At 41.3% G+C, this 288,282-nt stretch overlaps 4 protein-coding genes across 25 annotated transcripts; all 4 read right to left on the reverse strand.

Moving 5' to 3' along the window:
- Positions 1-14,267: 14,267 nt before the first annotated feature.
- hgfb (hepatocyte growth factor b) lies at positions 14,268-69,188 on the reverse strand. Of its 3 annotated transcripts, none has more exons than XM_061773218.1 (18): positions 69,080-69,188; positions 43,087-43,246; positions 41,703-41,815; positions 40,920-41,034; positions 38,473-38,621; positions 37,546-37,666; positions 35,295-35,413; positions 30,156-30,321; positions 29,068-29,195; positions 28,537-28,630; positions 23,201-23,331; positions 22,369-22,398; positions 20,851-20,956; positions 20,576-20,650; positions 20,355-20,504; positions 20,160-20,266; positions 18,460-18,602; positions 14,268-16,837 (listed from the first exon to the last, which is right to left on the reverse strand). In XM_061773218.1, the coding sequence occupies exons 2-18, from the start codon at positions 43,140-43,142 to the stop codon at positions 16,667-16,669; spliced, it is 1,974 nt and encodes a 657-aa protein (XP_061629202.1). In that variant the 5' UTR covers positions 43,143-43,246; positions 69,080-69,188; the 3' UTR covers positions 14,268-16,666. The 3 variants fall into 3 exon arrangements, with proteins under 3 accessions (XP_061629202.1, XP_061629200.1, XP_061629201.1); XM_061773216.1 differs by lacking the exon at positions 69,080-69,188 and adding an exon at positions 45,099-45,336; XM_061773217.1 differs by lacking the exons at positions 20,576-20,650; positions 69,080-69,188 and adding an exon at positions 45,099-45,337.
- LOC133477886 (voltage-dependent calcium channel subunit alpha-2/delta-1) lies at positions 65,408-155,829 on the reverse strand. Of its 12 annotated transcripts, none has more exons than XM_061773208.1 (43): positions 155,428-155,829; positions 145,423-145,504; positions 144,671-144,787; positions 127,454-127,513; positions 125,248-125,283; positions 123,908-124,037; positions 114,713-114,844; positions 113,579-113,648; positions 112,499-112,549; positions 112,206-112,305; positions 102,789-102,947; positions 101,281-101,385; positions 99,890-99,968; positions 99,772-99,821; positions 99,576-99,665; positions 98,035-98,109; positions 97,867-97,947; positions 97,682-97,756; positions 94,239-94,298; positions 93,431-93,487; positions 93,272-93,343; positions 93,130-93,191; positions 92,381-92,457; positions 88,279-88,339; positions 88,068-88,159; positions 86,275-86,356; positions 84,567-84,629; positions 82,114-82,217; positions 81,526-81,621; positions 80,905-80,972; positions 80,772-80,810; positions 80,627-80,698; positions 78,971-79,123; positions 78,836-78,888; positions 78,452-78,507; positions 77,910-78,039; positions 76,181-76,293; positions 72,756-72,838; positions 72,386-72,470; positions 70,643-70,747; positions 69,080-69,478; positions 67,317-67,412; positions 65,408-67,241 (listed from the first exon to the last, which is right to left on the reverse strand). In XM_061773208.1, exons 1-40 carry the CDS (start codon positions 155,514-155,516, stop codon positions 70,707-70,709), a joined length of 3,300 nt encoding a protein of 1,099 aa, XP_061629192.1. In that variant the 5' UTR covers positions 155,517-155,829; the 3' UTR covers positions 65,408-67,241; positions 67,317-67,412; positions 69,080-69,478; positions 70,643-70,706. The 12 variants fall into 12 exon arrangements, with proteins under 12 accessions (XP_061629192.1, XP_061629191.1, XP_061629190.1 ...); XM_061773207.1 differs by having other exon boundaries at positions 67,317-67,825; positions 68,187-69,478; XM_061773206.1 differs by having other exon boundaries at positions 65,408-67,412.
- A 4,925-nt stretch (positions 155,830-160,754) lies between these two features.
- On the reverse strand, positions 160,755-219,155 carry pclob (piccolo presynaptic cytomatrix protein b). 8 transcript variants are annotated; one of them, XM_061773225.1, is made up of 37 exons: positions 219,018-219,155; positions 215,154-216,261; positions 212,921-213,583; positions 207,831-208,616; positions 206,995-207,762; positions 205,623-206,552; positions 204,701-205,555; positions 203,748-204,515; positions 202,484-203,623; positions 201,358-202,398; positions 200,220-201,161; positions 195,345-196,121; positions 188,842-195,220; positions 186,959-188,517; positions 186,608-186,873; positions 185,429-186,263; positions 184,282-185,326; positions 183,463-183,531; positions 183,058-183,084; positions 181,642-181,730; positions 181,103-181,178; positions 180,887-181,012; positions 178,502-178,610; positions 176,870-176,937; positions 176,546-176,796; positions 175,872-175,919; positions 175,061-175,191; positions 173,712-173,738; positions 173,237-173,330; positions 170,914-170,985; positions 170,548-170,833; positions 169,398-169,592; positions 166,211-166,355; positions 166,053-166,111; positions 164,026-164,163; positions 163,114-163,259; positions 160,755-162,929 (listed from the first exon to the last, which is right to left on the reverse strand). In XM_061773225.1, the coding sequence occupies exons 2-37, from the start codon at positions 216,021-216,023 to the stop codon at positions 162,786-162,788; spliced, it is 21,924 nt and encodes a 7,307-aa protein (XP_061629209.1). In that variant the 5' UTR covers positions 216,024-216,261; positions 219,018-219,155; the 3' UTR covers positions 160,755-162,785. The 8 variants fall into 8 exon arrangements, with proteins under 8 accessions (XP_061629209.1, XP_061629208.1, XP_061629210.1 ...); XM_061773224.1 differs by having other exon boundaries at positions 176,546-176,799; XM_061773226.1 differs by lacking the exon at positions 183,058-183,084 and having other exon boundaries at positions 176,546-176,799.
- Positions 219,156-236,649: 17,494 nt separating this feature from the next.
- sema3e (sema domain, immunoglobulin domain (Ig), short basic domain, secreted, (semaphorin) 3E) lies at positions 236,650-276,359 on the reverse strand. 2 transcript variants are annotated; one of them, XM_061773237.1, is made up of 17 exons: positions 275,619-276,359; positions 256,117-256,277; positions 255,868-255,927; positions 255,522-255,641; positions 254,137-254,230; positions 253,865-253,981; positions 251,041-251,183; positions 250,824-250,938; positions 249,146-249,215; positions 248,930-249,074; positions 247,563-247,788; positions 247,005-247,096; positions 246,058-246,099; positions 245,663-245,829; positions 244,607-244,674; positions 244,354-244,487; positions 236,650-241,482 (listed from the first exon to the last, which is right to left on the reverse strand). In XM_061773237.1, exons 1-17 carry the CDS (start codon positions 275,752-275,754, stop codon positions 240,985-240,987), a joined length of 2,388 nt encoding a protein of 795 aa, XP_061629221.1. In that variant the 5' UTR covers positions 275,755-276,359; the 3' UTR covers positions 236,650-240,984. The 2 variants fall into 2 exon arrangements, with proteins under 2 accessions (XP_061629221.1, XP_061629220.1); XM_061773236.1 differs by having other exon boundaries at positions 244,607-244,677.
- Positions 276,360-288,282: the final 11,923 nt, after the last annotated feature.

The raw sequence follows: 288,282 nt of genomic DNA on the forward strand, positions 1-288,282 counted from the left end.
TTCAGGTGGCATCCTTCGCCACAGCTGCCCCTCACGTTGTCCAGTTGCCTTGTGTCAACCGTCGAGACCTTCAAGTTCCTGGGAATTACAGTCTCTCAGGACCTGAAGTGGGCGACCAACATCAACTCAGTCCTCAAAAAGGCCCAGCAGAGGATGTACTTCCTGCGGCTTCTGAGAAAGCACGGCCTGCCACGGGAGCTGCTGAGGCAGTTCTACACAGCGGTCATCGAATCAGTCCTGTGTTCTTCCATCACAGTCTGGTTTGGTGCTGCCACAAAAAAGGACAAACTCCGACTGCAACGGACAATCAAAACTGCTGAAAGGATTGTCGGTGCCCCCCTACCCACCATTGAGGACTTGCACGCTGCTAGAACTAAGACAAGAGCGTGCAAAATCCTCTCGGACCCTCCGAACCCCGGTCACCAGCTCTTCCTGCTCCTTCCCTCACGTAGGCGCTCCCGATCAATGCAAACTAGAACTAGCAGACATTCCAACAGCTTCTTCCCTCTTGCGATCAACTTCTTAAACACCTAACCTACAATTCCATTACAACATGCTGGCAATTTATTGACTTGAGTTCGTTGTCACATTTCTGTGAGGCCAATCATACATTACTCGTGCACTCACTGTAGTTGTCTCGCCATACTGCACAATTTGCATTTACTGGCCACTCATGCCAGAGTAGCATCTGCTCCATTTGCACACTGATTGAGGAGTATCTGCAACATTTGCACAACCAACATTGTCCCAGATTATCGCACTACTCGTCACTTTAAACCGCATACACTCCTTGAAGTCTCGGCGCCCTTTGCACAATGGTCATTGCACCGGACTATTGCAATATCAGTCATTCGAACTGCTCTAAGTGCTAGAGGACTGCATCTTTTTGCACAATTGTCAAACAAATAAATAAATAAATAAATATGTACCGGCATTACCAGATAACTAGCAACCCTTTACTGCTCAGTGACTGTTTTTTTTTTTGTCAATGTCTTTCTGTCTCCAAAGTGTTCTGTAAATTGACTGTCTGTTGTCGTACTAGAGCGGCTCCAACTACCGGAGACAAATTCCTTGTGTGTTTTTGGACATACTTGGCAAATAAAGATGATTCTGATTCTGATTCTGAAGAAATGGGAGACAATCGGATAACATGTCAACTCGTTGGGTTTGTGGCCCCACCCGTTCTTGTCATCTGTGCTCTTTAGCAGTAACCTCGCTCCAGCCACTAGTGTCTTGTCCAGGTGTGCCTCATTGTCTCGTTGATCTGTTTGGATTTAGTTCCCTGCTTTCATTCAATGTTGGTGCATTGCTGTCATGTGTCCTTCGTCCCGTCATGTTTCTTGTAGTGGTGACGGTTTTATTTCCTTGTGTTTCATTGTTACTTCGAATGTAGATTTTTAATTTTTTCTTTTTCCTGGCAACTTTCCTTCTTCCATGAGACATGTTTGCCTTTTGGTTAATAAAAACATTTTGGTCCACATTTTGCATCCAGCTCCACAAAAAGCTTCAAACGTGACAAAATGAAAAGAATCTCGGTCACACAGTTCTCCAAATAAGAGTCATATTTAACACCAACATGTTCAACCAAACCATACTCTTTTGTGTAATAAAAGTCTGTTAGCTGAATGCTAACAAATAATTTGAAATGCCATACACAGGCTAAGGGAAATTAGCGCAGACGTTACAGTAATTATAAACCTTCAAACAACTACTACTTTGGCACACACATGCAAAATATATTGTTTCACATATGTTAACATTGAGCTAGGAGACTTTAGTTTTCTATGCATATAATATGCATGGTTTGGTTGAACGCTTTGGTGTCTAAATATAAAAAAAAGTTTGTTTCAATTTTACAGTAAATTTGCTTCTTATTTGTAGAACTGAGCAAGTTAGAGAATGAAAACAGGTGCTAAGGAATGTTTTTAAAAGTAGGTTTTAATAAGGTGGTGTGTTTTAATGAGTTTAAAGCATGTGGCAGTGGTAGAATTATTTGGAAAAACATTATCTGATCTCTCTAAATTTTCACCTATTGTGAGTGGGTCTTCAGCATATCACCCACGATAAACAGTTTTTATTGATTTAACCTCTATTTATCCAGGTAAGGCGACAGCAAAGTAAAACAAACGTCACCATATACACTTATGCATGTATATACTCAAGTAGTATTGTCACTAGACTCTCGTGTTATTTCCTCAAGGTCACAGGAATGAATACAAGTTAAAAGCAATACATACATTTTTCTTACTGACGCATCAAGGTTAAAGGCGATGAACATTGCTTACGTTTTTCTGCTTTATCACACCGTGTTTTCAAACGGTAGCTCGTGGCAATACGTGGCTCATTCCCATAGTTACCATATGCCCGGCACCACCGGGAGCGGAGGCCCGGCCGTAAGTAAGGTGACGCACGATACACGCACACGCGGCAGGACACCTGGCGCTCCACACAAAGGCACGCCGGCTCATCCTCCGCGCACCGTACCCGAATATAGCACATGTCTTCTCGTCACCGGGCAGGTATTGTTTCGAATTCAACCGTGGCTCGGTGAGAGATTACGGATATCTGCACAATCTCCTGTTGGGAAAAGGTAACACGCATCATAACCCCAGGGAGGTCTTCCTGACAGAGAAAGATAGATGTTAAAAAAAGGCACATGGGCAGGGGAGAGATATAAGACAGTCAAAGATACACATAAGAGAAAATGGGGGACGAGAAAGCAGCACATTATTTCAGTGTACGGAGTCCTTGGAGGAACATCGTGCTTGTAGAGCGATACCTATCAGCTCCCTCGCTGTCTCAGGAGGTATTACTGCACAGCGGTGTACTTTACTGCAATAAAACATCCCTGCATCTCTGATAGACAGATTCAGACAGATAACAGCAAGGTGAAAGGGACAAGGACACGAAGGCAGTTTAAGCAACAGTCGAACTTTTTTTTTCTTTTCTTTTTTTCGTTTTTTTGTTTTTTTTAGGTGTTTGTACTTGAGTATTTATTTATCTGATTACTTCAGTTCCCCACTCAGTGACAGTGTGAATATGAATGCTGGTCTCTCTTTGTATGCGGCCTGAGATTTCCTGGAGCTCAGTCTAGGCTGTAGTCTGCCTTTCACATGAAGTCAGCTCGGATAGTCTCCAGTTCTCCGCAATCCTGACTTTCTACTCCTTATTTTTGTCATAATAGGCTTGTTACGTTTTTCAATCTCTGTGGATGATGACAAAAAAAAAAAAAAAAAAAAAAGTATCACGGTTGTGATCTTGAATGACTGGTTGATTGTGATCTATGAGCCAATAAGGTAGAAAAAACAGGGACAGCAGCAACATAAAGAAACGTGAACCAAAGCCAAATTGACGACAATGGAAACAGATACGGAGATATAAGATAATCCCCTTCCGTGCCCCTTTAAAGCAAAAGTAAACGTCTTCTAAATGTGACACAACACAGAGAAGAGTTTTGAATGATCCAAAAAATGTGGCCAAGTGTAAAAATGTGCCGTAACCACGCTCGCACAACTGTCAATCAAATACCACTACTAAGACCTGCAAAATGGAGGCTACTTGATCTCGTCTTACGCCTAAATGAGATCCCCCAATGTTTCAGCCACCGGAGCCAGAATTCAATTCTAAGCCAGAAGACGTTGACCCACCAGAGAATCAACCTCGTTTGTGATATGTATTAGTCTAACCTAATGTCAGCCAATTAAAGCTGGATAATCACTAAAAATAGCAAACATATTTCATCCATTTATTAGCTAGTTTCTATGAAGTGAGGGAGGGGTGACACACGCCGGATGCCGGAGTGCGTCGCCGTTTTAGCCACACCACATGCAAAACTGTTTAATTCTATAGCTCCAAAATTCAGTCCTACATAGTTTTCAGTCTCTTCACATGTTTTCAGCCATTATTTTCAAATATCTAGAATGTATTAAGGCACAAATCTATGAATTTACTTTAGAGGGTCTTTAAGAGGACTGTTAGCCAATAAGTCGTCAGCCAATCACAGGGCACATATAACAAACAACAATTCATACTCACATTCACACATCACACATTTAAAGTCTTCAGTTAACCAGAGAACATGTTTTTGGAATGTTGAAGGAAGCCAAAGTACTCAAGTAAAAAAAAAAATAAATCCAACACAAACACGGTGACAACATGCATGAGCCTCTATTAGAACCCCCAACCTCGCCTGTTGTGGTGCTTTTAAACAAACACAAAGCAATTCCTTTGACTTGATATGACATTTTGTCAATGGGATGCGAGCACAAACCCGCGTGCCGCCCGTCACTTTGACTGATTTCCCAGACGGTGCAGGCGAATGGATGATTCACACTGCGGCGCGTCTGCCTGCCCGCACGCTTCAGTCTGTCGCGTTGCCTCCCGAGCTGCTGATTGACTAACTAGTGATTAATATCAAGTAGTGGATGTGGACCTTGAGATATCATCAAAACACTGGCAGATTAAACCCCCGCCACCCCAGCGAGGGTCTGCCAGACATTAACTCAGGACTCAATTTACATGCTTTCACCCACTGCGAAGCTTATCAGGGTGACAGGGACGCTGGTGTCAGGGGTGTATTTTGAAGTGGCGACTGGTCAGTAGAGGGCGCTAGGGCGCCCCTCCACCACGTACTGAGGTCACCACGTTACTTTCCTCGAAGACAACAAATTTAATACGAATATTTATTGATGAGCAGGATAAATAGTATATTGTTAATGATGAGAAAATTTGTTTCGCTGGTGTGTTGTCTGATGAGTGATGCATTTCTGGTCTGGGGCGCACAAATCTTTACCTATCGACTCTCGTTAAAAGCTTGACATGCGTAGTCACGCTTCTTCAATGCAATACGTACGACCAAGGTGGGGCACTACTTTGCGGTGCCCCGAGCTGGTCGGCATCACATCTGACTGTCGGGGCACGCCGCGCTTCTACGTTCCGTGTTGGCATGTCAGCTTACTGTCGAGTCAAGCTCTTCACAGTTAACATGCTGCCTGGCAGAATTAATATTTCTTTCTCTGCTCACATTGGTGGCTAGCTTGCTGAAATCTGAAGACTTTTCACCACAATATTTTCTGTGGCTCACTAAAACAAATCAAATGTGTCTACTTCATGTCTTTCCAAATCGATTTGTTCTTTTCGTTTTGGCAGAAAAGCTGTACCAAAATGGAATTTTTTCCCCACGTTTTACAGATTTTTCTCTCTACCTAATCCCTTCTTAAAGGGGACATATTTTGCCCAACCAACTTTTTCTAGTATTTGGGATCTAACATTGTCTCTATGGTGCCTCAGCAAATGTGAAATATGAATTAAAATAGTCCGCGCATTCGTGAGCTCCACACATTTTTCTGCCGAGAGGCCTGAATTTAGGTAAATAGAATTTCTCGAGCTTATATACGTCACTAGCGAAGATCTCCTCCTTCCCTTTCTGCTCCCGAGCCAGCGTGCTCTCACAAGTGGGTTGTCTACGCGGAGGGAACCAATCAGAGGAAAGGGGGTGGTCTTAGCCAAATATGGACAAAGCAGATACAAAACTGGGTGAAACAGAAGTATTTGTCAGAGGGACCTTTTCTGGACACTCGTATGACAAGACCAAAGTGTTTTTTGAAATAAAATTGACACTTTTATACTAACTCCATGGAGGTCTAAATAGCCAAAATTACGGGACCTTTAACATGAAGTGAACAATAGTATTTACTGTTTATTTATACATTTATATGATTTTCACAGTCACAACGGCCCTCTGAGGGAAACCATAAACCATGAGGCCCGTGATGAAATTTTTGTTTTTAATTTTCACACCCCTGTGTTAGAGAATAAAGTTACAAGATTTAAGACTTAATATTTCAAGATTAGAATAGTAGTCATGTGAAAAATGTGTAAACATATTACAGTAAAGTCTTAATTTAAAGGGGTGAATGCTATTCAATCAACTAAATTGTCTGTTTTAGTTGATTTCACATTTTGTGGGCCTATTTCTTGGGTTCCTAGACCTTCTGTCCTCATTTCAAATAGCCTGCTTCCTGCCTTTATGTAACGCGTTACCCTGTTTGATTTATGTAGTCAGCAAGCTCCCCCATTTCCCTGAATTCTTGTTTCCAGGTCAACCCCCCCCCCCCGCCATTAGCATTTTACTAATGATGTGATGATGCTCCCCTTTGCCATTTGATATATTCACGGACACGCATGTTTTTGACACTTCAGAATTTGATTATCCACCTCTCTGCCAGACCTATTCGTAACGGTTTTAAGGTTCCCAAAGTGACTGTGAAAGTCAGGGATTTTGTCGCTAAGGTGCCCTGCGATTGACTGCCGACCAGTTCAGGATGAACCCCGCTTCTTGCCCTAAATCAGCCGGGATAGTGTTCTTTCTTGTGGTACTCAGGGTGTGTTATATGTGAAAGTTCTTAGCAATTAATGCAGGAAATCATTATTTTTCTCTAAAACTATATCATGTCGAAAGATGGTGCTTAGTTTTTGCACTGATCAGGTTCCAATAAGACCAAATAGCGGCGAAAAATAGAAAAATACATGTCAAACAAGAGCTCGGGTCATAGTAGGTTAAAGATCTTTTGAATGCCTTGTGGCCTTGAAGGCTGCTGTCGGCACTGAGAATCCAAGTCCCAATGCCCAGTCCAGTTCCAGCCTCAAGGCCTCATACTGTATGTACAGACAGTTTATTTCCCCCTCCCAATGCTGTGACAGTGTGGTCCCTTCAAGGACCAGCGTGGCCTGCGGGCACTCACTCATTCCTGAATCTTTCCGAGGGCCTCTGCTAAACTTCCATTCTGGGTTGCAGTCATGTGGCCCACGACAGTTTTGTCCAAGGAGATCCGGCAGAAAAATGAAAATGATTCAGTTCTACTCTCTTGTACACGGTGATCGATCCAAGTATAAAATCCGAACACAGCAGTGCCTTGACCTGAGTTACGACTGACCTGACTTATGAGGTTTTTGAGATACGAGCCGTCGTAAGGTTTTGCTCTAACTTGCGAGCAAATATTTAAGTTAAAAGCGCTGTATAGTGGCAGTAAACTTTCAAACTTTTACTTTCAAACTTAACAGAAAACAAGAAAAATTCCGTCTACTTAAAACAACTTTGCCTGTAGCTTAATGCTAAAAAAACAATGCAAAATGCCATAGACAGGCTAATGAATAGCATTCATCTTATAAACCTTTAAGTAACAAGTATTTGAACACTTAGACAGATAATATAACACTACACAGCCATATATTCTATATCATCTGTGAAAAAAAACGATTAATATTACTGCAGCTTATTGACCTTGGCTGTCACCGTCTTCATGTATGTGTGTATTATACTGCCACTAGGTGGCCAAGGCTCACACACCAGAAGGAGCAGCACAAAGTCCATTGAATAAAAGCAAGAAATGTGCCCAAAACGGTTTAATTCTTTACTTCCTCGTTAAATATGTCACTACTCTATGTTTTTATGAAGTACAATATTTTAGAGTGCTTTGAAAAAAAATGAAAAAGAAAAAAAAATAACAGACACATTACAAAACATTTTGGGATGTTTTCGGGGGGCTGGAACAGATTAATGGCATTTTCATTAATTTCAATGGGGAACGACGATTTGAATGTTTTGAGTTGCGAGAATGGTCACAGAATGAATTCAACTCGTATCTCAAGGCACCATAGTTAAAAAAAAAAGAAATCAGATATCAATGCTTAAAATTTAAATCTTAACTAAATACATTAATTGAAAGAAAATAAGTAATTACATCAGTTTTTTGGCCACGTTTGCATGTTGTGTCCATACAAAAAAAAAAAAATAATATAAACATAAAAAGTTCAATAACTGTATCTAAAATGACAAAAAGTGAGCAATCTAAATCTCAATCAGACAACAAAGCATTGGCGTGAGTTTTCATAATCATACAGTCTCTGTACTGGCAATAAAATCGATCAACGACGCAATGTGATGATTTCCAAAATGAATACAAAACGAGATTGGAAAATAATCCTCCGTCATACTGAAACGCGGGCGAGCCTCCTCAAATGAGACGCAGGCTAATTTATGTGAGCGCACACAGACATCGTAAAAAATATTGAGCACCCGTAATCTTTGCCGCTGTAATTGACTTTATCTTCTTCAGCCTTTCAATTTTGTCTGCGGTCTCATCTCGCCGGAAACATTTTCTTTTATTATTTTTCTACTTTTCTTGACTGAACGATGATCCATTTTTAAAGAAAGAAAGTTTTGGGGATAATATTAAAATGGTAAACTATTTTTTATCATAATGTCGCCTTACTTTATGTCATTTCTGCCTGGTCATTTTGTTCACTTTTTTTTTCTCTTCCTCTAGATGGCTAAACAGATTTTGGTAACAGGGTTGCATGTATTTTAAGAGACAAATCTTAGACCATAATCACTAATATTTGGAAATGTTTGTGATTAAAGGCAGTTTTTAACAGTTACAAGAAAAACTTCAACAAAATCATACAAAAAAGCTGATTTAAAACTTATTTTACCTGCTACATTTGATGGTTGGTCAAGTTGGTCATCAGGAGAAAAAGGCTATTTTAGGGAATGCTCAAGAGCTATTTGGTATTTGAAAAAAACCCATCTTGGAATCACTTTTACTGCAGTTATAGTTGCAACTTGTCTCAGGAAAACTATAATTTAAGATACAAGGGTGTGTTTCTATAGTTTGTGCATGGATTATTTAAAATTTAATGGGGCAAGGGACAGAAAATGTCCTTCAATTCTGCAATGACCTTTTTACTAGTTTCACCCCAAAATGCAAACAGATATTGCTGATATTTCCAGGGAGAGAGAGAGAGAGAGAGAGAGAGTTTGATCATTTCTAGAAATGCTTTCGAAAACTAAAGAAAAAAGCTGCTCCCACATGTTTACTGTTGCAATACTTAAAATGTCAGCAACAGACAGATATTTGGGGGCCGCTTTTTGTAGAGTGCAGTCAATGCGTTGTTTTGTCAGTAAATTCTCCAAATCTCTCAGTAATGATCAAACAAGAATCTGTGACTATTGACTTTGGAGGAGAAGTAACAGTTGATTTTATGCATAGCTGATTCATGTAGCGGCTTTATTCACAGCTGCTTGTAACATCTTCTCTGATAACATTTAACAGTTTTGGCACCTCTGATAGTGGAGTGGCACTTGATGGAATGCAATAAATGCAAATCAACAAAAAAATAATATTTAATTCAACAAGAAATGTTGGACAATTCCGTGCTTCTAACATTGCGGGAAACTATTTTCTGTCCCCGCCAAAAATGTGATCGGATGACTTTGGTGTGAAACAACTGGAGAAACTGAAAGATAAAAGAGGCGGGATTCTAAAAACATAATTATTTTGTTGGATAACTTTTACGGAATATCATAAGCAATTGTAGAAGGGGCATTTCCAGTTACATCTTCATCTTTATTAGTTGTAATGGTAAGATTTTTCAATTTCTCTTTTTTTGTCAATTGTCAACTAGGTGTCACGTCTCCCCTTTTCCAACCCCTGTGTGTTTTTCGTGGACGTCTCTGCTGATTTCAACAAGACAATGCCAAGCCACATTCTGCATATGTTACAACAGCATGACTTCGTAGTAAAAGAGTGCGAGTACTATGCAGGCCTGCAAGCAGTCCAGACCTGTCTCCCATTGAAAATGCATACAGACGCATTATGAAGCACAAAATACAACGACGGAGACCCCAGACTCTTGAGCAACTGATGTTGTACATCAAGCAAGGATAGGAAAGAATTCCAGCAACAACGCTTCAACAATTAGTGTTGTCAGTTCCCAAACGCTTATTAAGTATTGTTAAAAGGGAAGGCGCCGCTCCTCAGAGAATGCCGCCCTGGGCGCCCCTGAATGACATCATTGATTAATCAACTTCGGTTTTACTTTGATCCCATTATAGTTGACTACAAAAAAATCTCAAGTTGTTCAATCCCTTTTGTACTGTCTATTTTACTTTGGGTTATTTTGCCATCATTATACTGATATTTCAGCTTACACTCTGCTGTATGGGTTTTATGTTGTACAAAGTTTACCTCAGGTCATTTTAGTATTTGTTTTCTTACTACAGGTAATTTATTTCATTATTTGATTTATTTGTAATTTATCTTAGCTGAAAAAAATATTTGTTTCTTCCACAGTAGCTTATTTATTGTTGAGGTTTTTTTTCCATTACAGGTCACTTACTAGTGCAGCTTGGAGCAACAGAAAACAACATTAGGTTGCTTTCCCCTCGAAAAGCACTCGAAAAGCACCAACAGAAAATATGATATTTTATTTATAAAGTATTTATTTAATTCACCTTCTGTGGAAAATAGTTTATGAGTTTGGGTAGCGGCTGTAGTTATTTATTCATTAGCTGGTGAATGGGCGATCTTATTGCTCCACCTCTGCATGCCACAATGAAGAAAGACACTTGTGGCTCCAACCTGAAATTGAATGTGATTATCTTGTCTACTTTTTTTCCAGCCCACTGATTCCACTTTTGGCTGATTTGTGCGAGGCTAAATGCACATATGCGACTCAGCCAGCCAGCGACAACCACCTGTAGGTTGACAAACATCACCCAGGGAGAGCAAGCTTGAGGCCAGCAGAGTGTTCCCCACCCCTGGGACCTCTGCCTGTCTGACAACAAGACTAAATCAACTTATATACTTACATAATATATGTAATAAAATACAATAGTAAAATATATATTATAATACAAGGTTTTAAAATAGAAGAATACATTAATAAAATAAGAATGTTGTGAGATGCATATATAAATGCATCACTGAGGATAAAACAAGAAAAATAATACTAATGCTAACTGATCTAAAAAAAAATGTTTTTGGGCCAGTTATTTGGTTTTTTTCCCTTTCCCTTTTTTTTTCCTTTTGATTGAAGGACTTTTGTTTGGGATTTATGTATGTTTCTGGGGGCTGGGATTCAATTTCAAATGTCTTAAAATTTACTGAAAATAATAAAGAAATAATAGAAAATTCAAGACCAAAATATGAGATGACCCCAACTAAAAAATGTTTTGGCCAGTGTTTTTTTTTCTTGATTTATTTTTCATTGCTTTACTATATATATATATGTGTGTGTGTTGTTTTGTTAAAATGTTCCTGGGATCTTGGGACAAATCCATCCATCCATCCATTTTCCGAGCCGCTTCTCCACACTAGGGTCGCGGGCGTGCTGCAGCTATCATCGGGCAGGAGACAGGGTACACCCTGAACTGGTTGCCAGCCAATCGCAGGGCACATACAAACAAACAACCATTCGCACGCACAGTCACACCTAAGGGCAATTTAGAGTCTTCAATTAATGCATGTTTTTGGGATGTGGGAGGAAACCGGAGTGCCCGGAGAAAACCCACACAGGCACGGGGAGAAGATGCAAACTCCACACAGGCGGGGCCGGGGATTGAACCCGGATCCTCAGCGCTGTGAGGCTGACGATCTAACCAGTCCAAATCCAAATAATGTAAAACCTACTGATGAAAAAAATAATAATAATCATAAAATTGTGTTAAAAAATATTAAATGACTGACAGTGGAAACATTTTTATTGCCAGTAATTCTAATTTTTTTTGGTCTTGATTTTATTTTTACTTTTTTATTTGACTTCAAAAAGCTTTGCTGGTGCTTTACATCCAGTATAAATGTTTCTGCGACCTTGGGTTCAAATCTAAATACTAAAAAAAGTCACTGAATGAAGGATTTAAATGCATTAATTAAACTGAAATATGTAAGCGTATTATTATTTTTTTAAGGAATATTTTGTCCAAAAGGAGATAGGTTGTTGTTTCCTCTCCCACTTGACTCGAGTCAATGTGCTGCAGTTCATATACAGTAAGTGTGTTCTAACACTTTAGTTTTGATGAGCATTGCACTTTCCTTCTTTTTCTTATTATCATGTGGCTCAAAACTCCCCGAGTTTGTGAGTCACGTTAACGTCAATAAAATCTTATTTTGTGGCCAGGATTGGAACTTAACAGCGGGGGACAATAGTCAGCAAATACACTTTAAAAGCAGCGAGAAAATGAAGTCAAGTCCCCAGAGAAGGATTGTAATGCGATGGAGCTTATATTGTCGACAGAGGGAACCACAGGCTTTCCTTTAAGGTCAACGGGACGGCTAAAGTGAAGTCAACAAAGAAGAGGTAACCAGAGAAGCCATGACAAATTTGATTGAAGCTACATGCGAGTGTATCAACTTACAGGATGCACCGCCGCTATGAGAACGATTCCAACCACCGATCCCATTGTCCGGACTTGCACTCTATGAGCCGACATGTCAATAGAGAGGCTAAGAAAGTGAACCGAAGAGGATAAATGACATTACAAAAACACGTTAACCAGATTAGGGAAGTTGCAGTTAACTGTGTGCTGAAAGTGAGCCACCTTTAATGGCAGTCCAGTGGCTTGTGAGAGCGTTTCGTGTGTCTCTCGCTCAAATTTTCCATCCCTTGCTGCCTCGCAGGTTCATGAACAAAGTCAGCGGCGGTTCCTGGCATGTGCAATATGTGCAGCCATACGGGGCAGTGACTTTGAATGTAATTGGTTAAATCTGACCATAGCCACGTCCCCAGTTATGAGAGGGTGTGCACACTAATGCAACCACATTATCTCAGGGTTGTTGTTTTTTCAGCTGAGTTGTACATGTTATAGGTCACATCAATGGTGGAAAAAAATAGAAATGATTTATCCTAGTCTCATGTTTTCCATACCATAAAAACCTGGAATTTAAACAAGGGTGTGTCAACTTTTTAGATCCATTATATGTACATATGTGATGATAAGGGCCTCATGTGTAGCGGAGCATTTCTTGGTCTACTCTCTAATTCTCCCATTCACTGGCACACACACAAACACACACATGCACGCACACACATATTTGCAGTGTGCGTCAGAGGAGATTCACAAGTGCTTTCACGCCAGCATGAGCAGCCCTGACACCCGCCATGTTCTCTGGATCATTTGGACTCATGCACGCCGTACATCTCACGGTGCACTGAGTCAAGTCTGACCCGTATACGTGTGTGTGTGTGTGTGTGTGTGTGTGTGTCCTTCTGGCTATCTCCTTTTTATGACTGCATGTTCTCACTCTCCTCCATTCCAGCTGACCTGCAGAAACATGGCACACTACGTCGCACCTTTGATATCCCTAAAGTATCCTTTATCAGCACACTATATATATATAAAATCTTCATTGAAAAATTACCTCTATTTACGTCTTATTTTCAGTTTCCGAACGGTCTTGGTCTGGACGAACGGAAGGGTCTGTGTTGCACTTGTTCTCGCGCTGCGTGACGATCACTGACTCGATGCATAGCGCATCGCTGTAAGCTGAAATCTGTCTGCTCGGCGGCGGAGGTTCCCCCTCCGCATCCAATCACAGATGCGACCAGCAGCCGCTGCCTTACGAATAAACACAGAAGTATGTGCAGTATCGGCACGCAGAGCTTTTTTGTAAAAAAGTACACAAAGGATAGGATGCTGAGGATAGTGTTCAGAAATACTGTACTGTACTGTGTACTGTACAATTACTGTTAATGTCCTACTACTTGAAAACTAAAAACACAACAACAACAAAATAATTACACACATTGTACATTTAAACACAACACACACTGAAATCGCCAGCTTAATGCTAACACACAATGTAAAACCCCATTGACGAGCTGACAGAAATTAGCATCGAAGTCGCGGTAGTAATATCCCTCATTATAATAGTCGCACAGAAACACTGTCGGAACACATGCAGACAAGTGTGTGTGTGTATACATATATATATATATGTATATATATATATGTATATATATATATATATATATATATAATATATCTATATAATGTGTGTGTGTGTGTCTCAGCATCAGTAGTCGTAGGAGTGTGCTTATAAAGCCAGGATGTGTGGTTGTCAAATACATGCGTGTTTTGTTGCCGGCTGCAATGTTTATTTAATAAAGCATCACTTGATTTTGACATTTAATCTGCAGCTCGTGCATCACCTCCACACACACACACACGAAGTGAAAGTGGGATTAGGATATCAAGGGCCGTGTCGCACCCACCTCATTTATTAAAACCTGATGATGTAAGTATTATTATTATATTTTTTTAAAAAGGGCTATATTAATCTTAAAAGGTGAAACCATGATACTAAATATAAAAAAAACTTGCGTGTGACTGAGAAGGAACTCTTTGTGCTACTATGGCGCCATCTGCAGCAAGGTGAGCATATGACAGCCTCCAACTTTCCGCCGTCACGCAAGTGAATGAAGGGAAATTAGATGAGTAACATTTAATCGGTGTGACACGTGATAGAATAATTCACATAACATAAAAAAGGGGGTTTATACATTTAGCATATTGGGAAGGGAAGAGTAGGGTTTCATAGTGGATGCGGTTATACGGACAAAAAAAAACAAAAAAAAAACCTACAGTACAGGATGTGGAGGACAAATAAACACAGTCATCTCCTTCAGTGGTTTTCGTTTTGCAAGTAGGGATAGCAACGGATTTTTGAACAAAGCGGCGTCAGCTGGCATTGAAATAGAAGTTCAGAACATTCAGAGATTTTCTCTCATCCTTAAGTAAAATATTTGAAAAGTAAATCAGATTTTTTAGGCAGGCCAAATGTAAGCGTTTTAAAGGGCATTTTAATCACATTTAACACCTCTCGAGTCTTTTTTTTTCAAGACTAAATGTTTTTCTCTATTAAAAATTTATTCTGTAAGGTATAAAACAAAGTCTAAAAAAAATACAATTTCATTATTTTTTTTAATCGTAATATTCCATTATTCCTGTAGTAAAATGGCACTTTTTCAATGAAAAAAAAACAAAACAGTTTAAATACTTTTTTAACCTTTTTAAGATCACACTTTCATTTCTATATGACCGTCCAGAGATTTTAAAATACAATTTTCAATATTTTAAGACTTATCCATAACCTTTTTTATTTGAAAGTGTTGCCCATAATGTTGGAATGCTTTCAGACACATTCCTCTCTTTATTCCTATTTAAATGCATTAGTAGTCAAATTGACGAGGTGCAATGGTAACATTATGTAGATTGCCATTTTTTTTTTTTAAAGCTATAAGGTACATTTTCTTACATTGTAAACTCAAATATACAACTTTTCAGTCAATTCAGAAGTGCCCATCCCAAACTGCAAAACTTAAATTACAAACGTCATAAAACAGTATCGGTGCTCCCATACAAGTTAAATTGTCATACACAGATCAGAAGGCAAAGAACAAACTTACATACACAGTATTTATACATAGACATTAGTCAGTGGCTTTGAATGGACGTGAGGTTTATATATATATATATATATATATATATATATATATATACACACACACACACACACACACACACACACACACACACACACACATACATTGGACGGAGACTGAATTGAAGGCTACAACGTGAATGAATGTCTGAATACTCTGTTGGACATTAATTTCTCTCTTTCTTTCGCTGTAGATCTATAAGACCCAACATAGAGTGCCACAAACACACTCATTAAATATTATGTACACAAAAGGACAACCGTTCCCTGCCTCCGCCATGTTCAAAGGTTTCAAGTAATGCCAGGAATCCAAAGTATTCGCACACGTAACACACCTTTAGCGCGTTCGCTACAGTACCCAGTGGGGACTCAGCAGGAGGGGCAGTGTCCCACCATATCCAGCAAAGGGGTGGGGGGGCTATTATTTCCCTCAAAAAGGCATTTTATATTTAATACTGAGTAGTTATTTGAGTTTGAATAAACATATTGTATCAATGAAACAGGCGAACAGGTTTTTTTTCCCCCCACTTCACCTCTTTTGGACAATTACAGTTGATCCCTCTGAACTCTGCCTAGAAACAAGCGACCAACTAAAAAGAATCCAAGCAATTGGTTATTTTCTTGGACATGGAATCTTATTCCACTTGTTTAACTTTTACAAGGAATGCAGAATGAAGAGAATAAATTGTTTTGTTTCTAAAAACTGATGCTTCACTTTGTGATGAACCTTTTACAAATTTATTGTCTTAAAATTCCAACTTTTTCTGACCTGACTAAAATACTTATGTTATATTTCGACTTGATACTATTGTTATACTTGTAAAAATGTGACTTTTTTTCACCCCACATTGTCTAAATTACAACTTTTTACTTTTTAACCGCAAAATTACATTATTTATGTAATATAGTAGCCATTTTTCCTTGAGCATTACTTTGTATTTATCTTCTCCGTGTCGCCCCAATACAATACCAATAAAATTCCTACTTATTTTCATTCGGTTTTTAACAGAAACATGTAGAAATATTCTTCAACAGCAAAGTTTGTGAAATTTTAGTCAGTAATAAAACTTTTACCCACTATCATTTACAATTTTATGTTGTGATTTGGGTGCCATCTTGTTCCTATTTGCCACTTTTATTTCCTACTAAACACCTAATTAGCAGATGGGCTTTTTGTTTTTAAGTGAATTATCATCGTTTGCTGTCAGAGCAAGTGTGACATCTGTTCCTGGTGTGTTTAAATCTTTCATTTGACTTACTCATCCACTATTAAGAAGCAATCCTCTCCTCTGTGTGCAACCTATAAAGCCGAGGAGTCCTGCTGAGTAATTTTGCCGGTTCCGATGTCGGCGTAACACCATGGTCGCATATGATTCGACGCTGAGCTACGGCTCGGAGTAATGCTTGAAAACTTTGTAGATCCATTGGGCGTAGAAGGGCACGTTGATGAAGATGGCAGGCCGGTTGTCGCGGGCGCAGCCTCGCCCGTGGATGCTCACGCCGACGACGACCTTGATCTCGCCCTCCTGACACACCAGAGGGCCGCCGTAATCCCTCTGCGGGGGTGGGATGTACTAAGTCAGTGTTTCCCAACATTTCTTGCACCAAGGCACACATTTTACATGAGCAAAATCTCACAGTAAACCACCAAACAAAATGTCACAAAATTATTAATATATACAGTATATTCAATTTACTCACAAATTGACTTGCTGATACACAGGTTAATTGTCCATTCTGCATGCTAATATAATTGTTCTGCCTGTCACTATGCGTCGGTGGCAAAGATAAATAAAGATATATTTGTCATTAATATATAAGAATTTTCTGACATATTAAATGCAATTGGATGATGATCCCCAAAGGCACACTAGTCACATTTCCCTGTGAGTGAAAATCCGCTAGTCACTGACGAGAAGATGAGTAATTGCCTAAAGATGGCGGCAAAGCGCTTTTTTTCCGTAAGACAAAGCTATGGCCAGACTAAATGAAGCTCATCCCCTTGTCCAACATAGGTGCCACCAGATAGCGCCAAAGCAATATCTTTAAATGTGATATGGCTTTAGCCTGAGCAAAAAAAGTAGCTAATAGTTTTTCAGCGAAAAACCAAAAACTCTTTCCCAAATTGCGAACCGCGAATATGTGGGGGTTCACTCTACTTGACCTGAGTCATACTTGCCAATTTCAGGACTTGGGACATGCTTGGGTAAAACTTTGCAGTTTAGCTTACTGATAGCAAACATCAAGTCAGTTATTCATTCAATTGGGAAGACAATCAAGCAATGGACAACACAGAGACTTATACCATTAAAAACCTGTGTGACTGTGAATGTGTTAGTACAGCTAACTACAAAATTACCGGTACAGACACGGGGTACAAAGTGGCTAATATGCAATATTGTCGCAGTCTGTCAGCTACGCTCAGCCACGCCCACCTATGCCAGTCAGCTACTCTCATATAATTAAGGATGTGTTGATGATTCACTCATTGTCAGATTGTTTGACACTCATCCATCCAAGACGCTACAATACTACCACATGAATCCCCTCTGCCTTCCGCCTCCGACCACGAGTTCTGTCATATTGTGTTTGCCCGTTCCTGTGGCTGCTTGCCTAGCCTTCCGCCTTCGACCACAAGTTCTGCCATATCACATTTACCTGTTCCTGTGGCCACTTGCCCAGCCTTCCGCCTCCAACCACGAGTTCTGCCAAATCACGTTTGCCAACCCAAGTAATGACTTGACTCGATTTGCGTGATTTTTGCAACAGTAAGTTGGGACTTGTTCGAAAGTTGAAGCTGAGCACTTGAGAAACGTATGACTTGCACATACTGCATGTGACTTACTCCCACTTCTGCATGTTCGTATATGAAACAGCTAACATCAACAAGACTTTTTTTTTTGCTCTATTGAAAGCTAATGAAATGTGTGTTTGTGGTTGGTGGAGATGCAGCACGACTCTCCAGAAACGCTGGAATCCACAAAAGCTTACGGCTTAGAGTTGCTGATGAAATGTAGCGCAACGCACGGCTGCTCTACTTTACATCAAAGTCCACAAATTTGCTCGAGATTTAGATCTTTGAAAGCAAAGCGTGGAAGCGAGAGCGAGAAAATTTGCTTCAATTCACACGAGGAACAATTATTGGATCCCAGAGCCTGGCATGGAAGGGAAGCTTTACCTCGCACACGCCCTCATTCCTGCGGCCTCCTGCGCAGATCTTGCTGTTGGTGATGTGAAGGCTCCCCCTATGCAGCTCTCTGCACCGTTCGTTGCTCACGATGGGAAGGTTGACTGCCTTTAGGACCTCGTCGGGGCCTGTACCTGACCAAGTGAAAAGTGCAATGTTTATCTTTTTGAGAAAATCAATTAAACAAAATGTTCATTATGTTTTATTTTGTATTATTTTTAGTATTGTTTATTTTGGGTTTTACATATCATAAAAAATTACATTTTTCAAATGATTAATTACAATTAATACAACGTAATAATACAAATAATGAAAACATTTAAAACATTTTGTTCATTTAATATTTTTATATTCATTTTTATTCATTTTGTTGAATATGTTAAAATATCAGTCTGTTTAATAGTGTGCATTGTTGTTTTTTTGGTAAAAATAGAATTTTAATAAATGATAATTTTTTAATTAATTAATTATTATTATTATGCGGCACGGTGGACGACTGGTTAGAGCGTCAGCCTCACAGTTCTGAGGACCCGGGTTCAATTCCCGGCCCCGCCTGTGTGGAGTTTGCATGTTCTCCCCGTGCCTGCGTGGGTTTTCTCCGGGCACTCCGGTTTCCTCCCACATGCCAAAAACATACATTAATTGGAGATTCTAAATTGCCCGTAGGCATGACTGTGAGTGCGAATGGTTGTTTGTTTGAATGTGCCCTGCGATTGGCTGGCAACCAGTTCAGGGTGTACCCCGCCTCCTGCCCGATGACAGCTGGGATAGGCTCCAGCACGCCCGCGACCCGAGTGAGGAGAAGCGGCTCAGAAAATGGATGGATGGATGAATTATTATTATTATTAATATTATTATTATTATTAACAACAACAACAATAATAATAATATTAATAATAATAATAATACTTTATTTTGAATGGTAAAATACTACTTGAAATAATTATTTATTATTTGTGGTAATATTGTGCATTATAATTTATTGAATAAAGACTAATTTGTAACTCTTAGTCAGACACTTTTTTAAGCCAAAATTGGTGTGGGATATGATTATCATGAGTGAATAACGGACATTATCATTTGACCATCCATCCATCCATTTTCTGAGCCGCTTCTCCTCACTAGGGTCGCGGGCGTGTTGGAGCTTATCCCAGCTGTCATCGGGCAGGAGGCGGGGTACACCCTGAATTGGTTGCCAGCCAATCGCAGGGCACATACAAACAAACAACCATTCGCACGCACAGTCACACCTACGGGCAATTTAGAGTCTCCAATTAATGCATGTTTTTGGGATGTGGGAGGAAACCGGAGTGCCCGGAGAAAACCCACGCAGGCACGGGGAGAACATGCAAACTCCACACAGAGGGGGGCGGGGATTGAACCCTATTAAATTTGTATTTATTTATTCAACCTTTATGTTATCCAGGTAAGGCAATTGACAAAAGATTGTAATTGCTAATTTGCAATGCTGACCTGGCAGCAGACAGTGGAGTAAAACAAAGCAAAATAAAAGCAAATACATAGAACACAGAACACAAACTGTACAGTGTGATATAGTTACATACAGTAGTTACAAAATACAGGTACATTACATTACATCATAGCAATATATGTATTTAGAATTTAGAAACAACACTGGTGGGGGAAAAAAATCAAAAACAAAAACAACAGAGTATATAATATAGAAGTACCTTTGGTCTCTCCCCATCCATACATTTTACAAAGTGTTCCTTCAGGGATGGAGCAGCCGTCTAGGGGCAGCTGAATGGTGTGCACGTTGTCTGCCGGCAGGGGGGGTCTGCACATATTTAGTGTACAAAACAGAAAAAAAACACAGTCAGCATTTTGTGCACACGTGCATATAATACATTAGTAGCGTCACTCACTTGGAGAGCATTAGCATGGCCAAACTGGAACCTTCGGGGCCGCATATCACTCGCGCTATGCGGACTTCCTGTCTCGTGGCCCAATCGGACGCGCCCGGTGCGATACTGGACACGCCCAGCCACACCCGATACTCGCTCAGGTCGGGAACGCTGAGGCATGATGGAATAGTTAGATTGGTAAAATAAAAAATAAATAAAAAGTAAATCCATTCAAAATGTACCATGAGGAGAAGCACTGCCTGTCTGTGAGCACCCACTCCTCTCGTATGAGTGAACCCCCACACCAGTGAGAGGACCTGGACAATCAATGTAATCATTCACGCAATTAGATTCATCAAAGGATACCCTGGCAGATTAATGTCTGTGATATTTACAGCGGCGTCAAATCATGTTTCCAAAGCAGCGGCGTGGAATATTAACGATGGTGTTTAATAAGCTCCCAGAAGCCCCTCAGGAGGGTGGAAAAGCACGTGGAATATTAAAGACTCCACCGTACCCTTTTTGTATGCTGACCATCCAGCTGCCGGCTGACACGTTCAGCGGAGTTCCTCCGACGATTCGGGTCCTCTTATGGACAAAACAGCCCACGGAGGACAGCTCACCTGCACGAGCGCACAAACACACACACGGCCAGCCTTACATGTCAATATATTTACTTCTGTGCTATTTAGGCCTAGGGCTAGGGTTTATGTTTAAAGGGGAGGGTGAGAATCGACCCCTTATTATTTTCATCTGCCTCATTCATTATAGAGTGGTGCCTTGAGATATGATGTTAATTTGTTCCGTGACCATGCTTGTAACTCAAAACACTATATTAAATCATCTTTCCCCATTGAAAAGAAAGGAAATGCCATTAATTTGTTCCAGCCCCCCCCAAAAACATTTTGTAATGTGTTTTTAATTAAGTAAAATAACACTCTATAATTTTCTTCTGGTGTGTGTGACTTAGCCACCGGGGGCACTATAATACGGTCATGAAGACAGAAACAAAGAGGACATTCACAGCTACTGTAAGCCACTCAGTAAACTGCAATAACAGTCTTTTTTTCCCCTAGAGGATGAAGAAAATATACCAGTGAGAACAGTGGACCCCCGCATATTTGCGGTCCGTTATACGCAAATTGACATATTCGCAAATTTGGGGGGGTAAACCTATATCCCATTTTTGATGGAAATCCCCTTTTATGCATGTTTTTTTAAGCGATTTCCTACTTAGTCATATGTAACTGTATTTTGAAATTACGTGTAGATGCACCATTTGTCTAGGTTAATTGAAAACTCTAAATTGCCCGTAGGTGTGAATGTGAGTGCGAATGGTTGTTTGTTTGTATGTGCCCTGCGATTGGCTGGCAACCAGTTCGGGGTGTACCCCGCCTCCTGCCCGATGATAGCTGGGATAGGCTCCAGCACGCCCGCGACCCTAGTGAGGAGAAGCGGCTCAGAAAATGGATGGATGGATGGATGGATGCACCATTTGTGTTCCAATATGCATTGCTAAAAGAGGTTGAACACTGCAAATATCGATGCACTTTGTTTGCCTGCCTATGACGTTTTGCATTGTGTGCTAGCATTAAGCTATCAGAAGGCAAAGTTGTGTAGTTGTTATAAAAACAAAGTGTGTAATTCTTTTATGCTTAGTTTGACAGTAAACGTCAGCGGGAAGTGGAAATAGTATGTTTCCGACTGAATGACTTAATGAGCCACGATGAAAATCACACATAAAACAGAAGCAGTTATGTTAACGAGGCCATTGATTAGGGCAATTATTGACTGTGTTCACACATGGCATTAATGGGGGAAAAAAATGAAGCTATAGATTAAAGCCATTTTGGCTCATCCTTTGACGTGTCATGCTCAGAAAAACAGGTTAAACGTTACGCTATTGCTTATTCATTCACACACAGTGATGTAGCACGCTGCAGCAAATGCACATAAAAAGGATGACCGCTTGTCCGGGATGCCATTAAATCCAAATCAGGCAAAGACAGACTGATGAGCTGCCTAAGACGCTCACCTACTGGAATGGTGTTCTGGGAAGCATCACCTGCACACAGCACAGGAGACAAACAAGGGTGTCAGCCAGGATTAAACAATACAAACAAGAGAGGAAAGACCCCCGCGCACAAGACAATCACATTTACAGCGGGTCAAATGCCACAACCAATGGTGATCCTCAATTTGTCATGTCCTATTAGCGTGGAGTGTAGCGGACAGGATTGTACCTGTGTGGATGTTCTACTCAACAGCAAAATTGGACCACTTTTTTTGTTTTCAATGTATGTATGTATTATGTCCTATTACCTTGACCTTGTTAACCTGTCACTTCGTTTATTAGCAAAGTCCTTGAAGACCCTTTATGTCTCTACAAGGGGGTGCAAATTCCCCAAACAAAGCCAATAGAAAACCAATTCACGTACCGTTGCGGCCGTACATATCACACAAACCAGAAACTGCCAAGTGGGTTTGTGGACATTTTCTCACAGGTATGTATAAAATGATTGCTAGGTTTTCTTAATAATTTCATAATTTAGCAAAACATAAAGCCAACGTTGCAAGTAGATTTCAGCTGAATATCCATTTCAGCATCAAGACAGCACATCTGTGCCATTCACCACAGCAATAGAAAGGTCAGTCTCAACCCATCATAACTTTTTTAGATAACTGGGAAATATACCATCTACCGTAGATTTTATGTCAAACAGCATTAGTCACCAAAGGAACCATTTAATGGTAGTCTAAACTCACTTACTAATTATTCTAGTAGCCTTTAGGCTACATATACCACAAATTTGTTATTTGAGCCCTTTTTTCCCCCTTGGGTTTTATGTTCCCAACAGTGTACTTACATGGTTTCACATTGCAGTAGTCCCAGCGTATTGCAGAATTATTAGTGTAACACCACGGTCCGTGCTTGTCTTTGTCAGGGTTTCTGCAGTAGTTCCTCTGCAGGCCTGCAACCGTCACGCCCCTCTCACCGCTAAAAAAACAAAACAAAAAAACAACACAGACTCAATAACAAATAAACCGAACGTAGAAATGAGGCCAATTAAATTAATCAAATTTGGTAGCAGATGGACAAAATCTCTGAGACAAGTCTTTAAAGGAATCCTGCAAAATGGCCAAAACAACTGTAAAATAGCCGCTTCAAACCAAAATGTCAGAATTCCGTGGTGTTTTCAGGCATGGGTTCTTCAGGCTTTTTTGTGGGTCTACTCATGATAGATGTGCCTACCAAATTTCATATTGCTAAGTGAAACGTTTTGTTTGGTTCTGGCCTTGTTTTGGTTATTAGAGTTTGCATGTTTTATGATGAGCCATCAAACTTCACTGCCATGCTCCACCTACAGACAATCACAAAAACTCAGTTTTTTGCAATTTTACATTGTCCATCTGCCATGTATATATATTGTTCAAATTTGTTAAGCATCCATCCATCCATCCATTTTCTACCGCTTATCCGAGGTAGGATCACGGGGGCAATACCTTTAGCAGGGACGCCCAGACTTCCCTCTCCCCAGCCACTTCATACAGCTCTTCCGGGGGGATCCCGAGGCGTTCCCAGGTCAGCCGAAAGACGTAGTCTTTCCAGCATGTCCTGGGTTGTCCCCAGGGTCTCCTCCCGGTGGGACTCGCCCGGAACACCTCACCAGGGAGGCGTCTGGAATCAGATGCCCCAGCCACCTCATCTGGCTCCTCTCGATGTGGAGCAGCGGCTCTACTCTGAGATCCTCCCGGATGATCGAGCTTCTCACCCTATCTCTAAGAGAGAGCCCGGACACCCTGCAGAGGAAACTCATTTCGGCCGCTTGTATCCCGGATCTTGTTCTTTCGGTCACGACCCACAGCTCGTGACCATAAGTGAGGGTAGGAAACGTAGATCGACCGGTAAATTGAGAACTTCGCCTTTCGGCTTAGCTCCTTCTTTACCACAACGGATCGATACAAAGTCCGCATCACTGCAGACGCTGCACCGATCTGCCTGTCGATTTTCCGTTCCATTCTTCCCTCACTCGTGAACAAGACCCCAAGATGCTTGAACTCCTCCACTTGGGGAAGGATCTCATCCCCGACCTGTAGAGGGCACTCCACCTTTTTCCGACTGAGGACCATCGTCTCAGATTTGGACGTGCTGATTCTCATCCCAGATACTTCACACTCAGCTACGAACTGCTTCAGCTGCTTTGTTAAGAAGTCGGATGAAATCTATAGAATAAGTTTGTTTTTGAAGGAAATGAGCAAATGAGCAAAAATACCCTTAAATGTCTGTTCAAACCAAAACGGCAGACTTCCTTTATGTTTTCAGGCATGGGTTCTTGAGACTTTTTTGTGAGACTACTCATGCAAGACAGGTCTACCAATTTTCATGTCACTAAAGGAAACTTTCTTTGGGAGCTGAATTTTCAAACACGCCTGCAAAATTTTACAACTTTCCACGTATGAAAAAGTCCTCAAAATGGCTATTTGGCATGAGAATTGACAAAGAAACAAAACAAAGGGCCTTTATACTTCAAGCTTGAGTTCTAAGAAGAAAGTATGGAATAAAAAACAGACTTCCTAGTTTCTAGTAAAAGCTGAAAAAATGCATGCAGATAGGATCTGGCTAGTGGAAGTACACAGCTGTGTAGGCTCTCTGTCCTGTGGGACAAGATAAGGAGGTGATGCAAAGAGGAATTACTCACATAAACAGCCACCTACACTCTTTTGAACACATGATTCTGCCTCACGCTGAAATTCCTCCACGCTCGACCATATAGCAACCTTACAACGCGATGTAACAAATGATTGCTCAGATTTGTTGTATCTGAAATGACGAGCTTAACAGCCAATTCTATCGGTGACTCCCTAAACCCTGACCCCTGAACCCCTCTGGGCGGGAGCCAGGCGGTGAATCAGAATGGCTTTGAAGTGCTGCCGCATGAGTGGGGGGGGGGGGGGGGGGGCGAGTGGGGGGCTCGGGGGTGGCTCGGGGTCAGAGGTGAGGAGTGAGGTGGATTGCCCCCATTGGGAGTCATTCTTGCCGGTTTAGGTCATCTTGAGGGGAAGCGTTTTCACAGGTTTTGAGGAGTTCTGAAGAGGCGATAGTAATAATATACAGCACCGGTAGATCTAGTGCATGTCGGAGGTGTCGAAATCAGTTAACACTCCCTGCTCTTGAATATGGAGTCAAGTATTGGGACAACTGGCTGGTTACACCTATAGATCGTGAAAATGGGAAAACAAAGGATAAGATGCAAATTTTGTGCTATGTGATTTATCAGACCAGAAACGAACTGTGGTGGCTGGCTGATTTTGTGTCTTTAAATACCGGATTTCAAAGGTAAACCGTTATTCCTAAACATGTCTGCCGTTACAGTGGCAAGGTGGACACACTGGAAAAATGAGGGGCAATGGGGAGAACTCATCATTTCTGTTTGACTGAACATTTTTGAAATGCCAGTAACAAGTATTACCTCGACATATTGCCAGTTCAGCGATGCAATTTTGGAGCTTCTGAATCATCTATGTGCTGAATTGGAGCCAGTCACAAGAAGGTGTCATGCCATATACCCTACGAGTCATTTTATGGGTCATTTCATTCATTTCACGGTGACAATTGGTGCTGGCTTGTCCAGAGCAGTTTTTCGGTCATTTAGTCCCAAGTGTGTACTCATGTGATGAGCATATGCACCCGATTCCTACACACCTGTGATGAGTTAAATTAAACTAAGCATGTCTTCATGCAGTTGCTAGCTTCCCCCAAAATTATTGGAGTGATAGATTTATTTTCTGTAACTCAGTAATAAGTTTGTTTTGCCTTAACCACTAACACTTCCAATTCTAGCACTTTATATTTTATTTTGCACTTGCGCTATTGTCCCAAAATTGCAATTTAGTAAACATTATCTAGGCTCTTAGAAAATCGTGCCCATAGAGTTGATTGTAGCTCAGCCCCCTCTTCTGGCGGTATTTGGTGTAAAAAGTTTGAGAACCACCAGTATCTTTAATGGTGACGAGACATTTATGATTTATAAAGTTAACATCCCTCTGAAGGACACCCATAACTACGATATGGCCTGCAATGAGAATGATTTTGACACCCCAAAGTTTTTTTAGTGTGCTTTTTTACGCACAAATGTGTAATGTAAGGCGGCACGGTGGACGACTGGTTAGAGCGTCAGCCTCACAGTTCTGAGGACCCGGGTTCAATCCCCGGCCCCGCCTGTGTGGAGTTTGCATGTTCTCCCCGTGCCTGCGTGGGTTTTCTCCGGGTACTCCGGTTTCCTCCCACATCCCAAAAACATGCATGAATTGGAGACTCTAAATTGCCTGTAGGCATGAGTGTGAGTGCGAATGGTTGTTTGTTCCTATGTGCCCTGCGATTGGCTGGCAACCAGTTCAGGGTGTACCCCGCCTCCTGCCCGATGACAGCTGGGATAGGCTCCAGCACGCCCGCGACCCTAGTGAGGAGAAGCGGCTCAGAAAATGGATGGATGGATGGATGTTCTATCCATCCATCCATCCATTTTCTGAGCCGCTTCTCCTCACTAGGGTCGCGGCGTGCTGGAGCCTATCCCAGCTGTCATCGGGCAGGAGGCGGGGTACACCCTGAACTGGTTGCCAGCCAATCGCAGGGCACATAGGAACAAACAACCATTCGCGCTCACAGTCATGCCTACGGGCAATTTAGAGTCTCCAATTCATGCATGTTTTTGGGATGTGGGAGGAAACCGGAGCACCCGGAGAAAACCCACGCAGACACGGGGAGAACATGCAAACTCCACACAGGCGGGGCCGGGGATTGAACCCGCGTCCTCAGAACTGTGAGGCTGACGCTCTAACCAGTCGGCCACCGTGCCATGGATGTTCTAGTTCATCCAAAATGAACTTCCATACAGAACTCCTCTGAGCCTGTATTAATAGACCTTCATTGAACACGGGGTGGTGTTAATGTGAAGACTTGTTTATCTGTGTGTGTCCTGCAAATGACTGGCGACCAATCCATGGTGTACCCCGCTTCTCGCCCCAAAGTCAGCTGAAATAGGCTCCAGTTTGCCTGAAATCCTAATGATACGATAATGCAAATGTTGTTGGTTTTTTGGGGGGGGGTATACTGTATAAGATAAAGTATGGAACATTTTTATAGTGGTTGGAGATTAATTACGAATTCATCAAATTCTTTAGTTTTTCCAAAATAATACAGAATTGTTGTGTATTGGGTCAGTGGCACATCTAAGACATCTGAATAGTGGATTTAAGGTTGAAGAAGTATCATTTTTCATTGTAATCAAGGCCTTCATTTTTGGAAAATCAAATTTAAGACTTGGTAAGGTACCGCAGACACACTGCCAAACTGTTCCCACAAAAGTTGGAAGCATACGATTGCTCTCAATGAAGAAAGAAGATTGAGAGCCAACTAATTTTAGACAGTCTGTCAAAGCCAGGATTCTTCTGCCTTTTTTTCCTTGGTTGCTGCCTTTTCTGATGATCGATGTTAGCTGCGAGATGTCTACATTAGACAAAGATGCTTGGGATGGCGGCAATTGGTTGGCAACCGGTCCAGGGTGTACTCCACTCCTGCCCAGTCAGCTGGGATAGGCTCTAGCTCACACCTAATGAGGGCAAGCGCTATAGACCTTCTCGTTATGTTTGCAAACAATCGGCATCAAGGTACTTTCGGGTGAGTGATAACCACTGACCTGAAAACGATGACTAAAAACTTGTGTTTGTGGTTATGCTGTCAGATATACCGCAAAAGGTTGAGATATTTTCAAAAAAATCATCACGGCTACACCCCGTTCTCCATTTCAGCATTAAAAGAGCACGACTGTGCCAGGCAATTAATTAGCCAGGGCCTTGATAATCACGTGAACTATGTCTGAATTTCCACCATGTCGATTTTTAAATCAACTTACCTATTGAACTATAAATTACGGCTGGCGTTCCGTCTCCCTTCCAAGCAATTTACCAAACGTAACATCTTTTTGACTGACACTTCACACATTCAAACTACCGCGGTAGAGAAGAAGGCTAAAATCGTCATTTAAGCCATTTAACATTTTCTAAATTGCTCTTTCTTGGTCAAATGACATTTAAGGGTTTGTTTACTAGGAGTGCAATCAGCCACCTGGAAGTACATGTGACGTTATGGTGAAAAGATCTGCAGAAACAGGATGGATGCTTGGAAAGGATGCCGTGGGCTGACCTGTTGCTGTGCTCCCCCCAGGGAGAGCAGGGCAGGTTGGATCTCGTCCTGGACTGCTCCCCTTGGTATTTCTCTCCGAAGCCTTCATAGCAGTCTGAATTGAACGACAAAACAAAATGGATTAAGCCAGGGGAGGCTCAGTTATGGGTATTAAAAGGTGAAATCCCTCACTCCTGGTCAACAAAATATGAATATCTGTAGTATTTTCACATCATGAAGATCCCATGTGAGAATGAGTTTTGTTTTTTTTTGCTCCTGGCTGTACAGCCCTGCATGTCCATTACGTCCACAAGAATCATACTATACAGATCAAATCCGTCAACACCATCAAACTTTGTTTGTGTGAGGCGTGGTGGCGAGGTCTTCCCACACTCCTATAGCTCTCCGCAGGGACAGGGTGAAAATACATCTACGATCTACTGCATGCGGTTTGCACTCCGAGTCGCGGCCAATGTAGGGTAAAGTACAACTCTTATTGTGAGAAAAGGAATCCAGCCGCTGCTATTTTAGAGCGCAAAGCCAGTCTCTCACCAGGCTTGTTTTGGGAGCCGCACTGAGGGATGTTGGTGCAGAACATGGTGCGGACTCTCGGATCCGTTGTGAAGCACCATGGGAATTCTTGGCCATCTGGATTCCGGCAGTAGTTTTCTCTCAAATCCCTGGAAAGCAAGGAGACATGTACAGTGGAAATAAAAAGTCGACACAGCCCTGTTTGCTCAAATGTCAGGTTTTTGTGATATGAAAAATGAGACCAGGATTAATCATTTCAAAGTTTTCCGTAGTTAATGTGGCCCATAACCTGTACAACTCAACTGCAAAGAAAACAAAACATGGTTGAACAAGTGTGAAGACTCTCTTATAAATAGGGATAATGCTTCTTCTGTCTTGCGTACCCCATTGCCCAGACATATGAAGAAGATGGGAGATAGCTGTCACATGTATGAAACAGCTAGTACCTGCCAGAAATTCCTGCAGCTCCTTCAATGTTACTGTCAGCCTTTTGGCAGCCTCGTGTACCAGTTTTCTTCTTGTCTTCTCAACAATTTTGGACAGACATCCAGTTGCTAGTAATGTCACTGCTGTGCCACATTATCTCCACTTGATGATGAATGTCATCACTATGTTTTAATGTTGTATTTAATACCGTGGAAATTATTTTGTAACCTTTACTCCTTTGAACAATGAGATCCCTCTGATGCTGTCGAAATTCTCTGTGGACCATGGCTTGTGCTAGAAGATGTGACTGCATAACATGTCAGGAAAAGCCTACTAGAACATCTAAACTTTAGTTGGGGTTTCAATGGTGGAAATTGCGAGCCAACTCCCATTTAACCTGAGTTTGGATGTGACCTGTTAATTGTGAACACAGCCACATCCCCCCTTATAAGAGGGTGTGCGCGCTTCTGCAACATTACCTCACTTGTTTATTTACACTTCCCCTCTGTGAAGATTAACTGAGTTTCACGAGCTATAGGTCACAATAGTGAGTAAAGCTTTGAAATGATCTATCTTGGTCTTATTTATTTATTTATTTTACATCACAAAAAAAAGCTGGCATTTGAACAGCACGTACAGATGTGAGGGACTGAGATGGACGGACAGATGGATGGATTACTCACTTGCAAGGGTACGCCTGCGGGATGAAGGAGTGATTGTGGGGGTACTGAGCGTCCCAGCGTTGGCAGGTGAGCCCGGTGGGGGTCACGTCCACCGTCCCCCTGTAAGCTTCTCCTCTGTCCTGGTAGCACTCGCTGGTTTCCACCACAGTTCTTTTCGGAGGAGATTCTGCGGATGCAAAATTTTTTTTTTTTTTTTGCTCGTTTGCTTTCTGATCCTTGTTTACCTTTTTGTTTTTGCCTGCTTGCTTCCCTGCACTTAGCTCCCCCACCTTTTGCCTCCACACCAACACCACAAAAAAAAAAACAATCTTGACAATACTGAGCCTATAATCATTTAAAAAAAATCATATTTACTTCATTGTTTCTATTTTACACATGCATATTTTAACCAATCAGACTAAATATCATATATTTGTTTTCCCTAATTGAATATATTTATATTTCCTACATATATTTTCAGTAATCAGACTACATTTTTTGCATAAATCTATTTTTCATCCTATTTCATTATATTTTGATTTCAATTACACAGATAATATAACTGTCAAATAGTCTGACTGATTTTTTCTATAATCACACATAAAATGAAATACTTTTTTTATTTATTTAAAATGTGAAAATACATTTTTCAACTATTATTATTATTATTATTATTATTATTATTATTATTATATTCTAAAAAGAGTGTCAGTCTCAAATGTTTCTCCCATGGCTGCATGTGATGTGTGACTTGTTTCTGTATGTGATAATGTGCTACGAAAATATAGTTAACAGTCTAATAAATGAGAACTCAAATACTGTACATTAAAAACGCATTTTTCAGTATATGACACAGGAGAGATATACAGTACATCATAAAAAGAAAGCAATTTGGCTGACAAATTATACCGCAATTTGCACAGAAAAGCAATGATACGCTTTGCAAAAAAAAAAAAAAAAAAGCTTATCTGACTGAAGGCGAGATGGAGAGATAAGATGAGGGGAGAGCGTGAGAATTAAAGAGGAGAGAAAGTTCCCAGGGCGCGGCAAAGTGTGCAGACAAATTATGAAATGAGTCCAATAATTCACCAAAATGGGCCCACCCTGACTTGCAGCCCCCCTCCCGATAATATGCCTGCCATTTTGTGTGCTGATCTGTAAGCTATTCTGCACCTGCACCGACATCGTAAAGTTGCAGAGACTCAGTCCTTGTTTAGCAAAGAGCAACTCTGAATCAGACTGAAAGCTGTTTCCAAATATCCTGGTCACCGAATGTTGCATTATGAAGGCTGATAGAACACTAAAATATCGTTAAAAGCATACTGCATGTTCATTTAGTATATAGGCCAACTGTAAAATTCAGACTATAAGCTGTAACATTTCCCCCAGCTTTAACCTCTGCTGCTTGAACAAAGATGTGATTTGTGGATTTAACCCCATCCAAGGAGATTGTTTATAACAAACAACCGAACAACTTTGCCTTGTGCTAGCTCAATGTTAACACACAATCCAAAAACCACTGAAGGGCTGAAAAATAGCATCAATAGTCACTGTGTCACAACCCTTTAAACAACGGATATTTAAATACAAACAGTGCAGCAACACATGTAGCCAGACAATATAACAATACTCACAGGCATATGTTCTTTATCCTCTGCTAAGAACAATTAATATTACTGCAGCATACTCAGGAGTTGTGACCGTCCACATGTAAAACCGTACGTCTGTATAATATTGACCCCAGGTGGCCAAGGCATCCAGGAGGAGCACAATGTTCATTGAATTGAAGCAAGTGTAACAAAAAACGGTTTAATTTCTTTCCATTTAATACTGTCATTACTCTATGGTTTATAAAGTACAAGATTATTGAGTGCTATTTTTCATAACGTGTATTCTGAGTGACGAATGTGGTCACGAACCGAATTAAACTTTAGTTTGCTGACTGTCTGCTTCTTCTTGACATAATCTTTCAACTCAACGTGGTGCCATCAGACTAAGGCGTACACACCAGCATGTGTAATATGTGCGATTTATAAACCATTGTGTTCCATAGAGCCCATTTTATGTGCTGCGTACCGCACATTTCATCAAGCATGACTCCAGCTAATGTCCCCATGTTTCTTAAACTCCCCTATTAATGAATTAGTGGTTATATTGGACCTTTTAAGAATGAACTCAAAAACAACTTTTATATGTTAAAAAAACGATTTAGTTTTATTTTTTTGTTCACAGAGAAAAAGAACACTGCTCACTCACTCTCACTACCTTGTTATCATTAAGACTCACTTGGTCATAAACTCGCTCTGTTTCCAACAAACCTCCATATCAGAGGGAAGGCGAGGGGCAGATGATTTTTTTTTTTTTTAATTAAGGGGGGAAAAAAACATGAGAGGTTCGAAGGGGGGAGTGGGGACGACACTGATGACTGCACGCACACCGGCCGCAGTTCAAAGAGGGCTTGTCGCTATTTCGAGGGTGCTTTTAGAACACATTAGGCAACGTGTCAAAGTCAAGACCCGCGAGCCAGATCTAGACCGCCGCATCATTTTTTTGTGGCCCACTTAAGTAAATGAAGTATGCCTACTGTCTGAATGGGTTTGTTCTTTTCACTTTTTCCAGTTTTTCTTCACTTTTTATTACAGGTATTAACATGCATTTTCTTTTTACCAAATCGCCTCTTATCATAAATCAAATGTAAATATAGTTGTCACTCCTTTCAATAACGTCTGATTTCAAATTCAATCTGTTGTTAAGAAAATGCAAACAAAGAAATGCAGGGGTAATTATGTATGTTAGTGATTCTCAAAATGTGGTATGTGTACTGCCCCCTAGTGGTAAGCGAAAAAATCACTGAATTAAATTTCCAAACTGTGCATGATGTTACAGTGGCTTACAAGATTATAAAATATCGTTGCTGTCAGGCGGCAGTCTCGTATGTCCATATATGGTCAATTTAATATTTGTTCACAAATCAATACTATTGGTCTATCTCGACATCGTGGTATTTTTACGCATTATTAACCAATTTAAAGTGTTGAAAATAGCTTGAGAACAAATCAATCAACTCTGTTCAACACTTGAACTGAAAACTTCCCCTCTTTCATCACTCTGCGGTAGTTGTGCGGCATTTTGTTGCATAAAGATTGAAGGTCTGGATCTTTTTTGGACAATAACGATTGAAAATACATTTCAGAAAGCCTGTTTTGTTAAAGATTAATAACTGTATTGCTTCGATGCAGAAGGAACTGGTCAGTCACGAAGGTAAGTGTGTACTGATTAATTTGCGCCCATTGCACTGCTTAGTAAGCTCATTGTTTTATTTATTGCATCACTCACGGCTCAAGTCTAAGACCTTTGAAAAAGCCTTTGAGAAGATGATGTAACTGCAGTCGTTTGCTTTTGTGAGGTAATAAATGATTTTTGTCTGGTGAGTGCTGGGCGGTATTTGGTGTAAAAAGTTTGAGAACCACCAGTATCTTTAATGGTGACGAGACATTTATGATTTACAAAGTTAATATCCCTCTGAAGGACACCCATAACTACGATATGGCCTGCAATGAGAATGATTTTGACACCCCAAAGTTTTTTTAGTGTGCTTTTTTACGCACAAATGTGTAATGTAAGGCGGCACGGTGGGCGACTGGTTAGAGTGTCTGCCTCACAGTTCTGAGGACTGGGGTTCAATCCCTGGCCTTGCCTGTGTGGAGTTTGCATGTTCTCCCCGTCCCTGCGTGGGTTTTCTCCGGGCACTCCGATTGCCTCCCACATCCCAAAAACATGCATGGTAGGGTGATTGAAGACTCTAAATTGCCCGTAGGTGTGAATGTGAGTGCAAATGGTTGTTTGTTTATATGTGCCCTGCGATTGGCTGGCAACCAGTTCAGGGTGTACCCCGCCTCCTGCCCGATGATAGCTGGGATAGGCTCCAGCACGCCCGCGACCCTAGTGAGGAGAAGCGGCTCAGAAAATGGATGGATGTGTAATGTAAATAGTGTGTGTTGTGTCTGTGTTTTAACTGGGAGTTAAAGTTGAAACCGAGCTCGCAACAATTTGACCGCCTCACGAAGAACAATAAACATCATGCCAGTGGCATTAGTGAAGACATAACAAAAAAAGAGCGAAGTGAACACGTTTGACTTATTTTTTTACTTTTAAGCTGCACATGACCAGCTGAGAGGAGCTTCATAACTCGGTTAAACTCTACCTCATTGCTTGACAAGTTAGAATTCCCACCACTTTGACACTAGGGCTGCACCTAACAATAATTTTAATAATCGATTACTCTGTTGATTATTTTTTTTTTTTTTTCGATTAGATGATTAATCGGATTTGAAAAATCTTTCAAATTTCCCTGCCTTTATTTAAAAATAGGACATTATTTCTTTCTGGTGAAACCAACACGTTCTGTTGCTAATTTCTAAAGAATGGAAAAAGGTAGAAGCAAACTTTTTTATCTGGTGAAAGAAGAGAATCTAGTCTTTATTTTGGTGGGTTGGGTGCTAATATTGTCGCAGAGCAAATTCTGCGGGTCTCAAAAGATCAGTCAAAATGTTCTAAAACATCTGACCTCAGTGAAAGTTCGAAAGCCAGTTCCAAAAAATGGAAAATCATTTTTTTACATTCTTGACAAATGTACTTGTACTGGATGAAAAAAACAACTGAACAAACCACTGTTTTATTTTGCATAGTTTGAACATTTAGTGAAGTGATTATTTTGCATTCCACTAGAGGGAGCCAGCGTATCACTGTTCTAAAGCCATCCATCCATCCATCCATCCATTTTCCGAGCCGCTTCTCCTCACTAGGGTCGCGGGCGTGCTGGAGCCTATCCCAGCTGTCATCGGGCAGGAGGCGGGGTACACCCTGAACTGGTTGCCAGCCAATCGCAGGGCACATAGGAACAAACAACCATTCACACTCACAGTCATGCCTACGGGCAATTTAGAGTCTCCAATTCATGCATGTTTTTGGGATGTGGGAGGAAACCGGAGTACCCGGAGAAAACCCACGCAGGCACGGGGAGAACATGCAAACTCCACACAGGCGGGGCCGGGGATTGAACCCGGGTCCTCAGAACTGTGAGGCTGACGCTCTAACCAGTCGGCCACCGTGCCGCCTGTTCTAAAGCATTCAACTAAATAAATATATGCGCTGCATTACCACAAACTTTGATGCCGCAGTATTCCCACTTTGTGTTCGGGTCAGTGGTGAAGCACCAGGGCCTGTGGCGTCCGTCTGGATTCCTGCAGTAGTTATCGTCGAGGCCCTTGTCGGGATACCTAATGCAAAACATGCGTCAGGAACGGCATGACATCATCGGACTTGATGGAAAACATTGTGTTCAACAATGATTGAAAAGGTAAGAGTGAGAGGACGCATTAATATCAAATGTCTTGCTTGCGTGGAAGTGTTCCCATGAAACATAAAATGGGATCCCTTTCAGGCCCATTTCTTAATGAATCAATTAATCAAACGGCAGACTGCAGAACCTGCTGCTAACTTTGTCAGTCCACTGAGTGAAGGACCTGGTTTAATCAAACGCTGCGATTTCATTTGTTTTGCTCTCGTCTGTGTTTTTATGGTTTGTTAATCTTAAATAAAACATGATTAATTTTCCTGCCTGAATATTAGTCACTTGTCTGGATTTAGTTCCTCCTGCCTCCCGCACACCACACACAACATTACACAAAATCAGAGAGTAAAATGTATGACATTCCTTTTAAAAAAAAGTGTCAGCTTAAGAATCTGCACCGGGCTTACCAGGAATTTAGAGCAATTTGTCAGAATGAAGAGTTTTCCCAGCAAATCACTGCTAAAAACACGTGTCTCCCAACAGGGAGATCTAAGTACACTGGCTGACTTCTAAATCTCTTAGTGCACCACAATCACATGAACCTAAATGAGATGTATTGTGCATTTTATTCACAATTTAAAACTGTTCCCAGGTGTCTTAATGAAAGGTCATTTACTCTTGAGATCAAGAATTACAACTTTTTCCACATTTTTTTTAGCCTGGCTACTTTTGCTCAATGAAGTGTTGACAATTTAGCAAGTTTCGTTATGTTTAGAGACTATTTAGATCCCTCTTGCAAACAAATTCGTCTCTGGCGTTATTGGAGACCGAGAGATTCCTTCCCAGCTGCAGTCAGAGATGGTTATACCTCAACATCCAGACAGCAAGTAAATCATATTGATTAAGTTAACTAGGTATTTAGTGACTATACAAATCCCTCTAGCAAAATAATTTCTCTGGTGGCATCAGAGACTTTCAGAGACGAAAACTACTGTACCTCCCACCTGCAGTCAGAGCAGGAGATGGTGACCCATACATCCTGACTAGCAGGAAATCACACTGATGAATTTAACCATTTATTCAGGGTCCTCTTTCTTTTGGAGACTTTCGAAGACTCTGTGACTCCCTCCTAGCTGCAGTCAGAGCCGGAGATGCTTACCCCTCAGCATCCAGACTGCAAGCAAATTGCACAGACTAATATAACCATATATTTAGTGACAATTCTGATCCCTCTGGCTAAAAACTTTATCTGGTGTTATTGGAGACATTCGGAGACATCCTCACAGCTGAAGTCAGAGCAGCAGCTGTTGACTGGCTAATTTAACCACAAGCGTGTGATGATGTTTTAGTGTAAATTTTTGGATGCTTCTGGCGAAATCTTTTCTCTGGTGTTCTCAGAGACTTTCTGAGACACAGAGACAGAGATGTTTACCCCTCAGCATCCAGACTGCAGGTAAATCATACTGAATATCCATCCATCCATTTTCAACACCGCTTATACTGTTTAGGGTCACGGGGCGCTGGAGTCTATCCCAGCTGACTTTGGGCAAAAGGCGGACTACACCCTGAACTGGTTGCCAGTCATGACCATTCGCACTCACAGGCACTGAGGGGGAACTGAACCCACGCTGCCCGCACCAAAGTCAGGTGAGAGTACCACTACACCATCAGTGACTGACTAAATTAGCTATATATTTAGTGTCTATTCAGACCATTCTTTCAGAAAACAAAAACTCAGAGACTTTTTTCCAGCTTCTGTCAGAGCCAGGAGATGTTCACACCTCAATGTTCACACTGACTTATTGAAACATGTATTTAGTGACTAGTCAGACCCCTCTAATGAAAGTTTCCTCTGGTGTTATTGGAGACTTTTGGAGACTGAGACTCTTCCATCTGAAGTCAGAGCTGACGAGGGTTACCCTTCAGCAACCAGACTGCAAGAAAGTTCACACAGACTAATGTAACCCTATATTTAGTGACAATTCAGACCCATCTAGCGAAAAACCTTCTCTGGTGTTATTGGAGACTTTCGGACATTCCCTGCCAGCTGAAGTCAGAGTAGCAGCTGTTGACTGGCTAATTTAACCATAAGCTTGTGATGATGTTTTTGTGTGTTACCTGTCAGGGTGGTACAGGTGCTTGTGTGGCTCCTCTAGGTCCCAGCGTTGGCATTCCTTTCCGCTCTCTGTGTGGTCCATGGGTCCTCTGTAATCCTCACCATTGCAATGTATGCACTCCGCTGCAAAATCATGACAAACAATCAACATTGCATGGGACCAAACGTTTGCCCGCCCCCAATAATGAGCTTTGGAAAAATGAAATATCCAACTTCATACATATTAGATCATTATTACACAACATTTGGAAATAAACACCTCTGTTGTTTCTATGGAATACATTTGACTGTATGCACACACACACACACACACACACACTAATACACACTTCGAATCATTTATTAAGTGAGAAAGCCGTGAAGGTGCCGATGCCTTTCATGTGCGTGAGGCTTGCATTTGTTGTACGGTGAATGCTACATGCGGTCTACTCTCAACAACACAGCGCATGCAGATTAGAAGCAGATGTCAGCGATGGCGTGCGAGCTGCGTGCGTGTGTTACTTTCGCAAGACGATTGTAATCGTTTGGGGCGAGCATGTTTCCGATTAAACGTGGGTGTCACACTTGTTTTCATCGCAGGCCACATCGTATTTATGGTTGCCCTCAAAGTAGGGTTTCAGGGTTAGGGTTTCAAATCAGCGTTTCAAACTTGGATTAGGGTTTCAAACAGGGGTTAGCATTTCATATGATTATTTACAAGGATTTCTGCACTCTGAACCCGCAAGTGGAGTCCTCCTGGCTTTTGATTTATTTTTTATTGATAGAAAAGCAATTCCTACCAACCCTAACTCTGGCATGAACCCTTAATCTTTACCCCCAACCCTTCTTTGAAACCCTCTTTTGAGACCGTAACCCTGTCTTGAATTGTGCTGGACCTCACAGTTTCCACTGGTTCCACTCTTTAAGGTGTGTTTGTGCTTGTGGCCTACCCTGCGAACACTGGGGGATTCCACACTCTTGGTGTCTGAGGTGTGGCCGCGGGTCGGTGGTGAAGCACCACGGTCCGACGGTGGAGTTATCCGGGTTTCGACAGTAGTTCTCCCTGAGGTCCTTCTTACCGAAACGCTTGGACATGAATCTGTCGGGAGCAGAACAGCCGTTACGCAAACAATGTTCCACATGTGCAGAGACCATCTGCAACCTGTTTGCAGGTAGCGTGTGGAGAGAGATCTTTGGGAAAAGAAAAACAAACACAAAGGGACCATAAAGCATCAACACCATCTTTCTAACATGTACATAATAATGAACCCATGTTACATAGACAACAGTGGATCAAATTATTCAACACAAACAAATCCCCTTAACTGCCTAAATAACATGCTAGCCAAAACTGACATAGGCAAACATATACTGCATGCAGACGAGCACTTTACAAAAACAATGTCGTTAAGCTCACATTTGGTCATTTTCACACAATAATAAATGTCTGGCAATAGAGGCAAATTGTCATGAGCTGCATCGGGAGAGAAGCAGAAACATACTTTCACTTCAGACGTGACCAAAGTGCAATCAAAGACTGCCAACAAAACAGGAAATCTCAAATGCAGGCAAAAAAAAAAAAAAAACCCACCAACGAATTAAACCTAACAATGCCAGGATTCCACCAGATGGCGCCAAAGTAATGTATTTGTTGCTTTGGTCTGAGCACAAGAACAGCGAATAAAGGAGGATAGGTTTTAAAAAAAATCTGCAAATGTGCAAATTTGCAAAAGCTTAACTGCACATACCTGTTGTGATAACTTGGAACACGGGTTCACTTAGCTTTGCTAATGTTTCGAACTGACTAAAAGAAAATTCTAAACTGGCCAATGATTACAATTGACAAGATCTAGTCATCAGAAAATAAATAAGTAAATTACAGAATCAGTTGTACTTGATTACGTCCTACTACTGAAAAGAATACAAGTGAAACAATATAGCTTTCCAAGAGGAAGGAGCAGAATGAAATGTAAACACGTCGTCAATGATGGCGGTGACTCATATATTCTCCATCAGGACCGCACATGGCCCCGGGCCTCCAGAGTTCCTCACGGTGAGCCAAACAGTGTTTTTCCACGTGGTGACAGAAAGATCACCTCTTAACCGGCAGCTTCATTAACCAGCTGGAGAAAATATGCAAACTTCATCATGATCAGTCAGTAAATTGTCTTTATTGATTAGCTGGGAGAAATAGCATGGTTTGACTCATCCTGATGCCGGTCTATTATATTGCCAAATTAGTTTAAAATTAGGGTAAACATAACATTTCTCTTTCTTATTACGTTGTTTCAATACAAGAATGGAAAAAGTGGACTTTTTGGATGAAAGAAGAGAGTCTACTATTTCTTTAGGTAGGTTTGGTAGGTAGAGTCCTTATTTTGTCGTAGAACGCAATATTCTATGGGTCTAGAAAGATCAGTCAAAATGCTCTAAAGAGCCTGGCAATATGGGCTACTCTACTTTGAACACAGCTGACAGTGAATAAGTTAATCGGCGCAAGATCAAGGAGGTGCATCGTCCAGCGCATTCCCTCTTCTCGCTGAAGATAAAGACAAAATTGGCACATAAGCCTTGTCCCTCTCTCTCTGCAGTGACAATTTTCAAGCCATCTGCTTCACTTGTTGACGCAGGAATCCTTTTCAGTCAAAAATGTCAACATGACAGTATCCTGTAGCAGTTTTCAAGATATCCTCCTCAAAATTTCAGGGATTCTTTCACTCAATCAGCGCAAGAACACTACCGACTATGAACTAGCTTCCTGGGGTCAGAGTTCTTATTATCGTCTGTATTCTAGCAGTGATAATTGTCAAATGTTTTTTTCAGCAGTCGCTCGGTGGACAACTTGCAATGGTCTCGTTTGATGACTCTTTTGAAGCTGTTTTTGTTTTTCATTTTTTGGTATTTTCTGTCGAGTCAAAGCACCTCCACTGCAACTGGGCTTTGACACTCAATGTACACATTGAATCGCTCCTGATAACCGCTATTATTTCAAAGACTTTTACCACAAACGCAGTGGAGAAAAATGTTTTTACTCCTCGCATGAGTACAACCTTTTTTAATTGGCTTGTTTTATTTTTACAGGGCATTACAAAAAATATGCTTGGTACCTCCAGCTTCACCCCTAGGCCATTAGATATGATCCTAAACGTGTTCTCAGACACACGCGCACACGCAAACGCACACACACACACACAGACACACACACACATACACACACACACACACACATTTTTGGGGCCTGCAGGAAGAACTGATGTGTGCGCTTTTGATGAGCGATTGCACCCCAGGAGCCCTTATGCTCTATATCGTGTACACAAGCATGCAGCGTAGCCTACAGCTCCTGACTAATTGCATCACTAACAAGCCAAAACAAACAGAACTCGATATATTTCCTTACTTGTGTTCATGAGGAATAGGGGAGGCCCAGGCCTGGCACAGGATCCCACTGACTGTCACCAACCTTCGACCCCTGTAGCTCTGACCGGTACCCACGATGCACTCGCGAACATAGTCTGAAAGAAAGAGTTGGAATTTTTTTTACGGTCTTGCTTAAGGTGACACGGTGGACAACTGGTTAGAGCGTCTGCCTCACAGTTCTGAGGCCCCACCTGTGTGGAGTTTGCATGTTCTCCCCATGCCTGCGTGGGTTTTCTCCGGACCCTACGGTTTCCTCCCACATCCCAAAAACATGCATGGTAGGTTAATTGACGACTCTAAATTGCCCGTAGGTGTGAATGTGAGTGCGAATGGTTGTTTGTTTCCATGTGCCCTGCAATTGGCTGGCGACCGGTTCAGGGTGTACCCCGCCTCCTGCCCGATGATAGCTGGGATAGGCTCCAGCACTCCCGCGACCCTTGTGAGGATACGCAGCTCAGAAAATGGATGGATGGACGGATGGATGGGTTTTGCTTAATGAGACAAATGTGTTTGCATTGAAGAGTTGAGCATTAATTTTTTTTTGGAGGGCGGGAGAAGTTTCTACGGTTTACACAAAAGGTCGCCTAATGACACAAAATGAAGCATAATGTGCTGCAACACAATAAACAAAGATGTCGGTCCTTGCCTTTCCCTTGTTTACCTCTCAAGGGACATCTCAACAAGTCTAAAAATACCTCTGGGCTGTTATTTAATCGATTTTAAACCAACAATAGAAATTGATTTCGACAAGTGGGAGAATCACCTTTCTTTTGATAGAGTTGGACGTTCAAGTCATGCTGCGTCTGCGCGGAGGGCGAGTTGCGGTCAAAAGACAGCCAGTGGCATTTCCCGTTTTGGTGATCATAGACGAACGCTCTGGACACAAAAACAAATGAGGCAGTGAGAGGAGAACAAAAAGTGAGAAAGTGAAGCACACAGGCAACATTCCACTCAATTATTGCCATTGTTACATGCAAAGCAATTAAGAGGGGCGCCCTTAACTTGAAAGACACCTCAGTGAATACCTGAGAAGCACCAAAAAAAGTACAAGACCCTCTTGAAATTGTTTAGTTCGGTCAGCATTATTAAGCTTAGGCCAATTTATTTTGCAGTTGTGTGAAAATTAACTTTTGGTCGCGGTTGCAAATCAATCAATCCCTCAGACTTATTTGAAAATTCTGCCCCCGAAGCCTTTTTCACTCAGCGATAAGAAATTTGGTAAACATTTCTATCAAGAATAGACTCACAAAAAAGTCTCAAGAACCAAAAAGACACGGGCAGTCTGTCATTTTGAAATGAAGTGGCCATTTTAGGGCCATTTTTGTAATTTCCAGGGGTCCTTGAAATGAGAAATAGTCCAAGATTATATTTTGTCCAATTGCTACCTAATTCAAACCATGTATACTTCACAAATCCAAGATTATATTTTGTCCAATTGCTACCTAATTCAAACCATGTATACTTCACAAATCCAAGATTATATTTTGTCCAATTGCTACCTAATTCAAACCATGTATACTTCACAAATCCAAGATTATATTTTGTCCAATTGCTACCTAATTCAAACCATGTATACTTCACATACTAGTGACAGTACACTGGGAGGGGGGGGGGGGGGGTGAAATAATTTGTCATTGTGTGTGGGCGCAGCATCGCAGCAAAGTTTGATTACTGCATTTGTCATAAAACATAAACTCAAACTTAGTGCCCCCTGGGGGTCTTTCAAAATTCAGTCCCCAAAGCCCGCTACACTTAAATTTGGTAGATGCATAAAAGTCTCAAGAAGCTCATGCTGAAAAAAGTGAGTATTCCATTTTTTTATAAGGCACCTATTGTAAGGGCATTTTGGCCATTTTCGGGTCCCTTCGAAGAGTAACACATCCATGATTTTGAGTCCAATTGCTACCAAATATAAATTAAGTACACGAGACGGACCGGTGATGCTCAAGAAGTTTAGTTTTTGTCATTGCTTGCGGGTGCTGCATCGTGACTAAGGTTGAAACCTGCCTACAAAAAAAGTCTGAAAAAGCCATGCGTGAAAAGACACAGGAAGTCTGCCATTTTTGTATGAAGCAGCCATTTTAGGGTCTGCTTCACAAGGTCAAAGATTTCCATGCATTGACATATCATTGGAGACATGACATTACCTGCAAGTGAAAGGGAGTTTTTTGTTGCGGCTGCAAGTTCGAGCACACTTGGTCATGCTGACCTTCCTGCTTTTGGCCAGGTGGGAGGGGCTCGGGAGCGCGGCAACCAGACGCACGCCATCAGTCTTCTGATAGTCCTGCAGTGCATTTCTTCTGCCCTCTGACACAAAGACACCACATACATTATGCGTTGGACACAACATTTGGTGCAATCCAATGAGATACGACGTCAAGGATGTATTCCTTTAGCTTAGGTTTGATATTGTAGCCTATTACATTCAATGGCATTGTGAGCTGTTTCTAATATGATCCAACTCTATGATATTTTAGCACTTGTCCTCATTAGATTGGCAACGCAGAAGAGTTACAGCCTGTCCCAGCTGACTGAGGTCAAGAGGCGGGGTACACCCCGGACTGGTTGCCAGCCAATCACAGGGCACCTATCGACAAACAATGACATATATATGTCTTCATTTAATTAAAATAAATTAAATTACTTGTGTGTCGCTACTCACTTTGTCATTTATGCACATATTGAGGGCCTACAAACAACCGTTCGTACTTACAATCGCACCTTACATTATAGTTTTCGATCAACTTAACATGCAAGTTTTTGGAATGTAGAAGGAAGCAGCAGTACTCGGGGGAAACCACGCAAGAATGGGGAGAACATGCAAACTCCACACAGACGGCCGGAGCCAAGCTTTGAACCCCGATCCTCATAACTGTGAGGCAGAAGTGCTAACCCACGGGTGTCAAACTCATTTTTGTCACGTGCCGCATTGTTGGTACAATTCCCCTCAGAGGGCCGTTATGACCATATAAATGTTTCATCTCCTCATTAAAAATCAGTGGAGCCCCACAAATGCATGGTTTGGCAGCTGCAGATTTACCTGCTCGTTGATTTTTTTTTTTCAATTTTCTTAAAATTATTTTTCATTTTTTTCATTGTTCATTTTTTTCCAAAATGGGCATCAGTTATCCATGAATTTTTGCTATTCATGGTCTGGCCCGATCCACACAACAAATTGATGGATAACTCTATTTGGAAACAGAAGTCAGGGATAATTATTTGTTTGTTCAACTACTGATCAAGTTACTGACAAACAATGGGTTTGTTAACAAAAAAATGGTTGTAGTATACCTGTAATATATCAATGTTATTATTACATACAACAATTTGAAATGTTTGTACAGATTTTAGCAAGAATCATAGAAGTTGATTCAAATAATTTGCTTTGGCGGGCCACATAAAATGGTGTGGTGGGCCGCATGTGGCCCTCGGGCCTTGAGTTTGACACACTGCCCAATACAACAATGTTTCCAAACCACCATTAGGTTGCCATGAGAAATGATGCAATTTCACATAATTGATCAAAAACACGTCATTTATTACAAATAATGTATCTTTGTTCATCTATCTATGCCAGTGACGTATAGTGGCAGGCAGAACAATTAGCCTCTTCCACTACGTACAGCATAATTTGAATTATATTGTTAGCCTAAGAGCACAGTTGCATAAGTCATATTTGAATGCTTGGAAAACAAGAAAAAAAAAATATTTTTTTAGCAAGCACAATGGTATTTTTTTTTTTATTAGGTAACAGTATGTGAAAGATGGCTTGGGCAAAGGTGAACAATATACGATTACAATGAATTACAACGACAACAGAAACATTTTTAAAAGTCATAAAAGAGTTGTTTGCATTTGAAACTTCACATTATGACAACACAATACATGGTCGTATATAAGAATATGTATCATTCCCTGCTGAGTGACAACATGTTACAATGACTCACAACATAATTAATCACTAACATATCACTTAAGACGGGGCTGATACACACAGGCAAAAACCACAGGGGATGACGCATCCAAATCCTTTTAAATTACACAAAGCGGTCATGAGGGGGGGTCACAATTTGGTTTCACAAATTACACGCATGCAACAACATTATTCATGCCAGACTAACTGAACTAATTCACTTGCTCGTGCCACGGTCGAACTTACCTGAGCAGGGCAGCACGGAGAGAGTCAGCAGCAGCGTGTAAATCCACATCACGGTCCACGTATCGTATGCCAAGCACACACAAAAACACAAACACAAACACAAATGCAAAAAATAAAAAAATAATAATAATAATAAAAGAGAGAAAAGAGCCCCGAAGTACAAAAACAAGAGTCCGTAGCTCACTGAGAGATGTTGCTTCCACCACTGCGCAGAAGATGCGTCTCCTCTCCTCCAAGTATTCCTCCTCCTCCCCCTCCTGCTCCCTCCCTGCCTCCTCCTCCTCCTCCTCCTCCTCCTCCTCCTCCTCCTCCTCTTCCTCCTCCTCCTACTCCTCCTCCTCCTCCTCAGCCCTCCCTCCACTTCTCGCCCCCCCATTAACTAAAAGTCATATTGCAATGACAAAACACACTCATCGTCACATAACAATTCATTTTTGAAACAACAACAACAGCACTCGTTACTTCCCAACTGATATGAGTACCTGCTTATGCTTGGCAGGATTTGTGGGGCATAATCATTTTATCCAAATAAATAAATAAATACATAAATAAATAAATAAAAAACAAACAAACAAAAAACAGCACAAGGACTCGCAATGTCCATCCATTTTATATGGATACGTTCTTGACAAAATTTATGGGGCACAATAGTCCTTGCCCCAAACTGCAAAAAAATAACCAAAAAAAAAAAAAAAGTTTTAGGACTGTGAATACCTGCTCGGGGTTACTTTTGTTATGGCTTATCAGCTTCATGATTGATAAAAAAAAAATGCTTGGCGGAATTTGCGAGGCACAAAAATGCCCGCCGACAAAATAGTAACACTGTTTTAATGCTTTACAGGTTCCCAATTAATATAAATAAATGCTAGATGGAATTTGTTTGGCACATTAATTTTTACCCCAAATTAAGAATTACAGAACTATAATGAACAAATGCATATATGTGCACAATCACGACCCAACCCCCCGCCCCCCCGTACAAAAAAACAATTACAGTAATATAGTTTACAGCTTCCCACTTATATAAATGCATGTTTGCCGGAATTTGTGGGGCACAATTACCTTTGCCCCAAATGAATAAAACAACACTTAAAAGAAGGTGTATATGCTATCCTGCTTTGCTTTCCGCTGAAGAAGTGAGGGGGGTAACATCGGGGGTAGTGGAGGGGCGTCGGGGATGAAACCATCTCAATCCATAATCTGAGTGCCGTCTCTGTCTCCAGTGGTGACAACGTTGAGACAGGAGATGACTTTAGTGAGCCCTCCAAATATCCCACACATGGTTCCCATAACTTCTATGAAGTCATGGGCTAAGTGTCCATCGCATGATAACAGAATCAAAGCAAGGATGGATTGATGGACGGATTGACGGATGGATGGGTGGGTGGGTTGATCGCTGGAGACGTGCAGTATACTGTAGGTGGAGAGTCCTTCTCACTCAAGTTTGCCCTCGTTCAAGTGACTAATGCACTCGCCGCTCCCTGAAAGGATTCGCTGGCAGTAATAAACAAAAGTGCGTGAGTCACACACTTTCACTGGAGGATCTCCATGACTCTTTCTATCCGTTCATGCCAAGAAGAAACATAACAAACAGCACAACAGCTTTGCTGCAACGTTATCATGCACTTTTCTTGGAATATTCCACTGTATCACCTCACCGTCATATTAGGGTGAAATGAAAACAATCATGTCAAATCGTACAAAACAAACACCAGTGACAAGCAAAAGTCAGAAAGCTAGCGTGTGAAGCTAACATAGCAGTCTACTGTATATTTTCACTCTGTGCTCCTCCTGGTCGAACAGCACAAACAGATGGAATAACATGCACAACTCAGGTCACAGAAGAGCCAATAAACCGAAGAGTTTTGTTAAAAACAAAATGTCAACATCAGCTAGTCGGTTGGCAGCTAGCTAATTAGCCCGAGAAGCTAACGTAGCATAATACATTCGTAACTTAAAGGGGAACTAAACACTTTCTCTTATATTTTAAATGTGCATATATTCTTTATCTGCTGCTGTTTACTTAAATCTACAAAGTATTTATTCTAAAAAACAAAAAAGGTTTAACACATCGCATCTACACGCCTACAGGGGCAGCTATTTTTACATCTTTTCACTAACGCGATTGTGCGAAATGGCCTGACACAGTTACAGTTCCTAGCGATCTATTTTTACTAAACCAGGCTTACTCGAATGTGCTGTAAACAAGGCAACGCTCTACTGCAGTTGTGACGTAACTTCCGGTCTGCAACCGATGACGATTTTAATAAACATCCTCCTGAAGTTGATTAATTATCCTGTTTAATTCGTATTACGAGAACACAATTTTGAGGAGTGCTGGCACGTACAATGTATTCTTGCAAAAAAAAAAAAAAAAAAAGAAAATGTCCAACAACACAAAGAACTGAAATTGACCACACGGGTCACAGGAGAGCCAAATGAAAGAATTTGATTTGCAAAAAATTGGTCAATACTAGTTAGTCGCTCAGCGGCCAGCAAGCTAGCTAGCGCAACAAACTAACGTAGCTTCGTCTACATCTTCACTATGGACTCAAATGCAAAGCACCGGTCACAGAAGAGTCCTTCAAAAAGTTTTATTAATAAAAAAAAAAAAAGATGGTCATTACCAGCTAGTCAGGTAATAGCTAGCATAAGAAGCTAATGTGACTTTCAATATTTTCGTACTTAGGGGCAGCAGTTGGCCTTTTATTAAAGATAATAAGGCAAGTGACAAGAAAAGGGTGTCATATGTACAGTGCGTAAGAAGTGCAGGAAGTGTAAAAAAGGGACTCCCACTAATGAACCTCAGCTTGAGCTTTTATGAGCTTTTCTTTTTTTTTTTAAACATGTGTGTATTTGTGTGTGTGTGCATGTGTTGAGGTTAGTGATGACAGTAGACGCAGATGCAGTAAACACAGATATGCCGTGCTAAGAGATCCTGTCGCTTAAAACAAACACACGCTTCCTGTTGTCCGGCCGCGAGATGGACGCCGCTGCTCGTAATTGAGGCCTGCTGGCAGTTACGGTAACACAAATAAAACAAGCACACACAAACACACGCACGCGCAGACGCACAACTCTTCCCCCACAAACCCATTTGTATTGTGACATAACTTGTGTCACACTGTATTTACATTATGTTTTGCAGCTTGTGTCATATTTTTAAAATCAAATAGTCTGAACATTTTAAGTGATTCACAATGTCAGACTCAAAGAGATGCAGTGTAACCAAGACCAAGAGGAAGAGGCAGAGGAGGTCCCCAACTAAGATTCAGTAATATTGCTTCCACAGATGCCTGCGAGAATTGTTGTATGCTCAGTTTGTATGTGTTGTTGCTTCGTGTGTAAAAGTAGCAGTTGTTTGAAAGTTTATAACGACCATAACAGCTATGCTAAATTCCATTAGCCCGTCTATTGCGTTTCCCATTTTCATATGTTAGCATTAAGCTAGCAGCTGTTCGTTCGACGAAATGATATTGTTTGAACAATTTGGTGTTTAAATACACCTTTAATACTCTTTTGCTCTGTCTGTGTTAAAGTAGCAGTTTTAAGATTTATAATTACCAAAACATCTATGTTAATTTCCATTAGCCTGTATATAGTGTTTCGCAATATTTGTTAGCGTTGAGGACTTCTATTATTACGTTGACGATTTGGTCGAACATTTTGATTTTTCAATATATATGTAATTCCCTTTTGTTTTTGTTTTGTTTCTTTGAATTAATGTGACAAACAATTGTTTGCAGGAGATGTCGCTCCATAAGGTCCGTGGACAAGTTTAAGTCGCCAGCAGTTTTCACCAGTTCATTTAATAAGGGTACCCACAAACGTTCAATGCTCCAGTCACGGACACATCGCTGCATCCTCTTTCCGTAGATGGGGTCATATCCATGCGAGACGATTCACTGCTTTTAAAGGGAAAGACAGGGGCCACTTCGATTGGACAGGACTGAAGTTGGCTGTGAACACGCCCAGACCAGCGCAGACTTCCCACTTTTAAACGCACTAATGTAAGTGGGTCCACAAAATTACCAAGACCGGGTCTAACCCGCCTAAACGTGCAGAGCCGGATTTACGACAGTCACGAAAATAGAGCGCAGATAAACGTATTAATATTGTGACATTAAGTTAAAAATGATTTAGGCCGGTGGTTCTCAAACTTCTTACCCCAAGTATCGCCTAAAACAATTTCGCTCTCCAAGTACCACCGTAAATAGCCAACATAATTATTAAAAAAAAAGATACAGAGGCTTTTTTTATTTAAAAAAAAGGCACATTTACTGTACTTCAGTTTAATACAACTGAACTGTTCTTTAAACAAATGTACTGTACTTGAGAAGTAAAAAATGTACTGTAGACTACATGAAAAGTAAATAAAAGTGGTCTGTACTAGATTTTTTTTCTTCAAAAAGTAAAAAATAAGCTGTTAAAGAGCTAGAAGCTTCATTCTAATATGTTTGATTATATTTCATGTTTTAAATGTCGTCAATTTTAATATTAATTATCCATCCATCCATCCATCCATTCTCTGAGCTACTTAGCATCACAAGGGTCACGGGAGTGCTGGAGCCTATCCCACTGTGTGTGATTGTGAGTGTGAATGGTTGTTTGTTTGTATGTGCCCTGCGATTGGCTGGCAACCGGTTCAGGGTGTACCCCGCCTCCTGCCCGATGACAGCTGGGATAGGCTCCAGCACGCCCGTGACCCTAGTGAGGAGAAGCGGCTCAGAAAATGGATGGATGGATGGATAATTGCAATATTATTTAATTCAGGCGGCACGGTGTACGACTGGTTAGAGCCTCACAGTTCTTTTTTTCCAACCTATCCTCCGTTATTGGCAGAAACCCCCGCTTGTTCGTGTTTCTTTTTAACCCGATCCCCCACTTATTTACGCGTGTTTTTATTTTACGTAATCCCTCACTCATTTACGTTTTTTTCTCATAATTTTTTTTGGGCATGGGAGTTTTAAAGGAGCGCCAGTTATTTGTGTATTTTAATAAGTTTAAATGTGTTTCAAGCATTTGGGAGGGTAAAACTATATAAAAATGTCAGGTACATATCCACCCGCCATAAATGGGGGTTCACTGTAATATTGTCACTTTGACACATTTTTACACTTGTATGGTTGATAAAAAGGTTCGCAGGCTACAACTACAATAGATTATTTGTATTAACAGGGACAGAATTGAGATTGATTCGTGAGATTTAGGTTCCACTGGGTTACATACTGTTTTGTTGTTTTACGAGCTCTCTTTAAAAAAATGGATTTTCATCTTGACATAGTTCAGACACATTGCCAAAGTGTCACCTGTAAAGCTTGGTTCATCAATCACAGATAACCGATGGAAAAAAAACCCAACTCATCCATCACTTATGCAGCTTTAAAATTGAACAACATTGCCCTGGGAGCAACTTTTTCATGCTATACTTTCAATCATAGATAAAAGGTAGAAATTACAGCCTTTTGTCGGCCTCTGCTCTTGTGTTTATGGGCGTCGACGTGAACCTAGTAGGCAGAATGTGGGAGGAACAATTAGTGGACTTTGTATATCCCTACAAAGCCAAAACTGTTTAAATGAAACATCCTTTAGCCCCCACCGAACAGCAGCATGACGTCACATACATTGCCATTGTAAAGCGCACTCAAATGTACAGCTGCCCTCCTAATCACACTGGGAACTGGAATAATTATTTAATAAAAAAAACGGGTCGTGTTTACATGCACAATTTATGGGTACAGTGTAGCAAAAAGGAAATGTTGGCTTCTATTGTTTTGCTTTTCAGTTTATTTGTCCCGTAAAGCTTCCGTCATTTCTGTTTGGGCCTGTTAATAATAGCAGCTGGAAATGCATTTGTAAACTGGAAAATGCCTCAGACAGGGAATTCGAAAAAGCAATGAATGAATTGAGGACAATAGTGCTGCTTGATACGTTACAGTACATGAGGAGAGATGACATCAATGCAATTGGATGTGCTTGAATGCATTTATTGGTCACACTTGTTTTTGCTTTTCATGTCAACTGTTTCATAATAAATTGCAATCAAAAATAATAATAAAAAAAAAAAGTCACTTATCTGTAAAATCCTGGGGTGGGCAAACTTTGTTGCTGCAGAGCCACCTTTGATTCTTAAAACGAACACATGGGACAGATTAGGTAAACAAAATAAAGTCACATTTTAAATGTAATTTTATGTACCTAACTCATTGTGTAACTATACATAAAACATATAAAATACTTTCATTTTAACGCTGAATGAAGAATTAAATATTTTTTTAAATTTTGAATTAGATAGCCCGAAGATAGCTGGGATAGGCTCCAGCAAGTCCGCGACCCTAATGAGAATAAGCGGAACGGAAGATGAATAAATTAATGACTTTAATTATGATTGATTAGTCAATTGTTTAATAAAATAAATAAAAACAAGAAATTATTATACAATTTACACGGATAATTAAACTAAAAGCTAGAAAAGAATGGCCTGCCTTGGTTAAACACATTTATTCTGAAACTGATGAAAGAACGCGATCATTCCTTGAAGTTGTCGGTCAAATCAGGATACAATAGACAGCACTTTATCTCACTGAGAAATAGGGTAGTGAAAGAAATAAGAAAATCTAAAGCTGACTTTTTCATTACTGCTCTGAATAGTGCGAAGGGAAATTCCAAAATAACCTGGAATTATATTAAAAAACTATTGGGTGTTACACAAAATAACAAAACAAAACTAATGCAAATTCAATTAAATGGAAACATCCTGACGGAACCTCAAGTGATGGCTGATGCTTTTAACAACTACTTCATTGAATCTGTGTCAGAAATCTCTTCTAAGTTTGCAGTAAAACAAATGAAGGAATACCCTGCATTGTCTACAACGCAGTTCTTTACTATTACAAATATTACTGAGACCAAAGTTATCGATTTAATTCATTCACTCAAACCATCTAAGGCAAAGGATGTTTTTGGAATGGACACGAGCATGCTCAAAGATCTAGGTTCAACTCTTGCTCCTCCTATTGCCTCAATCATTAATCTTTCAATTTCATCTGGTCACTTTCCAAAGGCCTGGAAATCTGCTATTGTTACCCCTGTCTTTAAATCCGGTGACTCAACTTCTCTGAATAACTACCGACCTATAAGCATTCTTCCGGCCATTTCCAAAGTTGCAGAAAAATGGGTGTCAGAGCAGATTGTCCATTATTTAATCAGCAGCTCCCCCTCTCTCCACGCCATGCAGTTTGGTTTCAGATCCAAGCATTCCACTGAAATCCTCTTCATTGAGAAAATAAAATCTTCTCTCGACAAGGGTGGAGTTGTAGGGGCGGTGTTCTTGGACCTCAGGAAAGCTTTTGATACAGTAAATCACTCTGTTCTTCTTACCAAGCTCTCAAAATTTAACTTCTCTCGCAAAGCTGTGAGCTGGATTGAATCATATCTGCATGACCGAACACAATCTGTATCAGTTAACAACTGCAGATCAGAGTCTCTTAGGCTAACCTCTGGAGTCCCTCAGGGATCAATATTGGGCCCCCTTTTATTTAGTCTTTATATCAACGATTTGCCCACTGTTTGCTCTGAAGCAGAGTGCGTAATGTATGCAGACGACACAGTTTTCTTTGTTCATGGTCGCTCCAAAGATACTGTTGCTGCTAAACTCACTAATACAATGTCCTGTGTCACAACTTGGTTGCAGGAGTGCTGTCTACAGCTAAACGTTTCTAAAACTGTAGGCATGTATTTCACTAAAACAAATAGAGTATCACCTGACCCCGACATACTTGTTAATGGAGAAAAAATGCAAATTGTCAGCCAATACAAATATCTTGGGTTAATAATAGATTCACAGCTTTCCTTTAAAGCCCATATTGACAAATTGTGTAAAAATATCAAATTAAACCTCGCAAATTTTCGTGCAATTCGGAATGAAATGTCAACTGAAGCTGCAAAAATTTACCTGCATTCGATGATTCTTAGTCACTTTAACTATTGCATAACCAGTTGGTCCCAGGCTGGTCAGAATGCAAAAAAAAACATTGGAAGTTTTGTACAAACAAGTAATTAAAGTGATGGATAAAAAACCAAGGCACTATCATCACTGTGCAATTTTAAAAAAATACAGTCTTTTAAACTGGGACCGTCTTCACATATTTGCAGATTAAAATTTTATTTATAAAGTACTGCATGATTTGGCCCCAGCTCCTCTGGCTGAGTTCATCAGCCAAAGAAACAGCTCTGAGCGTGTCACTCGAGGCTCTGTCAGAGGTGACTGTCTCATTCCTCTGCGCAGGAGCACTTTCAGTAAGTCAGCCTGGTCAGTGAGGAGCGCTGGTGAGTGGAACTCAGTACCTAAGGAGGTTAAACTGCTTACAACATACAAGGCCTTCACAAAAAAACTGAAAATGTGGCTAGTTAACACCTATAGCTGCCAACACTAAAAGACAAGTATGTTATGTTGTCTTTTTGTTATGATCAAAAAAATTATGGTTTTATTCTCTCTTAATAGTATAGTTTGATTATGTATCCTGTATTATATTGTCTTGTAGATGTATTTTACTGCTTTTTTACATCATGGCCAGGGGACTACAGATGAAAACTAGCCTTCTGGCTAATTCTGGCTTTTTTAACCATGTGTACTTCATGTGTTTTATGAAATTGCATTGTCCCCTTTCAAAAATAAACTGAACTGAACTGAACTGAAAAAATTATTAAATGTATGTGTAAAACTGTAATATTATAATAATCATCATCATCATAATCATAATTTGTTAGTTACTGTGCAGTAAACCAATTATTTAATGAGATTAGTACATAAAATAAATAAAAATTTAATAAATAGAAACAAATTGTAATAGATCATAGTAAAACTGTTCATTTCGATATATAATAATTCACTCCCACTTTTTTATGTTACAGATTAGCCGCTTCATTCGTAGATTAGGTTAAAAAATATTGTTACAAAGGTCTAACTATATGTAAAACATAAAATACGAATTTCATTTTAATGATAAAATAATAAATACTTTCATTACCTTTTTTTAAATTTTCAATTAATTCAATCACAATTCATGATTTCGTTATTGAATAAAACAAATGCAAAACTGTTAACTGTATATGTCAAGTTGTTTATTATTGACCAATAAGTATTATTTTATTATTTACAGTGCCCTGCGATTAGCTGGCGACCATTTCAGGGCACCCTGTCACCCGAAGATGGCTGGGATAGGCTCAAGCACAGCCGCGACCCTTGTGAGGATAAAGCGGTATGGACAATGGATGGATGGATGGATTATTATTTACAATAAATCAATAAACAGATAGGTTAATGAGGTATAGTATTAGAAATAAAGTAATGAATGCAGCAAATATTACAGGATTGCTGATATTGTAAATGCTTGGTGGGCCGCATTAAAGAACAGAGCACGTTCCCAGTATGTTCCCACCTTGCTGTGACAGTACCCTATTATTGTAGAACGGTACCAAAAGCCCAACGCATGTTTATTTGTTTTTTGATGAGAGTGGAAATAATTAACAGAACGTTCAGCATGCTGCAGAATATGAACCTGACCTAATGGATGACCTAAAATGTCCACCGTAAACCATGGAAAGCTGCTTCAAACTGAATAAAACTGCCTCCAAAACCTGCAACCGGGCTCGTCCAGTGCGCGCGCGTGTGTAGGATAACAAAAGCAGCCCCGAGGACACGCGCGTCACCATCAAAACCACGAGCTAACCTGCGTTTCCTCATTTCTTACACAGCTGCTAACAGTCAGCGTTGTGTCGTCTGTCGCTCGCTAGCTGCTAATTTGACCCCGTGTGACTCGTGTGACTCATGAGCGGCCTCAGGTGCGACACTCATCGTTACTTTATTCGTTCACGGGTGTCATAAACACTCTCACACACTCCTGGAATGCTCTCATGCTCTACTAAAACACTGCCATACACACGACTGAAACACTCAAATGCTACTGAAATGCTCTCATACACACGAGTAAAACGCTCTCACACACTGCTGAAATGCTGCCATACACACGACCGAAACGCTCTCATACACTCACTACTGAAACTCTCTCATAACTCAATACTAAAGCACTCTCTCACACTCATTACTGAAACATTATCATACACATGAATGGCATGCTCTCATCCACATTGCTGAAACACTCTCTCACACTACTGAGAGGGTCTCACACAACACTAAAACACTGCCATTCACATTACTAAAACACTCACACAGTACTGAAATGCTCTCATACACACTAGTGAAACGCTCTCACACACTATTGAAATACTGAAATCTATCTATCTTAAAATATATCTCCCAAGATTTCTTTTTTTTCCCCACAAGTATGTATGTGAGCATGTGAGATGGAAATGTGAAAGGATTTGAGTACATTTTATGAATGAATTTGAGGATGGTATGTGAATAGATTCGACATGTTTATGTGAGTGTGTATTTATGTGAGTTGAAAAGGAAGTGGTTTCAAAATAAAAAAATATGGCATTGACCAACAGCCATAAAGTACAATAGTTATCGTTAATCAGTTTAGTTGAAAGGGGACAATGCAACTTCATAAAACACATGAAGTACACGTGGTTAAAAAAGCCAGAATTAGCCAGAAGGCTAGTTTTCATCTGTAGTCCCCTGGCCATGATATAAAAAAGCAGTAAAATACATCTACATGACAATATAATACAGGATACATAATCAAAGACTTACGATACTATTAAGAGAGAATAAATCCACAAATCATTTGATCATAACATGAAAACATCATAACATACTTGTCTTTTAGTGTTGGCAGCTGTAGGTGTTAACTAGCCACATTTTCAGTTTTTTTGTGAAGGCCTTGTTGTAAGCAATTTAACCTCCTCAGGTACTGAGTTCCACTCACCAGCGCTCCTCACTTACTAAAAGTGCTCCTGCGAAGAGGAATGAGACAGTCACCTCTGACAGAGCCTCGAGTGACACGCTCAGAGCTGTTTCTTTGGCTGATGAACTCAGCCAGAGGAGCTGGAGCCAAATCATGCAGTACTTTATAAATAAAATTTAAATCTGCAAATATGTGAAGACTGTCCCAGTTTAAAAGACTGTATTTTTTTAAAATTGCACAGTGATGATAGTGCCTTGGTTTTTTATCCATCACTTTAATTACTTGTTTGTACAAAACTTCCAATGGTTTTTTTGCATTCTGACCAGCCTGGGACCAACTGGTTATGCAATAGTTAAAGTGACTAAGAATCATTGAATGAAAGTACATTTACGTGTATGACGTAGGGCTAGGCTGTATGACGTAGGGCTAGGCTGGCTCATCTATGAAGAGTAAGATGCCATGATTCAGACGCGGATGATGCCGAATAAATGTGCCTTTTGGGCTAAAGGGCAGTGGACGTGTGTTTACTCCTGGACTCAAGGCAGAGTTTCAACACCGCTGCGTTACAATCTGAAACGTATACGGTTCGTTGCAGGCAGGATGGCCGGATAGTTGCGTTTCAGGTCCCCTGCGCCGGTGTACCTAATGAAGTGTCCAAAGGGAATGAAGGAATTTAATTGTCATAGTGAAACTCATGTCATAGATATGTACTCCACACTACACACAGTCAGAGTAAAATTTTTATGACTGTATATTTTATGAGTTTTTTATATATAGGTACATCTCAATAAATTAGAATATAGTTGAAAGGTTTTTCTTCAGTACTCATAGAGTGATTAAAACCTGAAGTACTTTTCAGAGGACAAATTCCAGCCTCATTTCTCCATTAAAATCACTTTATTTCTTGAATTAATTGACTATTTCATTTGACGTTATATTTTAGTTTTTCAATATGGGGAATTTTTTTTATTTGCTATGTGCTACAATCATCAAAATAATACATATTTTATGTATGAAATACTTCACTCTGAGTGTGTGCAGTGTGGAGTTCATCTCTATAATAAAAATGTTTTGAATTGAACTACCTAATAAAAGATTTACACTATTCACGTTACAGCATGATTGACATGAACTCATGAATGCCAGTGATGGGTCCGAGAATGTGATTGACGTGTTCGCGTGAACACATTTGAGTAGTGTTGATGAGAGCAAGACGTGTGTGTGAGAGCATTTGAGTAGTGTAAATGAGAGCATTTGACTAGTGTAAATGAGAGCATTTGAGTAGTGTAAATGAGAGCAAGACACTGTGTGTAAGAGTGTTTGAGTTGTGTTTATGAGAGCCTTTCAGTAGTTTCTGTGTGTGAAAGCATTTGAATAGTAAGTGTGAGAGCTAATCCGGAATAATGTCCCTAACGGCCCCTCATATGGTGGGCTGCATACACACACACACACACACACACACACACACAATCTGAAGGTATGTTTCATCCAACGTGTGTCTGTGTCAGAACTCTACTTTTAATGAACTTGTTTATGGCCAACTTGGCTCAGTGTTCTTGGCGCGCAGCTGAGTGATCCCCCAGACATCCCGTAACCAAAAACATGAACACACCCACGCACACACAGAAAATCTTGTTCACCAAATTGTCTCGAAGACTTAGTCTTCAGTTCTCCATCGGCAAGCTCAAATTGTTTAATCGCCTTGTTAAACCCTGCCGAAACAAATACAGTTGATAAATCAGACCTGCCCCGACAAGCGATCACCTCATGTTACCCCTTAACCCTGAAAAACTTGACATAAAACAAAACAAAATCATCAATTTCCATGTACAATATGTCATTTCATACAATGGGTCACAATGATTCAATATTTTCTTTAGTAAACAAATAAAAACATACAAACATACCTAACATATTTGTATATCAAAATATTAAAAATAATATTTGCAATTATTTATAACATTGATAGTATTATTTTGTGTACGTGTTACTATCACACAACATTGACAACTATGCCAACAGAACGGGAACAACCTTGCCGGGTTTGGTTTCACTTAATTTTACTGTAGGAGGCAAGCGTCAAACATTTAACTGCTGTCATGGTTTCCACTTATAAACCATCGATGAAACCCAGTCCAATGTCAATCCTTAGTAGACTTGTAATTAAAGTATCATCAAAATAAAAAAGACAAAATTAGTATTTAAACAGGAAGTCAAACCCACACACATACACACTTGGCCCCATTTCACAGGAAATGGCACAGGCTGTGATTCAAACTCAAAGGCCATAAATATGACTGCACCATTGTCTGATCTGATCTCACCACCTCTGCTTGTTCTCTCTGTGTCTTCTTAGTGTGTGTGTGTGTGTGTTGTGCAACTGCTAACTCTTGCAAGTGAATTCTTTCAAAGAAACACATTCCTGCCCCTTAGAGTGGTCTTCATTTGAGGATGTTTTTTTGTTGGGCCTGAAGCACATTGAAGGCAGTGGTTCTCAAACTGGGTTAATGTGAGGGTCCACGAAATCATTCGCAATAAATTATTATTGATTGCTGGAATAGGCTCCAGCACACCCGCGACCCTAGTGAGGAGAAGCTGGACGGAAAATGGATGGATGGGTGAATTAAAAAAGTGCATATTTACATATCGTAATAGCCCAATTGCCTTTTAACTCACTATAACATTATCTGTACGAAAATACCAATGTTCTTACTATTATTTTTTATTTTTATTTTTTTGAGATCCGTGTAGATTCTCACTCATCCAGGTCTTGGTAAATTTCCAAAGGCTGAATTGGACTGGACTCTTCTTGTTCGTTGAATTTGTGTTTTTTTTCTTAATTTCTAAAAACATTACCTCGGCAACTACAGCATGCTAGGCGAACGATATTGGGACCGGTGCACCAATAAAACAAACATACTAAACTGACTTTTTTTTGTAGAAATTGTGTGTAAATGTGGAATGTGAGATTTGATGTTGGAATAGTTTTAAACGGTCCAAATAATATTGAAGGAGAGGGTAAATATTGCCATTGTGGAACTTTATTGTGAAACATTTGGGAGTTTTGGGGTCTGTGATAAACAGTTCCCTATGTCCTGAATGAGCTAAACAGTTTGAAGTTGGTGGTTGGTTTGAATCGGTTGAATAAGTTGTGAAAAATTTACTTTTAACATTTTTCAATGATTTAAATGGTATTTTTTTAATGGAATATTAAATTGTTGGAAAAGTTGGAATTTTGGGAATGTAGAGAAGAGTTCTAGAGATGTCCTAAATAAGGTGAATATTTTGAAATTTGAATGTTTTATATCGGTGGAGGAATGTCGCAGGAGTAGACTGGGGAAAATTGGCAGAATAATAATAAGAATTTTTTTTTTTTTTTGGTGCAGCAAACCAGACTGTATGTTTCATGCTCTTCAGTATTTACAGAATTAATCCTCCCTACTGTAGCTTTGGGATGATAAAAAATCACAAAATTGGGCGAGTTAAACGGCCACTTTAGTAATCGCCATTTTATACTTGATCTTCTTTAATTCTTTAGCGATTATTGTTTTTGTGTCACATCAGTAATCCTATTGAGTTTCAAGATTGATCTGAGGAAGATAATGGAGGAAGTTGTGGTCAAAGGTGAGACAGATCCATGGGTAGGCTGGCCTGGTGCTTTGCTTAAGCATTAAAATGATCTTAAAACTCCATCCATCCATCCATTTTCTGAGCCGCTTCTCCTCACTAGGGTCGCGGGCGTGCTGGAGCCTATCCCAGCTATCATCGGGCAGGAGGCGGGGTACAACCTGAACTGGTTGCCAGCCAATCGCAGGGCACATACAAACAAACAACCATTCGCACTCACATTCACACCTATGGGCAATTTAGAGTCTTCAATTAACCTACCATGCATGTTTTTGGGATGTGGGAGGAAACCGGAGTGCCTGGAGAAAACCCACGCCTCACAGTTCTGAGGACCGGGGTTCAATCCCCGGCCCCGCCTGTGTGGAGTTTGCATGTTCTCCCCGTGCTTGCGTGAGTTTTCTCCGGGCACTCCGGTTTCCTTCCACATCCCAAAAACATGCATGCGAAGTTAATTGAAGACTCTAAATTGCCCGTAGGTGTGAATGTGAGTGCAAATGGTTGTTTGTTTATATGTGCCCTGCGATTGGCTGGCAACCAGTTCAGGGTGTACCCCCGCACTCCCACGACCCTTGTGAGGATAAGCGGCTCAGAAAATGGATGTAATAATAATAATAATAATAATAATAATAATAATAATAATAAAAAAACAAGACACAAGGCAAATTAAAAATTGTGAAAATCCAAATACAGTATACATATTTACAGTATGTACATACAATATCCGCCGGTGTACATGGAGTAACAATACAAAATATGCATGTATAAGAATGTGAACAGGAGCAAGTATTGTTGTATTGTATACAGCTAAAAATATTTATGTAGTATAAATCAATAGTCTATATGGTATATGCAGATGTTAATGTTTCACATTAATAAATGCTGTAGATACTAAATGAATACAACAGCAAGACTAGCCAGCAGCATTGGATTGAAAACTATACATAAATAATAATATATAAACAGAATACTATATACTACACTATATGCTAATGTGAATTTCTTTCGAAGGCAATGTGCTCCTATTATAGGATGTTTATACCAAGTATTGACCTCTATGTTGGTGGCTCTGTTACGATTTAATCGTCCCTGTTTTTGTCAGTTAAAAAAAAAAAAAAACTGAAGCCAAACAAAGCTTGCCAATTAAACTCTTTGTCCGCTCTCTTGTTAGCAGATTTAGAGGAAGTTTATCCAGACACGGGTTGATTGCCCCCGGGTGAAGTCACGGGGCCGAGGCCGCTGAGAACGTTGCGGCTAAATTTAGACTCGCACCATCGCTGTGTTGCACCACAGATAGCGTTTGTTAGTATAAACTCCACCGAGGCATGTTTTTATTACTATCAAAATAGTGTTGATGAACTTTTCAAAGTGAGGGGCGAAACATAAATCATTTCGTTGGAGTCAGCATCAGTCGGGTGTGTCACTTCCTGCAATTAGCGGAACAAACTCCGAAAAGAAGACGGCTTTTTGACCTATGCGGCAGTGAGTCACGCGGCTTCAGCTTCACGGTGAAGTGTTCTTACTTGAACGGGCCAACGTTATGCTAAAATAAGCACATTGCAGAAAGAGAGAAAAATAAAGTTACTGATGCAGACAAACATAAAACTCTCTTAGGCAGACTTTGACATTGACAAAATAAAATGGCCTGCAATGCATGAGTCACGGTACCTTTGGCTGAAAATGTCCATTACTGTATGTGTCATTTTTTAGCTGCTGATGAGTTCCTGCTGTTGTGTGTTCAATTACTAATACAAGTGGTTACCACATCTACGTCACAGTTTTGAGGTTTGGGTTTGTATCTCGGCTCTGGCCTTCTTGTGTAGCGTTTGCATTATTTCACTGTGCTTGTGTAGGTTTTCTCCAGGTATTCATTCATTCATTCAGCATCCGTTCCGCTTATCCTCAGTAGGGTTGCGGGCGTGCTGGAGCCTATCCCAGCTATCTCCGGGCGAGAGGCAGGGTACACACTGGTCGCCAGCCAATTTTCAGGGCTTTCTCCGGTTACTTCCTCCCAAATTCCACATAGATGCATGTTAGGTTTCTTTGTTGTTTATAGGCGCACGATGCGAGCGTCAATGAGGAAGTGAGTAGCGACATAAGTATACATTAAGTAGTTTGCTAGCATTAGCCATTACTTGTTCCAACAGAACACTTTATTAGTGTTTTACGTGATGTTAATTAGTGAAAGTTACCATGTATCCATCACTAAGTCTACGACAATCTGCTAAGTGGTGCACTTAGTCTTTCAGAATAAGAGTATAATAAAGGAAGTGCCTGTTACCTGTGTAAATGTCGCTAGCTTAACTTTATTCTTGATGTATTTCCTTTGTAACTGTAGTCGACTATTGTTATTATTTATCCTATGTATGGGGTCACTTATTAACCTGTATTTGGTTATTCTTTCTTGTTTAGAAAAACATAAACACAAACATGTACATGTGCAAACAGAGAGAAATTGCATTCTAAGAAATGGAGCAAAAGAGAAAAACCCACACAGCCTCCTCTGTGAATTTATTACCGTCTTTCTTCTGAGTCTGGCCCAAGTGGTGTTCTGGCCGACAATGACGTTAAGAAGACAGCCTGACGTAGCAACAGAGGACATTACCTCCACGACACAGCTTGTTAATGGGTCATTCCGGACGGCTCCGCCCGGGTCCACCTGGTTAGTGGCCACCGGCGGTCCCGCGTACCAGCGTTGGAGCCCGTTGAATTCACCACAGCCGCGTGGGCCCTCACAACAGAGCCACTTCAGGGAATGATAACTGTTAATTACGTGTGCTAGCTCGTGAGCTAATGAGCTATTTGGCTAGCGAGCTAACGAGGCAGTGACCTCACCAGTATGGCGTCAGCTTGTCCAATGTCGCCGCCTCACTTTTTTTTGTGTTATGACTGCGGGGAGAGTTAACTGTTTAGTAGACATAGCGAAAGTTAGCATGTGGCTGTGTGAGCCGCAAATAGCTACAGAGACGTACGTGACTGACATCGGAGGGTTCCACGCAGCGCACTCTGCGGACACGCCCACACAGGCCTGCAGCTGGAGGGCGGGCTCTATTTTGGAACCTTTACATAGGCTACTTGGGGATTTTTTTTAATTCAATCAAATTTGGCAGATTGTTAACAACGCTCTTCACTGTCATGTGTCAAAATTTACTTGACATTGTTTTGGTCACTTTACTAAGTCTTTAAGTAGTCTCAACGAGTTTGTTATCAAAAGAAGTCCGCTATGGTTGAAGTAGAGCTTCATCCAGACCTCAGACCTCCTTCAGACCTTGACCCACGCAGCAAATACACTGGAATTAAAATCCTCAATCAAGGAAATGTAATCCAATGCCCGTCTCTGATTAGAGTGCTCTCGAGCTAATTAAAACTTATCAAACCTTTCTTATGTTTGTATTTCTAATCATGAACTGTATAGATTTGGAGTGTTGGTCTGCTGGATTACAATTTTTATCTAAGTTCTTCATATTTCAAGGAGCCTTTGTCTTCTTTTAAAGCAAGATTTCTGGTGGCTTTGAATGACATCCAACAAAAGATGGCAGATATTACCTTTCATTAACATTCTTTGTCAAGATCACATTCATTTTGTAAAGTATGCGATATAGTTGTCTTGAGAGGCTACACGCTGTTGTCTGTCAAGCCCTCTATTTTCTACAGCACTTGTCCTCATTGGGGTCCCGGGTGAGCTGGAGCATTTCCCAGTGGACTTTGCGCAAGAGGCGAGGTTTATCAGAGGGGCACATACAGTATAGACAAACCGTTCAAACTCACTCTAATGGATAATATAGTCTCTAATTAACCTAAAATGACAAATGAACTTATGTACCCATGGAGTATATTCAATGGAAAAAAAGTTATTTACCCCAAAATTTGAAAGTAACACATTTTTGAGCTGTAATTGCAATACTATGATACTGTGAAACCACAATATTTTTTCTCAGGTTTATCATACCATCAGAATCTGATACCATCTCGTGCCTATTTGTGTGTAGCTACTCACTTTGTCATTGATGCGCACATTGAGGGCCTATAAACAACTATTCACACTTACATTCACGCCTATGGACAATTTAGTATTCGATGAAACTAACATGCATGTTTGGAAATTGGAGAGGAAGCTGGAGTACGTGGAGAAAAGTACACAAGTGCAGGTAGAATATACAAACTCCATACAGAGATTCAAACTTGGATTTAAAGTCATAATTCATCCGTTGACGCAAGGATTTTTGTGCATAGAACCAAGGTCCATTTTATTTGGATGTCATTGATCACATCAAGGGATTTCAATTTGAGCTGAGCTGATTTTTATAACCCGATTGTTTTGATTGTTGATACTGCATCAAAATCAAGAGGAAAATACATTGTGTTTGTCTACGACCATGCGTGCCTGTCTGGTATGTCTTCAGATTTGAATTCCCAAATAAAGATGAGCCAAATGACCCGCTGCCGCTACTTCTCCGCGTCTGTAACTCCTTAAGTCAGGCATGTTAAAGGCTACGACCTCATCCCCCATTTACAAGGGTATCCCCTTACGAGCTGCCTTCTAGGTGATCACTACAGAGCAAACATACAGAGAACTCCCTGTCTGACACATCTCGAAAAGAAACAAACCGTCGGAGACTTTGGCATCGCAGTAAACACAAATAGCCTCAAACACAAGTGCAGTGGAGCCAAAACAACAGGGCTGATATACAAAAGGACTAGAAAGGACAGTGGAGACCTGTGCCAAGGTAAAACGATTGTTGTCTATATTTCAAGACAAAGGACTCCTGGTGAATAATAGGAGACGCAAAGCAGACATTACACATTACCTTCAATAAGATTTAATCACCCCCCTTTAATTTGGGTTTACAACATGAGGCAACGGATTTCGTTACCATGATGACAAAGGGGAAAAGCTACTAGTTGAGTCTAAAAAAGCGAATGTAAGCAGCAAAGAGCGTGCAAGCCCGCATTAGGACAGTAAAAGCATCCATTGTATTTTCATTTGTGGAGGCAGCACTTCATCACCAACCGACCAAATTACACTTAATATTCACGACGACTTAATCATGTGTCCCATTTTGGGAAATTGGCAATTCAGAAAATATTTACTTAGTAGTGTAATTTTACACTTGATAGGTGGGCAGGCACTTCAGATACCCAACTATTTGTACAGATGCTATTCACTGCTAGCCATTTTCAAAGCAGTTCCCCATATTGCCAGCATTTTGACAGATTTTCAGGACACACAGAATATTGTGTCGTGTCACAATATAAGCCCTGAATCAATCAAAACAAGAGTAGAATCTTCTTTTACAAGAAAAAAAGACTTGTTAAATAGTAAAATATGGACAGCCGGCCACAAACGGCCCAGAGGCTGTAATTTGGACACCCCCGGTTTATACCATACATTTACATACACTGTTCAAGTGTGAGGTGCTTCAATTTGTCCGACTTCCAACATGTTGGCTTTTCTCTTCCTGATAATCGGAGTGACACTCCAAGATTCACCGCCACCGTCTTTATCTTCTGCTCAAAAGCTGTGCTGATGTCATCTACAGGGATCTATTCGTCATTACAGTGGTTTACAAACCTGAATTTCACAGACAAGCTGTTGAAACCCGTTGAAAAACATACTTGACAAACATATTCATTGACGAATCTAAATGCCCACAGCAGTGAGAGTTCAAAATTCAATTTCCCTTAATGTCCTTCTTAAGAAAGAAAAAAAAAGATTTGCCAAGTGTGGGGTTATGAAATAAGTCCTATTAACACCATGCGGTAACACAGATGTGAGGTGCTGCTAACAGTTTAAAAAAAGAGTCAGAAAAATCCTTAACAATACAACACTTTTATTGTGAATATTTTATATTTGCACAATAATCAACACCATGTTATAAATATTTTTTAACCTTTGTTATTTTTCTCTTTTATACAGTAAATAGTGTACAAATGTATACAAAAATGTATTCAGGCTATAGTCAAGTTCCACAAAAGAGTAAATAATGTACAGTATGAAAGCACAATCAGATATCATGTAGGAGTAGGGGGAGGGGGGCACACAAACATGCTTTCGCATCGATAGACATGACCCCCCTCCGCGCCCTCCTCTGGCTAAAACACACGTCAACACTTTGATAAACAGGCATCACCTACACATGTAGCACCAGCAGCTCAACACGAAGGCAAGGTGGAGAGAACTTAAACCTCAGAAGGCATGCACGTGGTGACCATGATGCTGATTCAAATGGCGAGGTAAGGCAATGCTGGATGAACATTGATATTTTGTCCTCTCACGTTCTATCCAGCAGGCCCAGATGCTGACTGCAAGAGCACTCAAAACACAAGACATAAAAAAAATAATAATTGTAATGGTAAAAGTATTGTTACTTCTTAACAGCAGAAGCGGCGGAAGTGTTTTTTCTGGTCTCGTCAACTCTTGTGATTTATCCAAAGCCGGTCCTGAGCGCACAGGCGGAACCTCAGGCCGATCCGCCAGCATATTAGTCCGACGCGAAGTAATATGCACAATTACATCCGTGTGTGGATGGTGGATGTGTGGAATGGATATAGCTGCCAGCGTTCAAGGAGTACGAAACTGCCTATGACGACAGCGACGGCGACTCATCGGATCTGTACGACTCACGGAAATGGCCTATTTTGAGTTCAAAACGGCAAATTTCGAAGGCGACTGACTTTCATGTATGGATTAAGCACTGTTTAATCAATTTGGCAGAAAAATTTGCACCACAAACTAATGTTCTGAAACATTTTTGATGTTCCAGGCAGTGCAGTATTTATATAATTTAAAACAAAACACAGTTGCTAATGATTGTTCCACTCCAGTCCTCTAGGTGGCAAGGCTGCACATTACAGAGTGGGTTTAAATTCACTTGGCCCCAATGCAAGTGGACTATAATGGCGAAAAAGGGGAGGTAAATGCCACGATCTGCACCAATATTCTTACAAGGTTTTCCGTGGTCCATGCCCCACTTCGGTAAACAGTTTTATTAAAATGTGTTTGTGCATAATTCCGCTAGCTAGCAAACTAACTACAATCCAAAACCAAGAATGTGACTTAGCCATATTCACCACGGCCAACACTTTAAAAAATGGGTGTAACACCTTTCTTGTATTTCTGTCCATCCGTTTGTTAGTGTGCCATCTACCTCCTGGTTAATTGGAAGATGCCAAAAGACGTTAAAAACTGTCAGGCTGTACCATTTTTTTTTTTATTCTGGACGGTGATCGGACAGTTCCATTGGTGACACAGACCATGAAAAATGAATCTGGATCCCCAGCAAAATGATGGGTTTACTCCAACCAACAAACCAATGGAGATCAAAATCTGATTTTGTGCTTGGATGAGGTAAACCATTGCCTTGTGCTATTCACGGTTGCAGAGGTAATAAAACCATCAAAAATGCAGATTTCATAAATTACTTTTTCTGTGAAATCATACTGAATTCTCTTGAGAACTGACTCATGGGCCACATGGTTTAGACTAGTGATTCCCACCCAGTGTTCTATGAGAGATCAGTAGGTGTGACACAGGTAATTCTACTGACAAATCACTTCTTCAGTTCCACTGCACTAAACCAGCTCGGCTCCACTTGCCTCACTTCACTTTGGGGCTGACAAATTGGATTCCAGAGGCGACTGAGGGCAGCTGCAGCAAAGTGGAGACTGTGGTGTATAAAGCTGCATTGTCCAAAACGAAGGCACAGTAACAGGGTGAACTCACGTTAGCATTTTTGTCATTTCAACACAAACGGTTGGATCCACAGCTGACCAGAAACTGGAGGTGGTACCTTGTTTTTGTCAATGGCGAGTGTAGGTACTGTTGAGTGGAAAAAGGGGCATGTGAGCTAAGATCTAGGCACTGGGTGTTCAATGCATCACCCAAACAGGACACCTAAAGACGAAAAAATGGGGATGCTGTCTGAGCTTGTCAAAACCCATTTCTGAGGGATTTAACGGTGTTCGGTTTTGGTGTTGTTTCTTGATACCACGTAATGCTTTGGTGTCAGACTCATGGTAAAGCAATTCCAGTTTGCAAATTTACCGACAGACCTTTTAATCACGGCGTCGCACGTACTACCGGGTGGCAAGAACAATCTCTGATGGCACCACGAGTAGGAAACAAACCCTTTCATGTCATTTGACCAAGGAAGAGTGATTGAAAAAAAAAGGTTAATGGCTTGAATGATGATTTTAGCCTTCTTCTCTACCACCGTGGTTTGAATGTGTGACCTCCATCCATCCATTTTCTGAGCCGCTTCTCCTCACTAGGGTCGCGGGCGTGCTGGAGCCTATCCCAGCTGTCATCGGGCAGGAGGCGGGGTACACCCTGAACTGGTTGCCAGCCAATCGCAGGGCACATAGGAACAAACAACCATTCGCACTCACAGTCATGCCTACGGGCAATTTAGAGTCTCCAATTCATGCATGTTTTTGGGATGTGGGAGGAAACCGGAGTGCCCGGAGAAAACCCACGCAGGCACGGGGAGAACATGCAAACTCCACACAGGCGGGGCCGGGGATTGAACCCGGGTCCTCAGAACTGTGAGGCTGACGCTCTAACCAGTCGGCCACCGTGCCGCGAATGTGTGACCTGTCAGTTGAAAAAAAAAAAAAGGATGTTACGTGAGGTAAACTGCTTCCAAGGGAGACGGAACGGCAGCCGTAATTTACAATTTAAAGGTAAGTTGATTAAAATTAGACATGGTGCAAACTCAGCTATACTTAGCATGATCATTGAGGGACTGGTAAGTTGATCACTTTTTACCACCCAGAAGTACCCTGGTGCCTATTATTTACAAACATTATGAAAAGGTCTATTGGCGATTTTTTTATCTGCCGTTATTTGCTGTAAGACTTGTGTTTTTTCTTTAACATCCTAAGATGCCACAAGATGGTGTCAAATCCTTATCGAAGGAGGAATTGGTCTCAACGAAGTACAGTATTTCAAGTGATACATATCGACTGACAAGCATTGTATGTCAGGGAGGAGCTAAGTTTAGCTTGGGTTGCTCGTAAATGGAATTTTCGCCCACATGTGCATGTACACACGCAGTTCAGGTATATTTTTTTCAAAATCAAATAATCTGTAAGAGATTTATTTTTTAGGGTAATGTAAGACGAGTTTCAAATGATAAAGTGTTTTGGGATCATAGTGTATTGACAGTTTCAACAAGCACATTTTCTGGGGGGGTTAATTACACGTATTTTCACGCTAGGGCTCAGATTACTGTATTGTCTTTTGCTTGATATGAAGCACACGCCGCAACGATACAACACTGAGCTAGTAGCTAAATGCCTGATGAGCAGGTACAGTACATTTTTAAGATACTCAATAACAACAAAAAACAGAGGAAGGGGGGGGGGTTACTCACCCTTCATACGCAGTAAATACAAACAATACCAACAACTACACAAATCAATGCTGTCAGTGAGCACACAGTCTTCGAAAAGCAAACATAATTAAAGGGTTTGGTTGGCGCTTACCCTTGCACAGGAGAATTGTTCGGGGTACAGCATGAAAACCAGCTGAGCAGGGTTATCGTTGAAAAGGAAATGCGAGGGAAATGAGCGAGAAACCTTTGGCATCGGAAAATGAAGACGCCGATACTGTGAACAAAATAACACCGTGTTTGCAAATCATCTGCATACCGTCCCGTGTGGCGTCCTCTGCCCTCCTCGTGTGACATGAGACCTTTGCTCGGTGAGAGCGTTTTCGCTGTCTCGTTCTCCTCTATGAACGCTCAGAGTCGGTTTGTGTGTTTACAGCCGTCACGAGCTTCGCGAAGGCGTGCCGAGCCACAGCAACAGAAGCAGCTGGACAACGAGCGTGGCCCGAAGGCTCGGGCTCAGGCCGGTCCCTCCACCGCAATCAGAGTTGTCTTCCTGCGGGGGAAATCATTCAGCAGTAAAAAACACAAACAGTGTCAACAAAAACCTCTTCACTAATGAAAAATATTCAGCCGAAATTGTGTGGGAATGAAGAGAAAAATGTAATTTAAATGAAATTAGGGGATGATGGAAAGCAAATCATAGTCAATACAGTGCAAATATTGGACTCTTAAAGAGGACATATAATGGAAAATGTACGTTTCATTTTGTTTGTACTTTAAAAAAACGTACAGTAATCACATAATTAAATAGAATGTAGGAAGTTGGAAGTTGCGAACAGCAAGCAATGGTCTAGTTTGTGCAATGGCGTAAGATTATGTAATTTTGTGGCATGCTCAGTTACAGACATGCTTACTGTTTTTCATAAAAACCTATACAAAAATAATGGCTTTACTACTGCGCTAGCATAAGTTAGTGATAGACAAGGGCTCTGAAATGCGGAATCCACAAGAGGAAGACATTCAACAGTGACGTGTATCTTTAAGGGAGGTGCAGGAGATGAAAGATTCAAACTAAGTTGTTGGCTTCAAAGGGAGTGGTTGGCTGTTTGATGTGAAAACAGTTTGTATGTGGAGAATAAAGTGACATGACTGTATTTGTTTAATGCGCGATGGCTTTAGTTTACTGCTATCTACTACCAACTACGAAAGGCCTGCAAGGCCCGAAAGTGTTGACTGGAGTAAAGTTGTTTTTTTTACCTGTGCTTGTTTATTTTTATGCTCATTCCAGCAGTAACCACGGCCAGATGTTCTAAACAAAACAAAGTTTTAAGGGTAGAACACTGATATAAATCTTCATTAATAACGCATTATTATTAGGGAAAGCCCTTCATTTGTACAAACCCAATTAATTAAAATCTATGAAAAAAAAGAATGCTACTCAGTAGGTGCTGCTGTTTTGGTCATCAATAGAGCTCAGTGAAGCTTAGCAATTCATGTCCATGTTTGAATGATACAGTAGCTTCGATCTACTCATATCCCATTGTACTGAAATTAATAATATGTATTATGTCCACGCCTCAAATATTTTTTATTATCCCTTTCACCCTTTTTTATCATTTTCATGTGATTGTCAGCATACACCTGTGTGCAACTGTAACTATGTGTGTGCATGTGTGTTGGGAGAAATTCACAAAGCTCAGGCATGCCAGCAGCAGACCTTGAAAAGGTTTCGGAGTGGCCTGGACTCAAAAGGCAGGAAAGCCGTGCAGAGCTTCCTCTGTTTACTTCAGTGACACAATCTGTCTTCCTATGAGGACCTCAGCTAAAAGTAAGTAAGGCAGAGATGGAAAGATGAGAAAGGGCCACTTCCTATTTCCCCTTTTGGAATCCCAGGACACTCACGCAGACATCAAGTGTCCTGATCTGAGAAGTGCTTAAAAAACAATGGAAGGCAGGGTTCACAGATACGCAACCATTTTTTAGACCAAATATTTAGACAGCTTATAAACGCTGTAAAGTTAGCTGGTCATGAACAATATTTTATCCGCATTCCTCCTTTGATTTTGTCAATTTATGGTGATTTATGCAATACATGAACCACATCACCCCTCTTTTTTTCTTCGTTGGAACCCACGTAATGAATTCTAATGGGTGTGAACAAAGCAGCTGAAATACTGCTTCCTGAAATGATGTCCTATGCGAAGCATTCAGTTTGATGCTAGCATAAAGATACAGTAATAGCCAATTTTAATTAAATAATAATAATAATAATTATTATTATAAAAATATATTTCATTCGTAATAAAACAAAATCTCAAAATGTTATGGGAGAATATTTTAATACAAAAAATATATAAAAATATCTCTATATATACTGTATATATACATAATAAATGTAAATTAACAAAATTAAAGAATTTATATTATTTTGTATTTCATGTTTAATCCTTTTTTTCTATGATGTTTTAAAAATATATGTAATATACATTTAAAAAAACAATGTAGGGCTACAACTAACTAATAATTATTTTAATAATCGATTACTCTGTCAATTTTGTTTTTAATAATCGATAAATCAGATAAATAAATGACAGTGTACCAAATTCACAAACATATATTGATTATGTTTCAGTTTGGTCCATAACATCTCAGAAAATAATCAAAAATATTGATAAATGTTTTCCAAAGGAAAAGCAGATGTCTGCCAATGTCTTATTTTGATGAAATACAAACATAATCAGTCTGCTTTCATGGAGGACTGAAGAAAACAGAGAATATTTACTGTTGAGAGGCTGAGAGATTTGGAAATTTTTAAGTTACACAATATCTTTAAGTGATTAACTGATGATCAAAATAGTTGTTGCTTAATATGATACTTGGTTAGGTCCTCTAAATATACTGTTACTCATAAATGTTTAAATTTATTTATATATATTAATTGTTTTATTCATTGATTTATTAATATGTTTGAAATAAATGAATAAAATAAAATACATTAACAAAATTAATTAAAATTTGTCGCATTTTTATTTAGTCAATAATTATCTTAAATACTACTACTACTAATAATAATATTACTTACTACTATTATTATTATTATTATTTTACTTAAAGTATTATAACATATTAAGATCAATTTAGGCTTCTAGCTTGTAAGACGTTCAATTCACATTTGACAGCATGTTGTCTCTCACAAGGTGTTGAAATTTGTAGCATGGCAATAAACAAACAGGACCTAAAGCCTATTCATTGGAATATTATTCAAAATCAGTACATCTGGTATATGTGTATATATATATATATATATATATATATATATATATATATATATATATATATATATATATTATTGACCCACCTATATATATATATATATATATATATATATATATATATATATATATATATATATATATATATATATATTATTGACCCACCTATACTACTATGATTCACTAACCCAAAAAACTCAGCAGCAGCAGCAGAATCAAGAGGGCTGAGGAGCTCAGCGTGGCCCCTCTACTGATTGGACACAAGAGCTCATCCTAGCATGACAGGCATGAGCAGCAGCCAATTGGGGGCAGAATAAAATAAAATGAAAAGATGAAGACAGAAATTATTAAGAAACACCAAATGAGTGCAGACCAAGAAGAAACATGGTGAAAAAATACAAATATGGACATAAAAGAGGAGTTGATGTAGTGACCAGACATTGTACCCAAGGGCTGATTTAAAAAAAAAAAAATCAGACAATGAATGACATTCGTGAAGAATTACAGCTACTGTAAATCCGTTTTGTCAGCATATAGCCACTGAGGGCGGTGTCTTACATTTTCATTGTTGTCGAAGCACACGTCGGGCCCTTTGCGGTATCTCGGGTTCTGGGCCAACTCACATGGATCTGGACCTTCGGCTGAACACATTGTCTTCAGGAAAACAGCTACAATGTGGTGATAAACCAGAATGACATTCCAAAAACTGTAAAGTACAGTACATGGACATATGTCATAGCACATATGTCATGTTTGGTGTTAGCTCAGTTATAAATATCTTGATCAGTATGACACATTTGAAGCTTCTGCCTGTATAGTATGTACCAATGAGTACAATACAAATAAAGTTAATTGGGGTCATAATGTGACCCCCAATTTAAAAAAAACAAAAAAACAATTAATAATCCTACGAGAATAACTTCGTAATTCTGACCAGTCAAACTTTCCAACAGTTTTCTCAACATAGTTTTCCCCCCAAAAAAGCAACTTCATTTTTTTAAGAATATAGTATTTATTTTTGGAAAAAAATATTACTTTATTCTCTTATAATCTCAGTTTTATTCATGTAGTACATCCAGCGCTTCACAAATGTATTAGACCAGCTGTCATAAAAGCAAGAAGAGCCCATTAGGCATCATTATGTGCTTTAAATACAAATTCTTTCAATTTCAGCGACCGGCACGAGTTTTATAATAATGGAAATGTCTTTTAATGTAAAGTTAATGAAGCACTTTTTCCACAGTTAAAATACAAAGTAGAACAAATGGAAAATAGATGTTTTATACTGACTGCTGTTACTTGGCTGAGCAGCATTAATCGTCTCCGTCTTTGGAAAGTGCATTTTTGATAAAAAACAAGATAAGAAGAAATCAATTACTCACGTCGATTTTGCAAAATCTTGCAAACTAAAAACAACAACAACAACACAAGAAACAACTGACAGGGGTGAAATCGACCTTGCTACTTGTCAAAATATCGGACATAATCTATGAAAATATAATTATTGTTATGCCCTTCTCAGAAAATTATTCTCAGACAAAGGTTGAAAAAAAAACCCAGATCTAATTATCGTGACACAGAAGGCATAAAACAAACTAACAGACATAAACACACAAAGAAAAGGAGTGAACGCAATCTTGCCACCTCTGAAAACATCAGACATAATTTCTGCAAAATAAATGATTGTTATGCCCTTCACAGAAAAACGTACTCAGACAAAGGTTGAAAAACCCTGTCTGGGTAAGGATCGAATTACCGTATTTTCACGACGATAAGGCACACTTAAAAGTCTTACATTTTCTCCAAAATGGACGGGGGCCCTTACAATGTGGCGTGCCTTATGCGTGCACCAAGTTCCAACATCTATAAATGTCCGCTTGCTTTTTTTTTTTAAGCATTTCCTGCCGACACGCTGCTTACACTGAGGAAAAGCGGACGTGGCTGAGGACAGGGGGAGGGTGCGTGAAGGAGGACGCTAAAGCCACGCCTCCAGTAGGTATATAGCGCCGGGGTGTGCATTGTGCAAAACAACAAAGAGACATGCTTACGAAACACAGTTTAAGATGCAAGATGTCAGTTACGCGGAGGAACATGGGAATCGAGGAGCCGCGAGAGAATTCAAGATCAAGGAATCCATGGTTCGCAAGTGGAGGAAGTAGGAAAACGAGCTTCGCCAAGTCAAGAAGACGAAGCTTAGTTTCCACGGAAAAAAAAGAAAAACAAAATGTGGAAACAAGGCGAGGTGGCCCGAGTTGGAAGACCAACTCGAGCAATGGATCAATGAGCAAAGAACAGCCGGAGAAGCGTCTCAAGTCACCATTGAGTGCAAGTGAGGAAGCTTGCCATCATCCGGGAGGCTTGACTAAGGAACTCCAACCGCTGGACATCCGTGTAAACAGGGCATTCAAAGTGAAGTTGCAAGCGGCGTAGAAGCGATGGATGACAGATGGCGAACACAGCTCTACTAAGACCAGGAGGCAGCGCCGGGCGAGTTACGCCACCATTTGTGAATGGATTGTGGATGCTTGGGCTAACGTGTCTGCTTGCACTGTTGTTCGAGCTTTCGTAAAAGCCGCCATCATTTCTGAGGAGCCACACGGCAACGAGACTGACTCGAACCTGGTGTGTTTGATTGAGAAGTTGCCTAGCTGTTCATTTTGGATACAGAAGATGAGGACTTTGATGGATTTGTGGATGAGGATTGATAAAAAAATAACGTGAGTACATTGTTAAATACTTCAACCAAGTACAACCGAACTCAGTTTTGCTCCCACTGCCTTTTTAAAAACATTGGTTTAGTGTGCATGCATGCTACCGTATGTTTTAAGCTAGCGTATGTTTTACCATGCCTGCGCCCAATAATACGGTGTGCCTTATGTATGTGTTAAATACAGAAATAGACCCCGTAACTGAGACTGCTGCTTTTAATACGGTGCACCCTATGGTCATGAAAATACGGTATGTTGACACAGAAGGCGTAAAAGGAAAAACTAACAAACTCAAAACGACAAAAAATGGGTGAACGCAACCTTGCTACCCGGGGAGAAAATTCAACAATTTATGAAACATGAATTATTGTTATGCCCTTCTCAAAACAATATACTCATACAAAAGTTGTTAAAAAAGAAAATAAATAAATCAATAAAATAAAAAAATGCTGGATAAGGAACTGATTATCTCGCCGCAGAAGGCATAAAACAAAGAAGAAGAAGAAGAATCATCTTTTATTGTCATGAACATGCATGCATGCACACGAAATTTGTTCTCTGCATTTAACCCATCACAGTGAACACATACACATGTTAGTGGAACACACTAACTACTAACAAGACAAAAAGTTTGACAGTGCACAAGCGAAACAAATGTCAGGGAACAAATCACAGACACGCAAGACAGCGAATCACATCAGGAAACAATAAATCCGACTTAACACAAAGTAACACGGTCCAAAATAATCACAAATAAAAGCCCAATCGAGACTAAAAGCTAACAAATAGTTCTAAACAGGATAATCCCTCCGTGTTAAACTGTGCAGGTACCATTACCTTAGTGGCAAGAAATGGGCCCTGTAGTGACCCAGTGGTATACGCCCGCGATGACACCTTTATTGTTAGAGCACCAAGAAGCCACATTTAAGCCACATCTGTCAAACAGATATCCTGCCTACATTTCAACACACAAGTGCACCTCTGCTCTTAACCTTAATTCAACTTGATGGCGGTGTGCAGGCCAAAAACAAAGAAAAAGCCAATCTGCTCGTAACGTGAGAGCGCATTTCATACTCGCCGCATCTGGTTTACTGCTCACCCGCAGACGCTCGGTGGGGACCCGCTGGAAAGTGCTTTGGCGTGTGTCCTTGGACGCTGACTTTAAAGCTCTCTTGTCACAAGGGGTGATGGATGGAAGGGTTCGGGAGTAAAAAAAAGAAAAAAAAAGCCTTGTCACTCTCATGTTGACTATTTACGACTTGAGTGAAAGGATACAGGGTTGTTCGGCCTGTCGCAGAGGTCTGGGGTCGCATGACAAACACGTGGCCTTGGCGTCGGTGATCAGGAATACCAGGTTGGTGTTTGGCAGTTTCTCCCCTCGATACATCCTGACGAGCACACGGAGGTGACGCAGTGTGATTTTAGAAGGAAATTATACAAAACGTTGATTGGTGTGGACCCTCCATTGTGTTTGTGGACATTGTGTGACCTTCAGTTTGGTGGAATCTGGATGAAGGCCAAAAATGTATAAAGGTAATCTAACATCAACCTACCCATCCAGTCATCCATCCATACCTTTTCTATCTATCCATCGACCTACCCATTCATTTGTCTTCCTGCTATATATCTGTCTATTTCTCTCTCTATTGCGCTACCCATCTTTCTAACTACCCATCTACATACCAATATATTTTTTGGGGAAAAGTTGTCTTGTATATTTCTGAAAAAGCAATATACTGAATTTCCGGTATTTCTGACAAAAACATATATTTTTTTAAAAAGCCGTACCTTTTCTAAAAATCGCATTTCCAAAAAGTTGTATATTTCAAAAAATAATGTAACTCTATCTATCTATCTATCTATCTATCTATCTATCTATCTATCTATCTATCTATCTATCTATCTAGCTAGCTAGCTAACATCCTAACCTAACATCTACCAACCCATCCATTTGACTTCATACCATCTGTCAGCCATCGTCAATGCATCATCAATTCTTCTACCCTTGAATCGATCATCTTTCTGCCAAGCAATTCATTCATCCACCTACCCATGTATAATTCAACTGACCTTTCATTAATGCGGCCACCTTATGTTTCTATCCATCCTTATATCTAATCATCTATTGACCCATCTCTCTACCCTTCTATCAAGTGTACTTATCCATCTATTCATCCATTGTTATCCACCCATCCATTCATCTATCTGCACAACCACAGATGTGTCCATCCATCCATCTATAAATCTATCCCATGTTGTCACCTTTAAACAGGATTAACTTTGGGCAGCAGTATATTAGGTTCCTAACATTCAAGCTAAGCTTTTTTCCAAGTTGTGCAAATATGTATTATTAGTAGTTCTGCTATAATTACAGTGATTTACTTTATGAGCTGCTATGTAATCTAAGCAGTCCCATTTGATACATACTGCTTAGACCCATGCAGGTGTGCATGTGGCCTCTCTAAGCTGTTCTCTTATTGGACTTTTTATGGTCACCATGAGCCTTTGTGTGTGTGCAGCCGTTAACATTGGGAACCAGACACACGGGACCCATAACACCGGGTAATTACAGCCATATTTAACCCCCAAATTGACACAAAAGAAGGTTAGAGCAAGTAAATGTGCAGCAGCCCGTGAAGATTGGTGAATTTGAAGCAAAGCCAGAGACTGGGGGAAGTCAAACAGATAAAAGAACATTTGTGCTTCCCCCTGCAGTTCCTGTCAGTGACAGATCAAGGTCAAATGTGTCTGATTGGAACTTGTAAGAGAAGCCGCCTGAAGTAAAAACCCAAAGAGGCCCCTCAGGAAGGCAACACTATTCCTAACCTATCCCTATGGATCATTAAACAGAAGGATGTGCTGAGAAAAGATCTGAGCAAGGGAGGGACAGCTTTATAGTGTCATATACGCTACATTCACACTTAGATGAGAACGCTGATAGTTTGCGGGGGCTCATGAAGAATTAATATACACAGAGCTTACTCACAGGAATTAAGAGACATACCTGGAACAGTTTCCACAGTCGAGAACCCCCGAGTAGGATCTTTCATCGTTGTCAAAGAAGTACTGCGTCTGCTCCGTGATGCAACTTTCCTTAAACATGGCGTCGGGGATGTCCTCGTCGGCTGACTCCGCTGAATGAGTTTTGCACAAGGAAGCGTTTGTTCTAAACGTTTGCCGCTTCTCGGCTCGGTTCTACGACTCCCATAGCCACGGTCAGTTCTCCATTATTATGTACTTATTGGCATTTGAACATTGGCCACGGTAAGGAGACAATAACAAGGTAAACCTTTGTTTTCTGTCATTTTTAGACAATAGTGCGACAATGACAAAATGTGCTCGACCAATGAGAGTGGTTTTACATCACCCATTTCGTATCTCGTCAACAAGCTAGAACAAAATACTGGTAATAGTTCATCGTAAAACCTGACAATACCTAACTTTGCCAATGGATACGCATCAATAGCAAGTAAGCTGTGTCTAGCAGGTAGTGGAAAAGGGCATTGAGAGAAAAGCGGAGAAATTGTAAATGGTTGTGTTGCTCACCTGCCTCTAGGAGGTTAGGGAAAATGAGGCCATAGAGGAGCTGCTGGAGTATGGACCTACACAAGAAAAAATATTCTGTTATTCTAGTTTGACACCCACAGAAAAAGTCTGTCTGGACCTTCAGGACTGGATTTCACTTGCGTTAAGGGCATTTTAGTCTATAAATTGGCGAGACAATAAAAACTGATCCAACTCAAACATTTGGAAAGGCTATTTTAATGGGTACATTAGCAATTTCCATGGCCGGTACCCTAAACGGTACAGATTTTGTAGCACTGACCTGCCACTTTTACAGCCAAGGAACACACTTTGGCCATTTTTGCTGTGAAAATCATTTACACAGTCCTTCGATTGGTCCAGAATCTATAGCACAAATGCACTCACCAGGCAGCAGTGGAGGCCCACCAGCCAACACTGAGCAAGTCTGCTATGGTTGGCTACAGAAGAAAGACATATATGGAGGTTATAACCCTTTAAGAATCCTCCCAAATGGCCATGCAAATCAAATGGGAAACCAACCACAAACACGGAGCGAGGCCCCGCCGCAGCCTTGCTGTCTTTCTCGGGGTCACAAACAGACTGGTAGTCGTAGGTCTTGTTGAAGGAGTACAGAGAGGTGTTGACCAGGTTGATCATCAGTACGGGATCCACCTCGCCAAAGAACTGACCTATCTGGACACACGAAAGGCAAACTGAGTTCGGGAAACTTTTGAGCAGCTGAACTGTGGCCTTTGCATCACAGTGAATCAGTTATCAAGAAAGTGGCATCTGCTTTCGTGGCCAATTTGCATGGACTTTCAGTCATATGTAGACAATCCTTTTAAGCAGCCAGCTGTCAACACATCCCTGGTGCATGTAATGGAGTGCGGTATTGCCATGTCCTTTCCCTCTCTGCTCAGTTCTGCAATGTCAGATGTTATGCAACAGTATTATGTTCCTTCCATGGCCTCAGCTAAACCATTTTTCTTGTTGAAGAGTAGTGTTTAAAGGTTATTATAGCACTCCTATTGTGTACATTGACGAAGACTTAAAGTGGACTGATGAGCCACTGGATGTTCCGTTGCTTTTTCATTGCCTAGTCAGAATCAGAATCATCTTTATTTTTCCAAGTATGTCCAAAAAAACCACACAAGTAATTTGTCTCCGGTAGTTGGAGCTGCTCTAGCACGACAACAGACAGTCAATTGACAGAGAAAACTTTTGAGAGAGAGAACATTTGTAGCCTATGTGGTTAAGAACTGAAATTCCAACCACACATGAAGAGAATGTAAAGCCACAAAATCAATGCTATGGTCCAGCTGATAAAATGACAAATCACACTGACTGTGCTGTGTACAGATCTCCTACACTAACAGACTTGAAGTGCTGAAATTCTTGATCCTTGGAGTATTTTGCGTGGGAACTGCTTTACATGATGAAAAAAAATGCATAATATATCTCCTTTAAGAGCAGGAACATGCAGTATGTCTTATAGTGATTGACAAGAATCATTCGTTAGACCAGTACGTGTACAAACATTGGACCGTAGGGAGCGACTGCAGTCTGTATTCAGTATCTCAGTGCGAGACGCTCACCTCCACGAGGGACTCACTTCAATAAAGCATCCCGACTGACAGGACCTGAACTTTGATCATCCTCCTGCGTCTGATGTTGTACTTTAGTAGGGGCACGGATGAACCTCCTTCCTACAGGAGCTTTGAAAGGAGCTCAGTGCACGCGAGCAAGCCGTCTTTGTAACTTAGCACGGGTCCTCTGCCTGACCTTGGTAGGAGATTGATGCAGTCCCGCGAGATACAATAGTTGACTTATAAAGTTTCTGATTTCACCTTTCCCGACAATGTGGCTAAATGTTTCATTTCATGATATTCTCTCATACTACTACCAAGATAACTGCTAAAGATTTTCTACTAGATTTTACACGAGATATATACACTCCACCTGAAATTGATGAGGGTGACTAATCTGGATATAACAGAGTAAAATGAAATTCTTCCATGCAAAACTAGGAATTAACATGGCATGCAAATGATTGATAGGGTCTGACTTGATATCAGCTGCCTTCATTTTAACAAAAACAACTCCAATGTCTCATTTTATTAGATATTATTTTTCTAAGCAGTGCTATAAATTTCATAAAACTACATTTACATGTGTCTTTACTTTATAGTAACTCACCAAGCTAATGTAATCATCCTGATTGGACATGAGCAGAAAGCCACCATCATCCAGGATCACACAGTCGACATGCTGCAGAGGGGCAAAATAATTTAGATTCAAGCCACAGAAATGTGTTGTAATTTATTTAAATGCATTGTTGTACCTTGTCATTCCTCAAACAGCCACAGATCTCATCTTTGCACTAAAATAAAGAAACCAGCAAATTTAGTGCTAATGGCTAGATGCGTGAACATTAACACTAGTAAATGTATAGGACCATCTGAAACATCACTTACATTCTCTTTAAGTGTGGCATTCATGAAACTGTTCATCCAGAACGTGACATTGAGTTTCACTCCCACCACTACAAACCAGACCAGAAGCAAAAATACGGCATTACTTTACTAACGAACTGCAACAAGGTATTTTTTAATGATTATTTTCTAACATTTTCTCACGACAAAATTCGGTGGTAGAGTGTTTATTTGATCTTTGCATCGTGGTGAGGGCAGCGCGGTCAGCTAGTGATTAGCACGTCTGCCTCACAGTTCACCCAGAAAATTGATGAATGGAAATTGTGTTGCTCATTTTGATGTTGGTCGCGATGGTGGTGCTTGGAGAGCTATGTATATTTTTAGGTGGTACTACTTGGTGTCAAAAAATTGACTGACAAATTACTTTGATTTTAAAAGTAATACTACACCACATATCCAAGGCAATTGAGGTTTGGAGAGGTAAAAAAGGGTGAATATGAAACTCATTCGACTCCTGTCATTAATTCATGTTATTTTATCAATGAACTCTAATTGCAACGTGCTGTATGATAAACATTCTGCTCCCCTCAAATTTGCAATCTTGGGTTTTTTGTCATGTCTTTGTTACAAGCAGCAATCAATGTGGGATTAAGCACAACTGACCTGCCGGCTTAAGTGTGACTTCATTGACAGTGAGATCCACGGCTTTGCTGACGAGGATACCAGACTCGGACACACTCTCTCGGCCTTCTGCTGCAACTGAGTGAAGGACACACGAGGGAATGTTGAATGTAATCGCTGCAACATTTGGTGGAAAAGCCCGCATGAGCGAGCATTTCAGAAGCACGCTAAAAATGGGAATAACTGTTATCCGTGGCAGGGAACGCTTCCAATGCTTGTAATTCACGATGAGCCCAGTGGAGCTTGTGAACCCCATGCGTTAATCCAGTCGTGTGTTACCCCGACTGCATTACACTCATTGTTTGCCTCTCCTGACGTCGGCCGGGGAGATTAGCAGAGATAAGCAAGAGAGGAAGCTCACAGTCCAAGAGTGAGGCCAAGGATCAGTGTTGACAGACGTACTGTAAGCGGGGAAAAGACCGAGGATGAAAGGCATGATGTCATCGACGTATGAGTGTGATCTTAGCCAGGACGGTTCGGGCTGACTTCCAAAAGGTGCTGGGGCTCGATGCCAGACCACACTGAAAAGAAGCTCCATCACCAAAGTGCATACACACATGAGTTTCTTACTGTTAAAAGATGGAGCGGTGAAAATATACACGTCGTTGTCCAGGGCTCTCTTGTAGAAACTGGACTCATACGTCTCGGGGTTCTCCATCCATTCCTCGCCGGCACTAAAACAAATTGTACAATACTCACGTCATTTAACATATAATGTGGAGTTAACCCTCTTATTATGTTGTGAGCCAAATTTACCCATTTTAAAGGTTTGAAAACATATATTTTTAGCATCTGCTGCTGGCCTTATCATGTATTTAATTTAATTCCTTTTGAATTTACATTGTAGATTGTAGATAGTAAGTCCAATGTCAAAGAAACGTCTAATTCATTCACTCTTTAAAAAAATCTTCTGCCTACATTATATCTCATCTACAGTGAAATATATGAACAATATTAAACAACAATAAACAAATGAGAAATCCTTTCAATACTTTTTCAACCATTAATGTGGCCTAAAATCTGTACAACTCAACTGTAAATAATGATCTTTTCGAGAGCTGAAGTAAAAATAAACAACTGAGATAATACGGTTGCACAAGTGTGCACACCCTCTTATAACTAGGATCTGGCTGTGTTTGCAATTAATCAATCACATTCAAACTAATGTTAAATGGGAATCAGCATGCACCTGCAACCATTTAAAGTACCTCTGATTAACCCAAATAAAGTGCAGATGTTCTAGTAGGCTTTTAATGACTTGTTTTTGCTTTAGCGCAGAAGCCTGAAGGTTTTGTGACAACACTGACTGCTACCAGTTTTTCTTCAACTGGAACTAGGGCCTGAGACAAGGTGGAAGGAATTATGAGCAGTTCCAAATAGCAGTTAATGTAAGCATGAGAACATCTGAAATATATTTAGGGTTATTCAGAGGAGATTTAAATGGTGGCAGGTGTGTTGACTAAAATTAATAGTGGGAATTTTTGGGGAAATAATTTATCTTGTTCTCATTTTTTTTTAATCACAAAAACCTGGGATTTGAACAGGGGTGTGTAGACTTCTATCGACTGTACATTTTCTAATATTGACACACACAAAAAAAAACTTCCACTTATTGCACGAAATACAGGCAGAAAAGTTAGTAAAGAGTTTTAATGGTTAAACATGCAGTGGGCCACACTGACCCAAGAAACAAACCAAACAGCAGGTCTACTAGTATACCGTTGAAACCAATGTTTACATACATTATGTAAAAGGACACATATGCTTTTTTATCTCACTGAGTGACATAAAATTTGACTAAAGCTTTTCTTTTTTACGTCAATTAGGATTATCAGAATTATTGGTTTTTGCTCAATGCCTGACCAATGAGAAGCAATTTTTTTGTCGAAGTCAAAGAGAAGGCGAGAAGAAGGGAACTTATTCTGACTCAAGAAATAGCTTAGAACAACATGAGCAATGTTAAATACATACACAAATATATTTTGTTGTCCCAACCCACCCTTTTGAGCAATTATTTCAGAGTAAATAGTACAAGGTGTTTTCATGCTGCCTGCTGACAGACAGCCATAGAAACAGGCTTCAAAGAGCGAGCATGTTGTACAATGTTATAATATATTCACTTTACATTATTTGTCACAGAGTAAATAGGCAGGGGGAAGATTAGAACAACTCGAACTCATGCAGCATATTGTGTTTGACTTTGAAGGTTACACGAGTTAATACTGAATAACTCATGATATAATATCGTCGCATTTTTGCATTTCTTCATGAAAGCAGATTCTTTTGGAGAAAACGACTTTGTAATAATAGAAAACCCAAAGCCTAACCCCTATCTTATCCCTAACCATAACACTAACTCACCCTAAAGCTAAGTAACTAAACAACCAAAACCTAGTTGTTTACATTAGAATCATTCTCGCATGTAACAATTGTTAAACATATAAGATAGGAAAAAATAATGTGTTTTTGCTGTGTGCATTCGCATAAGAAAAAAATCTACTCGATGATACAAAACAGTTTTAGAATACTATGGATACTCCCTGTCAATATTACTGTTCCAATATATAAATCAAAGTAGCAGTGGGATTCCTTTTGAGAATATTCAATAACAATATCCATGCTTGACGCGAGTATGTGTCACGAGAGGTGACAAAACAATGCATCACAGTATCTATTTTGTCACAACCCAAGTGACAAATACATATGGGAACTACAAGGAAATGATTAATGTATATCTAATGATAAGTTCACTTGTGTAAACTGTAGACCACCCATGCATAGCAAATATGAGGAAATAGAGGAAACATAAAATGCACGTGGCTGCTGCATGATCCATGTCCTGCATGGACCTATAATCCTCCATGTTGAAGAGCCACTGCAGTAGCCAAAGAGCTCCGACTAAAAATATCACAGCCCCTTTCAATTTTCACGGCACATATTTGCACGCCCAGATAATTGGCCAAAGCTTGAAGGCTAGTTTGGCTGCGCCAGAGAAGAGCAATGTCGACTACGAGCTGGGGTACCTTCTCGGGAAGACTCTTGTTATTCCTCCATCTGTGGCTACAAACCTGGCCACGGTCCCGTTCCTGAGAGGATGGAAAAACACGGTCAAGCGTGGAAGTGGATCACGCCGACAAATTGTGCAGCTGTGAGTCCCAGCTGGGGAAAAAGACAACTCTTGAATTTCACGACCAGAGTCACACGTCAATGTACCGAGCACCCTTGAGCAAAAATGTGGTCCAAACGTCAAAAAAGAATCCAACGGAAACTGGAATCAAATCCCTTGCCTCCCAAACTGTGTTTCTGTGTTTTCCTTCACTCTTCATTTTGCATGTTCCAATTGGGACTGCTTTTCCCTTTTTTTTTAGCCTTTTCCAATGACAAGGTTAATTGATTAACTACAGTCAAATGTTACTGAATCTCAATTTTCATTGTCCACTGTATTCTTTAATTTTAATTAATGACTTAAATTAATGGATTAATTCAGAAAACCGAGGTTCAATGTACGAACCTTTTTAGGGTGCCCATCAATTACTTGTGGATTTTCTCGATTTGCGGCAGGGCTCGGCCCTTATCTCCTGCAAATAACGTGGTTCATTGTCGTGCTTTCAAGGCATCACGCCTGCCATGCTTGTGGAGCATGATGCTACGCATGCACAGGTGTAAGGAACCTCAAGTTGGTGGAAAGGAAAGCAGTCCCAATTGGATCCCGATATTGGATTTACAGTTTTGCACACACTCCCAATTTACTATCAGTGGGTGGGTGGGTATATTGTATGGAATATGGAATTTTTTTACACATATTTTGAAAGGATTCCTGGCAGAAGTATGTGTGTCTGGTTGCAATAAGCATTGTTTGCTTTCCAGTTAAGCCGGGAACACACCGACTAACGGGCCAAGTTTGAGCATTTTCACTCCCTTGTCATCAAAGTCAGCAGATTGTTGAGTGTTTGTAAAACATGTCTTACAAGTTATTCAGCAGAATAGAAATGACAAGGAGAAGCGTCTGCAACCACAATGTTCCATCCATTTTCCATACCGCTTTATCCTCACAAGGGTCGCGGGCGTGCTGTAGCCTATCCCAGCCATCTTCAGGCGAGAGGCAGGGCACACCCTGAACCGGTCGCCAGCCAATCGCAGGGCACGTATAAACAAACAACCATTCACGCACAAATACACACCTAAGGGCAATTTAGTGTCTTCAATCAACCTACCATGCATGTTTTTGGGATGTGGGAGGAAACCGGAGTACCCGGAGAAAACCCATGCAGGCACGGGGAGAACATGCAAACTCCACAAAGCCGGGGCCGGGATTTGTACCCTGGTCCTCACAACTGTGACCAGTCGTCCACCGTGCCACCACCACAATGTTTTTGCTATTATTCATTAGTTAGCTACGTTGTCTTCTTCTTCAAATTTTCGCCAGTCTGGAGGCCCTGTGCCACCACACTACCTCTCACAGGTCAGTCTTGGTACTACACCGGAATTCTGGTTTGGGGGAGAAGACTCGCGATTGTGTGTGATGTTATGTTGGTCATCTTGAGTACACCACATGTTCTAAAAACAGTAAGAACACACAATATTTTTTTTCCTCATCATGTGTAGGTTACCTGATATTTTGAAAAATAAGATATTAAAAACAAAACAAACAAAACAAAAAAACTGTATGCTTATACCCCTGAAGCATCGGCGTTAGTAGTACGGATGAAAATCTTTGCGAGTCCTACTCACACTTTCTGCTCTTTCCACAAGTCGACCAGCTCAGCTGTCAGGCCGGCATCCAGGATGAGTCGACTCACAAGGGACACATTGCCTGTGATTGGAGACAGATGCCGTCTACATATCATGCATGTCACAGCTTTAATAGCTAGGCTTGCAAACCAATTTGTGATGACAAAATAAAAAAGAAAAATAGTTTAGACCAGGGATGTCCAAACTTTTTTGTACTGAGTGTCACTTAAAGAAAAATGAATAGAAGAACGCTAGGGTGTGTTTGTGTTTGTTTCTGGGTGAAACCTTGTGAAACTTGCTGAACACTATTGACAAATTTAGGCGCAAAAGCCAACAAGAGCCATTTAGAAAATAGAGTTACGCCCACAAACAGACTGCCTATCCTGGCATTTGTTGACATGACATATGATGTTGCATTTTCTAACCGTGCAAAACCAAGCAACTCCTGGTTAAAAATAAAGGTTTTATTCCAGAAATGGACAAGTTCCATTTGCATTTTAATGCAGCTTGCGTCATCTCCATTGAAGCCAATAACCAGCCCATCTGGATTTATGTCTTCGTGTACTTTTCACTCGTCACGCACACCCTTGTAGATAAATTGCTATGCTCATACTATATTGTATAAGCAAAAACAAAAAAAATTCAGTCATATAACTGACTGTGCAATCAATGTGACTTGTCTCCTCACCATTTGGGGAAGGTAAGAGACTGGAGTTGTAATACACTCACCTTTTATTAATTTTTATTCAGAAAGCATAATATTGGACTTTGGTTTTGTGATGAAATTACATACAAAAGACATTTTTGAAAGACTTAAAAGTTGGATATTTTCTAATCTAGCCTCTCAAATGCCAAAATCATATTAACTTAGAATATCCTAAAGGAGAGAAGAAAAGTATAGAAAATAAAAAAATATATATCTTTAACGGGAAACCAGAAATAAAAAAACAATAATAATTAAATTCCCACCAAAACAAATTTCAACTCTTCAAATACAATATGTTGTAGGTCAACCTATTATCAACGTATTAAAAAAAAGTAATAATATCAGTTTGATGTTAGGTTTTCTTTTTAAAAATTCTTTTTAAGGTATCATATCTCGTAAATTTTTTTGCTAATACAAAAAATGACATTTTCATTTAACTTTTTATTACAATTATAGTTTTAATTTTAGATAATAGCATGCTGTCTCTCAGTATTTTATTGTTTTTTTTTTCGTAACCTTATAATGTGGCCCCCTTTTAATTTTATGATTAGACTATGACTAAAACACTTCAACTGTAAATGGCCTCTGGGCTGGACTTTGGACACCACTGGTTTGGACTCCAAACTTTTCAAAGGCAGCAGCCCAAGTGTGACCTTGGCTCAAAATGGATCGGGGATATAGCTGCCTCCGTCAGCAAGCGGATTACGGCGGTAAGCTACACCGGCCGGTGAGATCCATTAGATGACGTCCAATCAAACGTGATGAGTCACCGCGTTGAACGACAACACGGGGCTTCTAGGAAGCTCAGTCGATCGGGCCTGATGTCACCCTGCTCTGACTTGACTCATCAAATGAGCTGCTCTGCCCTTCAGACGCTGAGCACAGCGATGAAGATTGCACAACTTCAAACATGAAAATAGATGGTGACGCATGCACAAACACACACACACACACACACACACACAGAGTGGTCTCACTCTATATGACTGCACACACTGTACATTGATGAAGGCCGAAACACCACCAGTGCAAGTATTAATGATAAAAAAATTTTTTTTAAAAACACTGAGAGAGATGCATGACTCACATGCATCTGGAGTGTTCCTATCAATGTACTGGTTGAAATCGAGGAGAAACTGGGTGTTGTTGAGCGACAACGTCAGCTCTTTGCAGTACTCCCTGAAGAAACAGCAACCGTCAGTTTCACTCTCGGCACCACGTTTGCTGCCGGCATGCTCAACGCTACATTCAGAGTCGGAGAAAGTGGGGAAGAATGGTCCGGGTTTTAGCCCACTCACCGTGGAGCGATGAAGGTGTGACCAAAGTTGTCGAAGTTCTCCAGCTGGAGGGTTTCCATCACTTTAGAAAAGACACGCACACACACACACACCTTAATTTACAGCAATTGACCAGCGTTTTGGTCAACACACAAATGTTTATGTACTATCGGATTGATGTTCGCAGATAGTGCACACACATAGACTTACACAAGCGCACGCGCGCACACACACACACACACACACCTTGATTCAGGGGCATCACTAGGTTTAACAGATTGGTGGTGCTCAGCCCCCAGGGGTGCCGCCGGGGGTCTGGCTGATGTAAATGTACCCTCCGTCCAAACGCGTCCATCCAAACAAAATCTTTTAGGGGGGCTAAGACATAAATTTCGGGATAACCACAAACAACCAAAACATTGGGGGGGGGGTCTTCTGTTGGAACAGCTGTTTCGTTCCCACAATGTGTGTTATATAGTCTCATAAAGATATGACAATGTGCGCGCACACACACACACACACACACAAACATTTGAAATATTTGACAGATATGAGGTGCTGGATAAAGAGCGAGGTGAAGAGTGGCGGCTCATAAGGAATGAAATACTTGCCTATTTGCCCTGTGACCCCCATGAGGAAGAAGAAGGAGAGAAGAAAGGTCAGACAGCAAGAAAGTAGGAGGAAAATATTCTCTTGTAAAGTACTATATCAGAGCATGCATAGAAACAACGCTGGTGTAAACATAAAAAAAAAAAAATAATAAATCTCTCCAAGCTGGGGACGAGCATTCAAAATCTCGTAAATGACAAGACAGGCGTCGATCGCCGTCATTCACGACCGCTCTCTTGGACTTTTTAGTGAGAGCTTAGCTGGCGTGGTGGCGCTGTCTGCAAGAGCCATCACCAAGCGCCGCACTTTGAACGCTGTCATGGAAATGTGCTGCGGGATGAAACGACGTCCTTCGCGTAAAAATATGACAGGCAGATTTAGTGGCTTTGTCTTTACAGGCAACACCGCAGCGTATAGCACCCCCCAGTATAGGAACGCACTACTTGGGGGGGACCTTTCTTAATGTATCAGAACAGAGAAAAGTAGTGGTGGTCCAGTTTTGGTGTGAAACTTAAAGGGATTATATTATGGAAAACAGATTTTTTATCAGCTAGTACACAAATAGTGTATCTCTGAGGTGCCTGACGTCCAGTGGCGGCTTGTCAATAGAGCGCGCGAGGGCGATGCCCCACCACTGACGATGGTCGCCACATTACTTTCCTTGAGGACAAAATTCTAATAAAAATATTGACAATAAAATCAATATGCTTTGAAATATGTTGATCTGTTTCATTCATCTCCAATGTCTGATTTTATGTAATTCCGGACTGGGGAGCACAACTCTACCTAGTGACTCTTGTTAAAGGTTTTCCATGCGCAGTAGCTCCTCTTTTATGCAATCGATAGGACCAAGGTGTGGCGCAACATTGCAGCTGGCCGAGCTGACTGACATCATATCAAGTGACACGTAAAAAAAAAAAAAAAAAAAAAACTCAACTTCCGGTCAAGTGAAGCTCGTCATACTTCGCTCGCTGTAGTTACTATTTATTCATTTTAAACCTTACATCTCATCATACAACTGCAATTTTGAAGGTAAGTTTCCTAACATTGGTTGTTATCTTACTCTCATGCTGACTTGGTGTGGTGGCGCTTTGTAAATAATAATACACACGAGTGAAGATGATACCCATGGGGTAGAGTAGGAAGTGCTGCCTTCGGAAGGGAAAATGTCTTTATTGTCTTTACAGGCCAATGCTAATGCTATCTATTTTTTTTTTTTATTTTTTTTTTTTAACACTCTAGGCTCAGTGCTCTGACTACACCATTGGTTGTCATGGTAACAAAAGCGGACTTGCCATTGGCCCAAAAGTAAATGTGCCACATTCACACAGTGTAGTGAACAAAGTGTGCTATAATTCTCGATGCTTGGGGTGTTTTATCCAAGGCATAGGTGTTATTAAAACAAATGTCGACTGTTTTTAACTGTGGGCAATAAAATGCACAATATGTCTCCTTTAAGATGGCTGCACACCAAATTTTAAAATCCCTGCCTGAGTGCCACGGTGGTTTTCAGGATTTTTTTTAATGGCCCCGTAAACGTCGACAGGCTCTTTATGGCAGCGAGGGAGTGACACAAAGGCCAAAGCACTCAGTCAAAATCTCATCTATCGGGATAACTGTGCCATTAGTCGGACGGCTTTGTGGAGACACATCAAAGTGATGAAAATGCACCAGAGACAGATGTTTTTTTACGCTGAATTTGCTGGGTTTTTTTTGCAGCTAATAATACCCTGCGAGGCATCCCTAAACTGTAAGTAATCGTCAACAGATTGCTAAATGTAATAATCACGCAAACGTGCGGAGGATAAAAGCATGCAAGCAGCAGAAGGAATATCACGTTACAAAAAAGGTGAGAAAAGCGAGTACTTGCCCCAAGACGATGCTGTAAATGTCCACCAGAGAAGAAGACAGACAGAGAAGTAGCAGAGAATTTAGTAGAAAATCGTACAAAAATAATCCACAACTTTTGTCCATATACGTACCAAAAGTGGTAGTTAAAAGTCAGATTAGGACACAGGTGTAGCATTTTTACCTTTTACAAACAGTTAATTACTGGACAACATATTTTTAGTCGAAAATCATCTACAATCAAACCAAATAAAGTGAATTTCACATTCCTCTTTGTCGGTACTTTTCTTTTTTTTATTTTTTAACTTTTTTGTGTTAATGTGTTCATTTTAGTGTGATATTCATAAGTAAGAGTCAATAAGCATCCTTCGGTCCCTTAAAAGGTACTATATGAATATTTTAATCTCATCATTATTTTAATTATTTTAAGATTAAAACACACTTTTTGGTAACCTTTTCAAAAGTTACTTCTTGTATAGTTGACTTTTCTACTAATATTTAGGCTAATGCCAAATGAGATGGAATATATTCTTTGTTAATTAATCACATTTGTGAATTTCTGAGAAAATCATACAAAAAAAAAGAAACCAGACCTCAAACAAAGCCTCTTTCTAATATGATGAGACTAAAGCTGCATTTTATCAAGAAATAAAGTTGCAATCTTTAAAAGAAGAAAGTATGTTTTTCAGGATAGTCTTTTGAAGAACAACATTTTCCCAAGATAACATTGGAATATCGTATTAAAGTTTAATCAGGTAAGAAAGTCATATTTTAGTAATAGTGATTTTCAAAAATACAACTTTATTCTCGTAATATTACACCTTTTACTCTGGAAAAGATGCCTTTATTCACTTACAAACAGGACTATATTCTCTAAATAAAATATGCCTTTTACTCTCTAAAATATACGATTTTATTCCTGTAGTAGTACACCTTTTGTTCTAAAAAACAGACAAAACAAAAAAAACTCAGACTATTCATGCAAGGATGTAGGGAGGAATAATTGGTTTAGTAGGTTTGTTTTATTGATGCAAAAATCTGCAAGTAATTGATGCCCCCCAAAAGGTTTATACTAGAACATAATTACTATTGATGCCACAAGATGACAGCAAATGACTACTTTTGTCTAAATGAAGCTCCTCACCTTACTTCATCAGATGTCACCTGATTTATTGCAAATTATTTTGCAGAGCCCCAAGCTACTGCTCGTGGCCCCTTCCGGCGATCGTAATTTGAGAACCACCGGTGTAAATAATCATCATGTTGGCGTTTCATCCCACTGTTGCAGTATATTTTGTCCAAACCGATTACACCAGACGGCAAAGTTGAGCACAGCCATGCAAACGCAATAGAAGCCAAAAGCCTAAAAGCAGGTCAGAACAAAAGGGAGGCAGGAGACTAAAAGTTTAAGGAGGATCAAAAGAACCTCAGCACTTGGGCTGGTTCACTCACAAGGGGATCGTGTGTTTGAATATGCATGGGAGTGCATGGCCGCTGACCAGCGGGTTGCACTACAAAAGAAAAAGCACAGCGGGGATGGGGCGCACGAGGAGCGGCCTGCGGTTCCAGCTGGGAAGCAGGAGTGGTGACCCGATGAGAATTGCTCGTGAAGGGCCAAGAAAAGGAAATAAAGGCGCAGTTTCCTTGATGATGGTGTTGCACTCACACATTGCTTGCTTGATGTCATCGCCCAGTTTGGCTTGGATGAAGTGCTCGCTGTATTTCGGCAGAACCAGAGCCAGGCTGCGCAGAAAAGACACATGAGAACTGTTTGTTGTCACATTTGGTTAAGACGACGCTTATTGTTGGCATCGTTGTTGATAACAAAGATCATGATTCTGATGATGATGATCATGATGCAGATGATGACACTGCTGCTGATGTTGTTTATGTGGTGGATGATGTGTTTGATGATGAAAATGATGACAAAGTTATTGTTAATTTGGTTGGTGTTGTTTTTGAAGACGATGATGACGTTGATGCGGTCTGTTAATTAGATCTGTGTCTGTCTATCTATCTATCTATCTATCTATCTATCTATCTAGCTATCTAATCTAGCTATCTAGGCTACCTAACATCTATCTAGGCTACCTAACATCTACCAACCCATCCATTTGACTTCATACCATCTATCTACATGCCTTTGTGTTTGTCCGTCTGCAAGACTGTGAAGTATAGCACTTGAACCTCGATAAAGCTTTGAAAACTTGGCTCATAAACCAAATTATTCATGAATTGTGGCGTTTGTGACCTGTGGTTCCACTGTGCTGTTCTCGAGTAAAGTAAGCCTGACATTAGAAAGAGACTATTCAATGGTTAGTTAGTTAGTTAGTTATCAGTGGATAGGCTTCAAAGTATCACCATTGATTGACAGTACAGTACATGAAGCTCTTCAAGAGAGCTGAGATGGCTCACCTATAATCTGTTCCATTGACTGGTGCCCACGTGTAGGTTCTTCCTCCTCGATCAATGTATCTCTGCAAGATGATACGAATATCAAACTGTAATTTAGCTGCATTATGAGTGAAAACTATGTAATTTAAAATCAAAGTCTGACCTCATCCTGAGTTTTCACCAGGGTCTGAATAAGGCGCTCGCCCGTCTCGCCATCGATCATCATTCTCCTGATCTGCGAGGTGACAGGTGCACTATTTCAGTACCCTAAGAATCACCTCGCAGGCTGGCTTTGCATTAAAGACAACACACCCAACAGTACCTCAACTTTAATGTCATTCTCCAGCTCGGCATCCAGGAAGTCGAGGGTGACCGGCTCCTGGAATTTAGGATTCTACAAAGAAGGATAAAAAATAAAAACTTGTGGTAAGGGTGAGCTATCGTTGAGTGGTGGCATTTTTATTGTTTCATGCTTTTAACTGAATAATATAACTCAACAGCTTACTTTTAAGTGGTTTGATCCTATTCATTTTGATGTTTTTGTTAACAAATAGTTAATCCCGGACTTCACAGTGCCAATCGGATAGAGGGACATTATTAAACAGTACACTTACATCACATTAAATGCACGGGTAAGAACTGCATAAAATATTCAATGATACACTGAAATTTCACAAGGTCCTTACGTTTGGTGGTAAGTTAAAATATAAAAAGTGCAATGAAAGAGGATGCATCTCAGCATGAAAATGAGAGAGAAAAAGAGGGAAAAGAATAAATGATCAAGGGCGAGCAATGACACATGAGACAGAATAAGACATGAAACATATTGAAGGAAGAGAGGAAAGGATATGAAAAGAACTAAAATGGTGCTTGGAAGGAATTAAAAGAAAGAAGAGGGAACACTTTTTTTTGTAAAACCTCAATGACATGTTGGAAACGGGAGATTTATTTAATACATTGCAGGGCCACTCATTTGTCTAAAAAGAACATGAATAATATCAACTATGAAGCACACGGCTAATGCTAACTAGGGAATTCTTAAAAGAAAAATGCAGTAAAATATCTTCAGTACATACTGATCTAGTGAGCGCAATGACTACTGCTAAGTGCACAAGCTTGTACGATCTCACCTCATGAAAAGTGACTGTATACTTATTATTAAGTCTGAGCTTTCTGTTGTGGATCCTTTTCTAGGAAAGTCATGAAAAAAATAGTTCCATAAAATAGCTTCTTGGAAATAAAGTGCAAGAGTTGCATACAAATTATTTTTGAATGAAGTCTTGTTATACAACCCCAATTCCAATGAAGTTGGGACGTTATGTTAAACAAATAAAAACAGAATACAATGATTTGCAAATCATGTTCAACCTATATTTAATTGAATATACTACAAAGACAAGATATTTAATGTTCAAACTGCAAAACTTTATTGTTTTTAGCAAATAATCATTAACTTAGAATTTTATGGCTGCAACACGTTCCAAAAAAGATGGGACAGGGTCATGTTTACCACTGTGTTACATCACCTTTTCTTTTAACAACATTTAATAAACGTTTGGGAACTGAGGAGACCAATTGTTGAAGCTTTGTAGGTGGAATTCTTTCCCATTCTTACTTGATGTACAGCTACAGCTGTTCAACAGTTCGGGGTCTCCGTTGTTGTATTTAACGCTTCATAATACGTCACACATTTTCAATGGGAGACAGGTCTGGACTGCAGGCAGGCCAGTCTAGTACTCCCACTCTTTTACTACGAAGAGAATGTGGTTTGGCATTGTCTTGCTGACATAAGCAGGGGCGTCCATGAAAAAGATGTTGCTTGGATGGCAGCATATGTTTCTCCAAAACCTGTATGTACCTTTCAGCATTAATGGTGCCTTCACAGATGTGTAAGTTACCCATGCCAGTGGCACTAACACAGCCCCATACCACCACAGATGCTGGCTTTTAAACTTTGCGTCCATAAAACTCCTGATGGTTCTTTTCCTCTTTGGCCCGTAGGACACGACGTCCACAATTTCCAAAAACAATTTGAAATGTGGACTTGTCAGACCACAGAGTACTTTTCCACTTTGCATCAGTCCATCTTAGATGAGCTCGGCACAGAGAAGCCGGCAGCGTTTCTGTGTGTTGTTGATAAATGGCTTTTGCTTTGCATAGTAGAGTTTGAAGTTGCACTTACAGATGTAGCGCCAAACTGTATTTACTGACATTGGTTTTCTGAAGTGTTCCTGACCTCATGTGGTGATATCCTTTACATATTGATGTCGGTTTTTGATGTAGTGCCCCCTGAAGGATTGAAGGTCACGGGCATTCAATGTTGGTTTTCGGCCTTGCCGCTTACATGCAGTGATTTCTCCAGTGATTTTCTGAACCTTTTGATGAAATCCCTAAATTCCTTGCAATGGTACGTTGAGGAAAATTGTCCTTAAACTGTTCGACTATTTTGTCATGCACTTGTTCACAACGAGGTGAACCTCGCTCCATCTTTGCTTGTGAATGACTGAGCAATTCAGGGAAGCTCCTTTTATACCCAATCATGACACCCACCTGTTCCCAATTAGCCTGTTCACCTGTGGGATGTTCCAAACAGCTGTTTGATGAACATTCCTCAACATTCTCAGTTTTTTTTTTTTGCCACCTGTCACAGCTTCTTCGGAACATGTTGCAGCCATAAAATTCTAAGTTAATGATTATTTGCTAAAAAACAATGAAGTTTATTGGCGTCACGGTGGACGACTGGTTAGAGTGTCTGCCTCACAGTTCTGCCTATGTGGAGTTTGCATGTTCTTCCCGTGCCTGCGTGGGTTTTCTCTGGGCACTCCAGTTTCCTCCCACATCCCCAAAACATGCATGGTAGGTTAATTAACAACTCTAAATTGCCCGTAGGTGTGAATGTGAGTGCAAATGGTTGTTTGTTTATATGTGCCCTGCGATTGGCTGGCAACCAGTTCAGGGTGTACCCCGCCTCCTGCCCGATGATAGCTGGGATAGGCTCCAGCACGCCCGCAACCCTAGTGAGGAGAAGTGGCTCAGAAAATGGATGGATGGATGAATAAAGTTTATCAGTTTGAACATTAAATATCTTGTCTTTGTCATGTATTCAATTAAATATAGGTTGAACATGATTTGAAAAACATTGTATTCTGTTTTTATTTATGTTTAACACACCGTCCCAACTTCATTGGAATTGGGGTTGTTGAACTATACTTAACATGCCATGTTATTTCTCTGCTAAAAGCTAATAAAACCTTTATTACCGTAATTTGTCGTGTATAATGTGCACCCATTTATAATACGCAACCCCAAAGTTGCCCTCAAAATTGTATAATGCATTTTTACAATGCATTATTTTGCTTCTACCCATATGATCAAAACATGTGCATTATACACGAGAAATTATGGTATCTTAATGAATTTAATAACCAGATTTCTAAGTGTCTATCTAAAAATCTTTGAGAGAATTTGGTTGTCCAAAGCTAAACTAAACTCGACAACGTTGCTATTTTTATCCTACAAAATATAAATTCTAAAGAACGGACATTCAGCTAAAGTTAATTTTAACTGTGCAATGCTGATACTTTTAGTCAACAAAATGTAAATTTAAGATTCACTTTAGCTATGTGTAGGATATTCAGCTAACGCTAACCTAAAACATAGACAACCATGTTGCTTTTTTTAATATACAAAATGGAAAAATAAGGTTAAAGATAGCTTCAGTTATATGTTTGATATTCAGCTAAAGCGAACCTTAACTGCACACTGTTGGTATTTATCATCAAAGAAAATGAAAATGCAAGATTAAGTTTAGCTATTGCTAATGCTGGCATATTCCACTGACGCTAAACTTAATCAAATGCATGTTATGATTAGCTTCTGCAAATAGGTTGTAAATTCTGCAAAAAAAAAAAAAAACTAACCTTAACCATCCATCCATCCATTTTCTGAGCCGCTTCTCCTCATTCGGGTCGCGGCCCTGCTGGAGCCTATCCCAGCTATCATCGGGCAGGAGGCGGGGTACACCCTGAACTGGTCGCCAGTCAGTCGCAGGGCACATATAAACAAACAAACATTCGCACTCACATTCACACCTACGGGCAATTTAGAGTTGTCAATTAACCTACCATGCATGTTTTTGGGATGTGGGAGGAAACCGGAGTGCCCGGAGAAAACCCACGCAGGCACGGGGAGAACATGCAAACTCCACACAGGTGGGGCCGGGGATTGAACCCCGGTCCTCAGAACTGTGAGGCAGACGCTCTAACCAGTCGTTCACCGTGCCGCAACCTTAACCGTGCCATGTTGCTAATTTTGGCTTGCAAAATGTAAACACAAGTTTAAGGTTAGCTCTAGTTAAGGTTGGATAGTCAACTAACACTAAGTTTAACTGTACAATGTGTTTATTTTTAGTCTCCAAAATGTAAACACAAGGCTAAAGCTAACCTCAATAGTACAATGTTGTAAAACATAAATGCAAGGTTTTAGTTAGCGTTAGACGAAAGTCGGACATCCAGCTGAGGCTAACCCTAAGTGCACTATGTTGCTATTTCCTTCGTCATCCCGTGAAGCCTACCTTTGGCTGGAGATTGGGGTGCAACAGGACATAGCCGTTGGGATCGATGGCAAAGTAGTATCCATTTGGACCAATCTGATGTGGAGAACATAGCAGAGGACAAGTGAGCAAGTTACCATTTTTACATTAAATAAATACATAAACCCTTCTTGCACGCTATCTCCAAACAACGCGGTCAGACTCACTGTGAAACGCGGCGTGAGCTTCTTGATGTCGTTCAGAGACACATCGATGCCCATTACGCCGAGAATGAGCTGATTTTGATGCTGAAAGATAGAAATAAGGGAAATGCATCAGTCGGCGTCTGCCATTGCCTCATGTACATCTGTGATCATGTGTCAACTTCACTGTACCTCGCCGTTTCTCTCGTCTTTGGTTTTGGTCTTATTGAAGACGGGAAGGGTCCCGGTAATGACTAAACCGAGTTCCTGAATGAGGTACAAGCACAACACACTCTACATTAACACTAATTTACTTTTGAATGTCTTGTTTACAAATACAGTCGTTGGGTTTCTGGACTGCCTGCCTGCCCATCCATCAAGTTTCATCCATCCATGCATTTGCCGTACTGCTTATCCTCACGCAGGTCGCGGGCATGTTGGAGCCTATCCCAGCTATCTTCGGGCAAGAGGCGCGGTACACACTGAACTGGTCGCCAGCCAATCGCAGGGCACAGATAAACAAACAACCATTCACACTCACATTCACACCTACAGGCAATTGAGAGTCTTCAATCAACCTACCATGCAAGTTTTTGGGATGTGGGAGGAAACCGGAGTGCCCGAAGAAAACCCACCCAGGCACGAGGAGAACATGCAAACTCCACACAGGCGGGGCCGGGATTTGTACCCCGGTCCTCAGAACTGTGCGGCAGATGTGCTAACCAGTCGTCCAACGTGCCGGTCATCAAGTTTCAAATAAAAATAATTATAAAAACAATTGCAGTAAATATGTGAGCAGAAATATGTCTGTTTGCCAACCCTTGTGATGTAACAGTTGGGGTAATTTAAATAATAGCACTCACACACCAAGATTTCTCACCCATGACTTGGCAGCTAGGCTGGGTGAACATCCATTGTTTTCAAGCAAAAGACTGCACTGTCGGTCAAAGCCTTACCTTTTGGTGCTGCAAAGCTGCAGTGTTGTTGGATACACAGATTAGCGTTAGCCAGTTTTGTTTTGGGCAGCCATCCGAGTTTTAGTTTGAGTGTTTTGGACAAATGCTCATTGGTTTTTAGTTACATTTCATTCATTTCTAAGTGAGATAGTTTTAGTCGACGACAACTCAAGAAGGTTCCAAGTTTTGTTTTAGTCTTTCAACAAACTTCAAGTTCAATGTATAATTTTGACAAAATACTACTGCAATGGAAAATACAATACATGCTTTTACCGTCTTTATGGGAACTCACTTTATTCTTAGTCGCCTACACTGGGCTAGTTGGAACTGCTCACCTTGTCGCAACCCTATAGCTCCGCTAACTAAAATTGCACTAGGGTTTTGCCATGCAGTAGAGGGTGTGGGATAAGCAGTGGCTCAATACTAATAATTGGTGATAGTAAATGAGTAGTTTTTAAGCATTTACTCTTTCACTATTTCCGGATTCCACCATGATCCTTCAAAGACCAAGATATGGATGTTTCTGCGAGAACCTGTGAAAATGTGATAGAATTATTAACAGTTCTTGGGACTGTTTCAAACTCCCTCTTGAACAGATACCAATCACTGTACCATAATAAGTATACACATTTATGGCACGTGCAGGTTCGCAGTTGCAAGATTACCACCCCGACCACCATTATCCCTAATTTAACTCACACTGGTCAATTTAAAATATATTTTAGTAGCCACAGGTGAAATTTGACCAGACTCAAGTGCACAATAAAAATGTCGCACCAGTGCATCGAGGTACACGTTGGTCCACTGCACTTGTTTGGCCTGCTTGTCTGCCAAAACCATAGGCCTGCCCAAGACATCCAGGTATTCCTAATTGGACAAAAAAACAAAACAAAACAAACAAAACAAAAAAAAACAGTCATGCTTGGAAGTGGATGATAAATGGATCAACTTTAGAAAAAACAACAACAACAACCTGTGTGTTAATTCTTATGGCTCCAATGGAAGGGATCTCATAGAAGTAACCTGGAAGAGATGCAGAAAATAATGGATGATACTGTATGACAGCATATTGTACACAAATGGTGCTCCACCTTTATTGGTGCAGGCCATCCACTGAATGGGTCCTTTATCATAGTTGTGCTGTCCCACGGAGAAGGTGAAGATCCGCACCTACAACATTGACAACATATTGCGTGTTAACATATGAGGAAGTCAAATTATTTCATTTGCATCACTTTAATCTAATTGATTGACTGTGGTTGCATGTTAATATAAAAGGCAATTAATTGTTCTATATAGAAGGGATACAACACAACTTTATACTGATTAGATTATTATAGGTTTTATGAATGCTAATAAGTATAAATGATTGACGTTCATGACTTTAATCTCAGAAATGTTATGAAAAGACTCAATACTCAAAAATTTAAAACAACTATTGTGTAAAAATGAATTAAAACCACTCAGATAAATTGTAAGTAATTTGATAAAATTAAAAGACATTTGAATATTATAAAAGCATTTATCATATTACGTTTGAGAAATATTCAATTGTAACCTTAGAAAATGATTTAAAAATCTTTCTCAGTCTGTGAGAAATCACATGGTTCGACAGCATTACGGCCTCCATTTTGACTCAAGCGATCTTAACCTGCCTCTTTTCTCTCTCTCTAAGGTCCATGAATAAGATGCTGAAGATTTTATTGTGTATTAAGCAAAATATGCCTCACACGTCATATTTTAAATAGTATTAATTATGCTCTGAAGTTGTGTCTCGTAACATACATGTAACCCTGTTCATAAAACCTTTTTAGTCATCTGGAAGTTGAGAAAAAAAGTGAGCAACATGACTCAGCAGAAATGCCTTCATTAGGTTAGTTGCTCTTTAAGCAATTTTTTGTTTTCAAGAAAAAAAACAGATAATAAACTATCATATAATTTGATTCTGTCAGCTCAACATTGTACTTTTTATGAGATATTTTTGTCATATCATATAATTTGCTGTGTTTGGCACAACCCCGTTATAGACACTTAGGCACCTAAAAAAAAAAAAAACAAACATTAAAATAATAATGCTGAGTAAATCCTTTACAACGAGATGCAAAAAAGGTGAATTTGATTTGAATACTACTCTAATTTTAGTATTCCTCTAAATACAGTAACAGGGTTGCAAATCAATGCTGTTAGCTGCTATGCTAAGTGGTCATGAACAAACTAAGCTGTATACTGAGAAAAGTAAACCTGTCTTTTTCTGATAATATAAACAAAGGGTTAGAGTGACATGCTCAATTGCAGCTTACAACTACCTTGTCATTTCTGCTGAGTCATGTTAATCTTTTTTTCTCTTTTTCTTTCAATGACTGAAAAGGTTTTAGTAACACTGTCACATTTTTCTATATTGTGTCCATTTCATGGTTGGACAGAAAAAGTAACTCCAAACAATAAACACTTTCCAGGATGATATGTTATGTGTGTAAAGTACTTTTTTGTCCGCATTGTATTTCTCCAAGATGGCCCGTGCTCGTTCTTCTCCTCCATCAGTAAACAGCATGATGATCTTATTGCAGTTTGCTCTGCTTATGTTTGTCTGTTCACACACACAAAAACAAGATTATTAGGACTTTGTCTACTTTCATGACATTTTTAACATCAAATATTTGATAATTAATCTAATTTAGATTGATTAATCAGTCAAATGTTGTGCTGAAACCCTATGATGCGCCTTAACAAAAGGAAACAGTGTTCTCGGAGAACTAGAAGATGTATCCAGCAGATGGCAGCAGAGGTTAGTACAATGCTGTCATTCACCACCTGTTTCAAGCAAACGTAACAATATGGCATTAATTGCATTTTTAAAAAAATGACAAAACAATGGAGACGTAAATGTCATTAATTGATAGTATATGTAAAGATGGAAAAACATATATAAATAAATGAAAACTGAATTTCAACGTCAGGAGATTTTGAAAATGAAATAAAATGAAATGATTGTAAAATGTTGGATGCGGAAAAAAACCCCACTAATATAATTGGTTCATTTTATTTTTAAGAATATAAATAACAAAATAAATTACATGAAACTTATACAAATATAATTAGATTTTGAATGTACAACCCCAATTCCAATGAAGTTGGGACGTTGTGTTAAACATAAATAAAAACAGATTACAATAATTTGCAAATCATGTTCAACCTATATTTAATTGAATACACTACAAAGACAAGATATTTAATGTTCAAACTGATAAACCTTATTGATTTTAGCAAATAATCATTAACTTTGAATTTTATGGCTGCAATACGTTCCAAAAAAGCTGGCACAGGGTCGTGTTTACCACTGTGTGACATCACCTTCATAAACGTTTGGGAACTGAGGACACTAATTGTTGAAGCTTTGTAGGTGAGTTGATTGAAGACTCTAAATTGCCCGTAGGTGTGAATGTGAGTGCGAATGGTTGTTTGTTTCTGTTGCCTGCGATTGGCTGGCGACCAGTTCAGGGTGTACCTTGCCTCCCGCCCGAAGATCGCTGGGATAGGCTACAGCACGCCCGCGACCCTAGTGAGGAGAAGCGGTAAAGGAAATGGATGGCTGGATGCATAAATGTTCTAATGTTATTTGTATAAAAATAAATTAACACATTTAATAAAGTTAAATGATAATTAAAATTAAATATAATTAAATACAATTTTATTAAAAGTGTTTTATGCAATACATACAAAAGGAATATATACTCCACCCATCCATTTTCTGAGTCGCTTCTCCTCCCTAGGGTCGCGGGCGTGCTGAAGCCTATCCCAGCTATCATCGGGCAGGAGGCGGGGTAAACCCTGAACTGGTTGCCAGCCAATCGCAAGCAATATATACTAATATTTTTAATTCACAAATTTATTTAACTTCCTCTCAGAAGAGGAAAAAAAAACAAAAAAACAATTGAAGTGAAAAATATTCAAATAACACAAGTAAAATATTGAAAGGAGGTCAAACATTACCGCTGCAAGCTGCTCAAATGCAAATTCGAATCCCTTGGTATAGTTGGTGATGCCCTTGGCTGTGATGTTCTGCACGGCATCCTTCAGTAGCTTCTTGTTCCTCACGTTGGCTTGGACCAGATGCTCGAAGCATGCCGTCTTCTTCACCATGGTGTTGAACTGTGAAACAAAACCGACGGGTTAGTATATGACACTGCGCAGGCCCCCAAAGACACGCGGCCGTAATTAGACTGAAAAGCTTGGTGGGGCTCAATCGTATGCGCCAGTTTGGCTCGGCCGAATTTGGAATACATTACCACGTGTGCAACATATGTGCAAATGAAATACAACACGGCACACACAAACACACGCGTGATGAACACACTCCTCACTCCCACCTGGCCTTGGCTGTTATGAGCCAGTGGAAAAACAGACACATTCATCAAGCCCCACTAATTGCTTCACATCCTTGAAGCACCACGACTCGTTACCCATGGCAACAAGATCGGAGCTACAGTATATAAGAACAAGGTTATGCAGCAACACCGTCATGTTTGTTTTTTTTTTTGGGGGGGGGGCTCATTTCCAATCACACAGCCGAAGGTCTTTGAACTGGGTTGCTAGCCAATCACAGCGCACATATAGACAAACAACCATTCACACCTACGGACAATTTAGAGCTGTGCCACCTGTACACATGGTGGTTTTGTTTAATTAGTTTTATGACTATGAGGCTGTCCTTGGAAAAAAATTCTCTCCTGGACTCTAAAAGGTTGCAATCCCGGCTCTCCACACTTGTACGATGACGGCTGTAATGATGCCATACAATAATAATCCATAGAATAGCATTCATTGCGTTATAATGTCAAACCTCCTCTCAGCTCATCAGATTTTCTGTGTGAGTCCGCAAACACTCATCGGCAAACTGGGAGGCAACATGACGTCTGACCCCACACGTCGGTGTGTGTGTGTGTGTGTGTGTGTGCGTGTGCGTGTGTCCGATGGCCAGCCTTGAAGCGGCGACTCCTTTGACAATAACAGACAAACACATTTCTATTTGACTGAAAGGCCATGATCACAATGGCTCGGGGAAAAAAAAAAAAACGAATCAAGATAATACGGCAAATAGAAGTACGCAAACACAATAGAGGTGCACATAATGGCCCGGGGCCTTATTTTCACATAATCTATTAAAAGGAGAAATAGGAGGAGGAAATTATGTGTAAATTGAGAATATGAGGAAATTGAGAGGGTGTGTCTTGGTGTGCCGAACGAAATGACCTTATGCCACGAGATATGTCAGGTTTACGCAGATGGCGATTCTGCAGTCGGCAGCAGGGAGGGGTGTGTTTTATTTGTATTATTTTAATGCAAAAGCAGTCAGTCAGCAGACACTACATCAGCGGCTTCTCAAACTTGAAACTGAAAACAAACAATTCTGAAAGACTAAATGCTAATGTATTATACTTTAAAGTTAAATACAACTGAACAGTACTTTGAAAATGTACTGAACTGGGTTTGAAAAAAAAAATAATAATAAGTTAAAGCCACTGTAACATTATGCACAGTTTGAACTTTTAATTCAGTGATTCTTCACGTACCACCATGAATGGGCATAACGACCTGTAAATTTGTCTATAAATTAAGAATAATAATTATTGTGTTGTTTTGGGTGTGACTTTTTTTCAGTGAGTTTGTGAGGCATAGGCACATTTTTTACACTGAGAGGCTTTCCCAAATGGGTCTCAGGTAACTTTTTATTGAAGTACCACAGAGGAACCAAATCTGAAATTGTGGGTCCGAAAACTTTTCAGATATGGACAGATGGATAGGCAATTTAAAATTGAAATTTACCATAGATTAGACAATCTGTGTCATTCACTTGGTGAAGCAGCATGTGATTCATTGGCCAAGGTTATTCTTGTACGCTCTGTTCCAGGTAACAATTGCATGTTTGTGATCACTGAAGTGTGACAGCACCTTCCTTCTTGATCAGAATAACTTGCACATTCCGTTCCATCCATGCCTCTGCTCTTTATTGTTGTTTCACCAGTGTTTTTTTTTTTTTTTTTTTTACAGTAATATGGAAATTGAAACCAAGATTTCATGAATGCAACATTTAAACTGAGACGAGTTGGTCTGAACTGAATCAAAAGACAAACGGACCAATCTGCACCCTTTGAGGAGATAAAGGTAGGGATAGAGGTGGAGATAGTGGCGGAGCTTGCTAGCTACCTAGCCTGATAGCTAGATCCATCTTCTCTTTTGCCAAAAGGCTTGTCTGAACAAACCATCTGCCGTGTCAGATTAACAGCCTTTTTACAACAACTTGACAGGATTTTTGTGCGTGACACGGCCCAAGTTGTTCCCAGACGCGATTAGCGATGACACAAGGCCCAAGGCTAATCTTCCGGGCCTTAATGCCACCTGAACTCTTCCTTGCTCCAGATGGCTTTTTGCTGGACAGACAGCAACCAAACCAAGGGTGTGATTTACTAAGATTCCAAATAGCAGGCGATAAAATGATTGCGCGCACTGTTGGCATCAAGGTGTACAAGTGGTGGAGACCGCCATATTTAAAAAGCTCTGATGGTGTTCACCATGGAAAATTTGGGAGAGCACCACAAACATATTACTGAGTTACAGAAAAAATAAATCTATTGCTCTGATCATTTTGGGGAAGCCAACAACTGCATAAAAGCCATTTTTGTTTGATTTAACTCTGAGTCCATGGAAACTGTGCCCATGCTGCTTAACATTGCGTTTAAAAATTTGGACCGCACCCTTGAAAAACTGCCATGAGAGAGGCCGGTACCAATTGTCACCATGTGGTAAAATGAACCAGATGCAAGAAAATGCAGAGTCGAAAGGACTTTTGTCATAGATGATATGGCATGACTCCTTCTTGTGACTGGCTCCAAGTCAACCCTAAAATCATTCCGAAGCTTCAAAATTGTAATGCTGAATAGACAATACGTCTTGATTATGTATATTCCTGGCATGTCAAATATGTTTACAGAGTGGAGAAGATCACCCGTCCTTTCTCATTTTGCCTCCACCTCCTCCTCGCTACAATAACCGCAGTTATGGGTACGGTCAATAGATCAACGTCAGCTTTTGTGGCCGTTTTAAAACGTGCAGACCTTTTTTTTCTTTTTTTTTTCTAAGTATTAAATCAGCCCCCAAGTAAGCAGGCAGGATAAAAAGCAGGAGAAAAGAGAGAGCACATGAAAGGAAAAAGATGAGCACAGATGAAGAATGGAAAGGAGTAGCCAACAGGCGTTCCTCTGACCTACAGCAGCTGTCGAGGGAGTGTGTACGTGCGTGTAAGTGTGAGTGTGTGTGTGTGTGTGTGTGTACGTGTGTGTCTGAGCGTCTTCCTTGACCAAATGCCAATTTGGTCCCTTGGCTGCTGTTAATGAGGAAAGATTAATCGCTAACATTAGAGATTAATGATCGCATGTCAAGTTCCGACACCTTCAGGGGGCGTGCGTCAGCGTTAGCGGTGGTCGAGTGAGCGAGAGGGTGACACCGAGACAAAATGATGACTTCTGAGGAGCGTGACCTCAGTTCATTTGCTGTTTGCTAATTGATTTATTCGGGTGGCGGGACTAAGGGAATTATGGCGATGATGACTGCATATCCCTTGAACTATCCACTCGACCAGTCAGTGAACCACAATAATAAAGCAAATACAGTGGTCCCTTGTGCTTAATACGTTCCGTGACCACGCTCATAACTTTATGCAATGTAGAAAATAAATAAAATCATTAATTAAATCATGTTTCCCCATAGAAATCAATGGAAATGTCATTCATCAGTTCCAGCCAGGAAAGGAAAATAGCAATCTATAATACTGTAGCTTTTAAAAATATATCGTAATAACGTAATTAAATAGAATGTAAAGAATGAAACAGTTTTGCGGCGGCTCCTGGTGTGTGCGACTTGACTACTTGGCGACACAAAATCATGCAAACTAAAACGATTTTTACTCAACTACTCAAAGTAACTCCATAATCTCTAGTAGTATTAGTCTTTTTCACAGAGGATAAAGAATACATTATATGACTGGGACTATTGTTTATTGTCTGTCTGCAAGTGTTGCTACAGTTTGTGTTCAAATATTCGTTGCTTTAAGGGATAATACTCTAACAACCGTAACATCAATGCTACCTGCGTTAACCCATCTATGGCTTTTTGCATTGTGTTAGCATTGAGCTAGCAGACTTTCGTCAGATAAAATAATGTGGTTCGGTTAAATACACAACCTGAAATTTTCTTTATTTTATATTTAGTTTGACAGTAAACTTGAACTTGGGAAAGGCATTAAACAGCTTGAAGCTTCTTTTTTTCCAGAATTGTTCGGTTTGTTGTTACCCAAATGCAAACCAGACATCTGGTGGCAAGCTCAGATGGCGCTTGTATGGTTAATATACACCATAAATGCGGTCAATATCCTAAATGCATGAAGCAACCACCGCTTTTTTCACATTAATGTCTCTTCTCTGCCCTATTCTCAGAAACACAAAGGACTGATCTTCTGAGAAACACAACATTCATTTCAAGAAAAAACTAAAGTTTCCAGAGTGATTACACAGCTCCAATCCGCTCCGTCGCAACAAACATCTCATCCACGAGAGCACGGCACTACCGACACACCACTCAGCCTCCTGATTGGCTCATTGGACGCTTATTGGCAAGCCTGGAAGATTTCGAGGATTGAAAGTGCGGTGAGTCGTGGGAGTGATTGGTCGATGAAAGAATGACAAATGAAGGGAGCGAAGGAGAAAGATGAAAAAGTAAAAACTGCGGTATTGTACATGGTAAAGGTACACACATGCATTGTTCATTGATACAAAGAGATGAATGGCGTAAACTAATAGAGATGATCATTGAATTTTTCCTGATTGAGGTTTAATTATTTGAGTCGAACACAAGGGTGGCGGGGCGACTCCTTATTTTGTTTCCATATTAAGTTGGCTAGATGTTGCATTACTTTTGTTGTGCATGCGGTATATAAAAAGGAGGGGTGGCGAAGAGAGTGCAAAGTTTCATCCAGTTCAGCAAATGGAGCAGCAGGCATTTCATTAAAGGCCTGCTTGAAGGTGGCCAGACGTGGCAGAAATCTATACTTCATTTCGTGTCATCCATCTCTGTGAACCGCTTGCGTGTGCGCGTGTGTGCGTGTGGGACAAAGCAATTGTAGTGTGGAGTGTCGTTGTCTGCGTATGTGCTTAACCCTTAAGAACCCTTAAGACCCTTGAGAAAATTGTCGTCACCAAAAAACATCCTTTAGGAATATCTTCCAACACTATCTATTGAAACTAAATTAGTAGTAATTTCAGTAGCAAACAAATCTTTGCTGAAAACAATAAAAGTTGTGACATTTTTCTGCATGCTTTGAATGGCAAAAAAAAAAAAAAGTGACAAATGAGGGATGAATATGTAAGTTACACAACTTGAAAGCCAGTAAGACCCTTGAGAAAAATGTAGGTGTCCCAAAAACTGCTTTAAACATATGATATATTAATTTTGTTACCTCTTTAAATTAGTCAGTGTTCTTACTATTCTAAAACTTATCCAGGCTGAAATTTAAATATGAATTACATTGAATTGCTTTTACCCCCATGACACCCATGACAAACAGGTCCTAGGTGAGGGACCAGACAAAGCACGGCTCAAAGACCCCTAATGATGACGACAAACAATGGACTTCGTTTTCCCTTGCCCGGACGCGGGCCACCGGGGCCCCCCACTGGAGCCAGGCCTGGTGGTGGGGCTCGAAGGCGAGCGCCTGGTGGCCGGGCCTGCACCCATGGGGCCCGGCCGGGCACAGCCCGAAAGGGTAACGTGGGTCCCCCTTCCCATGGGCTCACCACCTGTGGGAGGGGCCATAGGGGTCGGGTGCAGTGTGAGCTGGGCGGTGGCCGAAGGCGGGGACCTTGGCGATCCGATCCCCGGCTACAGAAGCTGGCTCTAGGGACGTGGAATGTCACCTCTCTGGCAGGGAAGGAGCCCGAGCTGGTGTGTGAGGTCGAGAAGTTCCGACCCGATATAGTCGGACTCGCCTCCACACACACCTGGGGCTCTGAGGGGTTGGACTCTCTTCCACTCTGGAGTTGCCCATGGTGAGAGGCGCCGAGCAGGTGTGGGTATACTTATTGCCCCCCGGCTCGGCGCCTGTACGTTGGGGTTCACCCCGGTGGACGAGAGGGTAGCCTCCCTCCGCCTTCGGGTGGGGGGACGGGTCCTGACTGTTGTTTGTGCCTATGCACCAAACAGCAGTTCAGAGTACCCACCCTTTTTGGAGTCCTTGGAGGGGGTGCTGGAGAGCGCTCCCGCTGGGGACTCCATTGTTCTGTTGGGGGACTTCAATGCTCACGTGGGCAATGACAGTGAGACCTGGAAGGGCGCGATTGGGAGGAACGGCCCCCCCGATCAGAACCCAAGCGGTGTTCTGTTATTGGACTTCTGTGCTCGTCACGGATTGTCCATAACGAACACCATGTTCAAGCATAAGGGTGTCCACACGTGCACTTGGCACCAGGACACCCTAGGTCGCAGTTCGATGATTGACTTTGTGGTCGTGTCATCGGACTTGCGGCCGCATGTCTTGGACACTCGGGTGAAGAGAGGGGCGGAGCTGTCAACTGATCACCACCTGGTGGTGAGTTGGCTCCGATGGTGGGGGAAGATGCCGGTCCGACGTGGCAGGCCCAAACGTATTGTGAGGGTCTGCTGGGAACGTCTGGCAGAATCCCCTGTCAGAAGGAGTTTCAACTCCCACCTCCGACAGAACTTTGCTCATGTTCCGGGGGAGGCGGGGGACATCGAGTCCGAGTGGACCATGTTCCGCGCCTCCATTGCTGAGGCGGCCGACCGGAGCTGTGGCCGTAAGGTGGTCGGTGCCTGTCGTGGCGGCAATCCCCGAACCCGTTGGTGGACACCAACGTTGAGGGTTGCCGTCAAGCTGAAGAAGGAGTCCTATCGGGCCTTTTTGGCCTGTGGGACTCCTGAGGCAGCTGATGGGTACCGGCTGGCCAAGCGGAATGCAGCTCTGGTGGTCGCTGAAGCAAAAACCCGGGCATGGGAGGAGTTCGGTGAGGCCATGGAGAAAGACGGCTTCGAGGAAATTCTGGTCCACCATCCGACGTCTCAGGAGAGGAAAGCAGTGCACCACCAACACTGTGTATAGTGGGGATGGGGCGCTGCTGACCTCGACTCGGGACGTTGTGAGTCGGTGGGGAGAATACTTCGAAGACCTCCTCAATTCCACCGACACGCCTTCCCATGGGGAAGCAGAGTGTGGGTTCTCTGAGGCGGGCTCTCCTATCTCTGGGTTTGAGGTCACCGAGGTAGTTAAAAAGCTCCTCGGTGGCAGGGCCCCGGGGGTGGATGAGATTCGCCCGGAGTTCCTAAAGGCTCTGGATGTTGTGGGGCTGTCCTGGTTGACACGCCTCTGCAACATCGCGTGGACATCGGGGACAGTGCCTCTGGATTGGCAGACTGGGGTGGTGGTCCCCCTTTTTAAGAAGGGGGACCGGAGGGTGTGTTCCAACTACAGGGGGATCACACTGCTCAGCCTCCCTGGTAAGGTCTATTCAGGGGTGCTGGAGAGGAGGGTCCGTCGGGAAGTCGAATCTCAGATTCAGGAGGAGCAGTGTGGTTTTCGTCCTGGCCGTGGAACAGTGGACCAGCTCTACACCCTCGGCAGGGTCCTCGAGGGTGCATGGGAGTTCGCCCAACCAGTCTACATGTGTTTTGTGGACTTGGAGAAGGCGTTCGACCGTGTCCCTCGGGGAGTCCTGTGGAGAGTGCTTCGGGAGTATGGGGTACCGAACCCCCTGATACGGGCTGTTCGGTCCCTGTACGACCGGAGTCAGAGTTTGGTCCGCATATCCGGCAGTAAGTCAGACTCGTTCCCGGTGAGGGTTGGACTCCGCCAAGGCTGCCCTTTGTCGCCGATTCTGTTCATAACTTTTATGGACAGAATTTCTAGGCGCAGCCGAGGCGTAGAGGGGGTCCGGTTTGGTGGCCTCAGTATTGCATCTCTGCTTTTTGCAGATGATGTGGTTCTGTTGGCTTCATCAAGCCGTGACCTCCAACTCTCATTGGAGCAGTTCGCAGCCGAGTGTGAAGCGGCTGGGATGAGAATCAGCACCTCCAAATCTGAGACCATGGTCCTCAGTCGGGAAAGGGTGGCATGCCATCTCCAGGTCGGGGATGAGATCCTGCCCCAAGTGGAGGAATTCAAGTATCTTGGGGTCTTGTTCACGAGTGCGGGAAGAATGGAACGGGAGATCGACAGGCGGATCGGTGCAGCGTCTGCAGTGATGCGGACTTTGTATCGGTCCGTTGTGGTAAAGAAAGAGCTAAGCTGAAAGGCGAAGCTCTCAATTTACCGGTCGATCTTCGTTCCTACCCTCACCTATGGTCATGAGCTGTGGGTCGTGACCGAAAGAACAAGATCCCGGATACAAGCGGCCGAAATGAGTTTCCTCCGCAGGGTGTCCGGGCTCTCCCTTAGAGATAGGGTGAGAAGCTCGGTCATCCGGGAGGATCTCAGAGTAGAGCCGCTACTCCTCCGCATTGAGAGGAGCCAGATGAGGTGGCTGGGGCATCTGATTCGGATGCCTCCCGGACGCCTCCCTGGTGAGGTGTTCCGGGCATGTCCCACCAGGAGGAGACCCCGGGGACGACCCAGGACGCGCTGGAGAGACTACATCCTTCGGCTGGCCTGGGAACGCCTCGGGATCCCCCCGGAAGAGCTGGATGAAGTGGCTGGGGAGAGGGTAGTCTGGGCGTCCCTGCTGAAGCTACTGCCCCCGCGACCCGACCCGGATAAGCGGTAGAGAATGGATGGATGGATGGATGCTTTTACCCCCTTTTATAGTAATCATTTTAGGAGCAAGGCCCTTGCAGAACATACTAACGGGGTGTGAAATTTGGCAGGATGCTTTGAATGGCAAACAGTTGGTGGATAAAAACCTTCCTCTAAAAATATGATATTAATTTTCCCCAAAAAAGGTTTAGTGTGAAATCTATATCACATTTAATATCAAAACAGCAAACGGTATTACTTTGCTGCATTCTTTGTATGGGAAAAAATATTTCCATCTTTTGGACAAATATGAATATTACAAATTAATAGCAATTTGACCCTAAAGTACAGCATTAAATCTGCTTATCATATATGAATCATACTCTGGTTAATTTAACAATTTATTAATGAATTAGTTTATACAGCAGAGTGTAGACTTCTAAGAGAAGTTATCAATTCAGTAGCGCTAGGAAGGCAATTCTAAAATGTTTTAAAAATGAATATCCTCAAATTTGACCTTTTCATTCAACAAAATGTCTCAAAAATAAAAATAAAAAGTGAATGGCACAAATTGTCGCCGTGATTACTTAAATGGTGGCGTTTTAAACAACACTCACATAAACCACATTGACGTAGTCGTCATCGGACAGCGTCTCCAGCATCTCGCTGACGGACGTCCGGATCAGTTTGAGCGTCAGGCCAGAAACACTGCCGCTCCTGCGAAAGCCAGATGACAACATCAGTCTGCTGCACTTGTGGTTGTCAGATAAGACGGACGGGAGGCTGTAAGGGGACTGGTTTCCTTTTCGGGGTGGGGGTGTGTGCGTGTGTTGGGGGGAGGGGGCTAATGGAAATATGATCAGAGTAAATTATAAGGGAGCAGATCATTGCCATTAGGAAGTAAACTCACGCGTCCACCAGGATGAGCATGTCTTTGGGTGAGGCGGCTCCTTGGATGTACCTGCACACACACTTAACCAATAAGCACTGCGGTACTTACAAATGTATTTTGTTCCGTCACCATTATAGTGACACAAATCACTCAAATCGCAAATTATCGTTCTCCATTGAAATGAATGGAAATGTTATGAACTGTTCTAGCTACCATTTTTAAGATTAATAGCACTGTGCAGTATTGTACTATATAGTTATAATATAATAAAATTAAGTTTTTCCGTAATTGCCACATTTTTATTCACTTCACTTTCACTGAACTTATTCTTCTCTGGAGTTTTTTTTTTTTTTTTTTTTTTTGTGTTTTGTTTTTTTCCCCTCACTTTCAGCCGCTTCTCCATCTTTTCACGGCTGGAGATCCACAGCTTCGAAATTATTTAAAAGCTCTCGGCTGGTGTTATAGCCTTTATCGACTCCTTCTGCTTCAGTATAGAAAGTGCTGTGAAGATTACTTTGGAAATATAGTTGACAATCAGTTATACCATTGAAAATGCAATAGTAAGTGTAGCTATTCCAATTACTGTCTAAAAGTAATATACAGTAATTAATTACATTTTGGTTGCTTTTCTATAATTTGAATGAATGCATCAACAGGACCTTGGGATGTTTCCAAAAAAGTCAACCTTTTCAAAATCTCAGACAAACTAATAGATCGCACCGCAAGGTGGCGCTTCGAGGTTATATTTGGAAAAATGTGTCATGCTTGAGACTACTACAACTAATTCATACAAATTCAATACGAAATCACACCATTTATTTTTGCTTTCTGCTATTGTGTGAATGCAAGATGGCTGCCTCATCCTGGCACTTCAGCTCACAGATCCCTCCGGTGTATTGCAACAACATAATGAGGCTCTATCCATTGGCATTAACGGTAACGACAGCTCGAGTGGCAATTTCTATCACGTAAACATCCCAACGCTATTCCAGTGTAACCCGTCTAGAAATAGCAATCGTGTCGTCACCTGCACGTTCAAACCAACAGGCAATTTTCTGGCTTCCGAGCAGCTGGCCATGATGTAGTGCGATCTCTTACCACGGTCTCCTGCGTACATCATACAGGTCAATTTTACTGGGCGTCTTCCGGGCATCCATCCAGGGAGACGCTGCAGGACATGAAAAGTGTGTTGATCACACCTGTCTCACACAGCGAGGAGATGAAACCACTAATTGCTTTTTTTATTTACGACACACTCGTCATTGTCAGGCTGTGTGACGTACTGAGCGATGACAGATTTCTGGATGTCATCTTACAAATCGTTAGAATTCTAGAGCCGAAATATGATTCATGACAAGACGTGCGGACTGAATTTAATTCCTTTGACAATCACAAGTTTGGTGTTAGTGCAGGGGGGCAAGAAAATCAAGCATGAGAGAGTGAGCCTGCTCTTCATGCATGCTAAGTAGTATTTAAAACACATAGTAATAAAGTAGTCAAAGCCAGTGATCATTACGGAATATTGCACATCAACCTCTCCTGCGAGGCCACACGGACGATGTCATGAATAGAAACAAAAATACCGAGCTTAAGCGTCGAATGATTGGTTTGTATCGGACTGCGTTGTACGGGATTTTAGTGTTGAGCCTTTGTGCATGGTGAAGCGAACATATTGCAAACTGCTGACTGTTGAGTCAAGGTCATTTTAATTAAAAAAAAACATGCAAAATACACCAAAATGGATACTGTGTACTGTAGTCTGAAGAAGAGAAAATAGTTGAATTGAGCCTGCTAATAAATGCAGTAGAAAGACAAAAATGTTGGGGCACTGGGCCAGTCCAACTACAGATACTGAAAATGGAAGAAAAGAAGAAGTAACTCCATATACTCTACCTCTACCTGCCTACCTTGTTCTCTAACTTCCCGGCTTGTTCACTCTGCCTACCTAACTAATTATCTATCTACAAACTCTCTCCTTCCTACCTACCTACCTACTACTACCTACTAACTAATCCACCGTCCCACCTACCAAATCTGACATTACCTGCCAACCAACCAACCTACATACCTACCTACCTACCAGCAAATGTTCACACATGCACATTAATATATATCAAAGCTGCTTCAGTTATTGTTTCGAGATACTCGTATTGACATATTTATTATAGTATTGCTGAGTGAAGCTTGAAATATTCTTGCATGAACATGTAGTGTTCAATTTATTTTGCCTACCTGGGTAGTAGCGGGCCAGACCGGTAGCGCTTCCAAACACCTGCCAGAGAAGCGTGGGATCATCCTCCCTGTTTTTCTTAAACACGTCCTCAAGCGCCTCGGTCCAGTTCAGCTCGTTCAGTACAATGGTGGCTAAAAACAAATGAAACAAACACTGTCATCAAAAAAAAAAGACAAAAATAAACACTTTTAATACACAGCGTTGGAATTTCCCAGGTTGTGCGAAATGAACACAAACTTGTGGATCGTTTCGATAAGCACATTTGTATTTCCACACAAAAATCAGCCTACCTTGAAACAACCAATAACCTGTATGTGTGTGTGTGATTGTGTGAGATTGATAGTGTGTGTTGTGGGAGGCAACGGGCATTATGGATGCAGTGACACAGCACCTGGACAGCCCAGAGCCACGTAACACTCACAATGATGGATTGTGGGGGGGCAACGCCACTGGCTGCCCCCCAAGTGGATCAGCAACCTCACACTACACTCTTTTATTCCCCTTCTTCCATTCTCCCTCATTTTTTGTTTCCTTACCTCCACTGAGGATATTATACTGCATTTGCACAGGCGTTTCATTTGTCTGACGGTAGGGATTATGTTAAACATTGCATTGTTCAAGATATACCCAGCACTTCATTAGGGATGCCTCTCGAGATCCAACGCAAGAGCTGCATTAAAAAGTCTGCCTTTACAAAGATAATAATATTACATTTTTACTAGTTTTGACTTTACACGGCACTGTAACCAACATATCAGTATAAGGAGTTAACAGCATTGGTAATTACCAAAATATATATATTTCATCTTTCTGTAATGATTAATAAAATAGTGCTGTATGTAGAAGCTCTTCAACCCAAATGTGAATCTTTTCAGTTTTAATATATAATTATTATTGTTATGCATGTAAAGTTTTACAAAAAAAAAAAAATGTAAAGCACATTATTATTTCTTGATTAAGATGTCAAATTATAGTTATAGGTAACATTTCGAGACGTGGCAGCCCAAAAGTCTGCACAAAAATACAGGCAAGTGTACTTAATACTGTGACTAATGGATGATGGTGTGTACAGTTTTGTAGACAGTATCTCAGACAACACTGAAGAAATTATGCTTTGCTATAAGTAGCCAGTGTACAGCTCGTAAAAGTATAAATTTACTGTCCCCTCAAAATAATTTGACATAAATGTCAAAACTGCTGGTAACAAAAGTGAGTACACCCCTAAGTGAAAATGTCCACATTGGATCCAATGGATATTTTTCTTCCTTAGTGTCATGTGACTCAGTAGTGTTACAGGTTATTATTCTATTGTACTGTAAAAAGGGTCTCATTTCGATCAGTGAGAAGCTTGAAAGAAATTAAGTACAAAACAGTGAAACAAAAATTATTGCTTGAATTTTATTAAAATAAAAACACAGATTACAATGATGTCATCAGTTAAGAAGGGTTTGTCCTCTATCTATATAAAAACATCCATCCATCCCTCCATTTTCCTAGCCGCTTCTCCTCATTAGGGTCACGGGTGTGCTGGAGCCTATCCCAGCTATCATCGGGCAGGAGGCGGGGTACACCCTGAACTGGTTGCCAGCCAATCGCAGGGCACATACAAACAAACAACCATTCACACTCACATTCACACCTACGGGCAATTGAGAGTCTCCAATTAATGCATGTTTTTGGGAGGTGGGAGGAAACCGGAGTGCCCGGAGAAAACCAACGCAGGCACGGGGAGAACGTGCAAACTCCATACAGGCGGGGTCGGGATTTGAAACCCCGGTCCTCAGAACTGTGAGGCTGACGCTCTAACCAGTCGGCCACCGTGCCGCCTATATAAAAAATATACAAATAAAATCAACATTTTTAATCAATTCATTACCTTTATAGTCAGAATTTAGTGGGTAACCAGACTCAGGTTTAGCAAAATCAATCAACCATCACCTCAAAGCACATTATTCTTATTATTATTCATTATTCAACATTTTTGACACTTGGTTATAAGAGCAAAGTAATAGCCATTGGTTCATTTCTTGATGATGTTGTGACATGTTAAAAATATGACATAATAAAACATGTTCTCTGTTTTGTTAGTGCCAAAATTAAACAAATATAAAGGACAATTAAAAGGTAATGCAGTATCTATGAAATAAAATGTGATTTCATAAATTATATTGTCCTTTAATAAAGTGTGAAACGTGTACTAAATTATTAATCCCATTTTTACATATTCAATGACATTTGTTTAATGGCCTTTTATTAAATGATGCTGAGAGTGCCATGAAAAACATTTACTGTGTTGTATTTTTGTAGCTTTTTATTTAATTTTGGCACAAAAAACAACCGCCATGGGGTAAATTGTTATTGTTTTTTTTTCTTCTCTATTTTAAATTTCCAAAAGTGTCCGCGGGTGAAGTAGATGAGTATTTATTGTATTGATTGTGACGTGGCTCATTGATGTGCAAACACTTTCCATTTGCATTTGCGCCTCTCGAGACGGAAGTTAATGAAGCCTTGGTTTGCCAAGGGTGGCTATTTCCTTGTTTTTAAATTGAATTATATGTGTTTGTGTGTGTGTGTGTGTGTGTGCGTGTGTGTATGTGTGTGTGTGCGCATGTGTGCGTGTGGACATTATGCATTTCTTTCATTATGTGCATAATTCTAAATGCGGGGGAGATAAAATAGCACTATAACAGGTGGAGCATAAAGAGAAAAGTTCAAATTACGTGAGGCTACAAGTTACAATAGAGCTATAGAACAAAATAGCTTAGCATATAGTCAGGATAATACAGTACTGCATGGATTCAGCATCGAACCCAGTGATGAATTAATAGTGCAAATGAATATTATACCATGAAATGGGTGACTAAATGACTGCACACTATGACCAGAGTAATAAACATATTGTTAATAACGCAAACACTATAGCTCTGAGTGCATATAAAAAAAAAATCCCCTTCAGAATACCTCCTCATATTTCCTTTATGGAATCAAAATCAGAATCAGAATCATATTTATTTGCCAAGTATGTCAAAAACACACAAGGAATTTGTCTCTGAGTTTTGGTCCCCACACTGCATGTGGTGACTGTTTAAACACATTTTTTCCATATGGGCCATTACGGGGGAAAATAAAATTCAGAATAGGTCCACAAATCCCAGAAATATGAACATATAAACAACTTTTTGTTTCAGTAGAACCATGAATACCATAAAACACACAGTTGTTGAAAACATGTATGAATTGTATGGACCATTGCTAAAAAAAATAAAAAAATTAAAACAAAAATCCACCTTCAAAATCACTCCGACGTGAATATAATGGGTGTCCCGGTTTGTGGTCCCCAAACCACAAGAGGTCCCCAAGATGTGACTGTTTTCGTATTGGATATTGGGGGAAAAACGAGAACCTTCAAAATGGTTCTTGCCATTACATTTGGGTGTATTCCTTATGGGGAACTGATTTATGGTGCCCACGCCTCAAGAGGTCCACAAAATGTGAATAAGTACCTAACTTTTTGTCCCCATTGAATCATGGATTCCAGAAAACACACACTGGCAGAAAACGTTGAATGGTGTGTGCCATCGCTAAAAAACTCGGCATAAAAAAATCTCTAACATTCATGGGTTTCCTTATTTTCCAAGTGAAGTAAAGGTGGTTGGCTCATGTCTTGAGAAAAGTTCAAAATGTTAAAACTTATTTAAGATTCACAGTATCTATTCATGGAAACAGCCATTACGCTACACTCCGCACTCCTGCCGCTCCCCTCATTTAGCCATACATATGTGGCAATTGTGATGTGCACGTCATCTACTGTATTTCCAAGCCTGCGGCAAACCTGTGTGGGGTTGATTTCATAACCCCGCCTCCCACTTTACCCACGAAAATCCAATTTCTCCCATCTGGCTGAGAAAATGCTATTCCTGGAACATTTATGGCGTGAAGATCAAATTGGGCGAGTTGAAGCCTCAACGGCGTACAAATGTCATCTTTTCCCTTCAGAGCGCACAGAACAATGTGTTCTGTGGCAAAGGTGGCCATTGGGTACACAAAAATTATGTGAGGACAGAGGTTCCTCGCATGCAGACTGATGCATGTCTACAATCTGTTTTCATCGCAAGTAACCAACACCACAACTTGAGAATCGCTTCTTGTCAGCTAAATGCAGAATTGCCAAACAAATACATTTTTACACACATACGCACATGGAAAAAGACCCCGTATATAAATTCAGAACATCTTCTTCCCTTATATTAAGGGGTTTCTCCTATGGGTACTGGATTTTTGATCCTCACAACACAAGAGGCCCCCATGATATGACTGTGTTAACACTTGTCATAGAGTATGGGCCATTGGGGGAAAAAAAAAAATAAAAAATCTGAACAACTCTTACCATCATATTTGGGTGTTTCAATTATAGGTCCCCAAAATGTCAATGTGTGACCAGCCTTTCGTCCCCATAGAACCATGAATATCAGAAAACACATGCTGGCAAAAAACAAAACAAAAACATATATGGACATTATGGATAGTTGCTAAAAATAAATAAATAAATACATAAATTCTGCTTCAAAATAAATGTCATGAAATGGCTTTTCCTTATGGCGTCACAATGTTTGGCCCCCGTGCTAAAATAGGTCCCTACAATATAACTGTGTAAACACACTTTTGCCATACGGACCATCCATCCATCCATTTACTTTACCGCTTATCCTCACTAGGGTCGCGGGGTGCTGGAGCCTATCCCAACTATCGTCGGGCGGGAGGCGGGGTACACCCTGAACCGGTCGCCAGCCAATCGCAGGACACATATAAACAAAGAACCATTCGCGCACACATTCACACCTAAGGGCAATTTAGAGTCCTCAATCAACCTACCACACATGTTTTTTGGGATGTGGGAGGAAACTGGAGGAGTTGGAGAAAACCCACCCAGGCACGGGGAGAACATGCAAACTCCACACAGGTGGGGCCGGGATTTGAAGCCCAGTCCTCAGAACTGTGAGCGAGATGTGCTAACCAGTCGTCCACCGTGCCGCCCAGGGAATAATAATTGAAAGTACAATTTTACATTCCTAGCCCTACATGTGTATGAATAAGTCAATCATTCAAGGTATTAACCAGTCGTCCACTGTGCCGGCTCCCTACGGACCACTGCTAAAAAAAAAAAAAATCATATCTGTACAACTCCAGAATTGCTCCTGCATTCATTTGACAAGGAATTTCTTACGGGGACCTGATTTATGGTCTCCAGACAACAACAAGACCCAATGACATGACTGTGTCAACAGACTTGTTCCCATCAAGTGCAGCCACTGGAGCACATGTCACATGGGCCAGTGTTCCTGATTTTTGGTCTCCACACTGCAAGAGGTCATCATGATGTGACTTTTGTCCCAATAAAGCAAAGGAATAGCAGGGCACACACACACTGATGGAAACCCATGTCAAATGAGCTAATACTAAAAATGTCAGCTTCAAATAACTTCTATGTTCACATTTTGGAGTCTCCCTTACATAGACCTGATTTATGGAACTATCACTGGATGAGGTCCCATAAAGTGAGTGGGAAAAATCTATCTATCTATCTATCTATCTATCTATCTATCTATCTATCTATCTATCTATCTATCTATCTATCTATCTATCTATCTATCTATCTATCTATCTATCTATCTATCTATCTATCTATCTATCTATCTATCTATCTATCTATCTATCTATCTATCTATCTATCTATCTATCTAGTTTGAAAATTCATGTTTGTAGAACATTCTGAATATCTCCTGCAATTACAATCGTGTAGTTTCCCAGATTTTTAGTCTCCAAACTGCAAAAACTCCCCATGCTGTGACTGTGTAAACAGACTTTTGTTCTCATTGAGCCATCAGATCATCCTTCAGTCCTGGATAGATTCCAGCAGCTCTGATATTCATTACTTGCAAGCAATACGCAGCATCTTTGAGAGTGTGGCATTATGGCACCCGGCCCAGAATATAACCAGGGATTTGTCACCGGAACGGCAAAAAAAAAAAGACAAAATCATGATGGGTTCAAGCCCAAGCTAACAAACAAGCCCTGAACTTTCAGAAACAGACAGACAGCATAGGAGATGTGCCTCCTTATTTCCTGCTAAGCGTGAAGTACAACAAAAAGGTGAAGAGTCTAACCTTGGGGCCAGACGGGTCCACAGCGGAATTTTAACCCGTTCCACCGTCCCCTTCCTTTGTGTGAATGCTGACATGTCACATTTCACAGGATTCTAATTAATTTGAATTCTGTAAGTCACAGCGCCATGCAGTCGCTCTCACGTACACTAGGTCTCACCCGCCGGGAAAAAATGAGTTTCCTGACCGATGCTGCGAAGCTCTCAACAAGTTTGCTGACACTCCTGAGTGCTGTACGACTGCAAGCACATGACTCAAATGTCAAATGTTCTCACCACAGACCTGACGTGACACGTACTTCCCGGTTTCAAAATCTCAGATGGTCCCATTAATAAACAAACCTTTACGTGCCATTTTACCAAAGCAGAGCAATTGATAAAACAGGGGAAATGGCTGGAATGATTATTTTAGCCTTCTTCTCCATCAACCTGTTTTAAGTGGGCGGTTCTGTCTCTTGAAAATTTCATAATGGCTCGCTCACAGGAAAAAATTTCGGAAATAGGCAGCTCACAAAAGATTTATTTGGCTGTGTAATTTCACAGTTGATGGGTGGGCAGAACACTCAGAGATCCAACTATTTAGATACAAGCTATTAAAAAGTCAACTTTCCATAATAAGTCCCCCCTTTAAGTGGCACGCCCTTCGGAACTCAACCCAATCCCTTGGATGATTGACTTATTCATACACTTGTAAGGGTAGGAATGTAAAATTTTACTTTAAATTATTATTGCCTGGGCGGCACGGTGGACGACTGGTTCGCACATCTGCCTCACAGTTCTGAGGACTGGGCTTCAAATCCCGGTCCCGCCTGTGTGGAGTTTGCATGTTCTCCTCGTGGCTGCGTGGGTTTTCTCCAGGTACTCCCGTTTCCTCCCACATCCCAAGAACATGCATGATAGGTTGATTGCAGACTCTTGCCCGTAGGTGTGAATGGTTGTTTGTTTATATGTGCCCTGCGATTAGCTGGCGACCAGTTCAGGGTGTCTGAGAGTGCCTCTCCCCCGAAGATAGCTGGGATAGGCTCCAGCACGCCCGTGACCCTAGTGAGGAGAACCGGTACAGAAAATGGATGGATGGATGTATATTATTTCCTGTCCAATTAATAAATGTGTGAATGTGGCACCACATGTTAAATTTGCAGCCAAATGTTGATTTTGCAGCTGAATAGCTGAATGTTTTTGACACTTTACGTTGAATTGCCGAAGCTGAATAGTGTATACCGACTAATGTGTGTGTGTGTAAAATAAAAAAAATCTGTTAGTAATTTAAATTCAAACTCTGATGGCACGGATATATTTTCAAGCTGAAAGTTAAATTCAGATGTTGACTCGCATGCCTGATTAGATAAAATTTTTACATTGTTTGTTTAAATTTTGTTGCTTCACTTCATTTCTTTTTTTTTTTATCTATTCAGAACATTTTGCATAATCATGCAATGAGGCACACAAGCAGTCATGCAGGATAATTTGTCTGTTGTCTGTGTATTATTAGAACATTTTAAAGCAATTACAGACACATCGAATTGGAACTGCACTCTGTGAGTTATGTTTCTGTTGCTAATGTAAGATTAACGCTAGGTTTAACGCAAAACCATCCAGACATTTTATTAGATACTGGTATTAGCATTAGATGCAGTTAATTGCCTTTAAAGTGATTAAAACCAAATCCAGGACTGGAATTCATCCACTAACAACAGGGAAAATACTGAGAAAAAGCCAACAAATCAAAGCCATAAATTTTAGATTCCTTGGCCGGTGTACAAAACAAACAGGAGCCAAGCAGTAAATGAACTTGTGCATGCAGTTAACAGTTTCACTTGAGGACTATCACACACAAAGAGAAGCATCCATCCATTTTCTATAGCGCTTGTCCACATTAGGGTCTCGGGTAACCGCATCCTACACGAGCTGACTTTGGGCAAGAGGTTGCCAGCCAATCACAGGGCACATATAGACAAACAAGCATTCACACTCAAATCCACGCCTATGGTCAATTTAAAGTCTTCAAATAACCCAAGAAGTATGTTATGAGAATATAGAACACATGCATACTCTGTCTCTTTTGAGATGTCTACACATGGCCATGATTTAATGATGACGAATACAATTGAAAGCTGCAGTCTCTGCAGCTAAAAGTTGCATTTTCTTGTTGTTTTACTTTGGTGAAACTATTGACGGGTGTTTTGCGTAACCCTGCTACACCAACAAATGTGTAAGAGATAGAGACAGGGTAGAGAAAAAAAAAGAAAAAAAAAGAAAGTGCTATGTGGTGGAAAGAAACGAGAATAAAAGAAAGACGCAGAGGCTTCACGCAGCCAGTGAGCTATTAAACATTTAAATAGTAGTCTTCATAACAGCAGATACGACCACCATAGCTCAACTGTAAGAATACTCAATGGCCTAAGTGTAGTGAAACCAATGAAGTGTCGGTATGAAAGATTGGTGCACTTACCTGTATTGTCTTCAATTATTGAATGCGATGTGATTTGCTTTTTCCCTTGGACACAGTGAACTGTGATATTTTTTGGGGCCATTTTTAAGAAATTGTTGATTAAATTGCAGCTTTTATATTTGGTACATGATAAGGGGTTATATACAGTTCATCGGAAAATTATTCATATCCTTGATTAAATTGAATCCCTCCTGGGTTTTTTTCTCTCCCCCATTTATACATTATACTTTTACTTTACTTTAGGCAAGTAAACCACTACAGAATACTATCAGGGGACACAATCTAAAGAGACCGAACACAAGATACATTCTGCTATGTACTATACTTCAAGAATAGAGTATGTTCATTAGTGTCATTTGTAACACATAAGCACACCAAACAAAACAAAACAAAACGAAAAAAAAAAACATAATATTGTTAATTACTCTCTAAAACTGACCATTATTATCTTCTGTTTTGGAGCCAAAAGCAAATTTGGCAGCGGCTCAAACTGCAACGCCATCTTTTAATGCAGTTTTTGTGTGTGTCAGCTGTATCCATGGTTACCGCAGCGCATGCATGAGGGTGTGCGTGTGCACTCACAGCCATCGTAGATGTCGGTGGGGATGTGCACGGCCGTGTGGCTGCAGTCCGTGAGACGTCTAAACGACGGATCTTCCTTAAAGTCCGGCCGGAGTCGATATTTGCGACCCTCTGTCTCGTTTGAATCCAGCTTTTGAAAAAAAAAACAAAAAAAAAACATGAACAATAGTCAGACAATGTTTGTTGTGTTTGCCTTTATCGCCCTGGCTTTCTCTATTTTTATCACCTTTGCTTAAGAATAGTAGAAGGTATGGTGTTGCATCACTGACAGCAGCACAGGCATGACAATATGTGAAGAAACATGACGGTGAGTGAAGAGGGAAGGGAAAGAGGGAGGAGGACGGGAGGGAGAGGAGTGAGTCTGAACACTTGCTTCCTAATAAAGCAACAATACAGCAGCCTCATCTATCTCATCTGTCATTCACCTGCAAAATAGGAAGGGTGCAGGGGCAGGAGGAGGGATGAATAGAAGACGACAAAAGAAGAAGAAGAAAGCCTTGAAGGATACGTCGCATGAAAGCAAAGAAGTACAAGACAAGAGTGAAAAGCGCGAAGATGAAGGAGGAAGATGGAGGATGGGGATGTGAAAGGGAGGTCAACATCTTGACTGGCTCACATCGGAGTTGTTTTGATGACAAAAGTCTTGGGACGCACCTCTTTAGCGATTCCTTAATGTGGGACATATCGTCGCTGTCGGGCTGAAATATTACGTCCAAATTTGGTCAATTACATATTTTCCCACAAATCGATACTATTGGTCTGTTACCTCATTGTCTATAAATATGCATTGCTAGCCAAATATCTTGAGAACTAATCTATTAAGTCCCTTGAACGCTCAATTATTTGAAAAACTCCGCCTCTTCCCTTGCTCCGCGGGAGCCATATGGCCTCATGTCGCCTCAAGATTGAAACTGTTGTTTTTTAATTTGAGAAAAGAAAGTAAGTAAAATAGTGATTTTGGAGGTGCGAGGGTTTACGATATGTGACTGAATATGATTAAGTAATTTGATCCCATGTATAAAGCTGATATATCCCAATTAGGATGACAGTCAGACAGATTTAGAACTAAAAACGTGACTGTTCTGTATGTATGATAAATGTAATGTTTTGTGTGTCGTCCCCCCCCCCCCCCCCCCCCGCTGACTTACAGTACATGGTACACAATGAGTAGTTTTAATTGATCACTTGAGTACTGAGTGGGAACCCCAACCATCAGGTCACAAATGGACAGAAATTCTTAAAGATGCACTGTCTCCGACATCATGTCGGTCTTCCAAGAAGGGTGTGTCCCAATGCTTTAGTCCTTGTACAGTGTTGGTCGGAGGAAAATAAACACTCACATTGTCCTTGGAATTGTAGTATGCAATTTCTTCATCCTGCAAACAAGCATGAGAGGCAAAAATCAAACAAACAAAAAAAACATCATCATAATGTGATGCGAACAAGAAGTTGACATGCATGCCACACAAGGATGCAAGGGCTTTCTGCAATTAAAGCAATTGAGATGATTAAATAGACCCATATGCGCGACTTGTTTGTGCGTGCGTGCGTGTATGTGTTTCCTTTAAGGTGACTAGTTTGTTTGAACGTTTATTCTGAACATGAAAATACTCAGAAAAAAAGAACAATCAACAACAGACAATGAAAAACGTCAAGCTATAATCAATGAATTTTGGTGCCCCTATTTCTGGAAGCATTAGCAGCAAAGCGGGCCATTGCTTCGATATGACGTAGGCTGTGCCGAGTCCAACTGTCCCCCTCTCCCCTATCCCAACCCCTCTCAGGTGAATATACACCAACGTAGTGTATAATAGAGTTGTTGAAACCCTTGAAGTAAATAAAAGAGAGAGAAACTGTCAGTGGTTTAATATTCAGGGTACATATACGTTCTCTAACCACTGCGGTGTCACAGTACCTGTTATTGTAGAGAAACACAAATACATTTCCGGGTTCCCCCTAAACCATTCAATTAATGTAAATTATAAATTACAGTAAACATATTAATGGTTTTTACAACAATACTTAACTATATTTATAATGTACCTGCGGGTATCAAAATGTACGTGGGCGGTATACGTATGTACGTTTGTGCCTCTCACCGACCGTTCAACCCGCTTCTTCCAACTATTAATCTCGAGCAAGTTAACTTACACACACGTTAAAAGAAATGAGATAAGGATCAACAAAAGCAATAAAAACAGACCAGTAAGCATGAGCGGAGCGCTGGGTGGTGACCAGGTGACCATCCACACAGCTGCTGGGAGGCAATGGCTCCTCAAAAATTTTTATTTTTAATTTATGCAGCAATTATTGAATGATTATTTTATGCTACCGAAATGCAAAATAACATTTTTAATTAGCTTTTTACAACCCCCCTCATATCGCTTGGCAAAATGCCTCATTTCTGTGCCGTCATTTCTGCTACGTCATTTGCGGTACGCCCCTAACTGGGCCAGCGCAGGAATGTATATGATCGACACTAAATAAAATAAAAAAAGATCTTAGAGGAGTTGACAGGCTTAAATAGCACTGCGGCGTCTCCTCTAGTACTGGCTTGGGTGAAAATTCCTTTTTTTTTTTAAGGTTTAAAGTTTAACACTTTTTTTTTCCCTTGTTTAACAAGTGCGAAGAAGTCTGGACTTCTAGACTTCAAATCATAGCCCTTTTAATTGATTGATTGATTGATTGAATGAATTATTTATTACTAATATGTACCAAAGTGATAAAAAAAACAGAAAAGACTGATAATAAATAAAAGTGGAATCCCACCCCTTCTCCATATCCTGTTAATTTATACATCAATTCTGCTTCAATAGTAATAATAATAATAATTACAACAACAACCCATCTGTCTTATGGGGTTTCACAGGGGTTTTAGGGCCCCTGAGAAAGCATCGGATTTCCTTCTATTGCTATGCTGATGACAGTCCAATTTATGCACCACTAAAGAAGAAAGATGTCCTCTCCTTAAAACCACTTTTAATATGTTTTAAAGACAGTAAACCCTGAATGACCTTGAACTTTTTAAACCTTATTGGAAAAAAACCCCCCCCCCACAAATGATGGTGTTTGGTCCCAGTTGCCGTTGCCCTTAAAACGTGTCTTAAAACCCATTTTTAGCCCTTGGCTTTCAACGCAGCATGAGACTCTTTATTGTTTAACTATGATATCGTTTCATTGTTTTAAACTGTGTTGTGTCATAATGTCCTGTGTTATATCTTCGATTTACAGCACTTTGTTTCAATTGCAGTCATTTTTAAAAGTGCTCTCTAAATAAAATTGAGTCGAGCTGTATCTCTCTTTTGTGGTTACAGACTATGATTATTATTAACTTTGTAAATCTGTGCTGTTTTGAAATGGGCAACAGTATATCTGCAGAGTGAGTGAGCGTAACCTAGACAATCGATTTTGTGGATGATCCTTATTGCTTTTTGTGTCGAGTTGTTAGTGAATTGACAGAATTTAAATAGTTATTGCCCCAAATCTCTACAAATTCTCTATTCATGCAGGAATGCAAAATGAAAATATAAAAATCCCACACCTCACCTCATACTCGTCTTTCCACTGATGTTTCATCTGGAACTTCTCGGCAGCTGTAGCCAGTTTCTAGAGGAGAAGGTTGAGGGGGGTGGGTGGGAATGAAGGATGACAAGGATTTCAGTCTGGGAACTACGAAACATCCACTCAGTCACTGGTCTGTGTGATGATGGTGAATGTGCAGAAAAATCAGCAGACACGGATATATTACTACCATCCCTCCCTTGGGCTATCGAGGTCTTACAGCACTGTGAGGCAAAAGGCCACGTCGCACAGCATAATAATGTCAGAGTGAAAAGGTTTTATTACTCGTGTATGTGTGCACGCGCGTTTGTGTGTGTGTGTGTGTAGGGGTGGGTTTTGCAGCCTATGAAATGGCATGTCGCAGAATCACGTCAAAAGCAAGTGAGTTACTGACTGAGCCTTGTCACTCAAAGAGGACTCTGCTAAATAAAGACTGGTGGTGTCACTCTTGTTAGGCATCTATTTGCTGTAGCACTTCTCTTTAGATTTGCAGGTAAACTGGAGCCAGCTATCACAGCTGATTTTGGGCAAGAGGCAAGTTACAACCTGGACTGGTCAGTGGGCACAACGGTGAGGCAGCACATACAGACAGACAATACAACAGGACAGTGTTCCATCGATATATCACCTATGGTTCACCTATTGCGGATTTAGTCAATTGCAGATTTTTTTATTTTTTTTTTCATATTTTGTTACCTTGACTCGTTTCAAACATTTTCTTTATAGTTCTGGTTTCCCTCAGAGGGCCTATAAGACTGTGAAAATCATATAAACGTACTGTATAATCAGGTCATCATATTGTTACCTATTCAAAATTGCATCTGCATTTCATTTTTAACATCTATGATTTTTTTAATAATGCATTCATTGAATTTCAAATCAGAAGTCATGGAAAATACAGTACTGATAACCAAACACAAGTAGAGTGAAAATCTTTTTTCGTGAATTTAATCGCTTCCGTGACTGCAGTTAATATTTCTCATTAAATGAATGAAAATGCAACTCTACATACTGTACAGTATAGAAATAAGTGAAAACAAAACACTTGATTATGAAGACATAACATGGTGTGTTCGCTAGCAAATCACTTTGCGATGTCTTAGCCTTTTCACATACAGTACGTATGGTAACCACGTTGCATTTTGGGATTTGGCAGCCAGTGGAACAGTATCATCTGGCCGCAGGAGTCAGGTGGACACGTGTTGCTTTGTTTGGCCTTGCCGCAGGTCTGCTTTTAATTGAATTAGAAATAAAGCCTAAAGGCTCAACTAAATCTAAAGCTGCACTTGCTCATTATTGTGATGATCGAAACGTGAGCAAAAGGGTTGAGAATGACAAAAATGCACTACGGCCAAGCGAATCCATTCATCATATTTACAATGATATTTCCATCCTCGGTTCTTTTGGATACCAACAGCACACTGCTTGTGTTTGTCAAATCCTTTCAAACAACTTCACGCTTCAGTGACGGATCCAAAGACAGACGGATGATGGTGGGGGTGGTGGGGGATATAGAAGATTACAAGGCACACTGGAGGCCCAGCCAACCTCAAAAAAAAAAAAACACGGGCATTTTACACCAAACCATGACAAACCTTTACATCAGTCACATTCAAAGAATGACATTTTGCACAACTAAAATTGTACTTATTGGTAGGTTTTAACACAAAATACATTCATTTGACAAACTGAATGTTGCTAAAAGACAATAGCATATAATCATATCATATCAGCTCAGATAAGATCATATACCAATGCGACTTGAGACCAGATCAACAACAGGTAACTTGTGCATCTTACTTTTGTATTTATTTAATTAGGGTGAAGCCATTTTTGATCATATTGATGTTAAGAATGTTGTGTTGGATGATTGATAGTCACTGTATTGTAGAGGTCATGTGGAGAGTTCACCATGATAATGGTACAGCCTAAAGTCTGTTTTCTGGAGACACAGTAGTTGCTTGTTAAGAGAAATTGAGTTAAGGCCCTTGTTTGAATCATAACCAAGATTGAAATGCACCCAGGAAAATTCAGGGAACTCCATTGTTCTTCTCTTACATACAGTAAGTAACTTCAATTTAGCAATAGGACCAACTTACTTTGACAGCTATATTTCCCTCCTTGACACGATGTAACCTGCTTCAACTGACCAATAATGACAGCTAGCTTGTCTTCATTTCACTTCAGACACTGATGTGCAAGTTGCAGCTGTCTAATTCAACTGAAGGCCAAGTGTTGGCTGATATTCCATTTGTATCATGAATGCTCAACGCTCCGTTTTTGTAATCACCCAAAAGCTGATTAATTGTTCAAAATAAGGTCCAAACAGTGTAAAATATCTAAAGATATAACAAAGAGTTTGGCTATTGGTTACTTTGAACCAGGAAGCTCTACAGTTTGTACCACAGGGGACATATTACAATATTAACCAATGTTTCCATATCCATGTAGATGGATTATGAAATAGGAGGGCATAATTGGATAAAAATCTCACTCATTCCTACTCATCAATAATTCACTGCACAGAAAGTTAAAGTCAAAAAATATGCCCCGGGATCCAGTTGGGAAAACATTTATATATATATATATATATATATATACATATAAACTCCTTAATTGTTACACACGCATTCAATCACTACACATAGGTAGATGAAGCATTCTCCTTATCTTCTCAATGCAATGTGTGATATGATCATTGTCATTTACCCCGATGCCATTAGATCACACATGCGTGTTAATTTTTATGGCATACTCACAAAAAGTCAATCTTCTCCTTACTGCCACTGTACTGCATTGTACTACGTGTGTATGTACACATGCATGGACAAATCTGTACAAACACACACACGCCTCAGTGGAGAGCAGACGGACATGCTTGTTAAAAATTCATGGCAGGACTTCTGGGAGATATGGGGGAGGGTGCGTGTGTGTGTGTGCATGTGTGCGCGCGCGTGTGAGTGTGTATGGAAAGATAGCCTAATGAGCCTATCTCTCACTATATACACAGTATATATCTTTGTTCAACACACAAAGCTTGAATTTGATTAAAACTTGTCAACGTTTTAGGGTTTATAAATTAATGCAGCCTAACAGTTCAGTACTTAATACAATTTCTGTGGGAAAATATTATTTTACAGTAGCACCAAACTTCGGGTTTTTTTTTTTATCATTAGTATTTTATATGTACTGAAGTTCCAAACATCGGCACAGTGGACGAATGGTTAGAGCGTCTGCCTCAACAGTTCTGTGGACCAGGGTTCAATCCCCGGCCCCGCCTGTGTGGAGTTTGCATGTTCTCCCCGTACCTGCGTGGGTTTTTTCCGGGCACTGCGGTTTCCTCCCACATCCCAAAAACATGCGTAGTAGGTTAATTGACAACTCTAAATTGCCAGTAAGTGTGAATGTGAGTGCGAATGTTTTTTTGTTTGTATGTGCCCTGCGATTGGCTGGCTTCCGGTTCAGGGTGTACCCTGCCTCCTACCCGATGATAGCTGGGATAGGTTCCAGCAGCCCGCGACCCTTGTGAGGAGAAGCGGCTCAGAAAATGGAAGGATGGATGGAAACACAATTGTCTAGTATGACAGCAACAGAGCAACTATAAAAAATCCTCTGGGACATAAACACATGTTCAAAGTTCTGAGTCATTAAGCAATACAGGGAGGGGTGCACATAAGTGGTGCGCAGGTGCGCACTGAAAATATTAAAAGCGCACCAGACTTAAGTGTGTCAGTGAGCATTTGACGACCAAGCATTTTGTATAAATTAATAATTTATAATCAGTCACATTCAAATAACATATCGACACATTATCATTACTTCACTATTTAATCAACATTCACAAAACTATTTCTACAATATCCATATTTTTTTTCTATATTTTTAAAATGTGCTGACTTCATGAGCACAAACCACTAACTCATATTAGCCGTTCTTAGCTAGGACTCCCAAATCCCAAATCTGAAGGCCTCTTTATAGTCCCGCGGTCGGGTGGCCGACAATGCCCGCATTGCATCACGTGACCGACGAATTGCCACGCGCAGCACGTCTGCGTAGTTTGCCACGCACCCGACAAAAATAGTTGCTGCGCGTCGAACGCCGCGGAGAAATTCTCTCGTGATTGGACCGTTTTAGTCACATGCTGTGATGACGTACCAATGTGCCCATTGGTTCGACATACTATCTACGTCGCCGCCTTCTCGATCGATTTTGCAGCATAATTAAACGTATCATCTGATCATCTAGGTCCATTTGTTCTAGCAGACACTGTTGCCATTGTTGTTGCTTTGTTCCTTGTTACTGAAAGTAAAGTAAAAACGGCTACCGGAAATAGCAAAAAAAAAAAAAAATGTAGAGGAAACTCCACCCTGTGGTGTCCTAGCCAATACCAGCCGTAGCGACACCCCCAACTTGGAGGAGAACTGCAGCATACTTTCAAAACAACGCACGTGGGTTGCGCGCCAGTATAAAGACAAACTACGCGTGGGACAGCCGCAGTGACGACAGCGCGGTCGCCATCCGTGTGAGTATAAAGAAGTCTTTACTGTTCCAATACTTTTAAAGGGGCAAGCATATCAAGCTGTGTTTACTAACGGAGCTCTGCGCTTGCCGTGATGTAACCCTCCTGTCGATGCGTCTTTGGAGACAACCGACAGCCGATAAGGCGCATACGCTAGCTTCATTAGGTTCCAGAGGAAACAATCCAATACAAGAGCAAGATATTGGAGAAAAGACAAATCTCACTTACTGACATGGTGAGGCTGCTCCTCAACAGTTGTGCAACTTGTTAATTTGTGTAATAGTAGTGAAGTACACCATTTTAAAGTAGTAGGGCCTTGGAGACTTAACTGCAAGTTGTCATTTGCCCAAATTGATCTCCTCTCCCTCGCAAGGAAATTTCAGCGGCGCAACAATTGAGTTAATGGGCTTCTGTAACTTGCCGCCCGTAACGATCTCCCTTTAACTGCTCATTAGTCTTCCCTTCTGTGATTGTAGTGTAGATGGCTCAGCTCCTACACTGTAATGAGTCCACTCCGTCACTGTGGCTGACCACTGGAGACCCGAGGAAAGCTATTACCAGCTCAGCTGTAACCTTCATTGCGGAGGAGGATGAGAGCTGGCTTTCAAATCTATGGATGTTTGAAAAGTGCCGAAGAAGAAGAAGAATCATGCAGAGCGAGCAAAACAAATCCACTACAACTGCCTATCAGTGCTAAAAAATGCAATTCAGCTATCTTCCATCAGTCATGAATGCCTGCTTCTGATTGGGGTCATTTGGGTGAATTCCCTCGGGGGAGTTTATAATAATCATAATAATAATAATTACTAATTCATTTTGTTTATTGGCGCCTTTCAAGCCACTCAAGGTCACTGTACAAACATAGTTAAAAGATGTCAAAAGATATAATAAAAATAACAAATCATAAACCATCGATTTGGCAAATGCTATGGGAAGTGTTAAGGTGCATAGGCAGTCCAGAATAGGTGTTTTGAGTTTGGATCTGAAGAGGGTTAATGAGTCTGTGAAAAGAGAGGAACTATCAAGTGTGACGGAAAAACTGTTAGTTTTGGCTAGCATGGACTTGGTACACAGTAGTATGAGTCGGATTTCAGTTTTATCTCTGTTGAGTTGTAGAAAGTTGGAGAAGAACCAGTGTTAGAGTTCAGAGAAAAAGTCAATAAGGGAGGAAGGAGGAAGAGTGGGCGTGGGTTTGGTGGAGAGGTAGAGCCGGGTGTCATCCGCCTAACAGTGTAAGTGCAAGTTGAATTTATAGAAATTATTGCTAAGAAGTAGGATGGAGTAGGTGATGAAGAGGAGGGGGCCAAGACAGAGCCCTCGGGGACAACAGAAGAAACGGGGGACGGATGGGATTTGAATAATTTCATTTGAACAAACTGAGTGCAGCCAAACAGGTAAGAACTGAACCACTGGAGGGTGTGCGTGTAATGCCAATGTGGTGGAGTGTGTTCAGGACGTTGGTGAGGGAAATGGTATTGAAAGCTACAGTCAGCTCAAGGAGGATGAGGATGGTGAGTAAGCCAGAGTCAGCTGGCAGAAGGAGATGTTGATGATTTTGATGAGTGCTGTTTCGGTGCTATGTTCATAGAGATTATTGGTAGAAGTGAGGTGGGAGTGGAGCTGGCAAGTGACGGTCTTTTTCAGGATTTATGAGAGAAATCGGAGTTAGGAGATCAGCTGAAGGTTACTGAAATGATTTGGATCTGAACCAGGTTTTTTCAGTAGTGGGGTTATGGCTGCGGTTTTGAATGCTGTGGGAACAATACCAGAAGAGAGGGATGAGTGGATGATGTTAGTGATGAGGGGGTCCAGGGATGGGAGGCAGGCTTTTACCAGAACAGTAGGGATGTTGGCAAGTGGATTCATCAAAGTACCAGCCTTATAATTTACCCAAAATGGCTGCTTCGAACCAAAACGACTGACTTCCTCTTCAAATTCGGGTATGGGTCTTGGAGACTTTTTTTTATGCGACCTGTTATAATAGTCCACCCAATTTTGTGTCGATCGGTGAAACTAGTCTTGAGGGATGATTTATTTTCTGATGGTACTGGACTCCATTTTGCCTCAGTTGCTTCAATACTCGATTAATCGACAATCAGTTCCACCTCAAAGTCTTTAGGTAATTCCCATCCTTGGACCATACACCAATTTCCCCCAATTTTACACGATTTTCCACCCATTTTGCCCTCATCGTAGGTTTACAATTTCCTGTTTCCTGAAATGTAGCATACGTATTCCACTATTACAGTATTAGAGTACAAATAGATATTTCTCACTTGCCTGTTCCAATGGGAATTTAATAGGATTTCAGACCAAAAAAAACAAAAAAATCACTGTCATCATTAATTATCTTTACAATAGTATCTTATATCAATCTAGTATCTATCTAATCCCCTAATGATTTGAATTTATGTCATACTAAAGAATTTGTAGGGTAACTCATCTTTTCCAACTCATGTTGCCAGAACATAGTCCGGTTCTCATGTTTAATGCAGCGCTTAACTCTTTTTGCACCGTATTTTGTTAATCCCCACGAGAACATGTTGAATTGTGAAAAAAGAGGAGCACGTATAGACTGGAAAGATGAGATCAGCTCGACTAAACCTCAGACTCTCTTGTGTGCGCATGCAAAAAAAATAAAAAATCAATCCATTCAGAGCACACTGCTTTCTCTCTTATACATCAAAGCAATACTCGCAAGCGCAGTAATGGCCTAAAAGATCATTAATACAGACACACACACACACACATATGCTTGTATTCCGTCCACCCATTAACATCAATCCACATTTGGGTTGTCATCAATGAGCCCATAAAAAACAAAAACAAAATAAAAAACATAAAAGAGGAGGAAGATGACAATGAGTGAGAGCATCAATATTAGAAGGCGAGTAGAAGTGAGTTCAGGAAGAGGAGAATTGTAAGGTTCATTGATTAATGGAGGGCAAAGAGGAAAACACCTCATTAAAACCTGAAAACAACAAACACATGGAAAACCTCCACTGAGCAAATATCTTGTTCTGCATGGTTGAAGAAACGAGGCAAAAGGATTATTCAATTATTCAAAAAAAAAAAAACGAACGCGACGCACATCAAACGGAGGTCAGTGCAGATAAAGAACATGTTGATTTTTATATTCCAGTTTGATAGAGTGGCGCAGCAAAGGGTTAGGACGAAGGCCACAGCAGAGGGAAGGAGGTATAAAATAACATAAAAAGGTGAGAGGCGCTGTGGAGGCCCTGTGGGAGAATCTCGCCCGAATCTCCCACAGGAACGTCCACAGCTGCTTTCTGTCTCTCGTTCTGATGTCAATGGTGTCTAACTCTGAGAACATCTAGTGGCATAAAATGTCAGCCAAAGCCTCATATATAAATATTTATTCATCCATCCATCCATTTTCTGTACCGCTTATCCTGTTCTGGAGCGCCAGCCTATCGCAGCCGACTTCGGGCGAAAGGCGGAATGTACAATTACACCATCAGTGAGTCTTAGAAGAATTCTAAGAATTATTTTGTTATAAATACAGTAGTACCTTGACGCTAATCACTCGTATCGCAAATCAACTTTCCGCGTTGAAATGAACGGAAATGCCATTAATCCGTAGCAACCCACCAAACCAAAATTTTTTGGTAACATGTAACAAGAAATACAGTGTTATAGCCAGTGGTGTACATAAAATGATAAAAGCGCACCAGATTTGATACTACCAGTGTGCATTTACGTACCACCAAGCATTTTCTTTTCAACGCTAGATGGGGCTTTTTAGAGGAAACATCCAGGGGTCCTGTTGATGCGTTCATTCAAAATAAAGAAACATCATCAAAATGTAATCAAATGTACTTAGTTTTATGACTTTGTAAACTAATAGTTACATTACTCTTACATTTTCAACAGGGTAACTTGTAACCGTAACTTGAAACTACATTTCCAAAGTCATCTTCCCAACACTGACAGTGAAGCCCAGTTATAAGCTATCGTGTTTATCGTTCGTGCCCCCACTACATCGGGGATATTTAATTTATCATTTTGTCAGTTTTTTTACAATATAGAGGCAAGTCCAAATTTAGATTTGCACGCCTTCAGTTTAAGTACCACGTCCTGCCGCAACATACAGGACCAGGCGGCACTGAGTATTGCTGGAAGAGATGCAGTGGAAACCTAGTACTGCTGAAATAAATTGCGTAGCCACGACTGTATACGTTGTGTTCAATCAGGTTCCACACCAGTCCTATAGGGGGCATCGCTGCACATTACATAGTGGGCACCCCCCGCCCAATAAACGAATGGGAAGATCTGTCCACCCTGCTGTGCTCATGAAAAACTAGCTTTTTGAGTCACAAAATCTAGGCAAAGACATAACTTCCCACATCGAGGGCGGTGTAATAAATTATCTGCATGTGCATAATATTCCAGATTCTTCCGGACATGTGCAAGCGTGTGAAACAAGTGTTAGGAAGCGACAAAGTTTGTGTGCGAACAGAAGCTCTAATTATCTCATCAGATCATTGTTGTTTATAATTGAAAACAAACTGTGTTAGAATAACTTCATCATGCATCCCATATTGCTGCCCATATGGCTCCCAAAAACAAATGCAGTAAGGCCCGGCATATTCGCGGTTCCCAATTCATGAATTTACCTATTAAATTTTTTGGGGGGTTGTCGAACTGGATCTTCCAGCCTATTCATTGGAAAAACATGCCTAATTGACTTTTTATGCTCCTTCCGATCTGCCACCAAAGACTACGAGGGTCGTGATGTGGGTGAGTGTTGTGATATGATTAACGTTCTCATTAGCACACAGTTGTTGACCGTGTATTGTTGGACATAACATTTTTGGCAGCGAAGATGGCGCTTTACATGTTCCCCACCACCAGTCTCACAGTCCCGCTGGTATGAATGATTTAAGACTTGTGGCGGATTAGCCGAAGCTAGCGAGGTTAACCGCTCTTCTCATCCATCTTTTCATCTTATTTTCGGACCCGCACAGATGTATGAAAACTGTGTCGACTTGTTGGCCGGAGATTTCACTGCTCCACAGAGTTTCATGGTCTGGCAACGGCAGCAGACAGGCGAGGTGAAAATCCTCTGTAAAAACTGGTAAAATTAGAAGACAAGAAAAACGTAATATGCAATTAATCGACTTCAAATGGCGATGCGGAGTCGTAAAATCTACTAATCAACTACTTGACTAATGGGTTCAACAGCTAATGTAAATTGAAAAGTAGTTTAGAAATAATACATTTTAGCCTGTGTTGTTAGTGGGAGTTACGGTGAATCTTCGCTGCATTTACACGTGCACATTCTGCGAATTTTGTTTTTAAAATTTAAATACTTTTGTGAGTCACATATCTTTAAGGGGAGGCGGCACGGTGGCCGACTGGTTAGAGCGTCAGCCTCACAGTTCTGAGGTGCGGGGTTCAATCCCCGTCCCCGCCTGTGTGGAGTTTGCATGTTCTCCCCGTGCCTGCGTGGGTTTTTCTCCGGGCACTCCGGTTTCCTCCCACATCCCAAAAACATGCATTAATTGGAGACTCTAAATTGCCCGTAGGCATGACTGTGAGTGCGAATGGTTGTTTGTTTCTATGTGCCCTGCGATTGGCTGGCAACCAGTTCAGGGTGTACCCCGCCTCCTGCCCGATGACAGCTGGGATAGGCTCCAGCATGCCCGCGACCCTAGTGAGGAGAAGCGGCTCAGAAAATGGATGGATGGATATTTTTAAGGGTTATGTTGTAAGATGACTTTGCAATGATATTTAAATGTTTTGGCAACATAGTTTGGGATATGTTTACCGTTTTAACTGTGAATATAGGCAATTATAAACATTTTTACATGGGGCATCTATTACTGATGTTTATTCGTTATTACTATAATCTGCCCCCTCGGGCCATCTTGAAAACAAAGAAGGTTCTTACATGATCATTCGTATTATGCCCTTTTTAATAAACTACAACAATGTTGCTGTTGAAATTATAATGTGTAATACTCCCTAATTGTTCTATTTACATAGATATAATCTCAGTGACTCCTTCGCTCATGAATAATTAAGATCACTTATTTTAATGCAAAGTTTATCGAGTGCTTTCCTGTGTAATGCACGCATGAGTTTGATAGTTGGCGTGACGCAGTGTTGTGGGTGGTGGTGGTGGGGGCATATATTTGTTAATCGGTCGTCTTCTGCCACAGTGTTTCCATAATGAGCGCAAGATGCGACATTATGCGCATGGATATAATGAGCCGAGGTTATGATAAGATCAGAGATGTCTCAGTCTCCAGAGCAGATGTTACTCAACCGCCCAGCTCCGCGCTGCACTAATTGTGTTAAGCAGACGAGTGGTGTCAGCGTGTGTGTGTGTGTGTGTGTCTGTGTTGGTGAGAGGGCGCAGCGCAGATGGGGAATTCTAACGAGATTTATGGTAGGCCTGGGAGAGGCATTGTGTCGCGACCTTTTCACCGTAGCGTCACAAGTACTTCCGGGTGGCAAAAACTCAATCACAAACAAACCCTTCTGTGTCATTTAATCAAGGTAGAGCCATTAGAAAAAACAGGGGAAATGGCTTGAATGGTGATTGTAGCCTTCTTTTTTGCCTGCTGTTAGTTTGAATGTGTGAAGTGTCAGTGTTTGCGGAACTGGCTAAAAAATTGCTCTTTTGACGGTGCAGGCTAGGGATTAAGTTTTGTTAAATTACCCTTTTTTGTTTGATACTGATTTGTAGCTTATTTGACTTCCACAGTCTTTGGTTACCTAATACCAACCAAGCCATATCACAGTTTTTACAAAATTCAGTTCACATACACCGTATTTCTACAAAGGGACAGGACAGTTGACAGTACTGTGTACTTGCACAATACCATACCCACAAAGTACATCATGATACACGCCTGTCCCTAACGTGTCATCGCACTACTGTAGCTTTTCATTTGAACGCTGCATGTGTGCAGCCCCTGTGTCTCTTTGAAAGTGCCTTAATGCATTGTGGGAGATCACAGAGGGATGCTTGGCGTGATGCTCTTGGTTGAAAAGCCCACCACAGACTAGAGTTAGGCTGGATTTACACCGCAAGTCCTGAGTGCCCAGTTCCGATTTAATACACATATCCAACTTCTTAACTGTATATCCATGTACATTTTAAGTGACACATATACAAAATGGCTGTTTTTACACCTGCGCAGACCTCCAAATCACACGTAAATAACTCCATAAACCTCAACACCGGGCAGTGACAACACAGATGTAAACAACGCATAAATAATACAAATATTAGACGTTACATAGTGTTTAGTTGGTTTTGGGCTGGCTCTTCGCCCACAAGGCACAGGCTTTATTCCTAAAATAGTATGTTAACTATGATTGTAAACTACGGTAACTTTATGCACCGTTTGAACATTAACACTGCGCTTAAATACAAGGAAAAAAAAAAAAAATTGATAGTTATAGCTCTGAAATGTACAGTGTTTGATTCTTCACGCGTACTTCACTTTGATAATCACCATGCTGTCACTGTAGCTAAGAGATTTACAGTGTTTTTCTTAAAGAAAACAGACATGGATGTGTATGTGTCTCCAACTGGTGTGTTTTGATGAGGTCATGGTAGCATTGATGTGGTACAGCCGATCTGTGTGTTTACGCTACACTCACGTTGGCAGCCATTACTTTGAAAAAAAGCCATGATTTCGACTTCTGAAAATATCCGAATCCATGCGTTTTTGCCATGACACACATTGGAATTGTGCCACCTGAGAATAAAAACAAACAAACTGAATTGTGACTTGAACCATCCCTGCCTTTGTCGTCGCTATTTAAAATGACATAATCTAAACTGCATGTCTACATTTGAATACCAGGACAGCTTTATTGTTACGTGTGTTTGTGCAGAACAAAAACCGGCATCAGCATCTAGCATGTAATAGAAGAAGAAATACTGTACACCCGTACACCTGCAGCATACACAACAGCAAGTTACTGTACATGCTGTTGCAAAGGCGTTTACATGCGCCGAGCATACACTTCTCCACTTGGAAAAAAAATCAAATAAATAAATAAATAAATCTAGGACATTAGGTGTGATGTAATAAAAATACAGGTGTTGTAATATTCTTATTATATCACCACGCTGCCCTGGATCTTTACTATCTTCAGTAGAACAAACCTACCCATAAACCTTTGAATTAGGATTATAGTCATAGTGAGTTACTGAATGTAACTTTGAAAGCAAAAACAGTGCATACCAGCTGCGGTTTAGTGGCATGGCATGAGGTATTACACAAGTTAGTGTTGCGGATCGTGGAGTTCGTCACCAAATGCACACACAAAGTACTATATGCCAACATATAAAAGACACATTATTGCTCACGTAATGTATACAGTATGCATAACTAATATGTCTTCTGAGTGTTTTATCAGTTCGCTTTTTTTCATCCATCCATCCATCTTCTTTACCGTTTATCCTCACTAGGGTCGCGGGCTGCTGGAGCCTATCCCAGCTATCTTTGCGCGGGGTACACCCGGTTTCAGTAACACTAACCTGTTATGGTCATACTGGTCCAAGAGATATTAAATTTAACAATATGTTTATTATTGTGGCTGTTCCTAATATTTTGGTCACTCCAGTGAGCTTGTGACGGGGGCAAAATAAGTCCTTGAGGACAAAAGCACAGTTAATGAATGCACAGTGCATTAATTTTGAACAGTTTTTTTACATCCAAAAGTATGAAAATATACACAGCATATATCAGAAGAAGAAAGAAATGCCTCACCTCAAATAAACGCCTAATTTCCGGAACATTTTATCACACAAATGATCAAGAATGTTTGTGACAGGCTGATGACAAAGCAACCCAATTTCCTCAAATAGTGAACATTGAATAGATGCGGTGCCTCAATTAATCACCATGATTTTTCCATTTGGAAAAAAAAAAATGCCTCACCCCAGAACCTACACACAAAGCCTACACAACCCTACCCTACATAAGAAAAAATAAATGCTTTTCCTCAAATACACGCCTAATTTCAGGAAAGTTTCATCATAAAAATGATCCAAAATGTTTGTGACAGATTGAAGTTGCAACCGCATTTCCTCAAATATTGAACTTGAATAGACGCAGTGCCCCAAATAATCACCGTGATTTGTCCACTTGGAAAAAAATAATTGCCTCACCGCAGAAGCCAGTATATTTTGAAGCCCTGATGATGAACATGAACTAAACTAAAATAGTGGCGAGGTGTACTTCAATTAATTGCAGTGCCACCTTCACTTGAAAAAAAAAAAAAACTTTCTTACCTTCTTTGTTTTACTTCTAAATATGAATTTGTTGTAATTTATTTTTTTGTTATGGAAACAATACACTCAAGAACCACAATCGCCTTCACTCTAACAGATGTCGTGCCTAAATAAATTGTTGTGCCATCCAAATGAATGCCTCAGCGCTAATAAAAACCTAACCCTCCAATAAAATAATCACTGCTCCTGCAAATTGCAACTTACATGCACAAATGCTTCAATGTGTTTATGAAAGAATGTTAAAATAACTACTGTATTTCCTCAAATAGTGTCCCCGGGCTCTTCTTCAAATAATTGTCCACTTGAAAAAGTAAATGCCTCACCACAAATAAACACATCTTTCTCCCTCAGGAAAACAATATTGCTTGTAATGCAGGTCTTAGTCTTTATTAACAAAATAACACAATGGCATTATATTGATGTTTTGTTTCGGTTCATTAACCTCAGGTAACAAGATCAGACTGACCACAGCCAGTGAGCCGGAATACACCGCGACGGCCGCCATGTGCAAATGCGCGCGCCCGGCATGGATCGTAAAGCCTTTGATACTGTGCTCGCTCTCCTTGCAGCGTGTGGCCAAGTGCTCATTAATAATGCATGCCACGCTCTTCCCACACACTTATTTATGGAGGCATGAGTGCACATGCATAGCCACACATAGGGGACTGGTTAAAGCGTCGCCTTAGTCTGCGGCTGTCGAGCAGAGACAGGAATATGAAAGTTCTTTGTCACCTCAGTGAAAGATGGACTTGCTTGATGTGTAATGGGTGTGATTACCATTGTGTGTGTGTGTGTGTGTGTGTCAGTCACTCACTCATTCATCCAATTATGTGTGTCCTCAGGCATGCAGAAGGCAATACCAATATGGTTGGAGGTCACTCACAGGGCAGGAACGTGACAAATGAGAGAAAGACGCAATAAGGAGCAAGAGGTGATCGATGTTTGGAGGTGAGTTGGACTGTCGGAGTCATAACACACACACGAGCGCACACACAAAATCTGAGATGTGAGTGCGTGTCGGACCCCCACCGCTTCACAACATCCGGCCACCATCAATTCACATTGATTTCCTTGCAGTGGAAGGACAATATCCGATGAACAAGGACTGACAAAACATTAGGTACTGTCGTGCTTTGCGCTCGCATTTTCCAAGTGTAGAGGGATGTGGAAGAGATTAAAGTCATTTCCATTCATTTCAGTGGTGAAGTCTGATTTGAGATGCAACTGATTTAAGTTACGAGTATGGTCACATAATTAATTAACATGGTAACTGAAGGTACCGCTGGATACAGAAATCCGTTCCACTCGCATAGAGCCAATCTTGTTCCCACTGCTTACTTAAAACACACGAGACAGACACTTGGCAGGAGACGTGTTTATGAAGCCACTGTCTGCATTACTAATAAGACAACCAGGAGGATGCTTCATACAGGCGTTGGGGTGCTGAGAGACAAATGCTATCGGCGCCCTCTGAACACATGAACACACAGGCAAGCATCTATCGATGACCCACTTCTTTCCTAGAAGAAATAAAAAAAGAAAAGGAAAAACCTCAGGGTCGTAACTTTCATTACCGCGCTGAATTTCTGCTTTTTGGTTGACGTGACTTGTATAATGAAACCTGTTTTCGTGGCAGTTGAGTAGAATTGTGTTTTCTTACCGCTCTTACTACTGCAAAGAATGATGAGCGAGCCCTCTCATCTCTTTTTTAACACTAGAACTCCCAGAGAGTAGCCATTTGGCAAAGTGTTTTTATTTTTTAATCAACTATCCTTAATCACCTGTGAATGGTCATCTTTGTTCAGTAAATGTAGCCATTACTCGCGGGACAGTGGTCAGGTTAGTTGGTTAGTTTCTTTATTTTTTAGTTTCTAACCAGCAGCCATTTGGCTCAGCTCTGGTATGGTTGATGGGGTCAGAAAACAAAACAAAATCTTCTTTTATGTTCCACTTAAAAGTTAGTTACTGCTTCAGATGCGGTCAAAAAGAGACGATATTAACCAGCCTGGATGCTTCTTTGCATCCCAACTGTGAGCCTTTAGTAGCAATTGAGCAAAATGTTTTTTTTATTTGGAGGCGGAAGCGAGCTGCCAGAGGATTATTACAACACGGAGGAGTGCAACGTCTTCCTCTTAGAGGACAATGGCGCTTATTTATCACAGGAAAAAGCAAACAATCCAATTCAGTGTCCCTTGGGATGGCGAACGCTCAGCCAGCCAAACAATTCAACATATGATTCAGTTAATTAGGAGCCAGATGGCACTACTAGAAACTGAAAACTGGATATTTGGGGAAATAAGATGTTAATAAACTCAAGTGGAGATGTTTGTTGAAAGCCGTTTAATGAATGTAATTATGAATGTCATATGAACCAATTTAAATTGACAGAATTAAAGCCCCTCTACCTATTTGGATATTTGTATAGTATACTGTACAATAGCGAAAATCTGCAAATAATTGACAGCCCCCAAAAAAGGTTTATTTCCTATTGATGCAACAAGTTTGCTGCAAAGCACTACTTATGTCCCAACTCACTTCAACAGATTACCTTTGACACCAAGTTGCCACCAGATCTAGTAACATTCCAAATGTATTTTTAGTTTTCATTGTTTATTTTTTTCATTAAAAAAATGCATGAAATCTTGTAATAATGTTTATTTATTTGTGAAATGTAATCAATAATAATAATAATAATAATAGTGATATCTTCTTACGTACAAATATTTAACAATTTCAAATTGGAAAAAATGTTTAAAAATTTCATGAATACTATTTTTTACATTTTTATACACATAATTTAAGTTGTTACATACATGTTATATTTTAATTATTTTTTTTAACTAGCGCACTACCTTTCAACATAAAAAATTTTTCTTGTAGCCTTCTAATGTCATATTCAATTCTATTAGCATATGGGGCAGCCCAATGGAAAATCAGCGGCGGGCCAGACTGTGGACACACGTACACTGTGCAAACCCACAGAAGTCAAAGAAAATGGCACCAAAATGCTCATGCAATGACCATTCAGATTCTGGTGTAATACGGCGTCTCCAGCGGCTCAACATCTTGAGAAAAGTAAAGAAAAATGTCTTTTAATGGTGCTTAGCTTGCTTCGACTCTGGTAAAAAACAACGAAATGAGAGCCAGCTGAAAACACGAACACAAAATGGGCCCCTGTGTTTTGGGGGGGTTTGTGATTAGGGGAGGCTGTCCCACACTTGAAAACCATTGTTTTACTGTAAACCATCCTGTCAGTTTGATAAATTCCCCATGGGAAAGTGTCATTGTCTGAGCAATGTGTCGTTTCTCGGCGCTAGGCCTCGTGAGTAAAGATGTCGGCATGCGCGGGATGGCGTACCGCCTCCTCACAGATGCTTGCTTGCTCCAATGTTTCCAGTCTTACCTCCAAGGCTGTGGACCTCTTGCGGAGCAGCTGTTCGATGTTCCTGGCCGCTCTGGCCACCAACTCCTCAGCGTCATTCTGCTCCACAGTGTAGAGGTGCTTGTTCCTTAAGAAAATCTACACACACAAACACAGTCACGTATTAAAAAGCTCAACGTTAATTACATTTGAGAAGCATTTGTAAATGCCCCCATAATATTCGCACGTTTAATCAAAATGATTTACTCCTGTTCAATTTTGGGTTTGGGTCTTTAAGACTTTGAGATGATGGAGATAAAAGAATCTCGCCAAATATGGTGTTGATCAGTGAACCTGGGGGTAGGCGCAGGACTTTTTTACATTTTGGGAGTCGCAAATGAGGGTTTTGGGACGTCGCATTCAGGACCCATAAAATGTGAAAATGCTGGCAGGTACAAATGGTTGAAAAATGTTATGTGTTTCTCGTCTAAGATCCCCAAAAGGTGGACATTTATGACAAGTTACACGTGTTTGCAAAATGTTGTATGTATTAGAGTTTGAAAAAGACCATTTACTTTCCTGGGTGATGCATCCAGGACCCCTAAATATCAATTTGGTGAGTTTTTGTGTATTCTAACCCCCCCCAAAAGGCCATTTAGTCTCTACAAATGATGCAATTTTATCAAGCCCAACCTAGCCAGGTTTTTGACCACTAAAATACCATCAAAATTGCCATAAGACACTTGTTTTTTTTAGTATGATAAACCCTGCCAAAAGACGACTTAGTGGCATACCTGGGTAAGACTCTTTCCAGCCGTGGCCGTGTCTGCCAGGGTGACAAGCTCTTTCTGCATCTGATCAACCCATTCTTTAATGCTACGGAACAGAAGACACACACACACAGAAGCTGAGTTAAGCCACTTCAGAGGCAAGATCACGGGTGCAATTAAGCTGTCAATTACGCCGGCCCCCATAAATAACAATTGAGTCGCTCCTTCTCGATACATCAAAACAAACATGACAAAGCCATGTAAAAGCAAATCATGCGCATCAACTTCCATTATTCTTGCTAAAATCTGTACAAAATCTTTTAATTGGCATATTTAATAAATAATGTTGAGATAATGCAAACATGTATTTGAGCACCAAACCCCTTTTTAAAGTAACTTGAACAATAGTTGAGCAAACTAGTATCCTTGACTTCAGATTTAAAAACTAGTTATCCATCAATGTGCTGTGTATATATAATAATATGATAAGGCGATTCAACATTTATAAGGTTTCACAGTCAAAACGGCCCTCAATGTGCCCCTAACAAAAAATTAGTTTGACACCCCTGATTTAGTGGATTTCGACTGACACTTCACACATTCAAACTGCAGCAGATGAGAAGACAGCTAAAATCACCAATCAAGCCATTTACCCTGTTTTCTCAATCGCTTTGCCTTGGTCAAACGACATATAAAGCGTTGTTTACTAGTTGTGCATTTGAAGAACACTCTATTTATTGCCATCCAGTACGTGTGACGTCACGGTCAAAAGGTCTAGTCGTCCTGCATTCCTTACCTGATGTCCCTGGATAGCTCACAGACAAGCACACGGGTCTTACCTCTCCAGTTCCCGGCTCGCTCAGTCACATAACCATCATTGCCACTGACGTTGAGCTCATTTAGCCCACTTCTCGGAAATGGAGTGATGATAATCTATTGAACGCTGCTCCTTTCAATCAGATTGACTGACCTGCTTGGCGACACCTCACCCAATGAGTCTCTTGTTTGTTTTGATGTCTCGCAATCGAGCCGCTCGCTCGTCGCCTACGGGGCCCAACGTGATTGACAGCGTAATAAACTTTTTAAACATGACGTCACAGGTCTTTCTGGGTGGCAAAAATTCCGACAGCAGTAAACATACCCCTACGTTATTTGATGAAGGCGAACTGATTGTGAAAAGAGGGGAAATACATTGAATGATGATTTGAGCCTTCTTCTTTACTGCTGTCATTTGAATGTGTGACGTGTCAGTCAAAAATAAGATGTTACGTGAGGTAAATTGCTTAAAAAAGAGACCTAGTGCTGGGGTACAAACCAGTGAGAAAGTCTTCCACAAACCCAGTGAAGTTAAGTCAAAGACCTTGGTATGCTTAATCACGAACGAGCGATCAATGTAGACATATCGCATGATTCAGGCAATATGAGGTGAGTTATGAATTATAATGATCACGTATCATAACAAAATTAGACAGCAAGTCGCGAAATAATCCATGAAGTCCACAGTATGCTTAACTCTCTAGTCTTTCATGATAATTTTCATCTTGTGTAAGAAAAATAAACAGAAACGCTCAAAATAATCCACAAAGTCAAAAGCGGCGATAGGCATGTTGTGACATAATTTAGTCCGCCCGCCTAGTTATCATTAATGCTAACCGGCAAATTTCATAACAAAAATAAGTGAGTCTAACTAATCCAAAAAGTCAATTGTTATGGTGCACAAATGCCCTGATTGGCGGGCATTTGGATTAACACTGACGTACTGTAGATGGAATACATCCTAAATGCGCGTCACACTACGCACGGCAGAGTAAGCATGGAAAAAGCAATATGCTCACTCACAGGATATTTCCGAGTGAGTGTAATGGGCGTCGTATACGAGCAATACATCAGTCTGGCTCCATGCAACTGAGGAGGGTGCAAAGTATAGCACTAGACCAAGAAGCCAGACGAGAAATATGTCACAGACAACGATTGACGTAATGCAGAGAATATATAGAGCGCTCATGGTAAAAAAAATGAGACCATTTGGACAGCAGCAGGGTAAGTGAAAAAAAAAAAAAGCTATGGGGAACAAATAGCAGCGCAAAGCAGCTGCTTGCCTTTAATTCCCAAAGCCAGATGGTTATGGACAAGCACTGCAGACTGAGCAGACCAGGCCGCCTTAAGAAGAAAAAAAATAGTATATTCTAAAGTGTAGATATGCAGCCACAGCACATTGTGCTCTGCCCACTATTTAATTCCTCCTATATGCTGACAGTGGTCGAAGGCTGGAAACAGCATGTTTTAAAAAAAGCCTAACTCAAATCTTCCCAGTAGAAAAAAAATAAAAATTACATTGCAAAACAGACCTGCTAAAACTGCTCTCACACTCACTTTAGAAAATGAGTATTTTCGGGAACAATACCGCAGTTGTTTAAAAGTCCATTTTTAGACCCATGTTCCAAAGATTTCAGTCCATAAAACAAAGTTCACGTATGAACATTAATTCATTCACTGCTGTGGACGTTTATTTCTGTCAACTGGAATCCAACCGTTTACTGCCGCCACCGAGGTGTACAGTATTTATCAAGTACATTTTTCATGAACGTCGGTCTTTCCCAGCTTGTCTGTGAGAACCAGGTTTGTAAAACACTGTAATGACTATCAGATCCCTGGAGATGGTGCTGTCGCATCGCTTTATATTTGAGATCAGCGCAGCTTTTGAGTAGAAGATAAAGATTAGGAGGTGAATCTAGGAGCGTCGCGTCGATTATGAGGGAGAAGTGTTTAGGCACCGCACACTCGGACAGAGAATGTATATGTGTGGTATAAACAGAGTATGTGTCGTGGTAGGTAGTATATAAAGTGTGTGTTGCCATCGTGAGAAATGATGATGCAGTTCATGGCGTGAATGACGAACGCCATCTAAAAAAAGTCGTTGTTTTGGTCAGAAACCGTTCTGCTGTTGATTACTAAACAATGGAAAAAGCAAGAGACAAACTCGAGAAACAACTACGATCTAACTTCATCTGTCACTATAAAACTGGCAAAGACAGGCAGCCATACCATTACATCTTTGTGATTGTGAATGTGTTAGTACAGTTGACTAGCACAAGTACAGACACTGAGTGCAAAATGTGTGTGGCTAGTAGTGTGAGAATTTATGTTGTGACTGAACAAGTTTGTATGACTTGACTTACAGTATGACTTACTTAAGTAAATTTTGTGAACACTTGACTCGACCTGATTTTTACCACAGTAAGCTGGACGTCTTGATGGGCGAAAAAAACTTGATGTTGGGGCCGTATTATGTATATGAGATGCCTTATGGTTTTTATGCCTTGCGATTGTTTAATTTCGCAATTGATGTGTGGGCAAGCACGCCAAACAGTATTTCTATAAAAGCCATTTAAAAAGTAAATTTTCCATAATATGGCCCTTTTTAAAGGTAAGAGCATTTGGCAAATGGCGATAAGTAAAGGTAATATGTCTTGCAGCTATAAATGTCAAAGCAATATAGTGCTTGTTTTCACACTATATGACTATTTCAGGGCCTTACAGTACATACTGTATGGCAACAAGCCTTCATTGCTGCTGCAGCATATTTATGGGATACCCTGATTTTATCAAATTATTCCTACCCGTGCCATTCTCTTTTATGCTCCTGAATGTGCAGATTGTGGATGTTGAATTAGCATTTGAAAGCAGCACAATTAGTCATATTCCCAGTTTGTATGTTAATGTAAAGTGGAATGAGGACTTGTTCGACTGAGAAAGCTGTACAGTAAAAGTCAGCTCTGTGTTCCGCAGTTTACGTTTCCAAGGAACGGGACATTTCTCCAGTGTGCTAATATATACCGAGGCCCCTTAAATCATGTATTTTCAACATCCCGCCTGACTTACATCTTGCTGTAGTTTATCGGATTGATAAACGCCATCAGGACTTCATACAAGACTAAACCCTGTAGGACATGATTGTCCTGTCATATAAAAATTGCAGTGTATTTTTCTTACTAGAGAAAACATCAATCTAAAATACTGTACTTTATAAAAACAAATAGTAATAACATAATTAAATAGAATGCAAAGAAACACTGCATCATAATTCATTGTCACGATGTAGCACCTTCTGGTGTATGTACATTGGCCACCTGGGGGCAGTATAATACAGGAGGTCACAACTGAGCTCAGTAAGCTGCAGTAATATTGGTCATTTTTCACAGAGGATAAAGAATATATGCCTGTGAGTAATGTTATGTCTGTCTACATGTGTTGTTCCACCGTTTGTGTTCAAATAGTCATTGCTCTAAGAGTTATAACACCGAGACACAAAGGCTATTTGTTAGCCCGTCTATGGCGTTTTGTATTGTTTGTTAGCATTGAGCTAAGCGGACTTTCCTAAGGCACATTTCGACAATAATTCACATTCACACCAATAGATTATTTACAGTCGTCAATGAACCTTTGAACCATGTATGTTTTCGAATTTGGGAAGAAGATGGAGAACCCTGAGCTGAGATTTGTCCCCAGCAGAACCTCTCGACAGTGAGGCAAATGTGCTAACAGCTTGCACACCGTGCTGTGCAATTTTCTTCAAAGTTTAAAATCCGAACAAAGTCGACCAGCGTTTCCATCGTTTTGACCAGAGATTTTCCAACTGTATTAATTTTGTTGGCAACATGAGCATTTCCTCATAAACAAAACCCTGCAGGGAGGCACTCCAGGGACAGAATTTTTAATACAGGCACAGTATTGGATCTGATGTAATGTTGTGGCCGGTTTCCTAACGTGTGCCAGTCAGCAAGTGGTTAGCTGCAGCTGATTGATTGCAACCAACAACACAAATGGTACAAATTAATAACTGTCGTCATTGTATCGCTTTGCATTAGGTGAAGCATAGGGATGCGAGTGTAAATGCAAGTGTAGTTGATTAAAAAGTCTTCAGAAATGCATGAAGATTATGAAAATAATTGCTGTTTAGAAGGGGTGAACTGTATTCTTTCTGCTCAACTTGCTGTGTTTTGATCAGTCAGGACCCTGGTACAACGGCAGCACATAATTAAACACAGGCGCACTAAAGGCAAGTGGGTCAGACGCATTGCTGTTGTTGTTTTTCCGACACAGGAAGAGCAAATGGGGGCAAACGGGGAAACAATGCAAGAAAAGCAAGAGACAGATGTTATGATACCACCGTCACTTTGGAGGGAATAATGAGCTGGCCAATGGATCAAACACTGACTCCATTCTTTGTCCACAGATGGCGTAACCAAGAAAAATGCTTCACAATTTAGTGTTGCCCAATTGTCTAGGATACCTGCTTTAGATTGGGGCTCATTCGGGTGAGTTCCATAATGGATTTTGTCAAAGTAAGAGGAATTTGCCTACAATTCTTGTTCATGTTAACATTACCACTGTGTTTAAATACAGGAAAATAAAAAAAACAACTACCCAAATAATGATTCTGTTGAAATGTATGCACGTAAAAGTTAAATTGAACCTAAATAATCGTTTAAAAACAGTTCAAGATTGTAAGCAAATGTATTGAACTTGAAAGTTAAATACAACAAAATTTACTTAGGTGGCACGGTAGCACATCTGCCTCACAGTGTTGAGGACCGGGGTTCCAATCCCGGCCCCGCCTGTGTGGACTTTGCAGGTTCTTCCCGTGCCTGCGTGGGTTTTCTCCGGGCGCTCTGGTTTCCTCCCACATCCCAAAAACATGCGTGGTAGGTTAATTGAAGGCTCTAAATTGCCCGTAGGTGTGAATGTGAGTGCGAATGGTTGTTTGTTTATATGTACCCTGCAATTGGCTGATGACCAGTTCAGGGTGTACCTCACCTTTCGCCCGGAAATAGCTGGGTTAGGCTCCAGCACGCCCACGTCCTAGTGAGGATAAGCGGAACGGAAGATGAATGAATGAATGAATAAACTGACTTAGGCAGTGATTCTTTCACATACCACTAGTGGGAGCCCGCTTACCAAATTCAACATTTTGAGAATCAGCGCTTTAGACAAATTGAAGTGTCACGTGATATTTAGAGGCATATTTTTTGAAGTTGTACAACTTCAGGCACATTGAATTTATAAAGGTGTCGCCCTGGTTGTATTTTGATTCTCACAATTAACTTCATGGATGGTTCCAAAAACAACTACGTTATGCAAATAAACTCCGATAACAAGCTGCTGCTCCCTTTATAATTCTCACCCCCTTATCCATTCCTTGAAGGTAAATCGAATGATGGATGAACTGAGGCTTGCGAGCGCCTCATTTTAATTTATTTTGCTTCATCTCCTGTGTGGCTAAATGAACCATTTACATCTCATTGGTATGCACGTGGAGACGGGCGTATTGCTTGCCACCGCGATGAGGCCTTCTCATTGTCACGGTGATAAATGCATGGGAGACTTGGAAAAATCTTGCTCGAGTTAAAAATAAAATTACGATTATTAATTAATTAAAAGGCACTTGCATACGATGCTTAATAATTGTCAGGGAAATAATCAGTCTGTAGGAAGATTTGAAACGCAACACACGGATTCACAAGAATCGAGGTGTCAGCTCAAGGTAAGTACGTAGTTACATATGTACAAGTCACAAGTAAGTCTTGACAACCCAGAAGCACTAGTATGCCAAAAACTGTGGGTAAATAGCTCCTGCTCTGACTGCAGCTGGGAGGGAGTCTCAAGAGTCTCCATAAGTCTCCAAGAACACCAGAACATTCCTCTTGATTTGTTGCTAGTTGTTTTATGGAAAACAGGCAAGTCTCAATGTCACAGGCACACTCTCATGTCAAAGCCAAAAGCTGTAGGTAAACATCTCCTGCTCTGACTGCAGCTTGTGGAGAGTCTCCAAAAGTCTCCAAGAGCACCAGAAAATATCTCTTCATTTGTCGCTAGTTGTTTTTTTGGTGAAAATAGCTGTTTGAGGGGTCTGAATACTCAGAAAATACAGCGACAAAGTTGTTAAGTTGGCAAATGGAGCGCACTTGCTTTTGAGACTTGGGACATTGGGGTGTTGTGTGAGAACTGAGATGTGGCTCATTTGTATTTACAAAACCCTTCCCACACACTAAGTTTCTCCCAGCTATGACTTAAGAGTTAGGCTGGGTGAAGATCTGTGAATTTTCAAGCGAGATACACTGCTGACTGAAGCGCTGCTAGACAATGATCCACTAAACTAATTGACGACCTGTTGATGAAGTGCTGCTTCCACGAGGGGAAATACAATCAATGCTTTTTCTGTGGTTTGGGGGCCCGTATCAAGGGCGGACTGGTGTACGGGGGGACTAGGGATATCCCTGGTGGGCCGATTTGATGGTGGGCCGGTGCGCCGGCCCTGCCACAAGACGAAGAAGCGTGCACGTGTGTGCATATTGAATGCAGGCGCTAGCGTACACAAAGTTTCCTGATGGCAGCTGTAGTTACAGAAAATTCCAAAGCCTAACGCCAAAGACAACACAACTTAATACTTCAATGTGACAAAATCCATTTTAAAGCTACGCTCCTTGTTAAATCATGAATTAATTGCAGCTAATCACATTTTTTGGAAAGCTGCGTTTATTTTCACTGACCACACCCAAGCCTGACTACATCCAGACCTGTTTAATCAAGAAATCACTTAAGTAGAACCTGTCTGACAAAATACCTCAAAATGCTGCAAAAAAATGCCACAATCCCCCAAAAAATCAAGAACAGATAAGGGGAAAAAAGCAATTGACATCCATCAGTCTGGAAAGGGTTACAAAGCCCTTTCTTAAGCTTTAGAAATCCAGCGAACCATAGTGAGAGCCATTATCCAAAAATGGAGAAAACATGGAATAGTGGTGAACCTTCCCAGGAGTGTCCGGCCTACAAATATGACCCCAAGAGCACAGCGACGACTCATTCAGGAGGTAACAAAGGAACCCAGAACAAGATCTAAAGAACTGCAGGTCTCCCTTGCCTCAGTTAAGGTCAGTGTTCATGACACAACAATAAGAGTGAGAATAGGCAAAAATTGCATACATGGCAGAGTTACAAGGTGAAAACCACTGATGACCAAAAAGAACATAAAGACTCACCTTACTTTTGCAAAAAATAAAATAAATACATTTTAAAAAATCATCTGAAGGATTCCCAAGACTCAAGGGAGTCATATCCTATGGACTGACGAGATGCAAGTTGAACTTTTTGAAAGGTGTGTGTCTCGTTACATCTGCTGTAACTATGACACAGCATTACAGAAAAAGAACATCATACCAACAGTCAAACGTGGTGGTGGTAGTTCTTCAGGTCCTGGACCACATGCTGTGATTGATGGAACCATGAATTCTGCTCTTCACTAGAAAATCCTGACGGAGAATATTCGGCCATCAGTTTGTGATCTCAAACTTAAGCGCACTTGGGTTCTTGCAATAGGTCAACGATCCAAAACACACCAGTAAGTCAAACTTGAAAGGCCATTCATGCTCAAAAGAGGTCTAGTGTTGTTGAATTAAAACAATTCTGCAAGGAAGCGTGGGCCAAAATATAACCACAGAGATATGAGAGACTCATTGCTAATTCTAGAAAACGCTTGATTTCAGTTGTTGCTACTGAGGGTGGACCAACCAGTAATTACAATAAACACCATACCCAAAGTTGATGGAAAGAAGTTGCAACTCATATAAAATTGCTCACTTAAATTTGAGTGTGAATGATTAAAAATATGAGAAATAAAGTCCTCATCCCTCATACAGTAAATGCCGTCATCTTAATAGACGCAGCGACATCACAGCGTGTATAAAAAGAAAGTCGTCCTCCTGAATAAACACCTTACCCCTAATAATTTGTACATGCAGGATACGCTCTGCAGCAGAGTACACAAATCCACCACACCCCCTCCATCCAAAAACGTATGTTACCAATTATGGGATCCAAAGTTTGCTTACCTGTGAAAAAGTCAAGCGTTTTATTGGCAGCAATCTAACAAGCTATAACTCCAAACATTTTCAATTACGAACGCAAACCTAAAAGATCTGTCTTTCAAATGTGATTACGTTACACCAGTACAACCAACACGATAGTCGTCCAATGCCACTTATGTGCAGACGTTATCACTAAATTTTCACCTGCTCCCAATTTGAAGATGACGCGCAACGCTCTACTGCATTGTTTTATGATATTAAAACTGCTCTATTTGTGTTATAGTAAAGCATACAAAACTCCCAAGGTTTGTCAATAATATCATGCAGTGACTATCCATCCATCCATCCATTTTCCGTACCGCTTATCCTCACTAGGGTCGCGGGCGTGCTGGAGCCTATCCCAGCTGACTATGGGCGAGAGGCGGGGTACACCCTGAACTGGTCGCCAGCCAATCGGCGCATGCAGTGACTAATGAGAACTAAACCGATGATGAGTGGTTTTGTGACGTCAAATTGAAATGATATAATAAAACAATAGTCATATTGTTGCTGTCCAATGAAATGCATGGATGTCCACAATTTGTAGTTTATTAGTTAAAAACAAAAAACATGAAATCTGTTATTACAAGCTTTTTTCTGTTACCTGTTTTTTTAATATATTTTTTTCTCTGTTCTTAATCTGTACTGTTCCTTTGACAACCTTTTTAAAAGCACTCTACAAAAAAAATGATTATTAATCGTTTTTAAGTGGTGTGGACAGTATATAACCCATTGTATGTGTTCCTAAATATAGAACCGGATTAATAATGCACCCCCATAAGGGACCTGTTATTTCCAGCACTGTAGCAAATATTATACGTTATGATCATGAAAGCGCAGCACATTGCCTCTAAAATATCACATCATATTTCACGTGTGTCCGTTCCGTCAAAGCGAGTTGAGCTGCAGGACAAACTAGTTGAAGAGCAACAACTTGATGATAAGGTTAATGATGACCGCGCTGCTGACAATAGAACTCGAGGTGGGCGACATCCTCCCAGCCCACGCGCGCATATTGATTGCACAGACAGACAACCCACATACAAAACAAATCACGACCGGGAGGAGCCCATCGAAGACAAGAGAACACGAAAGAGGGAGGGAATCCATTGGATTAAATACTTACAGGAGCTGGGAGGGGAACTGGGAAGCCCGAGAGGCGCCCAGGAGGAGCGGCACCAGGAACACCCAGGCGGGCGCCTTGCAGGTATCCATTGGAAACAAGGAAGCGGGACGGTGGAGGGTGGCTGGGTAAGGGGTGGCCGATGAATGACGCTCTGTCCGTATGCCGGCGCCGCCCGCCTCGCTCCTCGCTGCTGGCGACCTCGAACGCTTCTAATCTGATCAGAGCGACAGCAGAACAGACGGCGGCGACAGGACAGGTAGCGCCGGAGCTCCTCCTCCTCGCTCCATCACGCTCTCTCTCTCTCTCTCTCTCTCTCTCTCTCGCTCTCTCTCTCTCTCTCTGTGCAGCTGTATGTCTCTTTATCACACTCTCCCCACATCTTTCTCTCTTGATCTCTACCGCTCCCTCTCTGTCTCAGCTGATTCCGACTTTCTCTCAACCAGTCTGTCACTCCCTCTCTCTTTTCCAGTCTCTCCTCTTTCTCTCTCTCTCTCACTACCAAACTCTCCATTTCTAACTCACTCTACCAAGTCTCTCCTTTCCCATCTCACTCTTCCAGTATATCTCTCCCTCTCTTTTGACCCCCCCTACCACTTCCTCACTCTCTCTCGCTCGCTCTCTCTCACTACCAAACTCTCCATTTCTAACTCACTCTACCAAGTCTCTCCTTTTCCATCTCACTCTTCCAGTATCTCTCTCCCTTCCTCTCTCTTGGTCCCCCTACCACTCCCCCCCCCCCCCTCTCTCTCTCTCTCTCTCTCTCTCCTTACTGATTTCTCACTTTCGTTCTACCAGTCTCTCCCTCTTGTTCTTTCTCTACTAGCCTGTCTTGCTTTTTTTCTCTTGCTCATGCATGCTCTTTCTGGCTCTACCAATCTCTATCTATATTGCTCCATCCGTTCTGTTCATGCGTCCATCTCTACCAGTGTGTGAGTCTTTTTCCATCTAACCATCTATTCATCTATACGTCCTTCCTTTCCTTCCGCTATATGACAGGTATAGGCCAATTTTGTTATGGATCAATGACAAGTTTAATTTCTAACCTTAAAACGACGTTATCCTTATAGTGCCACCAAATAGAAGAGAGACGATGCCGCCCTGGTTGAGTTGAGAGTGACAAGATGAAAATGTGAATGCTACGTGGGAATAATCATTGCTCCAGTGACAGAATAACAAATGGTGACAGAGTAATTTCACACGTAAAATCTACCAAGCAAATCGCAGCCACAGTGCAGGAAACCTCCAGAGTCAAAATTCAGGAAGTTAAATTAGTACCATGCATTCATTTTGTATACTGATCTCTTTTGGGTTGTGGGTGAGCTGGAGCCTATCCTCGCTGAATTTTGGCCTGGTTCACCCTGAACTGATTGGTAGACAATCACAGGCTACATGTAGGCAAACAAGCATTCACACCAATGGACAATTTAGTCTTCAACTGATTCTGTACTGAAAGAATCCTCAATTAGTTGAAAACTGCAGCTGTTGGCGTGAAATGAATGAAACCCCAATACTGGAATGTTTGGATAATAGCGCAGTTTTGATAAATTACAATGATATAATTAAAAAAGTGTATTGTTGCGATCCATTACAATACAAATATCTGACATATGATTTTTATGTATCAGGAAAATATTATTTGATGATTTGAATGGATTTAACTCAAACTGAGTGAATGGTAATTGGATGCATATGGTCATCCTGCGTAACATTGCATTTAACTTGGGACAGCACCTCAGGAAAAACTGATCTGGGAGAGGCAAGTGCCAATTGTCACCATGCGCTGAAATGATCCAGACGCAAGGAAATGCAGACTTGTCATGTGACTCCTTGTGATTGGCTCCAAGTCAGCCCTTAGATCAGGGATTCTCAAAATGTGGTATGAGTACCACTAGTGGTACGCGCGCTCTCCCTAGTGGTGTTTGAAAGAATCACTTAATTAAAGTTCCATTTACATTACATTTAAAAGATGAAATTCAATCAAACATAAGAATCACGATTGTAGCTATGCATACAGCCAGTTTAAAGTGTTTTATAAATCAGTACAGTATATATATATATTTTTTTACCTTTCATGTACATTACATTATATACTTTTCAAGTACAGTATATTCTTTTAAAGTTCAATTGTATTGAACCATTAAGTACAGTACAATATATTGGCAGTTAAACTTCAGTAACTGGTTGTTTTTAAACATTTAAGTAATATTTTTCAACATTTATGTTCAATACATTTTAATTGAATCAAATTTTTTCTTTTCCTATATTTATTCACAGTGTTAATATTCAAACTGTGTTTAAGGTTACAGTGACAAAAATACATTATGATCATCAGCATTTTGATCATCAGCATTTTCATTGGGGGGAAATTGAACATGCTGTGTGTCTGCATGTAATGCAGCCCTGGAGGGGGAAGAGTGTGGCAGCACAGGCAGGATGCTCAGGGACTTGGTTATCAATCGTTGCCTGGCAACCACACACCATCTCTTGTGTCCTCTCACCCTCCTCATCCTCGTCCTCCTCTTCGTCCCGTTACCCCTTCTTCTTTCCGCTTTGTCTCTCCGGTCTCGACAAACACTTTTGCATTCATCTTATCACCTCATCCCCTCTCCAAATTCTGCCGAGATACCTTTTTAGGCACCTCCCGCCGGGATGTGATGGCAAAGACGTGAATGGTCGCTTCTGGAGAGGGGTTACGAGTACAGGGATACAATAGCCAGGAAAAAAGTGAAGGCAGACTTTTTTTCTCTTATTAACAAGGACACATGTCCCTACATCCTGAGTAATAGGTGTCAGACTCATCTGAGCAACACCTTTATTTCGAATACAACGAGGCTTTGACAATGTATCGCCTCCTAAAATGAGAATAACTGAAAAAATGTGGTAATGATAATCACTTCACAGCTCTACATGGGATCGTTGCATTAAAAGGAGACATATTCTGCATATATTTCACGATTTAAAAAGGTCTGTCTTGGCAGTATTCTTTTGTCAAAATACCCCAAGAATAAAATATTACAGTACACATATCAGCTTGTTTTGGGGGTTTCGCTGAAATAAAAAAAAATTTGTTAACCAGGTGAGTTAGTGGGTTGCGACAAGGGAAGCATCCACTACTTGGCCAAAGTGAGGAAAAAGCAATCCCTCATATAGAAAGTAAAAGCAGGGATTGTATTTTCACTCGTGGAGGCATTTAGTAGGGCGGATCTGAGCATGTGGCACTAGCAGCAGACACGCCACCAAACACCATCACGTCGACAACTGAGGATGTGCTACTTATTGGAAGGTAACCTTGATAATGCTGCTAGTTAAGGCTAATCTGTGCTAACGCTGCAGCTCTGGGGCTTATTTACTTAACGGTAGAGAGTACCTGGCGTCTACTAGAGTAAAGGACACCATCAGAGGAAAGGCATTGCTCACATTGCTCATCTGACATGTCAGACCTTATACTTGACATCCAACAGAAACTATTTAAAATGCAAACATGGAAGTATGAAAATTTATAGAACACTTTTTCAAACCTCGCTGAAATCAGCCTAATTTATGGAGGCGGTTCTGTCTCAGGCAAATAAAACACTGCTCACCCTGCCTCCCTTCTACTGCAGGGCCAAAGCAGAGGAGAACTTTCGTTACCATGACGACTAGGGCAAGAGCTAGGAGGAGGTTATTTTCTGAGCCCCGAGTCTAAAAAAGTGAGCAGGACAGTGAAAGCAGGGCTTATGTTTTCCCTCGTGGAGGCAGCACTTATAAACAGTATTTAATATTATTGTAAGCCACTGTAACATTATGCACAGTTTAAACATTATAACTGTGCTTAAATATAGGAGAAAAAACTGGAATAATGAATAATGTATCTAAACAAATGTTGGAAAGTAAGCAGTTCTTAACAATTAAAGTCAAATGTATTGTACTGTACTTCAAGGTTAAATACAACCGAACTGTACTTAATAAATGTACAGGAGCATTATGCACAATTTGGACATTTAATTCGGTGATTCTTTATTTAACCACAAAAGGGAGCCCACACACAAATAGTGGTATTAAAACAACAGTAAAAAGAATTTTAAAACAAAAATACAGTATACAAACATAAACACCCCATGTAAAGGGCGGGGAAGGTCAGTGTGGGGCCGGTAAATTAGCAAAAGTGTCACAATTTGTTAAAAATCAGAAGGTCTTGCTCACAGACACAACTTGGTAGCGATTAAAAGATTTAATTGGTCATTTAATTTTGCACTTGATGAGTCGGCAGGCAGTCCAGAGCCAGTTATTAGTTATTGTTATTATTACTCACTTATTACTACTATTTGTGTACAAGCTGCCGGCACGGTGAACGACTGGTTAGCACATCTGCCTCACAGTTCTGGGGACCGGGGTTCAAGTCCCAGCCCCGCCTGTATGGAGTTTGCATGTTCTCCCCGTGCCTGCGTGGGTTTTCTCCAGGCACTCCGGTTTCCTCCCACATCCCGAAAACATGCGTGGTAGGTTGATTGAAGACTCTAAATTGCCCGTGGGTGTGAATGTGAGTGCGATTGGTTGTTTGTTTCTATGTACCCTGCGATTGGCTGGGGACCGGTTCAGGGTGTACCCCGCCTCGCGCCTGAAGATAGGTGGGATAGGCTCCAGCAGCCCGCGACCCTAGTGTGGATAAGCGGCAAAGAAAATGGATGGATGGATGGATGTATACAAGCTATTAAAAAGTCAATTTGCCTCAATAAGTCCCTTTAATTGACTCACTTCCTCTGCATCATGTAACATATAGGATCCCACAGGGTGACAATAATGTAATAATTTAGCTGCATAACAACCTTTTAATATAGACCTTAATTGGTTGATGCTTACTTCAGGGACACTTCAAAAGTGAGACAGCATGAAAAAGTCAGCATAAATCAACAGAAGTCCATGCAACCTTCCTCTAAGTGTTATTTTATTAGGCAATTCTGCCCCCGAAAGGCCATACATTGCCATCACAGAACAAACTTGGAATTAGTGAGTGGGAAGTCTATTTAATATAACAAATAATAATACTATTATTATTATTATATCCATCCATCGATTTTATATTTTATTTTATATAACATATTATGGTTATTTAATGTGTATTTGAATATTATTTTTTAAAGGGTTTTTTTATTGGTTGATGGATTTGATAACACAATTTCTTCATGGATTTGAAATGTTGCTTACTGACATACAATACAGTTTGACTGAAACCTGCATTCTTAATTTACATGAGGGTAAATAAGTGTAATCAGTCATGCATATTAATATCTTGACGCAAAATTCTAAATGCACATATGACTCATAGAATGAAAGACCAAACTGCACTCTGCATTTGTAATATAGTCTCTTCTTAATATTTATTCTTTTTGACTTGTGGAGGGGTGGCAGGGAGTTCTTTGTCTGTGTGGGTGTGTTTTTTTGTTTGTTTTGTTTTTTACGTCACAATTTGCATAATGTCTCAACACATCCTGTGTACAATCACAAAACCGTTACATTATTGTTTTTTGTTTGTTTGTTTGGGTTTTTTTGGAAAAACAATACCATTTTACAAGCATATTTCTTTACAGTCAGCTTACAGATCAATCTATACATAATGTGTCTGACCAAACATGCAACATCCACAACATAAAGACATTTTTCCCCACCCTCATTATTGTTGTACAACTATAGACACGCATTATTTACTGTACATTTAATTTATGTCTTTTTGCTTCCCCAACCTCTCGCATGCTCATATTTCGACAAAATAACCATTCACTCTGTAGAAAATAAACACTTTATGTACACTGTCAAAGTCACATTCACGCACATGGATGATTGCACAATCAACAGGCAACGGAACAAACAGTTAAGGGGAGTCGAACCAGGAAACAGTCATTAAGAGACAATTTTGCATGGAAATAATCTTTTCACTTGCTGCACATTACATTGGTTTTCGTATTGGTGTGGTCAGATTGTGCATTGCCTTTATGTGAAACTCCCGCATGTACAATATATGTATATATTTCTTTTTTTTTTTTTTTTTGTTCTTTAAAATTTGCTACATAGACACGAATGAACGCACGTCACTTTAAATGTTCTATCGCCACAATTCATTCCAGTGCGGGAGACACGAAAAGACATGAATGAGGAAAACGATAAAGTGCACAAGCTTCCACATTGGATTCAAATCAGTTACAAATTAAATACCCCCCATTCTTTTTGTTTTAGACCTTATACTTCAACACACACACTGAATTATTAAAATAAACAAATACAAAATTAAATTAAATGTTGCATAGAAGTACCTCTAAAGAAGCGGAAAATGGCACGATAAAATAATTCCCAGAAAAAAAATCCTACTTTTTACTCTTAGTGTCATATATTTTTTTATTTATATATTTTTTTGCTGTTAAAGTGACATCTTGTTCTTAGCCTCTTTAATATTTAGTGATATGCTAAACATGTTGACGCTTCTTGTGTTTTATTTAGTTTTTTTTTTTAATATGATCACGACTGTATACAGGGTTCACCTGCACTGTAATTAAGTGTCCAGGGTGTGTTTTGTTTTTGTTTTTTTGTTGTTGTTTTTTTTTTTTTTGGTCACAGGCAGTGAAGTAGGCTGGTTCACCGTGTTGCACCGGGAGTCACATACACAGATCGAGGAACCTTGACATTCTAGGTAAGTCCGGGCGGGAGGGAGGTGTTGATAAGCGATAAGTGAACACTAGTCATCCTCTAGTGTTGGAACATTCCCCCGGGGCACTGTTTCAAGCGTACAGTGCAAAATGCTGACTAGCATGTGACCATTTTAGAGGTGCGTCTCCCACTCGTACCGGAGGGCAAAGGTGGGGACCCAATGGCAACATTGGTAACAAACATTTCTTTGATCCTTTTGTCATATTTTTTTTCATGAATTTAGTACGGCAGCACGGTTGAGCAGTGGTTAGCACATCTGACTAAAAGTGGAGAAGGCCCGTGTTTGATTCTCTGCGGCCACTCCAACTTCTTCCCACGTTCCAAAAAAATGCGTCAGCCTCAAAGTTGTCTATAGGCGTGAATGTGAGTGTGCAGTAAATATTTGTTTTGACTATATGTGCCCTGCAATTGACCAATTTTGCACTTTTTAAAAAACGGTCCCCATCGCTGTCCTCTTACAATATATTGTAACCTGTACCAGATTGTCAGTAGGCAAACTTTGTCTATTCTTTCACATCATATCTGTATGTGTCAGATGTATACACAAGTCCAAGTCAACCTCGGCAGTTATTAGCACATCATCCCTCCTGATCCAATGATGTCAATGGATATAATAGTCTTTCATTTTTTGTTTTGTTTTAAATAATGATTATCATTATTAATATTGTTGGATAATTTGCTCAGAGATTGCTGGGCGCAGAGCTGACAAGCAGCTTGTGCCAGCTGACCACCCTCTTCCTCATGTCAACCTTGTCCAGCCAGATGTAGGCCTCCCCGATCAGGGTCTTCTTCACGAATTTGCCCCCGTTGGACACCAGGAATAGCTGGAAGGAAATAGAGAAAGTGGAAATTTAACCAAGGCAGCTCCGGTGGTTTTAGTGGTTAGCAGTGGTTCGAATCTCAGTGGATGTTCTCCCCGTGCTTGCGTGGGTTGTCTTCCTTCCACATTTCAAAAAGAAGACCTTGACTGTTCTTAATAGAGTATTCAGACTTTTTTTGAGGGTGTACCTGTATGGAGTGTCCCGTGGGGTTGAGGGGGAACCGGAAGGTCTCGTTGAACGAAGGCTCCCGGTCGTGCCGGCAAACTCTGGTCTTCTTCTTGATGATCCTCTTCTGAGTGGCCACGTTGACAACGTACAGTTTCACGTACAGGTCTGACGGTGGGTTGCGGGGGGGGGGGGCAAAGTAAACAAAGATGTCATTTGAAAATAGGGTTGCAACATTGTGGGAATTTTCAAAGTTGGAAACTTTCCATAAGAATTAAAATATGTAAAAGTTGATCAAATTTTACTTACAAATAAATCTAGACATATCATGCTATTTAATTGTTTTATTTTTACGGGCTTTAAGGTACTGGGTACTCGTTAAAGCATCCGATACCGGCCACTAATAATTATGGCACACAAAAAAAAAAAGGCATGAAGTCCTCCTCACCAGTAGGTGGCGCTACACTGCGGTTGTTTGACACATTGGTGAACCGTCATGTATGACAGAAGAAAAGAAAGGTCTTTGTTCACAATTTTATGCCATTGTGTAAACTGAAATTTTATGTGTCAAAAGTACAAGTGGTATCGGTACTCAGTATCGGGATCAGTGAGTACTCAAAAGTGTAATACTTGTATTGGTATCTGTCTGAAAAAAAGAGTTGTATTAAACATACCTAATTTTCAAAGTTGAAAACGTTCCACGGGAATTAGCAAAATATTTAAAACTTAATAAAATTTGATTTGGGAATAAATCTGCAAAAATTTCATGCTTTGAAATTGCATTATTTTGGGTGAATGTCTGGTTATAACAAAACAAAATGTTGATATTAATGCTCATCATTTCCAAAATTCCCCATCTTATCTTCCCACGTGAAATGAGTGAAACTCCTATTTGACATCCACATGCAAAAACCCAGCGGCAGTTCCCTCTCACCTGGCAGGTGGTCGGGACTTTTGAACTTGTAAGTGATGTTTCTACACTGCAGGATTTCCAGGACCAACTGATCCCCGTCTGTCTTCACCTCCTTCTTCAGAGCCACCTTGATCTCTCCCATCACTTGGGTCTTACCGCCTACAACAAAGAACCATGATCAGTATTGCCCATTTAGTCCTGAGTTAAGTATCTTCAATTTAACATGGTGAAGCAGGATGTGGCTCATTGCCCAGTATTACTCTTGTTGCAGTTACATTAACCTGTACAGCTCAATTGAGGAAAAAAAGGAAATCTTTTCAAGAGCGGATAACTGATGTTAATGCGGTTGCAAAAGTGTGCACACCCATTAAATGTCTTTGATGAACCCCAAATAAAGTTCAGATGTTCTGTCTTTTCTCCATCACAGAAAGGAAAGAGCTTTATGTGGACTTAATCTGAGGCACTTTGAATTGTGCAGGGCAGGCGTGCATTAACATGAGTTTGAATGTGATTGGTTCATACTGAACGCACCCGCATTTGCAATTATAAAAGGGTGTGCACACTTGTGCAACCATCAATTGTTGTAGTTTCACTTCCACTCTTGAAAATATAGTTTATTTTTTTCCATTGAGTTGGACAGCTTATAGTTCACAATAAAGGTGGAATTTTTTTTAAAATGATGTATCTTTATTAGTATTAGAAGAATATCTTTTTATATGACAAAAACTGGTATTTTGGGAGTGTGTAGACTTTTTATATCCACTGGACATGACGTTAATTTTAGTCGTGGCTGAGTGGAAAAGGCAAATGCTGCTGAGGTGTTTTTCTTCCCTGAGTGGCCAGCAGGGGGTAACATCCATCCATTTTCATTTTCTGAGCCGCTTATCATCACAAGGGTCGCGGGAGTGCTGGAGCCAATCCCAACTATCTTCGGGCAGGAGGCGGGGTACACCCTGAACTGGTTGCCAGCCAATCGCAGGGCACACATAAACAAACAACCATTCGCACTCACATTCACACCTACGGGCAATTTAGAGTCTTCAATCAACCTACCATGCATGTTTTTGGGATGTGGGAGGAAACCGGAGTGCCCGGAGAAAACCCACGCAGGCACGGGGAGAACATGCAAACTCCACACAGGCGGGGCTGGGATTTCAACCCCTGTCCTCAGAACTGTGAGGCAGACACTCTAAGGGGGTAACATACACTGCAAAAAAAATCAAAAATTTTTTTTAAATCTATCCGAGTTTGAAGACCTTGATTTGACCATTACGTTTTAACAAAGATGATAACTGCATTTGAAATATAGACAGAAAAACATAAGAAAACATAAGTGAATGTAAAGAAATGAGCAGTTTTAAAAAAAGTGTAATTTAGCCAAAAGTCACACAAACAAACAGTACGCTTGTGCGTTGATGTGTGGCTTTTAGTGGTGTGGCCTAGCGAGTGACGTCAGGAAGTGCATTGAGGCTGTTAGTTTCGTGTTAGCGTTTGCTCCATGCTCCTTGGGCGTGTTTTCATTTTGTACGTGCGTGTGAATCTGTGTTTGTGTTTAGGTGTGCGTGTTTGTGTTTAGGTGTCCGTGTGTGTATGTGTGACCATTTATCATGTTCAGTAAACAGCTAAAAGTGCAGCAAGCAACAACATCAACAAAAATCAACCAAATTGGGGCACTCATAAATCAATCTCTCAATCTCAAATTAAGGCAAAATATGCTTGTTCTTTGTCTGCCAAGATGGTTCTTCTTACTAGGCAGTTTTTGCATAAGAGCATTTCACTTCCTTCGAACATGTTTTTCCATAAAAACTTGAATAAGGCTTATGACTTGTAATAGAGTTTGTATTACGAGTTATGAATAAGTTCATCTTAAAATAAGAAATGTCATAAAACACACGTTTTAAGATATCGACATACTTTGGCTTAAACACAAAAACAGTGCATAGGTGAGGTTTTAAGCACATAACAGAGGATAGGGTCTGAACAAAATGCAGGATTAAAAAATGTACTCATTTCTATTTCTATCAAAAGAAGAGATGACAGTCACTTGCCTTCATTCTCTGGCGTTCCCATGTGGTTTTTGTCCGTTCCGTTGGGAATGGTCGTACCACTGCGGCAAACAGGGCGCAAATTGCATTAGGTGTTGTAGAGCAAAACTGACATTTAAAAAAAACAAAAATTTTATTTTTTTTTTAATGTCTTCTCTTACATCCGCGGCACTTGAAATATGGCGCTGTCCACTCCGGTTCCTCCACCAGCACCCCCGTCCAGACCGCCCCCGTAGGCGTCGCCCACCAGGCTGGGGGCAGACAGCACCACAGGCCCCGAAATGTCCCCCAGCCGGTGCCCAGGTCCTGTCATAGATAGATAGAGAGAGAGAGAGAGAGCGATAGACTCAATACTTGTTTGACAGGCAGCTCCTTGGCCACAATATTAGGTACACCCCCCACAATTCAGTCATGATAACCAATGCAACCAATATAATAGTGCACGGTATAATTTTGCATTTAGATTGATAACAATGTTCAGTTTTGATGTTTTATTTATTAATATTGTTCTATTATAAGAGATTTCTACTATTTTAGCTGCCTGTAATATAGCTTAAATAGATGTTGATCAGCAGCACGGTGGCCGACTGGTTAGAGCGTCAGCCTCACAGTTCTGAGGTGCGGGGTTCAATCCCCGTCCCCGCCTGTGTGGAGTTTGCATGTTCTCCCCGTGCCTGCGTGGGTTTTCTCCGGGCACTCCGGTTTCCTCCCACATCCCAAAAACATGCATTAATTGGAGACTCTAAATTGCCCGTAGGCATGACTGTGAGTGCGAATGGTTGTTAGTTTCTATGTGCCCTGCGATTGGCTGGCAACCAGTTCAGGGTGTACCCTGCCTCCTGCCCGATGACAGCTGGGATAGGCTCCAGCACGCCCGCGACCCTAGTGAGGAGATGCGGCTCAGAAAATGGATGGATGGATAGATGTTGATCAGTTTTCTCCGGGCACTCTGGTTTCCTCCCACATCCCAAAAACATGCATGGTAGGATAATTGACAACTCTAAATTGCCCACAGGTGTGAATGTGAGTGCGAATGGTTGTTTGTTTGTATGTGCCCTGCGATTGGCTGGCAACCAGTTCAGGGTGTACCCCGGCTCCTGCCCGTTGATAGCTGGGATAGGCTCCAGCACGCCCGCGACACTAGTGAGGAGAAGCGGCTCAGAAAATGGATGGTTGGATGGATGATGTTTTTTTCTTTCAGACATTATTATGTTGTATTATTATACTGTATTACTTTACTGAATTTTCTGATATTTTTTATTTGACTATTGTTTATATTAATATTTAGTATAACATATTTTCACTGTCATTATCAGCTGCAATGTCTGTTTCTTTATTCTTTCTATTTTTTTCTTTTTGAAATATTTTTTTTATTTTGAGTTACATGCTTTTTCTAGGATGTCAACTTAAGAAGTAAATGTTTGATTGATGGATAGTCACTATTTTATTATTATTAATAATATATCTATTCATTGGACAATAGTTGTTTTTAGTAGTTCTTGTATTGGCTCTCATTAGATTGGGCGGGTGTACCGAATATTCCGGCAGATAATGTATGTTTTGAAATCACAGACAAAAGTGTTTGGAACACAATCAGTCACTTCGTGTCAATATAATCCCCAAATCCATTTTAAACCAATAGCACACTGCATCGGGAATACATGCACATTTGCGGCTGTAGAAAAAAATCATAATTATTCATGTTTATAGAATGGCAGTTATTTACACATTTCCGAGATGTTTATATTCGTGTTTAAAACATTTTAGTATGTCATTTTTAGGATTATAATATTGATTATCGTTGCCAAATGTTGCCTCACCTTCCCTCTTTCTCTCTTTGCTCTCATTGGTGGATGAGGCTCGCAATGACGCTGTTTCCTGCTTTGACCGCCAATTGTTGAGGGCAGTGGGAGTAAAGAGGGTGGGGGGGGGGGGGGGGGGAGTAGCGGGTAGGGTGGGGAGCCTGTGTGCCATACCAATGTACTGTATGTGCTGTGTGTGTGTGTGTCTGTGTGTGTGTGTGTGTGTTGCCTCTTTGCTAGTGGTGCATTCACATGCTAAACGCATGCAAAGACACAGAGAGAGAACGGCAGTAAGGAAGCCAGGGGAGCTGCGATGTCATGCTTAAATATTCGAGAAGACATTATAGAAATGTTTTGTGTTATTTTTTTGTTTGTTTGTTGAATTGAATAACTTGAGGGACTGCCATCCCACATTGGTTTCAGGGTTTTGTAGAAACCATATGCTTGGGATTGGCACATGCACAGTAGCTATTATTAAAGTTAGATGTTTTATTTGTTTGTTTAGAAGTGTTGAATCCAGGGGGAAAAAGCTGATTAATTTATTTTTTTATTATTATTATTATTATTTTACATCAATCTATATTATTATCCCTTCAATTTCAGTTGATATTTCAGTGTACAGTGAACCCCTGTTATACATAGTGCGAGAATAATCAAGTTATTGACACCCAGACGAAAAGGTTCGTAATTGCCTATTGATGCCGCGAGATGGCAGAAAAACAAAACTCTATGGAATACTTGCACCAGATCCATAACGCACTGTACTTCAGATCTCGACACTAATCTGCACTTTAGTTTCCGGTTAGCTTCCTGCTCCATTCAAAACAAAAGCTCAGACAAACTAATAGATTGTACCAAAAGGTGGTGCTTTGAGGTCATATTTGGAAAAATATGTCATTTTTGAGACTATAACAGAATGGCACATGGTAAATGGTAAATGGACTGCACTTATATAGCGCTTTATCTACACTATCACAGTGCCCAAAACGCTTTACAAAGCCTCACATACACATGAACAGGGAGACCCAATCACAAGCTTCAGAAAAAGAAATTGATCTGACAAACAAATCTGAGCATTTGCGCCTATTTTTCAAACGTAAGCAACTGCAATTTAATTACACAGTTTCTTCCGGTAATGTAATGGATTGCAATTGAATACATTTTGTAATTAAAATTTTATAATCTCATCACATGTAATTAGTTACTCCCCAGCACTGCCCATTAGACAAAGCTATGAACTGACTATATGGGGCTCCACCCCTCAGTTGAACGTAAAGTAGATGCTCAGCACCAAGATGCCATCAAATGGCTCCAAAGCTATACTTTTATATGAGACATGGCTTTAGCCTGAGCCCAAAAACAGTAAACAGGCAAGGTTTTTAGACGACCCACAAATATGCAGGGGTTCACTGTAAATAAAAACAAAAAGCTGAAAATGTTAAGGTATCATTTTTAAAGTTAGCTGCATGCATAATTGGGGATGGGGGAGAAAAAAGGGGAAGAAGCGTCTCAAAGGAAGTGCATCAAGGGTAGGGAAGGGATTTACTTGGTTGCAGGCGGGACTGTTGCACGGCAGCCTCAGCGGCGGCGATGGCTATCCCGGCGTCCTCCAGGTAGGCCTGGGTGACGCTGCTCTTGCTCTGGCTCCGCGACGGCCCGTGCGAGCGGAGCTGGCCGTCCGAGGAAGATTTGGAGCTGCCCGGGCTGCTGTGGGACTTTTCCAGAGGCAACATCTGCAAATCTGTCAGAATATCGTTTTGGATTAAATGTATTCTTCAAACTTCAAATAGGTGCACGTGAGTGGCCGCCTCTTACAACAGCTCCGTCAACTTTCTCTTTTATTCGTACTTTTACCCCCTTTTTTTTTTACTATTTAGTATTCATTTTGCATCTTGCTAACCTGTTTGGAATTTACAATGTTTTAGCTGTGGCATTTACCTGTGAACCGTTAGCTCTCTGCTTTATTTGTATTTTCTGTCCTGTACTCTTTTTGCGTCATTCTATAAAGTTATACAGCATTTTAGCCTTGATATATATATATATATATATTTTTTTTTTGCGCAGAATACCGGCACTATTGGACCTTTGTCATTTGTTTACGATGCGCTAAAATGATGTAACCCAAACACAATCAGAAGTACTGACCTACATTTACAACCTACATTCTAATATTTGTTTCATAGAATTGTGTTAACGTTTTCCTAACAGTCTATTCTTTTAATTTTGTTGCATTTCTCTGTTGGATTTTTTTTTTAATGTCCAATCAAATTTCAGCCTTTATGTGTTGCCGTGTCAATCTAATCTGCCCAAGGCCTTGAGAAGCAGTAGCGCTGGTCCATGTAACTTCGACTATATTAGCAACTATTGGTTTCGTTAACCAATCAGATTTCAAATTCATCCTCACAGGGCCAGACTGCTGGCCGTCGGTGATGCCATCATTTTCCCGTCCTTTGATTGGTTGGTCATAGCAAAGCTTGTTATAGCCAACTTCAATCAGCAAAACATATCTGTAGTGATCTGCTATGATGTACTGTATTTTATTTTATTTATTTTTTATTCTGTGATATTAGTTAAATATTGATCGTGAACTGCTCCAGATGTATGTCGCACAGTTCTGTTTTTGTATAGTATTTCCACATTAAACTAGCAAACCTGTATACAAGGTTTTTTTGTGGTAAGCCAAGTGTTCTCCTTACCTTTGGATGGATCAGGGAAGATTCCATGGCTTCTGCTCTTGATTACAGAGTTAATGGGTGAATCATAGCTCCCTTCTCCCTGCTCTGGCCCTTGTCCCATACCGTGCCCGGTCCCGGGCCCTGACGGGTGGTCTTGGGCACCGTGCCCCTGCCCGGCTCCAGACCCAGGTGGCCCCTGAACCCCGTGGTGGGCTCGGCTGTGCTCGATGCTCTCGCTCTGCTCCTTAAGTGACAACCAACGAGGTGTGTTGTCCAGCTGGGCTGTGTTGGACAAGTCGATCAAGACCTGAGGGCAAAAACAAATATAGCAGAATGAGACCGGGGAGGACTCACTGGCTTCACGTGATGACAAAGGCTATGACTCACTTCTCCGAGGAAGTCATTGGATGAGGATCTGTCATAGTCCCACACTGTCACCTCCAGAGTCTTTTTCTTCAGCTAGATTGAAGAGGAGAGATGGCAGACAATGTTACCAAGGGGTCTTGCCTGAACTTTTACTGATGAGGGCGAAGGGCCATCGGGGACATGATTCGTGACATAATGAGTAATAGTGTTTCAGTAGTGTTTATGAGAGCATTTAGTTATGTACTGTATGTGAGCAAAATAAAATTCAGTATTGTCCGATTTACTGTATATCCACATACAAAAGAGGCCTGGGTCGGATTTGAAAAAAAATCTAAATTGTATTGTACACATAGAGATGAAAAAAAAAAAAACGGAATTCACCTGCAGTGAGAACGTAGCCTTAGGCCCGTTACTCACATAAAGACAATTTGGCTGGGTTTTTTCGTGTCCTGATTCTGCCCCTTCTCAACCAAGGATATCAAACGCCAGACTATCTTTTGCTTTATGAGATTATCCTATGAGATTATCCTTTGGTTTGAGGTGTGTTAAAAGGGGATGTCTCAATTATAGGGTCCAAAAAGGGTTGGGGTCAAGAATCTTATTGAACGCATTCAATATTTATGACCAAAAATCTTTGCGTGGAGTGTCATGACACCGTGTATTGTGACGTGGAACAGAATGCAGCCAATCAAGAAAGCGCTCTGACTCTGGAACAAAGTAACATCCGTGAATAAAAACAAACATCGTCTTACCCAATGTCGGCTGGGATGAGAATCAGCACCTCCAAATCTGAGACCATGGTCCTCAGTTGGAAAAGAGTGATGTGCCCTCTCCAGGTCGGGGATGTGATGCTGCCCCAAGTGGAGGAGTTCAAGCATCTTGGGGTCTTGTTCACGAGTGAGGGAAGAATGGAACGGGAGATCGACAGGCGGATTGTTGCAGCGTCTGCAGTGATGCGGACTTTGTACTGGTCCGTTGTGGTAAAGAAGGAGCTAAGCCGAAAGGCGAAGCTCTCAATTTACCGGTCAATCTACGTTCCTACCCTCACCTATGGTCACGAGCTGTGGGACCGAAAGAACAAGATCCCGGATACAAGCGGCCAAAATGAGTTTCCTCCGCAGGGTGTCCGGGCTCTCCCTTAGAGATAGGGTGAGAAGGTCGGTCATCCAGGAGGATCTCAGAGTAGAGCCGCTGGTCCTCCACATTGAGAAGAGCCAGATGAGCTGGCTGGGGCATCTGCTTTGGATGCCTCCCGGACGCCTACCTGGTGAGGTGTTCTGGGCATGTCCCACCGGGAGGAGACCCCGGGGACGCTGGAGAGACTAGGTCTTTCAGCTAGCCTGGGAATGCCTCGGGATCCCCCCGGAAGAGCTCAATGAAGTGGCTGGGGAGAGGGAAGTCTGGGCTTCCCTGCTAAAGCTATTGCCCCCGCCACCCGACCTCGGATAACAGAAGAAAATGGATGGATGGATGGATGGAAGGAAAGCGGGTTCCCCAGATAGCAAAAGTATTTTCCAAGTCTTCCAAGTCTTTTTGAGATGTCATTGCCATTTAAACAACGCCCCCACTTCTGGCAACCTGCAGAAAACACTCTGGTAACAACGGCGCATATCCTTCTTCTTCGGTTTTGTGAGATCACATGTGATAACCCAAGATTTTGAGATCGGCTGTGGAACAGAATCTTTTACAGTATGTGTGTGGTGCTCTGTAATTATCGGAGCACACCACATATAATCATATAATACGACCAAAACTGTTAACTGCCAGATTTTTTTATCTTCATGTGCCGGGTCTGTAGTGGAAAAAAATCCTTGTGTGCACGAGGCCGAAGACAAGTCAAAGCAATTAAAAACGAAATTCATACAAAAAAAACAAGCATCTTCAAGCAAACTCTGAAATATCTACATTCTCTACTAAACACCATAAAGTACTTTTGGGCGTCAATGGGCTATTAAAGTATATGAGACTAGAAATGCTTGCAATTGACTTGAGTTGTGGGAGTGCATGTAAAAGGCTGCACAGGGACACTAAAAACAGCCCTCGGGACGAGTTAAAAGGACACAATCCTGAAAGGAATACATAACAACCACTTGGTGTGAAGTGGCCCTCAGCGCACGTAATAGAATCCAAACCCGTGTGCCATCTTGTCTTCATCTTTGGGTTGCAGAAACGCTTGACATCCAACCTTTAGTGTTACTACTTTGTGTGGATGTGTTGCCTAGTTCATATAAGCAAAATGCCACAGTGAGTTCCTTTCACCTTACTATGTCATCAGTAGGCTATTTGAGAAATGTGTGTTTGTGTGCGTATATTTGAGTGCATTTGTGTGCCTTTGGGTGAGCACCTGTTCCAGATGGATGTTCTTGTAGATGACTGTCTGGTTCCATTCCGGGTTCAGGGTCTTCTGGGCGTACTTGGTCCTTCTCTTGTTGTCCACACTGCAACATTACAACAACACATAAAACACTTCATCACCATGTCCCCATCTTGTTGGTACACTGTACAATATTCCAAATTATGTGAACGGAAAGGAGAAGATGCTTTTCAATATGATTGATTGAAAATCATGGTTCGAAAGAAATGAAAATATAAATACTGCCATTAATACTTCTACAAAAGAGACAGCGATTTGAAGGTGAGAGGCATGGAGAAGAAGAAGAAGAAGCCATGATACATCTTGTCTTAACACTACTAAACAGAGTAGACAGCTGGACACACAAAGAACGAAAAGGATGGGAAACAAATCACAGAATTTGGAGGAAGGGTAGGGGGGGAAAAGGAACAACACCAACTGACAGCAAAGATCAGCACCACACTACCTTGCATTCTGGACAACCATGACTTGGCTGAGGGAGTCCAGAAGAGGAAGAGGAGGGCAGATTTTCACAAACAAGAAAGCCAAAAAAAACCAACAAAAAACAAAACAGAAAAAAAACAGTCAGAGACGCCCAACGAGCTCAAAGAAAAGGCACTCAAAGGATAGTGAGCCGAGGCAAGGCGATCCATACTCTCAACAAGGTCAAATGCGCATACAAACACACAAAGGGTTTTACGCCCTGGAAATGCATGACAGCAAGCATCAACATATGAGCGCAATCTACTACTTTAGTCATCAATGTTGGACAAATGCACGAAGAGGAGCTCAGCTAGAGTACTGCTGTTTAAGAAAAATGTCTAAAAAATCTCAAACTGATAGCGTTAGGGAGACGAATGGCTCTATTGATCCCTGGGATATTTTCAAGCTCTCATGGAGAAAACAGCCAGAGCAACAACATCAACATCACGTCTGCAGTGGAGGAAGTAATGACTTTATCCCCTGTTGAATTTGTGAGTTTGCTCACTTATAAAGAAATGAACAGTTTCTAGATTTTTTTAATGGTTTTTTATTGAATATGGTAATAGAAGGAGGCAGTCAAAAATGAAATTTGTAAGCAAGAGAGACGCAACTAACAAAAAGCTAGGGGTATTGGGCTTTGGGGTGACATTTTAAGATGAACTTAAAATGCACTTCAACCTTTACAGTTGAACTTAATTTGTCCTTCTCTAAACATTTGAATGCACATGATGAGTTGTTGAATGTTTCACAACTTGCTAAATTCTCCTTTAAAAAGAGCCTTTTTCAGTTTTGGCAATTAACAATTATAGGGTGGTCTAACGGACAACCTTCTAACGGAAGGTTCCCCTTGTAGAGTGACTAGTTTTTTAAGTTTTTTCATGTGTTTAACAAAAAATGACTTGAGTCGTGCTGGATTGTCAGCACAACTGGATAACATTATACAGTAAGTATAAAGATGAATAGAGCTAGAAGTCATTGGTGGATTGTGAACAGCTGCATGCCACATGGGCACCAGCCAATCTGTGGGAGGCGGAATTCTGAACTCAAATACTTTCACTCAGTAAAATGTATAACATTTTCCGTTTATATAGGGGTTTTTTTCTGATACTGTCTATTGTCATTATTTCCCCCCACTGCATATACAGTAAAAGACAGTAATATGACTTTCTATGAATAACTACTCAAAATAGTATTCCGTTAACATATGCAGTCTAATAATTACATACAGCACTGTCATCAAAAAGCAAATAGGGAGACAAAACTCCGGACGAGTACCCACACACACAAAAAAGGCGAAAGGCAGACGTGGAGCAGACATGACTAGTTGCTCACCCTCTCCCTGGCAGCAGGTAGACCTTGACGAAAGGGTCCGAGTAGCCGTCGTTGTCCCTCTGCGCCAGGTTTCTGGCCTGGAGCACGTGCACAATCAGATTCCCCACGTTCCTGTCGTAGTTGATCTGCAGCTGAGGTAGGAGAAATATAAAAAGAATTAACGTAAAAATAAAATTTATAAAAAGTGCCTATGGCTTTTCTTCGACATATTTTGCCCTTGACTAGTTTTGTCTTCTATTAGCTTTGTCCTCAAATAGCTTTTTCCCCTACTAGCTTTGTTCTCTAAAGTCTAATAGTGTCTCTAACTAGTTTTGTCTTCTACTACCTTTGTCCCAGTGTCCTCTAATTGCAACATTTGTCTTCTACTAGTTTTCTCCTCTACTAACTTTTTCTTAGGGTTAGGCTAACCCTAACCCTACTAGTGTTTCTCTTTGTCCTTTATTAGCTTTTTCCTCAACTAATTTCATCTCCTACTAGTTTTGTCCTCTAAAGGTTTTGTCCTCTACTAGTTGTGTCCTCTACTAGCTTTGTCTTCTGCTAATTTTAACCTGCACTAGTTTTGTCCACGACTAGCTTTCCCTGTACTAGTTTTGTTCCAGTCTGCACTGCAAATCCATTCTCGCTCGATCCCTCTCCCTGCCTTTGCCAATTCGTACAACTATTTAATACACCACTGAGGTAGTTAATCTAGTATGCTCGCTATGGTAATGTGAGAAGTGCCGTTAACTTCATCCCAAACCTGGCAAATGCCATTTAAGGTTTTACTTTAAGCGATGATTATTCATTTAAAAGAGGAGACTGTGTTTCCTACCTGAATTTCTCCAGTAATGGGATGAAACATCCTTATCATGTCAGTTGGCTGAAAAAAAGAGAATGGGAAGTTGTGTTTTGAGTTAGTCAAATAATAAGCAACACATATTTAATCTATGATGACAATGATAAAACATGTTGAATGTGGAAAACTAATTGGGATACCACTGCCCACATTGGTATTGCAAACAATGCATACATGCGGGTGTGTGTGTGTGCGACTCTATGTGCATGCGTCCGTGCGTCTTTGTGTGTGCTCTTGCACACCTCCAGTGAGGGTCACACGCCACAGGACCACATTTACTTGTTCTATCATAATTGGCTTGTCATTATCATTATTATCATTCCTACTTTGTATGAAATATAACAATATTTGAGAAATGTGTTATTACTACTGTTATTAAATATTATACCATTTGAATGGCATTTTTAATAATAAATGTGACTAAAACAATGATTTTACTTTTACCTCTATTACCACTACTACTACTAATAATAATAATAATAATAATAAATGAATAATAATAATGCTAATAAAAATACCATTCAATTTCCATTGTTTTTAATTCGTATAACAGGAATGTAGAACACCTACTGAAATTGTGGAGACCCCACCAACTTCATTTTCTAATGATTAAAAACGCCACAGTGTAATTTCATCTACCATCCCACTACCTTGTGTCGCTGTTTCTTATTTACAGCAGGCGACGCAGGCTGGCCGGGGCTCGGCACCCCGCTGGAGCCGGCCGACCCGGTGCCCGAATGGAGAAGAGCCGAGCGTTCCAGCGCCGACAGCACGCCCAGACACGCGGGCCCTCCGAGCCCCGCCCCCGTCCCGCCCATCACGCCCGGCGCCTGCTGCTGGGACACCTTGTGCAGCTCTGCGGCCAGCTGCTTGGGATCCACGCCAGGCGAACGCTGGCCTCCTACTGAAGAAAACAGTAATGTGGTCAGACCTTAATAGTGTATCACACACGCATGCAAATCCGTTGTACGTACCAGCTTTAAGCTGGACGTGGTGCTCCAGGACTTGTGGGTGCTCGGGGTCAGACAGCATGTTAAGGTCGCTGTTTGGATCCATATATTTGGGGACATTTGTAATATCAACCAGTGCATTTCAGCAGCAATCAGTAAGAGTGGTCAGATGACGGGGGCGTGGAGTGACAAGAGAAGGGTGCAGAGGAGAAGGCATTTATGGGCATGTGCAAAGTGGACATATAGACCGTTTCAATATGAATTCCGGGAATTTTGAAAATTGGGACAAAATAGAATGCTGATGAGGGAATTTGAATACAGTTGGGGAACCACATATTTTAGCATACTCCTGACTAAAACAGCCATTCAAGTACAGAGGTAGCTTGACTTACGAGTGGCCCAAGAGTCTTTACGAGTCTTTCAGGTTATGAGCCGTCACTTGATCAATTTTTTTGCTTTGTTTTGCAAGCCAAAATTTGAGGTCATGCTAGCTTCACATATGCCGCAGCTCGATTGAAATGAATTAATTTGCATGATTCCTATCATTCCCATGGAAAGCTTCCAATTTGGCATATTAAAAAAAAAAAAGCTTAAATTCCCATGGAAATGTACCGGACATTTACTGGAATTTTTGCACCCCTTTGCAACCTTAGACATCACACAGACAGTACCTTCGGGTGGCAAAAACTCCTATTACATCACTCGTAAACAAACCCCTACCTAAGTTGTGGTTTGTCCAGGGCAGAGTGATTGAGAAAACAGGGGAAATGCTTGAATGGTGATTTTAGCCTTCTTCCCTACCGATGTAGTTGTAATGTGTGATATGTCATTCAAAAAGAAGATGAGGTAAATTGCTTTTAAGGGAGATGGAAAGCCAGATGAAATGTATATTTCAACAGGTGCATTGATTAAAAAAAAAAAAAAAGATTTGATTTATCTGTTGCTCAGATTAAAAGCACAGATATGCTCTTTTGACGCTGAAATGGATGGCGCACTGTCATCTACTACCATCCATTATTTTTTGCTAAAATACTCAAAGATAACCCAACCTAACATTTTATACATAGCGGTCAAGTCAATTAAAGTCAGTTTTATAGCACCAATTCACAACAGAAGTTATCTCAAGGTTCCATTGAGCCGGTCAAGAACCACACAACTGAGCCTCACATGAGCAAAGGTAAAGGAGGCAAGGAAAAACTCCCTCGAAGGAATAAACCTCAAGCAGAACCCCGCCACTGTGGGCTCATAGTTTGTCTCGGTGGGGGAGAGATGAGAAGAACAATGGGCACAACAACAGCCTTTGATAATTGTCTTCCACAGAGTCGATGATGGAGGTTTGGTTCCCAGTCTGTCCCTTTAGAAGTGGCTACAACACCTTTAGGCTGTCTCGCAATTTTCTCTGTACAAATATTTACCACAACCACTCGATTTATCCTCCTCTGCCACCTAAACCTTTTGGTGTATATCTAGCAGGGCAACCTCAAACATAAGTTTTTATCATGATTTTCAGTTCAGGTCTTCAGTAATGTTCTGCCACCCGGAAGTACAGTACCCTGGCGCCTATTGTTCACACTCATTATGAACAGGTCTATACAGCATGGGAAAGATGACGACGGCGGAGGCACCGAGGCCAAAACGGCGACAGCTGTGACTCACAGTCGCACGCAGAGCTCCGCCTCTGCACACGGCTGGCCCACGATGCCTTGCACTTCCTCGTAGGTCTTTCCTGTTAGCTGCACACCGTTCCACTCCAGCACCTGCATGCCTGTAATGGTGTTGGTGAAGGGAAAATGTCATTCGATGCCAATAAAAATTAGAATTTTTTTCTAACTTTGCAAAGGGCGCCACAGGGACATTACTATGTTTTATGGATGGGGGGTTAGCCCCCAGGAGATGCACAGGATATGAGGGAATGTAGCGCGAAAGCACACAATTTCACAAAGTGAGACATCGATTTTTAACGTTTTTGAACAGATTTCAAAACAATACAATACTGTCTAAAAGGTAAGTCACCATTAGAGTTGTGTTATTTCAGTCTGTTCTTTAACACAGTACATGAACACATAGGAAGTAGGTTCATAGCATTAGTGACAAAAAAAGACAAAATATTATTATTACATTATTACACTGTAATAATTATATTATTACATTATTACAGTGTATGCAAAACTATGCAAAAAAGGTCACCGTGTTGTCACAAAGTCAGCTAAACCATCATTTTCAATAACAAAAAAAAGAATACAGGAAATAATTTCCCTGCAAGGAGTTAACAATTTAATCAAAATAAAATTAACAGCTGCAATCACCAGCTGCTTGGTGGGTGGGAGCATCAACGAATGTCGTCTGTTTTGAAGAGTGGTTAATTGGTCTATCACTCTGTTGTGACTCAGATGCTGAAGTGTGTCTTATTCGATTGACATTACAAATCGATATTATTGGTCAGACCACATGTGGGAATGTTATTTTTACAAGTTACTGACCAATATAAAGGGTTGAAAAAGGTTTGCTCTCTTTGATGATGTAATGTTTATGGCTCAACAAAACATGCTAGTTTTTTGGTTTCCTGAAAAGCTTTATGAAAGGTTTTGAAGTTTGAGCAAGGTTTCCATGCAACACCAGTGAAGTATGGAACTGCGTTACAGGTAACGGCATGCATTGCTTTGTCAGTTGTGTTATTTTTTTGATTGTTTCTACATTGTCATTTTTCACCCGTTTGGTCATGGAATTAATGCTGGCTTGGAGCCGACAGTCACATTGACATTAGCTGTCACATAATGGCTGCATGGTAAATAAAAATGAATGTGCAGTATTACTAAACCGGAAAGCTTTAGTTAGCACACAATATGCGATCATTATCATTGCAACAACTTATTTTTTATGTATTTTGTTTTGTAATATGGGATTCATTCTATTAATGTAGTCGGTCAGAGGAATACAGTAATATTCCAGTGCCCCGTTGTGCTCAGACTGACATGACAGAAATGAAATGAAAATCATTTAAAGAACATGCAGTTGGATGTTAAAAATTCAGTAATTACAAGTTGCTACTCTAAAAAAGGGTAATGTTTTTAGTCAAGCCATATGTCATGTTCATGAAAAGTTTTTTTTCAACAATATTTGGTTGAAATTAAACACATTTTCATTACAACTGGAGACATAATGGAATTACCAAGTATTCTGTATCGGCGAGAAATGTATCGCAAACTGAAGCTATTTGCTGGAAAACTGCACTGAGTGAGTCGTCGCTTACACATACAAAACTAGCTGCTGCCACAACAAGAAGCTCAAATTAATATGCATCTTTTTCAGAAAACAGTCGCTGTGTACGCTGCAATTAATTTTGTCCTCCTCCTCCGCTCTATTTAGGTTTGCACCTGCAGGCATGTTCTGCCCTGCCTCGCTCTGCGTCGTTGCCATTCATTATCCGTCGGGCAAACATATGGGCTCTCTGACCGATGCATCGCCTACGCATTTGTTATGAGTGATGCTTCAATAAAAGGAATAGATCAGATCAGAATAAACTTCCTACTTTGTCCGAATTACCATGAGGGAGTCACCACAGTGGATAAAAACTGTAAACAACCAAATGAAACAAGCTTTAATAGTGTGATTTGGCCTGAGCTTCTAATCTCTTCTGTTTGCAAATTGCACCTCAGTATGATGTTTGGGAGAGAATGTGCTTGCCTCTAATGGATAAGGCTCGCTAAAAATAGCTTAATGACTAACACCAGCTAAGGTAAGCTGAAAGGATGTGATGTTCTATACGCTAAGAAATGACAGCATGTTCGTGACTCCATGATTCCATCAGGCATCATAAACATCATTTTTTACAAATAAAAGGCACATATTATGGAAACATTTCTTTTTGATAGCTTGTATATACAAATGGTTCCCTCTCTTAAGTGTGTACTTACCCAACCAAGCACCCAAATGTGTTTGAAATTGTGAAAAAAATCCACAATATGTCTCCTTTAAAGCACAAAACAATTTCCAAAACAAAACAGACTAACCAAATTCCACCTCATCTCATTGTCTTCTTACCCTCTATTACTTTTCCCGTTTGCTCCGCGACGCCACCAGGGACGACTCTGGCAACGTAGGCTCCGATCTCCCCTCGGCTTCCCGGGATTTCCTTTCCGCCGACCACCCGGATCCCGAGACCATTCCCTGAAAAAAATTTAAAAATAAAAAAAATTCACAATCAAGGTATATCCACAAAGGAGAAGATTCCTTTTCTTTATTCATATGACTTTGTACCTGACACGCTCGAGTCCCTCTGGTCTCTGGTGAGCTTGACGCGAGTGTGAGGGAAGACATAAGGGACCAGTTGCATCTGAAGAAGAAATGATTACCAGCATGTATAGGAATCATTTGGAAGTCTAAATGATCTGTAAAATAATGGTTGTGGGGTTGTTTATTTAGAAGTTGCACTTTCACCACGACCATAAGACCATGCTGAGGTGTATTTTATTTTCAGATTTCATGCCACCATTGTCCAGTCTTACAGTTTGCTTTTCAGTCACTGTTCATGCCACCACTGTCTGGTCTTACGGTTTGTTTTTTCAGTCATTGTTCGGTCTTGGGATCTGCTTTTCCGTCAGTCTTGTCCAATCAGATTGATGCAATGTCATCCCAATGGTCATGACCTCGAGGGGGCTGATGGGTACTATCCTGGGATAGATGCAGTTGCATCAAAGTCCTCATTGTAGCTGTTTATTTGGCAATTCTAGTTTCAAGTAGGCTCTTTAAAGTTTTCAGTCTACTGTAGTATTGAACCTTGTGGATCTGGAACTCACCTGTCTCCTGTCTGCCATATGTCTGGCCTGCGGTTGTCCTTCTCTTGGCTTGTCGAACCAGTCGGTGTCCTCTCGTCTCAGATGGTAGGCTGGGCAATGATAGGCAGCCGTTAAAATGCTTGCGTGTTAGTTGATAACATATCTACTTCAAGCATGGTTAGGATTAATAAAGCAGAGCTCAATCTTCAAATCAAGCTTTGGAAACACTGTTTCCGATATGCATCACAAAGTCCATTACACATCAATTCACTTGACGTCATATCGCTCAAAATGATTACGTTTTCTTTCACTGTGAAGGATGCATTTATGCATAAGCCTATGAGTCCTCTATCAGCTTAGTATACAAACCGCTATTAAGGGCTTATATACAGTACGTGCCCTCCCTAACCAACATAATTAGGTACACCTGTGCAATTTGATAAGATCCAATACAAGAGCTGTAGAAAAGATTCTGTTTTTACAAAGATGATAATGCTGAGTTTTTGAAGGGTTATCAGTTTAATAATGCAAAGTCCCAAAAGTTGTATAATTTAGAGTTCGATCAAAATGTTCTGCCTTTAAAGTCAAACAGTACAAATTTCAAGAGGCCTCAGTTCTGTCATCACACCTATCAGGCGTGTCTTCGTGGAGTGAGTAGTTTCACTTTATTTTAATCTTGTTTTATTGCACAGCAGTTGGGGGGCCTTTTTTAAACTTGTATGACAGGAGGACTGAGAATCTATTCATAAAAATAAAAATGTTGTCTAGACAGTCATAAAGATTTTATGATGGCAATAATTTAAACATTCAATAGTGTTAATTCAAGCCAGAATGAAGGAATGCAGGAATTTGCTCTTGCTATTGATATTTTGTTATTCTGTTGAGAAACTTCATACTATCGTATTGCCATATGCCCTGTGGCCACTGCATTTGGGAAGTTATATAAATGTTTGATAAACATCTTATCCTATTATATGTCTCGGCTTAAATGCGCTTATCAGAATTGGAAGGAATCGTTCTTATCGAGAATTGGTGCACAGCAACGGTGTGGACCTTGAAGACTTTTTGCCTTATATTGAAATTTCAATCCAAACACACATCTTTGTGAGGAAAAAAATACATCAACACGGACAACCAGAAAAGGAACTGATATGCTTTACGGAACCACTGTGATGTGCAGCCATTCCCCAATGATGCATACTCACTGAGTCAGTGCAGCAGATGCGCTATTGTGATGGTTCATACCCAAAATGAATTGCAACTAAGAGTTCCACTAAATGACATGGGACTTTCTACCACTGAGATGCGGGTCATTCCAGAATGGGTCCAGTCAGTATGTTCATAACTGATAGAAATGTGAATCATTCAGGAGAATAATGATATGCGATATGGAGGCGTACATTCTGTATGTTGCTACATGGGAGAATGCTGTCTCACCTTCTATATTCCAGTTTGGGCCTCCAGCTGGGGTACAAAATTGTATATATTTATATATATATATATATATATATATATATATATATATATATATATATATATATTTTTTTTTTAAAGAATCATGTTTTTTTTGTTGTTGTTTCAAGAAATGCGTGCAGCAGCCTGTAAAGTCAAGGAACTACGTAAGCTGAGAGGAGCTGTTATGTACTGGGAGTATGTCGGCACATGCATTAAAAGCGGGAGTTAATGTATGATGCATGCTGGAAATTACGGCAACCAACTATCCGCTACACACTTAAAGGAGAGGCACTATGAAAAAGACACAAAATACACTATAAGGGGAAAAGCTTATCATCAACCAGTGTGTAAGTGGGCCTTGAGTGTTGGTTAACTATGATACTCTACCGTGTGCGATACTTTCATGAAAGATTCTGGCTTCCTCTCTGTTCAACACCAGCACGGACTCACTGAGTCCTGTAATCAAGGCAGATTGACACTTATATGTGGAGTCAGCACACAAATCATCTTCTCATCACCTAGACAGAGCGCTCAAAAAAACAGTCCACAAGCTACATGTGATGTGAGTTAAATACTCATTAAAGTCATCATCATAACACTGTGTTTCAAATTTGTTGTGTGAATGTCTGTTTTGCAGCTACAAATGTCGATTTGTCTCTAAAATAGCAATGAGGAAAACTCACCATATGGAAGACATTGACTTTATTTGGATGGAAACTCAAAACATATACTGAAAATGTATCTTGCAAAACATGCAAAGATGCAAAATCAAATGTCGATCATAAAAAAAAAAGACAACCTAACACAAATGAGATGATGATATGGCGATAGTATAAATTACTGCAGAGCTTTTACTGATTTACAAACCTAATGTAATTGGAGAATGAAAATATACAAAATAAAGATGACTAAGATTACAATGCATGCTTAAGAAATCACACTAGGAAATGTGTATCGACCTGAATTGTGCCAAACATAAAGTCAAGCTTATGCATTTAAAGTGGAATAATTAAAAAGGAGAACAGCATGCAATACATCTCATGAAATGATATTAAACACGACAGAGGAATATATACAGTAACAAGTAACCAGCAATGCTTTTAAAGTGCTGATGATTGAAGAACGCATAAGATCACTCAATAGTAGCATGCATGACAAGCAAGTCCACACAGTTGATTCCTTGCAACAGTCTCTGGTTCTATTTACCTTCACTGTCTGACATGGCACCTTGTAAATCCTCCATGATGAATGCGATATCTCGGTCATAGCCGCAAGTTCGAGATTCTTCCCTCATGTGTTGTTGGACCTCTGGCAGGGAATGACTCGAGCCGTACTGGTCCCTGGAGTCGGCGGAAATTGGAGGGAGAGGTCCCGCCGAAGCCCGAGCCATACCCATTGGCTGCCCCACCGGACTCAAAGGGCTCTCCTCCTCAGAGTTCTGAGCCACGATGGGAATACGGCCCCTGCTTTGGCCGACAGGCAAACTGGTGGGCTTTGTTCTGGTCACGCCAGGAGCAAATGCTGCTTCCAACACCTCCCCTTCAGTTTTAAGTCGCAGTGAGGAGCTGGAAAGATCTCGTTTGATTGATAGATCCAAGCCATAGACAGAGGAGGGTCGGGAAGAAGCACGAGACGACGGTCTGGAACGGCTGCCACTTGGGTAGGTGCCATCATCCTGAACAGAGGTCCTAATAGTGGACCCCATTCCAAGAGATTGCCCCAGAGAACCAGCAAGATTAGCTCCCAGTGTGGCGCCCAAATACTTTTGCTGCTCGGATAAATTCTTTCTCAGTCCAAATGTAATCTCATCCTGAAGTAGCCTTGCCCTGGCAGCCAGGTTGGTGACAGAGGAAGCTCCAGATCCCATGTAGCTGGCAAAGTCTGGCTCCAAATCTCGACACTCCTGAATGGGGGAAAATTTGGTGATGGCTTTTGGGTCTATTAAAGCCTTTTTGTTCTTCATCTGTTTCTGGTATAGCACAGCAGCCGGGAGTTGTTTTGCAGCCTGCTTCTCAAGAGTGAGCCTTCCAATGCTATATTTTTCACCTTTTGGGAAGTGGCGAAAGCTGCTATCGCTCGGCAGATACTGGGGAAGGCCCAAGGCTGATAAATGTTCTAGTCCTTCAGTTCCTCGCCGGAACTCTTGCTTGATCTGTTGCTTCAGTAGCTTTAACTCATAAGGCTCCACCATTGTGTCCTCTTCTCCTTTACCATAACCTTGAATTTGGGACTGGCCTAAGAAATCTTCTACCTAAAGGAGAAAAAATGGGAAAAAATTAGTACTGTATAACAGAAAAGAAAGTGGAGAAAGAGTTGACAATGGTGATTATGAAAATAAATGATGGTGATGTACCTCTGTGCGTCTGACTTCTGCTGCCCTAAGTAGTCTGTCTGCCTTGGACAACTCCTTATCAGGCAGGTTAAATCCAGAACCCAAGCCAGTGGTACCCAATCCTGTGGAGGCCTTGGTGAGCTCCCCTATGTCCTCAATCAGCACATAGTTCCTGGCATTGTGATGGTCAATATCAGCGTAGAACGATTCCGCAGAGATGCTTGACATGGGACTCGAGGCCATACTTCTCTCCTCTAGTCCTAGCCTCAAGTCCAAGCTGCCATACTTGCCTCCAAGATGAGCCACCCCAAAGCCACTTTCTGAGGAGGTTGGCACAATTATTAGAGGCTGGTTACGTATGACCTCATAGTTAGTGGCAATCTTGGGCTCTAAATCACACAGGTTGGTTTGACGCTGCTTTCCTTGTTGTAAAAGCAGAGCATGTTGGTAGTTGCTAGTCTGATCCTCACCATGTGATAGGGATAGGGTTGAGACATGTTGATAAGGAGAAACCTGTTGGTGGTAAACAGACTGCGGCTCATACAGATTATGTTGGGTATAATGGCTGGTGGTTTGAGTCTGGGGAACATATTGGCCGTAATGAGAGTAGGGACTTGTGAGTGTGTTGTACTGGGAATCAGCTTCTGTCTGCGGGGGTATGAACTGATCGAACTCTGATTGGGGCGCCGTTCGCGGCCTCTCCAAGCCGTCACTCCGGTCATCTCTGATGTTGCTAACCTCACTGTCTGACATGTAATCTCTTTCCTCTGCCACTCCCTGGAGATAAGCCCTCTCCCGCTTCTCTCGCTCTTTCAGCAAGACCTCCTTTCGCCGATTGATACCCATTTCCAGGTACCTGCAATGATAAGGTATCACCATTTATGGTCTTGCTGTTGATTTGGCAAAATGTCTTCGGACATTTCAAGCAAATTTGCTAATCTTATGCATTCTCACACAATAATACCTTTCACTATGTGTGAGTTTGGAGAGGGCTCACTGAGTGATGTCAAGGTAGCCTTTTAGCCCATAAACTAGCAAGATGAGTGTGGGCATCATGCAGATGGATTAGGGAGGATGATTGCAAAAGAGGGATGAGAGCAATTGCATTGATCAAAATTATGGGTGACAACCATAATCGTTTAATGGACTTACATCACACTATCTGTGCAGAAGCAAATGTTTCAATCTGCACCATCTCACCGTAGCTTGGCATCAATTTCCTTTTCCTCTTCATCCAGTTCAGCTTGTTTTTTGCGTAGTTTTGAAGATTCCCTCTCAACCATATCAAGCTCTTTGTCAATGTCCTGCAGGATCTTGGCCCGGGCCATTGTAGTGCTGCGAGCGAGCCGACGGCGGGCAGAGTTGGTGCTGTAGCCTGAGCGTCCCATCAGCGGGTCGTCCTCTGGAGGTGGATCTGGTAGTGTCCGCTTGACCTTCTTACCTGTGCCGGAAGGGGAGCCTCGACCCTAGAACATATGGACAAAGAATAACTCCACCAAATGTGTATTCAGAATTGCAAACTGAATTATTTAAATAAACTTTGTAACTCACTGAATACGTGTCTGCATAGTAGACAGCCATCATTTCTTCTGTAGCAGGACTCAGAGATTTAGGATCTGATAAAGACTTCTGACCAGGCTTCAACCGAGGGCAAGAGGAAAATCTGCTTGGGTCAGCAGTCAGCATTCTCTGTCCTCCAAGTGATGTATCATGAGATAGGGGGGAAACTGATGTATAGAAACCTCTCGATCTAGCCATGGCGTCAGTTGTGAGGTTTGTGTTGTAACCCACATCAGTGGGTGTGTGCCTCCTGTCTGAATCTGTCTGACAGCTCAGACTTCCCCCTCTCTGAGAGCTTTCAGGAGCTGAGATGTGTTTGATTATTTCCACCTTGGTGTCCATCTGGACTTTAGGTCTTTTGATCGAGCCAGAGTGGTCGGTCTGAACAGATATCTCAGCAACCGTCTGGATAGCAATACTGGACACCTTAGAGCTATGTTTTCCTTCACTGCTGTGTTTTCGAGAGCGTCGTCGAGCCTTTGCAGGAGCCTCCGATTCGTCCTGGCCCTCATCATCACTCGGAGCTGAGCTATCATTGTTTCTTTTGTTCTTTTTTCTTCTTCCAACATGCAGCTTTTCAGCCGAGTCTTCGTCATCAGTCTGCACCCCACTGTCAATGATCTTTTTGCATGTGTCCTGATCGTCCTGAAGCCGTTTTGCTTTGTTATGATGGCTTTCTTCTAACTGTGCTCCAATAGGTGGACCTGCATTCTCATCTTTTACAGGCCAGTATTGTCCACTGTCTCCTACTCCTGCATACTTGGCCTCAAGAAGGTTTGTCGTGGTACCTGTGCTACCATAGTGCTCGTCTAACTGCCGCTGAAGTTGAATCTGGAGTTGCTGGATTTGCTGCAATTGCTCTTTCTGCTGGGCATATGTCTCCTGCTGGGCCATCATGTGAGCATGGTGCTCTTCTTCTTGCTGCATGAGAAGCTGTTGTTTCAGAGCCTGGAGTTCCTCAAGTTCTTGTCGCACCATGAGCTGCTCCTGTTCACGATAGCGCTGGATCTCTTGTCTCTCCCACTCTAACTCCTCAGCAAGACATAGCTGTTTAAGCTTCTCTAGCTCTAGAAACTCCCTCTCCATCTGGTACTGAGCCATCTTGGTGCTGTCTAAACCAGGGAAAATTGAGGAGGAGGCTAATGCATCCAGAGAAGCTGCTAGTGCTTCCAATGTGGCATCTGAGTACATTTCTGGATAGCCTGTTATGATGTCAGCCAGTGCCATGGGTAGAAGCTCCTTTGGTAGCCCTGTATCATAGGAAATAGTTTGTCTTTGGTCTGTGGCAGAGATGAAGCCAAACTGTTGGGGCACAGACTCATTCTGAACTGTTGATGTGGGCACTAAGGTGGTGCTAAAGATGGAGCCAGGTTGGGTGGTAACTGCATATGTTGATGGAACTGGGGCAGATACAGAGGAATAAACTATTCCATCTGAAGTTCTTAGAGCACTACTGACACCGAACACAGCGAGTGTGTCCTGAGAAGATGGTGAAGGAGACATCCCAGCCAAGGCTGCAGTAGCTTTGCTAGTGTAGTCTAGGGCTTTACCTGCCACAACAAGTCAAGTGGATAGTTTTTACTATTTCAGATACACACCATTTTGCAAACAGTAATTTTATTTATTAAATTAAGACCACTCAATCTGGATTTTAAAGATGCTCATGCACATGCAAATTTGAAGTCATTTTGGCTAGCAAGATGCAAAGCCAAAATATTGAGGGAGCACACGCAGGCAAACACATGCATCTGTTTGAAGAAAAAAGAAAACAAAAATCACAGACAGTTAATAAAACAATAAAATCAAAAGAAAAGCAACTATGAATAAAGTGACATCTATCGGATTTATCATGCAACAGATGTTACTATACTCACCAGTAGGACGTCTGGTGGCAGTGAGGTCTATGGCTCCGTCTGTAGATCCATTGTGGTATTCATAGTCTTTGTTGGGATCATAGGGAAAGAGTCCTACATCTCTCAGGCTTGCATCAGATAATGTTTTTTCACCATTCAAGCCTCTTATGCTAAACTGCCCAGCTCCATCATACTGATAGGTGTTATCTCTGTGAACCAAACGGTTGTCAGACTGTATTGTGACAGTGGGTTGTGTTCTACAGCTTCCAGTAAAAGGTAATTTGTATATAACATCACAACATACACTCCTTCTACCAGCTGTGAGATCAACTGGTGTCAAATCATCCTCAACTACAGTGGTTATTACTTCAGGACTTGTTTCGGATAAAGCTACCATAGACCTTACCGGTCTGTAATTGGACAGATCCATGGCACCTGTCGCCTCCAAAGACAGAACACTGTTGATATCTGTTGAGGCCGGAGTCATTGGTTTTTGGCCTCCTCTGACGAATGCTCCATAGGAAAGATTAATTGGTATGTCTTGAGCTGTGGATGGTACAGCAACGACTACAGGCTGGGCATTGACAGGTCTGTATACAATTTGTGCCAGTGGTTCGCATGGTTTGTATGTGGTGAGAGGCAGGGGTAAGGATGCAACAGGTCCCTGCAAGTCGAGTGGTTTTTCTGCTGGAGTGTTGCTGTATGAAGCAATGGTGGCTGTGCATGTGACGATTGTGATACTGTCAGTTACTACAGCCAGTGTAGTCGCAGGGACAACCTCAGCACTGAGATTTACTATTTCAGGCTGCACTGCTGTGATCTGACGCACAGGGTCATTGGATGACTGTCGATATAACTCAGGAGGAGTTAGATCCATGCCTTTTTCGGTCATCTCCACACCAACTTTCATGGTCCGTAGATCCATAATATCCCCTTGATGGATTATCTTTCCATTTTGCTTAGGTTGAGCCTGGTATTTACTTTCATCTTGTTTTATAGTGCTAGGTACACTGGCTGGAGTATGCTGCGGAAGTCTTTCATGGACAACAGATACAGTAGTTCTCTGGACCTCAGTCGTGACAACTTGAGTGACTAAGCTCGGCACGATTTCAGCAGGCTGCCCTGTGGTTGAAACTGAAGAAGAATACTTGTGGCTCATACTGGAGACAACCTTCTCGGGTCCTCGAATCTCTTGGCTCTCAATGGACTCTTGCTGAATTTTAGTAATGGTGATCGGAGCAACAGCTGAATGAGGTGGAATGTCCTGTATAGCGGGTATTGAGGTTCTCCTTGTGTACGCCTCAGTGGTTATTATCTCCAGTGGGCAATCATATTCAGATGAACATGTTATTAGCTGTGGTTGTTCAACTGAACGATATGAAGCTGTTCTGTAAGTGTCATACACATCACCAGGAATATCTTTTTCAGCTGGCATGTTTATTACCAATGATTGCTGCATGGTTAAAGATGGTCTTCTTGTGGTAGCAAAGGCCCCAATGTTGACAACATCAGCCGGCATGTCATAATCTCCAGGAAAGGTAGATATTTCACTTGTGCTGAATGGTGCTTTTCCTATGGATGACATCGATGTCCTTCTTTCACTTGAAGCCACTGCCTGAGATTTTATCATGGATGTCATTGGTGCTTGTCTCACCACAGCTTCCATTGTTCTAATATGTGTATGGTCTGGCTGCAATGCAATTACCTTAAGTGGAGGTGTAGGACATGGCATTGGAGGCGTATAAATCATAGGAGGCTCCTGTGGCTGTGGGGTCACATGTTGTGACTCCATTATAACAAACGAAGGAATTACTTTGGGAGTTGGTATTGCGGGAGCTGGTGCAACCTCGTGATGCACTTGAGGTAATGTTGGTACATCTGGTATTGTAACAACATAATCCTTTTGTGGTTCTGTCACTGTTTGACGTGTCGTCCAGCCAGCTGCAGAATAGGATATTTGCTCAGTTGCTCCAGGTAGTTGGTAACTCATTGCCATTGGTGACTTTGCCTCTGTGACAATGATTCCTCCAGCAATTTCTGGTTGTAGTTGAGCATTTTCTATTTCAATTTCATGCTGTTCACGAAGACTATTGGAGTATACTGTTACTGTACTTTCTCGGGGAATTGTTACATCTGAAGTTAATCTAGGCTCTAGCAGAATAGAGACATGTTGTGTCAGAGGCTGTTGGGTCGGCATTGTTTGTATTTGGGCCACTGGAATTTGAGTATCAGGTAAAACCTCTTGTAAAAGTGTTATGTCTTCTGAGACTATTTTTGGATGTTGAGTGACAGATGAGTCAGATTGTGATGTTGCAGTGGCTTCAATCTGAGCACTTATCACTGAAGTCCTTATGATGTTTTCTTGTATTGTTGTAGATGGCAAGGGCTGATAAATGGCTTGTTGTTGCTTCATTACAATAGGTGTATATGGCTTCTTTATTGGGTCTGGTATACTACATGCCTGAATTGGTGTTTCCTGATCAGGGTGTGTCACAAAATAATTCCTTTCAGGTTGCACTTTAGAGACCACAGTATAACTGGGTGCCACTTGTTGTAAAGGAGCAGTTGAGGCTATGGTTACTGGCGGTGGATGTCTAACAGTGGGGACCGATGCGCTTCTGACTGTGGCCTCTGCCCAAAACGTTTCAAAGGGTGTTTTTTGTTCTGAAGGGGTCGTTCGAACGCCTGGCCCTTTTGTAGCTGGAATGGATCCTCGTCTTATCGGTGCCTGAACTGTTATCACTTCTGTTGGTGAGCCAGGCTCAGACGGCAGAGTTATCACCACATATGTTTTTAAACATTTGGCGTGTCTGGGAGATAATGGTGACTTGGGAGACATTCCCCCTGAGTTACTCTCCACAGGTCGAGTCAGGCTTAGTGACAGGGCATTTGGAGGTGCTTTTGTCCGAGGCAGTGTTGCAGCTTTTGGTGCAACAACAGGAGGTGGCTTGACACTTTCTCCTGGTTTGTGGCTGAACACCAGTCCAGCTGGAATTATTACAGGCTTCGGTGGTATTGGTGGAGGAGCCTTGGAATAATGACTAGTGCCAGCTGTTGTAACAGAAACCTGGGATGCTGTTGCTAAAGCAGGAACTGGTGACTTTGGATAAATAGTGGGCTTCGGTAAAGTGGAAAGAGGTGGTGGAGGTGTATCAGCAACAGGTATTTCTACCGTTTCTAAATTTGTTCTCACTGCAGGTTTAGGTGGGAGTGGTGGAACTGGCACTGCTGACACTTTAGCGGATGGCAATGGTGAATCTCTGGTTGAACTCACAATCACATGGTCTTTGACTATTTGACTACTTGGTGCCTGATATACAGTGGACGAGTTTGTGCTGTCTTGAGGAGTTTGAAAAATCCGAGACATGTTTTCTACACTTGGCACTATGATGACCACATGCCCTGCTCTCGTTGGGGTCACTATTTGAGCTACAGCCACATCATCTGGTTTCATATCCTCCATTTGTGGCTGTATATCCACAACTACAGACTGCATTGGCTGGGCTACAACGGTGGCTGTTGTAGTGATGGTGGAAGCCACAGTAGTGGATACATGCTGAGCACGCCTTATCGGTAGCTGCGCTCCACCATGCTCAGATAGTGAAACTGATGTAGACCGCGGGGGAGGGGGAGGTGGGACTTTCTTTTTGACTATAGTAGTAGATGGGGCAGAAACGGGGATCATTGATGTGGCAGCTGGTTGGACTGAGTGTACAACATTTGGTTGTGCCTGGGCTGTGATTGTTGAGACTGACATAGACGTTTGTGTTGAGAATTGAGATGTAGTCGAAACCAGGTCAGGCATCTGGACAATTACTGGTTCGTGGGATACTACAGGAGTAACAGTAGAAGTAGCTACATGAGCTGAAGATGGAACAGATCCTTGAATAATACTGGTAACAGGGGACTCAGTAAATTGTGCTGTAGGCTTGGCTTTGATAGGGACAGATTCTGGGCTTGAAGCTGACAACTTTAGCACTGATGTCGCCTCAATGGGAATTTGGGAGGGAGATGAAACCAAGTCTGGCATTTCAACTATCACTGGTGGAGGCGTCTCTCTTGAAGCTGACATTGTAGCTACAGGAAAGGAAGACTTAGCTTGGTCCAGTTCAGCTGTTTCAGCTTTAGACGGATCAGAGACCACATCTGGAATCACTACTATGACTGTCGAGCTTTCTCTAGAAGATACCTCACCTTTAGCAGACATCAGTGGTGAACCCTCTCGTGGGGTTTGAGTTAAGAAAGAAGTTGTCGGCGTAGAGAGAGGAGTTGAGTCTGACGATAGAGGTGTTTGAACCTGGTAGGAGGATGAAGACGTGGCATTAGATTCCAGGCTGGAATCTGGTGTGGCCGGTGAAGTTGGTGGTGACTGTGATGATACAGGGGAAGGTGTAGTGGTCAGTTCTGGGGCGGATATTGGAGTTGGAATAGGTTTTGCTTCTGGGATTTCACGCACCACAGATATTGCTTCCATTTCAGTTGTCTCGGACAATGTTGGGCTTATAGATTGATCATCTTTAGTTTCAGAATCATCACTTGGGGTAATTTCGGATGAAATACCAACACCATACTCATCTGCTAGACTGTCATCCTCTTCCTCCCCTGATGAACACTGTGTAATCTTGAGGTCAGGTATGGGGAAGAGTGCCTTTCTTAGTGAAGGATCGAGAGGTACCATGGGTCGAACAAAACCTATAGAACCAGATGTTGTGCTTGGAGCAACAGTGACCTCAGTTCGCTTAGGAGGTTGAGTAGGGCGTGGTGGGGCAGGCCGTTTCTTCTTCTTGACTGGTGCATCATCAGAAGCTTCACCACTTTCAGGAGTCATGCTTTCTCCAGTGTTTGATATGGCTTCTTTGGGCACGGCTACAACACAGGTCTTAAGATCTCGAGGAGACACAGATGAGGCAGATTCCAATGCTGTCTGGGCCTGTTTAAACTCTTGTTCTATCATCATCAATTCCCTCTTTTTTTCCATCATCTCTTCATAAACCTCCTCTGGAGACCTGAGTTTCTTCAAAGGTTCTGGGCTGAGTTCATGTTTAGGTTCGATGTCTTGAAAGCCAGTCATCATCATCTCGGGCTCCTCAACCAAGGATTCATAAAGATAGTCCTCAATTGAAATTCCACCATAAAGCGGCTCAACACCGGGAGGACTATCCCCTGGGATAGCTTTAGCTTTCTGGAGAATGTCCTCATATGCTTCTTCTGCACTCTTTAATGATTTGGAATCACTTTCATTCCTTTCAAAAGGCTCAGATGGAATGTATGGTATCACTGTTGGAGAAGGTTTCCCTCCTCTCTGTACAGCTTGTTTTGCTTCTGGCTCTGATTCTATGCTGGCCCAGTACTCAGACCCTGAAGTTTTACCGGTTTCATCCATTACCGTGCCTTGTCTAAGATCCTCTGCAGAGGAGGCACTTTTATTTGGAGACAAGCGGCCATGCACGTTGAGTTGGTTCTTTTCTTTATGAGATTTTTCTTCATCGGTGGAGTCTTCGATGGTGGGGAGTGGCTGGGTGGCATGTCTGTGTTTACCCTTGCGATACTGTTTGTCCCCGCTAATCCTCCTGTGACTCGGACTGCTATCACTGTCCTCCTCCAGGGATGACGCTGACGTAGGTGATGACCCTGGAGTGAAGCTAGACGCTTGCACGCTAGATGAGCCCTTTGACAGGGATTCAGTGATGCTCTCTACCTCTTCATCAGTGCTTTGTCTATGTCTGATGACCGGAATAGCTTTCTTGAAAGTTGTGCTGGGAACTGTTTCATGTGTAGTTGCCTCGCTCATCGTTAGAGGGGATTTTGTCCATACTAGCGTGCCTTCATTATCTGTGCTACCTTTGCTAGAGAGTGATTTGCGTTTTATGGAGGCATTATCAAGCGCAGACTTTTTGAAGACTTCTTCACTCGACAGTTTCCTCCTCATTCGACAGTTTCCTTTCTCATTGTCTGAGAGAGACATTTCCCCTTCGTCACCCATACCCATGATCTGACTGCAAATTAAGGCTTCATCTTCTATAGACGAGTCAGCGCTTTCTGTTTTGAGCTCCTCACTGATAGATGACACATCGGTTACCTTCAGCTTCCTCCTCTGAACCTCAGGGGAAGGTGAAGGCGTCATATCACTCCCGCTGCTCTCTTCCATTGCTTGGAAACTAAGCCGCCTTTTCCCGCTTTCGACTGCCTCCTTAACTGGCAGGCTATTCTCTTCCTCTGTGTCATTTTTAGTCACATTGTATACCACCTGCTCCACTTGTGGTTCCTCTGATAAGGGTAAAACCTGAGGTTGAGCGTCTTCTTCAGCTTCAGATGTTGGCTTGGGCGTTAACTTGGACACAACTCTGTTCTCCAGTTCATCTGGAGATTTTTCCGACTCTTTTGCTGTTTCATCTCCCATCTAAAGAACACAAAATAACTTTAATACACGTCACTGCTATATAGACTGATTCTTTTAGGTCATGGCAAAAACAAAAACATGAATAACCACATAAATTGTTCTTATAAAGCCAAACTATTCTTACTTTCACTGTCATATCCTTTGTAGATTCTGTTTGCGGCTTTGGGAGGACTGCGTGGTCAGCTATATTTTCAGTTGACTTATCAACTTTATGACTGTCAAATGGTGTCAACTGCGGAACATCTGATGGCTCTTGAGACTGCTCCTGAACCTGAACTTTCTGGGCAGATGTGGTAGGCTCACTTAGTTTTATTTGGTCTTCAGCATTTGGTATTTTGACAGCAAACTTCTCTGATGAAAGCTGCCTTGGTTCATTTGTAGAAACTGCAACTGTTGCTTCTGAGAGGTCAAGTTTAGACATTTGGGGAATTTGTTCCCCACTTGCCTCTGCTTTCTCTAGTTCTTCTTTTCTGTCAACTGTTACACTTTTGGAAACATTTACACTTGGCAATGTAGGATCGGAGATGATCACTGGTTTAACTGGTTCTGCTGCAGGTTCAACTAAATGCTTGTTTTCCTCTTTTACAGGTGAAACCTTCACTGCTTTGGCTGCAAGTGTAGATTGGACTTCAACCTTTGCTGGAGCTGCCACCGGTGGGGTTTCTGTTTTTCTTGTTTGACCTGTTGTTACCGTTTTGGTCGAGGTCGGCATACTTGGTGGTTTTGTAACCACATCCGCATCATTCGCAGGGGGTGGCTGGGGTTCTGCCTTTTTGGTCGCATGTATGGCTTGGGTCTCTTGTGGTACCAATATGAGTGAAGGCTGAGGCATTTTCCCTGAGTCTCCCAGTTGGCCCAACAAAGCCTTTTGGGTGTGGCAGTTGAGACAAAGCCATTCCTTCTGTAACAAAAGATAAACAAGGCATATCAACACCATTACTTCATTTTTACATACAGTATATGAGAGAACATCTTTGAATGCTCGTCAAGGCCTGGAGAGTTATAACAAAAATAGATGGGATCCACCGTGAGTACAAATAACTAACATTAATTTGCGACTATTTTTTTCCTATATTCACTATTGGACTATATTGACACTAAGTTTATGTTTAGTGATTGCCCGTTGCGACTGCCAATGGGGGTGGCAAGAGTACTATTGATTTTCTGGCAGATTTCCTTTGGCAGAAGCTGAGATGCTCAGCTTTCAGCAGCCAATACAGAGCACAACTCCTTATTACACTTGTCCACCGTGTAGACACACAACGTGTTGACCTACTGATCTCTAACAGGCAGAGTGCTTTGCTCCAAAGAAAAAGCAAAAAAAGGAAATGCGAACCTTGCTTTTTCTAATCTGATAAATGGCACAGCAACAAAAATTGAGGTGGAATGAGGTGAAACCGCTTTGTGTGTAATTACCATTCACAGGAAGGAAAATGTGATTTCAATTAACATCAACGACATTACAAACAATACAATGGTAGGTCAACCCAACAAATCCCAGCTGACATTTCCATTAATAAAGAGAAGCTATAAGCTACGGAGCTAATTAAAATGGATGTCCCCAAGGCAACTAAACAGGATGGCAGACACAACGAGATCATAAAAGCTATGCAAAAATTCAGAAATCTGCAATGTTTGTCTACCAGCAGTCAGAAAGCCTCAGTGGACTAACATGAGTTTGAGCAGATGTCATAAAAAAAATAAAATGCTGATAATATGCTACAGAGCACAGTGGTTGGGTAAAGGGTCACATTGGCTGCAACTCAGAAAAAGCCTGGAGATAAGCAAAGGCTTAAGGCAGCCCTTACTATTACGTCTAGTTTTGTGACCATTCATAGTGCACTAAACAAATCACAGTCAAATGATACCAAGAACTAATTAGCCAAGCGCCTATCGACCTATTATTTGTCCACAGATTTTTGAGGTGGTGAAAACTGTGGAAAATATGACTTTTTTGTGTTTGGAATGTTTGACCTTAAAGCTTTGACCTGTCATTGCTTCATTACATGAGAGGATAGTGGGGAAAAAAATCACAGCACTGGCAAGCCCGTAATTTAAATACGGAACTGGTAGTGTAGTGCGGTACATGCGGCTGCTTTTAATGACGACTGTGCGGGTTGAATTCCTGCACAGTGACCCAATATGCAGCCACGGCCAGTCCTAAAGGTCCCACGGCCCAGATGAAAAAAAAAAATGGGTAGGTTAGGTGTGGTGACTCCTAACGGTACAAGCAGACAGTCGCAACAGCTACTGAAGAATCGAGACATTTTTTTGTTATTCGCCTTGTAAAGTCTCTGAAGTCAAATAAGCTACAGTTCGTATTGAATATCAAGTGGTGATTTGTGGGTGTGATGAAGTGTTGCAGGCAAAAAAAAAAAAAAAAAAAAAACAGACAGACAAGATAAAAATTCACTGCAATAAAATAGTCTTCTCTAACACAAACACAAAGATCTATGACTCAAGGCTGGCACAGACATTGCAAACTGGATAGTACAGCAAGCGTCATTTCCTCTCATCACTCTGAAAATGAACACACATTGAGTGCAGGGTCATTTTTGTTCAAAAACGCACAAAAACCTTAAACTGAGTTCCATCTTTTCATTCTCCTCACAATCATAAGCGTGATACACGTGTGCCCTACTTATCAGGACAACAGTCACTTTGCAGGCTATTTTGATGACATGTGCTTGAAGCACAGTGAGCAATCAAAAGAATCAAATGGAGAGACATGCTGCTGGCACTCACTTCTTTCAAGCCTTTCAACCCTCTGTCCTATGACCAAAGCCGTGCCCTTTCATGCTATAAAATAAAAGGCTACTCTTCCTGTTTCCACACTTTCAAGCATCTTTAAGGACTACTGCATGGCAATTACATAATTAAGCACATCTATTTTAGGGTTAGTCACTTTTTACAAAAATCTGGAATGTGACTCTTGGAAGACAAGGATGTTCAAAAACGCATGCACAAACAAATATATAAACCAACACTTTCGTAGTTAGGTAAAGAGACAGCCTTTTATAGGACAAAAAAACCCAGACCTATTATGCATTTTTCTCACAACTTCAAACAGCTCTCTGGAAAATTCATAAATCGTCTGTAACATGCTTTTGTCAAAATACCCCGAGGATCAAGAATTACAGCACACTTTTACATTCTTTTTTAGCCTGATTTGGGGGGCAGTGCCGTCTCGTGCAAATGAGTCACTGCTTACTCGTTGTGTGCCCAGAGTCTACAAAATACCCCCTAAAAACAATAAAGGCATCGATTGCATTTTCACTGGTGGAGGCAGTACTTCATCACCAAGCAGATCTGTGCACCTGGCGCATGCAGTAGACACATCAACAAACGCAAACACTCTCCCGTTTAAATTTTCCATAATCTATTGATTTACATCAAAATCCGCCCAGCCAATCAGCACAGAAGTATAATGTAATTACATGTAATAATACAATTAAATACAATTATTGTTTTGTGATATTTCTGTCCATCAATCCACTTTCTATAGGGATTTTCCTCGAAATAAAGATGAAAAACTCAAAAAGTGAAATTTGAGCCCAGGACCTCTCGACTGTGATGCTAACCAATAGTCCAAGGTGCTGCCCTGATATTTTAGGATTGTCATAAATTGACTGTTCATGATTGTTATTTTCAAATATGTCTGAGTGTCCTTATGCAGCATGAAATGCTGATCATTGTCCTTAGAATTAATTTTTTCATAAATTTTAGCAGATAAAAGATTACAGCCCTACATTGAAAAATGAAAAGGGAACGCACACAAAAAGGCAACCTGCACAAACATGCATGTGTGTCCTCACAAAGCAAGTACATCCAGTTTGTGTACTGCCCACCCACATATACAAAAAAGGAAATTGAAGAATTACATGGCATCACTGATCTAAGCAATAGAGCAGATGCATCGAGAGGAAGTCTAATGTTATTTCGTGTTTGACGTAATCTGCCTCCTCTCGGCTTTATTGGCATATCGCACGACTTTGCCATCTCAAATCTGTCACGGGCTCTGGCAACCGTGCCCCTGCTTGATTCTCTGCTGTGACATCAGATCTCATCTCACTAATGCTGTTGCACAACAGCCTTAATACAGTTTCTGTATTCCCAGGGGTCTGCTGAAAAGACATGAGCTATGTTACTGTATGTAATGGAAGCACTTGAATGGCCTGGACGGCAAAGGCACAACAGCAGCAACAATCTACCAGTATTAGTCAAATTTGCAAACAGACAAAAGGGCGAAACGTGCATCTTTTCCAGTTCCCTGGTGCTTGAATAACCCGTCTGTGACTTTCCTGTCAAAATATCCCAAAGATCAAGAATTACAGTACACTTCCACGCTCTTATTCTCTTCTGAAATTAGCCTGTTTTGAGAAGGAAGTCCTGCCTCATACAAATGAGCCACTGCTCCCCTACCCCCTCCGACTGTGAAGCCAAGCCAGAGTACAGCTTTCGTCACCATGGCAATTAGCTACTTGTTGAACCCCGTGTTCAGACTGAAAAGCAATTACGAATAACAGACAAAGTTGTAATGAACTACGTTGTTGTTTACAATAGTCGTTATTGGTTATCAAGTGTTCAGTCAGGTCATAATGTTGTTGCTCTTTGGTAAAGTAAGTCATGGAGGTCCTTGAAGGCACCATATGGTGGTGGTAATTGGGAGTGAGCTAGCTTGGAGAAACACACACGAGATGGAATCTAATTTTTATCAGGCGACATGCACAATGTAAGCCGATCTTAAATGTGTCTGTGAACAAGCCTTTCTGCAATTCTACGCTAAGAGTTAGGGTTAGGCAACTGGTTGAAGAGCCAGAGCCACTTTCAAGAGGCAGCTCCCAGGGAGCACTGTCTGAAACACTATCCTACAGAGGCACTGTAATTCTTCACCATTTAGACAAAAGCATGTCACGGATTGAACTGTTATAAAACTGTGAAAAGAAATGCCAATATGTCTCCTTTAAGTGAAAATGAGAGAGCAAAGTATTGGACTTACCCCTCCTGTATGAGGCATGGGATTAAATCCACAGAGGTTACATACAAGGCTCTTGCATTCGGTGCAGGTCTTATAATTGGGAGGTTCATTGGTGGCCTTGTTGAGTTCAACCTTACAGAGCGGACAGGTGAACAGATCTGCATTGGGAATATCCGCTTTGGGGCTTCCTGACACTTCTGTGACTTCTAATGGCTTTGTCTCTACCTTAGCCTGGGCCAATGTAGCAGCAGGTTTGGCTATTTGAGGTGATTGTGGTTTCTGTGCAGCCTTTGCATGGGAGATTTTAGAAGAGACCAGGGGAGTAGTTTTAGGCTCATCTGGAACAGCCGAGGTTATCAGTGTGGATGCAGAGCTGAAAATTGAGGAGCCAAATCCAAACATTTTCCCGGTGACACTCTCAGCAGGCTTTGCAGAAGGAGCAGGTTGAGTTTTGGGGGCACCAAATCCAAAGAACCCCCCAGACTCCTTCTTTGCAGACACAGCTGGTGGCGGTGTGGATTTGACAGTAGGAGTTGGAGATTTAGAGGGCTGTTGAGGTGGTTTTCCATCTGGCGGTTTTTCAGCTACTAACTTGACTTCTGGTTTTATAGTTTGAAAATCATCTGCCTGTTGCATTTTTCCAGTCTCCTTTGTCTGGTCGGCCACATACTGGGCCTTTTCTTGACCATCAACCGAAGGATCATTTGGCTTTGGCATCGAATCCTGTTGCAATTGATCCGTCGTTTTGGGTGTTATTACCTGGGGAGCCTTATTCTCCACTTGAGTGCCCTCTTTTGTGATTAGCGTCGACTCCTTGGGCTGGACTACTGTATCCTTTTGTTCAGAATTTGGGGGAGTAATCTTGGGTGGTGGGGGCTGTGGTATCACTGCAGAAGGTCCGATGGGCTCAGAGGCTCCAAGTGCTCTCTTCATCTGACAATTCAGACAGAGCCATTCTTGTACCTTTAAAAAAAGAATGACATAACACAGGTTGTTCACCTTTTCATGCCAAACAATCTTTAAAGCATGGGGTCGCCAGTCAATCGCAGGGCACACAGAACCATTCACACTCACATGGACACCTATACCGCTACACTATCAGTGACCACCGTTGGTAAGTTACTGAAATGTGCGTAATTTCAGAAAAACACAGACGTACCTCTTTTACATTGGGCATTGGATTAAATCCACACTGGTTACAGACCGTTGCTTTGCATTCCGTGCAGGTGTTGAAGTTGGGAGCAGCTTTGCCATCCATGTTGAGTTGTACCTTACAGAGTGGGCAGGTGGACTGAGCTGCTTTTAGAGCCCCCTGAGTGTCTGCAGGTGCCTTGGGGGATTCAACTGGCGCTTTAACAACTTTATCTTTTATGACTGAGGGAGTAGTTTTCCCCTGTGGTTTGTCCAGTTTTGCTTCCTCTGTTTTCTGGAGAGCTGGTGCTTTGTTGTCTTTTGCAGGTAATGTTTTAGGAGAGGCAGGCGGTGTTGTTTTAGGAGAGGCCTGCATGGATATCTTGCGTGGCGTCGGCGGTGTCGTTTTAGTTTCATCTTGAACAGCTGAGGTTATCAAACTGGATGCTGAATTTAAGAAGGATGATCCGAAGCCAAACATCTTCCCAGTCACTGATTCAGCAGGTTTGGCGGCAGTGGGTTGTGTTTTAGGACCACCAAAACCAAAGAAGCCTCCCGATTCCTGTATTGCAGGTTGAGTTGTTGGTGGTACAGATTTGTTTGGAGATTTTATGGCTTTTGCAGGTTGTTGGGAAGTTATTTTTGCTGCTTCTGGTGCTGTTGGTGGAACAACCTTTTCAGTAGAGATTACAGATTCTAGAGGCTGCTTCTGGGCTAATCCAGGATGTACTTTAGGGGTCTTCTCAGGTAAAACAGATGCAACATTAGTCTTCTTGATTGCAGTAGGACCACTTTTTTCAGGTAATGAAGCAGCTGCAGGTGTTGCCTTGTCATTCAGTTCACCAACAGCTGGAGATTCACTTTCTTTGGTTGTGACAACACTAACAACCTTAATGTTTAATGGAATGGTGTCTTCCTGAGAAGCTGGTATTGCTGTATCTTTTTCCTTTGAGGGCGGGGGTGTTTCTTTGCTCGGGGATGGTTGTGCTTTTATAAGGGGAAGCCCAAGGGGTTCAGAAGCCCCAAGTGCCCTTTGCATCTGACAGTTAAGACACAGCCACTCTTTTCCCTAGCAACACAAAACAGATATAATTATTGCCATTTTCAACAACAAACACAAATTTGATCGATTTGATGCAAAAGCTATAGCTTACTTCTGCTTTATTCGGCATGGGACTAAACCCACATTTGTTGCAGACTGTGGATTTACATGCAGTGCATGTGTTGTAATTGGATAAAACCTTGGAGTCCATATTAAGGTCAACCTTGCAAAGAGGACAATTAGACTGGGTTGCTTTGGGAGGAACTTGGGAGGTCCCTACTTTTGAAGGTTCTTGTGGACCATGGTCCGTTTTCTTTGTTCCTGCCGGAGGAGCTTTGACCTGAGGTTCAGTTTGCTCTGATATCTTTTGCTCAACTGACTTTACCTCCTTCGTGGATGTTTTGAGTGGGGAGACAGCAGGGCTAGACTTGACCGGCGGAATCTGAGATGCTGACACTTTATCTGAGCCTTGCGCCGGGGCGGACATTTTACGAGAACTCGGTGGTGTCATGCGTGATTCCTCATGAACGGCAGATGTTATCAAAGATGATGCTGAACTGAACAGGGTTGAGCCAAATCCCATCATCTTGCCGGACACTGCTTCGGCTGTTTTGGAGACACCTTCTTGAGATTTTTTGGCATCAATCCTTGTTTCTTGAGTTGATTGTACTGCAGAGGGAGCTGATTTGGCAAGTGTTTTATAAATGAGGTTAGGCTCCTTGTTTGGGAATTTGGAGGGCTGTTTATTATCCTTATCCACCAATTTTACTACCGTTCCCTGCACTTGCTTATCTGATGGCTCTGTTGTTGCAAGGGAGCTTGGTAAAGGACAATCTTCTTTCTTCTTTAATGAAGATTCCACATCTGTCCAGACAGGAGAAGCTTGTTCAGTCAGTGGTTTGTCAGCAATTGAACCTGCAGTTGACTTCTCTTCAGGTGAAGGTGCCGAGGAGATTTGAACCTCCTTTGTAGGTGGTGATCCAGTTTTAATCTCTTTTATCAGGACTGAGACAGTACCAGGGCTCTTTTCTTTCTCTTGTAATTGTACTGGTGTCGGTTCATCCTTCTGGTTTTTGTCCAGGACATCTGATTTCTGTGTTGAAATTGTATCTTTAATTTGATCGGGAGTGGCAGCAGCTGGGGTCGTCACTTTCTTGGGTGATGGCTGAGGTTTCATCACCGGCGGCTCGGCTACTTTTGTTGCTGAGAGAGCTCTTTGCATCTGGCATGTCAGACATAGCCACTCCTTTTTCTACAACGCAACAAAAGAAAGTCATGAATGTTAAATGTCCTTTTACTTACTGTTGAAAAAAAACGTTTATGTATCTTCATGTATATTTAACTGACTACAATACTTACATACGAGCTTTACTCACATTTGATACATTTGGCATTGGGTTAAATCCACACTGCTTGCAGACAGTACTCTTGCAGTTGGTGCAGGTATCATAGTTTGGTAGCTCTTTGGACCCAATGTTGAGTTCAGCCTTACAAAGTGGACAGGTGGACTGGAAATCTTTTTGAGATTTGTTCACTTTGGTCTGTTCGGATGAGGATGATTTAGCCAGCTGAGTTTGGGCCGGCTTTGTCTGTTGCTCCTTCTTTTGGACAGTTGGGGGTTGACTCTGTTTCGTGGGGGACATCTTGGGTGAAACTGGTGGAGTTGAGTTGATCAAGGTGGAGGCACTGCTGAAAATAGAAGATCCAAAGCCAAACATTTTTCCGGTCACTGACTCTGCTGGCTTGGAAGTGTCTGGTTGGGTTTTACTGCCACCAAAACCAAAAAATCCTCCTGACTCAGTGGCATTACTCTTCTTACGTTCAGCTTGCCTTGTCTGGCCTGGTGATGTTCTGACTCCTGGTATGTTTTTATGATCCTGTGGAGTCTTTTTAACAGGAGCTGAAATGTTGTCTTCCGGACCATCTGGCTTATTAGCAGCCAGAGAAGCTGCAGCAGGCTTTGCTGTCCCAACTGTTGGTTGTCTCTGAGGTGAGATTGTTATCGATGCTACTTTCTTTTCAGTTTCAGCTGTGCTCGTGACATCTTTTGCGGGTACATGTGAGTTGGTAGTCGCAGCTCCTGGGGGATGGCTCGCAACTAGAGCATGCCGCATCTGGCAGGTGAGACACAGCCACTCCTGAACCTAAAAAAGTAAGGTTATTTCAATGACATATGTACTGTATGTGTGATTCCAATGTTTAACAAACAGCAAGTAGAGCATACAAATTAAGACATGCATAATGTTGATAGAAGGAATCGTTCAAAGGCTTACAAAAAGTAATTGTATTTGTATTGTTAAAATATTTAAATTTAAATGTATAGTTTTACCTTTGTTTCGTTTGGCATGGGGTTAAACCCGCACTGATTACATACAGTGTTTTTGCATTCAGTGCAGGTATTGGAGTTGGCTTGGTGCAGTCCAACTTTACAGAGTGGACATGTAGAACCTGGTTTAACAGCTGACTTGGTAGCTTCTGCAGGCTTTGGAGGTTTTGTTGTCTTATTATCTCCTGTAGAGATATTACCACCTGATGGAGGGGTGTTATCCTGCTGTGTTGACTCTGTTGACTTCTTCTGCGGCTCTTGCTTCTGAGAAGTATCAGATTTAAGCTCCTTTGCAGAGGATTTTTTGGGAGAAGTTGGCGGAGTGGTCTTTGGCTGATCCTGAACAGCCGTTGTTATTAATGAAGTTGCTGAGCTGAAGATTGAAGAACCAAAACCAAACACCTTTCCTGAGACTGAATCAGTAGGCTTTTCTGCATTCGGCTTAGATTTGGTAACACCCACGCCAAAAAATCCTCCAGTCTCTTGCTGATTTGCTGAAGTGGCATTGCTCTGCTTGTGTCCATTTTGGCTTGCCTGATCTGGTGATTTCTCAGGAACGGGCTTCTCATTTTTCTGTTGTGTTCTTGCATCAGGTGCTGGACTAACCAACTTCACTGAGGTGATGGAAGTTTCAGGTTTGTTTGACATAACTGAAGCTGTGGATGACTTTTCCTGTGGGTGTTCAGCAGTGTTGAGATTTGACTTTGTTTGCGATGTAATCGGTTTGGTGGTGTCTGTTGACTTGACCACAGCTGGAGCTTTACGATTTGCTGCTTGATCTTGATTTTGAGAAACTGGTTGCCCAGATGCTTCAACTGCTCTTTTCATCTGACATGTAAGACACAGCCATTCCTTTTTCTGAAATAAAGCAAAAATATATCAAAGAAATACAAATACATACAGAATTTACAGAGTATAGAGTTACCTCTCCAATGGGCACTGGGTTAAATCCACATTTGTCACAGACAACAGTCTTACACTCGGAGCAGCTACTATAATTTGGAGGTTCTTTAGCGCCAATGTTTAGTTTGACATGACATAGTGGACAGTTTTCCTGGTGTCCATTAGGATGGGTGTGGGACATTATGGCTGCTTTTGGTGGCTGTGATGAATCTTTATCATGCTTGCTCTGATTTGATTCTTCGTTTTTCTTGACCTCCTGAGCGAGACTTCCAGGTCCTTTCGGTGGTATTTTGCTGGGGGAACCCGTTGGTGTACTTTTGGGAGAAACGTTAAGCCCAGCTGCCATCTTTGAGGAGACCTGCACTGGGGCGGACATCTTGCGAGAGTTTGGCGGTGTCGTGCGTGACTCTTCCTGAATAGCCGATGATATCAAAGTAGATGCCGAGCTGAAAATGGTAGAACCAAAGCCAAACATCTTCCCAGTAATTGAGTCTGTTGTTTTGGATGCATCGGAAGTGGTTTTAGGGCCACTCGAGCCAGATTGGTTGTATGGTTTCTGGGTATCTGAAGTGACTTTGCTCTGTTTTGGACCAGAATGAGTGGTCGGGTCTGCTGGTTTCTGAGAGCCTGACTTCATTTGAGGTTCCTGGTCAGAAACTGGGGTACCCTGTTTATTCTGTTCTGGTTCTTTAGCAGTTAAAGGCTGGATCCTCTGGGGTGTACTCAGTATGGAACCGTCCTTCATATTACCAGGTCCTGCAGTCTGCATTTTTGGAAGCATGTCAGAGTTCAATACATCCTTCTTGGTTGTTTCAACTTCATTTGAAATGATTGTCTTCTGAAGTATGGATGATGGAGGGGTTTTATTTACTGCATTGGGTGGTTTCATTGGAGTTTCAGATGCATTCATAGCTCTTTGCATCTGACAGTTCAAGCATAGCCATTCTTTTACCTAAAAAAAGCAAATACTGAGAATAAGAAAAGCAAACATTTACATTAATTGCATATTGTTGTTGAGCAATGACAAGCATCTATCCATCCATCCATGCATTTTCTATAGCGATTGTTCTCATTACGGTCATAGTTACTGAAAATGGAGCCTAAGCTAGCTGACTTCGGGCTAAAGATGGGCTACACCCTGGATGAGTCACACATATAGACAGACTACCATTCACCCCCCCTGGACAATTTAGACTGTCCAATTAACCTAACATGAATGTTTCTGGAATGTGCAGGAAGAGTAAACCGGCGAGTCCCCAGAGATAACCCACGCAAGCATGGGGAGAACATGCAAACTCCACACAGAAATGTTTAAAACCTGGCTCTCCTGACTTTGAGGAAGATTTGCTAAGCAGTACATTACAATAATAAATGAGAATATAGGTTTTAATTACCTTTGACAGATTTGGCACAGGACTAAATCCGCACTGGTTACAAACAGTTTTTTTGCATTCCGTGCATTTGCTGTAATTGGGAGGATCCTTTGAGCCAAAATTAAGTTCAACCTTACATAGAGGACAAATAGATTGGCCTTCTTTGGGTGAAATCTGGGAAATAGACACCTCGTTTGAATGATCTGATGGGGGTTTAGATGGTAACAATGTGGATGATTTGGGCTCCTGTTTCTTTTCCGGTTCTTGCTCCTGAGCAAGAGCTGATTTAGTCACCTTTGTGGAAGGGATTTTGGGGGACAGCGGGGGTGTAGTTTTAGGCTCCTCTTGGCCGGCTGAGTTGATTGCTGAGCTGAAGATTGAAGAGCCAAAGCTAAACATTTTCCCGCCTATTGAGTCAGTCGGTTTGACTGTGTCAGCCTGGAGTATTGGACCGCGGGATTCTTCTTGTGCCTTTGAAGCAGAATTAGTCTGCTTTAGCCCATACGTAATTGTTGCTTCCAGGGGCTTTTGAGGTCCCTTCTTCTGGTCTTCCGATGGAGCTTTTGGACCTGAAGCTGGAGTAAGACTTTTTTCTTGTGCAACATCTGTCTTTGCAGATTCCTTTCGAGGTGTGTCCTTCACTTTGGACTCAGCAGGTGTTGGGCTGTCCTTCGCTTGAGATTTTTGCTGTGTTTTCTTCTTGGCGATCATCATCATGGGTGTTCCTGGAGGATCTGATGCTCCCAGGGCTCGTTGCATTTGACAGTTGAGGCATAACCACTCCCTCACCTATAAAAGAGTACATAGTGTTTGTTAAAAATAACAAGAGCATAAATAAACCAAATAAATCGGCTTACCTCCTTAACATTTGGCACAGGGTTGAATCCACATTGGTTGCAGACAGTGTTTGTACACTCTGTACAGGTGTTGTAGTTGGGCGCATCTTTTGAGCCAAGATTGAGGTGTGATTTACAGACAGGACAAGATGACTGAACAGGTTTGGAAATACCTAGGGGAACGAATGCTTTCTTTGTTGGCTCTGATGAAAGTTGGTCTCCTCTCGGCTGCTGGCTTTGTTCTGTTTTCTTTTCTGGCTCTGGTTTCTTTACCGAAGTGGAATCTTTTGAAGCAGGCATCTTGGGAGAAGCCGGTTCTGGTGTCGGTTTTGGTTCATCTTGCACAGTAGAGGACATCAAAGTGGATGCAGAGCTGAATATGGAGGAACCAAATCCGAACATCTTCCCTGTCACTGACTCGGTAGGCTTAGTAGTGTCGGGCTGCTTTTTAGGACTGCCAAAACTGAAGAATCCACCTGACTCTTGCTGTGGAGCTTCATTGGCATTGTCCTGCTTTTGTGATTGCTCTGTTTTTTTCTGGAGATCTGCCTTCACGTTGTCCTGCTGTGCTTTATGAGCAGGAGCTGGGCTGGCCTGTTTCTGACTGTCTTTTGCTTTAACAGCTTCAGCCTTAGATGACTGTGCTCCCGGAGTCCTCTGTGGAGAGCCCGGCACAGGAGTCTTTTGCAGTGCAGGCTGTCCAGGAGTCCTTTTCGATGGGGAAGTGGCCAACTGGTCGTCTTTAGGAGGTTCGATTGCTCTCGTCGCACGTTTCACCTGGCAGTTCAGACAAAGCCACTCCTTGCCCTTAAACAACACAGCAAATTAAGGTTAATTAGTCCATGCTATAAGCCACATTTACACCAAGCAGTTCAGTTAATTTGTATTTGTGTCCTCATTAGGGTCGCGGTTGACCTTGAGTCAATCCCAGCTGACTTTGGGCGAGAGGGGAGGTACACCCTGGAGTGGTCGCCAGTCACTCGCAGGTCACATAAAAACAAACAAATCACATTCACATTCAAACTCACATTGAAAACGATGGACAATTTAGAGTCTCCAATGAACCTAACATGCATGTTTGTGGAATGTGGGTGGGAGCCATGGTACCTGGAGAATACCCAACTCCACACAGAAGGGCCTAAGCAGGAATTTGAAACCTGAACATCTCAACTGTGAGGCTGATGTGCTAACCACTACTTACTGTCAACAAGAAATATGGCTTCCAGTCCTCTTTCAATCTTATCAAATGCCACTTTTTTTTCCCTTCCATTTATTTTATTCCATGGTAACACGTAGACAGTTCTCTGTTGACCAAACAGGGCTATGTACCACAACAAAGGGACACTGAAAAGTTGGATGCATTGGGATCTTTTAAATCATAGAAACACAGCAAACTGAACTCAACCAACAATTGAAAAAAAAAAGAAAAGAGGGAATAGCGTATAAAAAAAGACATTCAATTCCTAAAAAACTGACACTTTATTCCAGGAACACATCAACAAGACAATAAACATGTTTTTAATCAAATTTTGTGGGACGCAATTTAGGTAAGAACGAGACTCAATTACTGTATATGTAATGTTTTTTTTGTTTTTTTTTGTTTTTTAGCACAGAGTAATTTTATAGCAAGATTCGACTCTGCACATCATTGTTACAGGGTGAAGCAGCAGCCTCTGGGTGTCGTTGGCAAGCTCGCCCTTACGAACCGCACATTGTTCATGGAATTACAGTCGAGTGTCAGGTCCTTTGTGCTTCAGACTGCTAGTAAAATGCCTTATCTATTTACTTCAGTGTGTGTTCGCTCGCCTCCGTACTACGAGCCTGCAAGGTGTGAATGTGTATTTTTAGCGTGGAGGCAAGCATCTGAAGTCTGCTTTTGAGCAGTGTTTAAGAGAGGTTATAGAAAGCTAGAGTTGAATTGGAATTAAATGTTTGTCATCGATGACACCGCAGAATAATAATGATATTGCGTTTGGTCTGTGAGTAATCCCCCTTCAGCAATGTCGGATCAAATAGATACACAATTGTTAAGTTAAATAGAAAAAAATACTGCAGAACTGTCAGATTCAGTCAGACTCATCCGGCAATTGTAACAATGAACGTCCCCCAGACTGAGCCCACTCACTCAGAAAAACAAAGCGACTTGCTTTCAATCAGTGACGTCATATCACGTCTCGGCAAAATTTGGTATTCTCGGGACACATTTGATTTTTATAATGGACAAATGAGTCAAGTCATTTGAAGATGAGGTTGAAAAGAATAGAAGTTAAAATGTATAAATAGTTTTAAAAATAAATAATTTCAACCTTGAATTTTAATTGCATTATTTATAATTCATTTGATAGTCAATTAACCAATTATTCAGTAAAAACAAAAGCCAGTGCAATTGTTTATTTTAAAATATTTTGTAATTATTGTTTACAATAAATACATTTAACAAATTATTTGATGAGAAAAATTCATAATAAATAAATGAAGAATGAATATGTTTTAATTAACAAATTAAATAAAATGTAAAATCAGGGAAGAGCAAAGTATGACCGCAGACCACATATGACTCACTTTGTTCTTTAATCCAGCCCAAGGAGCATTTATTAAGACCCCTAATATTTATTTTATTAGTTTAGCCATTCATAACTAAAATTGGTTACTAAAAATGCATTTTTTTATTTATCTCATTAAATAATTGTTTAATTGATTCATATTAAATAATATAATTTAAAAATGTAAAATAAACTATTATTAATAGATTTTCTATAAGCCATTTTATTTAAAAATGGTTTTGTTCAATCAATTAATCAAATTAATTATAAATAAAATGTTTAAGTGAATTATTATTTTATTATTAAATTAAACTATTTTACAGACATTACCTATAATAATTTAACTTCGACCTGGCCCATCCTTCTGATTAAAACAAATAAAATAAAAATAAAAATCAAATGTGGCCTTAGTGCACAAAAGTTTGCACACCCTTAGACGTAATTAATGCAACAAATATTACAGGACCCTTGATAATGTGATCATGGCACTATTACTGTTGTTGATAGGGCTGTTGTTGTTGTGCTCATTGTTCTCTCGTTCCTCCTCCGACTGCCCAAACCCTCTATCCTATTTTCTCTCTCTATCTAGACTCAGTCCCTTGGCTCTGTCTCTCCATCTCAAAATAACCAGTCGACGCAGACGTTCGTCCAACAGAGCCTGGGTTCTGTTCAAGGTTTCTTCCTTTGAGGGAGTTTTTCCTTTGCTCCCTTGCAAAGTGTTGGGGTTCATTTGGTTTTCTTTAATGAATGAGGAGTGTGGTTCTTGACCTGTTCAATGTGCAAAGCACATTGAGATAACGTCTGATGTGAATTGACGCTATGTAAAGATAAATGACTTAATATAAAAGCAAGGTGGGACGGATTAAAAAAATAGCAGGCTTTATGTTCTTCCCGGGCCATATTTAGCCCACACTTTCCTTGTACAACTCCAATTCCAATGAAGTTGGGACGTTGTGTGAAACATAAATAAAAACAGAATACAATGATTTGCAAATCATGTTCAACCTATATTTAATTGAATACACTACAAAGACAAGCTATTTAATGTTCAAACTGATAAACTTGATTGTTTTTAGCAAATAATCATTAACTTATAATTTTATGGCTGCAACATGTTCCAAAAAAGCTGGGACAGGTGCCAAAAAAGACTGTGAAAGTTGAGGAATGCTCATCAAACACCTGTTTGGAACATCCCACAGGTGAACAGGCTAATTGGGAACAGGTGAGTGCCATGATTGGGTATAAAAAGAGCTTCCCTGAATAGCTCAGGCATTCACAAGCAAAGATGGGGCGAGGTTCACCTCTTTGTGAACAAGTGCGTGAGAAAATAGTTGAACAGTTTAAGTACTATGTTCCTCAACGTACAATTGCAAGGAATTTAGGGATTTCATCATCTACCATCCATGATATCACCAAAAGGTTCCGAGAATCTGGAGAAATCACTACATGTAAGCGGCAAGGCCGAAAACCAACATTGAATGCCTGTGACCTTCAATCCCTCAGGCCGCACTGCATCAAAAACCGACATCAATGTGTAAAGGATATCACCACATGGGCTCAGGAACACTTCAGAAAACCAATTTCAGTAAATACAGTTCGAGGCTACATCCATAAGTGCAACTTGAAACTCTACTATGCAAAGCAAAAGCCATTTATCAACAACACCCAGAAACGCCGCTGACTTCTCTGGGCCCGAGCTCATCTAAGATGGACTGAGGCAAAGTGGAAAAGTGTTCTGTGGTCCGACGAGTCCACATTTCAAATTGTTTTTTGAAATTGTGGACGTTGTGTCCTCCAGGCCAAAGAGGAAAAGAACCATCTGGACTGGTATGGACACAAAGTTCAAAAGCCAGCGTCTGTGATGGTATGGGGCTGTGTTAGTGCCTATGGCATGGGTAACTTACACATCTGTGAAGGCACAATTAATGCTGAAAGGTCCAGGTTTTGGAGAAACATATGCTGCCATCCAAGCAACGTCTTTTTCATGGACACCCCTGTTTATTTCAGCAAGACAATGCCAAACCACATTCTGCACGTGTTACAACAGCGTGGCTTCGTAGTAAAAGAGTGCAGGTACAAGACTGGCCTGCCTGCAGTCCAGACCTGCCTGCAGTCCAGACCTGTCTCCCATTGAAAATATGTGGCGCATTATGAAGCGTAAAATACGACAACAGAGACTCCGTACTGTTGAACAGCTAAAGCTGTACAAACAAGAATGGAAAAGAATTCCACCTACAAAGCTTCAACAATTAGTGTCCGCAGTTCCCAAACGTTTATTGAATGTTGTTAAAAGAAAAGGTGATGTAACACAGTGGTAAACATGACCCTGTCCCAGCTTGTTTGGAACGTGTTGCAGCCATAAAATTCTAAGTTAATGATTATTTGCTACAAACAATAAAGTTTATCAGTTTGAACATTAAATATCTTGTCTTTGTAGTGTATTCAATTCAATATAGGTTGAACATGATTTGCAAATTATTGTATTCTGTTTTTATTTATGTTTAACACAACGTCCCAACTTCATTGGAATTGGGGTTGTATGATAAAATCCATATGAGTCTGTCTTACCTCCTTAACATTTGGCATGGGGTTAAATCCACACTGGTTGCAAACAGTGGTCCTGCATCCAGTACAGTTGCTGTAGTTGGGAGGGTCCTTGGAGCCCATGTTGAACACCATCTTACAAAGAGGACAAGAGGATTGGCCTTTTTTGAGAACGTGGACGGGTGATTGCGGAGGGTCCGACGGAGAACGTCCTCCAGTAGGAACCCTGGCCTCTTCCGGTTGTAGTTTCTTCTCCTGGACGGCAGCAGGTTTGGTCTGCAGTTTGGGAGATATTGGCGGTGTGGTTTTGGGCTCATCCTGAACCGCCGAGGTTATCAGTGTCGATGCGGAGTTGAAAATGGAGGAACCGAATCCAAACATTTTCCCTGTCACTGACTCCTCGGGCTTTGTGGTTTTCGACGCACCAAAGCCGAACAAGCCTCCAGACGCCTGTTCATTGGCTGCACCTGGGCCGGTTTTCTCTGGGTGTTGTTTCTGGGAGTCTGGGCCGGTATGTTTGGGACTTGCTTGGCCTTTAGGTGCTTCACTTTTGGCTGCTGATGTATTTTGAGTCCTGTTGGGTGAACCTGATGCAGCAGGCGATGGCATTTTGGAGGGGGATGGCTTTGGCATTTTCGGTCCTTCAACTCTCTTTATCTGGCAGGTGAGACAAAGCCATTCGGAAACCTGGAGAGCATGAAGACGAACAGAGATGAATAAAAAATCATTAAATGTTCCCGGATGAATTCAGAATTCTTAATTGGCATTATTAGCAGGAGAAAAAATACACGCACTCTGTACTTAAGTACAACTACAGAAACTGGTAGAAGTATTGATTTAACTCCTGTTAAGTAAAAAAGTAAAAACTGAAAAAAGTAAAAAATACATTTTTATTGGCAGTTTTATACCATTTTGATACAGTACATAACTTGGCATAGTGGAAAGAAAAGTGTGTATTCCCTCTTATTAACTTAGTGCTCATGTTGGAGGCGTTTTTTTTTGTTTGTTTGTTTTTTTTTTGTGTTTTTTTTTTAAACCAGTAAGCTACATTGGCTGGACTTCAAAATGTGTTCCCATAGCTTTGGTAACATTGTGAGCTGATTAACAAAAAATACTAAATTAGCTAATGACAACAACTGAAAAAATACACCTTACTTGTATGTTTCTTTTAAATTAGGCGGAGAATTTTTTAAAAGCCAGATTATCGTGTTTTTCTAAAAGCTTCCAGATGACAAAATGCATTCGTTATGAATCATTTTTGTAGCCAACAACATCAAACAATTCTAATTAATCAAGCCATGGATGACAAATATCTTGGTTCTCGACGTGTGTGTCGTGTCGTCATCCGCGAAAGTTGAAAAAAATAACTCGGCCTATTTTCACAAAGGAGTAGAAGGTAGGTGGTAAAAGTAAAAACTTTTCAGCAAAATAAATACTGAAGTAAAGTACAGATACCTGAAGAACCTACTTAAGTACAATAACAAAGTTGTTATACTTGGACAATTCCCGTCACTGATTATCAGAAATAACATACAATAAAGTAACACAAAACTCGCACAACTTCAGTTAGAGGTGGCAATCATACCGTGAGTGCTATACTACTATATTACAGTAGCACGATATTTTGCTGAGAATAGCAGTAGTATCATGATATAGCCATTTTGCTATAGGCAAAGATGCCACAAGATGGCGCCAAAGCCCTGGCTTCTGGGAGGGTAGTAATTGGCGTCAAGGAAGTATGTTGATGTGATACATCTCGACAGAGAGTCGAACATATTTGTATTTTGAGGAGTTGCTCATGTCTTCGTAGCAAGTACACATGCACTTCCGACGCATTTTAACTTCAAATCAAGTAATCAAATGCATGTCATCTGTAAGCTATTTATATTTTAGAAAATGGTGAGTTTGCAATGATGTCAAAGATGTACTAACCACAAACCACTACTCCACCTATATCAGTGATTCCCAACCTGTGTGCCGTGAGAGAGCATCGGATGTGGCGTGGGAAATCCTCCACCGTCACTTAATTCATCCGAAAATTATTTATTTACAAAGAATGTACAACATATCTTTGTTCATCTATCTCTGCCGGTGGTGTATAGTGACAAGATTGCAAGTAACCTGTGTATCCACTGTGGGTGACATTTTTGTTTGATGGTATGTCGTGTGATTGTTTCTAATGTAAAATAATGTGCCTTGGCTCAGTAAAGGTTGGGAAACACTGTATTTGTCTGGGGAAGATCTAGAAATTACTTACATCAGCGTCTGGGGGGCTGAAGCCACACAGGTTGCACACTTGAGTTTTACACCGTGTGCACTCTTTATGGTTTGGTGCTTCCTTGGTGTGCATATTGAGTTTGGTCGTGTTGCAAACGGGACAAATTGAAGACCCTCGCGTAAGGTCCGGCATGACCGGTCCTATTGGGCCTCGTTGCTGGGCCTGCTGCGGTGCGCCCTTAGATGAAGCCTGTTGTGGGGTGACTTTGGGGTAACTCTGTTGTTGAGGGGATGGCTTCGGTGACCCCTGTTGTTGCAGAGACGGTTTAGGTAGTCCTGATTGTTGCTGAGATTGTATAGGGGGCCTCTGCTGTTGCACAGATGGTTTAGGTTGCCCCGTTTGTTGCAGGGATGGTTTGGGGGATCTCTGCTGTTGTGGGGATAGTTTAGGTGTTTCCTTTTGTTGCGGGGATGGTTTAGGGGATCCCTGTTGTTGCTGTTGCTGTCCAACCTTGGCCGTTCCTAGCTGGGGCTCTTGCATTCTAGTTCCCGCTCTAGCTACGTCACCGTGAGCGTGTGGTGGACCCCCGGGCTTGGGTGCACCTTGTTGCTGCGAGCCTTTCGGTTGACCTTCAGGCTGTTTCGGGGGTCCCGCCTGTCCATTGCCATGCAGCTGCGGTGGTCCTTGTTTTGCAGGTGGCTGGCTCCTCTGCACAGGAGTGCCCTGGTTGGATTTCGGGGCTCCCTTCTGTTGTGGTTGGCCTTTACTGGGGTCCGCACCTGTCTGATGCTCTCCACTTTTCTGGCTTTTGTCTGCGTCACCATCATCGCCAAAGAGACCAAACTTGTTGACAGCAGAGGACACAGCACTGAGCGGGTTAGTCCCACTGAGGAATTTGGAAGAAAACATATTGCGATCTTCCTCCTCCTCGTCCTCGTCTCCTTCCTCTTCTGTGTAGGAGCTGGAGTCTACAGAAGCTTCTGAGTCAGAGCAGGAGCCGCTGTCTGTTCCCTCTCCTGGCGCTCCGGCCGGAGCCTGGGGGGGTGCTGTAGTGGGTGCGGGGAAGAGAGCATCGACGGCCCCGCTGCTGCTGCTGCTGCTGCTACTCCCTGGACTCTCCTCTGGCTCGGCATCTACATGAGACTTCCTGGGGAGGGAGGAGGGGGAGATGGAGGAGCAGGGGAGGTCAGGTTTGACAAGGTACAAGATGGAGGGATAATGGAAGGGAAGCAAATTAACATCAATTCAATCTCTGTATCAGTGTGTTTGACTGCAAACATGAATGTTGAATACAAAGAGCATACACGATGTCTTATGATTTCCTACAGCACAGGTGTCTGTGGGCCAGATCCAGATCCTCCCTGTCATCATCAAAAATGATGTCCCGCAAACGTTTGCCACAATTTTTCCTTCACTTGACTTCAAAACTAGTTTTCCATCATACAAATGATAACTAACCAAAAGCAGAGGCAATTATGTAACATGATGGGGCGATTATCCATACATTCTAGTTTAGTGATTCCCAAAGGGGTCCCTCTATTGGTATACAACAGAATTACTAAATTAAACACAGTCATGCATCCATCCATTTAAAACATGAAATACAATCAATGAATGAAACTATCTCATCAACCATTGGCAAGAAAATATAGGGCATTACAAATGACATTGAGACTTAAAAAAATTTGCAAGTGTTTGTAGGTAGCTTTGCGTAGCATTTAAAAGCATTAGACAGTGGCAGGCTGGGACGGGTCTTGGTAACTAAACCAACCCATAAAGAGCTTGAACAAATTATTATCATGGCTATCATGGTTAGAGCGTCAGCCTCACAGTTCTGAGGAGCCGGGTTCAATCCCCGGCCCCGCCTGTGTGGAGTTTGCATGTTCTCCCCGTGCCTGCGTGGGTTTTCTCCGGGCACTCCGGTTTCCTCCCACATCCCAAAAACATGCATTAATTGGAGACTTTAAATTGCCCGCAGGTGTGACTGTGAGTGCGACTGGTTGTTTGTTTGTATGTGCCCTGCAATTGGCTGGCAACCAGTTCAGGGTGTACCCCGCCTCCTGCCCGATGACAGCTGGGATAGGCTCCAGCACGCCCGCGACCCTAGTAAGGAGAAGCGGCTCAGAAAATGGATGGATGGATGGATGGATGAAGGAGAAGAGAGTTAGCCGAGCACAAGTGCTATCAGTGGCTACTTTGGTCGCGCTGGTAAGGCAACAGCAGCCTTGAAGTACAGTGAACCCGCGCTATGTCGTTCTTTCTGTCACTGCAGTGTGTGGTAGCTGACGAAGTTGTTAGCAATGAATGCATGAAACCAATGCATCTCAAACTACATCTCACAACCAAACACACTGCACTTAAGGACAAAACAGTGGATTGTTTTTGTTTTCCGTAAACCTTCAGTTGTATTTAATTTTTAAGCTATATTTAGGTACAATTTTTACTTAACTTTTATGTGCAATACATCTTAATTTGTTCATGTTTTAAGTATTTTTTTAATATTTAAAAACTAATTATTTTCAAATTGTACACAATTTGACAGTGGCTTGCAATAATAAGAAAAAGAAGGAATAAAACCTCTGCCTCGTTTTTTATATACACTTAGGCCTACTACACGAATAGCAAAAATCCGTGAGGAATTTTTACCCCTTTTAAAAGGTTTAGAATTGCCTAAAGATGCCACAACATGGTGGCAAAGCACTACTTATGTCCAAATTAAACTCCCCAACATACTTCCTTGACACTAAGATGACACCAAATGGCGCCAAAGCGATGTGTTAGCACAAAAACAATTTTTATTTAATTTTTTAGCAAATAACAGAAAATCGTTCCCCCTCCCAAAAAAAAAGAAAATGGAAATGAGTGAAGTTGTGAATGCGGAATCGCGAATATGCGAGCATTCACTGTGTTGGGGGTAAAGAGACCCACTGTTCTAATCGTTTCCCGATAATCCCCATTGGCAGTGTACCCATAGCTCATTGTGACCAATAAAGATTTTTGAATTAATAATGAACACCGTGACCAAATTTCAGCACAGTCTGACTTGTGTCATTTAACCAGTCACTGCAAGCGCACTAACTAACCACTCACACTACGATGCCACCCAATCATCTCCCCTTGTTACACGCCGATTATTACTCGGCGTCCACTCATGCTGTTACATATGTGATTAATTCTGCACACACACACACACACACACTCCAGTAATGTCCGGTTTGCATATCACTCCGAGCCATTGGAGATCAAGGCTGGCACTGTTGCTTGTGCGTGGAGCAGGTCGGAACCAGCTCGGGTGAGCACCGCATGCCCATTACAATCGTGACAGATCCATCATTACATGGGACAATGTGTATATGTGAAATGAAATGACAATTGGGGGGGCGGCGGGTGTGGGGGGGGGGGATTGCAGATTGCTCATTGGAACCGATGCAAATTTTATCTAGCATCACCTCTTTCTTTGTATTCATGATGAGGACATAAAATTGCATTGCAGCAGCACTGGTCCAGTCCCCTTGCTTACCTCCCCCCTAACACATGACATTTTGCAGCCAATCCACAACATCACACAAGAAGCCCACGACAACATGTGAAACGCTTGGTGGGAGATTGTGAAGCGTGACGGATGAGAACGGAGTCATCCTCCACATTTCTGTGCGCGTGCCCTTGACCGGGAGCTACACTTCACACTCATTTCCTTTAAAATTAATCCAACATTAAAAGAGCGCAGGAGGAGGGAAGCACTGTCCACGCTGTGTGGCGTTGAGAGAGGGTGAAAAAAGGAAGAGATGAAAAAGAGCGCTCCGCATCTCCTCCCACCCCACAGCATCCTTCACCCTGCGCGGCCACAATGTCAAATGGCAAGTCGCATCCTCGATTTTCCGCGGATGTAAACAAGGCGAATACCTTCAGTGAGATCCGATCCGTGTGGCCATCCTGCTCGCCGATGATGGGCTCGCCGTGTGCGGGGCTGGAGAGAGCAGGAGGGCATAGGGGCAGCGGCGGACGGAGGGAGCGATGATCAGCAACATCGTCCAGAGGATGATTGGGGGAAAAAAAAAAAAAAAAAACCTCTGCAGTGCGCATGCGTCGCATCTGACAGGTGATCACAATGCACGGCCAACGAAATTAAAGGAGACGCGAGGGTTTTTGGGTCCACGTGACTCACGTGACCAAACGAATAGCCTGTTTAAAAAGGCAGCTATTGCAATATGATTATTTTCAGAAAGAGTAAACATGCTATTGAAAATGCAAACCGTTATTGGCACATATGGATATTAATGAATATACTTCTGGTGTATTGAAGATGCAACTGGACATTTTGACGTACATATTTATTGGACAATCTATTAGGTACCCCTGCATCATTTATAAAAACTGCCATTATAAAGCTATTAAACAAAAACATAGTAGATAATAATAATAATAACAATGTTTTATAAAATAGTACAGTTGCAATAATATATATAATAATATGCTATATTATCATTTAATAATAATAATAAAAATAATAATGAAAATAAGGAGGCGGCTGACTGGTTAGAGCGTCAGCCTCACAGTTCTGAGGAGCCGGGTTCAATCCCCGGCCCCGCCTGTGTGGAGTTTGCATCTGCTCCCCGTGCCTGCGTGGGTTTTCTCCGGGCACTCCAGTTTCCTCCCACATCCCCAAAACATGCATTAATTGGAGACTCTAAATTGCCCGTAGGCATGACTGTGAGTGCGAATGGTTGTTTGTTTGTATGTGCCCTGCGATTGGCTGGCAACCAGTTCAGGGTGTACCCCGCCTCCTGCCCGATGACAGCTGGGATAGGCTCCACCACGCCTGCGACCCTAGTGAGGAGAAGCGGCTCAGAAAATGGATGGATGGATGGATAATAATAAGGTCTTTATAAAATAATCCTCCCGAAGCACTCCCCACAGGACCCCCGAGGGACACGGTCGAACGCCTTCTGCAAGTCCACAAAACACATGTAGACTGGTTGGGCGAACGCCCATGAACCCTCAAGGACCCTGCCGAGGGTGTAGAGCTGGTCCACCGTTCCACGGCCAGGACGAAAACCACACTATTCCTCCTGAATCTGAGATTCAACTTCCCGACGGACCCTCCTCTCCAGCACCCCAGAATAGACCTTACCAGGGAGGCTGAGGAGTGTGATCTCCCTGTAGTTGGAACACACCCTCCGGTCCCCCTTCTTAAAAAGGGGGACTACCACCCCAGTCTGCCAATCCAGAGGCACTGTCCCCAATGTCCATGCGATATTGCAGAGGCGTGTCAACCAGGACAGCCTCACAACATCCAGAGCCTTTCGGAACTCCGGGCGAATCTCATCCACCACCGGGGCCTTGCCACCGAGGAGCTTTTTAACCACCTTGGTGACCTCAACCCCAGAGATAGGAAAGCTCGCCTCAGAGAACCCAGACTCTGCTCCCTCATGGGAAGGCGTGTCGGTGGAATTGAGGAGGTCTTCGAAGTATTCTCCCCACCGACTCACAATGTCCCGAGTCGATGTCAGCAGCACCCCATCCCCACTATACACATTGTTGATGGTGCACTGCTTCCCCCTCCTGAGACGCCGGATGGTGGACCAGAATTTCCTCGAAGCCGTCCAGAAGTCGTTCTCCATGGCCTCACCGAACTCCCACATCCGGGTTTATGCTTCAGCGACCACCAAAGCTGCATTCCGCTTGGCCAGCCAGTACCCATTAGTTGCCTCAGGAGTCCCACAGGCCAAAAAGGCCTGATAGGACTCCTTCTTCAGCTTGACGGCATCCCTCACCGTTGGTGTACAACAACGGGTTCGGGTATTGCTGCCACGACAGGCACCGACCACCTTACGGCCACAACTCCGGTCAGCCGCCTCAGCAATGGAGGCGCGGAACATGGTCCACTCGGACTCTATGTCCCCCGCCTACCCCGGAACATGAGCAGTTCTGTAGGAGGTGGGAGTTGAAACTACTACTGACAGGGGATTCCGCCAGACGTTCCCAGCAGATCCTCACAATACGTTTGGGCCTGTCACATCGGACCGGCATCTTCCCCCACCATCGGAACCAACTCACCAACAGGTGGTAATCAGTTGACAGCTCCGCCCGTCTCTTCTCCAAGTGTCTAAGACATGCGGCCACAAGTCCGATGACACGACCACAAAGTCGGTCGTCGAACTGTGACCTAGGGTGTCCTGGTGCCAAGTGCATGTGTGGACACCCTTATGCTTGAACATGGTGTTCGTTATGGACAATCCGTGATGAGCACAGAAGTCCAATAACAGAACACCGCTCGGGTTCTGATCGGGGTGGGGGGAGGTGGGGGGAAATTCCTACCAATCACGCCCTTCCAGGTCTCACTGTCATTGCCCACGTGAGCATTGCAGTCCCCCAGCAGAACGATGGAGTCCCCAGCGGGAGCGCTCTCCAGCACCCCCTCCAAGGACTCCAAAAAGGGTGGGTACTCTGAACTGCTGTTTGATGCATAGGCACAAACAACAGTCAGGACCTGTCCCCCCACCCGAAGGCGGAGGGAGGCTACCCTCTCGTCCACTGGGGTGAACCTCAATGTACAGGCGCCGAGCCGGGGGCCAATAAGTATACCCACACCTGCTCGGCGCCTCTCACCGTGGGCAACGCCAGAGTGGAAGAGAGTCCAACCCCTCTCGAGAGGACTGGTACCAGAGCCCAAACTGGGTGTGGAGGCGAGTCCGACTATATCTAGTCAGAACTTCTCGACCTCACACACCAACTCGGGCTCCTTCCCTGCCAGAGAGGTGACATTGCACGAGCCAGTTTCTGTAGCCGGGGATCGGATCGCCAAGGTCCCTGCCTTCGGCCACCGCCGAGCTCGCACTGCACCCGACCCCAATGGCCCCTCCCACAGGTGGTGAGCCCATGGGAAGGGGGATCCACGTTACCCTTTCGGGCTGTGCCCCATGGGTGCAGGCCCAGCCACCTGGCGCTCGCCTTCTAGTCCAACTTCCAGGCCTGGCTCCAGAGGGGGGGCCCGGTGACCCGCGTCCAGGCATGGGAAACCTGAGTCCATTGTGTGTCGTCATCATAAGGGGTCTTTGAGCCGTGCTTTGTCTGGTCCCTCACCTCGGACCTGTTTGCCATGGGACCCTGCCAGGGGCATAAAGCCCCAGACAACTTAGCTCCTAGGATCATTGGGACACACAAACCTCTCCACCACGATAAGGTGACGGCTAAAGGAGGGGTATAAAATAATACATTTGTAATAATATTTTACATATAATAATAATATTTTATAAATAATACAGTTGCTATAATATTATCAATATCATCATCATTTGTATTATTCATACTTGTAGTAGCAGTAGTGTTATTGTCATCCATCAAAATGTCCACATGTGAAATGGCTATGTGGAATATAAGCCCATCCATTTGAATAATCACGGAAATGTCAACCTGAGATGGATTTGTCGTAACATTGAGTGAGCAAATTTGTGCTTGCTAAGCATTTCCCAACATCGGGGTACACCAAAGAGGATGTGCTGCTTTCCATCAACAAGCACAAAATCAATCTTCTTTCCAGGCATTTTCTCTTGCGGTGCATTTTATTAGCTGTTTTTATTTTATTTTATTTTTTTTTTTTTAATGAGGACACGAGACAGTAAATATCTAGAGGCGGGAAGCACCTCTGTAAGGTCACTGCTCTCTCTTTTTTGTGGTCTTCGCACTGACTTCTTTTTTATTAAATTCCCACTAGTAGATGTGCTGCGCACAGACAACCTGCTCAATGTCATCCTGATGTTGCTGAGTAAACAACATGAGAGGAGAAGAAATAACACGTCTGAGCGTTGTAATATAAAATATATATATATCAGTACGCTTTTTAGCATCTCTTTGAGTCAAGCAGGCAGCCTGTTTAGAAGGAGGCCCAAAATTTAAACCCCAAATCTTGGAACTGTGAACCGGATATGCAAACCGTTATTCCACTAAATTCAATTTTAAACTATCGCCTCCTGTTAATATTTGCACAATGGATGACTTTATCCACCATTGGTGTTGAAGTGTGAATGAGATGCGGGGGAGGGATTGAGAGTGAGATCGTGCGTACTGTATCTGTGCGTGGGAATTCTGTGTGATGTGCTGATGAACAATAGTCAGAAATCATTTTCATTCACTTTGGACTGCTCTACAGTGTTTCCAACTCGTCCTCATAATACGGCACTTAAATCAATTGTTGTTGTTGTTGTATCCCGACTTTTGAACATCAAACGTGGAAAAATCGGAGGGCGGTGTAAGCTAAAGCCCATACACTGCAATTTGCACTCTCGCTATCCAGTTTTCTCCCACGCACTAGAGAGCCGTACTCAAATCCCTCGCAATAGCTCAAGCGTCGTCAAGTCAAACACGAGGAGTGAATTGTTTGCTTCCCCGTCCCGGTGGTGTCATGTCTAGCCTGTAGCGTAGTCATGGGATTATGCCTTCCATACATTCACACACGGACGAGCAAACGACCGTTTTACGACATTCCAGACAGCAATTGACAATCACCCCACATAACATTTGGTAGCGGCAGATGGGCAATTGTTTAATTTCGGGAAGAGTAATAATGTTCCCGGGTCAATTTGACCCATAGTGTGTTTATATATACAAAACTGTCAGAAACTATGCAATTTAATCCCGCCAAATAAATAAATAAATAATTTTAACGCTCTTGTTAGCTTCGATTCTCAGTAACAATCAAAGTCCCTGTGTCTTTTTGACACGCGTGTCTTTGGTTGTTTTAATGCTTCAGACACAAAAATATGTTTTTCTATAATCCTGCCAACTAATTAAGGCAATACCTCATTTTAACTGCCTTATCTACGTTTATTAGGAACAGTGATAATGTTCCCGGGTCAATTTGACCCAGCACGTTACATTCCTGTCACATTAAAGTCCAGGAAACAGTATTAATATTCCTGGGTCAGTATGAACCGGGGTCTATTTAATTGTACAATACTGTCAGAAAATAAATAACAGGGGCAATAGAGTACTTCATCCCCCCAGCTGTTACATTTATTTCTCAGGAACAGTAATAATATTTGTGCGTCAGTTTGACCCAGGGCTTGTTTAATTATACAATAGCGTCAGAAACAATACGTTGGGCAAAGGTATGATGATTATACATTGTGGTTGGCTACTACATTATGTTTTAGGGGGCGGGGGCCTCTTATTAAGAACAGTGATAATGTTAATGGGTCAATTTGACCCGGCACTTGTTTGATTATACTATAGTGTCAGAAACAAAATGAACTGTGTAATCCTGCCAACTGACAAATGCAATACTTCATTTTAGCCCTCCTGTTACATTCGAGTCCCAGAAACAGTATTAATATTCCTGGGTCAGTATGACCTGGGGTGTATTTATTTGTACAACAGTGTCAGAAACTAAATAAATAGTGTAATCCTCCTAACTAACAAGGGAAATACATTACTTCATCCCTCTGACTGTTACATTTATTTATCAGGAACAGTAATAATATTAGTGGGTCAGTTTGACCCAGGGCTTGTTTAGTTATACAGTGGCGTCATAAACAATACATTGGGCCAAGATATGATGATTATACATTGTGGTTTTCTACTACATTTTTTTAGGGGCCGGGGGCCTCCTATTAAGAGCAGTGATAATGTTACTGGGTCAATTTGACCTGGCACATGTTTGATTATACTATAGTGTCAGAAACAAAATAAATAGTGTAATCCTGCCAACTAACAAAGGCAATACTTCATTTTAGCCCTCCTGTTACATTCAAGTCCCAGAAACCGTATTAATATTCCTGGGTCATTATGACCCAGGATGTATTTATTTGTACAACAGTGTCAGAAACTAAATAAATAGAGTAATCATCCTAACTAACAAGGGCAATATATTACTCATCCCCCCAGCTGTTAAATTCATTTATCAGGAACAGTGATAATATTTGTGGGTCAGTTTGACCCACGGCTTGTTTAGTTATACAATAGTGTCAGAAACAATACATTTGGCCAAGATATGATGATTATACATTGTGGTTGTCTACCAGTTTTTTTTATTTTTAATTTTTTTTAAGGGGGGGGGTACATTTTCTTAATTCAACAGATTAACTAAATGTGGTCCTTTTTAGAAGGAATGAAAATGTCAATAAATTAGGATCACTTCTCGCACAGCACTTGTATTGGATGTGGTTAGATGTTGTGGCCAGTAAGTGTGCATTGGCTTCCACGACGATAAACAGTCACCTGTGTTTTCTGTTCTGGCAGGCCTGCCTCTCCATCCACTCCGACATTAGAAAGGCGGCATCACTTTTATACTGGATTTGTATTCTCACCCCTGCACATTCAACACACACAGGCACACATATCCTCTCCCTTTCTGTTTGTCTCCCTCTTTCTGGCTGGCTCCCAGTCAAACAAACAGCGCTTACGAGCAGTACTTATCGCTCTCATTTTAATTAGGCCGACACAGCAGCGCGTAATGCACCATGGCAGTTTCCCTTTTGGATGCGATTGTCGCAGTTGAGACTGACTGCAACTTCTGCAGATAATCACAAAAGTCACCCTCAATTACATTTGACAGATCTTTTTAACCAAGACTCACCTCTGGCGACCTTTCAGGAAGGCGAAGCAGTTTTTTCCCGGCATGTTTTTTTTGTTTTTTTTGGGGGGGGGGGGTTTCTACCAGCCCTGTGGTGAATGGCAGCAACCCGTGTAGGTCTGTGTGCCTGCTGTGTGTTTAGAAGGGGGAAGGTGGGTTTGTCAGCGTGTAATCAATACAGTAATATGATCAGCCACCTTGAGGGTAGAGTCAGCACATTTGACTTTACAAGCAACACTGCTCTCAATAGCCTGTAGTTTATATATCATTTATTCATGTAGAGTTGTAGTTATGGTATAGCATTGGTGATCCATAATACCGCTGCCTGTTGCTACATATGTATATATATTCTTTTTATTTATTTTTTGGGTACGTGATGCAGCTGACTATTCTTGCAGCTTTTTAGTCATATTCACATCTGCGTATACAGTATCGAATACCATATTATGATATAGTATTGTGTAGTATAGTATTCTGCTGGTAGTTAGTATTGCTAAATGTATAGTTTTTGCTGCATACAATGCCGCTGACTAGACTTGCTGCTCTTTAAATTCACATCTGCATATAAAATACACATAGTATACTACAGTATAGTGTAGTATACAATTGTGCTAGTAGTAAGTATGACGTTATATGATTTGGTATGGTATTGTAGCATTTTCTGTTCACATTCACATCTGAGTATATACTGTAGTAGTGTAGTTTTCTGCTGGTAATTAGTATTGCTACTATACTTTAATTTTAGTATTATTCTAATTATAGTAACAGGGTTGCAAATGTTGGAGTTTTTTTCTCAAGTACTTGCTAGCAGTGTTAGCTGATTTGCTAAGAACAAAGTTAGCAACATACTGTACTGTAATAAGAAAAAATACATTACAGTTGAAAGACATTGGACTTACCTTACGCCTCCTAATGGTCAGAGCATTTAGCTTGATGATGTCATTTCTGCTGAGTCATGTAGCTCACTTTTTTTCTCTTCCTCAATATGGCTAAAAATGTTTAATCACATGGTAGGTTAATTGAAGACTCTAAATTGCCCGTAGGTGTGAATGTGAGTGCGGATGGTTGTTTGTTTGTATGTGCCCTGCGATTGGCTGTCAACCAGTTCAGGGTGTACCCCGCCTCCTGCCCGAAGATAGCTGGGATAGGCTCCAGCACTCCCACGACCCTTGTGATGACAAGCGGCTCAGAAGATGGATGGGTTTAATCACAGCATTGTGTGTATGTTAAGAGATAAAACTTCAAAACATAAGTAGCATTGTTTAAATCTTTTTGTGATTAAATAAAATGTCACCAAAATCATACTGACAAAGTTGATTTGAACCTTATTTTTTTCTCTTATGAAAAAAAAGGAAAAGAGCATTCTATAATGTTGTAGTTTATTTTAAAAATATATATAGTAATAACATAATGAAATACAATGTAAATAATTAAACATTTTGTGCATCATGAACTCAGAAAACCAGAAAACACCATTATATTTTAAATAATATTTAGGAATTGTCCTCTCAATTCTGGAATCAACCATGTGCCAAAGTGTATTTTTAGGCATTGCCCTATAAAATGAGCACTAATGTGATGCAGTCACCAGGCATCTCCTTCATCCACTCACCAGCAGCATCCAAAGCCTCTCTCGTGCCACCCAGTCAGTCCAGAGTGACCACGGCTGTCCGACATGCTAAAAATACTCTTAAAGAGACATCAGCACAGTCCTAATCTCCACTTCTATTCTCGTCTTGTTTCGGTCCTCACAGCCTCTCTCCCGAATCAGTGAGCAGCAATAATGAAGAGCCCAAGTCCAATTATTGATGTTCATTCACCACCAGACTGGCAAATGGAGGAGAGGTGCTACATCTGGCCTCAGAATAGGCCTTTTTTATTATTAAATGAAAGGCAACAATGCGTAAAAGAGAAACGCACGGATATGCGATGGTTGCATTACGGAGGGAATAAATGCTTTTTAATGGTCACTCTGAACGTCGTGTTCTTGCCAACTCAAGCGTGCGACGCTCGTCATACTGCTGAACAGGAAACCAATTGCATATGTGTCACTGAAAATGTTCATATTCACAGAGTAGCGCTTATAGACATTTGTCCTTATTGATTAAATACATGTAAAAGACATCTACAGAGGTTCACATATGTTCCCGTAGTGGCCATTATTCAGGAATTATCACAATCAATTATCCTTTGGTAGTAGGTTTTATGTATCGCTTAACCTAGCATGTTGCTGCAATGGATGCACCTTGACATGTCCACACATATACACATATCTTAATATTCGGTACTTCGGGTTGGAGTTTTTGATGCTTATGTGATGAAAGTTGAGTTGAAGTCGATTAGTCAATATCGTAAATGATATTTTTTCAACACAGTACAGCGATCCCCAACCTTTTTAACCAGTTTCATATAAAGGCATATTTGGACAGACCGAAACAAAAAAAAACAATAGATAAAAAAATACAACACATCATAACGTAATGTAATGCAGCGGTCGGACAACCCGAAGCTCACAACGTGAGGCTACCTGCTTTGCCCATCCACAACTAGCGCATTTTTTATTTGTATTTTTATTTTTTTACTTTCATAACCACGCAGACGTACAAAGACGGTGTCGCCTTGTTGGCAGGACATTTCGCTGCCTCACGAAAACATGTCGTTCGGCAGATTATCTTTTGTCAGCGACGGGCGAGTCGAAAGTTCTCTGTTAATTGGAAAACGAGATGTCAAAAAGACCTGGCTCCAGTTACCTGTGACCCAAATGAGGACAAGCACTGTAGGAAAAAAAAGGATGCATAATTAGAATTAAGCGCTCTACAGGTTTCAATGTAGGTGAATTGTTAATTGCTCAACTACTGCATACCCTATTGGTGGTCTGATAAACCTGCAATGTACCAGTATTATACATGTACCTTAAGAAATATTCCGTGCTTTCACTGTATTTATTTATTTTGTATTGTAGTTTTTGGCTCAATTATTGTATTGTGAAATTATAGCTTTCTGTGGGTGTGCGTGTTTGAATTGCCCAGCCCATGAATTCTAAGACGGAGGCCTCGAGACTGTTGCACATCACCTTCAGGTGTGCCTTTCGTCAGTGACTTCTAATAACACCTAGTCTGCCTGGCATATTAAGACTGAGAAAAGGTACTATCTGGTGTGTGTGAGTGTGTGTGTGTGTGCGTGTGTGTACACGCTGAAGTCAACCTGCAGAGGTAGGAGATCCATTCTCTCATCAAATATTCACTGGCGAGGCTCCCAGCAGCCTGCCGTTTTGGCCCTGCTATGGCTGCCTGATGGATGCATTCACGCTTATACTGTTAAATGCCTGAAGAGGTTGACTTTCTGTGTATACTTTGCTTTTAAAGTCCATGTAGTTGCTAGCACTCTATTTGCGCTTCTCCTTTGCATTGCATGGTAAATGGGGCATATTATGCTCTTTTTTTTCCTCACATTTTAAAACAATTCTGATGTGTTGTAACACTTAAATACTTTGGTAAATAAGGCATATTATGCTTTTTTTCACATTTTAAAAAATTCGGATGTGTTGTAACACTTCAATACTTTTTGTCCGGTCAGATTTGACATGTTTTGACAAGGCTTTACACCATCAGGATTTTTGGGGCCGATCACCGATCACCGAGTTTTAAAAAACGATAACTGATCACGATCCGATCACAAGATGGAGGAATGTGTCTATTTAAATGACATGCTCACTCACTGTATATACTTGTGTACTTAATTAGTCAAAAAAAAATATTTACAATAAATAATGTATCTTTGTTCCTCTATTTATGCCAGTGAGGCATAGTGACAGACAGAACAAATGAATGGTCTTCTATTAGATGGCAGGAAGTAAATATAGTAATTAATGTATCCACTTTTTGTGACAGTTTTGTTTGTTGGTGTGCCGTGAGATTTTTCAATTGTAAAATATGTTCTTTGGCTCCATAAATGTTGGAAATCACTGCTCTAGTCAGATCGTGTATTCTAATCAGTCAGGTCAAACCAACATTACAACATGACAGAAATAATGGGTGTGAATTTACTGTAATTAAATTACTTTATTTTTAATTAAATTACTTCACCCACACCGAAACTTTAGAGCATGATCCAACAGAACGGCGGCATGTTTACGTCCATCCGTTCGAGCTACCACTTGCTTGCTAGGCTCCATAAAAATGTTTTTGCCTCCCTGCTATCATGTTGTGTTGACATTAGTATTTCAGAAAGAAAACAAGAAACTAAGAAAGAAAGAAAGACAGCAGGAAAGAAAGAAGGAAAGACAGAGGGGAAAAAAAGAGACCAGCCAGAACAGCTATCATGTTATGTTGCCATTAGCGTTTATTACTTCTGAAATCAAACCTTGAGGACTTTTCTAAAGCGCCCGACTTAAGAGGTGACGTATTGCAAATGAGACAAATCTTTCTTCTAAGCGCGGCACAGGAGCGCCTTTATGACCACTTAATGAGCATTAGCGCGCTTCTGAAAAGATTTGGACGAATATTTCCGAAGATGCCGTTAAGGAAAAAAAATAAAAGATCTCCTTAACACGGTTAATCAAATCACTCACATAAATCCGTGCATTTGTGAATGTCTGCCTTTGTGGCTCTTGTAACATTACTGCTAACAAGGAGCATTATAACGGCCTTAATGGGTAACAAATATCATTGGTGTGTTGAACAGAACATTACTTATATTTTCATATAGCTGCTTCTAAACAACTGAATTAGCAAATGCTAGAACACCTCAAATGTTTTTTTTTTTTTATATATATACTTTTGGCAATTAAGAATTACAGCGCTTTTTCCACCATTTTTTTTTTGGTAGCCTTGCTGAATATAGTATTCCCGTCTCTTGCAAATGAGCCACTGCTCCCCCAAAATGCAGTACGGCTTTCGGTACCATGACAAGCAGGGGCAGAACTAGTGGGTTGTGATGAGATGAGTAGACGTGGCAGCTCAGTGTGAAAAAAAAAAAGGCAGGCGTCCATGACGACAGTAAAAGAATGGACTGTATTTTCAATCATGGAGGCAGCACTTCGCCACCAAGCTGCCCAGTTACACTTGTCAATTAGTGTAGCGGATCCTTGCGTGTGGTGCATGCAGCAGACATACAGTATCACTAAACATACATCCACCAACTTCTAATATTGAACTGTGTGACACTTCTCAGAAGCTAAAAATAATCTGTGCATCCCACAACACTGCAGCTCTGCTTAACTTTTTAGCTTTGACATGATAGTGCTTCCAAATTTAGCCACGAAATCATAGGCTGATTTATGTAAATTTCAAAAATTGGACATTTGAGCGACATGGAACTCAAGTAAGCTTCAAATTGGTCAAGGAACAGGCGAGGCGTTTTCAGATGGGTGCTTCACTTTATTTGCAGATTGGTAACATCAGACACCATGTAAAACAGACAAATGAGGTCTAAATCAGTTTCTAGATAAGGACAAAAAACAGTGAAGCATACAGTATAACTGTCGAAAAAAATGACCTTGTTCTGCTTGGCATGGGCGCTAATCTAAGACTCAACTCAGCTTTGTTTCTTTTTTCTGTAGCTAACGTTCAAAGATTGAAACGTGACCAATGGAAGGATGAACATGAATCTAATGAAAATAGATGAAAGCAAGCTTATTTTTCTTTGCTTTGTCTTGTGAAGCTCCTTTCGCCAGTCTCAGCGATAACACATTTCTCTCGAGGACCTCTTAGTCTCATTTTATGTGACATCGTTTTAGACATGTTTTGCTTGATAAAGGTCTATGACATGGAAATGTTGACCTAAGAGTGAATCTCATTTGTGGACGTCTTTGTGTTTTCATCTGTTGGTGTTTTACTGTTCAGGGCCAGCTGTTAAAGTTGAGAGTGATGTAATGGCATTGATGGAGGGATAAAGAAAGAAAGATGGGATTAGCGAGGACTGGGCAACCAAAAACCCCTCCCGACAGAGTAACAAATGTAGTGATTACACCCAGATTAATCGCACCACTGCCTCACACACACACACACACACACACACACACACACACGCCTCTGGAATTATATAAACATACAAGTGTACTGAGCCCTAGAGGTCGTACAATTTCCAATCGAACCAACACATTAGCCATAAAATTGTCTCTAAAAAAAACTCAGTTCAGCGAACATCATTCTCTTGATGCTATGCATGTCTTTGGCTTTTTCTTTGGCCTTTCCAAAAGAAGGGGCAGCATGAACAAAAGTGAAGACAAACAGAACAGGAGAAGAGAAGACTAGAGACAGTTACATGTTTATTTATACAGCCCTTAATCCCAAAAGAGTCTCAAAAGGCTTCAGAGGCCCACAATTCACAAAAATCAATGACATCGCCTAGTCCAGACCCCCCAGCCGGGCAAGAAAAAAAAAATCACGTTACAACCTTGAGAGGAGATCACAGACTGAGGGATCCCCTTCCAGGATGACCAGGCTGGTAATGGACGCCGAATGAGCAACATTAATCACATGATATGATGCGGTACAACGTTAGTCATTTAATGAAATGAAGTGCCATGGGTCGGAATTGTGTTCAGTCTTTGAGGTTCCACAGGCAAAGACACATCCTCAAGAATTTGCATGAATTCTATAATGTATTCAAATGAAATTAGCGCTTCTAGCTTTCTCCACTGCATTTTCATGAGTGCGTCTTCCTCACTTGCACCTACTACCTGACCCACTTGGAGTCTCGCTGGCTCGCACGCCAGGTCATTGAAAGCGTTTCCATCGTAGAGGCCCACTCAGAACTGCAAAAAAAGCGAAGCGACCAGACATGACTCATCCTCTCTGGTAGGACTTCCTCTCCTTTTTCATTTCACGTTTCTTAAAGTGCTTTGCTCACATCAACACTCTCAAGGTAGCAAACTTCCCAGGTTTGCCTGCGGCTGTCTTGCGGGTGCAATTTGACTCGTTTAGACATTTGACAGCAGTAAAAAAAAACACCCTAAATGTTATTCTTTCGCCCTGGAACTTTTCCTAACGTGACTCAAAATCCATACAAATTTAAATGAAACAAAAAATTTAGGAAACTCTCATTTTGAACATCCATCCATCCATTTGGTTTTCTTTACTACTTATCTTCACTAGGGTCGCACGCTGCTGGAGCCCATCCCAGCTATCATCGGGCGGGAGGCTGGGTACACCCTGAACTGGTCGCCAGCCAATCGCAGGGCGCATAGAAACAAACTACCATTCGCAGTCACATTCACACCTACGGGCAATTTAGAATCTTCAATCAACCTACCATGCATGTTTTTGATGTGGGACCCGTCCCAGGCACGGAGAGAACATGCAAACTCCACACAGATTTGAACCCCGGTCCCCAGAACTGTGAGGCCGATGTGCTAACCAATCGCCCACCATTTTGAACATATACTCCAAAATTTGTGTCCACTAAGGCTGTTCTGGGTCAAATTGGGTAATTGGGTAAAATGGATTTCAGCAGTGTTGGGAAGATTACTTTGGAAAACGTATTTGGTTATAATTACAAGTTACCCTGTTGAAAATATAATAGTGTAACTATTTCAATTACTTTCTCAAAGTAATAAGGCACCTGGGAACTGTTTTGAATCATGACGTATAAAGCCTAATACCGTATGTCTCCTTTTAAAGGATAACTGAAATTATGAGGAAGGCCTGTAAAGTGTCATTGGGTCGATTTCCAAACCATCGCCTCCTCTAAGACGCCACGCACTAGACTCAAGGCAAAGACACACACAAATTGTTGTTTTCAAACTGCTCTTTAATGTATTGAACGTGAGCAGCTGCACCAGCGAGATAACACACGTTGACACTGCTATGTGTCTTTATCATTTCATGTCCTGTTTGCATTCAGCGCTCATTTTGTCTTCATGCGCATGAGCGTGGTCCATGTTTGCCATTGGCAAATATGCTCTTTCCCACGGATGAAAGTGTCTGATGTGGAAGGACAAAGCTTTGCTGCTCATGCGCTGATAGTGTTTCTGTGGTGTTTATCAAGTCCACCATCAGCTGCTGGATTCAGTGTTTAACCTTCACGTTTAGGGAGAAAAAAAAAAAAACAATCGCCTGGATGAAATTAAAAGGAGAGCTTTGTTGTCTTCCCAATGATTGTAGATGAGTATACACAAAGCATGTCAATTTTGACCCAGGGCATGAATATCATGATAATAGTTGCCAATATCAAATTGTGAACTACAGATCCTTTCAATTATTTATACATAATCCTTTTTTTTTTTTTCAATGATGTCTGGTCAAAGGTTTGATCAGTTGCTTGCCAGACACACTTTTGATACTTCAAAGTTTTGTTGTTTCATGACAACTTGTATATGTTGTATTAATTACTATTCTTATTGAATGAAACATAATGATTGTGACGGATATGTAGAAGCGCTCTTTTGGCATTGGTTCTTTGACATTTTTCTTTAACATTTAATCAATGACTGTTGTCTTTTAAGAAGACATCCAATTGATTTTGAATTTTGAGAAAGCACAGCTAAGCTATGATTTCTTTTTTTTTTTAATAACGAGGCTCCATCATGCAACTTTTGTTGTAGTTTAAAATAATAGAAAGCCTAAACTGATTGAATATCCAGTAGAGTAGGTTGTTGTGGGCAGCAAGACAGACAGACAAATTTGGAAAAAATGCTGTTTTGCGGGCGGCACGTTGGGCGACTGGTTAGAGCGTCAGCCTCACAGTTCTGAGGACCTGGGTTCAATCCCCGGCCGGACACTCTGGTTTCCTCCCACATCCCAAAAACATGCATTAATTGGAGACTCTAAATTGCCCGTAGGTATGACTGTGAGTGCGAATGGTTGTTTGTTTGTATGTGCCCTGCAATTGGCTGGCAACTAGTTCAGGGTGTACCCCGCCTCCTGCCCGATGATAGATGGGATAGGCTCCAGCACGCCCGCGACCCTAGTGAAGAGAAGTGGCTCAGAAAATGGATGGATGGATGGTGCTGTTTTGCTTTGCTTATTCAAATTCTTATTATATTGAGTGTTACTGTTTTTCTTCACCTGAAAATAAAAACTTTTAAAAAGTTTTAGGTTAAGATTATTTTTTTATGTATTTCTTTTTATATAATGGCATAATAATTTATTATTTAAATAATTGTATTTGGATTTTTATTATATTTTTTATTCTATACAAATTCAACTTCAAAATTAATGAAAATCAAAAATGTATACAAAATTTGAATGCCTTGCTCAAATGACATGGAAGGATTTGTACTCTAGTAGCGACAATATTTTTTCCCACCCAGAAGAACATTATCTTGAAAGGTTCTATTAAATCAGCCTGTTGAATGTGTGAAGAAAAATGCTCAAGTGCTGTTTTTTTTTCAGTGTCCAAAGCTATCTGAGCTACCATTTATTTATTATTGATTATATTTTTCTCTTAAATTTAAAAAAGAAGATCAAAATTGTCATTTTAATACAGATCGCACTGTTTTGGTTCTGAATGTGGAGATCTGCTAAGTGCAGGGCCAGATCTATTTCAAACGAGTTACAGGGCGGTCGGCCACCCCAAAAATCCAGAAAAATTCGTAACTATTTCCCTTATCGCCTTTAACAGAAAGCTGTGACGTAGCCAATTTTTCACCCTAAATATAACACAAACAACACATTATTCCTTGATGGATTGGTTTTGACGTGTTTAATAAATTCAAATTGACGAATTTCAAAGTGGCCCTTGTATTCTTTGGTTTGTATTCCTTGGAAGAGGTGCCCGAGCTCAAACCTTTCGGACTTGACAGAGGGCGAGAAACAGCGCTTTGATGAGGAAGCATGTTGAGCTACTTCAGAGCCTGTTGCTATGGCAGCCATATGGAATCCATCAGCAGCATGAATTCCATCCTCAGATGCCTTTAGCACCCCGCTGGCTCAGGTGGACCACGGCAGAATTTGAATGAGCGTGAAAAGCACCTTGTGCGTGTGCGCGTATGTGTGTGTGTTTTTTTGTGCGATTACAAAGTCAGTCACTAGCACATCATTCCACAGCTATCACACTGGACCATTAAACAAGGAAAATAAGCTCTGATGACTGCATTGACCTGCAGTCCGCTAATAAAATATTTCCGTGCATTATTTTGCATAACGCTATGCTTGAAGGGAGGGAGTCATAAACTGTGGTGTTGCAGATTTTTTTATTTATTTTATTTTTTTTGTGATTATTTGTATTACCAAATGCATTTTTTTCTCACAAAATAAAACACGTAAAAATACATATTTCCACTATACAGTGTAATTTTTAACAGCAATTTATTTGAGTGTGTTCACATAATACTGACTAAGAAGTGTACGTTTGGCTCTAAGGGATTCAGAAACAAGACTCTAAATTGCCTGTAGGTGTGAATGTGAGTGCGGATGGTTGTTTGTTTGTATAAAAACAACTGGTTGCCCTGCGATTGGCTGGCAACCAGTTCAAGGTGTACCCCGCCTCCTGCCTGATGATAGCTGGGATAGGCTCCAGCGCACCCGCGACCCTTGTGAGGATAAGCAGCTCAGATAATGGATGGATGGATTCAGAAACAGGGGAGTTTGCGAAGTCCTGAGCGTGCGCCACATTTTTGGGGATCGTTTTAATTTTTAAGTGTTTTTTTTTTCTTCTCCTTCTTCACAAAACTGAACTATTAACACATTCACTGCCAATCATTTTCAAAGCAGTGGTCCTGCTATTTTCAGCTGTTTTACAGCATTTTTGATTGATCTTGAAAGACCCACAGAACATTGTGTTCTGTGACAATATAAACACCGACCGCACCAAAAAGAAAGAGTAGGCTCTCTTCAGTTTGTCTCTATTTTTTTCTTTTTGTTAGTTTCCTAACAAAGGTAGTTTCTTTTTGTTTCTTTTTGGGTTGGTTTCACCAAAATTACTGGTGTCTAACTAAAAAGCAGAGAAAACAGTGACTTTGATGCTAATATTTTTTTGCTTTTGTGACACAGCAAACTATAAACCATCAAAAACAAGATCAAGGGCATTTTATGGTTATTTATTTACAGCTAAACAACTAAGAAATGCACGATAAGCAAAGTTGACTCACCGCATTGCTCGATCTGAACATTTGTGTCTTTTTTTTGTATGGCGTTCATCATACACTCCATGAACTGCGTCATCTTTTCTCACGATCGTGACACACACTTTCTACTACCTCATACTCTTGTTTATATGATACATATAAAGTGAATACTTTGTTAGTGCCAAAACTTATATGACATTCGTGTTGCCATTTCTCTCCCTCATAATCGACATGCCAAATTGAGATTCACCCCCTAATCTTTATCTTCCACTCCAAAGCTGTGCTGATCTCAAATCAAAAAGTGATGCAACACAGCCATCTACAGGGATCTGTTAGTTATTAAAGTTGCTTACAAATCTGAATTTGGCAGACAAGATGTTTTGGAAAACATACTTGAAGAATAGAATCATCAGAGGCAGTAAACAGGTGGATTCCAGTTGATGAATTTAAACGGCCACAGCAGTGAATGAGTTAAAGAGGAGTGTAATAATGAAAGAAAATTTGGTACATTGCTAGATCTTAAATCCCTTAAATGTCTAACTATTGTATGAACTGAAAGTATGTGGTCTTAAAAGGCCAGATCTGTGGTGTTTTTTTTTTTGCAAAAAAAAAAAAAAAAACCCAAAATTGTAAAACCATAGTCCATTGAAAATGAATTAAAATGTGTTACATTGAGCGGCACAGTGGACAACTGGTTAGCATATCTGCCTCACAATTCTGAGGACCGGAGTTCAAATCCCGGCCACGCCTGTGTGGAGTTTGTATGTTCTCCCCGTGCCTGCGTGGGTTTTCTCCGGGTACTCCGGTCTCCTCCCACATCCCAAAAACATGCACGGTAGGTTAATTGGAATCTCTAAATTGCCCGTAGGTGTGAATGTGAGTGTGAATGGTTGTTTGTTTCTATGTGCCCTGCGATTGGCTGGCTGTACCCCACCTCTCGCCCGGAGATAGCTGGGATAGGCTCCAGCACGCCCACAACCCTAGTGAGGAGAAGCGGAACGGAAGATGAATGAATGAATGAATGTGTTACATTGGTATATGTTAAATAAGTCATATATCTGCTAAACCATGGCATGAACTGAAACTATGGTGGTCTTTAATAGTCAAAAAGGTTGTGCTTTGGCAAAAACAAAGTACTCCATTGGAATTAAATTAAATGTAATACACTGTTCTCTACTTGATCACTTAAATATACTATATGGCTATCAAATTATGGCTATCAAAAAGGTGTAATTTTGGGTTTAGGCTCACACACGAGATAATCCGGCGACGTGATCCGTAGAGCTCGGATTGAGCTACAGTGTGTTATGTTGACGACCTTACAGCATGTGGTTTACAACCTGCTTCATAGAAATGTCATGACTGTATACAGTACAAGTACATTGATCTCCTGTTTGTGTGCAAGCAGATACCAAGCAGACGGGACACATGATGCCGCGACGAAGACGGGAGGGATACTATATACTGTCTTCTGACTTTTGCTTGGACAGTAAAGTTCGTATTAAGAAGATTTTCCCCCTAATAATTCACTAATATAACAATTAACATTTATTCACTGTCTACAAGTGCTTAAATCGTATTTTATTTTCACTGCGATCAGGATTAGAATACAAAAAAAAAAAAACATTTCTGGTGTTTATCATAGTGGTTTTGTATCATCCTGCTGTACATTATCATTGAAACAGTCATAACACAAACACAAATAACAATAGCATTGCATTTTTCCAGTTTACGCACGTCTAAAAACTACATAAGCCAGAACCAAGAGAATAAGTTATCATCATACATCAGCATAACAATATTAATCATAACAATATTACAAGGCCTTTACTTGTAACTCTAGAAAAAAAAATAGAGACCGCTGTCAAATTATCAGTTTCTCTGATATTGTAATTTATAGGCACAGTGGATATAAAAAGTCTACACACCTCTGCTCAAATGCCAAAGTTTTTTATATATAAAAAGACAGATTTCAAAACTTTTTCCACCATTAATGTGACCTATAACCTGTACATCTCACTTGATTAACAAAAAATTATCTTTATGAGGAGGAGTAAAAACAAACAAATGAGGTAATGAGGTTGCACAAGTGTGCACACCCTCTTATAACTCGTGATATGGCTGTGTTCAAAAGATAACCAGCCACATTTAAACATGTTAAATGGGAGTCACAAAGCTCAGCTGTTCTAGTACCCTTTTTCCTGACATTTTTTTGCTTTCTATCTGACGGTTTTATACTAACACTGACTGCTATTTGGAAGTGTTCCTAATTTCCTGCACCATGACTAAGGCCCCAGTTCCAGCTGAATATAAACAGCGCTGTCACCACCATCTTTCACTGCAGGTGTGGTGTTCTCTTGGTGATCAGCGGTATTGTGTTTGTGCCAAACATACCTTTTGGAATTATGGCCAACAAGTTCAACTTGGGTTTATTCGGACAGTAAGACATTTTCCCACGTGTTTGGGAGATTTTGTTGCAGTAAAAATGGCACAGTGTTAGCGCAAAACCTTCAGGCCTCAGGAAAAGCCTACTAGAACACCTGAACTTTATTTGGAGTTATTCAGAGACATTTTCAATGGTGGCAGGCGTGTGATGACTCCCACTTACTTAATTCTGGACACAGCCACATCTGAAGTTATAGGTGTGCACATTTATGCAACCACATTGTCGCAGTTTTTTCTTTCACTCTCCTTGTCAAAAAGATGTTTTTTTTATTACTCAATTGGGTTGTCCAGGTTAAAGTGTCACATTAATGGTGTATATAGTTTTGAAATGATTTATCTTGGTCACAAAAACACTGCATTTGAACCAGAGTGTGTAGACTTTTGTTATCCACTGTATATGTTTGAGTAAGATTTGAACATTTTTCAAATTCCAAATACAAATATTGTTTATTTAGAGCAATTATTTGCACACAAAAAAATGCAAACTGGTCAAAATACCACCCAGAAAATGTCCAGTGTTATTTTGGTCCCTTATTTTTTTTTTTCAGAGCTGATTTTTTATTAAAAAAAAGTTTCTGTCATGACAGATACAGTGAGCTACACATGCAATGCATTCACAGCACTAGTACAGTTGTAACGAGACGGCAGAGTGCATCGGGGTTGACGGCGGGGCTGGCTTGATGGGGTCAGTCCACGGGAGCTCGTATTTACAGTGTGTCTTGTCTCGGCGGATCAATGTCCTTGTCACCTAATTACTCGCCGCCCTGTTGCCTCGGAGAAGGGAGCCCCTCGTTTTTCACACAATTGACCGACAGCCCGTCGGTGACAGATCATCGCTTGACAGCGCACAAAAAGGCAACCGCTGCATTTTTTGTTTATTTTTTTTTTTTTATGTCAGTCTGAAAACAGCATCATCAAACTGTCTAAAATGTAATAGCTACCACTGGAATTTAGTAGGAAGAGTACAAAAAGTGAAGCATTGGAACTAGACCTGTCCCTGGCTGCAAACATGGTGGAATTTTGTCATTAAAATGGTCTAACTTCAAATCAGTTTGTTTAGAAGTGGCAGCATGTTGGACCACGTGCCTCACAGTCAAAATGTTCTGGGTTTGATTCTCAGATCTTTCTGTGGAGTTTGCTTGCCTGGGGTACTATGTTTTTTTCCCCCTCCCTGCATTCTAAAAACATGCATGTTAGGTTCAGACTTTAAATTGTCCATTGGTGGAAATGGAAAGGTGAATTTGTGCCCTGCGATTGGCTGGCAACCAATCCAGGGTTTTTCTGACCACTCATCCAAAAGTCAGCTGAGATAGGCTCAAGTAACCCTAATGAGGACAAGCGCTATAGAAAATGGATGCATGGTTGACATCAGCTATGCTAAGCTAAATTGTGCGACATCCACACTATGGCGCCACTCCTTTGCGTGAAATGGCATTGAAATAGGAGTTCAGAACTGTGCTACGATTTATTTAAGACGAAAGACTGCAGCACGGCGGTATGGTGGTTAGCACGCCTGCCTCACAGGTGAGAAGTCCCATGTTCAAATCGTTCTCCGGGTACTTCAGTTTCCTCCCACATTTGAAAAATAGCCATGTTTGGTTCTGTGAAGACTAAAATGTTCATAGGTGTGCATGTGTGTGTGAATTTGTCTCTGTGTGCCCTGTGACTGGCTGGCAGCCAATCAAGCGTGTGCCCAACCTCATGGGATAGCCTCCTTACTCATGGCCCTGAACGGAATAGGCTTTAGAAAGTAATTATCTGTATTATTTACAGTGCTTTTGGGGGGGAACAAAATCCTACTATATTCTCTAGCGAATGGTTATGTGTGAGTGTGGATGTGTGTGTTCTCAGGTGTCGAGTGTGTGCCTGGGGACTCGATGGCTACCCTCAGCCCCCCTGGCTTTACCTTTCTTCTCGCCACTCGAGAAGGAAAATTTCTTTTTGCTCTTTTTGCGCTTCTTATCAGGCCACCATACCCTCTCACAGTATTCCTCAACTCTCTGGGCGTCCTTGTAGTCAAGCAGCTGGAGGAACTCCTTGTACCACTGCCGAGAATGGGGGCCCGGCAGGGAGGCCGGCACCAGAGTCTTGGGGCTGAAACTGGGGCCCGCCGGGGGGTTGCCGTGGTACCGACATGGTGCTCCGCTTTTGTCTCCCTGCCCGTCGTTAGGCCCTATGGTGGACTGCAACGTCTCCCCGCTGAGCACGCGCAGAGTGACGTGCAGAAGCGTGTGAACGTAGCCGTGTTCCACCGTCTGGCACACGTACACGCCGGCGTCGGAGCTTGTGACGCTCAAAAGGAGAAGCCCATGCGAGGTCTGGATCACACGCTCGTCCTCGTGAACCTGCGTAGAGGGGGAAAAGATCATTTTAAACGTCTCATAATTTTTGGGTCCAGGGACCCAAAAAAGCGAAATTAATCCAATTACCAGTCGTGGGAAGAAACCGTCCAATTTTTAGTGGCATTAAACAACTTGCAGCCTCTTTTCTGAAGAATTGTTCACTAATTATATCTGACAAACTTCTTGCTTGTTCTTCTTCGATTATGATTTCCTATAAGTTATGGAAAATTACCGTAATTTCTTGTGTATAATACGCACCCCCAAAGTTGACCTCAAAATTCTGGAAAACCCTTCTACCTATGTATTATGCATTTTTACAGTGCATGATTTTGCTTCTACCCATATGATCAAAACATAAAGCATTATCTGTATTTTGTTAGTTTTTTTCAAATAATTATTCTGAAGTTAAGCACTTTATTTGAACACGTAATACTCACTTTTTATTTACTTGCTCTTATTTTGAAATTTACAGCCCCACTTTTATTTAGTAAATAAGAAAACACACAGTTGTGCTCATATGTTTGATTACCCAGACAGAATTTGATTACCCAGACAGAATTTGTAAGATGGGTACAAAAAAACATGAAGGGCCTGGCGAAACACATTTAAGTTTATTTTAATGAGATTCAAATTAAACTGTCAAGCATTTCAGAAAACCATTATCATTCAACAAAACATAACCATAAAGAAATTAATAATGGTTGTTGTTCAGTCATCAGTCGTACTTAAAAAAAACATTTCACAAATTCTGCCAGGGTATGTAAACTTATGAGCCCAATGGTACATATATGCAGTCATAACCTGTCATATTGGAATGAAAGTGTAAGCTACACCTTTTTCATATCCTCTGGGTGGCGGTGGCATATTGGAATGAAAGTGTACAGCCTTTTCACAACCTCTAGATGGCGGCATACATTTATAAAATGTGAAAGATTTGTTTTCGCATTTTCACCTATGCCTATGTATAATGCGCACTATTGACTTTTTACAAATGTTTTTTTTTGGGGGGGGGGATTATACATGACAAATTACGGTATTTTGGGGACCCTTAAGTTACCCCTTGCAGACACCTAGAGGTACCCGGACTCCAGTTTGAGAACCACTGGTTTAGACCCAATGTTTCCAAAGTGATTACCACCCTACGCAAACAACCGTAGGAGTCTCAGTTATTATGCCATAAAGCACAGTATACTGTAATGATTTCCAGTGGTTCAGTGATGCAGAAAACTAAATTTTCTTCCATTGACTGTGTTCCGACATTACTGAAATAACAGGACATTCAAAATCACATTTAAAACAACAACATAGTTTATTTTGAGATGCAGCATTTCATGCTCATTTCATTTCCAATCACCTCAATTATAAAATACTATTCCACAATGCACGGCTCAATAGCTCTGTAGTGCTGACAAGAATACTGAGGATTTTAAGTTTGCATTCTTTTGGATCCTGATGTATTGTTTTGTGTTTTCCCAAGAATTTAGAAGATAGTCGTACAAAAGTACTAAAGCACTATCATGAAGTATAAGATGAACTTGGACTTGAGTGTTTTCCAACAGCAAAAAGTGGATTAAGTAAGGTATAGCGCAGTATAGTGTAGTGTTGTATATTGTAATATACCATGGTGGTTCTCAAACCTTTTAGACCAATTACCACCTAAAAAATACTAAGCTCTCCAAGTACCACCATAATGACCAACATTAAAATGTAGTTGCACATTAGGTCATAGTGTTAATCAAAAACAAGGCAGTGGTTTTATTCCAAAAAAGTATAATTAATGTCATCCACTGTGACATTATTCACAGTTTTAATATTAACACTGCACTTAAATGTTTTCCGATAAAATGTGAATGTATTGTAATTAAAAGTGAAATACAAACTAAACTGTACTTCACAGATGAACGAGAACTGAACTGAACAAGATTTAAAACAAATAAAAAACATTACCCCGCTGTAACTTAACGAAACACAGCAAAAAACCTGTCCTGTTTGGTGTTTCCCAAAAGTCATAGTTTTTTTTCAATCCAGTATAAACTGTTGGTGAGTTGGCCCAATCTTTTGGACTCTTCCACGTGCCTTTTTGCTTTTTTTTTTTTTTTTTTAATAAATATGTTTTTGAGTCTCCTGCACTGGCACCTTGCCTTCGTATTTCCCCACACTTGGGTCCACTACTTTTTGCCACCAAATCCACCGCACAAACCTGCATTCCTATCATAATGCGCCGGTCGGCATTTCAAAGGACACACCTGACCGGTCTGCCAAATTGGGAAATGCGCAGCGAGCATTGCACTTGCACGAAAATTGAGATACGGCAGTTTTTGCACTCCGCCACAGTTGCCCAGTCCACGAAAATAGAGCCCTATGTATAAAATGGTTTGGTTTAGTTGAGTAATTTAGCAAAACCTAATAGCTAGCCTGCTAGCTAACCTCAGCTATAAAGGACGCTATCTATCTGTTTCAATGTCAAAAGAGCTCCACTGTACCATTAATCCGAGCAACAGAAAAGTCAATGATGATGTCAACTACGTACATTATGTATGACTTTCCACCAGATCTATTTTTGAATTAACCTGTAAAATAACAGCAATTATTACAGCTACTTACCTACCATGTTTTTTGACTGACATGTCACACATTCAAACTACAGTGATAGAGAAGGCTAAAATCGTTATTCAAGCCATTTCCCAGTTTCTCAATCCCTCTGGCTTGGTCAAATGACATGTAAGGCTTTGTTTACAAGTGCTGCCATTTGAGATGGCTCAAGCCTCATCCACCTGGAAATACTGTACATGTGACGTTGAGGTGACAATCGTCCATAGTAGCATTTACTCCAGTAAAATATTTTTGGGGAGCTCGTTGCTGTATGACACTCACCTCTCTTTTGTTGTCTCCATTTTGTAGGAACCAGAGCACCTTGGCGTGAAGTGATCGAGGGACGCAGTTGAGCAACGTGCTGTTGCCCTCCACACCCAACACCGTCTTCTCCTCGGATTTGTGCCATTGCTTATCTGGATGGACGAACAGGATAAAACACGGGCTTATTGACCATCTATAAGCACCATTGTACATATTTATACACCATTTCTTTGACATACAATGCGGCTGGAGTCTGCTCTTTTCCACTCACCGTCAATTTGCAGGCCGTTGCACAGCTGGACGGCGTTGCCATGGCGAATATCCTGTCGCCTGAATCGTCTGCTGAGTATAGAGGCGAGCAAAAACAATTAAAAAAAAAATTAAAAAGGAGGCGAGGGTGGGGGGTGGATTTGAATGTGCAACAGAAGTATTTCTGGATGAAAAAAAAAAAAGGCCCTGCGCAGGAGGTGGGAAGTAACGAAGTACAAATACTTTGTTACGCTAGTTGAGCAGATTTTACAAGAAGCTGTACTGGAATGTTTATTTTTCTGACAACATTTTACTTTTATTCTTTATATTTGAAAAACAATATACATCTGTACTTCTCCTTACTTTGTCAAAATAGGCTTGTGACTTGTTATAAATACTGTATTTTGTGTCTTATGCCAGCCTAAAAGTCACCAGCTTCTGGCATTCAAAAAGTCTATCCATCCATTTTCTGTACCACTTTTCCTCACTAGGGTCGCGGGCGTGCTGGAGCCTATCCCAGCTATCTCCGGGCGAGAGGCGGGGTACACCCTGTGCTGGCCCCCAGCCAATCGCAGGGCACAACAAAACAAACAACCATTTGACACACATTCACACCTACGGGCAATTTAGAGTCGCCAATTAACCTACCATGCATGTTTTTGGGATGTGGGAGGAAACCAGAATACCTGGAGAAAACCCACGCAGGCACGGGGAGAACATGCAAACTCCACACAGGTGGGGCCGGGATTTGAACCCCGGTCCTCAGAACTGTGAGGCAGATGTGCTAACCAGTCGTCCACCAAAAAGTCTCTCATGTTAAAAAAAAAAAAAAAAAAAGACACATACAGGTACAGTGTATTTTATAAGTTGTTAATGATTAGCTAATTTAGCAATTTTGGCTAATCAGTTCACAATGTGTCATTTCAGAGTAATGTTTTTTTTGTTTTGTTTGGTTTTGTTTTTAGTTAAGCAAAGGAGATTAATCAGTATTTATTTATTTTTATTTATTTATTTATTTACAGAGGTACAGTATCTGTAGAGCATGTGAGTACTTTTGCCACCTCTGCCTCAAGTTTACCTCTTGGTGTAGACTCCAGCTGGGTAGTAGCTAGAGCAGGTGAGGCCATCCCAAGCGCAGTAGGGGTCTCGAGCCAGGCAACAGTCGGCACATTCGGATCCGTAGAGGGCGCACTGGTGCAATTTGACCTGGGCCACGCCTGCGTCCGAGCTCACGTACAACTGTTGCTGGGGACCCGCAAAAAACGGACAGGATGGGTCTTCAATACGCTCAACAAGTCCAAGCCCAGCCAGGATTGATGGCATAACACAGCCATGCAAAGTGATGCAATGTTATCATCTTGTGGTTACAAAGCAGAATTGCAGGAAGGATGAATTTTAATACAGCCGATATGAAGAGGGTACATATTGAGTGTATTGCAATTGCACAAAATGCACACAGATATTTAGTCTTACCCGTTTAGGTGATATAATAATGTCTTTTATTGGAGCTGGAACCTGGGAGAAAAAAAAGACAGATATTTGTGTTAATACATTGTTATTACAGGGATGTACTTTATAAGATGTAACAATAGGCCTATTTGTTTTTACGTAATGGGGCATCAACTAAACTCAGTACTTTAGTTTTATTCAGATTACTGGTAGTGTAGTAGTACATAGCAACTAACATAGCAACTTTATGTTCAGCGACTGTAGGTGTCAATGGTTGTTTAATTTAATTCCATGAAATTGTGGGGAAAAAATCAAAACAAAGGGAAGTTTATTTTATCCTGTGCAAGATTTGAACCAAAAAGGTCATGCCAAATTTAATCTAGATCTGATCCTGATGTGAATTTGGAAGCAATATCAATCTTTTTTACGTATCTATTGTTTGGTTTGAAGAAAGTTTGCTCTGTGTATACAGGCTCACAAGATCTAATTTAAAAAAAAAGTTTATTTGCCATTTGGTCCAGATTATGAATTTGGTAGCAATCTATATTTACCATGCAGGAAAACAATACAAAAAAATATGTTCAAGTGCTTATGTCGCTGGCAAGTTCTGCTCTTTGCATGCAAGTGCAAAAGCTGTTATACTGGATTGATTCCTGTTCAATGACCATCTTTCTAAACGTGAGTGTGAATGATTGGTCTATAATTAAATTGGATTGAATTAAACCTGAAATTTTGAAAAATAAAAGCAAAGGCAAGCAGCGTAATGATGTAATGTCATTATTTGATTTGATGTACGATTTGAAGATGTAATGTCATGCCAAATTTAATCTGGATCTTTTTCCAATTTCAGGAGCATATACCACGTGATTTTAAAAGTTAAAGTAAACTTTGTTTGACCCAACAAACTTTATGGTAAAAACTAAATTTAATCTGGATATGATCCAGATTACAACACACTACACTGTTCACACCTCAAACACTTGCAGCTCCTCCAGCAGGACCTCTTCTATTGTGTTGGTGTCTTTGTTGTCGATTGTGATAACTTTGAGCACCAGCGCGTCATCTGAAGGGAAGAAACAGCAATGGTGGATTGTTCAGTTAGTTTCTATCATACCGTATTCAAAACCATATCAAACCATATCATACCCAATCCTACTGTTAAGTACTGTTTCGAATGATACCATACTAAATTCTATGGTCTAGTACTTTCATACTAAATCGTATCATTATACCACACTGTATCACTATCTTTTTGTACCAAATCCTGTTATTACCATATCATATTAAATTGTATGATACCATAGCGTATCGTACTGTATCGTAGGATATCATAAGATGCAGATGCATGTCGATCATATGAATCAAGCAAATTTGAACTCACACCTGAATACATTGATAATCATATCAAATACAAGAGCTGTATCCAAATCTGTCTTTTACTAGGATAGCTATAAATTGTGACCAGAGTATCCAACCAGGTATCTTTGAGTTGTTCATTAATGTGTGTTTATGTAGACAATAACCTGTACCTGTCCCAAAGTAAAGAACATGGTAGTGTCCATCCTGGGCTTGGACCCTGTCCACCGCAATCTGGGTCAACTTCTTCCTGCTAGTCTCTGTCTGCAGGAAGACCGGCCTGTGATGTTGCGGAAGAACCGGACGATACATCACGGGGTGAGAGCGCACAAAGCGCAGAACCTCATCGGGAAACTCCTTAGAGCTGGAAAAGCCTCCACTGTTGACTTTGCTGGCACACTGCCATCGAGATGACAGATTTAGAGCGGCGAGAGCAGACAAAGTAATTAATTGCATTGGCACGGTTTTGCAGTTTAGATAACAAAAAGATTCTGTGGTCTGACTGTGCCTGCCCCTGGAGCGACATGACCTGCAGGAGGTAGCTAAAACAGTATGAACATTCAGCATGGTGTTTTACATGCTCACAGTGATGTTTCACCCAAAAAAACATCAGTCAAAGAGAAACACAGTGTGCCATGAATGTATAATAGTGGGGATTTTGGAATCAAGCCAATAAGCCTATGAGACATATTAGCCCTTTTTCTTCCACAATTTAAAACAGTTCCCAGGTGTCTTAACAACATACCTGTGAGTTGCGTTTACCAAAATAAAGAATTATAGTACATCACCTTTGACCCTCTTTTTTTTAGCCTTGCATCATCAACCTGTTTTGAGTGGCCAGACCCGTCTCATTTGAGTGGCTTTCATTACTATGGCGACTATAGGTGGCGTTAAAGGGGTGGCTTTCTTTTGAGTCTAAAAAAGGGAGTGAAAACTGCAAAACACATGCGAGTTCTTGTAAAGACAGCATTAGCATGGATTGTATTTTCTCTCTAGGAGGCAGAACATCACCAAGTCACCAAATTACACTTATCAATTAGTGTATCTTTACAGAGCAGGATGGTGACCTTGTGGTTAGCATGTCTGCCTCAGAGTGTCCTGTTCGATTCTCGGCTCCGACCTTCATGTGTGGAGTTTGCATCTCGCACAGACAAGGTGCCAAGTCCTGGATGGAGAAACTTGGTGTGGGGATTACTACTAATTGTGTTTTAGACCCAAATGGATATGACTTGTGGAGTTCCTCAGGGGTCAATCCTGGGACCGCTTTTGTTCATGCTTCCTGTAGGCCAGCTAATACAGTATGCAGCTATAAAATGCATGTTGTGGTATGACACTCAGATCTACGTGTCACTAACAACAGATGAACATGAGCCTGTAGATTCTGACTCTGTCACTGCATCGAACAGATCAGTGTGTGGCTGAAAAACTATTTTCTCTGTTACGTCAGCGTGAAATGGTCTGTTAAAAAGTCTCTCCATCCATCCTCTTTGGTGGGTAAGCTGGACACCCAACTAATTTTATAGACGTAATCAGGACTTACAGAGCCAGGCCGTGGGTAGGGGACTCTGTCCTCAGAAGGTGTCCAGTGATGCTCAGGTCTCTCCCGGAAGGCAAAGGGACCGTTAAACGCTGCTCGGATGTCGTCCATGTGATAAACACAGACTGCATAGCCTTTAAACACCGCACTGCAAAAGGAAACTTTGATTAGTGATCGGTTTGTCTTTGTGTAATGAAACAGAAGCGTCATCTTCCTCACCTTGTTGTGCTAAAGAGGCCAAAGATTTCTGGGTTTTTCCCATCCTTGTTCTTGAGCACGTACACATCCTCTGAAAAACAGAATGTAGAATTCATTGTGGAAGCTCTGCCAAGGAGAGAACGTTCTCATTAGCATAACCCTGTCAGGTTTTCCATTTATTTGCTTTTGTAGACAGTTGATATTGCATTGCTCCAAAAATGTGAATGTAAGACCAGAAGCTGTAATGTCTCAATTTGAATCCACATTGTGAATTTGACAACAATATAAATTAGATGTGAACTGTCATATATACAGTAACATGTCTGAATCTTTTTTAATCTCACATGATTTGAGCTAAAATGTCATGTTAAATTTAATCTACATCAGATGCTGATTCAGCATTTGGCAGCAATTTCCAGTTAGAATTTACAAAAAAAAAAGCTTTCCATGTTCAGACGCCTATCTTTTGAGTTGAACAGTTTTATCCTGGATCTGGTCCAGAATGTATATTTTTTTAATTAAAATTTTACATTAAAAAAAATATGTTTTATATGTACCAAGCATCCATCCATTTTCTGAGCCGCTTCTCCTCACCAGGGTCGTGGGGGTGCTGGAGCCCATCCCAGCTATCATCGGGCAGGAGGCGTGGTACACCCTGAACTGGTTGCCAGCCAATCGCAGGGCACATACAAACAAAAAACCATTTGCACTCACAGTCACACCTACGGGCAATTTAGAGTCGCCAATTAACCTACCATGCATGTTTTTGGGATGTGGGAGGAAACCCATGCAGGCACAGGGAGAACATGCAAACTCCACACAGGCGGGGCCGGGGATTGAACCCCGGTCCTCAGAACTGTGAGGCTGACGCTCTAACCAGTCGGCTACCGTGCCGCAATGTACCGTTTTTTTTTTATTTATTTTTTTTAATTACAGAATACAAGAATAAACTGTCAAACTCATTTCAATCTGGACCTCATCTGGATTTGACATTTTACAATTCAAATTAGACACAAACCAAATCCCTTTTCAAAATGTCCAAATGCCTATATCGCTGTCAAAACGTTTTCAATTTTTATTTGCTCTGTGCTAGAAACTGTCATGTCAAACCAAATTTAATCCGAATATAATCTAGATTCGGGCGGCACGGTGGCCGACTGGTTACAGCGTCAGCCTCACAGTTCTGAGGTGCGGGGTTCAATCCCCGTCCCCGCCTGTGTGGAGTTTGCATGTTCTCCCCGTGCCTGCGTGGGTTTTCTCCGGGCACTCCGGTTTCCTCCCACATCCCAAAAACATGCATTAATTGGAGACTCTAAATTGCCCGTAGGCATGACTGTGAGTGCGAATGGTTGTTTGTTTCGATGTGCCCTGCGATTGGCTGGCAACCAGTTCAGGGTGTACCCCGCCTCCTGCCCGATGACAGCTGGGATAGGCTCCAGCACGCCCGCGACCCTAGTGAGGAGAAGCGGCTCAGAAAATGGATGGATGGATGGATAATCTAGATTCGATCAGATGCCTCTACAGTATATCTGTCAAATCACATCAAAGAATACATAATTTCAGGTAGTGCTTAAGTATGACCATAATGGCTAATAGGAAATACAGGTTTTATCAAATTTATAATCAAATCTCTCAACTTTGTAACATGTATAGGCTCTGTATGAACTACAAAACAATGACGTGCACCACATAACCTCACCAAGTAAATCAAAGTGAGTATCGATGCCATCAGGTCCCGCCACAGAGCAAATGAGTCGAGTTTTCAGAAAGGAGCTCCATCTATTCACCAGCATTCTCTGTCCTCCTTGATCATTCTTGAGAGGCGAGAGAAACAAAATGACGGATAACTGCAATCTCAACACTTGTTTTCATGATGAATTTTGTCCACAAAAAAATATATAACATCAGATCCTTACCGCACAGACTCGTCCGATGCGGGTGTAGACAGCCTTGTGGACCCCCTCTACATCCACCTCACGTTCGGTGAAGAAGAAGTAAACTTTATCATCATCTTTGTCGTCGTTGTCAGGAATAACCGCTGAACCAACAAATCTCGGTTCTGCAGAGAAACAAATTTGAAAGAAGTTTCTACTTCAGTGAAAGTAAGCCAAGCTATGTTGTAGTCTGCAACTTTCTGTATTGACATTCTACACTACAACACTGCTTTTTTGACAGGCTGTGGCTCATTTATTTATTTATTTATTCATTGTTGTTGTTTTTTGCTGTTGGATGTGTGTACGAAGTTTCAAGTTAATCAGACTTATTGTGAGCTGAGGCTTGCAACCTTTGTAACCAAACTTTGTATTTTTGAGAATTAACCACTACCCCACCTGGCAAAACTCTATTATACAAATGTTTTATTTTTGGGTTTTTATTTTGTGTAGAAAACACTGCACAGGACCTTTGAGACTTGGGTGGGTTTTCTCCGGGCACTCCGCTTTCCTCCCATATCCCAAAAACATGCGTGGTAGGTTGATTGAAGACTCTAAATTGCCCATAGGTGTGAATGTGTGCGCGAATGGTTGTTTGTTTATATGTGCCCTGCGATTGGCTGGCGACCAGTTCGGAGTGTACCCCACCTCTCGCCCGAAGATAGCTGGGATGGGCTCCAGCATGCCCACGACCCTTGTGAGGATTAAGCGGTACAGACAATGGATGGATGGATGATGTGGTTGTATTGGAATATACCGTGGTTCCCCGTGAAGAAAAACCCACTCAGCCTGGTGGAAAACTGATAATAGTGACCATATTTTGCACATTCAAATGGGCACTGCAAGCTGTATGCCGATTGCGTTTGTCGGCAATGTATGAAATGCCGACAATGCCCAGACACGAGGCCCATGCCATGTGATTCAGCTTGCTTTTGAAAAGGACCTCACTCAAAACATTTCAATCTGATTGGAAGTATACGTCGATGAGAAGCTTCAGCACTGAGAGACGCCACCTCACGCTATATTGAGTTCACATACAACTCAAAGTAGGTTTGTGTGTGTCGGCTCTTGTTGCGCACTTAAACTGTGGTGCTTTTTCAGTTTGAGAAATGCTTCTGGTTCTGTGTTACATCTCGTAAATTGAACACTCAAGTGTTTTGTGGATATTGATATGATTGCTTTAAATTATGACGACTTGTCTTGTAACCGGTCATACTTGTTGCTGATAAGGAATATGATGATTACGTGCATTAGTTAGGTATGTTAATATTTTTAAAATACCCATATATCAATATAGTGGAGTGATACACATATAAAATGAGCCCTAGTCTGTAAGAATCGGATAAGGATTAAGGATTTTATGCAACTTTTGATGTCCAAATCGGTCCAAATTTTCCTGCCCAAAAATCAGTGTAAATCATTGGGAAATTTGCGACTTTATTAGTTGAAAATTAGATGTTTAAGCAGGCAATTTCAGATTTTTCAATGGCATCTGCTCGAGCCATCTCATCTTTCGGGTCACACTTGAAAGCAAACGCATCAAAAATATGAAGAAATCTGTACGGTAATAGTAATTATGCCCACCCCCCATGAATTTGATGTGTCCCCCTTAATGCCTGGATCAGACTACAAGACAAATTTGGTCTTTTAGGATTGCACTACTATGTCAGACTACTGCCATTAAAACTTGCTGTATCTCGGTCAGACTGTGGCCACACTACATGGCATGTATTCCGATACCACCGTATCTCATCTTTTACGATCACTGGGCTTTATCTTGTCAAATCAAACTGCGCCGGAAAGGTAGAACCAGAAATCTGTCACCGATCAATGCGACCGGATACACCCGTTACCATGGTGACGACAACAACAGTGGATCGCGGCAATGTATTGTGTGGGGGGAAAAAAGAACAAAATGAGGAAAAGCGTGTGGTGGTCGTCACCGGTACTTTGGAGAGGACGTTCATTCAAGCATTGCTTGAGGTATGCTTATGTACTTTTAATACGATACGGCTCACAAGCAGGAAACACAATTTTATGTAGACTAGCACGGTAGTGCTAGCACTAGCGGTTGTACGTAAAGATATCGGCATCCTGTCAAATCACACTCTAAAATTTCAATAAACATTGGTTCGTGCGCGTGCATAACATATTGACAACGGCTACCAAGTATGTTGACAACAGCAAACACAGGAGGTGCTCTGCCGGTCACAATACGCAATCCTATTGTTCCACGTCAATGTGCACTGTCGGAGAGTTGTCGTTGATATGTCACAATACACATAAGATATCCCAAAAAATCAAACATGCAAAAGTTTTCATTTTGGCATCCAGAGGGCTAACGTGGGACCAAAGCGTTGGTTGTTGATTATGTCACACTACAAGAAGTTTTGTCGTTCCCGACAAAATATGTCAGGCCCGATCTGGGAAATCGCCCACGATAGCTAATCGGGCCAATATCGCTGCTAAAATCCTGTAGTCTGATTTAGGCATAAGACTGAGGTCTGGCAATGAGTCTGACACATGCAAAAAAAAAACAGTCGCTAGAGCATTCACATTCATGTGCGCAAGCAATGAGTCCTAGATGGTGTAGCGGTACATTCAGCGAGGGTTCAGTTCCCACTAAGTGAAGTTATGAGTAAAAGTGTGAATGGTTGTCTGTCTTTCCTTATGCCCTGCTGGACTGGTGACCAGACCAGGGTGTAGTCCGCCTTTGGCACTTATCGTCAGCTGGGACAGGCACCAGCTCCCCACGACCCTGAACAGGCCACGTAGTAGAAAATGGATGGATGGATGCACGTCAACTGACCATTGAGCTGCTGCCTGTCGTCCCTCTCAGTGCGCGTGTAGGTGCGGTTGTTGAGTCGACATAAGGCAGCGTCATTTTCCCAATAGTCTGTGTAGAGGCCGACGTACAACTCTCCACCTGAGACAAAACAAACAAACAAACAAGCACCAACACAGCTCGTCATACATCCAAAATAGAACAAGACCACAAGATGGCAGCATTGATTGGTTTAAAAACTAGCAACTGCAATGTAGATCTGGGATCACGTCTCACGCTTGAGATTTTAGCTCCACCTGAGAGTGTAGAGGTGCAGGGACTGTTGTGGTTGAACGGACACCGTCCTCTCCCGCTTGTAACGCTCTCCTCTTGCAGAGTGAACAGTCTGTCCTGTCAGCACAAAGCAAACACACTCAAAAGACATCAAAATGTCCAGAATCCACACAAACCAAGAATGGTTTGAGAATGTGAAACAATGTGGAATTTTGGACGAGAGGGAAGGAAAAGTGATGGATGAGCCAAAATGAAGGCCTGTTGTTTTTACAGGTATACACATGCAAGGCTGATCTCGTAGCGCTGAGAACCAGGTGGCAAAAGCTCTCTCACTCACATTCACACCTTTAATTCATCAATCATGTGTGTGTTTTGGGGGAGGGAAATGTAGAAGGAAAAACGGGATGAACATGCAAACTTCACATCCGAGATTTGAAACCACCTGGGAGACGTACACGCTAACCGCATTGCCTCACCATGCTGACTGCTTTGAAATTGGAATTTCTTTGTAAATTGGTATTTCATAAAGTAATTTTTAGCCATTGAAAAGCCTTTAAAGTGAAATCAGAGATTTGTTTTTTAATGTATTACAGTTGACCCCCAGTTTTTGCAGGGGAGAAGGACTGGGACAGACTGCGAATAGCGAAAATCCACGGATAATTGACACTTATTGCAACTGCCTTGAAAAATGTTTTTGGGGAATAAGCGGGGATAAACTGCCAATAAGCATTTTCTGGGTTGGTTCCCCCCCCACACACAAAAAGAAAAAGAAAAAAAATCAGCGAATAGGTGAATCTGCGGTTGCCAAAACGCGCGTATGGGGGGTCCACTGTATACATATTTGAACATAATTGCTAAAAAAAACATTTGCAATGACAGATAACTGTGTAGTATCGAATAGTGGAGATGTAGCTTTAAACTGTTTTTCACCATTTCAGTTTTTCGCATTTTTGGGGCTTGGCTAAAATGGCGCCCAGTGACGCACTTGGGCGTCCAGCATGAATTGCCCCTCCCCCACTATATAAGAACTTGAGCGCCTTCGTTGGCATCATTAGCATTATCCAGCGCAATTGAGATGTGCATTTAGCAAGCTAGCTATGCCTACATCATGAAAATGCATCTTCCTTTCGCAGAGTCAGCTGGAGTTGCTGCTTTAGAGCGCCTCGTTGTCAGATGTGAGTGCGCGCATGTCATGGAGAGAAGGTGGAAAAGCGAGGGGGAAAAAAAGTCAGACGTTACAGCTGGGTGTGGACAGGGTCTTTGCGCTAGCTTGGTTGCTTTAGAGCGCCTCGTTGTCACGGCGTGGAAAAACCCTGCGATGACCCGGTTGGATATATTGGGCTTTAAATGGATATATTTACGCGGCTCAAACATGTAGTTATGTGTAGGCAATACTGCGGCGACTCACCTTCCCCGTGTGTCCCACGTGTACCAATGCGCAGATGGGGTTAAAAGATGCCGTTCCACACACCAATAGATGGGTCTGGTTGTACTGCTGCAAGACCTTGATGTAGTTGGCGCACTCCATCTGTTGGATGAATTAGGATGAATAAATAACTGGGGTGAGGACATTGCATCATCAGGGGGCTGCGGAGTGGGGAGATGTGTAATGTAAAAATGCCAGCCGTTTAATGCATTATCAATAATGTCAATAGTTCAGGTGAAACAAGTGAAGTGAGCACTGTGAGAGGATTGGTGTTAGGGCTTTACATACAGTGATTTGCTAATTGTACTGTATGTGGTTTTTGACATACCTTTTCCCGTCCCTTCATCAAACATTCTTCTATTTGAGTTTCAGTACTGGCCCACTGGATCTGGAAAAAAAAGTAGACGGAATGAATTAACCGTACAGCATTATTGACATTACCTAAATAGGACTTGAGTTACATGTCTGTTACTTGGACTCAAAATACAGTCCCTTATATGTCTAAACATGCACAGCAAAATAGGTCAGACCATCCAGAAATGGGTTTAAGAGTTCATTAGTCTTGGACTGGGACTACCTCTCTGTGATGCGTGTTAACCTGGTCCAGGCTGAGGGAGAACAGAGCATTCTTGGCCCCGACATAAAGCCTCTCGTGGACCTCGTCCAGCAGCATGGTCTGGGGCTGAAGAGGCACTCCGTTGCCCTGGAACACCCAGGTTCTGTTCAGCTGCCAAAGTTCTGTCGCAATAACATTAATACGAGACAGACATTGAGGATTAACCAAAATGATTATGACGGCGATTTGTATTATATTTCAAATGGTGCAAAAGTTCCCGTGCCCCGGTTAGACATGCTTTATTAACCTTGCCGTGTTGATGTCCATTTACTACATCAACGCTTCGTGCTTTAGAGTTTGCAGGGATAAGGGAATTGATTTATAATACGAGACTTCTAATTAAAAAAGGCTCTGGTTAACCTTTTACAAGTGGTTGGATGTCAGAGCGTGCTGAATACTTTTATTGTATTTCCCCTTTTACCCTTGGAATATGTTATTCAACAGCTCCAAATAGTCTATTCGCTACCCAGTGTTCCCATTGGTTGTCATTAGTGATGGGGCAAATCGTCTCGACGCTTCGATGCGTGTGTCGAGAAATCCTGTTAAATATTTTATGTAGCGTATATCCAAGCGTGATTCGTTATAGGCAAAACACGTCACTGATGAAACCTCACTGTTTTGAGGAAAGTGGTTCACTTGTTTGCGCGAATAATGAACAGATGAAAAAAAAGCAAAATGGATCCTTTGCGTGTAAGTTGTTGTGTTGGAGCTTAGCCAAGGGAATAGTGAAATTTGTTACTACTACAATTCAGAAGCTTGGTTCATTCCAACTCCAAGTTTTTTTTTTGTCTTTTTTTTGTCTTGGTTTTCTCTCCAATGCAGTGTTGGAGTTATGACCTCATTTTTGGTATGTTTTTACATAAACATACTATTGGATTAGTTTCTTTTGTACCATAGCATTAACCACAAGTTAATCATAAACAGATACATGAATGATCCCAACAAAACAAATTATGGTGTTTTAATTTCAGTAATTATATTCCCATGCGGACACTGTGGCAAGACTGCAAAAAAGCCATCACACCTACTTAAAAAAAAATCAAGGTTTTGGACAGCACGGGGGTTTGTGTGCACTGTGTTTTTGTGTTTGTGTGGTTTGTGTTGGGAAGATTACTTTGGAAATGTAGTTGGTCACAATTATAAGGTACCATGTTAAAAATGTAATAGTAGTGACACTATTGCAATTAATTTCTCAATGTAATATAACTAATTACATTTGATTACAATTTGATGACTTTGCTTAATTTTGAATGAGTGCATCAATCAATAGGACCCTTGGGTGTTTGCTCTAAAAAAGTGGATTAAAAACATAGTTTATTATTTTGGGATCAACCACATATTTGTTTGTGTTAGTTGCATTTTAGAGCTGGGAAAACAATAATCAAATAACTCGACCAAGGATAAGCGGTTTGCAAAATGGATGGATAACTCGACCAAGTCGACTTCAAAAATAGGTTGACGCAGAATTTCTGCCTCATAGCTCCGCCGGAATCATGTGCGCTCCATCGAAATCCATGTTTCACACAGACATTTATTACAGACGGATGCAGCGTTCGGCCACTGATAAATTGTGTAAGTCATTTTAAAGACATTATTAGATGTGTAATGTACATATAACATGATGTATGAGTGCGCTGAGTGGTAGTTAGCATTTTTTAACCTAAAATGGTCATTACTAGCGCACTAATGCTAATCGCAAATGTTAAACATTTAGCAAAGGTTGATTTTTGTTGTCTAAAGTTCTGTACAGAGTTTATATCATACACTCAGTACCAACATATGCAGTTCAAGATATAAGTCCAGCTAAGAATAAAAGGCATGTTAGAAGTAAATTAAATACAATTTAAAAAAAAGGGGGGGGGGGGGGGGGGGGGGGGGGTCGGGGCAGCAAGTACCGAAATATATATCGGATAATCAATTCTAAATAGATTTGATCGTGGCAGGCCTAGTTGCATTATACATGTACTGAATATAATTAAATATATTGTACATACATATGTGTACAGCCTGTGGACAACATAGCATCTGGACTTGATGACAAATGTGCACAATTCACTTAATATGACCACCAAATAAGTGGATGCTTCATTTAAAAAAAAAAAAAAAGTCCTAAATTATGACGATGAAACTATTTTTTATGTGTTCAAGTGTAACTATCAGTCTAACCTTTACAAAATCTAAAAAACAAACAAATAGATTGCGCCACAAGGTGGCACATTCAGGTCATAGTTGGAAAGGTATGTCATGTTTGAGACGACAGCAGAATGGCACATGACCAGAGAATGTCAGCTTGAGAAGGAGGAAGTGATATGTAAAAAAAAAAAAAAAAAAGAAAAAAAAGAAAGCTATTGTGGTGATTTTTCAAATGTCACTAAAATTGGTGTGATCGTGGATATTTCCAATTAGTCACTCCCAACACTGGTGCCTCAAGAAATAAACTTTTTGTGACTCAATCGGATGGAAAGCTTCAAGTCTTCATAAGACTGCATCTGGCCATCACTGTTGTGGTAATATCGCTTGCTGTATTTGTCCAACATATAATCCAATCACATGCCGGCCTGGTCGACTGAACAGATTTTTTTTATAGCCAATCACATTTTTAGTTAGCTCGATGAGGCAAGCAGTTGTGCCGATGAGGTCATTGTTTTCACGGCATTCGATTGGATTCTCAGAGGAGCGCCACCTGTTGCTGCTACTGAGCTAAAACTGGTATGAAATGGACAAAAATTGATTAACATAGAGATTAAAATGACTTTGTCCTGACTATTTAATGTTCATTACTACAGTCCGGTGGATGTTTGTTTCCTAAAGGAATACAAACCTGGAAATACGACCTGCAGGACAGCACTTTGGCTTTAAAACCTCAGGTTACGTCAGATGACTGCACCATGAGCTCAAGGGAAATAAAGGAGGATGGACTTTGTGTTTTATTATATTACCATTCGGCAGTTTTCGGTGAGTAAATGCTTGAGGTTGATATTTAATATTGTTGCTTCTGCTTCAAATTGCTCTATAGATAAAGCTGAATTTAGTTTATTGTGACTACTACAGATAATAGCTATCTGTGATGCCACTTTATTTTTTTTATGGGTGTGACTTCATAATGGTGGTTTTGAAGGCACAGTAGGTGTAAAATGCACAGCACGACAGATTGTTTTTAAAATGTACTATATCCCATTGGAAACATGCATTACCTCCTAAACATTTGTTTAAAATCTCATATTCAATCTAATCTTTTATTATTGCCTTTTTATATCTGGTTCATTCAAACCAAAATGTGCAGGGATAATATTCACTAGTGTATAAATGCTCCAATTCCGATATGAATGATAGATAGGATTGTCTGAGTCATGTCTGCGCATATTGTGCAATGTGTTTTAAATTCAACATCTCCCCAATGAATGCCCAAGAGCAACAGCGGAGGGCTATCTTTTAATCTCATCACTTCCTCCCATGTGGCAACCCTTCCTTTTGCTGTCGTAAGTTTAAGTGTGTCACCTCATTCATCAGTCCGCTAGTCATACAGCAATAACGCCAGCTCTGCAGTTTGCAGGGAAAAAAGAGCTTTGAGGTTCTCTGAAGGTTCAAATTTATTTAGTGCATATGTCTAGAGCAGGGTTTTCCAAACTTGGGGTCCATCCATCCATCCATTTTCTGAGCCGCCTATCCTCACAAGGGTCGCGGGAGTGCTGCAGCCTATCCCAGCTATCATCGGGCAGAAGGTGGGGTACACCCTGAACTGGTTGCCAGCCAATCGCATAAACAAACAGCCATTCGCACTCACATTCACACGTACGGGCAATTTAGAGTCTTCAATTAAGCTACCATGCATGTTTTTGGGATGTGGGAGGAAACCGGAGTGCCCGGAGAAAACCCACGCAAGCACAGGGAGAGCATGCAAACTCCACACACCCGGGGCCGGGGATGGAATCCTCAGAACTGTGAGGCAGACGCTCTAACCAGTCGTCCACCGTGCCGCCCAAACTTGGGGTCCTGCTCAAAAAATTAGTTAACTTCTATCGTCTACTGTAAAAGGCAATTTTACTGATCGTGTATGTAGCAGAAAATGTTTGTTGTTGGTGTTTAAAATAATGTACAGTACAAATCAATTTTATGGCAATAACCTGATTGCTGGGATAGGCTCCAGCACGCCCGCGACCCTAGTGAGGATAAGCGGAATGGAAGATGAATGAATGAAAGAGTTTTGCAAATTTGTATGGGAAGGAGCATACATGTGGATAAGAGATGGGAGTGCATGTTGAGCAGGGTAACACAAAAAAATGTTGGGCCTGGTGGAGCTATTTAGAGTGAGATTCACAGAGCAACTCAGCATAGAATATCACAAAATGTTGCTAAAAATAATGATCAATATTAGGGCTGCAGGCGGCACGGTGGGCGACTGGTTAGACCATCAGCCTCACAGTTCTGAGGACCCGGGTTCAATCCCCGGCCCCACCTGTGTGGAGTTTGCATGTTCTCCCCATGCCTGCGTGGGTTTTCTCCGGGCACTCCGGTTTCCTCCCACATCCCAAAAACATGCATTAATTGGAGACTAAATTGCCCGTAGGCATGACTGTGAGTACGAATGGCTGTTTGTTTGTATGTGCCCTGCGATTGGCTGGCAACCAGTTCAGGGTGTACCCCGCCTCCTGCCCGATGACAGCTGGGATAGGCTCCAGCTCTTAGTGAGGAGAAGCGGCTCAGAAAATGGATGGATGGATGGATGGATTAGGGCTGCAATGATTCTTCAAATAACTCGAATAATATGATTACAAAAAAAAAAAAGTTGAAGCAAAATCTCTGTCTCGAAGGATAGAAGTGATGATTTTTTTCCACACGCACCAATGTGTAGAAATAAGTCTGCGCGTTGGCACCAAGTCAGGAGGAAAGAGTGCAAAAGACAGAATGTCTACATTTTTGGATCATTTCATGCTTAACAAATAAGTTTCTTGCTGGGAAGAACTGGCTTACAGAACAGCACATCTATGAGCTGACGTAAGTAAACATCCATCCATCCATCTATCCATTTTCTGAGCCGCTTCTCCTCACTCGGGTCGCGGGCGCGCTGGAGCCTATCCCAGCTATCATCGGGCAGGAGGCGGGGTACACCCTGCACTGGTTTCCAGCCAATCGCAGGGCACATACAAACAAACAACCATTCGCACTCACATTCACACCTACGGGCAATTTAAAGTCTCCAATTAATGCATGTTTTTGGGATGTGGGAGGAAACCGGAGTGCCAGGAGAAAACCCACGCAGGCACGGGGAGAAAATGCAAACTCCACACAGGCGGGGACGGGGATTGAACCCCGGTCCTCAGAACTGTCAGGCTGACGCTCTAACCAGTCGTCCACCGTGCCGCTGTAAGTAAACATTGTTTGCTTATTTAATGTACCTTACCACCACTAGTTGGAACATTGTAATGCCCTCACAATCGGTAAATGTTATAGACAGCTGCCGGTGCACTTTCAATTGCTTTATTGAACAAACGGTAACAAAATAAACGCATAAGCACATTCATACACTAGCTGCCAATGGCCGCAACTGACTCAACGGGTAGACGGGCTAGCCTGAACAAATGAGAGCCAACTACACTCTCATTTACTGATTACCACGTCACTCACCAGACCAGGCCTCCCCTTTTAAATCCACGCACACTCAGTCACATGTAGTATGCGAGGATGGAGACCCCAAGTGGACAAACCATAATACCTGCACCTCATATGCATGTTTACTATCGGTATTGTTTAATCATTAAGAAAATCAATTTCAGTCAGATTTGACTAATAATCAATGGGAGAATCGGTAGAATAATCAATTCTAAAAATATTAAATAGTTGCAGTCCTAATCACTACGCAACAATAAATAGAAGCATCAGTAATTCATGATATATACTTCTAACTGACGAAGGAAAAACTCTCAAAAGTCTTCTTGGACTGCGACATAGGTATTTGATGCTGGTATATCATAAGGATACAAAACATCGCCATATTGATTTTTATTTATGCCCCAAAAACTCCTTTTATATCGATATTTGATGATGCTAGTGTGTAGATAAAAGAGACAGCAAAACAATCCATCCATCCATCCATTTTCTGAGCTGCTTCTCCTCACTAGGGTCGCAGGGGTGCTGGAGCCTATCCCAGCTGTCATCGGGCAGGAGGCGGGGTACACCCTGAACTGGTTGCCAGCCAATCGCAGGGCACATAGGAACAAACAACCATTCGCACTCACAGTCATGCCTACGGGCAATTTAGAGTCTCCAATTCATGCATGTTTTTGGGATGTGGGAGGAAACCGGAGTGCCCGGAGAAAACCCACGCAGGCACGGGGAGAACATGCAAACTCCACACAGGCGGGGACGGGGATTGAACCCCGCACCTCAGAACTGTGAGGCTGACGCTCTAACCAGTCGGCCACCGTGCCTGCAAAACAATCCATTCATTGATATTGTCCAACTCATATTACCAAGCCGCCTGATATACATTGGATCAGAAATCAAATTCAAAAACTATGCTGGGGCCAACCATAAAGAACCCCAAGAACACGAACTATACAATAGGTGCGAATGCACACTAACATATTTAATCTTGCCTGTAGCTGCCCCACTCATCTGCTGGATGTGATTCAAAATCATTACATTCCTCTGCTGACATAGAACAATAATCCATATATGTTTGAACAAGATGAGTTTAGAATGGTGAGCGTTAAGCACCAAAAAATATCATCTTAAAGTGCTGTACTCAGACTAAATGTCTCACTTATGTGGACCACAACAATGGAGAACCTTGTTCTGAGGTCTTGCTACCTACTGTGGTTGCAGAGGCTAATTGCTGGATTTGCTTTCCTATCGTCTGTATATTTTAGCGAAACTTGATCACAGACAATGACACACGGAGCATTTATCCCATTTTCTTATTTCAATCAGCAGAAAATCCCACCCCCATTTGTTTAAAATAGGATTAGGTATCCACAGAGGAGTAGGTGAGTGCAAGTAGTACTTTGTTGTGATTAAGGTAGACATGTTGGAATAACAAGAACTGTTTGTTTGAGTAGCACTGGATCTGGAATTGCTAGGTGCTAGCGACTGAGGTGGTGTGTGTGGTAAGTAGTCATACATGCTCCCTGTAATTGTCTAATCAGCACACACGCAGACTCTCATCTCTTCGTGGTCGCTTCTCAGTTAGACGGAACTTGGCACGAGGACCGCATTCCATTCTGACGCTTGTCAGTCTGGCTCACAAATCAAGGAACTCCTTATTTTTGATGTGCAGTGAAAATCTGTTAGCACTTATTTAGATGACAGACGTCGACGGCTATTTAAAGTGATGACGGCACGCACGCCAAAAGCACTTGCTGGTCCACTTCTCACTCTTCTTTGATAAGATGAGGGACGATTGCCATTGATATACACGCACAGGGAGGAGGGCAATAATCACGGAAAAGGAAGGAAGAATGAGGGCAGGAGGCAAGGAAGCAAAACAGGAAACAGAAATAAAGGATCAAGGAGAAAGATGAGAATAATAAGCACTTGCTGGTCCACTTCTCACTCTTCTTTGATAAGATGAGGGAGGATTGCCATTGATATACACGCACAGGAAGGAGGGCAATAATCACGGAAAAGGAAGGAAGAATGAGGACAGGAGGCAAGGAAGCAAAACAGGAAACAGAAATAAAGGAACAAGGAGAAAGATGAGAATAATAAGCACTTGGCAAAGAGGTAGAGTAACAAAGGAAAGAAGGTTGGAATTATTGGACAATGAAGGAAGAATAGACAAAGCAAGCAAAGAAACTGAAAGGAAACAAGGACGATGTTGATACACTAAATAAAGAAGAAAATAAAATGCAGGAAAAGAACAAAAGGATTTAAGTATTCAAGGATTTAAATTGTCATAATTGTGGTGTTGGGGCTATAGACCACTGTTCAAGTGTAATATTCTAACACTTTCTGGAAAGAAGCTGTTCTCAGCATTGTGGTCCTTCATTGGATGCTCTGTAGCCTCCTGCCTGAGTGGAGCGGATGCAAGAGAGTGTGTGCTGGATGGGTTGAGTCTTTGATGCAGCGATCCCTCTTTCCTCACCGGTGGGTGAAGATGTCTAGTGTTGGAGAGGCTGCCCCCCACAATCTTCTGAGCAGCCGTTACCGTCCTTTGAGGCCATGCTCTGCTCTTCACAAAATTGTCGTCATTGTCATCAGTGCCTAACACGATCCGGGCTTAAGGCGAACCATGTTTAAGTGATGTAGTGCCACTTTCTTGGTCTGTGGTGGTGCTCCAGAGCACCTTTGCACTGTTGAAATTAGGTTGAAAATGTAATTTGTTTTCTTTTGACCACCTCGTGCCTTTTTTCCCCTTGTATTTTGTAATATCGCCCATCTATTCCCCAGTAGGAGTTTGTAAAAGCCTTGGAATTTGCCCAAAATGGCTGCTTTAGACCAAAATAGCAGTGTCTTTAAAAGTCTTTAAAACATTTTAATGCGTCCTGTTACAATAGACGTCCGAACAAAATCCATATCGATCGGTAAAACCGGTGTCGGGGCAAATTTTTAATTTGTCTGAAGTAGGTCAACTTCAAAAATAGTTCGACGAAAAATTTCTACCTCGAAGCTCAGCCGTGACTGCCCTAGAACCCATGTTTCATTTACGGACATACGGACGCAGTGTTGGGCCACTGATAAACTTTTTTAAAGGACTCCTAGATGTGTAATTTATATATAACATGTTTTATGAGTGAGCTGAATGATGTTTAGCGTTTTTTTTTACCTAGAATGGTAGCGTGCTAATCACAATTGCTAACCACTTAGCATTTTACTGTCTCAAATTCTGTACACCAAATTTATACCATACGCTCAGTATCAACATCCTGTATGCAGTTTAAGGATCAAAGCCCAATGCCTCATAAAGGAGAATAAAATGCATGTTGTGTGGGGGGGGGGGGGGGGGGGGGGGGGATTATTTAACGAATAAACAATAGGAGAATCGATTCTAAAAAAATTCGATAGTGGCAGCCCTAGTTGGAAGACAAATAATTTGGCGAAAAAGTGGACAGAAAGCAGGTCAGAAGGAAGGAATGAAAGAAGTGAAGGAAGATAGAATTAATGAGCGATGGAACAAAGAAAGAACGGCCAACCCAGAAAAGGACCAATAGGTAAATGCCTCCCTTCCATTACAAAAAATGCTTTCCAAAATATTTGTTTTTATGGTTTGTTTAACTTATTATTATGATTAACATGACTGCACGCGTAATATAAAACACAACAGGTGTGAGCTACAATCACGCTGGTCGGTCTCTCCTGTTATTATGCAGCTGTAGCCACGTCTTGAACTGATTAAAAGGCAAGGAGGGGGATTTTTGCATCTCGTTTCCCTGCTCTTCCTTTTCAAACTTTGTTTCCTGTCATCCAAAGCCAGCCAGGACTTTCTTTGCCACTAGCTACAGATGTAAGAGGAGGCGAAGGAGGGTGTTCCTCCATTGGCCGAGATCCCGCATCAAATGGGAAATGCATAGAAAAAGCCTTCCCCCAAGGCAGACACTTTCATCTGATACACGGTGAAAGAAGATGCAGACGATTCAGAGCTCTGCAATCCCAATATACCTTTGCATTCGTCTGGAGTGTGCATGGAAACACTGAGACTACAATGTGTTTGCCAGTGTACAACCTACTTTTTCACTCGCACGTCTCTAAGCAGCCGAGGCGGAGGGATTGGAGTTGCACAAACCAGGAGATCAAAAAATAAAAAAACGTATCATTCCATCCACTTAAAACTGGCAATCTTTGTGTTTGTACAGTCTGCTCACTAACTGAACGTCTGCTAAAAGACAAACGGCACGATTAAGAGAGGGTGGAAAGAGACCAACTGAAGGAATGAGTCTGCCGTCCTTGTGGTCTGAGTATTACTGTGGTGTCCCACACGGATGGTGGGGTGGGGGATGGGGGTGTCGGGAGGTCTGGGGTGTGTTTCCTTTATCGGCAAACAACCTTGTGCTCCGGAACCCCCCATGTGTAAGTACGCGTGGTGGTGGGGTGATGTCACATTGTAAGATGGGTTCCACATGGAGGGTGACAAAGAGAGAGCCCATAACAGAGCGATTGCCATATCGTTGTCACATTTTTTAAAGACAGCTATAGCATATCTCAGCCTCTTCTCATCACTTGTGCTGAATGTCAGTGTTCAAGCCAGAACGTATTTTAGTAAAACGATATTAGCCGGTCGGCACGGTGAACGACTGGTTAGAGAGTCTGCCTCGCAGTTCTGAGGACCGGGGTTCAATCCCCGGCCCTGCCTGTGTGGAGTTTGCATGTTCTCCCCGTGCCTGCGTGGGTTTTCTCCGGGCACTCCGGTTTCCTCCCACATCCCAAAAATGATGCATGGTAGGTTAACTGAAGTCTCTAAATTGCCCCTAGGTGTGATTGTGAGTGCGACTGGTTGTTTGTTTATGTGTGCCCTGCGATTGGCTGCCAACCAGTTCAGGGTGTACCCCGCCTCCTGCCCGATGATAGCTGGGATAGGCTCCAGCACTCCAGCAACCCTTGTGAGGATAAGCGGCTCAGAAAATGGATGGATGGATGGATACCAGCCGTTTATGTTCCCCCCATATTGTAACAATGAGTTCCAAGGCAAAATTAAACGTTTAAAAAAAAACTCATGAAAACACTGTATTTATCATTGCAATAAGCAAACTAGAGCTCGGGAAAAAAAATCAAATAACTTGGCTAAGTTGGCTTAAAACTCCGCTGGGACCCAAAAAACAACAACAACAAAAAAAAAACTTCTGCACCGAACCGATGTTTCACACAGACATTTATTGCAGATGGACACAGTGTTGGGCCAATGATAAACTTTGCCAAAAACAACAAAGGAGCATCTGTAAGTGATTTTTAAGACACTGTTGGATATGTAATGTACATATAAGATGATAGTTATGAGTGAGCTGAATGGTAGGTAGTCTTTTTTTTTTTTTTAACCTAAAATGGTAATTGCTAGCATGCTAATGCTAATTGCGATCGCTAGCCATTTAGTATTTTGCTGTCTCAAATTCTATACACCAAATTTATACCATATACTCAGTACCAACATATGCACTCTTTGGATTGAAGTGCATCCCTCATAAATGGGAATAAAATTCATGTTAGTAGTGTAAAAAAAAAAATTTTTTTTTAATTAATATTGAGGGAGAGGCGATTATTCGATTTGATCAATAATCAATAGGAGAATCGATTCTAAAAAGATTCGATAGTGACACCCCTAAAGCAAGCCATTTTTAAGTGGGTAATTAAGCTACGCAAGTTTTGACTTGCATGTAGAGTTTACTCGTCTTCACCATTTTGAGTCCTCGGAACAAAGTGAATGGGGAACAAAGTGTTCTCTGAAGTTGAAGTACACATTATGTAAGATATTTACCCAAAATTAAAAGCCACCGGTTTTCATGTTCTTGTCTCATTTGTATATTCTGTACGAGGGGTAAAGGTGGAATGATTTTGTGTCCCTTAATCTGAGGTTAATGCTCACACCCTCTTCATTGCCCAAAAGTATATTGTCAAGGGTAAAAAAAAACACATTTGAGGCTACCAGCTGTTATACCCCTGAAGGTACAATGATGTAACCTTTTTTGAAGCACATATGTAGTCTGTTAAGGCATATCTGACACACCATGGTCCTCATTGTGTTTTTTTTCATGGGGAAAAGGTCAGATAGAACATTGGAGCTTCACCAGCTGCCTCCCCCCTTGACACCTGATTAATGAACACACATGCACAGTGGGAGGGCAACTATTCAGAGATATACACAGACAAAATGAGGTGGAGAGATGAAAACCGAGGGAGAGGGTATGTTGAAGATATAATTTTTCCTTTACTGACCTACAAAGTGTGATTCACCCCCATCAACATAACATTTCCATTTTTCCACAAGGTGCCTGTGGTCATCCAGTGTAATGTTTGAACTTGTTCCATTCAAGTTAATTGGATTTTTCACTTCACCTTATCTTATCAAAAAAAAAAATCCCATCTATTTCTTTTTTGCTGAAAGACAGACTGGTTTTCCCCTTGTTGGAGTAAAGTAAAAGCCCCGTCATTTTCAATGAAGTGTCATTTTGTTGGCAGTGGAAGGTTTGAAATTACAGCTCAAAGCGGTGGAGAAGTCTTTATTACACTTTAATTGCTACTTGACAAATCACTAATCTCAGCCTATTTTCACCAAGTATAGTTGTTTACTCTGCTTGATGACATGGCATGCAGTTTTTAACGTGAAAGATAAACTGTGCTCGGGGTGTGAGACCTTGTCCAATCTATTTGTGACATGCCATCACGTTTCTGCTGTATAAATTGGAGTGCCAAAATGTCCAGTCTGAGGGTAAATTTTTGAGTATTGTCTGAGGTTAATTCTGCGGCAAGGACATTGTAAATTGCTGTTGCCATGGTAGCGTGGACATCCATTTGTTATGTGGCTCTTTACGATTGGGCGTACTTTTTGTCTCTCTATGCTCATCTGGTTGACAATCCCTTTTACAGTCGAATGCAGTGCAGTCCAGTGTATCGCGAGACACTGTTTGATTGAAATGAAACTACCAAAACTTCATCAGCATAGTTCATTCAGTCATAGGCAATGTGTAAATTGTTGCATTATGGCTTCTATATACTCACGCGGACGGTGACCGCGCTGACGTCACTGCGGCTATCCCACGGGCAGTTTGCCTTTTATGCTCGAGCGCAACCCACGCGCGGAGTTTAGAAAATGTTCTGCAGTTGTCCTCCAAGTTGGGGGTGTCGCTACGGCTGCTATTGGCTCGGACACCACAAGGTGGAGTTTCCTCTGCATTTTTTGCCCATTAGCCGTTTTTACTTTACATAACAAGGAACAAACCAACAACAATGGAACAGTATCTGCTAGAACAAATGGACCTAGATGACCAAATGGTACGTTTAACTATGCTGCAAAATCGATCAACAAGGCGGCGGCGGTGGTATGTGGAACCAAGGGGAACGCTGAGTACGTCATCACAGCATGTGACTAAAACGGACCAATCACGAGAGATGATCTTCGCGGCATTCTACACACAGCAACGATTTTTGCATCAAGTGACGCAAAGGGGCCGCGTGACCCAATGCGGGCATTGTCTGCCGCACGAGAGCATGAAGAGGCCTTTACACTAACCAGGGATCAAGCCCGACCATTTAACTCCATGTAACCCTGACACATGCTCCCTGTGAAAAAAATTCATTAGCATCACACAAAAAATAGACTGCTGCAGTCTGGAGAAGTTGTTAATGCTGATCTAATACAGAGAGCTCAAAACTACAACAACATTGTTTTTCTTCTTCTAGAGAATGAATCTGCACTAAATTTGGAATTAAGGAGTGGAATAAGATAAGGAATTTGAGATGTGTTGGACGCTACATCGTAAAACTTTAGGGTGAACTTCTGCTCTAAATACAGCTTGAAATCTTGGATGTTTACCCAGTACACCGTATGATTGAAGTAGAAACTTGGAATGTCTCCTGTTTTTATAGTCATCTCAAATGAATCTGTATCAAACACATTTGTGTGGGGAAAAAAGAAAGGGTGGAGATGAATGTGAACATTAAGACATGCAAATATTTGACTACTTGCAAGGTCGTCCAAGACAGATATGCAGATTAACCTTGAGAAATTCATGTGCAGAAGTCAGCAGAAAGTTGATATGACTCCTATTTATCCAAGCGGGTTAAACATACAAGGTTTCAGCACTGAACAGGATATTACAAATATTTTCAGGCTATTGAATTGATCGCAACTGGACTGTTCTAGTTGTCCAAGAAGACTTTTCATGTCTTGTCCGAGCAGTGTTCGTCTGTTCATGCGCATATGCTAGATAAGACAGCTCTAGCCTGCGTGTTGGTTTGGAAACCATATCTGCAATCACGAATGGTATCACTCTCTAGGGAGGCAGAACGATAGTCAAGATGCACTGTTATTGTGCCTGCCAATACCAGTGGTTTGGGTGGAATCATCCTTGTTAATATTCTACTCAGTTGTAACAACAGTTGTGGAGGCAGCTGAAAGACTGTCGTTTGTTTATTTGTTCAAGGCTAAATTAATTGAGTCTCTCTGGAAGGGATGATAAGACAGTATTATATTTGGGAGCTGCAGTATGGCATTTCTTGTGAATCCCTAGTGAATGAGAACATCAGCATAAACAGGATTTAAAATATTTCCATTCCATTAGCCTTGTCCGTCACTCGCTGAGGTGGATCCAGTTACTTCCACACTGTTATGATAGCAGATGTTATTGTAATATTTTTCTATATGTCGAGGGAGACCATTGAAATCCATTTCAACGTGCTCCTTGAACCGTATCCAAGCCACCAGCTTGTGAAAAATTCAGTGTTCACCCTGTGTGTACGAGTGGGACTTTTACACATGGGGAAAATATACAGTAGGCATCCACTTACAGACTGCAACATTGAGCAAGGGAACTATTAAAAAAAGAAGAAAACAAAAAAAAGTCACTATGATGCAATGACGTTCTACAAAACAACTCCATTACTGACACACTTAGTTCAATGAGTGGTCATGGATGACTACATTCTATCATACCAGTTCTTGAATAACATCTCATTAAATGGTGAAAATGTTTGTTTTGTTTAGTAACTGTATGTTTTTGTTTCAAGGCTTTGATGTTTCTCATTCCTTAATAAGATCCAACCGCTGCATGTTCCCTGTGTCTTTTCTAGCCAGAACATGCTTGACCAAAGAGAGACTCTGTAGATTGGTGGGTTGTCAAGCACCTACAGTTTTGCTCACAGGCTCTTCATTATTTGGGTGCTTTATTAAACAGCATGTTAAGTACAGCAGACATTCATCATCAATCTAGTATTATTAGTAAAGGCTTGCATGTGTCTGTTTTCCTTTTTGATGTTCACAGGAGCACATTTTTGGCACCGTGGATCAAATGTACTTTCATATTTTATACTATGCATTCAGTAGTACTTAGACGTTATGATGCTGACCTGAATTTGAAGAATAACGTTCCTACGAGGGATGGGTATTTGACTTTGGTTCTTTAATGGCACTGAGTAAAATGCTTCGGTAGTACTGAGTATCGAAATCTGCCTTTAGGTGCCAAGTTGCGGTACCCAGAGGTTAATCATGCAATCAAGATCCGGTCATGCTGCCTGTGATTGGCTGTGAAGTTACATGTGGTTGCAGCATGCAGAAGAAATACATACTGGGTACGCGGCAGACTGTGTTTACGTGTTGTGAACTGTAACTTTGCTGTAGTTGCGTGTTGTCAAACTGGTTAAAAAAATAAATAAAAAATGGCACATTTGGCTCCACTTTTGCGAAATAGATGCCAATAGTGCACGTTGCAATATATGTAATAAACAAAAAACAAAACACTGTTGCTAAGGCCAGCAACACAATTTAATGAAACGTCTGACCGTGCACAGAATCAATTTACCGGTAAACCAAAGTTTGCTCCGTATTCAACTGCAAGAGGATCAGACCATAGCCATCCACCTACTTTCAGCATTCATGTCCACCTGTGGACGTTATGGAACCAGAGCGGTTCCACTTCATCCGAGAGCGCCAGGGATCGAGCTGTGTCTGGGATTTCAACAGGTAAGTTTGCACTTTAACAAATCTGGCCAACTTCTTTGTTTGTTAACCTAACGTTACTGTAACTTAATATGTGTATCTTGCGGTAAGTTAAACTGTCATCTATGTAATGCTAACTTTGAATATTGTGTAGCTTTATTCTATGGCTATGTACAGTAGCTAGCTAAGTCAAAAGCAAACTAAAGATTGACAGTAACAGGTAAAACATTTAATAAACAAATAAAATGTACAACGATATCCTAACCCCACCCCCTTCCCATTTCGTTTTCTGAACAAAATGGACTTGTTGGCATCCACCCCGATTGTAACTCGATTTACAGTATACTGTAATGTGGAATATTTTCTACTTTGTTAGAACTGATAATATATAATTGGTATCGACAAAAGTATCATTCAAGGTACCATTTTTTTAAGTGAAGGTGTTGGTACCGGTATCGTAAACTTTCGATTGATGCCTTGCTGTCATCACCGTGCGGGAGAAAGAATGCATCCTCGGTTTCCACCGTACTTACTGTTTTTCTTTTGTTTTTTCATATACGTGTTTATTGAAATTTTTACTTTACCACGGCTTTAATGTGATAGACTGCAGCATGTTCTGACTTGTATATACATTTGGGTTAGGTCGTCGCTGTAGAAAAGCAACTGTGTTTTAATGTAGGAGCCCCTCTACTGTCTTGTTAATTTTCAACTTCGGTTAGTGTTCCATTCAGAGTAAACCTGTTCATCCCTGTAATACAATAAAAACAATAATACAATTGTTTATGTGTATATATTTCACACATATGAAATATGTGCTGCAAAGTTTACTTGCAAAGTTGGAATGCACTAAATTGCTTAAATAGATATCTCAGTCTGTCTAAACGAACTACCTCACTACAGTTGAGTGTGTTCAGTATTTTGAAATCAGGACATGTTAAAATAAAAAATCATTCCAATAAAAGGAACTGTACTTGCTTACATAGCCTAGCTTGTATCAAACAATAACCCTGGTGGATAATGTTTTGGAGGGTCAATTGAGCAAATGTCCACCTTCTGTAGAAGCTCACCATGGAGTTTTAGCACTTGGAAGTATGCTTTTTACGGTGTGGATAGATAGATAGTCAAGTCTGTTCCTCGTTTTTCAACCCTATTCAAAACGTTTGACATACCTTGACGCAAAATCCGAGGCAAAGCGTGCAGCGCAGATGATGCTTCACAGATGTAACTGCTGACCCCAAAATTTTACACAAGGTCCAACAGCACTGTGTTTATAAGTTATTGACCGTTCAAATTCCACACCTATATCCAACCATGACTAACAGGCTTATGTGGAATTACCACTCTGTTGCTATAGAGATCAAAGAAATGTGTGAGAAAATAACAGCGTTTACTCTGCAAAGATAAATCTCTTATTAGCATTATCACTAAGTGAACTAGACGTTTTGTTTCCTTATTAATGCATATAACAAAGTATCCGGACACAGTTGTGTTCATTCCATTTGCTAAAGACCTCTGCCGTCCTGGAATTAAAAGACAGGTACTGTGGATTCTTAGCCACCGTGGCTATACAAAACAAACAAGGAGCCAGTTCCTCATGGAACCGAGGGATAAAAATGAGTACACGTCACAAAGATTGCATTGTGGTGTAGGCATAAATCTTGTGTCAAACATCTCACAATGACAACCTAGCATTTCTGTTTATGTAACAAAGATGCCACCTCTACTTGTGACTCATTGTGGCCAAAGATTTTACAATTACATCCCTACGACTTGTTTGATCGTCTGTCAGCAGTGAAATACTGGTCAACTTTACTGCAGAACTTACTGGAGTAATTGGGGATGTGCAGTGGGGAAAGTAAAAATCTTCAACTTTGAAGATCAGTAAAAAAATAATAATAATTAATTGGCTTGTTAGGAAATTTTACTAGGCTTTGATATAGCCCAAGAATTATTACAGGAATTTCCCACCGTTTTCAATGCCCCACTTCTCAAAGTTTTAGTTGTTCTTGCAATTGGAACCCCATAAGGCAAGAAGGGGATGACAAAATTCTTCTATACATACTAACCAAAAAAAATGAACTGTACAGGGCTTAACAAATGTAAGGTTGATGTCCTATGTGTCCAAAATTGACAGCATTGGGAACTGTCAGAATATGTCTTGTATGTGACTATAATATGCACCATTATGTTGAATCACTGGCGGCACGGTGGACGAGCGTCTGCCTCACAGTTCTGAGGACCAGGGTTCAATCCCCGGCTCCGCCTGTGTGGAGTTTGCATGTTCTCCCCGTGCCTGTGTGGGTTTTCTCCGGGCACTCTGGTTTCCTCCCACATCCCCAAAACATGCATACTAAGTTAATTGACAACTCTAAATTGCCCGTAGGTGTGAATGTGAGTGTGAATGGTTGTTTGTTTATGTGTGCCCAGCGATTGGCTGGCAACCAGTTCAGGGTGTACCCCGCCTCCTGCCCGATGATAGCTGGGATAGGCTCCAGCATGCCTGCGAGCCTAGTGAGGAGAAGCGGCTCAGAAAATGGATGGATGGATGGATGTTGAATCACTTCCACTGAAATGAGGGAAGGGAAATTCCTCATCATTCATCATCATCTAATCCTCCTTCAAAACGGTCAAACGTCGCTAACTCACTGAAATCAAAAATCTGTTACAGCACTTAATGATAATGGATGGTCTCTCACGCAAATGGGGACCAAGCCCAAATTCCCGCAAATACAATAATGGAATCTGCCCTAAAAGTGATTGTAAAACCATGAGCCCAAAAGACTCTAATGCATTTTAAATGCTTTAAACATTCTTGTACCTTTTCAGAATACAGTACAGTAAATGGCATACAGCTACACATGCACATACACAATGTATAGTACCTGCACATACATGTCAACAATTATGATGATGATACAGAATAATTACTGCAGCGGTGCAGTCTGGTGTAAAACAATGAACATGATTTGACTACAGCAAAGCACAGGAGTTATATTGATGGTGCCGAATGGCGACGCTCTATTAGGTGGCCTGTGCGGGTAGGAGAATCTGCTTCGTAGGCTGGCTGGCTCTACAAGGGTTAGCGTTTTGGTGATCACTGACCCGAAGCAACACAAACTGGTGGTTGTAGATACCGAATGCTTAGTAATGTTCCGCAGAGATATTGTTAGGGATTTCACTGGTTTTGATGCCCTGTTAAGTCCCAGTTTGCTGAAATTTTCATGAGCCAAAGCAGGCACGGGCAGCGCCCGACAATCTCGCAACTCCTGCAGATTGTCACTGCTGTTAGATTGGGGATTGGATGAGTAAGTCAGGGAGCAGAGCGTGTGGGCGTGAAGTTTAGCCGCAGAAGTTTGGTTGAGTGGACAACTAGTATTTTTGGCTTGTAACAGCCGAGGGGAAACATTTGTTGTCTCAATTACAGAGATGCTACAATACAATAAATCTGTATTTAAGACAATATTTTGCCATGAAAAAAATACATCACTTTAAATTTTGTATTATTTTTTTTTTGCCCCTTTACAGATAATCGCAAATAAGCAAGTTTTTCTGGGAACAAGCGAAGATAGGTTCCCCCCCCCCTCCAAAAGCAGCGATTAGGTGAATTGGCGAATGCTGAACCGGGAACATGCGGGGGAACATTCTTTGAACTGAATATTAACAGAATGTAGTGTATTTGCAAATGGTGGTGTAATCTGCAAACAGATACTGATACAAACTGCGTTAGTTTTTGTTAATTTTGGCACAGAGACATGGCGAGGAGCTTGTTTTCAACACATCGACACACTTCAGGAACATTATGTGCAATTTGTTTGATCATCTCTGCCACTTTGCCAACAGACAACATCACACGCTACCAGACCACGCACTGCACATTTCTTACCTTTGTGTGAGAGCCGTATTCTGGGATAAACGCTGTTGGCTGTCTCAACTGTGCTCAAAAACAAATACAATATCATCAATGCCAAAAAGCTGGTCCTCAAACAGTCCTCCATCCTCTTTAGGAACAAGCTCCACATTCATCTACAAAGAAATCCTGCAAGGGACGGTCAACACGAGCATCATTGGAAAGACTGTTTTTCCTGAACAAAACGATTAATAATCTTTGCGTAAACTATGAAAAATTTGCTTTCTTGAAGGTAACTGTCCATTTATGGATCATCATCGCGGCTTGCGTCACTTCCTCACAGTCTCCTTGCTCCCTAAAAGCAGTCTGCTAGAAGCCGCATCCACCCACAAGCTTGGTGGACAGCGCTGACTATTATTCTCGCTTGCTCTTAGTAACCAGGGAGAAGAGTGGTCCAGTTGCTGCCTTCACGCTGCAGTACCCATTGCATGTTGGTCCTTCTGTTTGTTTGTCTGGATGTTGAGTCGGATGCGCTCTTTCTCATTCCAAAGGGAGCAGGGGAAAAAAAAGAGAATCCCGCACAGGTGATCAATAAAATCACATCACATTAGTCTTTCCCGGCAGACAGGAAGCGTTGTAGTGCGTCTACTCCACTTGAGTCCTCTGGAGTCAGTCATTCTCTGGAAGGGAGCGCAGCAGAACGCAGGAGAGGGGAGGAGCGGGGAGCCTCGTGCCTGGCGTGTGCTCGCTGTGTACAAGGCAGGAAAGTGAAGCTTGTAAAAGCTCTGCCCAAACAGGAAGGGAGGATCCCGAAACCTCACCTTTAAAGTGAGTCAGTAACGATGATTGCTCACATCGCTACTGATCTGGCCAGGCGCCATTGTATATGTGCTTAGTAATGACTGCTTCGCTGTTTAAAGGCTGGAAACACTGCCTGCAACCTCTTGTTAACTGTTTGAAGAGCTCCCTGTCGCTCGGGGGCAGCTACTTTAAGCGAGGCAGTTTGTCCCCACGAGGAGCTGTCCTTTGAGGAACGCCGCCAGGTTCTCTTCTCCCGTGTCCTTATTCTTTCACCACCTGCTTTTACACTCAGGCCACAGGACTCAGCCGACATTGTCGCTTTGCACATTTTTCCTTGTTGTCCTCTTTATGTTGCCACAAAGTGAGCCATTAGCACAGTTGCCATGGAATTTCATGTGGAAGGTGGTCTCGTGGCAAGGATCTTCCGCTTGAGTTGTTTGTCTTTTCCCATCTTTTTTTTTAAACCCAACAGTATGGTTTTATTACTTTTTTTTAATCACTTTTGCAGCCTTTTCAGTAGTAAGAGTAGTCATTTGTCTCATGATAATGTACAAGAAAAGATATTTGTACTTGGCAAGCGTTGAAATTTTATATCAACAAAGCATTTCCGGCATGTTTGAGGAAGGTGTTATGGCAGGGCGGGACTTTTTTTTTTTTTTTTTTTTTTTTTTTTTTAAACAAGACTGTCATTTTAACTCCCAGGCAGTGTTCTCTTGGATTTATGACTATTCAGTTATTCTTTTTTACTAACACAGGTGTGTTGATAGATGAATTTCTAGTAACACTCTAAACATTTGTTTGATGTGACAAGATTAATATATAAATCAATATTTATGATTATAACATAGATTCCTGCCCTGTAGGCTTTAAACCTAGAAAATTAACTCATCTAAAGCCTTCCACTTTTTGCCGAATATGAACTCTTTGTTGTTTTAGCAGTGTGTTTGGGTAGGGCTAGGCGATATGGCCTTCAAATATACGGTAATCTGTGATTTCCTATTTCAGTCGATACCCCACCCTTCCATTAAAAAATAAATAAATAACTATAAAAATATGACATTATTACAATCAAGTTTTATTTTTTGGATCCACCTCTTCTGTGATATTGTTTTTATTTCTGCTGAAACCAAACACAGGCCTTATTGTTTTTGTTTTTTTTCTAGCTTGAACTTCAACTTCCAAAGAAATAATGGAAAAAGTGTTTTTTTCTTTACAGATAATGTAAAAACAAAAAGTGCTTCCTCTTGAAGGGATTTTCCCTTTAAACCCACATTTTGAAATATTTTATTAAAACATTTTAAATGTTCAACAGTTTAATAAATTAAGCAAGAAAACTGTCACTGAACAGCAACATTATTTGTCCCTGAAAAACAAAATAACATCCCACATACAGTACATACAAACATACTGTTGGCAAGGAAAATAAGCCCGTCTGCAACTTTGAGGGAGAATCCAGGCATCTAATTGGAAGAGCCACGACATCCCGCCTAAGACATCTGTTTTCTCTTGACATTTCGTCTTCATACCTTTGCAGTGACACCAACATGAAGTCATGCTAATCACTCACGTGCAAGCATTTCATGGATTTGGAAGGAAGAAAAACTCCCTAAACTTCTTGGATAATGTTGCAGTCTGAAACATTTTACAGTCTTTGGTCATGACATTGGTTAGCAATTTTGGAGCACATCGTCCAAAAACCGTGACTTCAATGAGTTTATTTGTAGTTTGACTGCTTCAGATAGAGGCAGATACAATGAGTTGGAGTATTAAGTTTCAGCCAGAAGTATAAATTGAGACAAGTCTGGATCGTGAAATTGCAATTGACGGCATTAGCTGTAGCAGCTGCAGCCTGGCCCCACACGCCAATGTGGGGGATCTGGTGGCTTCAACTCCCACGTTGCACCTGTTCCCCGGAGAACAGAAGGACTTTGTGGGCTTGCAACATACACAATCTCTGTTATGCCGCTGCCTTGTTGCAATTATAGGCTCTCTTCTGCTGGTCAGGGCGAGACAACTGCTCAATGTCAGGGGAATGTGGCTGACTGTGACACACTATCGCCCGTCTGGAGCCGAGGCATTTACGTTGAGCGTGTGTATTAACCTTACATCCTGATGAAAGGTGCTCTGCGGGATTTCGCCTAAGCCCTTGGACCAGATGAATAGCCATTTAAAAGGGCTAATGTACATGGCCAGTGGGCGCTGTATCCATTTACTCCTTCGTACTAACCAGTCTAATAGATCTAATCAGTCTACATTCTACCATAGATGGCAACAGACTGGTCCGCCACGTTTTGCTTTGTAATCCCTGCTCACTCAGTTTCCATTCCCCACCGCTTGATTTGTGTCGGACTTGTAGCGCTTGTTGCCTCCCATGTAGCACAGATTTCTCACAGCAATAATAATGGAGATAAGCGCTTGGCGATATGGCCTTGATATATAATCTGTTTTTCTTTTCACATAATCTAGTTTTTATTCATTTTTTCCTCCCCATCAATTAGAAAAAGCAAATTGTGACATTACTAATTACATACATGTTGGCTTTCTTCCTTTTTGGGATGTGCTTTATTTATTATTTATTTTTATCCCAAAAAGCTTTGGAATTGTTGTCCCCCCCTCCCATTAATTTGCATCTACTTCTCCACAAAAATATGGCCCTTTTGTCAAAACAATACATATAAAATGAGCCATCAAACTGCATGGCTCGGCTGCTCCACATATCTGTTGTCTCAGATCAACGCTGCACCACCTTCATTTCATGTTCTTTTTTCATATAGAGTTGTACAAGTGAGGCAAGACACAATCATTTGCGGCGTGGAACCACATCATTGCTTTTCCAACCTATAAATAGGCAGCATGTTGTTGGCAGTGTTCTTCCTCCAGACTTATTTCTTGTCATACGCAGAACAATATGAAAATTATTCTGCTCATGTTGTCTATTTCTTACCAGCAATCAAACTTGCTTGGAACCTTTTCTTCTTTTTCCTAATTGTTGCTAAGTTGGCATCATTGACTGTGCTTTTGTAACATAGCCCCTCTCTGTTCGGAGCCATTTTCTTAGTGTCAGCAGTGCAGGTCAGCGAAGACAGGCTTTGAATTATGAAGTCGTTTAAAAAAAAGGTAAAAAAAAAAAACAACCTTCGTTACATTTGAATGTATCAATAAATTGGATGACTTGACCGAGTCCTAGAAGACATTGACCGCAATAGTATTTTCTTTTGTATGCTGAGGCATTTGCACCACAAGTGCATACCGCTTCATAATAACATTCATGATTTGCAGAGTGACCTCATCGAAAGCCCCGTCACCTTTGGGTTTTAAGGAGCTTTAGTGAGTGTGAAAAGCTGCTTTGATTGAATGCTGCAGTCTGGTGTTTGTTTGGATAGGCCGTGTCCAAATGTCCGGCGGTGTTCCTTTTATGCTGTCCGAACACAGCAAAAATATTTTCAGTCATGTTGATGGTGTGTCAATACACCGAAGCCTCTTACATAGACATACATAGACACACTCCCCATAGATGCACCGCAAGTGACTTTTCTGAGGAAATGCACCACAGTGAATATACAAGAGGAAAGAAGAGCTTAAAGCTAGATTGAGAATGGAACATATGAACATTTTATGCCTACAAGACTCCTAAAAATGAATCAGGTCCCCGGCGTCTGCACTTCAGAGCTACTAGATACGCAGAGCGTTTACACAGGTGGCCATCACATGGGCTTTGAGCATGCCCCATGACTAGAAACACAATCAGGATTTTAAAGCAACATGTAGTAATAGTAACAGCTTAGAAATCTATAGCACCTTTGTCACCACGGTGAACCCGGAGCACCGACTTTAACGGTTTATAATGGATGAGGAGCCAGGAATTTTGAAATTTTAGCGCTAGTTTTTGTGCCCTTTTTACCATTAAGAATTGCGCAGTGCTAATGCATGACCTAATGTTTGTATTTGTTTTGTTTTTTAAACTGGTCCTACTCGGCTGCTAGGTCAAGCAGAATGGAGGCTCTGTATCCCTTTTATGCCGGAACAGTTTTACTGCGTAACAGTGGAGTTTTTTATACTGCCACTGTAGTTATGATAAATATTTATTGAAAATGTCTGTTGGACAGAAGGAGGTTTTAAACAGGAGTGACAGAAAAGAAAAAGGAGGAGGAAGAGAAAAAAAGAAAAAAAAAACGGGACACTAGCAGTAAGAAAAACAAACAAAACAGAGCATTAATTTAATACTACAATGTCATATTGGATTTGAGTTTTATACAGGACAGTGGCGCTACAACATGGGAGGGAAGAACAGGACAATGTAGGATGGGACAGAGCAGATACAGGAGGGTAAGCGAGCAGGAAAAGGGTCGTGGACCCGGCTGTGCAACTGGCGTATGATGGAAGTGGGTATGTACATTCTAAACATCTGTAGAAACCGAGTGCAAGTGAGGAGAGATGCCAAGAAGTTCGCAAGGTCATAGGAATTGTTTATAGCAATTTGGGAGTGGCCCCACACCGAGCAATTGAGTCTCAGGGGTGTGTATCGAATGCACAACAAACATCAGAGGTGTCCTGGAATTGCTGTGCCAGCACGATGCGGACAGATGACCCAAACCCACCCAGCCAAGGGGCCAACCGGAAAACGGCCCGGCCAACAGGACACCGCCCACACCAAGCGGTCCAGGGAAGTGGTCCACAAGCCCCACCGCAGCACCCCTAAAACAGCCTGGACCCCACAACCCCACCACCACCCCCCACCCAGCCACTACCTTCGCCTGCCACCCCGTGTGCATCACCGCCACCGCCCATTATGTTGGGTTGTCATTTTTGTATTGTTGTACCGTAAAGTGTTGTACTCTGTGCTTGTTTCTGTTGTGCGACAAGTTTTCGCTTCCTGCGTATGAGCTGCTGATGCTGCTCTCTACAGTACTGCAGAGGAACTGTATGTCGGGGGGTACCACTGGTGGGGGTCCAGGTACAGCATTACAGCATCACTAGCCCCTCTGAGAACCGCCACTGTCCCTTTGTAATTAGACTTTTAGGTAACAAGGTAATATTTGTCTAATGTCCAATAGCGACTAATAACTTCACCTTGGTCAGGTTGTTCAACACCACCTTTTACTGCTATTTTTTGTGCTTACATCATCAACAAAGTCTTCCGCAGTGTTTCTTCACTTCTGTTAATCCCAAAAATATTTGTTTAACCTACTTACTCTGTGTGGGCAGCTCATATTACACTGTTAGAAGAAGTTAACATTATGGAGCGAGACAATATAATTTGGCAGACATGACAGGTTGAACCAATTCACTGTGCACGTGTACTGTGTTAATTCCTATGTCAGGCGTTGCAGTATGTGTGGACAAGAGTAGAGGGAAGTATGTTCAGCAGTGTTTTACAACCTTGATTGATTCCAAGGCACACCTCCAAACACAAATTACACAAACTACAGTGGTCGCTTTAGATACGAGTTGAATTCATTCCGTGACCATGCTCATTACCCAAAACATCATCTTTTCTAACTGAAAGGAATGGAAATGCCATTAATCTGTTCTAGCCCCTCCCCCCATCCATCCATCCATTTTCTGAGTTGCTTATCCTCACAAGGGTCACGGGAGTGCTGGAGCCTATCCCAGCTATCTTCGGGCAGGAGGCGGGCTACACCCTGAACTGGTTGCCAGCCAATCGCAGGGCACATACAAACAAACAACCATCCGCACTCACATTCACGGGCAATTTAGAGTCTTCAATTAACCTACCATGCATGTTTTTGGGATGTGGGAGGAAACCGGAGTGCCCGGAGAAAACCCACGCTGGCACGGGGAGAACATGCAAACTCCACACAAGCGGGGCCGGGGATTGAACCCCAGTCCTCAGAAGTGTGAGGCAGATTCTCTAACCAGTCGTTCACCGTGCCCCTCCGCCCCCAAAATAAATATATATATTTTTTTAATTTCATAAGAAAAATAGCGCTGTGTAATAGTGTACTTTTGTAAAAACATAGTAATGACAATTGACAAGAATGTAAAGAATTTAAATTTGTGACACAATTCATTGGACATTGTGCTGTTCCTCCTGGTGTGTGCGCTTTGGCCACCCAGGGGCAGTAAAATACAAACATGAGAGACACAACTGACTCTGCAAGCTGCAGTAAAAAGTACTTTTTCACAAAGAATGTAAAAAAAAAAAAAGAGTTGATATATTGTCTGTCTACATGTTGCTCCACTATTTGTGTTCAATTATCTCTTGCTTAAAGGGTTATAACTGCTGCACTGAGTCTTTTCGTTCGCCCGTCCGTGGTGTTTTGCATTGTTTGTTAGCATTAAGCTAAATTATGGCAAAGGTTTGTGGTTGTTTTAAATACACAAGGTACTGTATAATTCTCTTTATTTAAGGTTTAGTTTGAGAGTAATCTTCAACTGGGATTGGCATTAAACAGCTTAACACCTCTTTTTGAAGAATTGTTCACTATCTGCCAAACTGCTGCTTTTTGTGGAGTTGTCTTGAGTTCACTGCTACCATAAAGCCCTCAGATCTCATTTTTGCTCGCAAATCATAGCAAAAAATCCGCCAAACGACGGTTCGTATGTATCTCGAAAAACTTGTATCAAAGGAGTGGCCGTCCTGCAAAGATGACTGCAAGAGCATGGTGCAGAATGCTCAACAAGAAGAACGTTAGTGTCAACTGAAGACTGACAGAAATCACTGGCACATGCCAACATCTGACAAATTCACTATACGTAAAACAATAAAAAAAGAATGGGGTTCATGAGCACACCAAGGAGGAAGCCATTGCTGTCTAACAAAAATATTGCTGCACTTTTGACGTTTGCTGAAGAGCACTTGGATGTTCCACAGCACTACTGGCAAAATATTCTGTGGACATATGAAAGCAAATTGCAAAGTACTGCATCACTTTTGTAAAGAGAAATGGTCCAAAGTTCTTCCTGATCGTTGTTCAGGTCTGGTCTGCAACTACAGGAAATGTTTGGTCCAAGGGTTCACTTACTTTTTCCTCCCTGTCCTGTGAATGGTCTAAGAAATATGAAAAACTATAATTGTTTGTGTGGTATTGGTTTCAGCAGACTCATTGTGTTTATTCTTGTGATTTTGATGATCAGACAACATGTTATGAGCAATTTATGCAGAAATTTAAAAAATTCTAAAGTGTTCACGTACAGTACTTAATACTCCCACTATATAGGGGCCAGATGAATGTATTATATCATTTAGTGACCCCTTATGCTCCGTACTGTTTTTAACAGATTTTTTGTTTTTTCCCTTAAAATTTGTAGTGGTACACTCGCCTGACTTTGGTGCGGGCGGCGTGGGTTCAGTTCCCATTCAGTGACGGTGTGAATGTGAGTGCGAATGGTTGTCCGTGTCTATATGTGCTCTGTGACTGACAGGCGACCAGTTCAGGGTGTAGTCCGCCTTTCACCCGAAGTCAGCTGGGATAGGCTCCAGCGCCCCGTGACCCTAACCAGGATAAGCGGTGTTGAAAATGGATGGATTTTTCTCCTGTATTCATCATACGGGGACAAGTGCAGACTAAACATCTGCCCGCAGCATGTACTTATGACCTGTTTTCTTCTGGCTCGCTACTCTGATGATTGATGCCCAAACCAAAATGACCGACATTTCTTACATCAAAGCACACAGACATTAGCAGATCGTTTGAATACAATAACGTTCAGAGGAATGCGAAATATTTTCCATCCAAACGGAGAATATAGGACATATGCCGATGTTTTCCTCCTCCATGAGCATGAAGCTTGAGAAAAGCCCTGCAACGCCACAAAAAAAACAGGCATTTCAAACCACACTACACACATGCTGCATCGTGGAACCTCCAAAGTCAAACTATCTATTTCATGGCGCTGTATTTTATTTGCATCATTTCAAAACAGAGGGTAATTCATTCCAAACTTTAACAGGCATACATGTGTAAAGGGAAGTTAACCATTGTTGCATAAATCTGACATTCGAACAGGTCACCGTCGCCCAGCCTGGCGGACACATAGGTTGATAGGTCTTGTGCAACTTTTGTGTAGGAGTTTTTCCATCGTCCTTCGTAATATTAATTTATTTAATGAACTAGACAGACTCTTTCCTAGGTCTTAGTATTTTTGTTTTATTGATTGTCCTATTGATTAATATTATTATTATAGTATTCTGATGAATGGATTTTGCATTATTAAACACAATAACATGTCCATGTGTTGTGCAGGGATTTTTTTTCCACTTGGTGTAGCCATTTTCAGGTTCCGCTCTAGTATATGTGACTTTTGAGTGTGTATGGCTTTAAAAGGAGCTGAAAACACATCTGATGATGATTATTTTTGAGGAACATTTTCTGGACAATTTTGCTTGTATTCAAAACTGTACGGCTTTTGTTGCATTTGGATTTGGTGGTTCCCCTGCACGTTTGCTAGAATTCCCTCAATAAGGCAGTTTGGACTTAATTAAAATGAAAACAAACACATGTATAGTACTTTTCAAGGTCCTTTTATAAGAGCAGGTTGTCATGAGAGCCTTTTGTATTTTTGTTAATTTTACAAACATCCACTTTTGTATGAAAAAAGACATGTTTGGGGTAGGAAAGCCACAAACTAAAGACAAATGAGTTATGTTAGGATTTAATGCTTAAAAAAAGTTGCCCACATCCATGAATCAAGGGTTGAGTCACCCTTTGGGCGTTTCCCTCCTGAGGACATGACTGCATACTGAGTCCTGCTTTCTGAATAATTTTTTATTTATTATTATTTTTTGAATCCTCAACACCTAATCCCTGTCTGAACTCACGCCTTCCTTATCTCCACCCGAGCACACCAACAAGACCGCACCCTCCACCCAACACATCAATCACACCAGTTAGCAGCATTATTCACTGTCAACCTTTAGTGAGAAGACGAGGTGAAACAGGAGAATGTCATTGGGAGCATTGAGGCGAAACACTTCTTCCAGATGTCTTCCTTCTGGCAGTGTTAACTTGTGAAGCCTCAATAAATTACTGGGATTGCTCGAAATGGCGTTATCATTGACCTGTGTGAAAATCCTCAATTGGAGTGTTTACACTTCTTTGCAATGATTGATAGATTGCCCGAGTCTTGTATGAGGAAAATAGTCCATATTTCTAAACACAGGCAACCATTTATGATTTAAAGCCCTTCGAAAGTGAAAAACAGTTCTAAATTTGACACACCACAGAGAAGTTTTGTTACGAACCCTGCTGAATTTGAATGATCAAAAAATCCCCAGTTATATAAAATGAGGCTTCAAAATTGTGAACACTCAATTCAAGCCCCGGTCCACATTAGCTGTCATGTGTGACGTTAAAAAAAATAAATAAATAAATAAATTCACTGTGGCGTGCGTGCACTCATGGCTGACAACGAGGGCTTAAAAATAATAATAATAATGCCCCCCCCCCCCCCCGCTCTCTCGCTATTTTGCCTTTTTTCTGTGTGACATGTCCACACTAACAGCCGACAACGAGGCGCTCTAAAATGACCACACCACCCCAAGACCTGGTCCACGTTAACTGTCATGTATGACGTTAAAAAGAAATGAACAAATTCACTGTGGCGTGTGTGCACTCATGGCTGACAACGAGGGCTTAAAAATAATAATAATAATGCCACCCCCCCTGCTCTCTCGCTATTTTGCCTTTCTCTGTGTGACATGTCCACACTCACAGCCGACAACGAGGCGCTCTAAAATGACCACACCGCCCCAAGACCTGGTCCACGTTAACTGTCATGTGTGACGTTAAAAATAAATAACAAAATTCAGTGGTGTGCGTGCACTCTTGGCTGACAACGGTTTGTAAGAAATATCCATCCATCCATTTTCAACACCGCTTATCCTGGTTAGGGTCGCGGGGTGTGGCTGACTTCGGGCGAAAGGCAGACTACACCTTGAACTGGTCACCAGTCAGTCGCAGGGCACATATAGACACGGACAACCATTTGCACTCACATTCATCACACTCAGTGGGAACTGAACCCACACTGCCCGCACCAAAGTCAGGCGAGTGTACCACTACACGATCAGTGACTTTTGTAAGAAATACTGCTGTTGTTACCCTGTTGTCCAAGTAGGGAGGCAGATCTGAACTTTTCATTGTTGGAAAGTAATGTGTTCGCTGCTGGTCAGGAGACAAAAAGGGAGTCAACACCGAGTGTATAATTCTCATCAGAAGTGGATACCTTATAATCAGACATATTTTCCCAACAGTATGCTCCTGGAAGAATGGGCAAGAATTCCCATAGAGTCACCCCTAAACCTTGTAGAAAGCCTTCCCACAAGAATTGAAGCTGTTATAGCTGCAAAGAGTAGACCGTCATATTAAACCATATGGATTTAGATTGGGGCGGCACGCCCGCGACCCGAGTGAGGAGAAGCGGCTCGGAAAATGGATGGATGGATGGATTTAGATTGGGATATCACTTAAAATCATATGAGTCAAGGCAGGTGTGCTATTACTTTTGGCAATATAGTGTGTGTTGTAGTACCAAGATTAAACTGTGAGAGGCAACATGGTGGCACAGTGCTTCCAGACTACTTGAAAACCCAAAGAAGACGGTGTTGTAGTAAAAGAAGTAGAACTGTTAGCTTGTCGAGTAACTGATTTACGGTGGCAAACGCTACTCCTTATTTTTAGTGTGACAAAGAACTTGTTAGACACATTATACAATCATTCGCCACAACCAGTTGCTCCTGTATTTGTGCCCGTCAACAGAGCCAGCTTCAGGTTGCTTTCTAATTTTCTATCGTTGCGTTTCGTGTCACAATCAGTCTTTGGCTCGGCCCTGCAGCTTGCTGTTGACCACACACAGAATATTGAACACAGGTTTAACATTTACGATTGTCGGAAGGAATCACTCTTTTACAAGGAGGATCACTCTTTACACACCCAACTAGTGTTGTCGCAACACCAAAATTCTGACTTAGATACTATATTGTACCTGCTCCCGATACTCAAACGATACCATGGGGAAAACCTAAAAGATCAGTGCAGTAATGATGGATTCATAGATGACAAAACACGTGGAAGATATGAATGAAAATTTGACTGGATTGGCCGTATGTGTGTACTTTCTCGTGACATGCAAGAACTGTGGCTTTGTGTTTGTTGAGGAACCACTAAAATCACATGTAGTTTTCTTCCCTTTCACCGCTATTTTCTTTTTTTTTTTTTCCTTTTCCATTAGAGCAACACATGATACTGTCTAAGATCTCCTTTAGTGTCTTAATCCCTTTATTATTGTGTTACCCAGCACTCCCGCACAAACATTGCTAAAACTCCCAGCAAGAGTTTCATAGCAAGAAAATAATAAGGTCTGTAACTTATCCCTAATCTTGGTATGTGAGTCACTTCTTCCGCTCGTGTGTATTGGCCCTTGTGTCAGAATCAAGGTGGTGGCCCGCTCACTCATCCAATTTTCCTTGACGTACTGAGAGGTTTGCCAGGGGCTTTTCGGCCGCCAGAGGGCAATCTCGTTCTGTATTGACGAGCACTCATACTCAGTTGACTAACGGAGATCAGAATCATCTTTATTATTATTATGATGATGGACTGTGGCCGGATAAATGGAATTCAGTTCATTGACCCTCCTCAAAATGAATCAAATGCAATACTTTGAGGGTGTAAAAACTGGACATTATGCAAACCCCTTATGCAGACCAGAACTGTGCTGTATATAAAATACTGCACAAATATATGGTGCCTTTCCTTGTACTGCTCCATGACAACCACTGGAGGGAAGTCGTGCAGCACAATGCAAGTGTCTTGTTTATTCTTGGCCAGACGTTGACGCACTGCAATTTTTGGAGTTTGTCAAGGATATTTTTGCACTCTTTGAGCTACTTTGCAAGTGTAGTTTACGGTGCTGGCTGTGCTAACTGCGGGAGATGTCG

Source organism: Phyllopteryx taeniolatus, chromosome 5 (assembly GCF_024500385.1).
Source record: "Phyllopteryx taeniolatus isolate TA_2022b chromosome 5, UOR_Ptae_1.2, whole genome shotgun sequence".
In the NCBI taxonomy this organism is placed as follows: domain Eukaryota; kingdom Metazoa; phylum Chordata; class Actinopteri; order Syngnathiformes; family Syngnathidae; genus Phyllopteryx; species Phyllopteryx taeniolatus.

Excerpts from the sequence above, each read along its gene's own strand:
- hgfb (XM_061773216.1), bottom strand. The coding sequence starts at position 45,147 with ATGTGGATTTACACGCTGCTGCTGACTCTCTCCGTGCTGCCCTGCTCA. Across the intron at positions 38,622-40,919 it reads CCTATTCCTCATGAACACAA|ATTCATGTCCAAGCGTTTCG; the intron begins GTAAGGAAATAT and ends TGCTCCCGACAG. Across the intron at positions 20,267-20,354 it reads GCCATGCTAATGCTCTCCAA|ACCCCCCCTGCCGGCAGACA; the intron begins GTGAGTGACGCT and ends AAATATGTGCAG.
- LOC133477886 (XM_061773208.1), bottom strand. The coding sequence starts at position 155,516 with ATGGATACCTGCAAGGCGCCCGCCTGGGTGTTCCTGGTGCCGCTCCTC. Across the intron at positions 124,038-125,247 it reads ACTACAATTCCAAGGACAAT|CTGGATTCAAACGAGACAGA; the intron begins GTGAGTGTTTAT and ends TTTTTTCAAAAG. Across the intron at positions 94,299-97,681 it reads ACCCCAATCTCCAGCCAAAG|AAAAGGATCCACAACAGAAA; the intron begins GTAGGCTTCACG and ends TGACTTTCCTAG.
- pclob (XM_061773224.1), bottom strand. The coding sequence starts at position 216,023 with ATGTTTTCTTCCAAATTCCTCAGTGGGACTAACCCGCTCAGTGCTGTG. Across the intron at positions 202,399-202,483 it reads CCATGCCGAATAAAGCAGAA|GGAAAAGAGTGGCTGTGTCT; the intron begins GTAAGCTATAGC and ends TTGTGTTGCTAG. Across the intron at positions 201,162-201,357 it reads CAATGCCCAATGTAAAAGAG|GTACAAGAATGGCTCTGTCT; the intron begins GTACGTCTGTGT and ends CTTTTTTTAAAG.
- sema3e (XM_061773236.1), bottom strand. The coding sequence starts at position 275,754 with ATGTGGAGCTTGTTCCTAAAGAGGATGGAGGACTGTTTGAGGACCAGC. Across the intron at positions 254,231-255,521 it reads ACGTGGGACACACGGGGAAG|GACAGACTGTTCACTCTGCA; the intron begins GTGAGTCGCCGC and ends TTGTGCTGACAG. Across the intron at positions 251,184-253,864 it reads CGACAGGCAGCAGCTCAATG|AACCGAGATTTGTTGGTTCA; the intron begins GTCAGTTGACGT and ends GTTTCTCTGCAG.